General features: G+C 46.8%; 3 protein-coding genes, 2 non-coding genes and 1 pseudogene across 7 annotated transcripts; 3 read left to right on the top strand and 3 right to left on the bottom strand.

Moving 5' to 3' along the window:
* Positions 1 to 20,844: 20,844 nt before the first annotated feature.
* ARMC9 (armadillo repeat containing 9) lies at positions 20,845 to 129,190 on the top strand. 2 transcript variants are annotated; one of them, XM_066621778.1, is made up of 25 exons: positions 20,845 to 20,896; positions 23,022 to 23,107; positions 24,506 to 24,631; positions 26,437 to 26,604; positions 30,161 to 30,316; positions 32,699 to 32,791; positions 35,480 to 35,504; positions 39,036 to 39,193; positions 43,385 to 43,483; positions 57,831 to 57,865; positions 59,369 to 59,480; positions 61,050 to 61,142; positions 61,771 to 61,861; positions 62,677 to 62,800; positions 65,006 to 65,145; positions 67,246 to 67,322; positions 69,247 to 69,321; positions 76,773 to 76,863; positions 78,281 to 78,339; positions 91,672 to 91,776; positions 93,076 to 93,191; positions 106,372 to 106,496; positions 109,357 to 109,489; positions 123,436 to 123,608; positions 126,746 to 129,190. In XM_066621778.1, the coding sequence occupies exons 2-25, from the start codon at positions 23,054 to 23,056 to the stop codon at positions 126,766 to 126,768; spliced, it is 2,451 nt and encodes an 816-aa protein (XP_066477875.1). In that variant the 5' UTR covers positions 20,845 to 20,896; positions 23,022 to 23,053; the 3' UTR covers positions 126,769 to 129,190. The 2 variants fall into 2 exon arrangements, with proteins under 2 accessions (XP_066477875.1, XP_066477876.1); XM_066621779.1 differs by lacking the exon at positions 20,845 to 20,896 and adding an exon at positions 22,216 to 22,317.
* LOC136646240 (5S ribosomal RNA) lies at positions 39,337 to 39,456 on the top strand (annotated as a pseudogene).
* A 60,274-nt stretch (positions 129,191 to 189,464) lies between the features above and the next one.
* On the top strand, positions 189,465 to 210,284 carry B3GNT7 (UDP-GlcNAc:betaGal beta-1,3-N-acetylglucosaminyltransferase 7). 2 transcript variants are annotated; one of them, XM_066620606.1, is made up of 2 exons: positions 189,465 to 189,516; positions 205,920 to 210,284. In XM_066620606.1, exons 1-2 carry the CDS (start codon positions 189,506 to 189,508, stop codon positions 207,109 to 207,111), a joined length of 1,203 nt encoding a protein of 400 aa, XP_066476703.1. In that variant the 5' UTR covers positions 189,465 to 189,505; the 3' UTR covers positions 207,112 to 210,284. The 2 variants fall into 2 exon arrangements, with proteins under 2 accessions (XP_066476703.1, XP_066476702.1); XM_066620605.1 differs by lacking the exon at positions 189,465 to 189,516 and adding an exon at positions 189,563 to 189,719.
* A 14,156-nt stretch (positions 210,285 to 224,440) lies between these two features.
* NCL (nucleolin) lies at positions 224,441 to 237,235 on the bottom strand. Its single transcript, XM_066621722.1, has 15 exons — positions 237,076 to 237,235; positions 234,462 to 234,569; positions 232,435 to 232,693; positions 231,878 to 232,024; positions 230,568 to 230,735; positions 230,229 to 230,315; positions 229,599 to 229,728; positions 228,244 to 228,380; positions 227,893 to 228,016; positions 227,597 to 227,751; positions 227,165 to 227,291; positions 226,853 to 227,004; positions 226,456 to 226,582; positions 225,004 to 225,215; positions 224,441 to 224,907 (listed from the first exon to the last, which is right to left on the bottom strand). Exons 1-15 carry the CDS (start codon positions 237,091 to 237,093, stop codon positions 224,825 to 224,827), a joined length of 2,034 nt encoding a protein of 677 aa, XP_066477819.1. The 5' UTR covers positions 237,094 to 237,235; the 3' UTR covers positions 224,441 to 224,824.
* Positions 230,392 to 230,472, bottom strand: LOC136647081 (small nucleolar RNA SNORD20). Its single transcript, XR_010794248.1, has one exon. It is a non-coding gene; the product is annotated as a small nucleolar RNA SNORD20 (small nucleolar RNA).
* LOC136647076 (small nucleolar RNA SNORD82) lies at positions 231,106 to 231,174 on the bottom strand. Its single transcript, XR_010794244.1, has one exon. It is a non-coding gene; the product is annotated as a small nucleolar RNA SNORD82 (small nucleolar RNA).
* Positions 237,236 to 244,861: the final 7,626 nt, after the last annotated feature.

Below are 244,861 nucleotides of genomic sequence, written 5' to 3'. Positions count from 1 at the left end.
GGTGGTTGACCAGGTGGCTTCTGGCCTAAAGCAGGGCAAAGGGAGGGCAGAGGCTTCCTGACAGGTGAGAGTTCACTGCTGGGGCCGCCCCTCTTCCCAGAGGGAGGCTCTGCCACAAACAGCTGCATGCCAGGCAATCATGAAATCCCAGCCCTTCTTTTCATCGCCAGACATGCTGATGAAAGCTGCTTCTGCTGGGTGTTTTTGTCTGCTGAGTTGCTGTTGATGATGCAGGTCCCCTTTCTGGGGAGGGAGGGGGGAGGTGGCACTCCTGTGCCCACATAAAGTACAAGCAGTGCATTTGCACAGTTGGTGCTGTACTGTTCAGTCCCAGAAGTGTTGCTTTTTCTGGGACAGTGTTTGAGGACTCTTGGTCTTTCGTAGAACCCCCTGCTTTGCTGTCCTTTTCTAGAAATGTATTTCCTGCACTTGCTGGGAACTGAGTAGCCTTTTGAATGTTTTTTTTTTCTTTTGCAAGTTTAGTTTTATAGGAGAAAAGCAACATCGTGTCCCCCACCTGGTCACATGCCTAGAAGAGAACTGCCTCCAAGCCCTGACCCTTTGTGCTGGCTTAAAGCAATTGTTCTTATGCAGTGAGCTCTGCAGTGAAGTCCAGTGCAGTGCAGGAGCGACTGCTATGGCAAGCGTGTTTTCCAGGAGCCTGCTGGGTTAGAGTGCAGGCTGATTTGTTTCTGCTTCCACCAGTGGCCAGCAAACTGCTGCTGGGAAGCCTGCAAGTTGGGCGCTACGTCAAACTGCCTGCCCTGTTGTTGTTCCCCAGCACCTGTCATGTAGGGGTAGCTGTCTCTGAGTCTGGAGGTTTCCTTTAACTATTTGGCAAACAGCTGATGAGAGACCATGAATTTGATCCTCTTTTCAGCCGGTGGCCGTTGCCAAATCCCATGACAGAGAATGTAAGAATTCCATATATTGTCTCAGGAGTGAACACCTACAGTGCTTTTTCTAAAGGCCCTCCCTGCCACAAGCCACATGGGCAGGTACCCCAAGCTGGTATTCTACACAATACTTTCCCCTCTTTGTTATATGTAAAGCCGTTACAGATTGCTCTGGCTCCTGGGGGCAGTGAAAGCATGATGTCATGTGATATCAACTCTGGTTCTCCCTGGAGGAGGGATGGTGAGGGATGAGAGCCAGGATGGTGTAGCCAGGATGATCCAGATTCAAATCCCCCCTCAGCCACAAAGCTTCCTGGGTGACCTTGGGCCAGTCACTTTCTCTCAGCCTCACCTACCTCACAGGGTTGTTGTGAGGACAAGAAAGAGGGGAGGAGCAGCTGTGTAAACGGCCCTGAGCTCTTTGGAGGAAGGGCGGTATAAAAATGTGAAAAATAAATAAAATAAATAAATAAATAATGGAGTGGCCGCCCCCCCAGTTTAGTGGCGTGCCCTGGGGCAGTTGCGCTTGGTTCCGCCCTCGGGTTTATAATATGTTTACCGTCTCAATGAGATGGTTTGTGCTCTGATAGGGCTGTAATCTTCTTTCCTCTGGCATCTTAACTGCCTCTCAACCTTTAGGCAGCCCTTCGTCTTCTGAATTTTCTCTGATTTTCCAGAATCACATCTTTAAACTAACAAGAAAAATAGAGTCGTGGGATGGAGCACAGCTTCTCTGTTCCAGCAAGTCCCAGGGGAGAGAATGTAATTTTTAGTACTTTGTCAGGAAGTAACAGAAGTGCATGAATGGGGGGGGCACTCTTTCTAGCACCTTTGCCTTGGGGTGTGCCCTCATCTTATATGGAGATAAGGGTTTATTTGAACCGGCTTTTTGAAAGGGGAAATGTGGGAAGGGTGGTGGATTTTGGCAAACAAGACTGAGCCAGGCTCAAGAAAGGCCCTGCCCGCAGCAGGAAGCCAGTCTGTTTTGCCAGGTTCTTCTTCCTGGCAGAATTCTTGTGCCTTTAGCCAACGCAAGTCCAAATTCAGGAGATGCTGTTATCAGCTACATGAAGATGCAATAATGAGGAACACTGTCTGTTGAATTTCTCCCTGCCATGCAACGGATAAAAGCAGAGGTGCTTGATACGGGGGGAGGGGGGAGGGTGTTGGCCCCAAATAAAAAAACATTCATTATTCATTGGCTCCCCCTTCCAAATTCTCAAAGCGTTCAAGTCCCCTAGTCCCACTTACAGAAACATCGAAGAAATACCTTTTTGAGCAGAGCAAAACTAGAGCTCTCTCTCTCTCAGGGCAGCCAGGTGACACAGATACAAAAATCTCTCTGTGGCAAGGGCTGGAGCCCCTGTGCAGACGTTCACCAGCTGGAAGCAACCCTTTTGCCAGTGAAGGGACTGGGATGAGTCACAAGAGGAGTCAGGCAAAGCAGACAGATATTTTCCCATACGCGTTGCAAGGAACAAGAGGCGTTCTATGCAGAGTTCTCCCTTGTGCGCCATCTGCCTCATTCCGCCACCATTCCCATCACCAAAGCTCCCCTTGAAAGGACCAAAGAGGTACAACCTCCACGCCACACATTTTCTCCTCTGAGCTGCATTCTCCCTGCAGGGGCTTCAGGATGGGGCTGTGTGTGATTGGCTGTCAATGTAGTTTGTATCCTATGCTCTCTTGTAGGTGGGGAGTGATTTGACTTCCTGGCATTATCCCCTTCCCCATTGTTCCCTATGGGGTAACTACTTTCTGTAAAAGCACTGCAATTACAGTGTTTTCCTGGCATTGGGAATGTCTGTATGCTTGAGAGATGGTGTACATCAACCTTCTCATCCTGCCCACGTTCCTACCCATTACACCCTGATCTCCTCCCAATTTTTGACTCTATGGAAGCTAAGCTGGGTCAGGCCTGGTTAGTACTTGGATGGGAGACCGCTTGGGAATACCAGGTGCTGTAGGCTTATACCATAGTCTTTCAAGACTGAAGGTTGCCAACCATGGGCAGAGTGGTGCTGGCATTCAAGCCACATTGGCATGACATTTTTCCAGCACTGTACTGGTGTATGTGGCACATCTGTTGGCATCCCCACCTACGATGGTGGAGCCACCCAATGGCATACATGGGTGCATCAGCATACATGGAGATACGGGCATATCAGGGATATAGGATTGGGCTGTTAACTCTGAAGTCCTAGCTGTGGTGCACTTCACTCAGACACATGTGCCCAAGTATTGTTCTAACCCATTTTTGACCACCCACAGGTGTATGCATTTTGTCCATGTTGCACATATGCAATGTTGGGCAGAAATGGCTTAAACAACAAATGCAAACACAGAAGCAGTGGATAACTGAGAACCGGGGTGGTGTGGTGTTGGACTCCAGCCTCATCTCCCCGCTCAGCCATGAAGCTTCCTGAGTGACCTTGGGCCAGTCACTCTCAGCCTCGCCTACCTCCTTTTGTTGTAAGGACAAAAGGAAAGAAGGAACCATGTACACCACCCTGAGCTCCTTGGAGAAGAAAGGGTGGGATTATAAAAAACGTGAAAAATAACGTTTTTTCCCAAAGAAAGAGCTCCCAAAGAAGAGTCCCAAAGAAGAGCTCCAGACTGCACCAAAGCCTGATGGAGGCTTTGCATGAGGGAATGTTCCTGCATACGACAGCATTCCCTGCACATGGGAAATGAATGTGCCAGGAGAAGGGTTCTAGCCGAGCTGTCACTTCGCCATGTTAACTTTTTATTTCAGGGATTTTTTTAAACCAAGGAGCCTTGTGCAAGATATTTGCTGGAAATCTTACAGGCAACTGAAGAACACACACATGCAAGGCTGCGTTCACAGCGTGCCATTCCTTTGAGAGACAAACACAGCTTGTAAGACTAATAGACAGGACAGAACACCAGATTCAGCGTATCTCACCACTAAATGAAATCCAACCACTAGATTCACGTAGGCACATTCGACATATATCATCATGCCTCGCATCGTGGGAGTCCTCAACAGCAGTGGGCCTGACCAGGAAGGTGCCGGGGACGTGTGGTGGGTGGGAAGGCAGGTGAGGCAGAGCCTCCCCATCGGAGTCCTTCGAAAAGCAGCGCCTCCATTGCGTGAGGCACGCAAGCACCCACAACCCTCATGCTCGCGCACATGGATTGTGAGTGCTTGCTTGCCTCACACAGCAGCGGTGCTGCTTTTCAAAGGACTCTGGTGGGGAGGCTCTGCCTCACCTGCCTCCCCACTCAACGCACATCCCTGGAAGGTACAGGCTTATTATTGCATCTGCTGCATGTGAGAAGTAGGCCTGGGTGTGTGCGCACGTGTTTTTTCACTTTCCAGCAGGACAAGAGAAGGCCCTGTTCTGCCATTCTTTGAGGGAACCTGCCCCTCCTTCCTTCTGTTCAGGATCAGTTGCCTCCTTTCTCGAAGAGCCATCCATCTATCACTGCTTTGGAGGCACCAGCAGTTTCTTTTGCTTAAATGTTTTTATCCAACTCTTTGATTTATTGTCAGTGAAGTTATGTTTCAGGAAAACAAATCTTGACAATTCCTGGGCACCACACTCTTGGCAAGCCTGGGTGCCTGTTTGGCTGGAGAAATGGATCATGCTGCATAAATACTTGTGTGTAGGCACTCCTCTTCCCTGTACCTTCTTGTGGGCTGAGAGGCCCATTGAGATCTAGAAACTGCTGTGTTTGTACTTGGCTCTGCTGCACAACTCTGAAAGCCCCCAGCCCCACTAAGCAAGATGCTGAAGCTTTGAGCATTTATAACCAAGACCAGGGGTGTCAAGCATGAGGCCTGTGGGCCAGATGTGGCCTGCAGAAGCTCTTTTTCCTGCTCTCTGGCTCTCCTAGCACCACTATTAGCAGCTCTCAGCTGCTGAGCTGTGCTGTCACTGTTGAAAGGCTGGCCCGTGTGATAGCTGGGCTCTCCCATATCTAGAAAATATGATCAAGATTTGCATATTTTCTCTCATTTGCAGCTAATGTGAGAATGGTGTGCTTTTTTCTGGTCCTGATTAAGAATATAAGAAGAGCCCCGCTGGATCAGGCCAAAGGCCCATCTAGTCCAGCTTCCTGTATCTCACAGTGGCCCACCAAATGCCCCAGGGAGCACACAAGACAACAGACACAACCTGCATCCCGCTGCCCTCTCCTGCATCTGACAATCAGAGGCAGCCTGCCTCTAAAACCAAGAGCTTGCACATACCTACTATGACATGTAACCTGTAATGAACTTCTCCAGAAATTTGTCCAATCCTCTCTTAAAGGCATCCAGGCAAGATGCCATCACTACTTCTTGTGGCAAAGAGTTCCACAAGCTAATTACATGCTGGGTAAAGAAATATATTCTTCTGTCTGTCCTAACTCTCCCAATAATAATAACTAATAATAATAACTTTATTTTTACCCCGCCTTTCTCCCCGAAGGGACTCAAGGCAGCTTACAACAGATTAAAAACATAATTTAAAAACAAATAAAAACATATTAACACATCATAAAAAACAGCAGTCAGAATAAAAAATAGGTAAAAAGAGCATAGAGCAGCAGCAAGTCATAAAAGAATCAGGCCTGTAAAAAATATTAAAAATGTTAAAAAGATGTTAAAAAGGCCGAGAACTCAGAAGGCTTGTTTAAACAGAAGGGTCTTCAGGCCTCGCCGAAAGGTCTCAAAAGAGGGAGCCATTCTTAAGTCAAGGGGAAGGGAGTTCCATAGCGTTGGTGCCACTACTGAGAAGGCCCTATTTCTTGCCGCAGCCCCACGTACCTCCCTAGGCGGCAGCACTTGTAAAAAGGCCTTCTCTGATGACCTAAGAGGACGAGCCGGATTGTACGGGAGTAAGCGATCTCTAAGATACCCTGGCCCAGAGTAGTATAGGGCTTTCAATACCAGCACCTTGAATTGGGTCCGGAAACGAATGGGCAGCCAATGCAGCCACTGGAGAAGCGGACTGACAGAATCAAATCACCTACCTCCAGTAACCACACGGGCCGCCGCATTCTGCATTAGTTGCAGTTTCCAAACCGTCTTCGAGGGCAGCCCCACATAGAGCGTGTTACAGTAATCTAATCTCGATGTCACCGAGGCATGGATCACCGTGGCCAGGTCTGCACGATCCAAGTACGGCCGCAGCTGGCGCACCAGCCGAAGCTGAGCGAAGGCCCCCCTAGCCACAGCCGCCACCTGGGAATCCAGGAGCAGCTGCGAGTCCCAACACTCAGCTTTCGTGAATGTCCCCTGATTCTGGTGTTATGTGAGAGGGAAAAGAGCGTCTCTCTATCCACTCCATCTCTATCCATTCCCTGCATGATTTTGTATGTCTCAATCATGTCCCCCCTCAGGCACCTCTTTTCTAGACTGAAGAGGCCCAAACGCCATAGCCTTTCCTCATCAGGAAGGCGCCCCAGCCCAATCATCATTTTGGTTGCTCTCTTTTGCACCTTTTTGCATCACCTGCTTAATTATGTCACTTCCAGCCCTTTGTAGGCATCATGAATGCTATTTGGCCTGCTGTAAGAAACACGTTTGACACCCGGGACCTAGAACATTAAGGGAAGAGCTGGAGTTCAGTGACAGGGCCCCTGTTTTGCGTGCAGAAGGTCCTGGGTTCATCCTCTCCAGGCAGGGCTGAGAAAGAACCATGTCTGAAACCTGCAGCCTGAAGGAGCCACTGCCCATCAGTGTGGTGGGACAAGTGATGCTAAGTGAAATGGGCTGGTGGTTTGTATAAGGCAGCCATGTATTTTCACTATGTTCCTTGTGTGCTGATGGAACGCACAATTCAACCATTATTGTGCTGAACAGCATTACCAGATTGAACGAAGGGTGACATGGGCTGTTTTGGGGCTGGTCACTTCAAATGCAGATGTATTTCAGTTCATTTGTGTTTGCATTCAGGACAGTTCTGTCTTCTGTAGCCAGGCATCAGTACCACAGCAGCAACATTTTGTCATTAATCAACTGGAAACATTTTGATTGACTGAGAAGGTGCCCAGTAAGGCAGCACATTTTCCGCTGCTTTAAAATCCATTTTTAATGCAGTATTCCTCATTGTGAGACGGGCAGTTCTTCGTTTCTGGGGGAGAATGTGGCACCTGCATAACAAAGTATGCAGAATTATATGGGTAGGCAACTGAGGGCCCAACCCTATCCATCTTTCCAGCACTGGTGCAGCCACAATGCAGCCTCAGGGTAGGGGAATACATGTTCCCGTACCTTGAGGAGGCCTCAGTGACTGCCTCTCCACCACAGGATACAGTGCATGCCCCGGCACAGCTGCACCAGCACTGGAAAATTGGATAGGATTGGGCTCTAAGGCTGCAATCCTGTACACACTTACCTGAGAGTAAGTCCCACTGAACTCAGAGGGACTTACTTATAGACATGCATAGGATTGTGCTGCAAGGTTACTTTAATCCAATTAATATCAACTTGGTTTCAGCCCATCTCGGTAATGACCTCCTGGTCCTATGAATGGTCACAGAAAGCTGAGAAGGAGACAATAAAGGGGGCAACTAAGCCTTGGAGCAGAGAAGTGGCTGTTTCTGGGTGTCGAGTGTGGTTGTTGCTGAGAGGAAGGCATTGCCATAAGAACATAAGAACATAAGAACAGCCCCACTGGATCAGGCCATAGGCCCATCTAGTCCAGCTTCCTGTATCTCACAGCGGCCCACCAAATGCCCCAGGGAGCACACCAGATAATGCCCCAGGGAGCACACCAGATAGCCAGGAAGAGGAGATAGAAGCAAAGACCAGGAAAGGAACTTGCAGCTGCGAATCCCCAAAGAGATGGAGGAAAAGAGCTTAGGGAAGCCTTCCAGAAGCCAAGACTTCTCAGTGGCATCTTTGGGTGGTGAAACATCAGGTGCACAAGTGTCATGTGGCCTTTGATGTGAGGACCATAGGGAAGACTCCATAAGGGAGCTTCCTGGGTGTGAGGCCAAGGAAACCCTCTAGGAAAACACACTGGAGTGTGTGCCTGATGGTGGTGGAGATAGGAAGGGGTAATCAGCTGGCCAGGGAATGGAAGTAGTCTCGGGTCTGGTCATTCCTGAGAGCTGGTATTACAGCAACCTCATAAGCAATGGAACTCGTAGACAAGTAGGGCTGCAATCCTGTATGCACCTACCTGGGAGTAAGCCCCAATGAACACAGTGAGACTTATTTCTGGGTAGACATTTATTTATTTAGAAGATTTCTATGCCCCAGACACTGCAAAGCAACCTGCTTATGATTGTCATGACTAAACTTCGTCTTGTCGGTTCAGTTTAATATCTGAATGGTTTCACAACTCTGCCTTATCACAGAGATACCCGAACTCCTGGAAAGTCTGGGAACTACTTCCGTATCAGGTTACTGGGGGAAAGATTTTTAGTATATGATGGCAATGAGCAGTTAGAAAAGGGTTGAGAGATGCATTACTCAATGGACCTCAGCAATGGTGTAGCTAGAGGGGGTGCAAAGCACTAAGTTTTGCAGGGAGCCTCACCGTGGCATGCAAATGGCCCTTCCCCCTTTCCTTTGGAGCACCACACTGTCCAGAGGGGCCGCTTGCAGCCATGGTGAGGCTCCCTGCAAAACTTGGTGATTTGCACCCCCTCTAACTATACCACTTGACCCCGTGTCCGATCGAGCAAGGTGCTGCAGGATGGGAATAGCAATTTTTTGCTTCCCAATGCCCAGTTCCATCCCTAGTTCCAACATTTATCGTCGAAGGCCTTTACGACGAGTGATGCAACTAGTCATGACATGGCATAGAAGGGAGTCCCCGTGCCATACACCCTTCCTGCCTTTTCTCCCTTCCCACATTTATACCACCTTAACTCTGCACATGCAGAGCTGGGGACTCACACTGCTGAGATAACGTGTTGTTCCACTTGAAGACAGTGAGGCGATCCATGTGTATGGCCTGCAATTTCTGTTCTGGCCCCCCTTTGGTTTGCAGCCAGCTGTTGCTCTGTGTGTGTGTGTGTGCGCGCGCGCGCGCACATAAGGCAAATGTGTGTTTACATATTTTCTCTTTGTGTTGGCAGGAGTGGGCCAAGAATGAACAGCACCGGGGTCTATAATGTCACGCTTGAAGGGAACTGGAGAGGGAGGGAAGCCTGGCTGACAATCGCAGCCCAGTGAAAGCTGCGTTTACTTAGTCATCTGTTGATGTGGATCCTGCTGGGCTGTCGATGAGGCGTGCAGGGAAGAATTCCACCCTGTCCCACTTCTGTGGTGTTTCTAGGCAGGTATTTGCACCGCAGGGCTCATCGGGAGGGAGGATGGAGAGAGGCTGCTGCCAGTCTTGTCAAGGAAGGCGGCTGGTACTTGGTGCTGGGGTAGGCTAGAAGTTGCCAGTGGCTCCTTTTGGTACGCAGGGAAGGTGCAGACTGGGGGCAGGATTCATGGTGATCCCCACATTATTGTGGTGCTTGAACAGAGCTGGGGGGGCAGGAGGCAGCTGTGGAGGAACCACACACAGGAACCACCAGGCAACTCTGGCTCCAGGTAGTGCATGTGTTGACTATGCAGCAAAAGCAGGCACACCTGGTGAAAGTGGTGCTGCTGATGCTGACTCAGAAAACAGGTCTGACCACTGGCCCAGAGAGCTTGCTGGGTGTATTGGAATTGCGGAAGATATTACTGAGGAGATAGGGTGTGGTGTCCACAGTGCCCCTTGCTCTGAGTAAATGCAGGATTAAGGTGGTAGCTGGAAGTGTGCTGCACAGCTGCAGCCACTAGAGCATAAGGAGATCCCTCAGGTATATAGGGAGCACCTGAGGCAGAAAGGGTTTGGTGGGTTTTGAAGGAGTGCAGGTTAGAGATAGGAGACTGACTTGGTTTATGGAATTGGGACTTAGACTGTGGCTTGTGACTGGACTTTGGCTTTGGACTTTGATTTGGATACTCTGATGGATTGGACTGACCTACCTGGAACCTGACTTTGGACAGTAACGGCTTATTGGCAACTCTGATTGATTGGACTGGTTTACAAGGCCCAGTGGATTGGGATTTGGCAAAACACTGGGCCAGCATGTTTCTGGTCAGTTGGCAACCCGAGGTCAGCTTCCCGAATGAATTCACTGGACTGACCAGTGAGGAGCAGGTGGGGCACCTGTGGAAGTGCTGCAGGAGGAGTGATTGTGCTTGGGGGGCAGGGCTTGTGCTAGGTCAGGCCTGCACAGCCAATGGCCCACCCAACTCAGTGTCGTGGCCTGCCAGGAGCTCAGTCCTCTGCCCCCTGTGCTTGAACAGTCTGAGACCAACAGCACACCCAGGAGATTTACAGAGGCCTGCCGTGACTGACTTCCATGCTTGGTGGGTCACAACTCTGCAGATCTGGGCTCACTGCCGCTGATCACTTGACCTGCTCCAAAGAGGGTTGTCGCTCTTTATTTTCTTATAGCTGGGGGTGGGTGTCAGTGGTGGGTAACATGGAACACTGGGGCAAGTGGCCTATCTGGTTTCTGCAAAAGTTACAAAGCCTCTGTAATGAGTGAGGAGAAGTGGCAGTCCTAGGAGAGGAGCTCTGTGTGGGGGCCTGGGCTGCTGAATGTGTCTAGGGCAGGTGCTGTGGCTGAGGAGGGCAGGACAGAAGAGGGAAGAGAACGGCCATGGCTGGGCAAACCCCTTTTCTTCCCACCCTCTCATCAAGGCACAAGACATTTTGCTGTGCAGGATGGGGGCCTAAGGAAAAACATGCTTCCCATCCACAAAACAGTCATGCATGCATGTGTGAAGCCATCTGACACACACAGAGTTTGCAAACCCCTTCCTTGCTTCCTGGGTGCAATAGCAGGAATCCTTCATTTGGACTGAGGCGCCTTCGGTTTTACAACCCAATCGTATGCATGCTTAGAAGTAAGTCATGAATGGAAGCAAGTTAGAGTCCATGGGGCTTACTCCCAGGAAAGTGTGGATAGGATTGGGCTGTTAGACCCTGAAAATGGAGGTTCCATGTTACTGTCCTAAAAGAAATGCTTTTGCATCTTAATAATCAGTTACTTGAATATCACAGCTACAGCAGAAGCACTTAACACTTGCAAGCTTCTTTGTTTCAAATATCTATATCCTTATAAATATATAATTTATTGATATCCTGCCTTTCCACCCTGTTCAGGGCGCCGAAGGCGGCTTACAGAACAGTCATTAAAATTGCAACAGCATAGTCATTCAATGAATGAATTATACATAAACACAGCAGAAGTGTTCCCTGCATTGGGGCTTAAACATTTAGTCAAGTAATGGATCCTTTTAAAACTTTTGGATAAATTTAGAGTTTTTAAAAATTTATTTTCCAGTGTTTCAGAAATCAACAACATCAGTGTTTTCTTGTAAAACTATATTGGTCACAACAATATAAGGCAAAAGCATATAATTGTCAATATTTTCAGCAATCAGGATCTGCAAATCCCACAGGTGGCACACCCCACCTGAGCAGTATTTCCCCTCCTCTCACACAGATGGTAGCACCTCCTTCCAAGGTACCAACCTAAATCAGCCTGGCTGGGGGGAATGCCATTACTGGACCTCCTGGTATCTTTCCTTTTTCAAAAATCAGCGGTGGGGGAGCAACTAAGATCAGGGCTATGGCATGGGGGGGGGTCTAATTCCCACACACGGTCCCAATCCAAATCTTCCCCTCTCCTTAGGCAGCTATCGGCTGAAAAGGGGGCAATTTAGGGGCACCTGTAAACTTGGGTCACTTCCATGTCATAAAGCAGCTTGCGGGGATTCAAGTTGATCAATGTTGGGACAGGTGGCTCACCCCATTTTCTCCTGTGCCATGACTTTGATCCAAATCCTGCCCCTCCCCCCATTATTTTTTGAAAAAGAGCAAGACATCAGGAGTCTCCATCATGGAACTCGCACATTGCGTCTCTGTTAGTCCTGGGTGGTGCCTGCTATTACTCACTGATGTGCCATCTAAAAATGAAGGGTTATTTTTGCTTCAGAACTCTTGGTATATGAATATGTAGATGCCTGCAGATTTGACTGATTAATGGATTGAACCTTGGACAATGAATCCACGAAGATATTACCATTGGGTCACTTCCCTACTACGTGCTTAACAGACTTGTGGAAGATGCACAGGCGAAGCCAGCTCTTCCTTGGCCCATGCGGACTGTGAATTTTGCACCTGTGCCAGGAGACCTTGCAGCGAAGCATCCTCTTCTGGGGCATTTGGCCACCTGCTCTGGGCCTCATTCTTTCCCTTCATCAAAGGTGGTGAAAACTGAGTGCTGAAACTGGAATGTTGCTTTCGGACAAGGCCCAGATGTTTCCATTCCTGTGCTGCTGGTGACTGACGGCCTGGCTCTGAGGGGTCAGTTACTGGAAATGGCGGTCAAAGGCTCCTGGTGGTTTTGAATACTTTGGTGGGGGCAACTCTGTGCGCTTGGAAAGTGAGGCATGGATGGGTCAGGAATCCTGGGCTCAATGGGAACTCTGAATTAACAAATGCGCCTGGGGCCATCAGGCGAGCAATGAACGCTGGTAGTTACTCTGTGGTCGCTGAAATGAAACAATGTTCGTTCCACTTGTTAGTTCTTTATGAGCAAAATGCCCAGCATCCTGAGGGGTGCTGGATGTGTGCTCACGTATAGCACAATGCTCTGGGAAGGGGAGGGCATGTGCTTCTGTGCAATCGGGGGTTCCTGGTGGTAGCGGCTTGGCCAGCTCATGGGGGTGGTAAGGTTGCCCCCCCCTCCACACTGTGCTTTATTTTTTGCCATAGGAGTGAATGGTCACAACTTACTTATAAGGGAGAGGATCAAGGAGCACCTATGGACATGATGGGGGTGAAATTTCCCAGTGGCTTCTCTGATTGTGTGTGTGTGTGTGTGTGTGTGTGTGTGTGTGTGTGTGTGTGTGTGTTTCAAGTCCATGCTGGAGCCAAGTATTTGGGGGCTCCCTCAGTCTAGTCTCTTCCATTGCAAAGGAGGGGAAGCATTATTTTGACTCTTCCTGCCCTGCTGCAGATTTCCTGTGTGTGCCTTCCAGGTTGTGCTGAGTGTGTGTATAATAGAGTCTCCACCTACCTTTTGAATAGACGGAGGGCAAATGATGAAAGCCAAACGTTTACATGAAGATAAAAGCTTGAGCAGCAGGAGCTGTTTTCCAGGGTTAATGGTAGCTGGATCAGGACCCCCCTCCCCATGAATAAGATAACAGCAGAGGGATATAAGAAATGTGCCACTGGATCAGGCCCAGAGCCCATCTTGTCCAGCTTCCGGTATCTCACAATGGCCCACCAGATGGCTCAGGGAGCACAAAAGATAACAGGAGACCTGCATCCTGGTGCTCTCCCTTGCATCTGGTATTCTGAGGCAGCCTACTTCTAAAACCAGGAGGGTGCACATACCCATCATGGCTTGTAACCTGTGATGGACTTTTCTCCAGAAATATGTCCAATCCCCTTTTAAAGGCTCCTCAGCCAGATGCCATCACCACATCCTGTGGCAAGGAGTTCCATAAACTAATTGCATGTTGGGTAAAGAAATATTTCCTTTTGACTATTCTAACTCTCCTGACACTCAATTTTAGTGGATGTCATGTGGTTCTGGTGTTGTTCGAGAAGGAAAAGAACATCCCTCCATCCACTCTATCCACCTCCTGTCCCTTTGCCCAGCCTGCTCTTGATTTTTCCATCTGCCTTTTTTTTTTTGTTTAGGCTCTACATTGGCCTGAAAACTGCCATTGTCTGCATTAGATGCAAACAGCATTGCACCTAACTGCACAGTATTCAACCCCCTCTACTAACTCTCCCCATCAATTTTCTCCTGGGTATCTTCACCTCCATGTGACTTTCCACCAGCTCCTGGAGAAGACTGTGCTTTGGGCCAACGCCAGAGAAGCACTTTGCCAAACTGAAAATAGAGGGGAAAAATTAGCCGATAAAACCCCTTCTGTCTTCCTCTTGGTAGATGCTGATCATCCTGGAAGTTGATCAGACACCAGGAGGGGAACACACAGAAGGTTATAGCAGCATTTAAGAGAGAGACAGCAAGAGCAAGAGAGAGAGTGTGGCTGCTGGCACCCCTGACCCATCTTGTCCAGAACCTTTGAGTCTCTGACTAAAAGGGGGCATTTATTTCATTCTGGCATTTAGGAGGAAACTATGTAAAGAAGCTATAATAAATTAGGGAGGGGATGATAAAACAAACAGGGCACTTGTCGGCCTCCCTTTTCAACTGACCATCAGATGATGGGTGTCTGGTTGCTTGTCATCATATGGAGGCTGAGGGAGCCGTTGGGATTATAAATACAGCTGCGGTGAGATGTTTATGACGCAGGTGGGGCCCAGTTCAATGCGCTTCTCATGGGTCTGGGCTGTTGGGTGGGTCATGATTAAAGATGGGCAACTCAGTAGCAGGAAAGGAGCCTGCTGGAAAACCATGCTTGCTGCCCTAGAGTTCTTTCTTTCTCAGTCCGCAGGGCACATGACAGAGTACCAGAGGACAAGTCCCTACCCAAAAAAAGAGACAGCAAAGGAGGGAGAGGTGGGGATGTGCAGGGGAAGGGGCTGTGCTTCAGGGGAGTGAGACAGAGGCGTCGCGTCACAGGGGCTCTGAGAAAATGTTGCAGGCCTCAGAGGCAGCAAGGGGGAGAGGGTGCTGTTGGCTAAGAAGCAGGATTCCAGCAGACTGATGAGGGTGGCAGAGCTGAAGGAGTGAAGATTTAGGAGTGTGAGAGAGGGAAGGGGGAGAAAGGCCACATGCAGGGCTTGGAAGGCAAGGTGAGGGATTTCGTGCCAGATGCAGGAAGCTGGTGTGGAGGTTTAAGGGGAGATCATGTGGGGAGAGCCACGAGACAGGTGAATTATTTTGGCAGCAGAGTGACAGCGGAAGCACTCCTACTTCCCTGGCGTCCCTTGAGAAAAGGCTCATTGTGGTGTCCCGAAGGAAAAGGTGCTCGCAAGCTCCCTACATGTGGCCCCTGATAATCTGCGCCTGTGATTGCTTCAGTTGGCCTCAGGCATGGGCTGTCCTTGACTGATCTGATCCATAAGAGCACAATCCAGTGGGAAGCTCTCCTGCAGAAGCTTCCTTTATGATGAATGCTCATTTCAGTGGAGCTTGTTCAGAAGAGCTTCCTAGTGAATGTTGGCTGATGTAAGTCAGTTAAACACATGAGTATAGGAAGCTGCCTTCACCTCAGTCAGGCAGTCGGATCCATCCTGCTCAGTACGGTCAACACAGACCGGCAGCAGCAGCTCTGCAATATTTTAGACAGTTCTCTGCAGTAGTGTAGCCAGGGTGTTGGGGAATAACAACACTGAGTAGTGGTTATTAGTTGAGTATCTGGTTCTTTAATGTTGAAATTCTGTGTGGTCCCTTTAATGGTCTTTTTAAAGGGTGTGTCCCCTTGCTGATTCCTCCTTATGTATATATAGCTTCTTGTTTGCTGACTTTAGTAGAACAGGAGAGTGTATTTTAATCTCTGTTTAACTATTGTTTTATCATACTTGCATGCATCCAGGGGCAGCTTTTTAGGGCTCCTGGTCTTCTAGTTTTAAGAACCTTGATGTGAGAAATGTTTGTATAACTCTGCATCAGATTGTAAGTAAACTGCCTTTGTTCTTAACCTTTGGATCTGAGTTTTTGTGCCTTAGCTTGCAAGCAGCCTGGGTAGAAGATATTAAGAGTTTTTGCCTGAACCAACACAGGGTGGGGTGGCACTGTGAACCCCAAATGGCTCCGATGGTAAGTGGGAGGGGCTGCTTATACAGTGCATTGTGGCACTTGCTGTACTTACCACTACATTACTGGTCCTCTGCAAGGGATTGGACCCGGGTCCTTCTGTGTGCAAAGCAGAGGCTCCCCCACTAAGTTGCAGCCCTTCTCCTGTCGCTTGTCTCCTTTTGCTTAATCAAAAGCAAACTGGGCCATAGTCCAGGCCCCTGGGCCAGCCCAGAAAAGCCTACTGGTTGAACTGGTAATTCAGAATATGGGGCTGATGAACAAGTGCCCTCTTTCCTTCATATTTTACAGCAAGGAGGTGGGGGGGCCGACCGGGATGCCTGTCATGCAAACATCCTTTCCTCATCAGGTTTATTCTACCAACCTCTCCCTCGCTTCATTGAGTCTCTCCCACAAGCTTTCTGCCTCACAGCTTGACAATTTGCTTTACAGCCGCTTGCGGTTTCCCGGGCATGATGCCACGGGCTGTGCTGGAAAAGCCGCCGGCAGTCTATGGAGGAGGGCGGGAAGTGAAGTGAGCTGGAAGCCACCATTCAGGAATCCTGGGCTCGGTTTCAGGAACCTTCTGGAATATATAGACCTTACTTGATATAGATTTCTATTCCATCTTATTTGGAATATGCAGCAGTGCTGTGCTGTTGCACCTGTACCAGCAGGGGGCTGACAAGGTGTTCTCACTTCTGCTCTCTGGTAGTGTACGTTTCTCAGAGTGCTCTTCTTAGACTTGACGTCCTTCTGCGTGCGTGCGTGCGTGCGTGCATGCTCTCTCTCTCTCACTCTCTCACACACTCTCTCTCTTTGTCAACATGCAGCCAGATGACTAGATATGTGATGGGTGACCAGGGATATGTGATGGGTGGGGAGGCAGAGCCTCCTGAGCCTCCTCACCAGAGTCCTTCAAAAAGCGCTGCCTGCCATGTGAGACCACCAAACACTCACAATCCACACACAGGAGCACATGGGTTGTGAGCGTTTGTGAGCGTTGTTGGCGCTTTTTGAAGAACTCCCTGCCTCCCCACCCGCCACACGTCGCTGTAGAGGACCCACTTCCATCCTTTCCTACAAAGATGTATTTTCCTTAAGTAAAACTGTCTTTGACTTTTGAACACAAGCCTCATGCAGAGCTTCCTATGTGGACTTTCCTGTGCAACATGTGCTTTTTGGTGTACTGCTCTGCCAGCAATTCCTAAGGCGCAGGGCAGATCATCACAAGTGAGCCCTTAAAAAGTTGTGGTGTGGGTGAGGAGGAAGATGAGGGAGCAGTCTTGCTCCCCCCCCCCCGCCCACAGTATTTCTTTTTTGGGGCTGCCAACTTTTGAAGCAATCTCTCTTTAACAGCTGTTTGATCTGCACCCACCAACTGCTGATAACTTTGAGCTCTGTAAGGGCCCAATCCTATCCAACTTTTCAGCACTGGTGCAGCCACAGTGCAGCCCCATGGTAAGGGAACAAACATTCCCTGACCTTGAGGAGGCCTGTGTGACTGCCTCCCCACCATAGGATGCAGCGCATGCCCCATTGGCATGGCTGCACCAGCACTGGAAAACTGGATAGGATTGGGCCCTAACTCAAACTATCAGAACCATCACCTATGTATTTGTGCAGATCAAGCCTCTGTCAAAGGGACAAAAGTAGCGCAGGCCTGTTTTATTCTTGGGCAATTGGCAAAACCCAGAGAAACTAACAGACTTTTGCAATACACAGTTATGTGCAGCATTTGCTGATGGACACTGGCTGAGTTGATTAGTGAAGGAGAAGACAGTCCCCTTGTTCACTTGGAGCTGACCACACGGCTGCCTGGCCGAGGCAGATGATTGAGAGCCTCCTGAACAGCAAGTGGGAGGCTGAGGCACACCCAGAGTGGCCCAGCCCTGCGCCCTTGGCAGTGCTCCCAGATTCCGCCAATATTAATTGTGTTTCTACAGCTGTCAGGCAGGTGGGATGTCAAAAGGTAGAGGTTTTCCTGGTGTGGAGATGCATTCAGAAGGAAAATGTTGCTTGTTGAATGTCTGCCTGCCAGGCAGCTCTGGAAGGCGCAGGGATCCTGCCAGACACGGGCCATATATTCAGCCGTGATCCAGCTTCCTGTGTTCCAGTTGAGGTGGCTCCTCCCTTCCCTGGTCTAGAGCCGTGCCAGGCCACCTGAGCAACCATCCTACCCCCAAGGAAGCAGGCAGAACAGCCTGCCACACCGACAGTGACCTTAACAGATGACACACTTTTCCGACTTAATGGTGCAGCATGAAAAGGTCTGGCTTGGATATCACTTTGCGGTTTTATTGTATAACTTTTTATAGACGCTTATTGATGTGTTCGTACTGATGTTTATATGATTAATTTTTTACTGCAAGCCACTTTGCCAGGCAACATATAGATGCCCACGGCAAACTAAATGACTTGCCAAATAGAACCCCTGTGGTGAGATACCGTGGCATAGCTACAGGGGGTGCTGTGCGATAAGTATTGCAGGGTGCGAAACACCCCCCTCCCCAGAATGGCTCCAATGGCAAGTGGGAGGGGCCACTTGCAATGCATTGCTGTCCAAATATTCCAACTCCCTTCTAATGCCCACTTTTTGGCTAATTAGCAGCCCCTCTTATCTCTAGAAACAACAGCTGTGGTGTGCAAAGAAATGAACACAACTGCTTATCGGTTTGAGCAATTAACCAGAATTTATTGCTACAAACACAGACACTCCCTGCAATTCCTCTTGTTCAGAGGCTTTCCCCTCCCCAAAACTCCACTTAACTTAGGATTGCGCCCTAACCTGCACTTAGGCTGGCATAGGAGCTGCAGGAGGGTCGCTAATGTGCCATAAAGCACGTTAAGAGCATAAAGCCATAAAGGAGGAGAGTAACTGGCCCACCTCACCCCAGCACTGTCTGTTCTAGTGGCTGTCTGCTGGTATTCATTTGCATCTTTTTAGATTGTGAGCCCTTTTGGGACAGGGAGCCATTTAGTTATTTGATTTTTCTCTGTAAACCGCTTTGTGAACTTTGAGTTGAAAAGCGGTATATAAATACTGTTTAATAATAATAATAATAAAGCACGTTTCTGCCTCCGTGGGAGGAAGCTGTCAGCGCATCTAAAGGCACTGACGCACAGAGGCCAGCAGAAGCCTCCGCAGCGGTTTCTGCACCGCCGCTTGTGTCAGCATACCCGTGCCGACACAAGCGGTGAAGGTAGGCGTAGGGGGCATGGAGGAGGTGGGAGGGGGCGTTTCTGAGCAGGGGGAGGATGGGCAATGGGCAGCCCCAGGGGCAGGCATGTGGGGAGCCAGGGCTGGGACCCAGCAGTTATGCCGGATCCCAACCCGTCCCCAGGGAGAACAGACTGGCTTCAAGCCTCTCCGTTCTCCTCGGACTTGTGCCACCTCTGGAGGTGAGACCCACCCTTTGGTGAGGTCCGAAGAGACCCATTGGGGTCAGCAGCCCTTACCCAGGGGTAAGGGGAAGAGTTTCCCCTTGCCTCTGGCTGAGCCGCTGCACCCAACAAACTTGTGTTGGATGCAGCGCAAGCCTCCTGGCTTGCCTGCTCTAGTGCAGGTTTGGATTGCGTCCTTAGTGGGTAAAGGTCCAAAGCCTCCAGTCCAAGTCCAATCCAGTCTCTAAACAGTCCAGTCCTCCTAGTCCAATCCTTCCCAAGCAGTCCACTACAGCAGGGTCCTGGCAGTCCCCTTCTCCTGGTGTGTCCGTGGGTCCATCCCATAGGTCTGGGGTGGGTCCTGTAGGTCCAGGGTGTCCAATAGGTTTGGTGGCTTAGCTCCTTCTGAAGCTGCCTTTTATCCTGTATGTCTCATTATCCAAGATGCAGCTCAGCTGTGAGCTACCTTGTCAGCCCACACGTTGGCAACCTTCAGTCTCGAAAGACTCTGGTATCACGCTCTGAATGGTGGTTCTGGAACAGCATCTAGTGTGGCTGAAAAGGCCGATTCGGGAGTGACAATCCCTTCCACACCGGGAGCAAGTGCAGTCTGTCCCTGGTCTGTCTCCCTGGCTATGGGCCTTCCTTCTTTGCCTCAGTCTGTTGGCCAAGTGTCTCTTCAAACTGGGAAAGGCCATGCTGCACAGCCTGCCTCCAAGCGGACCGCTCAGAGGCCAAGGTTTCCCACCTGTTGAGGTCCACTCCTAAGGCCTTCAGATCCCTCTTGCAGATGTCCTTGTATCGCAGCTGTGGTCTACCTGTAGGGCGCTTTCCTTGCACGAGTTCTCCATAGAGGAGATCCTTTGGGATCCAACCATCGCCCATTCTCACAACATGACCGAGCCAACGCAGGCGTCTCTGTTTCAGCAGTGCACACATGCTAGGGATTCCAGCATGTTCCAGGACTGTGTTGTTTGGAACTTTATCCTGCCAGGTGATGCCCAGAATGCGTCGGAGGCAGCGCATGTGGAAAGTGTTCAGTTTCCTCTCCTGTTGTGAGCAAAGAGTTTATGACTCGCTGCAGTACAGAAGTGTACTCAGGACACAAGCTCTGTAGACCTGGATCTTGGTATGTTCTGTCAGCTTCTTGTGGGACCAGACTCTCTTTGTGAGTCTGGAAAACGTGGTAGCTGCTTTACCGATGTGTTTGTTTAGTTCGGTATCGAGAGAGTGTCGGAGATCGTTGAGCCAAGGTACACAAAGTCATGGACAACCTCCAGTTCATGCGCAGAGATTGTAATGCAGGGAGGTGAGTCCACATCCTGAACCATGACCTGTGTTTTCTTCAGGCTGATTGTCAGTCCAAAATCTTGGCAGGCCTTGCTAAAACGATCCATAAGCTGCTGGAGATCTTTGGCAGAGTGGGTAGTGACAGCTGCAAAACTTAGTGCTTTGCACCCCCTCCAGCTACGCCACTGCTGCCAGCTGTTTCACCCCCCTAGTTCAGTTTTAAAGCAGTTATAATTTATAATTGCACTTAATTAAAATGGGGCCTTGGAATAAAAACACAAAATACAGCACAGTTTGCTATTTTAATCAAGAAATACTGCAAAAAAACAATCACCCCCCTCCAAACAGGACCCCCCCCCCCGCATAGGCCTCTAGGACAGGACTCAGCCCCACGCGCAAGATGGGGGTGGATGGGACTGAACGTGGGCTTTGCCCAGAAGAGGCCAGGCTTCAACTGAAGACTCCAATTCCCGGCATTCCCCGCGGCCCGCACTCTCTCGCTTCCCGTCCAGCATCCCCAGTTGCCAGGCTGCGGAGTCTTCGCTGAGTGGTGCCTGTTCTTCCTTGTCATTGGCCCCGAGGAATCACGTGGGCTGCAGGCCGCTGTTGCTAGGCGACGGGAGAGCGAGCGCGGCCTTGTTCGCTGCTAGGTGAGGATGGGGCGCCGCGCAGGTAGCCTGGGCCGTGGACGGGCAGGGGCCGGGGCCGGGGACGCGCAGGTAGCCTGGGCCGAGGGAAGGGCGCGGGGGGGGGTCGTCTCCCCTTGCGGGGGCAGCGCCTTTTCCTCGAGCGCCCTCCCCCTTTCTCTCCCCTGCAGGCAGGCTGAAGTTCAGCAGGTGGGGCCTTCATAACGACAGACTCTCTGTGGCCAGGAGGCTTCACCTGCCGAACTCCTGCCTTCCTGTCGTTGACGTTCAGGTCCTCTGCAGCAAGGCAGTGGTAGCGTAGCTGGAGGGGGTGCAAAGCACTAAGTTTGCAGGGCACCTCACCAGGGCATGCACCAAGTTCTGCACAGCACCTCACTGCAGCATGCTTTGCTGGCATCTCACCATGGCATGGACTGTTTTACAAGGTGCCTCACTATTGTGTGGACCAAGTATTGTATGACACCTCACCATGGCGTGCACGAAGCTTTGCACAACACCTCACTGTGACACAGATTAAGTTTTGCACGGTGCCTCACCATTGTGTGGACTTAATGCATGGTGCCTCATTGCGGCGTGGACTAAGGTTTGCATGGCACTTCACCATGGCGTGCACAAAGCTTTGCGTGATGCCTCACTGTGACAAGGACTAAGTGCTGCATGGTGTCTCACCACTGTGTGGACTAAGTATTGCACAGCACTTCACTGCGGTGTGGAATAAGTTTTGCATGGTGCCCTGCCTCAGTGTACACTATTTGCAAGGCACCTCACTGTGGCGTGCACTAAGTATTGCACAGCTCCTCAATGTGGCATGCACTAGCTTTCACACAGCACCTCACCATGGCATGCAAGTGGCCCCTCTCCTCTTCAGAGCCACTCCAGGCTGTTAGTGGTCCAGAATGGCTCCAAATGGTGCTTTGCACCCCCTGTAGCTATGCTACTGCAATCATTTAAAAGTTGCTCACTATAAAGAGACATCCCATCAACAAAAGGGGAGGGTGAGAGATCAGTCAGAAACAGGTAAATTAAAAAAAAAAAAAAGCTTCACTGCACTGGTAGATGGATATGCTGAGCTGGGGGGAAGGTGTTCCAAAGCCAGGGGGCCACCACAGAGAGGCCCTAGCATGTGCCTTTCCCCTCCTCAGCATGGTAAACAGATCAGTCTCCTGCAATTTCGACTGGGTGGCTTATGTGTGCAGTGGGGAGGGCAGAGTGCACGCACATTTCCTCTTCCTGGATTGGGGTTGGCTGGACTCTGTGGATTGTTTGCATAAACTTTAATTCTTTTTAAAATGCAGTATCTTTTATTTTATAGGGGGAAAAAAAGAAAAGAAAAAATACATAAGATAAACTATTGAATAGAAGGAGAAAAAAATTAACGCCAAGTCCATTTTCACTATCCCACAATTATCCTCCAGGATACAGGTGTAAGTAGTTGAGGAAGACATAAGTATCAGTTAATATCAATGATTGTTGTGACCCAGTATTAATACTATTGATAACTTCTCAAAAACAACATACTTGAGAACATGACTAATTTTGAAATATGATGACTTAATGTCAGAGGTTCTCAGACTCTCAGGGAGAGTTTAAGAACCAGTGTTTGTGTGGGAGAGGAGGGGCAGCAACATGATCACCATGATCATGCTGCTGCCAGGTAGGAAAGGGTTTCTTAAAACTTACCTGGGGGTCACTGTGGCTCTCTGGAGGGTCCAGGGAGCCTGCAGTCCTCTCTGCAGCCCTCTGAAGTATTGAAAAAAGCAAAGCACACACGTGGACACTCACTCACATGCACTCTTCCAGTTTTTTTCACAAAACCAGAAGTGGTATTTGGTTTTATAGTACGTTGGAGGCGCAGGCTCGCCAGACCCTCTGGAGAGCCATAGTGACCCCCAGTTAAGTTAAAAAATCCCTTTCCTGCCGTGCAGCAGCACGATCATGGCAATTGTGTTGCTGCTGATTTTTTACCTGTTCCCCTTAAGGAGGAATGGTTCCCTGGTGGGTCATGACAGTTTGAGAACCACTGACTTATGTAGTGTGATTTGGGTATAAAAAAAGATTTGAAGTGTAGATAAGTAACCACCTTTTCATTAAAAAATGAGCACAGTCCTTCTCTATGTTTTAATTGCAGGTTTCTCTCCTCTGAGGGTCACGGGATGTTTGATGATGGGAGATGTCCTTGCCTATGAAGCGGAATTACTTGGAATGGTGAAGGAGGTATGTGTGCCTTTCAGAAGAGGGAAGGTTGTTCATTTAACTTTTACCAAACTTTGTTGAAGGATAACTCGTCTGTCTGGCAATCCAAAACTGCTAAGCTTCAAGTGCCCAAGTTAGTGTAGGCTGATACTAAAGCTGCTCTGAAGCTGAGATCATGTGAAGACGCCTCAGCTGAAACTCTATTCCATATGTTATGCCGTTGATCTTTGCAAGATCTTTGCAATTGTAATGAATTTGTTTTCATGCTGCTGTAATTGTAGCTTTAAGGCTTACAGCTGAATTATCAAAGTACAGATGTGCCCCCTTATCCGCAGGGGTTCCATTCTGGAACCCCCTGTGGATACCTGAAACTGCAGATTTGGGCGAACACGTGTCCCTACTGTCCAGGACCCCCTGCTGAACTCAGAGGCCCATCCAGAAGCAAGGGGAGCAGAGCTCCCCTCACCTCTGAAGGGTGTTTGCCCATATGTTCGCAGTTTCAGGTATCCACAGGGAGTTCCAGAACGGAACCTCCGTGGATAAGGGAGAATACCTGTACTTTGATAACACAACTGTAAACCTTAAAGCTACAATTGCAGCAGCATGAAAACAAATCCATTACATTTGCAAAGATCTTGCAAATCTGCAGAGGGGGTTTGCACGCAAGTATGGATGCTGAGGGGGGCCCACCCGGTCCATGGATAAGTGAATCTGCAGATCTGTGGATATGGCCCCCCTGTATTTGTTCCATTTCTAAGCTTCTCTTTGGCGGCTCAGGTTCTGCCATCCGTTCTTCCTTTAGTCACAGCAGGATTGCTAACCTACAACCATACCACGTAGTACCTTCCATGGTACCAGAGTCAACTTGGTCTTCTGATTCTGTATTGACTGTGTCCTATTCATGAATTTCTAGGAAGATTTCTGCTATTTTGAGAAGAAGCAGGACTACATTTTTAGATAGGAATTGATTTCATTTGTTCCTTACAGATTTTGTGACTGAAAAGTAGTCTATAAATATAGTAAATAAATGGTTTTCTCCATTTTTCTAATTTTTCATGTGCCCACACAATTTGCTACCTCCTCTCAGGTCAGCTTTCTTGTTTTGCAAAATTTTTATCTAGTTATTCCTCTCTCATAGTATTGTTTTCTTCTGTGATCAAGAACTTTCCTGCTGCTCCACGATGTGAACAGACCATTCTTAATTCTTCATGTCTTTCATTAGCTAACAGAAGGGAAGCCAGCAGTGAAAGAAAAACTGTTCAGAAACTTGGTCATCAATGGGTCATCCCCATTGATGGTTGGCTAGGGAACTTTGTTGCTTTGTGTTCTGTTGCTTTGTGGTTTAATAATTTTCCTTTGCCTATACCCTTCAATGGGAGTTAAGATTTTGGAGTCACCAGTGCCTTCTTGCATTTGCAGTATTTGGACTTTGCAGAATTTGAAGAAACGGTGAAAACCTTTTCAAAGGAATGCAAAATTAAAGGGAAACCATTACCTAAAACTGGTGGCAATTCTGTGAAGGACTCCAAGGCTCTGATAATCCAGGTAACATTTTTTCTTTTCGTAGACCAGTAGTTCCCACACTGTAGGTCCCCTTAAGGGGAGTGGCCCAGTAATAGGGTCCCCGACGGCACCACAGTGATCGCGGTGCTGTGACGTCCCAGCAATATTTGAGTCTACCAGGAGGGAGGGGCTGCTCCCACAAGTGTCCTGGAGGCTCATAGCCCCCTTGTGGCCACCTTCGTGTAACTGCGCAGCGCTCCAATAGCCAAATGGAGTTCACTCACGCAAACTAGAAGTGAGCTCTGTTCGGCAGCTGGAGCTCTGTGCAGCCGCGCAGAGGGGGCCGCAAGGGGGCTGTGAGCCTCCAGGACATTTGTGGATGCTTCAGCAGTCCCACAGGTACGCTTAAATATTGCTGGGACCCTGCAGTGCTGTGATCGCTGTGGTGCTGTTGGGGTTTCCCACCTTGCTCCTGCTCTGCCCCCACAGGGACTTATGAGGTTCCCTACTCCCTGGTAGGAGTTTGGGAACCTCTACTGTAGACAAAAATGTGGCTGGCTGTTACGTTTTGTGACTTTTCTATGCAACTTAGTTTATTGACTTTGTTGTTATTCCTCTCTTTTTATCTCAGCACTTCCCAATCTTCAGCATCCCCTAACGCCCCCATGAGTTGAATATGCAGTGCCTGGCTTCCAGGAGTAACGGACAATGACACCATCGCCAGTTATGGTGCACAAAAACTTGCTTAGAGGCCTGCCAACCCTCCAGAGGTTGTGCATGGCCTCCCAGCCTCCTCAGAGGGCTGCCCAGATGCAATTGGAAGCTACTTCTGGTTTGCTTCGACTTCTGCTTGCATCTGAGAGTTTTGTGACCTCCCTGTGTCTCATAACATGACCTCTGAGGCCCAGGTTCGGCATTCATGGATGCCAAGCCTGGAGAGTTTTGAGACTGACTGGAGAGACATGTGGCAGTAAGAGGCTCAGGGCAGATGGGCAGGATTTCTCCAGGAGCTCAGCCCACTGGGCTGAGACTCCTGCCACTTCTTCTAGCTCCTGTCGCAGTTTTAATGCAGGCTTGCCGGGGGGATACCTTGTGACATCTCAGGGTGTTGCGGTGTACAGTTTGAGAGCTTCTGTGTTATCTGTATATCAGTGAGGCTTTTGCATGGCATGGCTTTTTGTTTGCTTTGAAAGCAAAAATAATATCCTCACCAACTTCAAAACGTTTGATAATAATTTCTTAAGATTTGACCAACAAACCTCTAATTTTTAAATGTTGATGTGTTTGATTTATATCCCATTAGATCTGAAACAGTTTGAGCCTGCTTATGTCAATTACATATATGAAGTGTCTGTCATCACCCCATCCTCCTCCCTGGGGACAGATCTTCAAGTGGGTTCTGGAAAATTGCAGGGTTTGGCATGTGCCCAAGAACAGCTTGAGCGCACTGTAAATTCACCAGGGTTTATTGCAGTTAATATAGAACTGACTAAGCTGGATCTCCTTCTCCCAAGTGGGATCCTTGGCTCTCGGACTGGTCTTCTGGACTGATCCATCAGGGAACATTTTATACTCTTAGGGCTTGCCACTCTATCCAGCAGTGCAATCCTAAGCATATTTACTGAGAAGTAAGTCCCATTGAGCTTAATGGGACTTACTCATGGAAAAGTGTGTATAGGATTGCAAAACGGAAAAGCTCTTCCAGGGGAGAGAAGATAGTCAGTCATTGGGCCCTGCTTGAGCTGTGGGTTGGAGGTTAGAAAGGTTTGTTTGGAATTAGATGAGATATTTAGCTTTAAAATAGTAGAGTGAAATGTCATATATGTAATTACTCTTGTATTTGGCAGGATCTGCTTGCGTCCTTTACCAGTGGAGACCAGGATGTCTTCTTTGAACTCTGGGAGGAGCATGTTCCCTCTGCAATCCGAGATAATGAGGCTGTCACCCAAAAGCTGGAATTCTACCTTCACATCCATTTTGCTATATTTCTTTTAAAGCATAATGTGGGAAAACCTGTATGTTTAGTTTGCTCTAAATTTGTCCTCATTGTTTATTTTTTTGCTTAGTTTTAAGTCATTGCTTTTGCCAGGCAAACATAGAAGAGGCTGTTGATTAGTTGTGCCCCCATGTCTGTGTATAAGCCTTGGGCATCAGTCTCTTTTCCAGCTAGTTTTTAGGTTGGACTTATGTCTTTAACCTAGTTTTCACTGAGCTGGTATCAATGTCTGTTTTGTCCCACTTCAGACTGCAGGGGGGGGGGGCTTGATTGGTTGATCCTCTATATAAAAATTCCATCCATATAGACCAGGGGTGCCCAAACCCTGGCCCGGGGGCCAATTTCGACCCTCAGGGACCCCCAATCTGGCCTGTGCGGAGCCCCTAGTCTCCAGTGAGCCTCTGGCCCACCAGAGACTTGCAGGAAGCCATGCTGGTCTGATGTGACTGCTCTCAGAGCAAAGACCAACTGTTCGAGCTCTTGTGTGAGCTGCAGGCCAAGAGCTCCCTCTGCTGCTTGCTGTTTCACATATGTGAAGCAGCAGTGGCAGTGAAGGAAAGGCCAGCCTTGCTTTGCCCAAGGCCATTTATAGGCCTTGAGCTGTCATGAGACCTTCATTCATTCATATAAGTTCCATCTCTAATATATTCATTTATGTAAATTTATGTGAATGTATTCAAATTCTAAATGTAAATTTTTTTCCTGGCCAGTGTCAGAGAGATGATGTATCTCTTCTATAAAAATGTTTGGACACCCCTGATATAGACAAATAGATGTCAGGGATAAGTACAATAGGCCAGTCTTCTCATTGACATGCTAATTTTCTATGTACAGGGGGTGTGTGTGTCCTATATTGAGGATTATTCAGTAATGTGAATTCCCACCTGAAGTGGTACAACCCAAACCTAGATTTACAGTCACAGTGCTAACTGTTGGCAGAGGGGAGACAGCAGAGGAAGGAGAGGCAAGTGTAACTAAGGGAAATATATCCAGCTATTTCAGTAACATCTATTTAGCTTAGATCCAGCAGGGATTGGGGACAGTATAGTACACAGTATGTTGTCCCCTACTACCCTTTACGTAGATGCAAAGTCACATTTGGGTGACTGATTCCCGAGTCCTTTATGAGTTCTTGCTCCTTCCTGATTGAGTAATTAAATAACCAATAACCTCCCAAGTTTTGTTTCTTTTTAAAGAGTGCTGTGCAGCATGTTTTCTGGAACCAGAAAAATGTTACAGACTTAAAATGTAGTTGTGTGCAGTGAGATTCAGGAAATGGAAGTAAAAAGCACTTCTCCCACATGAGCTAGTTTGAGGCCTACTTCAGTTCTACTTCAGAGGCCTTCCTCCCCGCCCCATCAGACAGATAGGAGATGTGTACTTGGAAGAGGATCTTTTCAGTTGTGTCACCATGTTGGAGGAATTTTAAAATAGTGGTTTCCTCTTTTGGGGGGAAGCAGAGTAGCTTAAGCAGCAGACCCCCCCTCTTGCTGAGTATCAACCCAGGAAAGCTCCCACACCCGGCTGACTGCTGATCAAAAAAGACAAATGACAATGGCTCGTTGAAGTTGCAAATAAAGTCATTTACTCACGGTTCCATAAGAAGCATATTTACAGCATCTGATTATGATCAGAGGTTCAGCTAACTTAAAGATAGCAAGGCCCTAAAGCTGCCTCGCCCTGCATTCCATGTGCTCAAGATGGGGTAGCCAGCAGAGCCCTGCTTTGTGCCATCTCAACAGGTCAGTGGTCAGAGAGAAAGAGAGGGTGTGCTCGGAGAAGAAGGGAAGGTTATAGGGTCTGGGCCATACCCCCAAAAAGGTCACAAAGGGGACAGGTAAAGAGTAGGGTCACTGGGCCATGGCTTAACCCTTTCAGGACAGTATCCTGCCACCTCTGGACAGCAGATGGAGTTGCTCCAAACTCCAACACACTAAAGATCTGGAACTGCCTCATAGAAGTATTCCTGGCACCATGTTGACTGATGGGCAGTGAAGACAACATTTTACCCTGATTGATGATCTCAGAATCGTGTTAATAATCAGGAGTTGATGCTGCTGCTGTTTGTTTTCGTCTGTTTTTCCTTTTAAAGATCTGATTAGAATTTCTTTGGTTTCATTTATTGTTTTGTTACTTTTCTTTTGTAAGTCACCTTCAATATAGCATTCTTCTTATTCTGTATACTGTATATGTGCAATACATGTAGAAAGATGGGAGCAGAATCAATTGACAGCCCAATTCAATGCATGTTTACTCAGAAGTAAATTCCACTGTGTTTATTGGGGCTTGCTCCCAGGTAACTATGCATGGGGTTGCAACCTTCATAGTGCTTAGCACTTATATAGTGCTTTTACGTGTTCATCTCGGTGATCTTTCCAGTAACCCTGTAAGGTAGATCAGTACTATTATCCCCCAATTGCGGATGAGAGCGTGACAGCCCAATCCTATCCTCAGCAGCGCTGCTGGGTGCAACGGTGCCGAAATGGCTACTGCTGTATCCAGTGGCACTGGTGAGGCCGCCAGAGGTCTCATCTGGAGAAGGGGACTTTTGTTCCCTTCCCCTGAGGAAAGCCCCAGGCCCTGCAGTGGGGCTTCTCAAGTCTGCACCAGCTGTTTTGCTGACACAGACTTGAGAGCTTCCATGTTGGGCTTTGCAGCCTGATACAAAGGATAGGATATGGCAGAAACTTGCCCTGGCCCCCATCTCCCTCCCACCCTCGTTATTTGGTTCATGGCCACTTATCCACTATGCTAAAGTTGAATGCTTTCAGCACATAACAGTTTAGTGTACATGTCAGCAGAGTGAGGTGGAAAATATTTGTGTTTTATTTTAGCAATTTGTCTTCTCAGTGCTGTCACTCTTCTTTTATTCCTGCTTTCCTCCCCTTCTTGTTCTGCTGATGCTTGAAGATGCTTGAAAGCTCCATCTCTTCAGTGAAATTCCTTGTTTTTTCCTTTTCTTCTGGGGGGGGGGGAATACTGTTGTCTTGTGACTACAAAAGTATGGAGAAAGGAGCCCTGGCCTCTGCTTCCTGGGAGCAAGCCCCAGTGAACACAGTGGAACTTACTTCTGAGTTAATGTGCATAGAATTGAACTGTCAACTGATTCCTCTCCCATCTTTCTACTTGTACTGCAGGTGGCTTCCAATAAGAATAAGGAGAATGGTGTACTGAAGGTGGCTTACAATATGGAAAGTAATAAAACAACAATAAATGAAACAGAAGGAATTCTAAACAGGTCTTTAAAAAGAAAAGCAGGTGAAAACCAACAGCAGCAGCACTGGGCCACTGCTTCTTGCCTTCCAGGAGGAACTCCACAGCAAAGATGCAGTCTGCCTAGAGTCCTAGACCAACCAGCCAGAGAATGAGTAGCTGCAGGGAGTTTGTCTTTCCCCAGCTTTCCAGGAAGAGCTTTATCCCAACTTTCTGTTCCCCGGGGACTGCAGAATGAGATGGGGAATCCCTTCTGCAATAAGGAAAATAGAAAACGAGTATCTGTAGCAACCAACTGCTTTCTGTCTGAACTGTAATGCCATTGTCCAAATTGCTGATCTTTGCTATTTTGTTGTTCTTAGAACAAAGCAGCTTTGGATGAAAGAATTTCACGTTTTAAAACCTACCTAGAGACCAAGGGGGCTGCTCTGAGCCAGACCACTGAATTTCTTCCGTTTTATGCTTTGCCTTTTGTTCCCAACCCTATGATCCATCCATCCTTCAAAGAACTTTTCCAGGTATGGAATTGATTTGCTCAGGAATGAGGGATAGTCACTTTCAGGACTGAGGGATGCACAACAATATTTAATTGGTAATTTACTTTTGGTAAAATGGTATTATTGTCCTTCATTAATTAAAAATCATATTTACAGTTAAAGATGAAAAAAAATGCAAGGTGTAAGACAAGCAATACAGATTTCTCACAGTTGCAAAAAATAGAAAGAGAACAAAGGGAAAATTAAACTTGCGAGTTCATAAGAAAAAGCATTGCCACAATTTGCATCCGTAAAGAACAAAGGAATAGGATGTACATGTGCACGTGCCCTACCACCCCAAAAAGCAGAGATTGCCCAAGCAAGGTGTTCGCAGCATGTTTAGTAATGGTTTTGGAGGCACATAGTAAACTACAAAAACTGCCTCTGTACCCTGTACTTAATCTTTCCAAGGTAATTAAAAACATTGTATTAAGTTATAGTTATTCTGGCTTCCAACATAAAAGCCCCCAGGTTGGTTTACAATTTTAAAATCACTGTCTGATTTCTTCCTCTTCAGCAGCCCGGAGAAATGACTGCAGATAGGTACATTTCTAGGAAGGGAGGAACCAAATAATAGTTGCTTTCCTCAGGCCAATGGAGGAGGCCCATCTCTCTGTCCTCGCCCTTTGCTGCGGATGGACAAAGCTCTCTGAAGAGGGGAGCCAGGGGGCTGTCTCAGCCAAGCCAGTGAAAAGAGAACAGCTTTCTGTCATTTCTCTGTACTATTTATTTATTTATTTATTTGATTTATACTCCGCCTTTCTCCCTGAAGGGCACCCAGTGGTCAGAGCTCTGTGAAGGAGGAGCCAGGTGACAGTTGGTCTCAGTAAGGCCAATAGAGGGGCCTGGCTTTCTTCCAGACTTTCCATTTCTTTGTGACCATAGATGGCAGATAGGGAGATCTCCAGCCTTTGGCTAGGAAGGTACAAGTGATAGTCAGCATAGAATTAATCACTGCCCAATGTTGCTTTCTCATTTCCTCCCTGTTACCTATGGGACTCACATCTGCCATGACACTGTGGAGGTGATGAAGTGCAGTAACACTGACTCAAGGCTGTGGTGGAAAGTACAGCTGACAGAAGTCAATTGGGACAAGGCCAGCTATAAGGGGCCAGCTATAAGGGAGGATGGAGGGCAGAGAGCTGGGGAGGGACGGGAAGGCTGGGGAAGGGGGGTTTGAAGAGGGCAAATAGAAAGATGGTAGAGCACAGAAAGTAGAGAGAAGATTGAGCAGCATGGAGAGAAAAGGCCATGTACAGAGAGGAAGTGAAGGAGGCAGAGAAATCTGGCTAGAGAAAGGGGAGGCAAGGAAGAAAGAGTTGAAAAGGGTACAGTCCACCCAGGAAGAGGAGAGGGGGTGGACTGGGAAGAGAGAAAGGATGCCCAGGTAAAGCTGCAGGAGATAGGAGGAGAGCACCCAGAGAGGTAGGCTGGCTGACTTTTCATAGCCAGAGGCTAGTGGGACTGCAGAGCTTTTCAGGGAGTGCTGGAAAGAATTATTTGGTTAGGATCTTGTAATATGTTGTATCCCAAATAAGTAGGAGACATTTTCCCAAATAAAAAGCAGGAGACATTTTCAGTGAAAATACAAAAAACTGAAAAGACAAATAGTCTTTTCAGTTTTTGTATTTTCACTGAAAATGTCTCCTGCTTTTTAAAAATTATTTTGCTAACTTTGACATTTTAATATTTTAATACCGTAGACTTCTCATAATCTGGCACCTTTGGGACCTAGGTGGTGCCAGATGGTCAAATATGCTGGACTAGTAGGAGGCTGCCGGGAGACCCATCAACCAGAAGGTCCGCGGCTTGTGTGGTTGCTGGGAAACCTTGAGCTGAATGTTCTCCCTGCCAAACTGTAGTGAGGGCTGTCTGGTAGTGGCATCTATTGTTGCCACTGAGAAGGCCTGAAAAAGCTGCAGGCCTGCCTTCACCGGTGCCATTAAATGGATATTTAAGGGGGACCAAGTGCTGGGTGAGAATGTCCCTGCCAGCCTAGCTGTGAAGCAAAGTACAGTATTTTGGACTATGATCATCCTGCCAGGTTTTTTTTCACGCTGCCTTTTGAGAGCACCACACAGGGTGAGAAGGAGCATGCTGTGCAGTTGTGGGGCTGGGGCAGCCCTTAGTGATGAATGTGGGTGGTTCCTCTTGCCCCTCCCAGCAGGACCATTTTGATGCCCACTATTGGGAGTGCTTTATAATTGGATGCTGGACTATTGATAAAATATATTAAAAATTCACATGGAACTCCACACTGCTTGTTGGGTGATAGAAAACTGTAAACTGTTTTCTATGTAGCATAGAAAACAACTTGTACAGATTTAATAAATAACTCTTGACTTTTGTGTATTTCTTTTCTAGGAGTCTTGGGAATCCGATCTAAAGATAAGGTTGGAAGAGCTCCTGTCTGCAACTCTAAAAGCCAGTAATTCCCCAAGACTTCTGACGCTCTTTGTATCCTTTGCAAAATGCCGTGAAGATAGTTAAATTGTAGTGACTTCTTTATGGGACACATCTTTCTCCTGGTCCAGGCTTCTGTTCAGCTCTTTGAGTTACGCAGTTGTGTTACTTTCCTTGGGAGTGCTGTTAATTAACCACTTCCAAGGAACAAGATTAACAGTATTAGGAATGTCAGCCAATTTAAACAAATCAAATCCTGTGCATGCTGTCTTTAAAGTAAGCCCTTGTCTTGACATGCAGCAGAATGAGGTAGAACTAAGGTAGAAGAATAAGCACTACTGCTTTAGATTGCAGACATTTAACCCTTCTTCTGCCTTCTGATTTCCCTCCTCCTCCTCCTCGCCAGCAGCTACTTTCTCCCTCGCCTATCTTATAGACCCATATTTGTTCTGGAAGCCAGACTGGGGAAACATTGTGGAGGGGGAGGGGGGCTGTAGGAGAAAGCCAACAGCAAGGGAAATATTAAACCCTCTCCTTCTGCCGAAGCTTTTATGCTGTAAGTTGTGCATTCCCTGTCCCAGTCTGTGCAGGAGAGGCAGTGGGTGGGCTATAAACTAGGTGCAAGACTGAGATGGAATGGGAAGTTCCCTTCTTTCTGCTCCCACTTCAATGTGCCCTTGCTTTACAGTCATCTTTGGAAGTCCTTCTCTGGGTGGGTGTCTCTCCCATCTGAGGTGGGCCAGGTGGCAACTGGGGAAAGGTTCTCCTTGGCCTTGGTATCTCATCTCTGGAAATCTGTCCCAAGGGAGCCTTCACTGGGGGCTCCTTTGATGTTACTTTGGTGCTAGGTCTTTAGGCTGGGAGTTTTCCCCTTCCCCCAAAATTTGATGTTTTATGTCCTTGTTGTTTTGTTAACTTTAACTGCCTTGGAAATAATGTAATGAATGGAGTTATATAAATTCAGAAAATAAACAAGTTAAGTAATCTCAGGGGGTGGGATCTGGGACAGCCCTCTGTCTGAGGCCTTGAAGAGCCACCGCTATTCAGAACAGATGGTGCTGTGCTCTGTGGATCAGTGAATGATTTTGACTTGGTGTCAGGCTATTGTGTGGTTACCCAGCATTTATTTAGGTCATTATTTCCTGCATCTATAAAAGCATGAATTAGGATCTGGTTTCTCAACAGAGCTGTGCACAATATTATAGTTTGTGCCTTTCATAAGAACATAAGAAGAGCTCTACTGGATCAGCCATAGGCCCATCTAGTCCAGCTTCCTGTATCTCACAGCGGCCCATCAAATGCCCCAGCGAGCACACCAAATAACAGGAGACCTGCATCCTGGTGCCCTCCCTTGCATCTGGCATTCTGACACAGCCCATTTCTAAAATCAGTAGGTTGCACACACACATCATGGCTTGTAACCCGTAATGGATTTTTCCTCCAGAAACTTGTCCAATCCCCCTTTAAAGGCATCTAGGCCAGATGCTGTCACCACATCCTGCAGCAAGGAGTTCCACAGACCAACCACACGCTGAGTAAAGAAATATTTTCTTTTGTCTGTCCTAACCGTCCCAACACTCAATTTTAGTGGATGTTGCCTGGTTCTGGTGTTATATGAGAGTGTAAAGAGCATCTCTCTATCCACTTTATCCTTCCCATGCATAATTTTATATGTCTCATGTTCTGTACTGTGTGTTTTTCCTAATTAGTGTTTCATTTGAGAAAACTTTTAGTATGCAAGTTAGTACTTTATTAAACAATTATGGACGTTCAGGCAAGTGCAGGGCATAGTGCATGGGTGGGCATCCCTCATTTTGGCTACATTCCTGTTCCAGGGCCACACTGGAGAAGAACTGCAAGACAGGTCTTTCAGGAAGACAGACCCTTAGGAACCCAGACACTGAGCAGTGAAAATCAAAGGCAATTTAGCTGCAACACCTTTCGCTCAATACACAAAGTAGAAAGGGTCTGAAGAAATTGACATGCAGCAATCTTACTGCTGGGTCCCGGGCAAGTCACTTTCTCCCTCAGGCCTCAGTTCTCCACTCAAAAGGTCTGAACTCAAGAAAATTGTCTGCAAAATGATCAATAACAAGATGGGCAGCACAACCCTAACGTGCGCTGGAACAGGCAGACCAGCAGGCCTGCGCTGTATTCAGCACAAGTTTCAGGCTGTCTGAGGCTCAACTTGAGACAAGGGGAAACTTTTTCCCTTACCCCAGGGAGAGCCACAGCAGCCCCAATGGGGCTATTTAGATCTGCGCCACCTAAATTGGTGGCGCAAATCCAAGCAGCCCAGGATTGCGCCTGGGAACTGGGCTAGGATCTGGCATAAGTGCTGAATTCTGGCCCTGCTTCCTGCTCCCCACCCGCCCCGAGTGTCCACTGCCTGCCCTCCACCACTCCGAAATGGCACCCTCCTGCCCTCTCCACACCTCCCCCAATCCCTGCACTGGCTGAGCTTGGCCAGCGCAAAATTACCAGGCTTTGGGGCTTGTGTCAGTGCGCAGAGGCTAGCACACGTATGTGCACTAACCTGTCTCCCCTGAGAGTGGCGCAAAAGTGCTTTATGGCACTTTCCCGACACTCTTCAGCCAATGCAAGGGACTTGCGCTGGTCAAAAGGGCACTGGATTGCACCCTTAGTTGGATTTTTAACAATGCACCCATCCCTTTGTTGTTGCCTCTTGAACGCTCTTTCTCGAATACTTATTTTCCTTAGTTTCTTACTCTCTCGTGACAGAAGGAGAATGCACAGTGCAGCCCAGGTAAAGAAGTAGACCTTTTAGCTATGTATTTTATCCTCTTGTTTTAATTTGTCTGTGATGTAGTTAGCCTCATGAACTGAAGAGATTTGTTTCAGAGACCATTTTTTTAAAGCATGTTCATTTTCACATCTAAGGCTTAAGTCTTTTAAGTGCTGTGGGGTGGGGAGTGCTGCTGGGGGAAGTGGATGACAGTGTGGTGCTAACCCCCACCTGGCGCCCGAGGCATTTGCACCCCTTACCCCCTCAGGTATGCCACTTCTCCTGCGTAAACGTGCATAGGTTTGTGCTAGAAAAATTTGTTTACTTAGCTGTGTAGGACAGAATACTAATAGACGTTTGGTGACTGTAGTTGTAGGGTTCATTTGTTCTTGGAAAAAAATGAAAATGAAATACTTTTCTGATGGAGGAAAACACTGACTGAAATGTCCTTAGTCACTATTTTTATTTTTCTGGTCTTCTGAAGCTTTTGCTTAGAATTCAGGGTTATGTGTAGGTTGGCTGCTTAGAGGAAAGGGAGGGGTGCATCCAATCCTTTCCCTCCTTACTGCTGCAAAAACACCCTATGGCATTTTAAGTGTGTTTTCCCCAGTGATTTGCAAAACTATCCACCTGGGGCAGTAGCAGCAATTAGGAGGTGTAGGAGGGGTTAAGTACCCCTCCTACCTGACAATTTGCTGCCTCTGAGTACATGCACAGTAGTTCTTGAGAAGCACATGCAGTAGGCAAGTTATATTTTTTTAAATTCTGCTTTCTGTAATGCTGACCAAGCTTATAGATGGATTGCAAGTGCTTCTGAATTTTGAGGCACTCTCTCATGATCATACATGGTTTTTTGCTTCCTAACGACTGTTGTGACTCCTTCTATGGAAAATGTCACCATCAGTTCTATTATAGAATCAAATCATAGAGTTGGAAGGGACCTAAAAGGTCAGGTAGTCCAGCCAATTGCCTGTAGCAGGAAATCCTCCTAGAGTATCTCCAGCAGGTGCTTGTTGAACCTCTGCTTGAAGATCTCCAGTGAGGGAGAATTCACCACCTCCCTTGGTAGTCTGTTCCACTGCCAAACTGCCCTGACAGTCAGGAATTTTTTCCTGATGTCCAATTGGAATCTTTTCTCTATCTAGTTCTGCTTTCAGAGACAGCTGAGAACAAATTTGTCCCTTTTAAATTAGTAGTTATAAAAAGACTTGAAATACAAAAGAAGTCTGGTTGGAAAACAGTAGGTTTTCCTGATCTTTGCCAAGTTTTGGGAAGCCTGGAAAAATTGTGTTGCTCAGCTGTGTAGGACAAAATACTTGGTAGGCATTTGGTGGCTGTGGTTGCACTGCTCATTTCACTGTTGGAACAAAATCAAAATGAATTGCTTTTGAGAAGAAAAATAGACTGAAATGTCCTTGGAAATGCTTGATTTTTCTGGTTTACTGCAGCTGATGAAAAGAGCAGGGGTGGAAAACTCCTTTTAGGTTTTCCTTGGAGTTTCTTCAAGAGATTTGGAACTTTATGGGTCTTTTTCCTGCCCCAAGCCTTTGCTCTTCTAATTCTGCCACCATCTGTGCCCTTCTCCTGTGCTGCTCCCTGTGCTGTAGCCCTGTCCCAGAACAGCTCTATGAAGCCACCTTTCTGTTCACATTTCTCCTCAAACCCGCTTCTTCCCTCTGTCCTCCTTTGCACAGCAGATAACGGGCGTACTTGCCATCTGTGTGAATGTTGATTTGATCTCCAGTCTTGTCTTTCCTCCCATGCACCAGGCAGACTTTCCTCATATTTAAACAATTATTTAAAATGCTGTGTGTACCAACATGCAATTAAACATTCTAGGTAGCTAGCCAACTGGTCATGGTAACTTTTTTTAAAGCTAGGGAATGTTCCAAGAGTATGGGGGTAGATTCATTATGTTACAGCTGTTCACTAATGCATACATGACTGTTCCATCCATGAAGCAGGTGGCATAACTTGTATTGAAAGGCAGGTTGCAGGGGAGCAGCAAACACTTGGGGTGCCTTTCACCCGGAGTCTGCTGCTGCCTCCCTACAGTTCTGCACAGATTCAACCACACTGATCCTTGCTCCTTCCTTGTGCAGTCCCTTTAAACAAATCGGGGAAGTACAGGAGCAGGGTAAGAGGGTAGGGAGGCGAATTGCTGCTGTTGCCTCCTGTATAGAAAAAAATGCGTGAAAGGCAGCAATCCTCTTACGTGTCCACTCACTCCCTTGGGTGGTCCCTTTAAATGAAACAGGAAATGCAGGACACACTGGTTGCTTTCATCATATCTTGCACCTCCCATTTTGTTGAAAAGGAAGGAGCAAGGTGAGATGGTAGGGATTGCTGTCTTCCATACAGTTTTTTGGGTACTGTGTGTGTGTGTGTGGTGGCAGCGGTGGGTGGCAGATCGTGTTGGGCCATCCCTGCCCACATACACAGCTGGCTGCAAACTGACAGAATTGATTTTCCCTGAGTTTGAGCCTAGGGATAAGCTTGGAACTTAAGTAACTAGAAATGCACCTGTAGGAAAAGCTAAATTCAGGTTGCCTTTTGGTGGTGGGATGGTTATTCTTAGAGATATACAACATGGCTCCCAACTATATCATACTGGAGGTTTGAAGTGTCCTTTGTAGGAACTCTGGAACAGTGTTTCCCAACCTTTGTCCTCTGCCGTACCACTTCACACAGTCCACCTATTTGAAATACCAGTGGAAGTAACTAGCGACGATATCATCACCAATTACTTCTGGGTTGGGAGGTCAGATGCAATGCAGCAAGCACCAGTTAGAGGCTCAGGGTGGACGTGAGGACTTTTTTGAGCACGGAAAAACATGCTCTGGAGCCTCCTACTGCTGTTTGTTACATCGTGTTCCTGTCTTGCTGTCAGGCAGCAGGTGTCCAGGGGTCCCACGAGTACCACCAGACACCACCTCAAGTATGACTGATGGTGCCTGTGCCACTGGTTGAGAAAAAGTGCTCTAGAAAGTGATGTCCCAGTTGAAGCCCCAGTTTTGTTTTAGTGCTCTATGGCAACGCTGATCCTTGCAAATTTTTGTTTGAATGTTCCCAGTACATAGTTCCATTTACTTGTGGCATCTTAACCATTCTGAGCAATGCTTACTGAACTTTGAGACTGAATGTTCTTGCAAGACCATTAAATTGTCAAGTTCTGTTTTAGAGGCAGACATTCCCCATTCACTCTTCGTTCAGTGTAGTGATGTAATCTAAAGGTGACAAAGTACCTTCTGCCTCTTCTGGCCTTTGTCTTAAGATGGTGATGATCCTGCCTGACAGTTATACTGGGAGCTACAAAGTTGAGTAAATGCCTTTCTTGTGCCTTTTTGTTCACCTGATTTGATCACCAGCCCAAGTGGATGCCAACAGCATGACTCTTCCTCTTTTTTAAATGTAGAAATGTATTGAGTTTTTAAACCTATATTGTAAAAGATCAGGATAGTATTAATAGGAGGGTACAGCAGTGGAGAATACAGAGCGATATCAGAGCAATTTTAATGAAAAAGGCTCATTATTTTTCCTTTCCTCCCATAGAAATGTTGCAACAGCTCCATCAGCAGCTAGTAGAGTCTGAACGTAAGACCATGACCTACCTGAAACGGTTTAACAAAATCCAGGCAGATTATCACAACCTCATTGGGGTTACAGCTGAACTGGTAGATTCCCTAGAGGCTACAGTCAATGGCAAAATGGTAAGGCAGAACTAAAGAACATCCCATCTTGGCAACAGAGAAAATTGCAAATGACATGATTCAAACAAAAATGCAGCCATCCACGTTTATATTATTGCAGAGGTCTTATAAATAAAGTAGGATGCCAATAAAATCCTGGGAAAACCTATAGCAACTGTTACCCTGCACATGCCTGATCTTGTCTGATCTTGGAAGCTAAGCAGGGTCAGGCCTGGTTAGTACTTGGATGGGAGACCACCTGGGAATGCCAGGTGCTGTAGACTTAGACCATAGTCTTTCGAGACTGAAGGTTGCCAACCAGCCAGCCTTGGAAAACCTGCTTGCAGGCATATTCCATTCTCAGTCAGCTGGAGATGTACTTAAGTGTCAAGAGGCTTAAGTATTAGTTAAGGTTAATATGTGCAAATGTCAGATATTGAAAGTCTTCTGGTTTCTGACTTTTGCACTTTCTCTAAGCCAGGAGTGAAATGCTTCAAGGGAAAGAGGAGTTTTCCTATCAATGTTAGTTATTTATTTAAATTGTAATGCAGGAAGTGGTGAAGTACTTTCAGGAGAGAATCAGCAAACATGGTGTGTGTGTTTAATCAGCTACCAATCCAGGGGTGTTAAACATAAGGCTCAAAGGCTAGATGTGGAAGCTCTTTTTCCTGCCCTTGAGCTCTAGCAGCACCACCATCAACTGCTGAAAGGGCAGTGCACATGACAATTGGACTCTCCCATATCTTGAAAATATGATCAAGATTTGCATATTTTCTTGTCATTTGCAGCTAATGGGGGCCTAATCCTATCCAAGTCCAGTGCTGGTGCAGCCACAATGCAGCCCCAAGGAAATGAACAAACATTCCCTTACCTGGAGGCGGACTTTGTGATTTCTCTCCAACTACAGGATGCAGTGCATGCCCCAATGACATGGTTGCACCAGTGCTGGAAAGTTGGATAGGATTTGGCGCTGAGTTGCTAAATGAGGAAAAAGTGCTTATTTTTGGTCATGACCTGATTAATGACATCACTTCCTGCTTAATGAAATCACTTCCGGTCCACAGCAGGCATGAATACATTTTGTCCGCTGTGTCAAATGGGTTCAACACCCCTGAATTATCACAGTAGTTTCTTCTTGGCTTGTCTCCCAAGTCAGAAGTTCGCGTGGTTGGGAGGGGGCATTTATAGTTGAAGTGTCTAAAACGTTTTAGGTGCTGTGAAAAGATTAAGAAAAAAGACAAAATAATAGTCCTTCCCTACAAGCTTACAGTCTCAGAGGCATGGTATGAAAAGGAAAAAGTGATGGGGAAGGAAAAGGAAACAATCAAATTCAGGCATTCGTTTTTAATAAAGTGACACAAGCATTTAATGACCAGCTGCAGTGGTCATTAAGAGAGACAGTTGTGGAAGAGGAGGAGCCAAATAGGTTTCAGAAGAGTTGAGCCAATGGAGAGCTCTGCTGTCTCACCATGCTGCAAGTGGAACAGCTGCTAGTAGAGACAATTCAGCAAGGAGAGTGAAGCACTGGAGGGCATAGGAGGGGATAAGGCCCTCTATCTTCCTTCAGTGCTTTCTGCTTTGCAGGTGCCCCCCTACAGCTGTATTTTCTCAAGAAACATAACTTTGTCAACACGAGATAATGGTTGATTTCACTTAAAGGGATAAGCTGCACTGGAGATCCATGATTACGTCTCTTGATATTTTTATTTTGCCTCTGAAACATCTGTGAGTAGTGCCAGATATATAGCTTGCACAGATCTGAGTGGACATGGACAAGGTTGGGAAGGGGAATAGGATATTGGTACTACCCCCTTCCTAGACTTAATCCACCCTCCTCCCCACCCCTATCTCTGCCCCATTCCTCTCCCTCACAGCCCTCTGTGCTGACTTACCGGCACTGGGGATGTGGATGGACTGCTGGCATGCAAACCTGGCCACTCTCTGCTTGTGGCAGTGGCCAGGCTGTGTTGAATGGCATGTCACACTTTGCCACAGCTGTAAGGCTCTATTAGGATTAAACCTTTATTCTTGCATTTAGATACCTAAATTTTTTTTCCATCCTGAGGCTAGTAACAGTTTCAGGTGTGGGGATAGCGGAAGATTTAAATTGGATGAAATGGCACTGTGGAAACACCCATCCCAGTAAAATTTGCAGCAACTCCTGCTTTAAAGGAAAAACTGAACTGGGAATTGAATCATGAATCATTTATTTCTTTTGTAGTTTGAGGCAAATTCCACTGGAATCTCTCTTGGTTGAGCTGTTGTTTTTTTTTCTAGGTGCTACCAGGTGATGGCACTGTTTAGTTGAGAGTTGTTGTTTCTGTCACTGAATTGAGTGGAAGTTTGGAAATGAGAGATGGTCACATAAGATTCCATGTTATGATTTTGAACGTTACAGAATTATGGAATTCTGAGGCTGGGAAAACACAGCTCTCCCCATTAAAAGGCAAAAATGCCCCATGCGTCAGCTCTCACAAACAAAGGCCAGAACCTGGCTCATAAAGTGCTGCTGACGGCATGGACTAAAAATATATACAACACACCAGAGTAAACAATTCAGGTAATCATATGAATCAAACCACATGATGTCAGAACTCCCTATCCACAATGTTATGGTTACTAAGCCAATCTAATCAGGATCAAAATTCTTCCTGGGTCTAGATACGATTATTTGGTCAATTATTGTAAAGCAAAGCTCACCTGTTGAACTGAGCCCCTTGCCCCAAATACATATTGGAATGAAAAGTTCTCACGTTCATAGAACATGTTTCAGTTGTGTGGCCTTATCACTGATGGCCATTTCCAACCCATCTGTGTGTTTACGGGGGGCGGGGGGGGCAACAATCAAATGTAGTTGGATATTGTTGTGGTTAGATTGTGTGATAAGTCACTAATACTGGACATCTTTATTTTTAAAATGTCTGCACATCTCTGTTGCGAGAACCTGAAGAAGCTTTCAAGAAAAACTGAAACAAAATCGTATCACCAAAGAGCAGGGGTGTCCAAACTTTTTGGCAGGAGTGCCACATCATCTCTCTGACACTGTGTCGGGCTGAGGAAAAAAGTTAATTTACATTTCAAATTTGAATAAATGTACATAAATGAATACATTAGAGATGGAACTTATATAAATGAATGAAGATCTTGCAATAGCTCATGTCCTATAAAAGACCTTGCAGAAAGCAAGGCCAGCCTTTCCTTTGCTGCCACTGCTGAATCACAGACATGAAACAACAAGCAGTGGAGGGAGCCCTCATCCCCCAGCTCACATGAGAGGTCAAACAGTTGGCCCTCATGCTGAGAGCAGTTGCATCGGGCCAGTGTGGGCTCCAGCATGTCTCCAGAGGGCCAGAGCTCATTGGAGACTGGGGGCTCCCAGCAGGCCAGATTGGGAGTCCTCGAGGGCCACAAGTGGCCCCAGGGCCAGGGTTTGGGCACCTCTGCTAAAGAGCAAAGCGGCAACTCTGCAGCAGAAGCAGAGCGATTATCCACCACAGATCACATCCTTCTAAGCTGAATGCCTGCTAGAAAAAACAGACCTTGGCCAGATGGGGGCACTATAAAGGAGATGGCTGCGTGGGATTCTTTAGGGATGGCATTCCTTAAGTTAGTACCACCACAGAAAAGGCTCTGTTTGCCATGAAAGCCACATGGAAGTAATAAACATGTCTGGCACAGCCATTGCACATCTGGTGTCCAAGTTTGAATGAATAGACTGATCTTACCTGCAAAGTGGTTTGCAAATGGGTAATAACAGGATTCCAATAGTTCCTTTATCTACTCAGAATCTATTTGTAAAGCCTTCCATCACATGAAAAAAAATCACCTGCTATCACTGAGCACATGACTAAGGAAAGCTCTGTACCCAGTGAAGGGATAGCTAATCTGATTTTTTTAAAACCAATGTTTGTCAAGCAGTTCCAAGTTTGCTGATTTTGTGGGTGTTTTTGGTCTGTTCTCAAACATATTTAACAGGGTAAAATTCTGTAGTTTTTGGCACCTCCTTGAAAGGGACTCCTTCTTGGTTGAGGTCAAATGAAAGTATTCCGTAGTCCCATTGGCTTGGTTTGTTTCCATTTTTAGATTGTGAGCCTTTTTGGGATAGGGAGCCATTTTTTATTTGATTTTTTTCTGTAAACCGCTTTGGTGACTTTTTGTTGAAAAGCGGTATATAAATACTGTTATTATTATGATTATTATTTCCCTCCATAGATCACCCCAGAAGATCTTCAGAGTGTCTGTGTTCGCTTATTTAGCAACCAGATGAGGCAGAGTGTAGTACACAGCATAGACTTCACAAGGCCTGGAACTGTAAGTACAGTCTAACCTTCTAGGCATGTGTTTGGTGAAAGGTAATGCTGTTACCACGCAGCTAAGGGATGCTGTGTATAAGATGCTTGTGTACTTCCCAAAGGCTATATCAGTATTGCAGTATGCAAATGACCTTGATTCACTGAATTTATGCAGGTCACAGAATTCTACTTTTCTTGGCATAAAATTTTATTTTTTTAAAGCATAGATCACACATAGCCTCAAATACAGAGGTGACTACTTCCTTTCACAGCCATTAACCTTTTGTGTTGAAAAATATCAATTCTTGTGGACATGTGCCTTGTGGGCTTATATTGCCAACCCAGGATGCTCTTGTTGCCTATACCAGAAGTCTTAGAAGTGGTTGCAGCCTCGCAGGATCCACCTGTGACTTATTCTGTGGTTGCAATTTTGATGTCAGCAGTCTCAGGATCCAGTCCTATCCAACTTTCTAGTAGTGATGCAGCCCTACCAGTGGGGTGTGCACAGCATCCTGTGGTGGGGAGGCAGTCACAGAGACCTCAAGGAAAGGGAATATATGTTCTTAGTGCTGCATTGCAACTGCACTGCCCTTGGAAAGTTGGATAGGATTGGGCCCACAGTGGAGTTGGTGGCAGGCTTCTTGGAGGCAGGCTGCTTGGTCACCGAAATGACTGTGGTTGTGGGTTTGGTGGGCCATAAGCAGGGTGGTGGAGGAATCCTTGGGAATGACTTAGTCGTTACAAGACCAGTGGAGGCGACGCTGCTCCTGGACAACAATAGAACCAACAAAGTGGGTCATGATATTAGTCAATTCAAAGACGAGATGCTGATAGTGCTGCTCTGAAATCCTGGAATGCAGGTGATGTGAATGGACTTCCTTTTTCAGATTGGCTGTGCTTGAGACATGGGTCTCAAAGGTGTGTCTGTCTCCTGTCTGTGTCCTTTTCTGTGTTGATTTTATGATTCAATGTGCAGAGCAGCTGAAACGCCTGTGATTCCATATATATTTAAACCTCTTAAATCTTTGTGTTCAACAGAACATGCTGCACTCTTGAATTGTTTTTTTTTCTGTGCATTCTGTTTAGCAAATGCCTGACATTCCACTTGCATTGTAGCCATCCATCCATCTAGCAAGTCAAACATTTTTTTTCTCCTGACTTGTTTCCCTCTATTCTGAAGTAACATTTCAAGAACTGTAAGAGAAGAACAATTTTATTGTATCTGTCAGCTTGGAATAACACTGTCATTACTTAGCCAAGGGATAATTAATTTATTTGTGGAAACTGTGGTCTTCCCCAGAATAGTTCTGGCCTTGTATGAATTATAAGGTTTAGTGTACAGATGAGCTGTTGTGTTCATCTCAGAGAATGAAACCAGTCAAAATGGAAAAGCGATCTTTATTGAACTAGCTTCTGTTGATTCAAGAGTATGCAAGCTTTCAGGTTACTCAGAAGTCTTCACTAAGCAGTACAGTGGGTAACATTGTTCTCCATGAATATTACAGCTAATTATTTTCTATTTTTAGGTATTAATCTATTACATTATCAGGCACCATCGTCACATGCAGCAGAACGAGGAGCAAATGAAGAGGTAGAGACCTGAAGTGATAGAATTGACTGTACCACTTCAGATTGCAGGTGCCATTTTTGAAGGGAAAAATGTTTCCCTGCAAAGGAAAACTACGCTGCTCAAAACAATAAAGGGAACACTTAAACAACACAATGTCAGTCCAAGTCAATCACACTTCTGTGAAATCAAACTGTCCACCTAGGAAGCCACACCGATTGACAATCAAGTTCACATGCTGTTGCACAAATGGAGTAGGCAACAGGTGGAAATCATAGGCAAGTAACAAGACACCCCCAATAAGGGAGTGGTTCTGGAGGTGGTGACCACAGACCACTTCGCAGTCCCTATGCTTTCTGGCTGATGTTTGGGTGACCTTTGAATGGCGGTGCTGTCACTCTAGTGGCAGCATGAGGCGGAGTCTGCAACCCACACAAGTGGCTCAGGTAGTGCAGCTCATCCAGGATGGCACATCAATGCGAGCTGTGGCAAGAAGGTTTGCTGTGTCTGTCAGTGTAGTGTCCAGAGCATGGAGGTGCTACCAGGAGACAGGCCAGTACACCAGGAGACGTGGAGGAGGCCGTAGGAGGGCAACAACCCAGCATCAGGACCTCTGCCTCCACCTTCGTGCCAGGAGGAACAGGAGGAGCACTGCCAGAGCCCTGCAAAATGACCTCCAGCAGGCCACAAATGTGCATGTGTCTGCTCAAACGGTCAGAAACAGACTCCATGAGGGTGGTATGAGGGCCCAACGTCCACAGATGGGGGTTGTGCTGACAGCCTGACACCGTGCAGGACGTTTGGCATTTGCCAGAGAACACCAAGTTTGGCAACCTCGCCACTGGCACCCTGTGCTCTTCACAGATGAAAGCAGGTTCACACTGAGCACATGTGACAGACGTGACAGAGTCTGGAGACGGCAGGGAGAACGTTCTGCTGCCTGCAACATCCTCCAGCATGATCGGTTTGGCAGTGGGTCAGTAATGGTGTGGGGTGGCATTTCTTTGGGGGGCCGCACAGCCCTCCATGTGCTCGCCAGAGGTAGCCTGACTGCCATTAGGTACCGAGATGAGATCCTCAGACCCCTTGTGAGACCATATGCTGGCGCGGTCGGCCCTGGGTTCCTCCTAATGCAGGACAATGCTATACCTCATGTGGCTGGAGTGTGTCAGCAGTTCCTGCAAGATGAAGGCATTGATGCTATGGACTGGCCCGCCCGTTCCCCAGACCTGAATCCAATTGAGCACATCTGGGACATCATGTCTCGCTCCATCCACCAGCGTCATGTTGCACCACAGACTGTCCAGGAGTTGGCGGATGCTTTAGTCCAGGTCTGGGAGGCGATCCCTCTGGAGACTATCCGCCACCTCATCAGGAGCATGCCCAGGCGTTGTAGGGAGGTCATACAGGCACATGGAGGCCACACACACTACTGAGCCTCATTTTGACTTGCTTTATGGACATTACATCGAAGTTGGATCAGCCTGTAGTGTGTTTTTCCACTTCAATTTTGAGTATGACACCAAACCCAGTCCTCCATGGGTTGATAAATGTGATTTCCATTGATGATTGTTGTGTGATTTTGTTGTCAGCACATTCAACTATGTCAGGAACAAAGTATTTAATAGGCATATTTCGTTCATTCATATCTCGGATGTGTTGTTTAAGTGTTCCCTTTATTGTTTTGAGCAGTGTAGCATATTAGGGAGTATTGGGCTAGTAACCGGATCCCTAATATACTTTTCCCTCATGGGTGATGATTAAAAAATGGCACCTGATATTTGCAGCCTGAAATGGCATAGTGCATCCTACCACCTTATTCTGCAGCATGTATAGACTAGGCCATTGACAGGGAGAGAAAGAAAAAAGAAAGCAGGAGTTGTGGAGGAGAGACTTGGTGTGATGTGTGATGATTGCCCTGTTTCCCCCTATTTTTTGCCCCCTTTTCCTTATTTTTGGGCACATCTACCCCACCCCCCTTAAGCTCCTGTGCAAGTTCATCTGTCTGAAAGCTGCTGGGACTGCTTCTGCAGTATTTTTTGTCCTTTGTTTGAAGTACCATTGCCATGGTGTTGAAAGCTGCTGAGAGGTCCAGTAGGACCAGCAGGTTTGCACTCCCCCTGCCCAGCCCTGGCATAGCTCATCTACCAAAGAGACCAAGGCTGTCTCCATGCCAGAGCCTGACCTGCAACCAGATTGAAAGGGATCCAGATAATCTGTTTCATCCAGGACACTCTGGAGTTGCGACACCACCACCCGCTAGACCAGGGGTTTCAAACTATAGCCCAGGGACCACATCTGGCCCACCACAAGTTTTTATCTGGCCCTCAGCAACTTAAAATTTTTTTTCCCAACCATGCAGTTGGGCAGTTAAGACATGCAGTTCTGTCTGCCACCTTGTTGGCATCCTTCAGTCTTGGAAGACTATGGTATCACGCCCTGAATGGTGGTTCTGGAACAGAGTGTCCTCTCCAGTGTGCAAAGCCTGCCGCACTCCTTTCCATATGGCTCTCTAGAATGGTGTCAGACTGCCTCGCCCTCATTTCAGTCACCTGGGCCAGAAGCTTTAAGACTCTCAAATCATAATTATTCAGTGTTAATTTCACAACTGCCGACTAAACAAATCAGGTTCCTGCATGTTAACTTTTCAACAATGCTACAGAATAATCGCCATGAGGAAATAGCATCATTTCTGCACATGCATAAACAATCATAACAAACTGGGTTTGCAATGAATCAGACACAGTGTGCAGTGCATCGCTCGCTTCTACCTGTCTAAAACTAACTTTTTTTCAACCCACAAAAGAGTGTAAAATATACAATGTGGTCCTCCTACTGAAAAGTTTGGGGAGCCCTGAGCTAGACCACCTTGCCCGGAAACGGGAGAAAGGAAACACCTACGGCTGACTGGGGAGAGAGAGACATCAGGGAGCCTGACTGTGCCCCGCCTTTTAAATAGTTCGGTTGTTTGACAGCTGCAGTTTGTTGTTTTTACTTCCTTGCATTGTATGGAGCCACACAGGCTACGGAGGTCAGAGTCAGGCTGATGGCCAGTCAAAATCCCATGCCTGACCTGGAAGTCTTTCTAACCAGGCCAGCTGAGGAAGAACTGGTGGTGTAAAGGGTGCAGAGTCAGGCTGGGACCTAGAATTGCCATGCTGCTCCATCCTCCTTTGCCTTGAGCAGCCTGCCACAAGAAGCACCAGTGCATGTTGGAAGTCCCTGCTGATCATGACAGTCTAACAAGAAATAATGGCAGTCTTCTGGGCTTTCAGATAATACAGATATAAAACTCTTGTACTGGTATTTCTTTTGTTTTTTTAATGCAGTGGAGGATTTGACTTTCCCACGGCAGCAAGAGATTATTTGTGTAGCTGTTCCCTCACCGTGGAATGTTTTGTATATGAAAAAGGATGTTAAGATTAGACAGAAAAGTAGAGCCTACGAACCTGTAAATCTGCAGACTGCTTTGTGGATGGACTGTGCTTAGTTGATGAGGCTACACTCCCTACATACACTTATTTGGGAGCCATTCCCTTTGAATTCAGTAGGAATTTCTTCTTGGTAAATATGCATAGGATCAGCTGTGAATGCTCTTATTTCTCAAGAAGGAAGTAGTGAAATACATGTTTTATTAAGATCTTGTGAAGTTTGCCCACATGTCTGTCTGTCCAAGGAAGCTCCCAGTATCCAGACATTTTCCCTCACTAACTCTGGCTTTACCATGGAATGGAAATTGCTGACAGGCTACATGACAGACGTATTCTTTTTCAAGTATTCCCTTGGCAGTTTTGAGAGAGGCTCCAAGACTACCTGGATAGCACCTCATCAGTAGCATGTCTCTTCCAGTCATAATTCTTCTCCTCTGTTTGTTATTGTAGATGTAGAATTTTGACATTCGTGAATTTGACATTCATACTGATGTGGGGAAGAGTCAGGATTGGCAGTCAGAATAATTAAGGGGGAGAGAGAGATTTACTGTACTTAATACTAATTTCATTTTGGCATCTAATGGCACAAAGTCAAATGATTGTCCTTTGGAAAACAACTTCTTTTCTGCACTTCCCTTGTACTTGGGTCCAGTGAGTACAAGTCATATGTGGTGCTCTCTTTCCAAAATCTGTTTTCTTTTGCTCTTCAACAAGTTTTGTTTTGTTTCTCTTGGGTATGTATGTGATGTTTTTCTTTGAACTGTTGAACTTCTTTGGGTGTAATTTCTGTTAACGCTTTTCTTCTTCATCTCTCTTATTTAATGTATGCCTGTTTACCCCTAAAGGGATATTGCTGTATGAGCCCATGTGATGATGAATATGTAAGTTCTTGCATCTTCTTTTTATCTTTTTGCATTGCCTGCTGCATCCTTTCATCTTCCCTGTGCTTTTTGTATGTTCCTTAACCAGTTGCATTTGTTGTTCATCTTTCTGTATGGCAAATGTATGTAAGATTTGGAATGCTTGCATGAGAATGTGCAATCCAAATGTTGGCCAGATACAGCCTGTATAGTATACCATATTACCTAATTAAAGGTATCTTTGTTGATTAATCATATAAGTTTTAGCTGATTGGTCCATCTGTTAATGAAAGCTGTACAAATACTCTACATAAAGCCATTCCAAAAAATAGTGGTTCAGAAAATAAGCAATGACTTCATTGTGGAAGTTTGGGTGATTGCTAGATCATTCTGAGGGCCCTCACAACGGTCTTAGCATTTCACTTTTGTTTCTGGAGACTATCCCTGCTACTCTCCCTGCCCTGATATTTTGGTTATGTGGACCAGTTTGGTAAACTCTCTTTTAAAATGGGGATTCTGGGTTTGCCAGAACCTTGAAGCTTGCTATATGCTCCCTTTGACTACCTGGCAGCCTAGACCTGAGAGCAGAATGAACAAGTAGGTCATTTATTTGGGTTCTGACTGTGGGCCTGATTGTACCGTGTCTCACTGCCAGGGCCAGCCTAGTGTCCTTTAGCTCATAATTCTAGTGAATCTCAAAAATTCCCTAGAATTTTTCTAGAAAAAATTGGGGGAAGCATCAAGGGAGTATCCTCCCCTTCTATTCTCTTCCTAAGTAACATATCTCTATGTGGCTTGTATTCACTAATACAGTAAATGGTATTTTACAATGGTAATCCATTCCAGAGACACTATTATATTGCGAAAATATTGTAATGGTAACCCAGTAGCACACTGTGTTTTGGTAATTCGCTCCAAGATTTTGGAATTTGACATTTCTGCTATAGAACTAAGCTGGTTCCCTCTTTGAAACGTGATTCAAAGGTGTCTACTACACTCTTTAGTGCTGTGAGGATCAGTTAGGGGCTGTGGTTATCGGTTTACACAATGTTGCAATAATAAAACACAAATTACAAAGTTATATCCTTTCCTCTACATACAACCACAATGTTAAAAATGCTGAATTAATAGAAACCTTGCTGAGTTTTTGCCTTATCAGGAGGGATGTTAGGTTGTTAGTGTGTGGTCTGTATATTGGTAGAGAAATGTATGTGGTCGAGATAGTGTGGTATCATTATAATTCATTGAAGAGGATTGCTTTTGGACTAGTTTTTATGGGGTGGGTTCTTTGTGTAACCATTAGAGTTCTATTGTGGGTGTTCGGTACATGTCTGGATTTCAATATGGTGACTGCTACAGATCACCATATCCTGGAACATTTTTTACTTAAACCAAGAGGCAGTAGATAATGTACCTTTGAGTGTTCTCTGGGGAAATAAAGCGGAGTTTAAATACAGTAAATAAATACTGTGTTAGAGTGTTGCAAAGACTGGTTGCAAAGCCTACAATATCGGCTGACTTTCTCACATTGTTGCTGTTTTCATCACCCATTACTGCTTTTCTTATTGTGGTGCTTTTTTCCCTTCCCTGTCAGTCTTTGTCCAGTAGATTCCAGGGCTGTGGATAGGATCTGCCCTTCATTTTGTTGATCATGCAGCACTTTGTTTTGAAACCGTTTCAGGAAGAGAATATTTTATATTTTAGTACCACCTGCGACAATATAAGGGCCCAATCCTATCTGATTTTCCAGTGCCGGTGTAGCCTTGCCAGTGGGGCGTGCACTGCATCCTGTGGGGGGGGGGAGACAGTCACAGAGGCCTCCTCAAGGTATCGGAACATTTGTTCCCTTACCTCGAGGCTGCATTACAGCTACGCCTGTGCTGGAAAGTTGGATGGGATTGGACCCTAAATTGTTGCAAAGAGGCTAAAAATCAGAAATAAAATACACAATAAAGGTAGTAAAAGCAGCATATCAGTAAGGAGTAAGCAGGACAGCAGATAAAACAGAACACAACAGAAAGTTTTTTAAGGCCCATTTAAAGGCAAGGAGAATGAGGACCTAGTAAATCTTGTACATCTGCAACATCCCTGCTGCAAAGACCCCATCTCTGGTACCTGCCTGTGCAATTGGAGATAAAGATCAGCTGAAGGACTGAGCCTGTGATGCTGATCTGAGGGCTCTGGTTGGCTTATGTGGGTACAGGCAGGAGTTCAGGTAACCCGGTCCATATGTGACTTTTAAAAGTTAAAATGAACAGTGTAAATTGAGCCCAGGAGCAGATTGGTAACCAATGCAACTGATATAAAATTGGTGTATTGTTTAAATATGATGATGTGAGTCACCCAAGAATCTACATCAGCAACAAATCCAGTGCTGCTTACACAGGGCAATGCTTTGGGGAAAGTGCAGATTGTCTTCAAGCACGTCTTGAGCTGCTGCTCTTGTTGAGCAGCCAGGCTCTGGTCTGCACCTGCTGCAGCCCAGATGATTGTTTGCATGCAGGCCTCATAGCCAGTATGCCTTCATGATCATTCCAGATTGCCCACAGCAAGTGCATTCTTTGTAGGGAGAGGATATTGACTTGATAAACTGAAGCCTCAAGCTTGCAAACAGGAACAGACATTCCCTTCTTAGAAAAGCCAGTCTGTGACACAATAGGTTTGAGCAGTTCTAAGCAAAGGCTATTTTTCTTTATGGTATTTATTAGCCACTCTTCAGGCAAAATTCTGACTGGGAAACAATAGAATACAATGCAAAGTAAGGTCAACAATAAAAATGTCACACATGAAATGCAAGACAGAGTGTCAGAAAAACATTTTTGTCATAAAAACCAAATGATCTAAAAAGGCTTGGGCAAATTGGGATGTTTGCTCCCATAGCCAAAAGGATTAAAAGATGGTGCCAGGCAAAAGGCCTCTTTTCCAAAGACGTGGAAATTTGCAAAGATGGTACACCACACCTGAGAAACCCTTCCAGTCACCCTCTGTCCCACCTCCAATGGCAGGGCACTCTGAGCAGAGTTCTGAGGACCATCTTATAATATGAACAGGTTGTGTTGGAGGAGGTGATCTGCTTAGGTATTTTTCTGGGGCTACTTTATATATTACATAGAATAATGGAATGTAACCACAATCATGCAATAAAATACTCTTATTTTAAAAAGCAAAACCTCCACACCTGATGAAAGCAATTGCAAAGGGACAAGGCAAAACAGAATTACGTAATATCAGCTTTTTTCTCAAAGAAATCAAGATGTTCAGGCCATCTCCTCCCTTGTGCATGGAAGTGGCTCCCTGTAAGGGTCACTCTAGTCCTTTAACTCTGGGCTTGTATCATACCAGCGTCTGCAGGGCCCAGACCTACTTGATCATGGGTAGAGGTGTACATTTTTGATTTTATTTTTTCACAATTTTTTTTTTTTTTACAAAAATGAGATGTATGGAAAGCGATGTTGTATGTTTTTGTTCCAAGGGCACATTTTAATTAATAATAATACCAGTATTGATATACCAACTTTCTTGTCATTGGATTTCTCCTGGGACTTTATTCAAGGCGGTTTGCATAGGCAGGCTTACTAAATCCCCGTAGGGATTTTTACAATTAAAGATCTATCTTTCAAGAATGCGTTCATTCCAGGTGGTGTCCTTCACGGCCTGGTCACTTTCTGGCTGCATTTGCCTCCCCCACATAACTGACAGCACTCCACTCTCACTGGGATGGGTGTCAGTCATCCTTTGCTTCCATCACCAGCTGGGATTACTCATCACATCAGCCCTTTCTGTAGCTCTTGGATACTTCCAGCTGTTTCAAACTGCATTTCCAGCTGTTCTTTGGGCTTTGTACACAGTAGCTCTACCACTGAGCCAGACCTCTTCATGTACTGGATAGGTGATATAGGAGGTATAGTGTCAGCCGATGCGGCCACATGCATGTAAGTCTGCAATCCAAGCCCCATTGAACAAAATAGGACTTACGTCTGAGTAGACCTGGTTAGGATTGTGCCCTGAAGGTGTTAGAGAATGCTTTTATTTGTTTGCAGATTTTGTTTTTAACAAAAATGAGAAGTGCAGAATGCAGTGTTATGTGATTTTATTTCATTATTACTGAAAAAAAACACTTCTCCTCATGGGAGGCCCATACTTGTCTTTCAGAGGTTTGTTCAATTGAAATGTTTTAATCTTCGTTCAGCTATTGTACGTATTCTTGTTATTGACATGAAATGTTTCTGTACTGTGAGCTGCTTTGAACAGTCTTGTTTGTGGGAAAGGAGGACACAACTTAAAGTAGTGCGTGATTCCTGACACACAGTTTGATTTCATTGACCAGCATCTCTTAGATACTTATTCAGTCTTGTCTTTTAAGAAATCTTCACTGAATGAGAACAGCACTCTGCAACGTCCACGGATCATTGCAGCCCTCACTTTAGCATTCCCTCTGCAAATTGTCACATATCCTTTTCTCTCTCTCTCTTCTTCAGATATCCTTTTTTCTCTCTCTCTGTAAGGTTGCCACCATACTCTCTCTTTAAGGTTTATTTATTGTTTAAGGTTGTCACACTCTTAGGTTGCCCTTTTGTCCTTTAAGGGCACAGAACTGCCCAAGTTGCCAGAAATCATCATGCTTGTACTGCAGGGATTGAGATGGCTTTTGATGAAGGGATGTCTCTCATGAAAACGAATGTCACTATTAATCCAAGGTGTCCAGGAAAATGAGTAAAAATAAGTGACAGGTAAGTGGATTTAGGGAGAACTCAATACATCTGGAAGTCATTCCTGCTGAGGAAGGTAATCCTTGTTCTGTGGGAGAACTGTTCAGTATTTGAAACTGGAGTGTATTTAATTGTCTATTTTGTATCATCACTCATTGATGAAAATATAACATGAAATGACTCTACACCACTTTGCATTTATTTTCACTTTATAATGTGAGAGAAATGCTCCTTGTTTTACATAGGGGTGCTCTGTGAAATGCCAAGTATCTGGTGGCATGTCAGGTGGAGTAATTCAAGCTTCCTTTGATGTCCTCACTTTTTGTCTCTTAATCCTCCGTAGTTTAAATGTTTAACATTTAACCTGAAAGAGTTTGGGTTATGAGAGAAGACCTGTTGACTTGAGTGGGTCAGAAAGGATTGTCTGGAGTGAGGAGGGTCATATTCATGACAAAGAAATTTGAGGAATATTCTGGGAATATTGAAATGGGTAACAAAAATCTTCAAAGAAGAACGTTTCTTTGGCCCCACCTGCAAATACATTTAAAGAAAATCTTTTTTGTTAGAAATAGATAAATATTGTTTAAAACTTGGTGTTGGTTCATCAGCTCATTTGGTTGCCTGGATACTAGTATATTTAATTGAGTTAACAACAAAACTGACATTTTGATGTTAAGGAGTTCATTTTCTTCTTATAGTAATTAAACTATTTTTACATTACTGTTTTTACATTACTGGGAAATAAAATTGTACTGGGGACATGTTGCTACAGAATGCAGTGTATTCTATTTGAAAAGAATGTTGATGAATTGAGAAGGATTAAGAGCACTATGAAGAAAATAAAAGACAGAGTTAGTCACTTTTCAACCCACCACTTATATTCAGCTCTTGAAACTGTTATATCTGGTCCCTAGTGTCATAGCAGTTGTGTTCCATCATTGCTTCTGGATGGTCCCAGACTGTGGAGCCAGATCCTGTGTCAAGAGATCAACCTGATAAAAGGGTGTGGGCAGACCCAACTCTTAAAGGAAAAAGCAAATTCCTTGAAGGATTGGGACCTCTTTCTATGTAACTATACGTAGGATTGCAGTGTAGTATCCTTACAGCCCAATCCTAACCTACCCTGGAGCAGGCAGGCTGGTGGACCTGCCCCCAAATCCAAGTGGGGCTGAAAGTGGCTCAGCCCAGAGCAAGGGAAATCACACCCCCTTAACCCAGATAATGCCGCAGCAGCCCCAATTGGTCTATTTGGATCTGCTCCACCTAAAGAGGTGGCACAGATCTGATCAACCCAGAGCTGCCTTGGACTTTCCAGGAACAGGGTTAGGATCTGGCACAAGTGCCGGATCCTGGCCCCGTCCCCTCATCCACCACCCGCCCATGGACCTGCTTGCTACCTGCCCTTCCTCTGCCCTGAAACACCTTCCTCCTATCCTCTCTGCGCCCCCCCCCGACTCCTGTGCCAGCTGGGCTTGGCCGGTGTGTGTTTACCTTTTAGGCCAACCAAGTGGGGATCCTGCTGGCCTCCTTCCTCCAGAGATGGTGCAAAAGTACTTTACAGCACTTTTGCAACCATCATTGGCCAGCACAAGGGATTTGTGCCCATCTTCCCCTCTGGATTGTGCCCTTAGTCAAATGGGAAGAAAAGGTTTTGAAAAATGGGAAGAAAGAATGTACACAAGTAATGATTTGCAGGGGTTCCAAAATTTTTTCGCACCGGGTCCCACTTTTTAAACTGTCACTGTGTCACGACCCACCCATCAAAGAACTACTGTGTTGTATTTGTAAATGTGTGTTGGGCTGTCTTTGGCCAGGGATATGGCAGATGAGAGGATGAATTTATAATACAACCCATTTGGGTGTTTTAAATGTTAGAGACCTATATTTGGATATATTTGGGGTGCTGATTTCAAAAATGGCCTTGATTTTGCCCTATCAGCTTTAGTTTTGGAGATGTGGCATACCTTATATGCTGATTCAACTAGTCATTTCCACATCAGCATCCATCTCTGTGAATGTAGTGACCAGAACTGGACGCAGTACTCCAGGTGTGGACTTACAATCGATTTGTACAATGGCATTACAATATTAGCTGTCTTATTCTCAATGCCTTTCCTAATTATCCCAAGCATGGATCCATGCCGCTGCACATTGGATCGGCACTGTCATCTAGCTGTCCACAAGCACCCCAAGATCTCTCTCCTGATCTGTCTCAGACAGCTCAGAACCCTTTAGCCTATATGTAAAGTTTTGATTCTTTGCCCCAGTGTGCATGACTCTGCACTTACTTACATTGAAACGCATCTGCCATTTTGCTGCCCAGTCTCTCAGCTTGGAGAGATCCTTCTGGAGCTCTTTACAGTCTCTTCTGGTCACCACTCGGAAAAGTTTGGTGTCATCTGCAAACTTGGCCACCTCACTGCTTAGCCCTTCCTCCAGGTCATTTATGAACAGGTTGAAAAGTACAGGTCCCAGGACACATCCTTGGGGCACTCGATTTTCCACCTCTCTCCATTGTGAAAATTGCCCATTGACACCCACTCTCTGCTTCCTGGACCTCAACCAGTTCCTAATCAAGGAGAGGACCTGCCCTCTAATTCCCTGACTGTGGAGTTTTCTCAGCAGCCTTTGTTGAGGGACCATGTCAAACGCCTTCTGAAAGTCCAGATATATAATGTCCACGGGTTCTCATGCCTGTTGACCTTTTCAAAGAATTCTATAAGGTTCGTGAGGCAAGACTTACCCTTACAGAAGCCATGCTGATTCTCCTTCAGCAAGTCTTGTTCATCTATGTGTTTTAAGATTTTATCTTTGATGAGGCATTCCACCATCTTACCTGGAACAGACGTTAGGCTGACTGGCCTATAATTACCCGTGGTCCCCTCTCCTTCCCTTTTTAAAGATTGGTGTGACATTTGCTATGCTCCAATTTTCTGGCACCGTGGCCTTTTCTAGAGCAGGCATGGGATAATTTCAGCCTTAGGTGGCTCATGTGCGTGTTTTTTTCTTACTATAACCCCTATGGCCTACAAATGTGAATTAAATTTGCACAGCAAGAGGGCATACTCAGGTTTCTAAGCAGTTAAGGTATAACTAACCTTTTTAAGGAATTTTCCAGGTACAACCATTGTTGTACCTAAAAAAAAATGCCTAAAAATATACCTACAAAATGAACATTAAAAATGCCTTATGGATCAAACTAAAGCCTGGCTTCTCCAGCATTTTTTGTGTAAATCTTCAACTACCGGAAGACATTATGTGGCCCATTGAAACGAGACTCCTGGTCTACCGATGGACCACCATTTGTTCAGCAAGTGTGAGCGGTGCTCAGAATCTCTCCTCTGCTAGAGTCCAAGCTGCTGACCACCAGGGCCAGGGATGGCATTGTCCTGAGGGGGGACCCTGTTTCATGCCTTTGAAAACCCCAGCTGTGTTCTTTTCCTCAGGCTTTTAGAAGAATGTCACTTAAAATCCTTTTCCTCCAGTACCATTTTTGGGTTGTGCTGAGATTTTTTCCCCCTGGCTGTTTTGTGTCTCAGCAATTGCTGTTGATTTTTTGCCATATGTTTGAACAGTTTGTGTTACATTTTAATATTAATTGGAACTGCCTTGGGTACCTGGAGCAAGCTGAAAACTGCATTCTGAGTAACTACCCTGTTGTGTGAGAATATTGTAGTCTAGCTTGAAAAATGCTAACTAGTTTCAATGTTATATTAGATATTAAATTTAATATGTGAGTGTATTATCTGAATAGTATATAATAACCTGTTGTGTGTTTTTTCCCTTTCTCAAAATATAGGCCTCAACAATGTTGAGAGCATCATTAGCCCCTGTGTAAGTTTTTTTTTTTGGTATATTTCCTATTGCTTTTTTCTCCCACAAGCAAACAGACAAGTGTTTGCATCAAGGGATGAGTGATACACTGCAATGCATTGCATAAATGTTAGAATCAAAGTGGAATGGAAATGCCACTTATTTGACAAGGCCTCCTGGCAGTGAGCATATTCTACAGCAGCTGGGTCTTCTCCCAAAAATGACTGCAGGCTTGAGAGTCCACTTTCCTTTAGTTTACAAATTAACCACCAAAGAGTTGGGTTTTACTCTTCCAAGCATGTCTCACTTGGCTGGAGATAATCTTGGCTGGAGATAATCTACAAGATAATCTACAAGAAATATGCTGTGATTTTCCCAGGTGCCTCTTTTCCAGAAATAGGACACCATTTGGGCTGGTTGTCAACCCTACTGACTTGCATTGCAGCACTGATGTAAGGAATAATGAGATATATCACGTGAAGTATTCTGACTTTAGGAATATTGTTCCATATGGAGTGATGGGAATTGGCTCCCACAAGAAGTAGCCACCAGATCAGATGGCTTTAAAAGAGGATTAGACAAATTCATGGAGGACAAGTCTGTCAGTGGATGCTAATCCACTTATATATCCTCCCTCCTGATTCTGAGGGGCAGTCTGCCTCTGGATTTTACAGAGGGAGCAACAGCAGGATGTGCAGGGTGAAGGGTTCTACAAGAAGAAGCACCTTCATCTCCTTCTTGTATACTTCCCAGAGGCAGTTGGTGGGCCACTAGGAGAAAGAGAATGCTAGCCTTAATGACCCAGCAGGGCTTTTCTAATGTTTATATGTAGAGGTGTTTGAAAATGGTGATTTATTTTACTCAGAAACCCACTGTGTTCAGTAAGAGACCGTAATCTTATCTTTCTCACCGTAAACAAACGACTCTATTCATACGCTATTCCTAGTGTGACACCACCCATATGATATCCGACTGCTGTGATGTCCTGCTTCTGTATACTAAAAAAGTTCCCTCTTCATACTAAACTAGTATATGAAGAACAACTGTAGCATAAGCTCTCCCCAACATGCTAGCTTTCTGTGCAAAGATGTTGGTATTTTTATTTTTATATCGATTGAAAGATTGACTCTTCAGAGTTCATGGTGCTTTTCAAAGGAAGAGACAACAGGTCCTTACCTTGAGTGGCACATTATTTAGAAATAGATACAAGGGGAAAAGAAGTGATGCTGGGAAAGATGGGGAAAGGGATGCTATGATTTCATGTCCACGTCCTTAGGTTTAGGTGCAGTGAGGAGTAGTGCCAAACGCTTTTGTTGTTTTTGTTGTTGCTGTATGGAGGAGCATTTGGTTATGTGAACTCTCACCTGCAGCCTGAAGTGGCAGAGTCCAAACACAAGTTACTAAGGTCTCCGTTTTTGCTCTTCCAAATGTGTCTCAATTGACTGAGGTCAGTGTGTGTCTTTGAAAGGCAGTTACCCTGTTTTTTGCACGAGTAATCCTTTTCTCCCCTCACTTGTTGTACAGGAAAATCCAAGAAGTGCCCCTCTTGCCCTCATTGGATTATGAGAAGCTAAAGAAAGATCTCGTTGATGGGAGTGATCGCCTTAAATCCTTTTTACTGCAAGCATTGCGTTGGGTGAGTTTGCAGAAGATTAGGTAGACAAACATATTCAAAGGGTTATTCAAACAATTCTATAGGGAGAAAAAAGGAGGCGACTGACGGTGGCTGCTGGCCAGACTGCAGAGTGTCTAAGGCTGGTATAGCCGGAGCGACACTGGCACGTTTTTGCATCCTGTGATGGCTGGTACCCAGGGCGGATCGCATCCCATACCTCCTGTTACTATGCTACTAGTTAAAGCCCTCCCTTTCTCCATGTCCAGGGGAGGCAGACAACACTTGGAAGAAGGGAGATAGAGCTGAGGAGGGAGAACAGTAAGCTGATAGGTTGTCAGAAGGTAGAGGATGAGTGAGCATGGGCCACAGAACTAATAGACTGAAAGGATCTTTATGTGGCAGGCTGACTGCTATTCAGCTAGTGACAGACTACTAACATGGTTGCTGCATAGCCAAAAGTAGTTTGAAGTTGGGCTGTTTGTGGAGGGTGGTAGCCATTTGTTCATCATGGTTAATTAATTGGTTACAAATTGTTCTTAGTATATAAAAGAAATGTGTATTTTGTATACAGTTGTGTGTCACTTAGTGATAGGGATGAGGACCGGCACCCCCGTCGTCAAGTGAGGCATGACGCTACACGCAGCCTCTGAAGACGAGGGGAAGCTGCGCTCCCCTTGCCTCTGGATGCTTTTCTGAGCCTCGCAGAGGCAGCATGTGACTCCTCTTTGCAGCTCAGAAAAGCCTCCAGAGGCAAGGGGAGCAGAGTTGCCCTTGGCTTCGGAGGCTTGGGCGGGTGCGCAGGGACCAGCAGCGGTGTTACATATGCGGCCCGTTGCTGGTCGGAGCATCACAAAGCAGCGCTTACCTGTATTTGCTAGACTCAGGAATGATTGTCAGTCTGTTGCTCCTCATCCGTAGTCCAGGGCTATTTGCTTTACTCCTCCCTTTCCCAGCACTTGAGATTTACCAGCTATTTATTTTTTTATATCTCATCACCTGGCCTTGAGAAAACCTTCAGGTCAGCTTCCAACCTTCTGTTTCTGTTGGGGCAGCATGGGTGGGCTGGTACTGCTGCTTCCTGGAGCACCTGTCCTTCCCCGGCTGGTGTTTAGGCAGTTTGGAGAGGAGTGGATCAGTATACATAGAAGATGACACACACACACACACACACACACACACACACACACACACACACACACATACACACACACACACACACATTCCTAACTTTCCTAGGATGCAGGTATACATTTTTCCTAGCCTGGCGTTTCAATGCTATCCTAAGGACTAGAAAATTACTTCTTCAGAAGGAAAACTGGGGTCTGATAACTGAGCACAGTCCCAGTTTCTGTGTTATGCAGTGCAGACCCAAAATGTTACGCAGCCATGTCTGTGGAGTCACAGGTAGCCATGGTGATAATCCTTAGCTTCTTTCTCATGCTGAGATACTACTACTCTGGATGATAGTAATTTGGTAGATATAGGTAAGGCATAGTTTTGCCTTCTCCTTGTACCTAAGAATCCTCCAAATTGCAGGTAACTTTCATGTTGATTGTGCTTAATGTTGATTTCAGTGAGCTTCTTTTATAGCGCCTGACAACATCCCATCCTGGCGAGCAGAGGGACACTGTTCTGCAGGCTTATATCAACAATGACCTTTTGGATTGCTACAGCAATGTCCAGGTTAGCAGTGGAAATCTTCACACAGATCAGTGACAGAGCACCCTGTGGGGCATTTGGTGGGCCGCTGTGAGATACAGGAAGCTGGACTAGATGGGCCTATGGCCTGATCCAGTGGGGCTGTTCTTATGTTTGCTTGTATAAAACTTGAGGGTTGGTCCTTAGCTTTCTGGTTAAGAGATCTCAAATAGCAGGTGCCTCTGAGACCCCAGCCTCAAGACTTAGCTCCCCTCTGTCAGGCAGAGCTGACATTGCTTGCCAAGATAAATGGCCTCTAGGCCTGACAATAAATGGAGGTGTCTTCCTCGATTTTGTGTCTGATATTATTCATCTATTTATTTCTTTAAACTCTCTGGCAGAAATGAAAAATCCAAGTAGCAATACAAAAATGAAAAATGATTTGTAAACAGTTTACAGCATATGCAAAATAATAATGGAACCATTCCACCATCTGTTAAGATTGAAATCCAGCAAGATTGGTGGTGTTAGCGCCCAGAATTGCCCAACAGCTATGAGATCTCCCATTTGTTTTTGAGATATCCAAAATGTGATTTCATTTTTGTCAGAATTCAAAGACTGAACTGCAGGATTTTTGTAAAGACTTTTTGGAAACGTTTTTTGTCTCTTCCAGCGAAGCGTTTTAATGTTGATCCAGTCAAAGAGCGAGGTCGTCCGTCAGTATATGGCCAGGCTTATCAATGCATTTGCCTCGCTAGCTGAAGGTAAGAGATGTGATCCAGTAAGGAACTTTTTGTTCTCTTGGTTCATGTATTTATGGGCAGTGTAAGGTGGTTAGTGCAAATGCTGATGAGTTCTTGGAGCAGAGAGGCCGTCAGTAGTCAGTCAATCCAGGCAGTTGATCACTCTCTAGATGCACAGCTATTTTGTAGCAGTTGCACTAGTTATTAGTTTGTATCTGGTCTCAATTCAAGATGTTGGTAATAATCTGTAATATATACTCCAGGCCCAGCTTGCCTAAAGAACTACCTTCACTCACATGAACTTGCTAGAGCTTTATGATAGGTGTCACAGGCCCTGCTCTCTGGCCTGCCACTGTGGTAAGTTTGATTAGAGGGTACTAGCAACAAGGCCTTTACTGAGAGCTTGCCTAAAGAATGGCTTCTTTGACAAGTTATAGTAGGCTCCATTGAAAAAGCAATGCAAAGTAATTTTACTGGGTGATTTTACTGGCGAAACTAACTTCCAAAATCCTGAAAATAAGCTTTCAAGTTACTCAGAAGCTTTATCAGATGTAGGAATTCCAAGCAAAGCACCCAGAGAGGAAGACATTGCAGGCTGCTATTAACTCAGTAACAGGAAGCTTAAAGAGCAACTGTTTTCATTGAATTAGCAGCTGTCTGGCCTTGCTAGAGAGAAAAGGCTCTTGTAGAAAAAAGGCTGGGGTTTCAAACTCTAGAAAAAAAAAGAGAAAATTCAAAGAATTTTTAAAGAATCTACCAAGAATCTGGGAGATTCCCTGTTCTCTGCTAGAACTGCTATCCCAGTTGCATTCTCCTTCTCCTCCTGTTTATTCTAGGCCGACTGTATCTTTCCCAGAACCCTCGACTGCTCCGGATGCTAGAAGAGAGATTGAAAGCTGAAGACAAGTATTCTCTTACCCGAGAGAACGTTCTGGGGGCTCTGCAGAAACTCAGCCTCAGGTGATGAAAGTGCAGCCAGGTCCTGGTGACAGCTGGTTTGGAAAGGCCATGCTTGCTAGGTTGCATTCTGGGAGGAAAAAGGAGCATTTGATTTTCATATAGCTGTCATAAGAATCCTTCAGGGCTAATGAGAGAAGTGACATTTATTGCTGGAGGGCTCAATGGGAGTGTGACTGACCAAACGCTCTGGTTATTCCCCCAACTCCTATCACTGATATATCTCTGTGTCTCTTTTTTTGGTTTAATAAGCATCCTTAATTAAACTGTGTCTTCTCTGAAAGACCTCACAAGTCTAGAGCAGGGAAATGCTGCAGTGTTTCCCCCAGGGCAGAAAGGATCATGTTTATTGCCTACAGGCAGAGATGATGGGAACTCTGTCTTTTGACTCTGCAGAGGAACAGCTAGCAATTGTGGGCCTTTGGGGTGGCTCACAAGAGGCAGCCTTTCCATTAAAGGCAGCAGAGTGAACACAATGGTTCCATTTAGTCAACAGGAGCAGTAGCCACTGATAGACTTCTCCTTCTCCATGAACTTCTAAAGCCACTGCAACTGGTGGCCATAAACACATCTTGTGACTTCTGAATGCTAGCGTTAGGTTTTCCACAGACACTCACAAGCTTCCATGTACTTGATCTTAATATAAGAACTTAAGAAGAGCCCTGTTGGGTCAGGTCATCTAGTCCCCTTTCCTGTATCTCACAATGGCCCACCAGATGCCTGTGGGAGCATACAAGACAACAAGAGACTTGCCTGCCACTGCAGGGGAAAACTTCCAACCCTTTCAGAAGGCAAGTGCTGCTGGAATACACGCAGACACAGGAAGTCTGCCAAAGGATGACTCACCGTTTCAGAGGAGGGACTAGCATGGTTTCTTTCCACAAATGAATTATGGAGTGAACATGTGGTTGAAACTCATGGATGTGCTCAAGGATTTTCCACAGAATAACTGCACATCTGGGGAGAGCCTTGAGTTAGGCATGCATCAGATTTCATTGGACTCTTAGTGCACTTTATTGAGTCTTTTTGAATAAGAGTATTGAAACATTTTTGAGACTTGGGTGAGCACAAGGTTAAATGAGGCAGGTGCTGGTGAAGAGCAGATAGTCCTTGGCGCTCTCAGCTGAGCCAATAAAGGTCTGCAGGAGCAATAAATATGTCACTTTATAACCTTTTAATGGGCCATAGTTTCTTCAAACTTTGGAAGAAAGGAAGGTGTAGAGAGGCAAAAAAGTGATGAAATTTCTCATCAAACTCAGTGAAACATTAACTGCATTGCTATCAGAAGAACTATTTGTAACTTCACAGCTAAACAGAACAATCTCACATTTTGGGCTCTGGTTTTCTTCTTGGTCCAGATAAATGACTTGGGACTGTTTTACAGGACTACTTTGTATGTTTCCAGTTGACTTTTTCCACAGTTCATGTGCTTTAACGGCCTTGTATAATGCTCAGCATATGTGATGGTATCACAGTGTGCCATGAAAGTTTTTACAGGATGCAATATCTTGTAGAGGTGTCCCAGCCAGCTCAGCTGACAGATTTTGGATGCCACTGAAGGCAGCATATTGAAGAAAGATGGATCTGGTCTGTCGGACCAGAATTTCTTCAACACAAACCCCATGGAAATGAACAGGGAATGCACAAGTGCTCTTTCATGGTCTGTTCATTTTTCAGTGGGGCTTGCACCAGAAACACTCTGGCTGGAGTGTGTCCCGTGTTGATTAGTAGGACAGATTTCCTTTGGCTTTTTCCTGTGTTGGATACCATAAGTCATCCCTGGAACACTCCAGATATCAAAGCATCTGCGAAAACCTCTTTGCCATGCCCAGATTACAGGCAAATGGAACTTGTGACAGGTTTCTTGTGTAGATATGATTACATCAGGCTTGGCACGGCAATGAATGGAGGACCATATCCTTGCTATGAGCTGCTCTATGAGCTGCTCTTTATTTGTTCCCCACCCTTCTAAATCCTGTTTTTTTGTCTAAGGAGCACAAGACAACATTGCATTTTAACTCTGCAAGTAGGTTGTGTGACTAACACAAAGTCAGTCAGCAAGCTTTATGCCTGAGTTGGAGCACACAAGTAACTTTGGGTTGATCCTGTATTCTTTTGATTATTAAATATTGAGACGCTCACTTCTCAGTGGTAATTTTCTAGGTGCTCATCAAAGTAATGTTTTTCTTTCTGTCTTCAAACCTCTAGGCGGGCTTTGCAGTCAGCTATGATAAAAGATGGGCTCATCCTGTGGCTGGTGGATGCTCTAAAGGATACAGACTGCATGTCCGATTATACCTTGGCCTATTCAGTTGCCTTGCTCATGAACCTTTGCCTTCGGAGTTCAGGTATCTGGCATGGAACTGTTTGCATCAGGGAAAGAGTGCGTATGGAGCATATGAAAAACTCACGTTGCAGTTTACATCTAACAACCTTTGTTCCTTTTTATGAAGTTTGAATCGTGTAATATTTATTAACAAGGACTCAGGTGGTTGAGTGCCTGACTTTCTGTGTGCAATACAGATCAGCCAGAAATAAAGAACTGGTTTTTCAAGGGCTTACGTAGACACACAGAAGTAGATATGTTTATGTTTAAAAAAAAACACAGGCTGATGTGGACTGAGCAGTCTCAGTGGCCCCTAGAAGTCCACTGAATGTTGAGTTTTCAGAACTCAACAAGGTGTTGAGGAAGGCAAGGTGTTCAGGAAGGAGGAACTGGCTGACGAGCCAATTGGGCATGAGGGTGGGGGAGATGCATCATTGTGATGCAGGCCCCCCTTGTCACTAGTAATTTACTGGACACAAAGTATAGCTGCAGCATTTCCCTCTTGGAATTGTCTTGCCTCACCACAGTGTTGCAAGCGGCCGCTCCCCTTTGGAACCAGGCATTTCACCTCTATTTGCTTCCCCCACCCAGAATGACTCTGAAGGGGAGAGGAAGGGGGCCGCTTGCATACCTCAGTGAGGCTTCCTGCAAAACTTAGTGCTTTCCACCCCCTCTGGCTACACTGCTCCATTGCAGAAGCAGTATTTCATGACTATTTGGCTCTACTTACATTTTTTAATCCACACCTGTGTGAGTATGTGCGTGATACAAACTGATTAAAAATATACTTCCTCGTCTAGTGAATGCTAGGGACTCTGCTAAAATGATAACAGATCCTCTGAAAACCTAGATTTACAGCACAATCCTATGCATGTCTATTCAGAAGTGAATCACATTGTGTTCAATGAGACTTGCTCCCAGGACAGTGTGTATAGGATTGCAGCTGTAGACTCTAAATCAGGGTCTGTTAAATGCCAAGGATTGAAGCTGGGAATAGATCCTTATCTGTAAGATGTTGTCACTTTCTGGGTGTTATGGATAAAGGTATTACAATATCATGGCTTTTTTGGTGTTCTTTCTGCTTCCCAGTCCAAACGATGTCTAATTTCATAAACCTCTGTCTTCTTCCCCACCTCACCCTCCTCACTCTTCTTACCCCCTGAACTAAAAAGCCCCTGATCTTTGCAGTTTTGTTCTTTGAGCCACTTACAGGGAACAGTGGTGGTGAGGTGAGCTGCCTCAGGCAGCAAAAGAGGCAGCACCCTGTATCCATCAGCCACCTCTGTGGCCACCTCACACAGCTTCCAATTGTCCTCTTGCCTCTTCCCCTTTTTCTGCCATTCTGTGTTTTGAAGTAGCATGGCAGAGTGAGGTTGACAGTTGCCACCCCCTCTTCAGCTTCTTTCAGTTTCCTTGTTCCATTCTGCTCTGCCATGCTTTTTCAAAACAGAGCAGTAGAATGAGGAGAAAGAAACAGATAAGCTGGGCAAGTTGCAGTGGGGTCGCAGAGACAAGCAGTCCTGATCAAGAAGGGGACCACTGTGGATGTCATCTTTGCAACTTCTTGCTTGTGGAGAAGAATGAGGAGGAGGTAGGCGGGCCAAGAGAGCCAAAGCTATCGCCACTGTTGCCTCTTCTCCTCTGCTTCTAAACTGAAGCGAAGGAGGGGGACATCAGTAATGGGAGGTCTGCAGCACTTCAGGTGTCATTTTCCTTTGGGCTGGACCTAACATTGGTAATGCCAAAAAGAAGCAGTATTTTTTGCTCCTCTTTACCATCTCTGACAGTCTTTTGACATCCTAGTTATTGCTTCTTTCTCAACATGTTCAGGTGCCTTGTGAAAGTCTTGCCATCCATTTGGTGGAGCAAGAGGGTACTAGAGCTTCTGTTTTTGCCCCACTCTTCTGCACCACTGGTGGTTGGGCTAGAGTGTGTTGCAGGACAGAGTGCCAAGGGCAGTGCTTGAAGGGCATTGGCCTGAAAGTGAGGCAGGGATTTTGGATGTGGGCACTTGCTTTTAATTGCAAGTGGATTTTTTTTCTTTTTTTCTTCATTTTTTGAAGCAAAGTGGACAGAGACACTTGCCAAAGATGAATGATCAATGTCATTTGAATGTTCACAGGAAAGAAAATGTGTGTGAAAATTGCAAATGAAGTGCTCAAAGTTCTCTCAGATCTTCTTGGCCACGAGAACCATGAGGTACTTTTATAGCTAATAATACCTGCAGATGTAGAGAAAGGAACAGACAAAGGTTTAGCAATGCAAATGTATAGTTTATTCAGTGTAAATAATGTGTGGTGTGTGCTTTTCTTTTTTGTCTTCTGCTGCTTGAGTCTAGTTGAAAATCACTTGATGGACAAGTAAAGTTCTCCATCTCATAAAATCATCAGGGCTCTGCAAACTCAGTTTTTTTTGGCCTTAGAATTTCATATGTGGTAACAGAAAGGGGAAACTTTGACTGTGTAAATTAATTCTTTTTTTTTTTCTGGCCCCCGACACAGTGTCAGAGAGATGTTGGGGCCCTCCTGCCAAAAACTTTGAACACCCCTGCACTACAGCATTGGCGTTGCATAGGTCAGGCTTATCTCCGTATGTGCAAAAGAGGGAATGGAGCTGAGAGCTTGTGGCCTCCCTAAGAACGCATTGTGAATTTGTGGCTGAGGGGAAATTTGACCTGGAAATTTCTTAGCTTGCAGTCTTAGCCACTGCATTATTTTTTTAAAATTCATTTCAAAAACTTTGTCTGGGAGAATAAAAAAAACCTTTGCCTGATACTGAAAGGATAGCCCTGTGGTGCTAGGCAAGTCTCCTTGGGGAGGGGATTCCACAAATGGGGTGCCAGTATAAAAAAGGTGCTCTCTCTGGTCACTCCCAGAGTCTGTGAAGGTGCCAAGAGGTGCAGGAAAAGTATTGCTGAAGAAATTATTCTCAGGGGTTATGAAGAAATAGGATTGTTTTGCAAACGAAACCTTAGGTTAAAGGTTAAAGCTGAGCTGGTAGAGTCTGCAAAAATGTGGATGCACAGGCTGGGCTGAGTGGGGAGAGATAAGGTAGTTTTGTAAGTCGCAGTACTTTAATGTACACCTGCCCCTCAAAAATGACACAGCTGTGGAGGCTGAGTGTGCAAGCAGAATGTTTTTGTGGTCCAAAAGGTGTCATAAACCTCAGTTCCAATTGGTCAATGTTACTTCCAAATGATGATTCAAAATTCCTTCCATACATTCTCATTGGCTTTTAGCTGTGGCCCAATGGTCAATAGCTGTGATTGATTGCATTCTTTGAGTGATAACAGAAGTTGAGAGGGACAAAATAAAAGGGGCAGCAGAACCTTGGAGCAGATAAGTGGTTGTTTCTGGGTGTCAAGTGTGGTTGTTGCTGGACAGGGGGTGTTGCCAGGAGGAGGAAATAGAAGCAGAAACCAGGAGAAGAACTGCAGCTGCAAGTGGAGCAGTGGAGGAAGATAACTTAGGGACACTATCCCAGAAGTCACTGACTTCTCAGTGGCATCTTGAGTGGTGTTGCAGCAGGAGCATGAGTGTTGCGAGGCCTTTGATGTGAGGACCATAGGGGAGACTCCAGAAAGGAGCTTCCAGAGTGCTGAGGTGTGAGGCTAGGGAAACCTTTTCGGAAAAATCTGCTGGAGTGTGTGCATGACTGTGGTGGATATAGGAAGGGGTGGTCCACTGGCTAAAGAATGGAAGTAGTCTCAGTGTGTGGTCATTCCTGTGAGCTAGTATTAGGGCAACCTCGTAAGCAATGGAGCGTCTAGGCAAATAGGGCTACAATCCTGTACACTCTTTCCTGGGAGTAAGCCCCATTAAACACCAGGGGACTTACCAGTATTTCTGAGTAGACATGCATAGGACTATGCTGTAAAGCAGCAGTGCTCAAAGTTGTGACCACTGTGTGCCCGGAATGCGGTCCCTGTCTGGAGGATCCAAATATCTTCTCTCTGTGCACTTGGCACTTTGTAAGCACTGACTGGGCAGGAAGAAGAAATCTGGAGGCAGGGTTGCTTTTATATCTCTTTCCCTGTCTCCCTCCAGCAATTCCCTTCAGTCAGAGGATAATTTTTCTGTTGGTCAAAAATGGTCTTTGCCATTAACATTTTCTTCTCTCACAGATACATCCATATGTGAATGGGGCTCTTTACAGTATCCTTGCGGTTCCATCCATACGAGAGGAAGCTCGAGCAATGGTGAGAGACTCTGGGCCGTGATTTATTTCCCCTGTGTACAAAGTAAAGGGGAGGAAAATCCTTTGAAGCAACAAAGAACCACAACATATTTAAAATTCACTCTTTTAAAAATAGCCTTTTTAAAATTCCTGCTCCTGTTTTTTTAAATAGTATTTTTCATCAGCAATTATATCTTTTTCATGGTTTGGACAAACACACAGTATATCAAGTGTTATGGGAAGCATCAGAGGCATCTCAAAGGTTTGCGTCACTCAGTATGAGAGCTCGTTCAGTCACCTCCATGATGGACCTCCTCCCATACCAGACTATATAAAATACAATATCTTAAGCACAGCCTAAATGCAGTGGCATCACTAGGGTTGGTGTAACTCCATTCAGCTTTATTTATTTATCAGTACAGGTCACCCAACAAATCAGTAACCAACAAAAAACCTAGTGTTCAACTTGATGACCTCACACAACTGAATAAGAGTTCTAGTATTATCTCTGATACATGGAAATGAGAGCTGACTCATACTAACCCCTTATTGGTTCCCTGCTGTGTCATAATAACAGCTCATTGGTTCCCATAACAACCAGTCTCATTGATCAGTTTTGAGTTATGGATATCCACTTTTTATTACAGAAGCCATTTGTGTTTTCCTTTTCTGGTTTATTGGCCATAACTTTTGATAGAATACATATATTTCAGCGTGGTTTGTTTTATTGCACTCTGCATTAAATTATGCATCAAATGATATACAACATGATGGTATTATTTGAAAATACCGAGATTGTCACAATTTTGGCCAGTAGTGGTATCACACCTCTGAGTGTGTCACCTGGGACAGTCTGCACCCCCTGCACCTCCCTAGTGATGCCACTGGGAGGCACTCCCCCACAGTGTGATGCCATGCTGCTTGAGGAACCCGCAAAGAAGACTCTGCTCCATGACAGTTACTTGGCTTCTGTCCACACTGTCCCTTTCAACATTGGTTTCATTTGATTGATCAAAACTGCAGCTGGCTCTATAAGCAGCCTCAGTGAGAACCAATCTGTTCTTATATGCACTTGCCTGACAGCTGAGATCGTAATTGGAGATGCCTGTCCATGAGCCCTTGCCTGTGGAGATTGGGTAGGCAACTTCTGGCCTTTTCTGTGACTGTGCTCTGACTATGGCACTTCTTTCCAAGGACAGTGTGCCTTCATTACTGTGCTTTTGGGGCCAGGCAAAGTATGTTGGTGTAATTGATTGTACATTTGATATTCAGCGCGTGGTCAGTCTGTGGAACCCCTTGCCACAGGATGTGGTGACGGCATCTGGCCTAGATGCCTTTAAAAGGGGATTGGACAAGTTTCTGGAGGAAAAATCCATTACAGGTTACAAGCCATGATGTGTATGTGCAACCTCCTGATTTTAGAAATGGGCTATGTCAGATTCAGGGGAGGGGACCAGGCTGTAGATCTCTTGTTATCTGGTGTGCTATCTGGGGCATTTGGTGGGCCGCTGTGAGATACAGGAAGCTGGACTAGATGGGCCTATGGCATGATTCAGTGGGGCTGTTCTTATGTAACAAACTTGTCCTTCCATATGACAGCCCTTCAGGTATTTGAAGAGTGCTATCATATCCCCTCTCAGCCTTCTCTTCTCCAGGCTGAACATACCAAGTTCTCTCAAGCTTTCGTCATAGGGCTTGTTCTCTAGGCCTCTGATCATCCTTAATAAAAGCAGCAAGAAGTACAGCAAATACAGTAAAAGCAGCGATATAAACAGTGTAGATAATAAAACAGCAGTATAAAGCAGCCATCCTAGGTAACAATAAAAGCAGATGTAACATTAAACAGAACAAACAATGAACCCCCTCATGACTGCCAGACTAAATAAAAATGTGTTTAACTTTTCAGAAGGCTTCTAGAGCAATGGGTCCCAAACTTCTACAGGGAACTTAGGAACTATGGAAGTCTTTGTGAAGGAGAGGCAATGGCAACGATGCATTTGCCAGAATTGCGCAGCTGCTAGCAACAGATTTTCCTACTCACCTGTGGCAGTGCCAGCCTCCTGGGGGGTTTGGGGAGCCCGCGGACACCTCCACAGGACTCCCCAAGTCTCAGAATGACTAAAAATAGTGATTGAAACCCACTTCTGGCTTTTGATCACAAAACTGGAAGTGGGTTCTGATTGCTATTTTTAGTTATTCTGAGGGTTGGGGAGCCCTGGGGAGGTATCTACAGGCTCCCCACATCTCCCAGGAGGCCAGTGCTCCCAAGAGTGAGTAGGAAAACCCTCCTTTGTCCCTGGCACAGGTGCAATCCTGGCAATCACATCGTTGCCATCACTGCAGGGTATTCCCCTTAAAGGGGAATGTCCTGCTTCTGGTTTGTCTGGTGGGCCACAACCCACCAGATTGGGACCACTGTTCTAGAGAAAGAGCAGTTCATAATTCACATGAGCTCCATAACTGTGATGCTGCAACTAAGAAGCATTATTGTTGCATCACTTCTGATAGAAGCAGGACACACAGCAGGGCCCCATCTGGAGATCTTAGGGGATGGACCATAAAGTATGGGGGAAAAGAAGTCCCTTGGATACTCCAGTCCCAAGCTGGGACTTACCCAAGCTGATGGCACCCAACACCAAATTCCCAAATGACCTCTTCAAGAAATTGCCTGAAGATGTTAAATAGCATGGGGGATAAAATAGGCTTCAGTGGCACCCACGCATGAATGAATGGCCAGGATGCTGAAGAGGCATCCCCTAGCATCACCTTCTGGGTCCTGTCAGCCAAAAAGAAATGGAACTTCTACAGAACAGTGCCTTCAGGCCCCAAGTCAACCACCTGTCCCAGAAGGACACCATGGTGAATAGTGTTGAAAGCCACTGACAGGCCCAGCAGAGCGAATTGATACCTTCAGACTTGGTATACAAGCATATTTTTTTTTTTTGCTTATATGAGATTTCTGCTTGTAAAGCACTGCTGGGAGACACATTTTTTAAAGCAGCCCTAGATGGCAGTGCAACACAAAAGAGTTTTCACCTTACTAGTAATTATCATGGAATGTATCAAGCCTGCATAAAGATGGATAACAGTAGACAAATTCATAGAGGGCAGGACTATCAGTAGCTAGTAGTCATGGTGCAAGGAAAGCACCCTACAGGTAGACCACAGCTGCAATACAAGGACATCTGCAAGAGGAATCTGAAGGCCTTAGGAGTGGACCTCAACAGGTGGGAGACCCTGGCCTCTGAGCGGCCCGCTTGGAGGCAGGCTGTGCAACATGGCCTTTCCCAGTCTGAAGAGACACTTGGCCAACAGTCTGAGGCAAAGAGGCAAAGAAGGAAGGCCCATAGCCAGGGAGACAGACCAGGGACAGACTGCACTTGCTCCCAGTGTGGAAGGGATTGTCGCTCCCGAATTGGCCTTTTCAGCCACACTAGACGCTGTTCCAGAACCACCATTCAGAGCGCGATACCATAGTCTTTTGAGACTGAAGGTTGCCTACAGAGAGTCATGGTGACTATGCTCCTTTCAAGTCAATAGGCAGTGTATTTCTGAACACTAGTTGCAGGGGAGCCCTGTTGGATGAGGGCTGTGGCCTTCATCTCTGGCTGGTGGGCTTCCTGGAAGCTTCTTGTTGGGTCTTAAGCCCAACCCTGCAGGGTTCTTCTTCTGTTCTTTTTTAATGGAATTGTAGAACTTTGAATGTTATTTGGCAAACAGGCAGCATGTATTAATCTGTTAAAATAAATATGTAAGCCTTCCACTGATAACTAACAGCCCTGTTCTAAGCATGTTTACTCAGGGTGAGTTGCACTGGCCTCAGTGCGATTTATCTCTCAATTTGGGTGCCTCAGATTGCAGCCACAATGAGAGTGTGGGGAAGAAGAAAACCCAGTTAGAGGCCTTCCACCAATAAGTGGTGTGATGATAGCACACATTTAGTCAAGCGCCATCAGTTTCCCCTTCTCTGAACACACTTCATGGCCTTAGAGCCACTGCAGGCTCTTGTCAGTGCTAGTGGCCCATGTCCTGAGGCTCTGCCGGCTGGGGACTTGGACCAGTCCTCCTCAGTGCAAGCAGTTGCAGGTCCACTGAGGAAAAGAGAGGAGGACCAGCACATTTCCTCTGCAGCTGAGTCTTGTCCATTGTTTCCTAAGTAACAGTTGCAAGGTCATAGTGTCGTCCCTGGCTGAATTTGTTTCATCCTTCAAAAAACTTATCTGATAAATTGAGGCCATAATGGAACTGCAGGGCATTGTGAGAGAGGGCGTCCACTGGTCTACACTCTCTCTAGCTGCTTATGCTGAATAGGAAGAGGTGATGAATTGCATTCTGCAGAATAGCTGCTGTTTTTGGGGGGGTGAGATAACAATACCCTGAGACTAAGCAGCCTGACGAAAACCGGTATCTGTTCTGATTTGTACGGCTCTTGCTTTGTCTGTGTCATAATATGAAATCCGGTTAAGTGTAGACTTGATGAATGCTTGTGTTCTTGGCTACGATGTTTATCTTATCTTCCTTAGCCTGTTCAAAAAAGCTATCTCTGAAGACAAGGCAGCAAGGTTTTTAAATTGGTGGCTCAAATGGCTTTGTTTTTTTTAAATTGCCACTCATCATCAGCCCACCCTGTATCACTTGAGGAAAGGTTTTGTCATTCTGTTTAGATTACAAGAATCCCCCCAAGGAGAAGCTTTGATGTCCTATTACCTGGGAAAATAATCCAGTTACACCACTGCCACCCAGTATGCATGCTAGCCTTTTGTACTTTAGTCAAAAAATGCAAGCAGACCTGTTGGACAAGTATGGAGCAGGAGTGAGGGGAGAGGGAATCCACATATGTCCCATATAACAACACTTGTGATTTTGTCTGACCTTCATACAAGGCAGTAAGCTAGCTTCTGAGGGCTTCTATTCCCTTCCCCTTGAATTTATTTGTTTAACATTGAACCAACCAATGAATCTGTGAAACCCTCAAACTAGCTTGTGCTTTGCCTAATATTAATAAAGCCCTAATAAAGGTGTACTGTCCCTGCTTGACTTGTGCAAAATACGGTTGTGAGAAGTGTGCAAGAAACTTGTGTGCTAAGTTCTATTGTACAAACCAATTTTCTTGGTGAGATTCTTTTTAATAGGATGAACAAACAACAGTATAGAAGCAGGTTCTAGAGAGTGGTAAAGTACAACCTGAGAGGTCTGGTCACCTCATGAGGTGGGGCACCCCTCGCGCACTCCACTGCCTCTTTTGACTGACCACCACCACCCAGCTGCTTGTTAGTCAGGAGAGGGAACCGACAGGGAACCCTGACTGTCTTGGATTGTGTCAACCTCTCACTGGCTCCCTGGGCCAGGTGGTTGTGAGAGCTAGTGAGATGTGGTCAAGAGATGGAGCCTGAGGAAGAGCAGGCTCTCAACCAGCCTGCTTCACAGCTGGAAGATGAGGGACATCATCTGTTGGGGGGGTGTTTTGTGCCTGGGGGAAGAAAATGGGGAGTCCGTTCAGGTGGTAGCTTGGCTTTGGCTGCGCCCACAACCAAATAAGAACCTAAGAACAGCCCCACTGGATCAGGCCACAGGCCCATCTAGTCCAGCTTCCACTAACTTCCGAAGTTTGTCCAAATTCATGTTCACTGCCTCTGTGACACTATCTAACCGTCTCGTCCTCTGCCATCCCCTTCTCCTTTTGCCTTCAATTTTTCCCAACATCAGGGTCTTTTCTAAAGAGTCCTCCCTTCTCATGAGATGGCCAAAGTATTTAAGCTTCAGCTTCAACATCTGTCCTTCCAATGAACAGTCAGTGTTGATTTCCTGTAGGATTGATTGATTTGATCTCCTTGCAGTCCAGGGGACTCTCCAAAGTCTTCTCCAACTTCAAAATTCAAAAGCATCTATTCTTCGGCGCTCAGCCCTCCTTATGGTCGAGCTCTCACAGCCATACATTACTACTGGGAAAACCAAGGTTTTGACTATATGGACCTTTGTCGGCAAGATGATGTCTCGGCTTTTAATTAAGTTGTCTAGGGTTACCATAGCTTTCCTCCCAAGGAGCAAGCGTCTTTTAATTTCCTGGCTGCAGTCTTGGTCTGCAGTGATCTTGGAGTCCAAGAAGATAAACTTTGTCACGGCTTCCATTTCTTCCCCTTCTATTTTCCATGACGTGATGGGAACGGATGCCATGATCTTCGTTTTTTAAATGTTAAGTTTCAAACCACATTTTGCACTTTCCTCCTTCACCCTCATCAAGAGGTTCTTTAGGTCCTCCTCATTTTCTGCCATTAGAGTGATGTTATCTGCATATCTGAGGTTATTGATATTTCCCCCGGTGATCTTAAATCCGGTTTGTGATTCATCCAGCCCAGACTTTCGCATGATGTACTCTGCATATGTTAAATAAGCAGGGTGACAATATACAGCCTTGTTGTACTCCTTTCCCAGTTTTAAATCAGTTCCATATCCAGTTCTAATGGCTGCTTCTTGACCCACATACAGATTTCTCAGGAGACAGATGAGGTGGTCTGCTACTCCCATCTCTTTTAAGAACTTGCCACAATTTGTTGTGATCCACACAGTCAAAAGGTCAAAAGTACCTTATAAAGTACCTTATAAAGAAGTCAAAAGTACTTTTTAAAAGATACTTCTTATAAAAGAGAATGGGCATTGATGATGCTGTTTGTATGAATAAGTACTACTGTTAAACCTGCAAATGTCCATCTATGTACTTAGTATTTTTAGTGGGTGAACCATAGTGTTAGTCACTTGCAAAGCTTATATTCAGCAGCCATGTTGAAGGCTACTGACTCAGGTTAGCTTCTTTTTTTGTGTTTATATTTTTATGGGCACTCCATGTACCTTGCATTCTAGCTGAATACAGTTGAGACACACACACTGTCACCTTGGGGGTCTTTTCCTGGTTTCAAGATCCCAGGCCTAGTTCCCATCCTCTGATTCCCCTCTGTACGATGGAGATAGTAGTATCATTGCAGCAGAAGATAAAACAGATTGGGGAATACGTTCCCTGATGCTTTGAGACCGTGTGGGCTGGATGGATCAGGACAGATAAAAATATTTCCTTATCACTTTCATCTTATTTAATGACTACACAACTATTTCTATGATGTAACTGAGGAACTGAGACAGGAAACCAGGCTTGCAATACCCGTTCATCCGCCCTGTCCACTGGATCACAGTAACTCTTCTATTCTTGCCATGCTTCCGTCCAAGGAGACAGTCTTAAATCATTCTGTGTTGAGTTTAGGCAGCAGAAATGTGTCTGCTCTGGAGGTTGCGGGAGAGTTCCTCAGAGCAAGCCACTGTTTTTGCTGGTAGACAGGACAGAACATCTGCAGTTGGCTGTAACTGTCCTCAGCAGTGCTCTTTTCCCAGCCAAGTGAACCACATGCATCACCAGTGAAATGACCTTATGCTGGGGTCACCCCTGTGAACCACTTACACAGCTCTGTTTTCTAACCCATCCAGGAAATGGAAGACATTCTCCGATGCTACATCGAGGAAGGAAACGCTGATATGATCCAGCAGATTGAGTTTATTATCAAGCAGCTTAAATCAGGTTAGAGGGACAGTTATTATCTGGGCTGGAAATCTTTCACAAAAAGCTATAAAAATTCTTGTGTTAGAATCACAAAGGCAAAGGACAATAAAAAGGGGTTTCAGGTTCAAATCACATGGCCCTTTTACAGCACAAACCCCACTATTTGTTTTAGTTGGACTTGTGTATTGTAAATTTTAACCTTTTCCTCAATCTAGATATTTGATGAAAACTCCACTGAATTCAACAGGAACAGTTCCAAGTAAGCATGCTTATGGCTACAGCCTTACAGCATGAGCCAAACCATGTGTTTATTCATAAGTAAAGTGATTTCAATGGGATTTACTTCCAGGTAAGACTCACCAGGACTTACCCTAGGATTGTGGCCTTGAGTGTGGCGATCCCATCTGTTTGGCATTTTAGTCCATTGTGAGGTTGCAATTGCTTCATTCATGCTGCTTGCCATGCATTTTGTAAATTACTAGCAGCCTAATCCTGAGCTGCCCGGGGCGTGCGGCTGCAGCAGCGCTGAGAACGTCTGCCACTGCATCCTATGTGCCTCAGCCTGCTGTGGGAGGCACCTTGGGAGAAGGGGACTTTTGTTGGTGTAAGGTAAAGCCATTAAGGTAAAACCAAAAGGTTGGTGGTAAGGTAAAGCTGTTTGTGTAGGGCACTGAGCCCTGCATGAATGGACAGGATCTGGTGGAGCGGAGCCTCCTGCCCGCCCTTTCCCCGCCCCCCACCGGCCTCTCCCCTCCACAGAACGCCTCCTCCCTGCCCCCCTCCCCACCCCTGCTTACCGTGCCATGGCTCCACAGTCCGTGAGACAGCAAAGCGGTGGAGGCTGGGCACCTACCCTGTGCTATCCCAGCTCTGGCCCAGCATCAGCCGGTGCTGGGCTAGCAAGGGCAGTAGCCCAGCGGTAACTGTTGCTGACGTGCCTTACGGCATGCTTGTGACAGTGCATGCGGGCACCACCAAGCTCAGGTTTGGGCTCTAACCCAGCTGGAAATTTTGCAGTGGTGTGTTTCAAATGGTACAAGTTGACCCCATAGTTAAAAGAGGGATGCGGTCATTTTGCTCTGTTTTGAGACAACTTCTCTTCAGCTGCAAATACATTTTAAATAGCTGCATACAAAAGAATCGCAAGCAAAAATCCCAGTTAAAGGACTGTGTGCCATAATCATCTAAACATGATGATTCTCAGAATCAGCTTCTCAGAATGGTGTACTGGACACATAGACACAAGAAGTTCTTCAGGCTCCATGGAAATGAATGAGCTATTATACTACACCTCTTTTTGCATTAGAGCTTTCCCTCTGGACTTTGTCCATAGGGTTCTGTTGCTGTTACGAAATGCATTTCAAGGGGAAAGATTTAAGGTAACTGAAAGTAAATAGCTGTGTTTATTTTCTTAGTTGATCTGGTTTTCTTCTAGATGATCCATTGGATGATAGTGCTGAGTCTGATGATGAGGAGAAGGAAGATAATGATGAAGTAAGTTCTGAAAGCTGTATTTGTAAACCCCTCTTCTTCCAAGAAGCACCAGGTGGTGGTATGCACAAGGTTGTGTTCATTTACCTTCACAATATCCCTATGACTTTTGTTGGTCTGGGAGAAAATGACTTTGGAGACCACTCAGTGGGGGCACAAAAGCTGAGCAGAGATCTGAATATGAGTAGCACCACCTCCAAGCGAAGACTTCTAGTTGCTACAAGCCCCTAGCGCTCTTCTCTTTTTTACCTGATGAATATATACTATTTCATAGAGATTTTAAGGACTGTTCAGACTTTACACAGTAGCTGGCTTTGATTCTTGTGCTGTGATTCTTTTAACTGGGTATTTTCAGGATCCCAGTGGAGCCCTAGGCTGCCCTTGCTGTTCCAGTGTGGGCGTGAAGCAGGCTAGAAGCTCTCCACTGATGTTTGCTAGAGCGGTTGTTTGGCAGTTTGAACTTTGTGATCAGAACTGGCAGTTTTGGCAGGGTAGAAATGTTTGACATAATATGCAAATACCCTTTTAAAATATGAAACTTCAGGACTGACATCACTTAAATACAAAAAAGCAAAGTGACTCTTAATTCTTTCCTTCTTGATACGGCGCTTTTTGTGCCTTTGTGAACATTTTGCAGTAGCACAAAAGTTAATATGAGATTGTTGATTATGCCATGCTTTTATATAGCAAAATCTTCTTAACTTTGCCCAATGTCATATTGGAGGAAATTGTATAAATATGTGCCTTCTTTTTTCAGTTCTGTTCAGTGTTTACCCAGTTGTGGTCTCTTTAGCACCATTCGCTTCCCTGGCTGCTGCTACTTCCTCTTTTCTGAATGTGTAACAGGAGTGATCCCACTCAATCAAGGGTCATATATTGAATAGGATGACATAACAACACTTTGTCTAATGTGATGAGGTCACAAGATGTCAGTAGACAAAATCAAAACACTTCCCATTTGGCTGTGTTACTGAAGGCTGTTAAACATAGGCAGATGAGGTGCAATTCATGTGAATATGTGAACAGTTTTGCAGGGAGCACTGGAAAGTTGCCAAAAGTTGGGGAGGCATTTTCTGGTACAGAAAATGAAAAACAGTAGTCATGTTGATTCAGACTGAACACCTATCTTAGGGCTTACCATTGCTGACATGCTTTGCTGTTCTAGCTACCAGACAAACCTGCAGAGCAGGTGATGCTCTGATAAAAGACCTTCATGCACCGGGTTCCTGCTTGCATTCTGTTATGATAGCAGTCACTAGTGTGTGTTATCTCTATGAGTGTAATGACAATGGCAAGAAATTCCTAGAAAATAACTGGCTTATAAATAAACCAAATCTGTGGGCTTGACAGAGTTGATTGTGAAGGCTGGACTGCCTTATTTCTGCAAAGCCAAAGGGAGGAGACAGAGGGAAGTTGAGGGAAGTTGTGGGCAGAATCCATATCAGGGAGGTCCCCTGAATGGGCTGCATTGAAATAAATAGGAGCTGCATAAGAGCCTGCTCCCAAGTCACCTTTCACATTACAGAAGACCTTTCATCGCTCAGAATGAAAAGGAAGCCACTTGTCAGCTTTATAGAGGTTAGGCGTGCTTGCTTGTATAGATCTGATGGCCACTTCCAGTAGACAGCTCTTTTAGTGCTTCAATATTTTTATCCATATGAAAGCCTCTTCCTATAATTTCTCTTCTCTGCTGCATAGAGATGATGGTTTTTCAGATATTTGAACATGGCATGACAATGTTCAGTGTCATACAAATATCTGTTTTCTCTCCTTGCATACTTTCTCTTTGAACAGATTTTGCAGGCTTTTGCAGCACTACAAAAATCTTCAGAACCTGACACAGACTGTTGGGTCAGAACATGTGCACGACAAGCAATAATTAATCTATGATCTGCTGCCAGGATTTTTTCCTAGTGGCTATTTTGGGATGGGGGGATTACATCAGGCCTGTTATGTCATTAAGAATCAGCAGGAGCAGCTGAAATATCAGGGCTGACTGCCCCAGGCTGCAGCGAGGTCTGTGTCCATCTCATCACTCTTGCTCTTTCTGCCACATGGAGAGGAGAATATAGCAAGCTGGGGGCTTCACTTAGATATGCAACCTGGTGGAGCAGAAGCTCCACACACCTTGTGGTTTCCGTCTTTCTGCTTCAGGCACCAAAGGGTCTTGAGACAGGAGTCCCTGCCATAACTGACAGGGTTCCCTCAACAAGATGCAAGCTACATGTTCCCTTTCTGTCTCACGCCTACTCCAAATGACAGGTCTTGTACTAGTACAATATGTTGGCCGCGGAGGTGTTCCAGATGGTTGCAGTGACCCAAGATTTCTCTTCACTCTGCTGTGTGTTCAGCAAGGCTATGCAGTTCAGTTCCCAGGTATATCTTTTAACAGTGCTGGACAGGTTTCCTTCCTTTCACACGAGAGCTGAGAGCATTTCCTGTTTGTGAGGAAATTCCACTGCTAGCAGGTTCTTTTGTGCAGATTCATTCAAGATTTTTTAAAAATGTTTGGATTCTCACACACATACCATCAGGAAACATCTGATGCAGATGCTCTACCTGCGTGTGAAATGCATATGCCCCTTGCACTCTTAACTGTTACTTTAGATTTGTGTGCGTGCGCGCACTGGAGCACATTTTATTGCAAATATTGACAATCAGTGTGGTGGAGGAGAGTGAAAGTGCTGTGTGAAGATCTTTTTTTATTTGGGGCGTCTGCTTTTGTTGATATGTTCAGCAAGATTAGGAGTTGTTTTTTTGAAGGGGAGGTGAGATCTTTAGAGTCTTCTTTCCATCAGGATTGGGTGACATTTCCTAAGAACTTATGTCACTTCTGTATGTGCTCATACTCTACTTCTAGCTCACCACCCTAGTCAAGCTTTCTTTTGGAAATTATTTTTCACTATATGAATTCCCAATGAAGAATCTGTATTCCTTGAGCAGTACAACAGAGCACAATCCATGGGACAGTCATATCTAAGAGCCATTCTTATGCCTAACCTAGTCAAATTTTGCCTTTATCAACTTGCCCTCTCCCCTCCAAGTTCCATTGCAGTTCCCTAGCCCTGTAATGATCTTTACAGTCAGCCAAAGACAATGCACAGCAAGGTATTCCTGGTGGCCATTCTCCAGTGTCTTCTGAAAGTGTGGCATATTTCTGTCTGAAAAAGATGCGATGTACAAGGAGTGAACCAGGGCTCTTTTAAAGGCAAATGCATATTGTATTTACGCTACAACAAGCTTTACACTGTGCATGTCCCTCTCTAAGGCTCCCCCTGTCATGCTCATCTCTAACAAAAACCCTTGACTTCCGACGGGTGGACTTCCCTCAGATGAGGAGGCTGGTTAGAAGGAGTTGAAAGGGAGAGTAAAAAGAGTCCAATCTCTCCAGAGTGCATGGAGGCTGCTTAAAACAACAGTAATAGAGGCCCAGCAGAGGTGTATACTGCAAAGAAAGAAGTGTTCCACTAAATCCAGGAGGGTGCCCGCATGGCTAACCAGCCAAGTTAGAGAGGCTGTGAAGGGCAAGAAAGCTTCCTTCCATAAATGGAAGTCTTGCCCTAATGACGAGAATAAAAAGGAACATAAACTTTGGCAAAAGAAATGTAAGAAGGTGATACGGGAGGCCAGGCGAGACTATGAGGAATGCATGGCCAGCAACATTAAGAGGAATAATAAAAGCTTCTTCAAATATGTTAGAAGCAGGAAACCTGACAGAGAAGCGGTTGGCCCTCTGGATGGTGAGGGAGGGAAAGGGGAGATAAAAGGAGACTTAGAGATGGCAGAGAAATTAAATGAGTTCTTTGCATCTGTCTTCACGGCAGAAGACCTCGGGCAGATACCGCTGCCCGAACGGCCCCTCCTAACCAAGGAGTTAAGTCAGATAGAGGTTAAAAGAGAAGATGTTTCAGACCTCATTGATAAATTAAAGATCAATAAGTCATCCACCCAAGAGTTATTAAGGAATTGAAGAATGAAGTTGCAGATCTCTTGACTAAGGTATGCAACTTGTCCCTCAAAACGGCCACGGTGCCAGAAGATTGGAGGATAGCAAATGTCACGCCTATCTTTAAAAAGGGAAAGAGGGGGGACCCGGGAAACTATAGGCCAGTCAGCCTAACATCCATACCGGGTAAGATGGTGGAATGCCTCATCAAAGATAGGATCTCAAAACACATAGACGAACAGGGCTTGCTGAGGGAGAGTCAGCATGGCTTCTGTAAGGGTAAGTCTTGCCTCACAAACCTTATAGAATTCTTTGAAAAGGTCAACAGGCATGTGGATGTGGGAGAACTCGTGGACATTATCTATCTGGACTTTCAGAAAGCGTTTGACATGGTCCCTCACCAAAGGCTATTGAAAAAACTCCACAGTCAGGGAATTAGAGGACAGGTCCTCTCATGGATTGAGAACTGGTTGGAGGCCAGGAAGCAGAGAGTGGGTGTCAATGGGCAATTTTCACAATGGAGAGAGGTGAAAAGCGGTGTGCCCCAAGGATCTGTCCTGGGACCAGTGCTTTTCAACCTCTTCATAAATGACCTGGAGACAGGGTTGAGCAGTGAGGTGGCTAAGTTTGCAGACGACACCAAACTTTTCCGAGTGGTGAAGACCAGAAGTGATTGTGAGGAGCTCCAGAAGGATCTCTCCAGACTGGCAGAATGGGCAGCAAAATGGCAGATGCGCTTCAATGTCAGTAAGTGTAAAGTCATGCACATTGGGGCAAAAAATCAAAACTTTCGATATAGGCTGATGGGTTCTGAGCTGTCTGTGACAGATCAGGAGAGATCTTGGGGTGGTGGTGGACAGGTTGATGAAAGTGTCGACCCAATGTGCGGCGGCAGTGAAGAAGGCCAATTCTATGACTGGGATCATAGGAAGGGTATTGAGAACAAAACGGCTAATATTATAATGCCATTGTACAAATCTATGGTAAGGCCACACCTGGAGTATTGTGTCCAGTTCTGGTCGCCACATCTCAAAAAAGACATAGTGGAAATGGAAAAGGTGCAAAAGAGAGCGACTAAGATGATTACGGGGCTGGGGCACTTTCCTTATGAGGAAAGGCTACGGCATCTGGGCCTCTTCAGCCTAGAAAAGAGGCACCTGAGGGGGGACATGATTGAGACATACAAAATTATGCAGGGGATGGACAGAGTGGATAGGGAGATGCTCTTTACACTCTCACATAATACCAGAACCAGGGGACATCCACTAAAATTGAGTGTTGGAAGAGTTAGGACAGACAAGAGAAAATATTTCTTTACTCAGCGTGTGGTCGGTCTGTGGAACTCCTTGCCACAGGATGTGGTGCTGGCGTCTAGCCTAGACGCCTTTAAAAGGGGATTGGACAAGTTTCTGGAGGAAAATCCATTATGGGGTACAAGCCATGATGTGTATGCGCAACCTCCTGATTTTAGAAATGGGTTAAGTCAGAATGCCAGATGCAAGGGAGGGCACCAGGATGAGGTCTCTTGTTATCTGGTGTGCTCCCTGGGGCATTTGGTGGGCCGCTGTGAGATACAGGAAGCTGGACTAGATGGGCCTATGGCCTGATCCAGTGGGGCTGTTCTTATGTTCTCATGCACAGCTCCCATTTATTCAAAGAAGCTCAAATAAGAGAATACTGAAAACCATTTTTAAAAGTATGAAAAGTCTTTAGAGGCAGCATATCCTTGTATACCAGATGCTGGTTATCAACAGGGAATGGGTATTGCCTTTGTGCCCTGCTTCCAAAGGTATCTTTGGAAACCCCTGCTAGTTGGGTAAGAAGCACTTTTTCAAGTGGGTGCTCCTTTTTTTAGCAGGGGGAAAGTAACTGGCCCACCTCACCCCAGCACTGTCTGTTCTAGTGGCTGTCTGCTGGTATTCATTTGCTTCTTTTTAGATTGTGAGCCCTTTTGGGACGGAGCCATTTAGTTATTTGATTTTTTTTAAAATTTGATTTTTCTCTGTAAACCGCTTGTGAACTTTAGTTGAAAAGCGGTATATAAATACTGTTAATAATAATAATAATAATAATAATATCTGATTGACCAGTATTGAAACACTGGTTCAGCATAAAGCCTCAAGTCCTTGAATGTGGCTTTTCTATTTGTTGGGATCAAACTGGCAGGAGTTTATAGGACGAACAGCACACAGATTTTAACCATAATGTTTTCCCCAATATTTCCAGTCTTTTGAAAGATTCTGCTGAAATAAATGGGTTAGGGCACAATCCTAACTTCACATTATGCAGGCGCAAGTCCCTTGCACCAGCCTAGGAGGGTCGCAAACGTGCCGTAAAGCATGTTTGCGCCTTCTCGGGAGCAAGCCACACCAGTGCATGGAGGCTGCATCCAGCCTCTGTGGTGGCTTGCAGAGTGAACCTTGTGTTGGCCAAGCTCGGCCGACACAAGGCTGTGGGGTGGGCAGGGGCAGAAGGGAGGCTTTCCAGGGTGGGTGGAGGGCAGTCCCGAGGATGGGTGGGGAGCGGTAGCTGGTGCTGGGATCCGACTGTTACGCCAGATCCCAACCCCTGTTCCCAAGCAGCGTGGAGCGGCTACAAGACGCTCTGCTCTCCTCAAACTTGTGCCACCTCAGGAAGTGGCACAAGTATGAGGCGACCCATAGGTGCTGCAGTGGCTTACCCGGGGTGAAGGGGAAGAGTTTCCCCTTACCTCTGGCTGAGCCAGTTTGGCACCCTATCTCGTGCTGGTTACAGCACAAGCCTCCTGGCCTGCCTGTTCCAGCGCAAGATAGGATTGTGCTGTTAGTCTTGAAGGTGCTACAAGAGACTTGTAGTACCTTGTGCTAAACCTTATAACACCTTGTCTTTGCTACAAGAGACTAAAATGGCTGTGACCCCTGAGGAAGTCAGTTTTTCTAGCTTCGTAGGTGTAGGCTTTGACCTACAGAATTGGTTTTCAGGGCACATGTTTCTAAATGGCACCTGCATGAGTTGGCAGGTGATTGCAGGGTATTACTTTTAAGAAATAAGCAAATAGTCAATTGTTGACTCATCTCAACTGCTGTGACTGTTGTGTTTGTGGAATGCAGGAAGGAATTACTTGCCATTGTGACATACAATTGTGCAATGGGCACCTTTATGTCAAGGCTTTAACTTGCTGGGAGAATTGCTCAGGGATGTAGAAACTTTCTGAACCACAAGCCCCCACCCTGTACTAGTTGATCTCAAAGTAAGACATTGGTTAAAGAAGGCATCTGTTTCTGCTCTGACCATCTTTCAGCATACCTGTTCGCGGAGCCAAGTGGCAGAGTTCTAATCTCTTCCTCTCCAGTCCATGCAAAACTGGAAGCTTTCTGCTCGGGTGGTGATTGCTTGTTCTAGACTTGGCCTGTCTCAAGGATCTTTCAGTGCTTGAAGAGGAAAATCCAGATGGCATCCCACTCCCCACCAGGCAAAGCAACATGAAGCACAGTCCACTGAGTAATGCTCTTCTGTGCAAGCCTCACTGAAGTGTGTAGGATGTGGGCCAGAATGCAGCAGTAAGGCTTATGCAGAAGATGTGCTCCATGGGTCAGATGATCTGTCTCTCTCCCACTCTGCTGGCCTTATTGGGGCCTAGTGCCTTCTTCCTGAAGTTGCTGCCTTACCTTACTAGGTGGTAGGGTGGCCTCTCTACTTTCATATGCTTTGATTTGCTGGCCCATCGGCAGAACAACTATCTGTTCCATCTGCCTATCATGATCTGGCCCTTTGGCAGTCATAAAGAGCAAGTCTAGTGGAAAGTAGGCAGCTTGAGCCCAATACAGGGTTCTGAAGGAAAATCTTGCAAGCAAGCAAGCAGTCAATAGGGAGGCAGGTGGTGGAGCTAGTCCTTCAAGAGTCAGGCAGACACTGTCAGTACATACAGCAGAATGAAGAGGTAGACTCCTAAGGTGATCAGATTGTGCCATTGCAGGTGGAGGATGCTGTCTTTTAATGTTTCCCCATGTAAACCCCTTTCAACTAAAAAACCTAACATATCAAGGAAACATGTCCTGTTGTAGGCAATAGCCAAGCCTGACCTGGAAGCCTTTAGAAGAAATGGAAAAGTCTTTAGAAGCCTTTAAGAAGAAATGGGTGGGTTGCCTGAGGACAGTAGTCTCCCTGGCCCAAGGAGCCACAGTGGTTTACCACATAAGAAAGGAGAGCACAGATCTGAAGATTTCTGGCTCTGTTCCTGGCCTCTCCTTCATTCCGTTCCTGACTCCATCGAATGAGTCCATTCAGTACCAGCTGTGACCATGAGTTCTCTCTCTCTCTTATCCTCTATGCCAGAATTGGAAACTCTGGTTTAATGCTGATGTGGAAATGCTCTTCAGACCATTGCTTGCAACTGATTTGCAGAATAAGCACTAAATGTAGTGTGCTGATTTGGACATCGTGGCAAAGTAAGCAGGGAATGCTAAGCAGGAAGCAGAAAGTTGTGCAGGAGGGAAGTTGTCTGTTGTTCATGATCTTCTCAGCCATTATATGTAGGCGGCCTAATGAAGAGAGTTGCTTCTTTCTTTACATACATGTCTTTCCTTTTACTTTTCTGTCTTCCTTTTCTCCCTTCCCGTCTCTTTGTCATCTTTCTGTCCCCTTACCCTGCTTCTTGAAATTTAAGAAAATTTAAGCTTCTTAGGACAGAGTCTGGTTGTTTGTGCTTATGTTACTCTGTAAAGGATGAGGTCCACTGATGGTGCTGTAGCGATAATATTTTAGTACTTGTTATCGGGGAAGAGTTAGAGGTAAATGGTAAAGCATGTATTTTGGATGCAGAAGGCCACAGGTTCAATGGCATCTTCCAATGAAAGGATCAGGTAGCAGATAATAGGCAGACAAGTCACCACCTGAGTACCTGGAGAGCCGCTACCTGTCAGAGAAGAGGATACTGGCGAGATGGACCAATGTCTGAATGGTTACAAGCATCTTGGATGCATAGCACTACATTTGAGCAGTTTTTAAATGTAATTTTCCCAAATGCAGGGAGGCTTACAAAGATGCTCAGCAATATTTAACATAAATGAGGAAATAAATACAAGGCACACAATGTTCTAAATGTATAAATATCTTGCCGACGCTGCTGGTAATGACTTTGGCTAATATCGACTAACTATTTTGAAAGAGCATTTTGTCAGGGTAGCAACACATTTGAATGGGATTTAAATAAGAATTTGTTTGGTTGGTTTCCCTTGCCCACATTTGCTCTTCCTGTTCGCACAAAGCGCACCTTTGCAAACACCCCTTTTGAAACCAGGGTGGAGTTCGGCCCTTGCAGTCTGAAGGACAGATTTCAATGTCACATTAATGGCAGATTGTTGTTGGCATCCTTCAGTCTCGGAAGACTATGGTATCGTGCTCTGAATGGTGGTTCTGGAACAGAGTGTCTTCTCCAGTGCACGAAGCCTGGGTACAGTAGTTATAGAGGATAGACTGTTACCCATGCAGCACATCCCCCATCTCCACGTTGCTGAAATGGTCCAATGGAAAGGCAGAAGCCAATACAGTTGGTTCCAGCGGCGTCGCAGGAGTTGCCAGAACGTGACTGTGTTCAGCCATGAACTGCCTCAGGGACTCCGGCTCCTGATTTTGCCTCGAGGTTGACTCCTGAAGCCTTTTCCATAACTGAATGTAGCCACAAGGCAGTGGATGTTTGGGATCAGAGTTTTCCTTCTCTCAGATGAGCTGCCTTCCCAGGCTAAGAGTCCCATCTACCCGGTGGCTGTTTAGTCGCCTCTTATGACAAGTACAGCCAAACTGAGGGCCTATTCTTATCCCCCAGCCCCCAGGGGGCAATGGCAGATTAAACCATTCATCACCAAAGAGTGATGTCAATGCCCTGAGTTTATTTGGTCTGGCTTTTGTCATTCTGGAAACAATATTCGATTAAGCACCATTAAGGGCTGTTTTTTACTTCACTACCCCATGTTTGCATTTTATTTTAATTGGAATTGGGCAGTATTTCCAGATGGTGTTCGTACACCATCCTCAAAACTCCATAGGGTGTTCTCCTTACTACTCTACCTGGATAAGTTCTCTGTATATGTTAACTTTTTGCCTTCATCTCTGTGATTTCTCCCATAACGCTTCTGGCAAAGTCTATAACTTCCATCTGTGTGGTTATAGAGTGGAGTACTTGGTTGTGTATCACATTTGCAGCACTCATGTGTTACCTGGAGTTGAGGGAGGGCATCATCAGGGTTCTGGACACAATGGTTCACTGGCCCTTTTAAGGATAGGAGGGAAGAGGGAGGAGAGGCATTGAACAAAGGTGTGGCTTCGAACCGACAGCAGCACCATCTGGGATGCTCACGAGTTGTGTGGGTTGTCCCCCAGGCAGCTTCCATTGCTCTGTCCAGCTGCCCAGTCTGGTCAGGCATCATTTTGACTTGGCCCAGGGGCAGGAGAGACCTCTTCTGCGTTCCTGGGTAAGTCCATCCCTATCTCATTTCACTAAGTTACATGACACGAAAATGGTAAGTAACCATGTCATCCACTGTAACCACTTGGGTAGATGATGTGAGCATTGTTGGGAGCAGTGACAAAGGTGGGTCATTCCATGTCAGATCATTACACAGTTTGCGACTGAGCTCTTTAGATTCTTATGAAATTTGGGGTGCTTATTTGTCCTATGGTGTGATGCAAAAATATCAGTTTTTAGCAGTCTGTGTTCATTATGTGAAATTTTATAGCTATGTAAATTTTCAAAATTTTATTGAAAAATGGTGCGCTAGTGATAGTTTAACTAGGTGTAAATCAGACACCAGTTTAGATACAGAGCTGGGAACTGCATTCTGTGGCAGGGAGGCAGTAACGGAGGCCTCCTCAAGGTATGGAAACATTTGTTCCCTTAACTTGGGGCTGCATTGTGGTTGCACCAGTGCTAGAAAGTTGGATAGTATTGGGCCCTTAATTGGCTCTCATATGATATACAACACAATGTGTTTAATAATTTTTTAAATTTTTTAAAATTCAATTTAAAATTTTAAATCAATTTTTTCAAGAATGGACATTTATAATAAAATAAAACCCTGAAAATTAGTTCATACTTGTCTGTAACTGTCTCCCCAAAGTTTTCATTTCAGCAGAATGTTCAGCTGCAATCACTCTGCATCTCACCTGGCATGTTGTGAAAAGTTCTGCAATCCTGGGGTGGGGAGGGAGGAAATATGGATCACATAGCCAGGCAATGGACCACCCATTTGCCAGCGGTTTGAAGAGTGTGGTGTGATGAAAGGTGATCTTCTTCTTAGGAAGCTGCAGATTCCTCAGGAGAGCTTAGAGGAAGAATATACTGCCCCAAAGCAGTGCTGAGCCTTGGAAGGGGTAGAAGCAGCTCCAGTGTAGTGGTACTTTATTGTATGCTGCCTGCAGATCCTTCTGGACTGATGATAGACATTAAATCAATTTGATGATATTCCATTGATGGAGGGGGTTGTGTCAGCTGAGGTGTAATGTTGAGTTTGCCTAATTATTGAACAATTTTTCCTGACAAAGATACTGAAATGCATTAGAAACTGTATACAGGCATGCTCCTGTATCAGCTAGGGTTCCAGAACTCCCCACAGATACTGGGACGCTTACCCACCCTCCAGAGGGTTTTCTGCACCCAGCAGAGACCATGTGTATCTGTGAGTTTTTAATGAAAACTAGAGGTGACATTTTTAATGTCTTATAAGGCATAGTGTTTCTCTGGGCCACATAGACGAACAGGCCTTGCTGAGGGAGAGTCAGCATGGCTTCTGTAAGGTTAAGTCTTGCCTCACGAACCTTATAGAATTCTTTGAAAAGGTCAACAGGCATGTGGATGCGGGAGAACCCGTGGACATTATATATTTGGACTTTCAGAAGGCGTTTGACACGGTCCCTCACCAAAGGCTACTGAAAAAACTCCACGGTCAGGGAATTAGAGGACAGGTCCTCTCATGGATTGAGAACTGGTTGGAGGCCAGGAAGCAGAGAGTGGGTGTCAATGGGCAATTTTCACAATGGAGAGAGGTGAAAAGCGGTGTGCCCCAAGGATCTGTCCTGGGACTGGTGCTTTTCAACCTCTTCATAAATGACCTGGAGACAGGGTTGAGCAGTGAAGTGGCTAAGTTTGCAGACGACACCAAACTTTTCCGAGTGGTAAAGACCAGAAGTGATTGTGAGGAGCTCCAGAAGGATCTCTCCAGACTGGCAGAATGGGCAGCAAAATGGCAGATGCGCTTCAATGTCAGTAAGTGTAAAGTCATGCACATTGGGGCAAAAAATCAAAACTTTCGATATAGGCTGATGGGTTCTGAGCTGTCTGTGACAGATCAGGAGAGAGATCTTGGGGTGGTGGTGGACTGGTCGATGAAAGTGTCGACCCAATGTGCTGTGGCAGTGAAGAAGGCCAATTCTATGCTTGGGATCATTAGGAAGGGTATTGAGAACAAAACGGCTAGTATTATAATGCCGTTGTACAAATCGATGGTAAGGCCACACCTGGAGTATTGTGTCCAGTTCTGGTCGCCACATCTCAAAAAAGACATAGTGGAAATGGAAAAGGTGCAAAAGAGGGCAACTAAGATGATTGCTGGGCTGGGGCACCTTCCTTATGAGGAAAGGCTACGGCGTTTGGGCCTCTTCAGCCTAGAAAAGAGACGCTTGAGGGGGGACATGATTGAGACATACAAAATTATGCAGGGGATGGACAGAGTGGATAGGGAGATGCTCTTTACACTTTCACATAATACCAGAACCAAGGGACATCCACTAAAATTGAGTGTTGGAAGAGTTAGGACAGACAAGAGAAAATATTTCTTTACTCAGCGTGTGGTCGGTCTGTGGAACTCCTTGCCACAGGATGTGGTGCTGGCGTCTAGCCTAGACGCCTTTAAAAGGGGATTGGAGGAAAAATCCATTATGGGGTACCAGCCATGATGTGTATGCGCAACCTCCTGATTTTAGAAATGGGCTATGTCAGAATGCCAGATGCAAGGGAGGGCACCAGGATGAGGTCTCTTGTTATCTGGTGTGCTCCCTGGGGCATTTGGTGGGCCGCTGTGAGATACAGGAAGACTAGATGGGCCTAGTGCCTGATCCAGTGGGGCTGTTCTTATGTTCTTATGTTCCCTGGGTGGACATGCACGGCCTCTGCTGAGTTCAAAAAACCCTCTAAAGCTGAACAGAGTTCTCCTCACCTTCAGAGGGAGCACGCGGAGAGGCCACGTAGATCCGATCCACAGTTAGCCAAAATTGCAGATACAGGATCCGCAGATATGCCCCCCATATAGATTTGCAGCTGTACCTTGTTGGCATTGCCTGTTGTATTATCCGTTCTCTCGACCAGAGGGGATTCTTCTGGCTTGGGCGTCTGACTTTCTGTTGCCCTGTTGTGCCAGGAGGACCATAACAGCATGGAGGCGGATCTGGACAAAGACGAAGTGTTACAGCCTCAGCAGGGAGAGCTCTCGGGAGAGAAGCTCTTGACCACTGAATATTTAGGGGTGAGTACCACCTGTGGGAACAGTTGCCAAACAGGGTTTATTTGGATTTCATGCTTGATGCTTTAAGGACTCAGCCTGAAAGCTGTTGTGGGCCTGATCCACTCTTGGGAAGAAGAGTCCAAGGCAAATGTGTGTGAATTGCTCTTCTTGGGCAAATCAAGCATCTCTGCAGAGTGGAGTCCCAGGGGCTCCAGATGATCAAACCCAGAAGAAAATTCCAGTTTCTAGCTCCTCAGGAAGGTCAAATAGCCAGGGAGGTCAGTCAGGCAAATTAAACCTATGAAAAGTACTGCTGGATCAGACCAAGAGTCCATATAGTTGAGCAGCCTCTTTCCACCAGTGACTAGCTGGCCACAAGCTGGGCATAAGGCAAGAGATTTTCTCATTGTTGCTCTCTGACTGGTTTGCAGAGGCTGGTTGCAGAGGCTGGTTTTTAGAGGCTGCCTCTAAACCTGGAGTTTCATTTTATTAGATTTATGGTCCACTTTCAGATCCACCCATGCTGATAGCCAACACCGCATTTTGTCCATTTTGTCGAAGTGAAAGCCATAAATTAGTTTCAGGCAGTTCTGAGAAGTAGGTAGGAATAGAGAGCCAGGCAGATAACACTGGACAAGACCTAATCCAGCATGTCCATTTCTAAAGAAGGTTGACTGGATTTCCCAGGAGACCCAATAAACCATACAACCCACAGCTGGTCAGTAGGTAACAGGAGGGGCCAAACTACTAGAATCAACAGGGTCAACAGTTCAGATGTTGCTTTTGATCCTGACAAGTGCTCTAATATTTAATCATAATAAAATGCTTCCTTCTGTTCATTGCGAGACTGCCTGATGACTCACCTTCACTGGGGAACTGGCTGTATGGTGTCCCATTCAGTGGGTCTATAGTTTGGATTGTGTAACTGTAGTTTATGGATAGAGTGTTGTTAACACAGTAGCAGTATAACAGTGTGAACTCCTCCTTCACTGATACTGAAAGAATATAAGAATCTATTTAGATGGAGTCAGACCTTTGGCCCATCTTGCTTAGCCTGGCTAGAGGCTGTGAGACCTGTTTAAATTGCAAAAGCCACTGATTGAACCCAGAGCTTTCCACAGGCACATCATGTACTCCGCTATTGAACTATGGTCACTTCCAAAGTTGAAGCAGAGTTTGGTCTTGGGTTTGCCAGTGCGTATATGAAAGGAACATGCTTCCCTGGATGGAGAAGGAAATATTAGGTCTGTTCTTCTTCTTCCCCATGTCATCTGCCTTTGTATCTCTTCACTCTGTTTGTGTCCTCTGCTTAACTCATAGATAATGACCAATACACCAAAAGCAAAAAAGAAGCCATTTCCCGGCATTCATCAGAGTGTCGATGAGCCGCTCCAGAGACCTGTGACGCCTGGTTATCACAGGGCTGTCTACCCAACGTAAGTCTTGGCAAAAGGCCTGAAAAGTGGAAACCCTTTTCTATTGACCACAACTCTTACGCTAAACATGTAACTGAGATATTTGGAATGATGGTGATGAAATAAAATTGTCCACCTTAGACAGGACATCGCCCTTGTGGTTCTTTACAAGAGTTCTTATTTAGAATGATGAATGCTTGGAAGAAGAGGGTGAAAGGAAACTGTGGTTGAAAGGATGTTGTGAGCTACTAAAGAAAGGTTTTTTCCAAGCAAGAAAAGATTACAGAGATGAATTTAAACCATTTGGAGTCAACCAGGAAGCAGGGCTGTGCGCGTGCGCTTCAGTCCTGTGGTAGACCAGAATGTGGCATCCTTGGGGGTAATTTAGCTGCCCAAGAAGTCAGCTTTGTTTTTTGTTTTCAGTATAAAGAGGTTTCTACCCCTTATTGCTGGGGAAATAAGCTTGATAGTGTAGACAAGAATGGGCAACAAAATGGCAGATGCGCTTCAATGTCAGTTAGTGTAATGTCATGCACATTGGGGCAAAAAATCAAAACTTTAGATATAGGCTGATGGGTTCTGAGCTGTCTGTGACAGATCAGGAGAGAGATCTTGGGGTGGTGGTGGACAGGTCAATGAAAGTGTCGACCCAATGTGCAGAGGCAGTGAAGAAGGCCAATTCTATGCTTGGGATCATTAGGAAGGGTATTGAGAACAAAATGGCTAGTATTATAATGCCGTTGTACAAATCTATGGTAAGGCCACACCTGGAGTATTGTGTCCAGTTCTGGTCGCCGCATCTCAAAAAAGACAGTGGAAATGGAAAAGGTGCAAAAGAGAGCGACTAAGATGATTACGGGGCTGGGGCACCTTCCTTATGAGGAAAGGCTATGGCGTTTGTGCCTCTTCAGCCTAGAAAAGAGACGCCTGAGGGGGGACATGATTGAGACATAAAAAATTATGCAGGGGATGGACAGTGTGGATTGGGAGATGCTCTTTACACTCTCACATAACACCAGAACCAGGGGACATCCACTAAAATTGAGTGTTGGAAGAGTTAGGACAGACAAGAAAAAATATTTCTTTACTCAGCATGTGGTCAATCTGTGGAACTCCTTGCCACAGGATGTGGTGCTGGCGTCTAGTCTAGACGCCTTTAAAATGGGATTGGACAAGTTTCTGGAGGAAAAATCCATTATGGGGTACAAGCCATGATGTGTATGTGCAACCTCCTGATTTTAGAAAAGGGCTATGTCAGAATGCCAGATGCAAGGGAGGGCATCAGGATGAGGTCTCTTGTTATCTGGTGTGCTCCCTGGGGCATTTGGTGGGCCGCTGTGAGATACAGGAAGATGGACTAGATGGCCTGATCCAGTGGGGCTGTTCTTATGTTCTTATGTAGACAGTGTCTGGTGAAATTCCCAAAACCAGAGAAGCACCAAATAAGACTTCTGGCCATTGGGAGTGGGGTTTCATTGCCCTGCATATCTTCTTGCCTCTCTCCATGCCAAATAAATGAGAGAAAATGATAAATACTGAAGAATAAATTATGTGAAAAGAAAGCCGAATACAGGTCCCATTTAATTCAGTGGGCCTTATTACTACATGCATAGGAATGCACTGTTATAATATAATGTTCAGTCCTGGCCCCTCCATCTCAGAAATGTGATAGTAGAGCTGCGGAAAGCAAACAAATGAACACTGAGGGGCAGTGGTTCTCAAACGTTTAGCACCATGACCCACTTTTTAGAATAAGAATCTGTCAGGTGAAGTAATGTCATGACCGGAAGTGACATCATCAAGCAGGACAATTTTTAACAATCCTAGGCTGCAATCCTACACACATTTACCCAAGGGTAAGTCCCATTTACTATCATTGTTAAAAGCATATACAGAGTAGCCTTTTAAAAATACAAATCTGTAATATTTTCCCCAATGCAGTCACATGCCATGGAAGCATCAAGTCTAATATATTAAAAATAAAATATTGAATGGGTTCCTACCTAAAATCGGCTAGTGACCCACCTATTGGGTTCCAACCCAGAGTTTGAGAAACACTGCTGTGGAGGATCCTGGTCCTTGGGAATGTTTGCTTGAGTAGTTTAGGCTTCTTCCATTTATTTAAAAAAAAAAGCAGATTGCTTTGGGAGGCGTGATAAAATGGAATGAACTATGGATCTGGAAAGAAGAAAACATCTACTCTCAAAGTACAAAAATTCTTAGTAATCCACTGAAATTGAATAAACAAAAACAGTGGTTCTCAAACTGGTGGGTCGTGACCCATCCCTTTAAGGCGTGGGAGAAGGGGAGAGTAAGTTGAAAGCACCCCCTCACCCCCCCCCCCCGTAGGCCCTTCCCCACAAAGACTTACTGAGGGAGTAAAGCTCCATCAAAGTTTTAGAAACACTGAACAAAAGATTTTGTACTGTAAAAGGTTTACTCACAGAATACAGTGTGGACCTCGGTATCCACTGATTTGACTTACCACTGATACCAAGGCCTACTTTTAAGTGCCTTGTAACAAGGAAAATAAGCACCAAAATCCAATTTCCTAGCTTCACTGTTAAATAATTATAATTTCATTCCATTACATTCCATTAGTGTCTACCAATGCATTCTGGGGTGATAGTGGAAGAGCAAGAAACCTGGAAGTGGGTCTTTAAACTATTTTAAAGCTTTCACAGAATAGGAATAAAAATAAAACTGAAAGTTCATGAAAGAAGAGGAGCGGGAGGCTTGTTCCTTGTTGCCGCTTTATTCTCTTTGAAAAGGGGGTGGCTGGATGCATAGCCGAATGTGGATCTTGAAGTGCAAAGAACTCAATGTTTTGAAATTTAAAACTAAACTTTCATAAATGATGCATTTGTTGCTTGTGGAAAGCTGTATTACTGGTCACTAATGGCATCACAGACAGTACTTAGCTACCCTTGCACATGTGCATTCCACATGGTCATTGCAGCAGCGACAGCTCTGCTGTCAAGGCAGGAACAGGAATAGCTGTTCACAGTACACGAAGGCCCTTACATCCTGGTTCAGTTTTGGAGGTTTATCTAGGAATTGGAACGAATATAAGTCAGCTTGGTGCTGTCGCAGAGAACTTACGGACTCTGTCTGCACGAAAAGGCTGTCCAGCTCTTGCCAGCTCAGCACTATTGCACCTGTGCAAAAGTACTAGAATGGATGAATTGCTCTTGCACAAGAGTGCTGGCACAGCCCTCTGTAACTCAGGAGGTTCGTATGTTGGGGACCCAATGTTCTTGTGTTTGTGTACTGGAAAAATAGGTTAAACCTGCACAGATTGCAGCCCTAAGGGCAGATGAGCCACACGTAGGCAGGGCTGTGTAAATCCTGGATAAGTAAACCTTCTAAAAGACCTTTGTGTGCATATGTTTCTTGTATATCAGTGAAGGTCTGCAGGTGCACAGGAATCTTGTTGCATTTTTGTGCATCTGAGGGAGTAAACTGTTCAATAAATGCTCCTGTCCTCACAGGATTATTGTAAAACTTACAAGCTAACATATGTGTGTTTTAAACACTCAAAAAGCACTATATAAATGTACAATATACAGATATCACTGATTGTCATTATCATTGTGTCATCGTCCCAAGAAACCCATTTCTTTCCACAGCCATACTTGCATTCTTATCAAAACCAGGAAAGACCCATACTACTGATTGGAAGAGCAATCTGTTTTAGAGAAGAGTTGGCCCTCACCGGTCTAGTTTTAGAGTGTCCAGGCTAGTTTTCTTGAGACATTTCCAGGTATAGTTTATATTACATTCCAGTATGTGTCAGGCCCTAGGGAAGCCTTGAATCTGCATAGACAGCAATAGCAAGGCACTTGCAAAATAGCTATTGCTAATTCTAGCACATAAATTTAAATAGGTTTCAGGGTTTGCCTTTTGCCTTCTCTTTCTGTTCCTGTTGCTTTTTGCTTGGGGTCAGTGTTCCACTAGATTTTGCAAATGTGACCCCAAGCAAAAAGCAACAGAAGGCAAAAGGCAATCCCTGAAACCTATTTAAATCTATGTGCTAGAATTAGCAATAGCTATTTTTCCAAGTGCCTTGTTATTGCTGGAGGGGTTTGATAAATCTGTTGATCAACTCTACAGTTCTCGGGGTGGGGGGGTGGGGGGGAATGATGAAACAGCTAGATTTGAAAACAGTGGAGAGAACTGGACTGTCTTTGAAATTCTGTTTTCCATCCCCCCTCCCTCTTTCTCTGCTCATAAGACTGTAAAAGGTTGGTGGAAGAGGTGAGTGCAGGGGTTTCTTAGCCCATCCATGAAGAAATAGATTGATATTGAGAATTCAGCACTGTGCTGTAACAAGCAGTTCCCATGTCTGGGGCAGGTTCCTTTTGAAAACAGCCTATTGGTTGGCAACCTTCAGTCTCGAAAGACTATGGTATAAGCAGGGGTGTCCAAACATTTTGGCAGGAGGGCCACATCATCTCTCTGACAGTGTGTTGGGGGCCAGGAAAAAAAAGAATTTCAAATTTCAAATTTGGATAAATTTACATAAACGAATATATTAGAGATGGAACTTATATTAATGGATGAAGGTCTTGGAAAAGCTCAAGGCCTATAAAAGGTCTTGCACAAAGCAAGCTCAGTTTTGCCTTTACTGCTGCTGCATCACAGATGTGAAACAGCAAGCAGTGGAGGGAGCCCTTGCCCCACAGCTCAAGCAAGAGGTTGAACAGTTGGCTGTCATGCTGAGAGCAGTTGCATCAGGCCAGTGCAGGCTCCAGCAAGTCTCTGGAGGGCCAGAGGCTCATTGGAGACTGGGGGCTCCCTGAGGGCCTGATTAGGAGTACTCGAGGGCCGCAAGTGGCCCCAGGGCCGGGGTTTGGGCACCCCTGGTATAAGCCTACAGCACCCGGTATTCCCAGATGGTCTCCCATCCAAGTACTAACCAGGCCTGAACCTGCTTAGCTTCCAAGATCAGACAAGATCGGGCATCACACAGGTACATTTGCATGTGTGCAGTCTGGGAAACTACTTGTAATGGGCCAAGGCAGATTCTCAAACAATTTAGCAGCAGGCCCCACTTTTAAATATGACAATCTATCATGACCCACATAGCTTTACTAGACAAAAAGAGAGATTTTGAAAGTATTATTATTAATATAATATACAGGGCAGAATCCTAACCAGGTCTACTCAGAAGTAAGTCCTATTGTGTTTAATTGGTTTTACACACAGGAGAGTGAAGTTAGGATTGAAGCCTTAATATTTTATATATATATAATATTATGTAAATACAGTGCTTTTTTGTAAAAAAAAAAAAAATAGGTGCAGGAACTCACAACTTTTTATTTATTTATTTATTTATAACCCATTTTTATGTGTGTGTGCGCACACACACACACACACACACACACACACACACACACACGTCCATCCCGTGTGAGCTCCCTGATAGCAAAAGCACTCCTGCCACAGCTGGAGTGAAACACCCCATTTTTTTTAGGTGGGGAGGTGCTCCATTGGGCTATAGGAAACTCTCTCCATTGGGCTATAGGAAAGCCTATACAGTAGTTAAAGTGTTCAGAACAAATATATAAGGTCTTGAGCCCAGCTGGTGGCCATCAGTGCCTCAAGTGTTAGTTCCAAACACTTTGAGCCTAAGAGCTCTGGTGGCTCAGTGGATAAACTGCAGGTCTGTGGAGCCAGAGGCTTGGGGTTCAAATCACTATGAAGAATAATTTTTTTTTGGTGGGAAGGTGCTCCATGGCTGCAAAATATAAAGGTTGGTTGCTAGTTGCCAAAAGGGGGGCCAGTTGAGGCTGCAAAACTCCTCAAAGTTCAGTCCCAGGCAGGCTCTTTTTTGACCTTTATTTTTTTTAAGTTCCAGTTAGGACTTAACCCACAGTTAAGCTCCTGGAGTGAGCCCCCTGCTGGAGGCTGTGGGTTAAGTCCTACCTGGGACTTAAAAAAAGAAAAGTTCAAAAAAGAGCCTGTTTTGAGGAGTTTTGTAGCCTCAACTGGCCCCCCTTTTGGCAACTAGCAACCAACCTTTATATTTTGCAGCCATGGAGCACCTTCCCACCTTAAAAAAAATAAAAAATTATTCCTCACTGGGATTTGAACCCCACAGACCTGCAGTTTATCCATGGAGCCACCAGAGTTTTTAAGTTCAAAGTGTTTGGAACTAATACTTGAGGCACTGATAGCCACCAGCTGGGTTGAAGACCTTATATATTAGTTCTGAACACTTTAACAATAGGCTTTCCTATAGCCCAATGGAGATAGTGCTGGGCTGTGGAGCACAAGGTTGGAGGTTCGAATCCCTCCCTAGCCAGCAGTGTGGAGCGGGGTGGTGCAGGCAGGGGAAAAAAGGTGGGGGCAAGGAGGAAGGGAAAAAGGGGGCGGGGCGGTGCAGGCAGGGGGGGGAAAGGTGGGGGCAGAGAGGAGGGGGAAAAAAAGGTGCCGGAACGCCGTTCCGGTGCGTTCCATTACAAAAAAAGCCCTGTGTAAATATATATATAATTTATAGATCTTAGGTGTACCGCATTGCGTTCCCTTTGCGGCACTGTGCCTGGAGACAGGCCAATATAGGCTGGAGTTTCTAGCTTGGTCCAGTTTCTTAAAATACTGGGCCAAAGTGTGCTTCAGGGCTGACCAAAATCCGTTGTTAAAGGGGTTATTGACTGACTCGCTGTTGTCTCCTTGCTTAGCTCTATTCAATAAGAAAATTAGACAAATGGGTCTCGAGGAAGATCTACAAGGAGCTGCTACACTTGAGATTTCTATCAGGCTCTTGATAACAAGACTAATAGACATAGAAAGGCAAGAGATTTTGGCTTCAGCACAAAAAAAGTGTTCACCCCTAAATTTCCATCTTAACAATACCTTTGGTCTACAACCAAAATACCTGTCCTTCTTAGAGTGCCCCTTTGAAAGGAGGGCTTTTACATTAGCCCGATGCAAGGTGTTGCCTTCTAATGACCTACTTGGTAGGTTTAGAAATGCCCCGAAGGAAGAACGATTTTGCAGTTGTGGCCTCAGAGAGGTAGACTCTCTTCCACACATTGTTCTGCATTGTGCTTTTAATCTGGTGCTCAGAGACCAGTTTCTCCCCTCATTGTCAGGAAACAAAAAAGGTCTCTCTGAGATCACCTCTTTACAACTTTTGCTGGCAGGTGAATTTGAATCTGTGACTCTTCCAGTTGCTAAATTTCTACATTTGAGCAACTTGAAGCGGGCTAAATTGCTGGTTCTAAGCAACTTGGAGTAACTGTGTAAGCAAACTGGTGTGTTTTAACTCTTATTTCTTATCTCTCTTTTAATATATACCTTCATACATGACTGTTTGGAGATATTAGTTGTAAAACTATATGCCTAATAAAGGTTTGTTGTATGTTGTTATTTGTTGTTATATAAATTTATAAATATTCCTCAAGCGCTCGTGCAAATTCCTCCACTTTTCTCTGAGTGGAGTGGAGCTTGAGGAATCTCTTCCAGGCCCGGTCGATGCAAATGCATCCAACAGATGGGAACATTTCAAGAATGCCGTTTACAACACCGCCTTGTCCATATTTGGCAAGAAGACCAACAAGACAGCAGACTGGTTTGAAGCCCACTCTGAGGAGTTGACACCAGTCATTGAGGAAAAGAGGAGAGCTCAGGCAGCATACAAGGCCTGTCCCAGTGAGCGCAACCTGCAGGTCCTCCGAGGTGCTCGCAGCAAAGTCCAGCAGACTGCCAGGAGATGTGCTAACGACTACTGGCTCCAGCTCTGTTCCGAGATACAGATAGCAGCTGACACGGGCAACATCAAGGGGATGTATGATGGTATCAAGCAGGCCCTAGGTCCAACACAGAAGAAAATTGCCCCTCTGAAGTCTGCAACAGGCGAGGTCATCCAGGATCGGGCGCAGCAGATGGAACGCTGGGTGCAGCACTACTCTGAGCTATATTCCAGAGAAACTGTAGTCACCGAAGAAGCGCTGAACAACATTGAGTGCCTGCCTGTGCTGGAGGAGCTTGACAGTGAACCAACCCTAGAAGAACTTCACGTGGCCCTGGACTCCCTTGCCTTTGGCAAGGCACCTGGAAAAGGCAGCATCCCTGCTGAAGTCCTAAAGTGCTGCAAAGAGATCATCATCACTGAGCTGCATGAAATCCTTTGTCTCTGCTGGAGAGAAGGTGGAGTACCTCAAGACATGAGGGATGCAAACATCATCACGCTGTACAAGAACAAAGGCGACAGGGGTGACTGCAACAACTACTGTGGCATCTCTCTCCTTAGCGTTGTAGGAAAGTTGTTTGCCCGAGTTGCACTAAAGAGGCTCCAGGTACTTGCAGAGAGCGTTTATCCAGAATCACAGTGTGGATTCCGAGCCAACAGGTCCACCACTGATATGGTATTCTCCCTTAGACAACTGCAGGAGAAATGGAGGGAACAACGACAGCCACTCTTTATAGCCTTCATAGATCTCACGAAGGCTTTCGACCTGGTCAGCAGGGATGGCCTCTTCAAGATTCTCCCCAAGATTGGATGTCCATCCAGGCTCCTCAGCATCATCAGATCCTTCCACAAGGACATGAAGGGCACTGTTGTCTTTGATGGCTCCACATCACACCCCTTTGACATCCGAAGCGGCGTGAAGCAGGGCTGTGTTCTTGCACCAACCTTGTTTGGGATCTTCTTCGCTGTCCTGCTGAAGCAGGCCTTTGGAACCGCAACAGAAGGCATCTATCTCCGGACCAGATCAGATGGAAAGCTCTTCAACCTCTCCAGACTGAGAGCAAAGTCCAAAGTCCAGCTGAAATGTCTGCGTGACTTCCTCTTTGCCGACGATGCAGCTATCACTACCCACTCTGCCAAAGATCTCCAGCAGCTCATGGATCGTTTTAGCAAGGCCTGCCAAGATTTTGGATTGACAATCAGCCTGAAGAAAACACAGGTCATGGTTCAGGATGTGGACTTACCTCCCTGCATTACAATCTCTGCGCATGAACTGGAGGTAGTCCATGACTTTGTGTACCTTGGCTCAACAATCTCCGACACTCTTTCTCTTGATACCGAGCTAAACAAACGCATCGGTAAAGCAGCTACCACATTTTCCAGACTCACAAAGAGAGTCTGGTCCAACAAGAAGCTGACGGAACATACCAAGATCCAGGTCTACAGAGCTTGCGTCCTGAGTACACTTCTGTACTGCAGCGAGTCATGGACTCTTCACTCACAACAGGAGAGGAAACTGAATGCTTTCCACATGCGCTGCCTCCGACGTATTCTCGGCATCACCTGGCAGGACAAAGTTCCAAACAACACAGTCCTGGAACGTGCTGGAATCCCTAGCATGTATGCACTACTGAAGCAGAGACGCCTGCATTGGCTCGATCATGTCGTGAGAATGGATGATGGCCGGATCCCAAAGGATCTCCTCTATGGAGAACTTGTGCAAGGAAAGCGCCCTACACGTAGACCACAGCTGCGATACAAGGACATCTGCAAGAGGGATCTGAAGGCCTTAGGAGTGGACCTCAACAAGTGGGAAACCCTGGCCTCTGAGCGGCCCGCTTGGAGGCAGGCTGTGCAACATGGCCTTTCCCAGTTTGAAGAGACACTTGGCCAACAGTCTGAGGCTAAGAGGCAAAGAAGGAAGGCCCATAGCCAGGGAGACAGGCCAGGGACAGACTGCACTTGCTCCCAGTGTGGAAGGAATTGTCACTCCCGAATCGGCCTTTTCAGCCACACTAGACGCTGTTCCAGAACCACCTTTCAGAGCGCGATACCGTAGTCTTTCGATACTGAAGGTTGCCAACTAACAATATAAATGTATAAATATTGTATATTATATATATTATATAATGTATATTACATATAGTATATGTATTGTAATATATATTATACATATACTATATGTAACATTATACTATATTATATATTTATAAAACATAAATTTATATGTGGTTTATGTATTATAATTATATATTTAATATAATATAATATCTAATATAATAATGAGGCATATTTCAGGAGGATCCTTTGTCACTGTTGCTGAATAATATCTCTTTAATTCTCTTGTCAATGATTCAGAATAAAACAAGCATGGGATACCATATCTCAGACTAAGCTGGGAAAATAAATCACCTGCTGTACATGGGTGATAAAGAAAAAGCCCCACTGAACTTGAATCACTGCTGAATACTGTGCATATATTTAGCAGCAAAATTCAAATGACATTCGGATTGGGCAAATGTGCAATTTTATTAATGCAACATGGAAAAATACAGAATCAAGATGGAATAGAACTTGGAAATGGATGCATTTTGAGAACTTTGTCAAATAATGAAAATTATAGATATTTAGGAATCTTAGAAGCAGATAGCATCTTGAATGCAAAAGTGAAAGATTTGACACAGTGAGAATACATCAGAAGAGTGCGAAAAATCTTAAAATCAAAGTGAAATGGTGGAAATATCAAAGCCATAAATACATGGACCATCCCAGTAATTATGTACCCAGCTGGAATAATTTATTGGACTCAGAGAGAAAAATTAGAAACATGAAAATTAATGAACTTGCATTGTGCATTACATCAAAATAGTGATGCAGACAGATTATATCTACCACATGAAATTGGAGGTCGTGAACTTCTACAAGTACAAAAGGTAGTGGAAGAAGAAAAAAGAGGTCAGTGATTGAAGACTGTAAAAATGAAGAATATTTTAAAAACTGCAGAAACTAAGGCTGAATATAAAAAGCAGCAATTTGAAAAGAGGTTGAATAGCTGGAAAAATAAATTATTGCATGGAAATTATTGAAGGAAAAAGTGATACCAACTTGACTTGGGCATGGCTGAAACTTGATACCATCAAGAAAGAAACAAAAGGTCTGATTTTTGCTGCACAAGAACAGGCTCTGCAAACAAATATTTTGAAGGTTAAAATCCAGAAAGGAGGTGAAAACCCTAAGTGCAAACTCTACCAAGAAAAAGATGAGACTGTGTCTCATATGATATGTGAATGTAGTAAGATTGTGCAGACAGATTATAAAGTCAGACACGATAGAGTTGCAAAGATAATCTACTGGTCATTATGTAAAAAGTAGCATTTGCCAGCATCAAAAAATGTTTGGGAACATCAGGTTGAGAAGGAGTTGGAGAACAAACAAGTCAAGATCCTGTGGGACTTTATAATTCAAATGGACTATAATACACAGGATATAACAATAATAGAAAATCAACTGATATCGCAGTTCCTGGAGATATCAGAATCGATGAAAAAGAACTAGGAAAAAAATAACAAAATACCAAGACCTGGTCATTGAAATAACACGGCTATGGACAAAACATACCAAAGTGGTCCCCATTGTCATTGGGGCACTTGGAACCATCTTGATAAGTTTTGCAAATTATTTTAAATAACTGCAGCTTACTGAAATAACACCATGAGATCTGCAAAAAAAGGCACTTTTTGGAACATCATACATACTGCACTGAAACCTAGTTCAGTTTCCGGCTGAGACTTGTATCAATTGCTCAACACCAGTTTACAACTGTGTTTCATGTAATTTGGATGTTGATGATGATGATGATAATCAGGTTCCTGTGCTCCCAAGGTTGTTAGAGACCTTATATTTATATAAGTGTGACCCACTGGTTGGTCCCAACTCACAGTTGGGGTAACACTGCTCTATCAGGACCCATCTAACTTTATGAGACTTTTAAAAAAGTAATCTAGAAAGAAATAATATTTTAGTTATTTATTTACAAGTAATGTTTATTTGCAAAAAAGCTCAGTCCATTTCTTGTAATGAGATAGTCCTAATGAAGGCTTGAGGCTTAGTTCTGTGACGTGCCCCCACTACCTGTCACTGACGGACTTGGAAAAAAAACAACCAGAGAAAGACACACAAACATTTATCTCCCTATATTTTCACAAGCTTGCAAACTGCAGGAGTACAGCTCTTTGCAGGGCACTTAGCAGCTATCTTGCAAACTGCAGGAGCTCAGCTCCTTGCAGAGCAGTTAGCTGCAATCTGATTTTTGAATGGCCTCATGGCTTGAGGCAGTTAGTTATCTGATCTCCCCTTCATCATGTTTTCATTGGAGGCTCTGCAGGACCCATCAGAAATCGGGTCATGACCCACAGTTTGAGAAACACTGGGCTACGGGATTGGACTGCTTGCGTACTTTTCCTGGCACCCAGATACTGATGGTAGTTTCCCAGAAGCACCTGGCTGGCCACTGGTGGAACAGGATACTGGATTAAATGGACCATCGGTTCTGACCCAACCAGATTCTTCTTATGTCAGTGGGTATAGCCATGGTAGCTAAATAGAATGTTAGCAAGAATCTACCTCTGAATTCCAGATGTCAGGGGCAAACAACAAGAGAGTAACGTCACCTTCCTGCTCCTGCATGTAAGCTTCTCAGAAGCCTCTGATTGGCCACCGTTGCAGAGAGGATGCTGGGCTAGAGGGATCTGTGGTCTGATTAACAGGGTTCTTTCACTCAGGCATACACCCGAATTGACTCCTAACATAAGAACATAAGAAGAGTTCCGCTGGATCAGGCCAAAGACCCATCTGGTCCAGCTTCCTATATCTCACAATGGCCACCGAATGCTTCAGGGAGCACAAAAGACAGCAAGACACAGCCTGTGTCCTGGTGCCCTCCCCTGCATCTGGCATTTCGAGGTAGTCTACTTCTAAAATCAGGAGCTTGCACATATACCTATCATGATTTGTAACCTGTGATGGACTTTTCCTCTGGAAGTTCATCCAATCCCCTTTTAAAGGCATCTAGGCGAGAGGCCATCACCACTTCATGTGGCAAGGAGTTCCACAGACTAATTACACGATGGGTTACACGCTCCTCTTTGCTTTGATCACTTGGCTCGTGATGGCTCTAAACAGGATGAGTTGGTTAAATGCAGATGTGATAGAATAGACTGCATGTTTTTCGGTTGGGAGTTTTTAGTGTAGTGAGGTCCTAGCTATCCTCACTGGGCAGTGAAATCCTGCTAATCTGGCTTCCCTAAGCCAGGAGGGACCAATATGGAGTGAGGCCACATAGGCATTAAAACCCAGGGAGGATCATACTGTGAACTTGGCAGAAGCATTACAATGCACAATTGCTCCCTTCTCTATTACAGGAAAGGAGCAAGGTAGTAATTCATGTGCAATAATAGTTTTTGATTACAGGTTTTCATCACTGTACTTTCTCATTTTCTTCACCAGGCCAGAACACGATGCCATTTCTCCCTGTAGCAAGGGTATCCATGTCCAGTGTGGGCAAAACTCCCGCCCCCCAACACGCTGTGGGAAGAGACCCAGCCTCTCAGAACTTTGTCTCTCTTCAACATGTAAGGAGTTTGTAAAAATGCTTATTTGACTTTAAGCCAGCTGGTTGGGGCTAATCAATAAATAACTACATCTGCTCTCGATATTACTGTCAGAGAACTGGTGGCAGTGTGGACCAGTGTTGGGGTGTTGGGCAGGAGAACTGGACCCAATGTTTGTCTGGAGAGAAGGAACTCAGAGGCTGAGCTCAGGTACTTGGGAACCACTGCTACTTTATTCTAACTCCACTTTTCAGCCAAGATTAGCTCTACAGTAGTTTACAGAAAACCATTCATGTGACACGGAGCCTCTGGCTTTGACTGACCTTTTTTTTAAAAAGCCAGATCAAAATCATTAATGGGAAGTTAGGGGCAACTTGGTGAGGCATAAAAGCAACAGACGAGAGGTACTGCAGTTGCCCCATGTTCAGTACTGTCTCAGATTCTGCTAGTGCTAGCCAAAATCCAAAATATTAGATAGCACTACTCTGGTACACATGTAGCATTGCCTCTTGTAATTTAAGTTAGCAGATGAAACTGCTTGATTTTGTTTTTATTATTGATATTTATATACCACTTTTCAGCAAGAGTAGTTCACAGAGTGGTTTACATAGCAAAACAAATTTTTAAAAAAGGTTCCCTGTCCCAAAAGGCTCAGAGTCTAAAAAGAGATGCAGAAGAGAAACCAGTAACATCTACTAGAAAAGATGCCATGCTGGGGTAAAGAGGAATAGTTGCTCTCTCCTTACTAAATATAAGAAGACACCACTTTGAAAGGTGCCTTGTTGCCTGGGTAGCGGGGGTGCAAAGATCCCTTTGCTGTAAAGTTCCAGGGGTTCCAAATTGTAGGTCCAGACCCACTAGTGAGTTGTGACTCAATTTTTGTTGGGTTGCAAAACTGACAGGGCAGATTAGGCTGTATGCATCAAGAGTTAAACAAGCTCCTACTTGGGTGGGGGAGCACTTTTGTTAAATCACCATTGTAGCCACACCCCTTGGCATTTATAAATCAGGCACCAACTTCTAGGACCTCTAAAATGTTTGGGGACCTCTGGACTAAACATATATGATTGAGGTGACCACTGGTCCAAATAGTTCAGTATCACCTGCTCTTACTGACAGAAGCTCTCCAGTATCTCCAACCCTCCTGCTACCGGTGATCCTTTTAACTGAATCTGCCCAGGGAACTTCTCTACGATCAAGTTATGACTTCTCCCCTAGAGAAACCTTTGAGGCAGCTTTCTACTCCGCCAGACCTTGGGTCCATTCAGCCTAGTACTGGGAACAGCACTAGTTCCAACAACTGTAGACAGAGATCCTCAGTCCGCTGACTTGAATATTTTTTTAATTTCGGAGATGCCAGGAACCTGGATCCTTCCACGTACATAGAATGTGTTAGGCTTCTCGCCCTTTTCTGCTGAGTTGGAGAGAATGAAGGACTGAACAAAGGCAGGGAGTGTAGGCCTGACTCTGTGCCATTGCCAGGTCAGTGGGACTTCCTGCTCCTATCTAGGTGTGCCCAAGGCCCTGCTGACCATGCTGTTTATTACTGTCCACCCATGTGCTGTACAGTTGCCTTGTAAGTATGGGCTGGAGGTGGAAGATAAGTTTGGCTGCGCAGATATTTTACCTATCCCATATTGGGAGTTCATTTACTTTAAAAGCCTTTTTGGATAACCACAGTAGTGAAATTCTTAGCAATACAAAAACAAAAATGCATGTTAACAGGACAGCAGAATAAAACCAATGAGTTGGATAAAAGTCCCTGCATGGATTCAAAACTCAGTGGTAAATAATTGTTTTTACCCAGTAGTGGAAAACCATTAATGAGGGGGCACAAAGGGTCTTCCTTGCAGGGTCTTCATAAGCAGGTGCTGCTAGAGAACAACCAGTTCAGATGTCGGTGTCCCAACCAGACAAGTTGGTGGAACATGAATGACGTACTCAGAAGAAAATCTTAATGATCTGACATGCTCATATGGGAGAAGGTGGTTCTGAAATCTTCCTGTCTGTTGCCAGCTGTGGACCTTTGATGTTTCCCAGAGTCCGTAATGAAGGTCCTAAAACATCAAAGTTTTTGCTGGTAGCACTTTAATAAATCCCAGAAAGAAAAAACCCTCAAGTGTGTACGTACTGTTATCCTCTCCTCTTTCATATATGTAGGAGGCATTCATTCTAAACAACCCTTGCAAGCTAAATAGGAGGTTGTATCTCCTCTAGCCCACCACCAAAATGCAAGCATCTTTGGGCTCTGATGCAGTAGCTGTTAAGCACCCCAAGGTAATGTGGCCATCACAGGGGAAGCACACCTGGTGTCCAGGTCTGGCCACAGGGGGATTCCCAATACACCAGTGTCTTGAAATATTTTATCCTTTCTTTTGTTATTCATGTTCGTTAAAGTAATGCATTTGCCACAAAGGTGGCTCTTGGATAAGGCAAGCTGAGGCAGCTCCCTCAGGTGACAGATTTTTTGACAGGAGAGTATTAAAAGAGTGGGAAATGGATCTGACCTATGGGGGGACAAACCTGTGGGAAGTTCTCCTGCACAAATGCCTTCAAAATGTATTTGTGCTCATGTGCAGCCCACCCCTCTCATTTCAGGGGGGCTTGTGCAGGGCAACTTCCTGCTGGATTGTACCGTATGTGGGCTGGGCTGAGGCGTTTGGATTTTTTTGCCTGAGCACCAAAACACCCTGGGTGGATGTGGGAGAGCTTCACTTCTTACCACTACAAGAACTTGTCGGACATTCAGAGGCTGTGTATGATTCTGAAATGCAGTATCTACTTGGAATGGCAGATGCATAGAAAAGGGGCTGAGTGGCTCAGGGAAGTAAGGTGCAGAGCATCCCTTTCCATGTTTTGAAGTGTTCCTTTTTCCAAGCAGCAATTGAAGCAGAAACCTCTGAGACATCATTAGTGCGTCTCCGAAGAGATCAGTGCATCCTACCAGCTGCTGATGTGCTCATGATCCAGTCTCCTGATCTTGTTCAGGACAGTGAAAATGGCCTATCACACAGGTATGATAACCGGGAACATAAGGAAGGAGTGGAAACAGGTGCAAGCTCCATGGGTGCTGTGCTTGCAACTTGCTTGCTTGACACATTTCCCAGACACTTGTTTATTCATGGCTATTATCCATGGTGGCTAAATAATAATAATTCTTAGCATTTACAGAGCACTTTTGGGAGAGCAAGTGCTTCATGTAATTGTCTCCCTAATTCTCCCAATGCCCCAGTAAGGGGAAGTCAGTATTTCTAGAGGACAAGTTCCAGAGGGTGATACTGAGGGGTTCTTGTTCTGCGCCATGGTCTGACATCTCATGGGCTTTGATTCCCCTTGTTTAACATCTACATGAACCTGCTGGGAGAGATCATTTGGGGGATTGGCACAAGGTGTTGTCAGTACACTGATGACATTCAGTTATATATCTTTTTGTGATCCCGAACTGGAGAAGCTGTGGATTTCTTAAACCATGTCTTGAGTCAGTGAGGAGCTGGACTTGGGCCAACCAGCTGAAATAAAATGTGGACGAAATCTTGGTGAGGAAACCTGCTGATTTGATGGTAGCATGTTTCCCTGTTTTGGAGGGGTTGCACTTTCCTTGGAGGATCAGGTTTGCAATCTGGGGGTTCTCCTGCATCCAGCCTTGCACCTGGATGCCCAGGTTTCATCTGTGGGTCAGGGAGCTTGTGTCCAACTTCAGCTGGTGTGCCAGGTGCGCTTGTTCCTTATTCCATCAGACCTGGCTTTATGCCCCAAATCTATCCCACACCAGTGTACATGATACAGCAGCATCAACGGAGCATGTGCTACATCCTATGGTGAGGGGTGACTAGATGGCCCAGGAGAGGTAAGTAAAAATATGCTTACCTCCCTGTAAGTCATCTGGCTGCCAATGAGTCTTCTTGGACCTGTGCCAGATATTTAGCTAGAGTAAGTGCTAGGAGCATCAGGGGGTATGTCAGGCCAGGAAAAGGGGGGTGGGATCCTGATGTGTGTGGCTGCTGCTGCCCTTGCCTACCCTGCTTCCCTGGACTGCTCATGACCTGCCCCTCCTGCCATCTTACCTGCTCTGGTGTGGCCTAGGTGAGCTGTTGATGTGCATATGGGGCCTCTAGCTGTTTGCACCTGTGGTCCTGCAAATGGCACACCTTGTGGAGTGTTCATCCAAGGTCATGGCCACCTCCATGGCTCTTGGAAGGCACACCTAGCTCTCAGCTCCCAAATACAGGGGCTTGTATTGAAGATATACCTTTTGATGGGGTTGGCCTGTTCAGTGCCTCCACAGATGATCTCTGGAGTACCTGAAGAAGATCAAGGTGATAGCAGACAAAGCTAAGGCAAAGTCAGTGCTCCCACCTTTGTCACAAGCCCTACTCTGATATGGCATATCATAGATCTTTTTCATTAGCACAGGCGTCCACACCCACAACTTCCAAAAGCAATGTTCAAAATGTGTAAGAGCTAGCGAGCAGAGTCTTTGACTGTTTCTCCACAGCCCCTCCATGTTGTTTACGATACCATCATTGTTGTTCTACCACCAGCTTTGAATGTCCACAGCCCTGAAATCAGTATTTCAGATGCTCACAGCTTCAATATTGTGATACCAACACCCACCAATATCTAACAACACGACATCAGTACACCTGTAACATATACGTACAAATGCCCCCAACATTGGCGTCCCCTCTCCTCAGTTTGGAAAGTGTCTAAAGAGTTCTGTTGATGCTTGGGATTCCATCACATTGTGGTAGTGATTTTTTGACTGGTTTTACTGTTGTGTTAGTGTTTGTTTTGCTGCCTTGTGAGATTTTATTCCCCATTTTCTGATCCCTGTCAGATTCAGAGTTCCTCTTTAGTCTCCAGAGCAGGGAGCAAATAGGATTTCCTTGATCCTGTGAGTCAAGCTCAGTGTAACCGCTGTACTCAACAAGGATGTAGTCTAGTGACCTTTTTCCTTACAAGTATTTCTGGCTAATGAAGAAATTGCCTGGAGAAAATAGCATTTCAGATAGCCTTGTGACGTGAATAGATGCCATTCTAGCCTACCTGTCTTTTTATCTGCATGTTTACCAAACCTCTAATTGCAAAAGGTGGCTTAAAACCACAAGAGTTGGAATAAACCAAAGTGAGTCAAATGAAAGCCTGATCTTTTCTCCTCAGTGATGCAGAACGTGTAGCGCTCCTGCTGCAGCCAGACCAGGCTGTTCTTCCTTTGTTTGCATTCAGTGTTTGTTCCTGAAGAGAAGGGGCCATTGGCCAGAAACAGTGTGTGTTTGGGCAGCTGTTGCTAGTGTAGCAAGTGACAGTCAACCTCTCGCAGTGGATTGGTCTCCAGAAGCACACTGCACACTTCCCCCTATGTGTTCTACACTGGTGCAGATGGATAAGGGCTATACCACCTGCTTTTTTTACTGAATGATGGGGAGCCCAATCCTGAGCTGCTCAGCGCACAGGGCTGCAGCTGCACCAAAAATGACTGCCTCTGGATCCAGTGTGCCCCAGGGAGCCAGCGCCACCTTTTTGGGAGAAAGGAACTTTCATCCCCTTCCCCCAGGTAAAGCGAGTAGCCCAGCAATGGGGGCTACTCAATTCTACGATGACCTGAGCGTTGGCCTCTGTGTCGGGTGAACACGGGTTGGGCGAACACGAGCCTTCCTTCTGCCCCACTCCTTCCCTCAGCACGCCTCCTCCCTGCCCTCTCTCCATCCTCCCTCTGCCTCCCTTCGCCTGGAATACCTCCTCCCCACCTCCCACACCCCCACCTACTTCTCTACTGCCCGGTGGTCCATGTGACAGCCGAGCAGCAGAGCTCTGGTGCCCCACTAACCCAGTGTCAGCCAGCACTGGGCTAGCACCGGCACTCTACCAGTGTGCACTGAATAGGATTGGGCTGAGTCGGCTCTAATTCCGGCCCATAGAAGCAGCCCTTTTGTTGATACCCCTGCTAATTGGATAAGAGGCACTTTTTCAAGTGGGTGCTCCTCTTTTTAGCAGGGGGAGAGTAACTGGCCCACCTCACCCCAGCAGTGTCTTTTCTAGTGGCTGTCTGCTGGTGTTCTTTTTGCATCTTTTTAGATTATGAGCCCTTTTGGGACACGGAGCCATTAGTTGTTTGATTTTTCTCTGTAAACCGCTTTGTGAACTTTTAGTTGAAAAGCGGTATATAAATACTGTTAATAATAATAATAATACATGGTGTCTCCTGGTCCTTGGCAGTCTACAGCATCACCAGTGGTAACCATTTATTTATTGGTTCACTTTGTTATGTACCGTAGATACTCACTTATAGTAGTGAAATTTTTGCCAAGTAATCAAGCTTCAAGTATCACTTTGCCTTAGCCTTTCAACTCTGAACAGTTTCTTTCTCAGCTGAGCTGTTGCTCAGCTCAGGCAGGCTATAGTTACTTTCCAGTGACATTCCAGCCAAAGTTAACCTTTTATTCTCCCTCCTTCTGCTGCAGCCCAGTTCTGCTTGGCAAACGCTTGCAAAGCAGGTCTGTTTTTGGAAACACCAGGATGGGGCCCTCCTTCTCAGGCTACAATTCAGTGCACCATTACTTAAGAATAACACCCATGGAAAGCAGTGGGTCTACTTCTGAGTAAAAAGGGTTGCAAATATCTCATCTCTCTGCTGTGAATTGAATTGCACACTCTCAGTTATGTGTTATGGGTTGTATGTTGTATGTAGAGCTTCTGGCTTAACACAGCAGACACCTTAAAAGTGGATTTGATTCATGGATCTCCTGCAGTGGTTCCCAACCTTTTTCATTTGCATATCCCTTGGCAGGCAGCCCATTTCCATAAATTGTACCCTTCATATTAGCAAAATGTTTGTAATTAATAATACAAGCCCTCATCTCCTCCATATGAAAGCCCAGACTTCATGTATTTATCACATATTTTCTCTTTTCATCTGTTTGAAGAACAGAAGACTCTGTCTTTGAACTGTTTTGCACCAGAAGTGTGCTGAGAAATTCTGGGTGATTGATCACTTTTCATATTATGTTTCAGCCTTTTTACTGTGATGGTTTTCAATCACTGGTTCATAGATGAATTGATAACCAAAACCTAGCTATTGGTGGGGCTTTCACAGCCAACTAGCTACCTCCCTTCCTGCCTTGCAAGGCATTCGGGAGCACAGCCTGCCTTTTTCTGCCATTATTTCATTCTTTTTCAATTACCCCTAAAGGTCCTTTTGAGTGTCCCTGGGAGTAAGTGAATCCCAGGTTGGGAACCACTGTTTTACTGGTATGTAGTTTACAGTGCACTTACTCTGATAGTGTTTACAAAAAGGTGGTGAAGACCAGAATTTAAAAAAGAATAAAAATGAATCTTATGATCTTTTACTATGTTTTTAATAAATTAGAGACTACAGTTCTTAGGTAACAATGAGTGGTAGGTTATTTTTCAGGATCTGGCCTCAGGTAAAATCAGACAAAACTATAGTCAGACACCCCCCTAAGTTTAATCCCTGACTTATCCGAGGGTCACAGAAAATTCCATGATTGTTGGCTCAAGGCCTGCCCTCGACTTATCTGTGGGGTCGACTTATGGGCGAGTGTCGCCGGTGAATCGCTTTGGGGGTGCATTTTGTTGAAAAGCAGTCTATAAAAATTCTCCATTATAATAGTAATAATTCTTGCGATTGGGCAAAGGGAGGGCCTATAGTCAGGGGCAGAGCAGGCTTTCTGTACATAGAAGCTCCCTGGTTCAGTCCCTGGCATCTCAGAGAGCAGGCCTGGGAAAAACCCTTCAGGGCTAAGATTTTGGAGTGACCAAAAAATGACAGTAAGCAGCTCATGGTGGGTGGGTGGGCGGACCTTTCCAGTGGTGAAAAACTTGTGCATGGAACCCGCCAAGCTAAGCCTATGCTCCTCAGTCTTCCAGGTCGCATCTGTGTCGTGCTGCCAGGTGGCAAGAATCCTGTGCCAGCCCTAGGCACTCATCATAATGTCCCAGGGCATCGCAACACACACTTGGGAATCCCTGATTTAAAGTACAACAAATAAAAGACATTACATGGAAGCATATGTTTCTACTGAAAATTGGATGCTAGATTGGATGGGAACCGCCCCCCCCCCCCCAATGCGGGGCTCATCTTATCCCCATGCTGGGCTCATCTTATGCTCAAATCAGCCTCTTAAGTTTAAAAAATAGATAACATTAAAAATGGTGAGTGGAATTTATTTGTTATGTTTGCAGTTCACTGTTCCTTTTTGAACATTTATACAGGGCTTCCACCTAGACCCCATTCAGGCACTGGATCCAAATGTAAGGGGGGGCACACCAGATGCAAGGGAGGGCACCAGGATGCAGGTCTCTTGTGTCTTATGTGCTCCCAAAGGCATCTGGTGGGCCACTGTGAGATACAGGAAGCTGAACTAGATGAGTCTTTGGCCTGATCCAGCCATGCTGTTCTTATGTTCTTACCTGCTTAGTTTCAGTGAGGATGCAGCTGTAGGGTTCCCCCAACCTCTTGTGTATCACTGGCACCATCCACGATGTTGCCTAATGTTACCAGAAGTGCTTTTTTAACATGTGTAACACATGTGGGGAAAACTGATTCATGTGCAGAGACGTGTAGTGTGCAGTAGCACCGCCATGCAGATCAGTGGGGAAAGATCAAGGGAGGTGAGGGCGAAACATGTCACAAAAGCAAATTTATTGCTGGAATAGTTAACAAACATGGAGAAGGGAAATCAGACATGAAACAGTTCTAGCTAAGCTTTTCCCTCGCTTACAAATAGTTAGAGCAGTAACTATTTCTGACCATTCATTGGCTAACAGACCCTAAGCGTTAAGAAAGTGGGGGGGGGAGGGGGTTTTGGGTGTAGGAAAGGAAGGACAAGAAAGGAGGGTAAGTGGAAATGGGAGAAGGGTGCTTGCAGTTTGGACCACAGTGAAAGGTCATAGCTGGAGAGTGGCTCTCTCTAGGACTACAGGCAAGCAGTGAACCTAAAGACAGAGCCAGAAATTGAATCCATTTCAATTTCAAATGAATCCAAAAAGTAGAGCTATGAAGCAAGCCCTAGAATCCAAGTGGTAGCCTTAATCAGGTGGTGAAAGCAGGTCAAGGGCAAGAAAGGCAGGGTTCCTTTCCTGCAGTGAAGGGTGTGTCGTGTTGAGAAGCAGTCCGCAAAGGTTTGCTCTCCAGCCTGCACCGGTTCAGTGGTTGCATTCAGGGAGTTAGAGGGAGAGAGTGGGAAAGAAAGGGGGAAGGGGGGTCATCGAGACTTGAAGGGCAGCTAGAATGGGGGTGGCTTATTACTGCACCACCAGGCTAGCAAACCGTAGCCCAGCAGCAGGGCAGGATGACGGTCAAAGGGTCCAGGAAGAACAAATAACTGGAGGGGTCTGAGCTTTCTCTGCAACGAGGAGCTGCAGCCACTCTTACTTTTTTAGAAATGTGAGTTGTAATGTGGGGGCTCTAAAAATGCTACGCAATTCCCTGCTTGTTTCTGATGGTGCATTTTGCAATCACAGTTAAGGAAAACCCCAGAGCACGTGCCACACTTGAGTGCCTCCCTGGTGTACATTGAGAGAGATATGTCTCATGAAGCTCCTGCTGGTACAGGCAGGAAGGGCAGCACCTTGTTCCTTTTGTCCATTCAAATTCTCCCACAGCTATTAGTTGCTTATGAGTCACTGACTAGCTAACCAGCTTCTCCGGTTACTTGCATACTTTCAATCAATTTTTACTAAGAAAGCAAATAGCAGAGAAGCAGATAAAGATTTATGTCTCGGGGGGGGGGAGTGGGCACCTCACATGCTTCCCTTGAACTTTCCTCGCCAAAGTAGCACCTTGTTGCTGTCGTCATCTTCATCTATGAGTTCTTTGACAGGAGCCTGTTAAATATTTTCCCAGGATTGGTTTGGCTTTCAGTGACCTTGTGGTTAGAATATAAGAACATAAGAACAGCCCCACTGGATCAGGCCATAGGCCCATCTAGTCCAGCTTCCTGTATCTCACAGCGGCCCACCAAATGCCCCAGGGAGCACACCAGATAACAAGAGACCTCATCCTGGTGCCCTCCCTTGCATCTGGCATAGCCCATTTCTAAAATCAGGAGGTTGCGCATACACATCACGGCCTGTAACCCGTAATGGATTTTTCCTCCAGAAACTTGTCCAATCCCCTTTTAAAGGCCTCCAGGCCAGATGCCATCACCACATCCTGTGGCAAGGAGTTCCACAGACCGACCACACGCTGAGTAAAGAAATATTTTCTTTTGGCTGTCCTAACTCTCCCAACACTCAATTTTAGTGGATGTCCCCTGGTTCTGGTGTTATGTGAGAGTGTAAAGAGCATCTCCCTATCCACTCTGTCCATCCCCTGCATAAATTTGTATGTCTCAATCATGTCCCCCCTCAAGCGTCTCTTTTCTAGGCTGAAGAGGCCCAAACGCCGTAGCCTTTCCTCATAAGGAAGGTGCCCCAGCCCCGTAATCATCTTAGTTGCCCTCTTTTGCACCTTTTCCATTTCCACTATATCCTTTTTGAGATGCGGCGACCAGAACTGGACACAATACTCCAGGTGTAGCCTTACCATCGATTTGTACAACGGCATTATAATACTAGCCGTTTTGTTCTCAATACCTTTTCTAATGATCCCAAGCATAGAATTGGCCTTCTTCACTGCTGCCGCACATTGGGTCGACACTTTCATTGACTTGTCCACCACCACCCCAAGATCTCTCTCCTGATCTGTCACAGACAGCTCAGAACCCATTAGCCTATATGTGAAGTTTTGATTTTTTGCCCCAATGTGCATGACTTTACACTTACTTCCATTGAAACGCAACTGCCATTTTGCTGCCCATTCTGCCAGTCTGGAGAGATCCTTCTGGAGCTCCTCACAATCACTTCTGGTCTTCACCACTCGGAACAGTTTGGTGTTGTCTGCAAACTTTGCCATCTCACTGCTCAACCCTGTCTCCAGGTCATTTATGAAGAGGTTGAAAAGCACCGGTCCCAGGACAGATCCTTGGGGCACACCGCTTTTCACTTCTCTCCATTGTGAAAATTGCCCATTGACACCCACTCTCTGTTTCCTGGTCTTCAACCAGGTCTCAATCCAGGAGAGGACCTGTCTTCTAATTCCCTGACTGTGGAATTTTCTCAGTAGGCTTTGGTGAGGGACCATGTCAAACACCTTCTGAAAGTCCAGATAGATAATGTCCATGGGTTCTCCCGCATCCACATGCCTGTTGACCTTTTCAAAGAATTCTAAAAGTTTTGTGAGGCAAGGTTTACCCTTACGGAAGCCAGGCTGATTCTCCCTCAGCAAGGCCTGTTCGTCTATGTCAGGGGTGTTCAAAGTTTTTGGCAGGAGGGCCACATCATCTCTCTGACACTGTGTTGGGGGCCAGGGGCAAAAAAGAATTAATTTACATTTAAAATTTGAATAAATTTACATAAGTTTACATAAATGTATATATTAAAAATGAACTTATATTAATGAATGAAGGTCTTGCAATAGCTCAAGGCCTATAAAAGGCCTTGCACAAAGCAAGGCAGGCCTTTCCTTTGCTGCTGCTACAGTATCACAAACATGAAACAACAAGCAGCTCACAGCTCATCTCACAGCTCACGCGTGAGGTCAAACAGTTGCCCTCACACTGAGTGCATCGGGCCAGTGTGGGCTCCAACAAATCTCCAGAGGGCCAGAGGCTTATTGGAGACTGGGGGCTCCCTGTGTGCCACACTGAGAGACCTCGAGGGCTGCAAGCAGCCCCAGGGCCGGAATTTGGGCACCCCTGATCTATGTGTTTTGAGATCCTATCTTTGATGAGGCATTCCACCATCTTACCCGGTATAGATGTTAGGCTGACCGGCCTATAGTTTCCCGGGTCCCCCCCTTTCCCTTTTTAAAGATAGGCGTGACATTTGCTATCCTCCAATCCTCTGGCACTGCGGCCATTTTGAGGGACAAGTTGCATATCTTAGTCAAGAGATCAGCAACTTCATTCTTCAATTCCTTAATAACTCTTGGGTGGATGCCATCAGGGCCCGGTGACTTATTGATCTTTAATTTATCAATGAGGTCTGAAACATCTCTTTTAACCTCTATCTGACTTAATTCCTTGGTCAGGAGGACCACTTGATCAGGAGGACTTACTTGGTTAGTTAATCTCAATATCTTTCAGAGTGATATGCTATAATAGCCTATGAAGTATGTCGTTATGGGATGTGATGTGATGTGAAGTCCTCGTTGCTAAGCCTAAATTTGTTTTGCTTGGAAGTTTGGTCCATTGAACATAGTATGTCAAACAGGAACAAGTCCTTGCTCAGAGGCAGAACATATCCTGATGTTGATTTCTGGCACCTTCAGTGGAAGAATCTTAGGCAACAGAGGACTTCCGCTTGAGGTCCTGGTGAGCTACTACTAGTCAGAACAGACAGTGCTGGTCTAGATTTGTTGATTGTTTGAAACTCTCTGCCTTCATTCAGGTAACTAAATGCCTCTGCCTTCATTCAGATAACTAAATTACGAAGGCAGATTACAGCAATCATGGAAGCAATGTCAGTAATAGTTAAAACAGGATAACACCATTACCAGGGGAGAAGCAGTAAAACAAGGACAAATTGTGGTCATGCAGGGCACTGCAACTGAAAAGACTGTCCTCCTGGACACTACCTGCTTATCTTCAAAAGATGGAGGGATACAGAGGAGGGTTTCTGATGAAGTTTGCTGCGTTCAGATCAGCTCACGAGGAAGGCCAGTGGCTTGAGATCCTTGGCTCATCTTTTTTCTAAAGGCTAAACAGGAGGTCAGTGAATGAACCTCCCAACATCTCTTTCAAACTTAAAAGCAGTCATTGGAATTGACTTGACTTGAATTGAATGGAATTGAATTGGAGCAGAACCATGGTCAAGATGGGGAGGGCTTGCCCCTTTCTCACCTCACTGTCTTGCTGATAGAAATTCTGCATTAGCTTCTCTGGGCAAAAAAGACAGACAGGTGCCCTTATTTTACTTCTCCTTATTCTCTAGCTATTAAAAAGTCACCTAGCAGAGTTTTCCTGAAAGGTGCCAAGGTCTTCTACATCTCGACTCACAAGAACATGTAGTGGTCCATTGTGACCAATTGTCTAGATTGCAGATAAAGTTACTTGTATCAGCCACAATCTGAACTCAGTGTTGGCAATTCCTATTGAAGCATCCTCTGCATCTGTTTGTCCCCATGTGTGCTCTCCCCCAACAACAACAACAACTTCTACTTCTACTTCTACTTCTACTTTATTTTTACCCCCCCTTTCTCCCCGAAGGGACTCAAGGCGGCTTACAACAGGTTAAAAACAGATTAAACAACGTAATTAAAAAACAGATTAACAACATAATTTAAAACAGATAAAAGCATATTAACACATATCATAAAAACAGTAGTCAGATAACAAGAAGTAAAAAGGTAAAAAGAGCATAGAGCAGCAGCAAGTCATAAAAGAATCAGGCCTGTAAAAAATTAAAAGATGTTGAAAAGATGTTAAAAAGGCTGAGAACTCAGAAGGCTTGTTTAAACAGAAGGGTCTTCAGGCCTCACCGAAAAGTCTCAAGAGAGGGAGCTATTCTTAAGTCAAGGGGAAGGGAATTCCATAGCGTTGGTGCCACTACTGAGAAGGCCCTATTTCTAGCCGCCACCCCACGTACCTCCCTAGGCGGCGGCACTTGTAAAAAGGCCTTCTCTGATGACAAGCTGGATTGTACGGGAGTAGGCGATCTGGCCAAGATACCCTGGCCCAGAGCAGTATAGGGCTTTAAAGGTCAAAACCAGCACCTTGAATTGGGCCCAGAAATGAATGGGCAGCCAATGTAGCTGCTGGAGAAGCGGACTGACAGAGTCAAACCACCTACCTCCAGTAACCACACGGGCCGCTGCATTCTGCACTAGTTGCAGTTTCTGAACTGTCTTCAAGGGCAACCCCACATAGAGCATGTTACAATAATCTAACTTCAATGTCACCGTGGCATGGATCACCGTGCCTTTCTTGGTCCTCAGATTTCTCCTCGGACTTTATTCAAGCCAGTTTACATAGGCAGGCAAATTAAATCCCTGTAGGGATTTTTACAATTTGAAAGAAGGTTTCTATCTTTCAAGAAACCACAACATTCAGGTGTTTCTTTCTTGATCTGGTCGCACATTCTGGCCTCCATCCTCCCACACTCGGAGCAGATGGAATAGCTCGGCTCAGCCTGTCAGCTGCTTCAGGGTCGCACGGTGCCGGTGGCCTTGAACTGGCAACCTTCAGATGTTATCTTCAGGCAAATGGAGGCTCAACCCTCTAGACCAGACCTCCTGCCCCAACACGATACTCTTGGTAGTTCTACAAAACTTTAATGGGAGGCTTCTCTTCCAGGTCGTGCCAGGTCCATGACCCACTCTATTGGCCTCCATGGGCTTTGGAGTGACCAGCAGAAGCAAGCAGCAGCTATATCTGGTTTGACTGGAAGTAGCTTCCAGTTGCTTCTGTGGGCCATTCTGAGGCCCTTGGAAGCCAATAGAATGGATGCCGGGCCCGGCGCAACCTGGATGAGGCATCTGGGGACTCCCATTAAGAATTTGCAGGGTTACCAGGAGCATTGCCAGTCAGAATGCCAGATGCAAGGGAGGGCACCAGGATGCAGGTCTCTTGTCATCTGGTGTGCTCCCTGGGGCATCTGGTGGGCCGCTGTGAGATACAGGAAGCTGGACTAGATGGGCCTGTAGCCTGATCCAGTGGGGCTGTTCTTATTGTGTCGTGATTTATAATGGAGGGTGAGATGGGTCCTTGCACTGAAAAATTTAGATTTAGAAATATTTAAAACTGCTTTAGATAAATAGGGAAGATGCAAAGAGGTGGTTTTGATGGAAGAAGCTTTGTTAGGAGGGAGGCTTGGAAACCCCCTTGTTGTTCCCACTTCAGATCCAATTCCACTGCCCTGCTACCTTGCATTTTTGAAAAGAGGATTGGGAGGACTTGTTGAGGATCTCCTACATCATCTCAGCCAGTTAGCCTCTACTCCCAGCATCTGTTGCTGGCATTACCAGTTAACAGGTCTGTTGACCAACAGGCTGGGAAGGACCTTTGCTTGAGATCTAAGAAGTGGCTGATGGGACTGGATGAGGTGAATGCCTCTCACAGTGAAAGGCAAGCTGTGGGAAGGGCAGGCCTCATAAACAGAGCCCCTGGGAACTCAGGCATGCAAAGTATGCTGCATTGCAGGTGCCTCAAACACCCACATACTGGAGAGGGGTGTGTCTTTGTGGTGGGGTTAGGGTCTACTTCACGTCAACCAGAAGTGTAATGTGAGTAGCTTGTTTTTGGCCTGTGTTTATGCTGTGCACTCCAGACAGAATTAATAATGCCAGCAGGAGGCTCATAATCAAGCTTGCCTTGGTGTGCTGCTGCATATTTTGACCAACAGAGGGGGTCTCCTATTACAAATGTTGCCCCCTCCCCAGGCAATCCAGTCAAACTGTTTCACTGAAGGAAGTGTTAAATGGCCCCACTGGTTGCCTGTGGCCCTCTGAATTCCTTTCTCACAATGGGGATTGCCATTCCAAGAGCTATTGTCATTTCTGGCAGGCAAGATCTTTTGACAAGATAGGGAGAGGTTGCACAAGGAAGCCAGAGAGTGTCAAATGGGGCGGCCACAAGGCTGTTCAAACAGGCTTTGAGTCACCTGCTGAGTGCAGCCCTGCCAGCAGTGGTGAGTATTTGCACAACCAAAACGCAAACAATGGGAGCAATTAAGGAAATGGAGAAGCCCAGGTTGTGAACTTGCTGCTGCTGCATCTCCATGGCAGGAGACTGGGCAGCCCTGGAACCTCTGCTGACTTGCCCACATTCCTTTCAGGAGCAGAGATAAAACATTCTTGCCAGTCACAATGACTTCCTTTGATGGAAATGGGCAGGGGGTGGGGGGAACACTGGAGACCCTTTTAAAGTCCCATTTTAATTACTTATCTGCAAATAGGACCCCTTAGGAATCTCTTGGGCTTGTTCTCTTCTGAGAGTTACATTGCACTCTGGCTGTGGGACCACACTGTGGATATTAAGAGCACCCCCCAGCAATCCCATCAGTCTGCCATGTGTGAGGGCCTGCCCCCACTCAGAGGGACAAAGCTTTACCTGCTTCCCAGGGCTGGGTCACAGCATGGAATGCAGTTTCTGGGAGCCCCAGGCTGCCCCGCAGGGACAACAGCCCTTATGATAGCACCCACCCTGCACCTTCCGGGCAAACTGTTGTTTGTTCAGTTGTATAGCATGTGCATGGCAGGTAGTACCTGAGGACAGGTTCCTGCCACAAGGAGCATACAATTTAAAATGCAAAAGAGGGGAGACAGAGGAGGAGAAGGGGGGAGAATGTGCAATTATTACAATCACACAGACTGAGCCTTGGTTAAGCAGGGAAATCACTTACTGTACCTACCCAGGGTAGGGGACTCAGGAGTTGTGCCAAAGACTTTCTGGAAAAGAGGGTTTTGAGGAGGGGCCTGAAATGTGAACAAATGGTTTGCATAAAGTTCCTTGTCCACCTGTTGCTTGTTTAATGGATCTATTTCAATGTTTTGGGATTTGGCTGCTCTAAACCAAACAAAGTCTAACAAATCCATCTGTGCTCATTGGTTGGTTTGTGAAACATGTTGCAGTTATAGAGTGATAGATCTTTTGTTCCAGAATTCCAGGCTCCTTGCTTTGTCTTCTTTGTGTCTGTGTTGTCTCATAGTGCTCAGCTAACTTCAGCAGTACAAGAAGTTCCTCCTCCATCTTCCTTCTGGACCATAGGCAGTGAATTTATCCTAACAGTTTGTGAACACAACTTGTCTTCACACACAAGAGGGTCAAAAAGGGTCACACACATCCTGGTCAAAAAGGGCAACTACTAAGAGCACTTGAACCCTCCCCACCACCAGAAGCCCTTCTTCTGGTCACAAAGGCTCATTCATTCCCTGCTTTCAATCCTGTTTTCTGTCTTGCAGCGAGTTCCTTTCTGGCTTCACCAGCAAACCGAAGCTCCCCAGTTCTCCAGAAATCCAGAGCATCAGGCCTGGAAGGGGAAAGATCCCAGCCATCGCACCCCAGTTCTCCCAGTCTGGACCCCAGCAGACAAGTCGCCCCGGTTCTTCTGGATCAGCCCCAAGAAGCAGGCAGAGTACGAGCAGCTGGCAGCTGTGGTGGCCTGGTTAGCAGGCTGCTCTGTGGAGTGTGGTTCTAGTCCTTCTCGTTTTCTGTCAGGGAGATTAGTCACAATGGCCAGGAAGCCCCCAGCATCAGGGGTGGAGGCCTGGCTGCTGGAGGAGGAGCAGCAGGGAAAGGCTGTGGCCTTCGCGCTCTGCTTGTGGGCCTTCCAGAGATGGCTGTTTGGCCATTGTGCGGAACTTGGTGGGTGTTGGGTCTGATCCAGCAGGGCACTTCCTATGTTCCGAAGAGCGAAAGTGTCTTTGAATCGTGCTTTGGGATGGTTCAAACACGTATGTGGGTTCCGTTATCTTTTGATGGTTGATAGCTGAATGTGTGACTGGGTCCATGAGAAGGAATTGTGCCTGAGGTGGATTGCTGAGGATCAATAGGACTGCTTTGTTTGCAGTGTCCAGTCTGTGGTGGCTCCTTCACATGTGTGCGCTGCAGGGCCTCAGTGACTGTTCTTGCTGTAGGCAGGAGCGCAAAAATGGGAAACTGTGTTAAGTGATTTTCTCAAGTCTCTCCTGTAAATGAGTGGAATGGCTGGAATTCGGCACAAAGAGGAGATATACAGGCAACAGCTGAGTGGTTTTTGTTTTGGCACTGGGCAGCCAACCCAGGGAGTGTTCCCGTTGCCTCTCCTTTGTTTTCTCCTGAAGCGTCCACATACTGTTTCCTGCGATATGAGCTCTGTCCAACTTGGATCACGAGGCCGTTAGAACCAGAGTTCTTCCATGCTTCCTGTCTCACTCCTGTCACTGGCAGCTTGTCACACTGCAAAGGAAGTATGGTTGGAAAAGCAAAAAGTGCACACAGCAGGAAGCTGCCCCTGGGGCCCAAGCCCTTGGCCTGACAGGAAAAGTGGAGCTGGGCTTCTGGAGGCATTCATGGAATAGAATATAAAGGCTCCCCTATGATGCAGTTTTGATGATGGTTCCCGACCTAGGGTATGTGTACCCCCAGGGATACTTACCAGGATCTTTAGGGGTACTTGAAAAAGAATTGAGTAATGATGGAAAAAGGCTGGTCTGCATTACAATGTCTTGCAGGGCTGGCATTAGAATGCCTTGTGGGGATAATATGAGGGGTACAATATATGGAAATGGGCTGCCAGGGGATATGCAAGTGAAAAAATGTTGGGCACACTGATCTGTGGCCCTCTCATGTATGTAGGGCAGGAGGTCTGGTCTAGAGGGTAGAGCCTCCGTTAGCCCGGAGATAACATCAGAAGGTCGCCAGTTCGAGGACACCGGCAGCTCCCTGCACAGCTGAGAATGGCGAGACCTTGAAGCAGATGACAAGCCCAGCTGAGTGATTCCACCTGCTCTTGGTGTGAGCTGCTTGTCACCCTGCTTGGAGAACTGGAGGCCAGAAGTAAGACCAAAACCAGGAAGATCCATTCGGAAATGTTGTTGGTTCATGAAAGAGAGAACCTCCATGATTGTAAAAATCCCCTGGAGGGATTTAGAAACGCCTGCCTATGTAAACCGCCTTGAATAAAGTCAGAGGAGTAAACCGATGACCAGAAAGGCGGTATATAAATACCTAGTTATTATTATTATTATTATATTTGGAAGGCACTCTTCTTTTCAGCTCTTGGCCCTTACATTAGACTGCCACAAATGAGCCCAGCCTTGACGAACATTCTAAGAACAGAAGAAGAGCCCTGCTGGATCCAGCTAAGGGCTGATCTAGTTCAGCTTCCTGTATCTCACAATGGTCTGTGCACTCACAGATAGAGGAATTCTGTGCAGCCACAGAACCAACTTCAGAAGCTTCCAGAGCACTGGCAAGCATTCTCCAGTGGGGGAAGCCTCGTCTATGCCTGTTGTGTGGACCTTGGAGATGGGAAGACTGCCCAGTCTCACCATTTGTTTTTGATGGCTTCCTTAGCAGTTTCTTTTTTCATTTCCTTCACTCAGTGAAAAAAAGAAAAATGGCTTTTTATCATTTTAGTTTAATCTTTAGTGTTAGTAGCTGTTAGCTTAGCCAAATAAATAAATTGTTTGCTTAGTATGTTAGTCCTGTCTTGCTTTGCTGTATGACAAGCAGGCTCACCTTTTTAAAGTGTTTCCGTTGTGGGGCTCCCCTGCTTTCCACCAGTGGCCGCAATTCTTGCGGAGAAAAGCCACCTTATTAACACATGCACCCACTGCCAATGGTGTAGCTAGAGGGGGTGCAAAGCACTAAGTTTTGCAGGGGCCTGAACACACCTTGCAAGTGGCCCCTCCCCCTCCTCTTCAGAGCCTTTCCAAGCAGTGGGAGCAAAACAGAGACGTCCTCCTTCTGGGAGCATTCCAGGGAGGCCTTCTGGGCAAACGCCTCCGTTGTGCTCCCACCGCCCAGAATGACTCCAAAGGAGGGGGAGGGGCTGCTTGCATGGGGCGTTCAGGCACCTGCAAAACGTAGTGCTTTGCACCCCCTCTAGTTACACCACTGCCCAAAGTTCTCACTACAGATAAGGAAAAGTGGAGAACTCTGCCTGGAGTCGACTCGCTCCCTGACCTGTGACTGGGCCTTCTTCACCATCACAGGCAGCAGCTTTCTTGAAGCTCACAATCAGTTCATTAATCCTTGTCAGGGAACTGTCAGGACTGAGGCCATGCCCATAAAGACCCCTTTAAAAAAAACACCCTGGGTGGGCTGCCAGTGCTGGGATCCCTCTAGAAAGAAGGCAAAACTCTGGTGTGGCATCACAGCCATGAGACTGAACAACCAAGAAGAAAGGCCTGACTCCCATGTCACTTCTTCTGTCAATATAGAGTGACTACAGCCCTTGTAGTAACTGCTCCATATCCTTTGGCACTGAGTACCGATGTCAGTCCTGTCTGGAGAAAGAGGGTCATTAAGGGCATGGCCCTCCCCGATCTTCTCCCACAGGGGTCTGACTCGTGTCGGTAGTAGACAGTGAAATTACAGCAGCCTGCAAGTATTTAGTAGAATACCTGGCTTCATCTGTACCTGTGACTGCAGCAGAGCTTTCTTTGTGTTGCTGTTCTAGTGCAATGTTTGTGAGCAGCCTGAAGAAGGCTCACCCTCCAGATAGAAACTGCCTCTCTTTGATGCTGCCTTGCTGACAGCTTCTCTCCCTCTGGTTCTCTTCTGCAGGCAGTCAGTCTTCCAGGAAGTGAAGACAGATCCTTTCCGCAGGAATCACCTGTCCGAGTGCCTGAGGACAGCCAGGACTCGCTTCCTGTAACAGGAATCCTCACAGTGCTGGCAGCCTGCGGAGCCAAGGAGAGGGTTATCAGTGTTGGGATCACAGGCATCCTTTACGCACCAAGACCGGACACTATCTGATGGGAAGCACTTTGCGGGAGGTGCTTGGCCAAGTTAAAGGAGCCTTTTGGAAATGAGAGCTGCCTCCTGCTGCGCTGCTTCTGTGCACAGATGCTGTACACCAGTGTTTCTCAAACTGTGGGCTGGGGCCCACTAGGTGGGTCATGAGTCAATTTCAGGTGGGTCCCCTTTCATTTCAATATTTTATTTTAGACTTGATGCTACTATGGTATGTGACTGCATCTGGGGATGTTACAGATCTGTACTTTTAACAGGCTACTATGAAGATGCTTTTAACAACAATAGTCAATGGGACTTACTTCTGGGTAAGTGTGGGTAGGATTGCAGCCCAGGGTTGTTAAAATTTTCCTGCTTGATGATGTCAGTTCTGGTCATGACATCACTTCCGGTGGGTCCTTACAGATTCTCATTCTAAAAAGTGTGTCCCAGTGCTAAACGTTTGAGAACCATTGCTGTACACAGCTGAGGAGCCTTATTTTCCTTCCCCCACAAGCACATACTGGAGTCGTTCCACAGACTGTTGATGTGATGTGATGGGACTGAGGTTACAGCAGGTTGCTGATTAAAGTGCTGTTTGCCCCTCTGTGTCTTGCAGGCAGCTCCCAGACCACATGACACACACCCCAGCCCCCTGCCTCCTCCCCTTTTCTCACTTTTTCAGTGCTATTGCCTCTGCCCCTTCCTTTGCTATCCTCTGCTGCTGCCCAGCCCCAGATTCACCCGATACTGCATCCTACTGCAGGGAACCAGCATTGGCAGCCACCACAAGTGGCAGACATATGAGCTAAGTAACCACTTCTCACTCCCAGAGGCAGATCAAGAATTGGGCTAATCTCCCCCACAATTTAGATGACAAGTACTTGCAAACGTACAAACTATTGGTCACATGCCTGTTCCTAAACGAACTGAGCTTCTTAAAGACCAACACATTAATTGGTGCAGAAACTTTCATAGACTAGACTTCACCCAGTTCATGAATTGTTATCTTCAACCTGCCAAAACGAACAGTAGTCCACAAAGTTTTCGTTATAATAAATCTGTTAGGCTTTAAAGGGTCACAAAGGCTCTTAGAGCCCAATCATATCCAACTTTCTAGCACTGATGCAGCTACAACACAGTCCCAAGGTAAGGGAACAAACATTCCCTTACCTTGGTGAGGTATCCATGAGTGCCCCACTCCCACAGGATGTAGTGCACACCCCATTGGCATCGCTGCAGCAGTGCTGGAATTGGACTCTTAGTTGTGTTGGCACCTACAGACTCACAGGGCTCCCTCACTGAAAGTGGTAAACCTGTTTCTGACATCTGATTTTAAACTAGATTTTAATCTGTTTGGCAGTGTTCCATTGTTTGAAGAGCACAGTGACATTGGTCAAGACAGATGGTCTTGGGACAGAGCCTGGTGTTTGCTGTGCCTCCCATGCTAAAAAGAAAGAAATTATGAAAAGGCTAAATTATGCAACAATTGAATCTGTATCAACAATCATCTTGGATCTCTCTCTCTCTCTCTCTCTCTCTCTCTCTCTCTCTCTCTCTCTCTCTCTCTCTGTGATTCTACAGATAGTTGATCTTTTGCTCTGTGAATTGCAATTGGAGTCTCACAGGAAAGAGAGGAGGGGGGAATTTATTATTATTATTAACAGTATTTATATACCGCTTTTCAACTAAAAGTTCACAAAGCGGTTTACAGAGAAAAAAATCAAATAACTAATGGCTTCCTGTCCAAAAAGGGCTCGCAATCTAAAAAGATGCAAAAGAACACCAGCAGACAGCCACTAGAAAAGACACTGCTGGGGTGAGGTGGGCCAGTTACTCTCCCCCTGCTAGAAAGAGGAGCACCCACTTGAAAGAGTGCCTCTTACCCAGTTAGCAGGGGTTCCCCCATCTTTATCATTCAGGATAGCCAAGAGCAATCAGAAAAGCAGCAATCCCCTTTGCCTGGGCAGCACTATGGAGGGGATGCTAAACTGATGAGGGCCCCTCCAACCCACTGCTGACAGACCTCAATGCTTCAAGGCACCCAGGCAAATGGGGATAAATTTCTCCATTTCCACATAATGCTTTCAGTAGCACCATCTTATATCTGCCTACTCAGAAGTCCCACTGTGTTCCATGAGGCTTTCTCCCAGGAATGGTGAGTCAGTGAAGAGGGTTTGCTGACAGCTAATCAAGATGTCCCTCCAGCACCTTGCAGAGATGATTTCATCTCTTTTTACATTCTTCTTACATAAACAAATATTTTTCAATGTGAAAGCTTTCTCTGCTTTTCTGAGTGTATAGAGGTGTCGGGTGGCAGCTTAGGTGACCATCCACTGCCTGCCTGCTCAGAAGCAGGTCCCAAGAAGTGGCCAAGGGTCAGCCCTCTGTGCAGCTTGGGGGGGGGGGGGAGAACCAGAAATCATGCTGCAATGCCAAGCCAATTAATCTCAAGAGACGTGCATGCTGCGCCTGGTGTACACTGGCATAGTCAATCCCAAAGCACACAAATCCAGCTGTCACTTTCAGGGCTAGGAAGCTTACTTTCCATGAAAGGGCAAGCTTTCATGGAAACTCATGGGGAAACTCCCATTCTCTTTGACTGGCAAGGGCTCCTAGGATATTCACCGACCCAGGAAGTCTACTGAAGAATGATTGGCAGGGCTGGAAGAGGGACTAGCACAGGGATCATTAGGAAGGGTATTGAGAACAGAACGGCTAGTATTATAATGCCGTTGTACAAATCTATGGTAAGGCCACACCTGGAGTATTGTGTCCAGTTCTGGTCGCCGCATCTCAAAAAAGACATAGTGGAAATGGAAAAGGTGCAAAAGAGAGCGACTAAGATGATTACGGGGCTGGGGCACCTTCCTTATGAGGAAAGGCTACGGCATTTGGGCCCCTTCAGCCTAGAAAAGAGACGCTTGAGGGGGGACATGATTGAGACATACAAAATTATGCAGGGGATGGACAGAGTGGATAGGGAGATGCTCTTTACACTCTCACATAATACCAGAACCAGGGGACATCCACTAAAATTGAGTGTTGGGCGGGTTAGGACAGACAAAAGAAAATATTTCTTTACTCAGCGTGTGGTCGGTCTGTGGAACTCCTTGCCACAGGATGTGGTGCTGGCATCTAGCCTAGACGCCTTTAAAAGGGGATTGGACAAGTTTCTGGAGGAAAAATCCATTATGGGGTACAAGCCATGATGTGTATGCGCAACCTCCTGATTTTAGAAATGGGTTAAGTCAGAATGCCAGATGTAGGGGAGGGCACCAGGATGAGGTCTCTTGTTATCTGGTGTGCTCCCTGGGGCATTTGGTGGGCCGCTGTGAGATACAGGAAGCTGGACTAGATGGGCCTATGGCCTGATCCAGTGGGGCTGTTCTTATGTTCTTATGTTTTTTTTCCATGAAGAAACCCCTGGAACATGTGGTTGCAAATCCCATGTGAGCTGTGTTGCAGATGTACGAAAAAGTGCTTGGGGGCCTCATATGGCGGTGGCACTTTTTGAAGGACTGTGGTCGGGAGGCTCTGCCTCCCCACGCACTGCATGTCCCTGGTGCCTTCGTAGACATTTGGTGGGAAAGTGCCAGCAGAAATCACTGACATGTAGCACCCTTCCGCTACATGTTGGGGGTGCTCTAGGATGCAGACACTCGATCTGGACGCATGCAGGAGCAACTCCCGGGGCCTGAAGAGAAGCTACAAAGTGATGAAGGAGGGCAGGAGCTGTTCGGGGGGGATCCTGGACTAGCATGCCTTTCTTCAATATCCTTGACCAATTCCTCTGTGTGGAGGTGGTGTCCTGCAGGAGTGGCGCAAGGTGGGTGTTGCAGAGATGGTGTGGTGCCACACCGAGGGATATGGGGGAAGAAGCAGATAATGAGGGTCTGGAGCCCGAAGAAAGAGTGGTTCCCATCGCCTAGAGGAGTCTTCCTCATCACAGCCAAGTCCCTCCAGATTAGGACACATTATGTGTGTTGGATGCATTTTGTGATCATGTATTATATATGATTTATGGCTGTTCCTTTTTTAAGTTTATTGTGAGCTGCCTTCAATTGTCAAGGTGAGAAAGGTGGGTTAGAAACCTTTGAAAAGAAATCAATAAATGGACAGATGAACAGCAGGCATGTGTAACCCCTTCTCTTCTGGATGTTTTTCTGCTCAAACACATGGAAGCAAAATTACAGAGGCCTGAGCTGTGACATCACAGCAGGTTCTGAAAAGAAACCCTGCTGAGGTCTCACCCACATGAATGTTGTTCACTCTCGCAAACTAAGTCTGCCTGTTCCATCAGGGCTGTGTTTCTCAAACTGTGGGTCAGAACCCACAACTAGCTGGGTCGTGAGCCAATGTCAGGTGGGTCGCGTAGCTCCTAGCTCAGCCACTACTAAAGATACAGTGCTGAAAATACAGGGTGCAGAGCTGCTGGGCAGGGCAGGCTCCTGGTGTGAGAGAGGCCTGGTGCTTTGCTATAGGTGGGAAGAGGGACACTTGAAAGGGGGAAGGGCTCTGGGGTTGGAGAAGAATCCAAGTTTGCCTTTTGTTTTGACTTCCAAGCTGGACTGTTTGAATTCTGAGCTATGCAAAATAACTGCACGAGTGCACTGGGTAATGGGAACTTTGGCAGATTGTGTGAATTGATGATGTCACTTCCGACCATGACATCACTTCCAGGTGAATGACATCACTTCAAGTGGGTCCAGGCAATTGTAATTCTAAAAAGTGAGTGAGTCCTGCTGCTAAAACATTGGAGAACCATCAGGGTTTATAGCCACAGGAGTTGGTTTGTGGTTGATACAACTAAGGATGGCATAAAAGTCTGGCTGGGGCTAGACCATGTTGAAAGATGTGGTGTGGATCAACTGTAGGCTGAGCCCCAAAACTAGACCTTTTCTGGGGACGGCTGTCAGGCCAGCTGACCTTGGCAGAGTCTGAGAGCTGCCAAGAACAAACCCTGGCTTTGTGGACATCGTGTGTTCCGCTGGCTTTCAGCATCCCTGTCTTCAGTAGCAGGAAGGAGTGTGCTTTGCTGGTGCTGACAGATGACCCGCTTGCAGCCAAGCATCTTATCTTCCACCTCTTCCCACTGTCACCTCCTTCGACACCAGCACCTTTTTCTGTGCCCGGCCTCCTCTTTGCCAGAATGTGATAATAAAAGGGTTGATTTGTTTTCAAGACATGTGCATATTCCTGGAGAATTTGCTAAGTATAGCAGCTGATTGCAAGCTTTTAATAGCCTCTTTAAAAAATAGATGGAAAAGAGTGCAAAAGGAAAGATTAAAGGCTTCTAAGAAACTGCTGGTGATGCAGAACTGGTTTACATCGGCTGAGAGAGCATAGCCAAGGTATCTTCGTGATATTTGCTTTACTTAGAAGTATGGAAGCAAAGAATACACAGAAGCAAACACTCCCCTCCCACAAGGCACCAGAACTGGAGACACCAGAACCTGGAGAGAGGTGTCAGTCAGCTGCCAGTCCTCTCTCCCTTTCCATCCGACTCCAAAAATGATTGTGTGGGTTTGTGTGTTTGCTCACTGACACATGCACAGGCATACATCAGCCACTTGCCCAGTTGTAATAGTTGGCCCCTCCAGGGAACACGGGGAATTCAAGCAGCCAACCATCCTGGACTACCACATTGGAACAATCCTTGCTCTTCCCCATTATGGAGAGAGAAGTGGAGCTTTTCTTGGTCCTCTGCCAGAGGATAATGGGACAATTGCCCCAGTGAGGTTGGCAGGCAGAAATGCAGTGCGCTGGCCAACTGTCAGATAAACCTCCCTGTGGCTAAAGTCTTCCTATATCTAGACTTTCTAAGGATCCCTGTGCCGTTTGAAATGCCTCAGGGTGCCCTGAAGACAAGAAGATACCCGTACCCTGTTGCCATTCCTTTGCACCAGGCATGCAGAGACTGGGCACCTCTAAAACTGCAGATGTCATGATTAGGTTGTCATCATCTGCCTTGGAAAGCCCATTCCCCTCCCCGTGTGTTAATGCATTTTAATAAATAAATCCAGGCCCCCTCCCCACGAGTAGTGTCGCAGGGGGGTCCTTTATTTTCTGGTAATGAGTGGTGTGGAGACTTTAGTGCAATGTTAAAATGGGTCATAGTAATAATGCAAGTAATTCAGAGGTAGGGTTTTGAAATGCTGTCCCAGTCCCGAGAATGAGCACTTGCCCAGTTGCTGCTGCCCCAGTCTCCTGCTTTAACTTCTGCTGTCTCTGTGGAGAAGGAAACAGGAGTAAGGGTAAGTCTGTAAGGGTAAGTCTTGCCTCACAAACCTTTTAGAATTCTTTGAAAAGGTCAACAGGCATATGGGTGTGGGAGAACCCGTGGACATTATATATCTGGACTTTCAGAAGGCGTTCGACACGGTCCCTCACCAAAGGCTACTGTAAAAACTCCACAGTCAGGGAATTAGAGGGCAGGTCCTCTCATGGTTGAAGACCAGGAAACAGAGAGTGGGTGTCAATGGGCAATTTTCACAATGGAGAGAAGTGAAAAGCGGTGTGCCCCAAGGATCTGTCCTGGGACCGGTGCTTTTCAACCTCTTCATAAATGACCTGGAGACAGGGGCGAGCAGTGAGGTTGCAAAGTTTGCGGACGACACCAAACGTTTCTGAGTGGTGAAGACCAGAAGTGATTGTGAGGAGCTCCAGAAGGATCTCTCCAAACTGGCAGAATGGGCAGCAAAATGGCAGATGCGTTTCAATGTAAGTAAGTGCAATGTCATGCACATTGGGGCAAAAAATCAAAATTTCACATATAGGCTAATGGGTTCTGAGCTGTCTGTGACAGATCAGGAGAGAGAGCTTGGGGTGGTGGTGGACAAGTCGATGAAAGTGTCGACCCAATGTGCGGCGGCAGTGAAGAAGGCCAATTGTATGCTTGGGATCATTAGAAAAGGTATTGAGAACAAAACAGCTAATATTATAGTGCCATTGTACAAATCGATGGTAAGGTCACACCTGGAGTATTGTGTCCAGTTCTGGTCACTGCATCTCAAAAAGGATATGTTGGCAACCTGCAAATGGAAAAGGTGCAAAAGAGAGCGACTAAGATGATTACTGGTCTGGGGCACCTTCCTTATGAAGAAAGGCTACGGCTTTTGGGCCTCTTCAGCCTAGAAAAGAGACGCTTGAGAGGGGACATGATTGAGACATAAAGAATTATGCATGGGAAGGATAAAGTGGATAGAGAGATGCTCTTTGCATTCTCACATAACACCAGAACCAGGGGACATCCACTAAAATTGAGAGTTGGTAGAGTTAGGACGAACAAAAAAAAAATTTCTTAACTCAGCGTGTGGTTGGTCTGTGGAACTCCTTGCCACAGAATGTGGTGACGCCATCTGGCCTGGATGCCTTTAAAAGGGAATTGGACACGTTTCTGGAAGAAAAATCCATTACAGGTTACAAGCCATGATGTGTATGTGCAACCTCCTGATTTTACAAATGGGCTATGTCAGATGCAAGGGAGGGCACCAGGATGAGGTCTCTTGTTATCTGGTGTGCTCCCTGGGGCATTTGGTGGGGTCGCTGTGAGATACAGGAAGCTGGACTAGATGGGCTTCTGGCCTGATCCAGTGGGGCTGTTCTTATGCTCTTAGGAGCCTGTAGAAAATGAGCAGATTTTGTATTTACTGTGAATCCCTCTTCTCAGTGGTCCCATGTCAGGGTCAGTCCTCTGGACTGACCCTGACATGGGCATCCCACTGGAGAAGGGCCATGCTGCATTCCTTGTCCCGCCATTCAGAAAAGCAGCTGGCTCATAATGGAGCCAACATTGACAAACCTTGGGTAAATACACTTGTTCCCACTGCCCTCATGCTTGCGCACTTGTGACTAATCCAGCATCCTAGGACTTCCTCTTGGCTCCAGGTCTACAAGAAAAGACTGATCATCTCCTTTTGCCTAGAACAGCTCTGTTGGCTCTGGAGGGGGCTATGAGGAAATGCGCAGAACTGTGGAGAAACTGCCACTGATGGAAGCCAAATAACACCATCAACAGAAGACAGGTTTCCCCTCTCCACCTGCATGCCACCTGATGTGAACAAAACTCAGTTAGCAACTGGCTTGATTCTTTGCCACCAACTCTTCCTCAAAGTGGCTCTTCTACTGCTGAAATTGGGGAGGAGGGGTGACACTCTGTGGGGCCACCCTACTGGGCAGGAATCTGATTAACCAGAGTTTCTACACTTGGGGTTAGCAACCTTCCTTTGTTTAGGGGCCAGACACCATGACCATCAATAGTAAGAATGCATGTATGTTCAGGATGCATGCATGAACCTCCCAATTGGGTTGTTACGTATGCAAGTTTAATGTATAAGTTGTAAAGGATTGAAATCCTGTATAAGTGATTGGCCCAGTCTTATGGCAGGCCAATTGGGAGGTGGATCGAGATCCTACCTGTCCGATTGGCCTTCTAGTTTAGCCTGCCAATCAGGTGGACTGAGACTGATTCAACAGCACCAGTCATGGGGAATTTGGGCAGAGCTAAGGGGTATAAAGTAAGAGGTGTTTGCCTGGGGTTTTCATTGCTGGGTTCTGTTCTGAAGATGAAAGATGTTCTGAAGATGTCCGGTCATGACATCACTTCCAGTGGATCCTGACAAATTCTCATTCTAAAAAAGTGGGTCCCATTGCTAAATGTGTTGAACTGTTATCTCCTGGCCTTCATTTATTGGCATGGACCCACTATTTAACACAGAGCTAAGAAAAAAGAGATGGTCACAGAGTGGAGAGACACATGCCCAGGCAGAGAATGATGTCCAAAAGAAGCTTCTGCCCTTGGTCTGCTTAGACCAGAGGTTCTCACACACTGGGACCCACTTTTTTAGAATGAGAATTTGTCAGGACCCACCAGAAGTGATGTCATGACCGGAAGTGACATCAGCAAGCAGGGAAATTTTTTTGCAATCCTACCCACGCTTACCCAGGAGTAAATCCCTTTTACTAACATTGTTAAAAAAATATATAGCTCGTTAAAAGTACAGGTCTGTAACATTTCCCCAAATGCAGTCACATACCATGGTAGCATCAAGCATAAAATAATGAAATGCATGGGGACCCACCTGAAATTGGCTCGCGATCCATCTAGTGGGTCTCGACCCAGTTTGAGAAACACTGGCTTAGACTGTAAGCCTTACAGACATAGAATTGCAGGCCGGAATTCTTTTTCAGGACTACCGCAGGCCAGGTGGATATATCTGTTAGGGACTATGGGCCAGATAATTTCAGGTGGTGTGCCAAATTTGGCCTGTGGGCTATAGGTTGCCAACCTCTAGACCAAAAATGGTCCCTTTTCCACTTCTGTGTCTCACTCAAATAATTCCACTGTTTCTCAGGCTGCATTTCACTTCTTGGGGTTCCATGGCTGGCAGGGCAACTGCTGTCTTGTTTGTTTGTAGGTATTGCATTTAGGACACACACAGATATGCCGGTTTTCCCACTGCTCAGGGTTACAGGCGGATGATCTCCTTCCTGTTTTGAAATCTGACTTTGACACTGCCTTCAGGTTCACCTTCACTGACATTTCCTCAAAGTGTGCCCTTGGCCATCGATGCAGGCTGCCCAAGAGCTGAGCTTGTTCAACCAATGGAAAGCATTTGGTCACCTAGCTCAGTTCCATTTCCCTGATCTTCGTCTTGGTTGCAACTACCCTCTACTTCACAGCAAAGCTTCACCCTTACTTCACAGGGTAGGTCCAGCCTGGCCCATTCCTCTGCCAAAGAAAGAGTGACTGGAGGGGACTTGCTTCCCCCTCTCTGCCAGCTGCTTGTCTGTCCTAGAGAGAGAAGCATGTTTTGCTCTGCCAGCAACCAGAGGAGAAGCAGTATGGGGGGGGGGGGTTGCCCCCTGCAAGATCATCTTGAAAGGGATGAGCAGGCCAGCCCCAGAATCAGCCAGAGAAGGGCTGTGCAACCACCTCCAGAGAACTGGAGAACTGGTCACACAACCGGCAGTTGTCTTGCAGGAGATGCCTCTGGCCAGATGATGAAAAGCTGCTGTGTTGTGTTTTGTGTAGTCCAGGAAAGTTCATGTCAGTCTTTAAGATGACACAAAACTCTCTGGCTACAACCCTAACATGGCTACTTCCTGGATTGTTTTGCATTATTATCCCTTGGAAACTGGTGGCCAGATAATACCCTGCATAGAATCAAACACCTTGCCAATGAGTTTCAGATGCTTTTCCTCTAATCTAACAAGTCCAGGGTTGGGCTTTAATATCATGTCATTGGCATCCTTCAGTCTCGGAAGACTATGGTATTGCACTCTGAATGGTGGCTCTGGAACAGAATGTCCTCTCTAGTGCATGAAGCCTGGGTAGAGTAGATATGGAGGATAGACTGTTTCCCATGCAGCAAATCCCTCCTCTCCACGTTGCTGAAATGGTCCAATGGAAAGGCAGAAGCCAATACGGTTTGTTCCAGCGGCGTCGCAGGAGTTGCCAGAACGTGACTGTGTTCAGCCATGAACTGCCTCAGGGACTCCGGCTCCAGATTTTGCCTCGAGGTTGACTCCTGAAGCCTTTTCCCTAACTGGATGTAGCCACAAGGCAGTGGAGGTTTGGGATCAGAACTTTCCTTCTCTCAGATGAGCTGCCTTCCCAGGCTATCAAGTCCCATCTACCCAGTGGTTGTTTAGTTGCCTCTTACGACAAGTACAGCCAAACCGAGGGCCTATTCTTATCCCCCAGCCCCCAGGGGTGACATCTGGGATGTCAAGACTTGCGTGTGAATTGGATTAAAGTGAGGGAGAGGTGAGCATAGTCAGCTTCACTTTCTCTTCCCAGATTCCATCTTGCTCCAAAGGCAGGACAAAAGTTGAGACGGTTGGAGATGGGCTGGACGCAGTGGTTGACCAGGGCGTCTTTCGTGTCTTGCCGTGCTCTTAGCATACCACGTCGCTTGCAGAAACCGCCTTCATGACCGTTGGTCCTATTCCAGTAGGTCTCATCCGCTCAATCTGCCAGAGTCTGTCTTCACATGCCCGGGATAGACAAGTCCCAATCTTGTCGAAGGTCAATGACCTGACAGCTACCCTCAACCTGGTTTGGCCAGCCTGTCGAAGCTGTTGCCAGGGGTGTGGCTGCTGAGCATGCTACAGCTACTGGGAGTCACAGGTGAGAGCTGAGTGACAGGTGGGGACCAAAGGTGGATGAGCTACCCTAAAAGGACACAACATGCCCGTACACCAGAGGTGCTACCCCTCCCCATACACCCCATAAAACTTGGGAAAAATGCACCATGTTCCCACCACCCTCGAATCCCTTTGATGGGATATTTGCATTTGGAGGAGTTTACAAACTGGCTGGTTTAATTTCATATAATTGGTGTAGGGACAAGGGGCTCAGTTCAGATGCAGGCAATGCGGCTTGCCTAAAACAACAGAATCCAGAAACTCCTTTCATAGCTACACATTTTAAAAAAAACAAACTGAGAACATTCTTTGTGAGAGTGATCATTTTTGTGAGCACACACACACCAGAGTTGAGCAAATAGATAAGAGCTATTCAGATGTTCCCCAAAAGAAGAGATGTTGGGATGGCTGGTGGAGTGGGGGGAGACACCAGGCAGCTTTCCAGTGCTTGAGTCAAGGCAGGGCTGAGCATGTCATGTAGATCTGGTAGGTGCATCTTACCAACTTTCTGGGCTTTGTTTGATGCTCCAAGTTGGTTGGTCATTCTAGCCCAGCATGCAATGGGAGGGGCTTTGACGCATAAAGAAAAGCTGTCTGGAGGAGAGGGCCTTCCCCTCTTCTCTTGGATGTAGTCCTGCATTAAGGGGGTGGTTGTGGGGAGCCCCAACCCGCTCATTGCTTGGGGGAAAAAAGAGCTAGTGTAAGCTGTGTGCTGGAGATCCCAAGGGCATCACTGCTGGGAAGAGAGAGCCACTGTTCAGGCCCAAGCACTCCTGAAAGGCAGCAGTGTGTGTGCAGGGCTTCTGCCCGATGACTCAGTGAGACGGGAAGGCAGCTCTGGGGAAGAGGCGGGTGCTGGGCTGGGGGGAGACAGACAGAGAAGCACAGAGCCAGAGCGGAGGAGAGGGAAGCCAGTGCCACTTGCTGGAGTGAAGGAAACAGAGGACGGAGCTCCAGGTTTCCTGCCACTAGGCCTGTCAGGCTAGGCAAGATGGTGGCCTGGCAAGAGGAGTACTGGATGAGCCATGATGCTCAGCACCAATGTACCAGTGCTGTCTGGTGGGATCGTTTTACACAGAGGCTGCCCTGTGCACACTTACTAGACAGGTGCAACCCCTTCTACTCCCAGAGCGATGTGGAAAACACATCGCATCTGACCAGGGCGATCTCAGATGTGGTGTTGGAGAGCCCTTGCCTATTAGTGCTGGGGGACTTTAACGTCCATGCTGAGGCACCTGAGACAGCTGCGGCCAGGGCCCAGGAAAGGGGGGTAAAGGGGGTAATTTGTACTTGGGAAAGGGGGCCCAAGAGTCAAAGGCCCTGAAAGTGCCTGGGAACTTACATTTTCCCATCTCCCCTAAATTCACTGGTTGCATATGATGCTGGGGACACAACCGTGGGCAAGCAGTGGCAAATGTTGCTGCAAGCCATACACACCAGGCCACGGCCCCAGGATCCATGACCCTCCTTAACACAGTGTCAGAAGTGGGAGGAAACAGACCTGCTACAGTCACACTTCGGTTTGTGGATCCAAAAACCACGAAGGAGTGTATAGGAGCTCAGGGACGCAGCTGTGGGGCTACAGCTGCTGCAGAGGTTCATATTGGTGCACACAGCACACTGAACATTCTAGTGTGAGCCTAAATACAATGATGCTATTTTTCTGCCATGGATTTTCTATATTTCAAAGGCTTTTGGAGAGACTTGGGAGTGTGTTTGGTTTTCCGTATAACTTTATCTAGCTTCGAATGCCGCATGGTGGGGTAGACCTGGGCTCCGCATCAAGAAGCCTGGGAGACCTGGGCTCCAAAGACTATTCTGGCAGTCAGCACCCTCCCCCTGTCTTATTTTGCCCCCCATTCTGCCTGCCCCATTGCTCCCTCCCCGTTTGGGCCCAAAAGAAACTTTGTACCCCCTGATAAAATTCCTCTCAGAGGCCCTGGCTGCGGCTCAGGAATTCATGGCAACCATGGGTCCGTCTCAGAGAATACTTGCCCCGACATATAATGTGGAACACATGCTGGACCTGGTGTTTACTGCCAGGCAGGTTGATGGTGATCTGGATGTGGAGGAGATTAAGGGCCCAATCCGATCCAATTTTCCAGTGCTAGTGCAGCTGTGCCAGAGGGGCGTGTGCTGCATTCTGTGCTGGGGAGGTAGTCACAGAGGCCTCCCCAAAGTATGGGAACATTTATTCCCTTACTCGAGGCTGCATTGAGGTTGCACCAGTGCTGGAAAGTTGGATAGGACTGGGCCCTAAGATCATTCCTTTGTCATGAACAGATCACTGCCTGGTGGGATTTAGGCTTGTTGCAACTTTCCACCTCTGCAGCAGTGGGGAAATCGCATTGTATGGTCTGCCCCCGGAGGCTGATGGATCCGGATGGATTCCTGAGGGCTCTGGGGGACTGTTATCAGAGCTGGCGACTCACCCAGCAGCCTCGTTGATCTCTGGAATGGGGAGATGACCAGAGCCGTGGATGAGATTGTTCCTGAGCGACCTCTGCCCAGCCGCAGAGTAAAAGCAGCTCCTTGGTTTTCTGGGGAGCTGCAGATGATGAAGTGGCAGGGCAGGTGTCTAGAGCAATGGTGGTGAAAGACTTGTGCCAAGTCTGACCTCACGCAGGCTACAGCTAATCTCAGAGCCTATTCTGTGGCAGTGGCAGGGCAGCTAAAAGACCTTACTTCTCTGCCGCCATCGCATCAGCAGAGAATTGTCTGGCCGAGCTCTTCCATGTGGTTTATGGTCTACTCCATCTCAAACCCCCCCCCCCCACTGATGGGGAGGAGCACACAGAAGCTCACTATGACGAATTTGCTAAGCACTTTGCAGCTACAATCAATCAAATCTGGCCAACTTCGACGCCACATTAGCAGTATTTAGTGATGTCCCTGGGGTATCTGTCTATTCTATCTTGGGGGATTCTTTTCGGCTTGTAGAACCTGCTAAATTACCCCTGCTAATTGGGTCAGAGGCACTTTTTCAAGTGGGTGCTCCTTTTTTTTTTTTTTAGCAGAGGGAGAGTAACTGGCCCACCTCACCCCAGCACTGTCTGTTCTAGTGGCTGTCTGCTGGTATTCTTTTGCATCTTTTTAGATTGTGAGCCCTTTTGGGACAGGGAGCCATTTAGTTCTTTGATTTTTCTCTGTAAACCGCTTTGTGAACTTTTAGTTGGAAAGCAGTATATAAATACTGTTAATAATAATTAATAATACTAGAACCTGGGGATGTGGACAGGATTCTCTGGAGCATGAGACCATCTTCTTGCCCACTTGACCCTTGTCCAGTATGGCTAATTAGATCCACCTGGGGAGGCCTGGCCAAGTGGTGAATGCATTCTCAGGGAGGGGGTGCTGCCGCCGACAGTGGTTTGCCCCCTCCTGAAGAAACCCTCCTTGGATCCCACTAATCTGAACAACTTTCAGCCAGTCTCAAATATTCCTTTTCGGGGCAAGGTGACTGAATGGGTGGTGGCATCCCAGCGCCAAAGGGTCCTGGAGGAAGCTGATTATCTAGATTCGTTTCAGTCTGGCTTCAGGCCAGGGTTTGGGACAGAGACTGCCCTGGTCTCCTTGGTGGATGATCTATGCCAGGGAATGGACAGGGGGAGTGCACCCCTGTTAGTCCTGGACCCTGTTAGTGCTGGACCTCTCAGCGGCCTTCATCAACTATGGTGCCCTTTTGGATCGGTTGGCTGAGTTGGGGCTTGGAGGCACTGTTTTGCAGTGGTTCTGCTCCTTCCTGGCTGACAGATCCCAGAAGGTGATGCTGGGGGATATTAGTTTGGCATTCTGGCCTTTTAGTGTGGGGTGCCAGATGGGTCTATCCCCCATGTCAGTGGTACTCAAACTTTTCCGGCCAGTGGCTCCCTCGACCCCCGTGGCTGTTGGCCATGACTCCCCATCATGTTCCTGAGGGCTGGAAGTGAGATCATTAAACAGGAAGTGGCCAGAAATATTAACTATATTAATAATTATATTAATCATATCATTAATTAAATGCAGATCTTAAAAATATATTAATACACAGCAATATACATGCTTTATAAATGATCAGCTGCTGATCACTGTTGGAGACAGGATGCTGGAGTAGGTAGATTTTGTCTGGTCCAGGAAGACTCATTTTTTAAACTTTATAAACATACCAGTAGAATTGTTTTATCAAATGAACTTTGTGAACAACCAGTCTGACCAACATTACACACACACACACACACACCCTGTGGACCCCAATCCAACTAGTCATTTCTCTCATTCTCTTTGGATAGGATTGAACCCTTTATTAATTTAATGAAATTAAATTTTTCTAGCAGCTGGTGGGGAAAACAAAAATAGACCATGAAAATATATCAGAGCTGATAAGGGTTTGGTTAGGAAGCTGATTTGTCTCCTATACTAGGAGAGATGCACAACTCAAGCCTATGCATGTCTACTCAGAAGTAAGTCCCATTAGAGTCAATGGGGCTTACTCCCAGGAAAGTACGGATAGGATTGGGCTGGCAATCACTTCATCAATGGCTGATAAGTATTCCCTTCAAATAGCAAGATTCATCACTTTAAAAATACAGCCTTTCCTCTTCAGTCAAACAACAAGATTAATAAATCACTTTAAAAACTGTTCCCTTTTTCTTCGCTTGGCCAAATAGTGTGTGTTCTTGTCTCTCCCCTCCCCCTTTGCCAACTGCATGGAAACAACTTTAAGGGGAGGAGGAGGAAAGCAGGAAGGTTTGGAGACTGAAAGGGGGGGTGGAAGATGGAGGGGCTGAGCATGCTTGGTACTTGCCAGATGGGGGTTGAAGAGCTTTGCAAACCACATGCAGCTAACACAGAAGGCAGCAGCAGAAGGCAGAGTGGAGGGAAAGGAGGGCGGGGCGGCGGCCACTCTCACAGCTGACGGAGATGCAGAGATGGGCTCGTCTTCTGTCCAGGGGTGTGACTGTATTGCTGCAAGAGGACATCCCGCGCCTCCCCTTTCAGTTCCTGGCGCCTCCCTAAAGAGCCGCACCTCACCATTTGAATAACACTGCCCCATGCTGTTCAACATCTACACTAAGCTGCTGGGAAAGGTCATCCGGAGGTTTGGGGTAGGGTGTCATCGGTATGCTGATGACACCCAGCTCTTTCTCTCCTTTCCTCCTGATTCTGGGGGAGCAGTCAAAGTTCTGGATTGCTGTCTGGAGGCTGTTGGGAGCTGGATGTGGGCGAACAAGCTGAGATTAAGTCTGGATGAGACAGAGGTCCTCTTGGTGCAGAAATCCATGAGAATTTCAGTGTCCCCAATCCCTCCCATATTCTCTATTCTTATTGGTAATGGCTCTTCCTTGCAGGACTGGAGTCATTGCCCATCCCTGAAGCCCCCTAAAGCCCACCTTTGGGTTGTAGGCAGCAGCAGTGCAGCCTCTCGGCCCAGAAGCTCATGTGTCCGTTGCTTCTTCCCGCCCTTCTAGGAGTTTCCAGAGGACCCTTCCCACTGGAAGGAAGCCCATTCCACAACTAGGGGTGTGCAAGGAGGAGGCCTGCATTCTGACCTCCAGCTGTTGACTGGGAATCAATAAATGGGAGGGACATGTTGGAGAAGGCGCACTCTCCTGCATGCTCCAAGGTGAAGCTCCCTGTATTGGCCACCACAGACCTGGCGCTACTCCAGAGACTCAAACAGCCTTTTCACTGGAAAGGAATTGGGACCTCATGAATACAATCGCTTGACCTGCGGACTTATACAGCGCCCTGGAATACCTCAAATGCACCTGTTTGGTGCAACAGATGTGCTTGAGTGCAAACACATCTGCAGACTGCCTTCTGCTGAGCAGTGTGTCCTTGCAGAGGTATGTTGGGGATCAATCCCAGAACAATGTTTACGGCACTGGGCACCCAGCCCCTCTGTTGATAGCTATGCCTGCCTTGACTAAGGAAAGTGCTTCTGAGAAGGTTTGGAGTGGAGCACCCCCAGGGGTCCTGCCAATCTTATAACCTGAAGATTCCTGCTATGGGTCAGTTGGGATTCTGTGGGGGCTGTCAGGCTGGGCACTGTCCAAGGGCCCTCACTGTTGCTGGCCCATCCACTAGGCCACCTGAGGTGGGCTGCATCAGTGGCAGACTGCAAGGAGTCTGAGGAAGCAGTGAAGTTGGGGTGCCTTTTGCCCCAAGTCTGCCCCTGCCACCTTCCTCCTACATGCCCCCCATGCAGGCCACAATGATCTGCTTCCTGCTCACTTGAGCAAGGTGCAGACCACTCTCTGCTTTACCATGCTCCTTGCACACTGCCACAGGACTTCTGGCTTTGGTGCAGTGTTTTGCCAGATTCCTGGTCCAAGCTTCACTTAGAGAATTATGCCCACTTTCGGCTAATTAGCTTCCCAACAAGGACCCTAGTTCTGCACTGCTGGACCCCACTACCAGGGTAGCTTGCCTGTTCAACCTGCAGACGTCCTCCTTTCTCCCCTCTCCTGCCAGCAGCTTCTCCAGCCACGACAGCAACACCTTGGTCCTCAGCAGGTTTGGGGCATGGCAGCCACACACCAATCTCCAGCAGTCTCTGTTCCAGCAGTCTCCAAAGTCCATTCACCCATCTATCCTTTAGTCAGCTAGTCCCTCAGCAGTTCCAGTAGTCCATCAGCCATTAGTTCCTCAGTCCATTAATCCTTCAGTTCAGTTCAGCTTTCCTCCTTCCACTACCCACCAAACTCTCCATCAGGTGCTGCTTTTATCCCTTAATGACCTGGTTGCCTCTAATGGCTGCAGCTGTGCAATTATACCCACTGCTATTTAATTTATCTAATTACCCACTGCTAGTTAGAGCCCTGGGATTAACCCTATGCTTGCCTGCCAGAGCAAGGGGCCACTGTAGACCACACCCTATCTCCTGGAGGGATCTTGCGCATTTCCATTACATGCAGTATCCAAAGAGCTTGGGGTTTTGTTTTTGTAGCCCAGAGGCAGTGGACCCAGGATGGTATTAAGTGGCATTCCGGATTGTGCTGCCTCAGCCCTCGCCCACCTGACCAGGTCAGCCCCTGAACCCCCAGTCCCAGAAGCAGTGGTGATGCCCAGTGTGCAGGGCTTTGCCCCAGGGCTCTCAGCACACTGGCACTGGATCCATTGAGAGGTACTGCTAACCGTAGGTCAGTCATGGACTGTCCAGAAGTGCTCAGGGCCTGGCTGCGGGTCTCTTTCTGCAGCCTCACCTGTGCTTCCCCAGCTGTGACTCCTAATAACCCCGGCTGGCAGCTGACAGGCAGGATGGAGGAGGGACGACACATGTTTGGAATGCCTTTTTCCAGCAGCTCCTGCCGACTGCCCTGGGTTGGCCTGCAGCGCAAGGGGGGCCACAGTCCTCCTGCTGCCAGTAATGCAGGAGAACATTTTGGAGCTGTTCAGAATGGGGAATGCAGGGCACTGGTTTGCCACAGGCTGGACAGATTCCAAGAGGAAGGGGCCACTAAAGACGCTCATCCCAGACAGCTAACAGTGACCCCCATACCCAGAGGCTGTTTGCCCTGAAGAAAAGGAGGGGGGAGGAGCCAGCCAGGAGTATAAAGCTAGGCGGGCCATCGCGTGAGGCTCTCTGCAGACGCGTGTGGCCTCTGGGACACCAAGTGCCTCTGGGAACTAAGTGCCAGGTAAGGCACAAGAGTTTAGCATCTGGGCGAGGAGAAGGCAAGGAGACCTCTGAGTTTTGGAGAAGGAGAGGAGGAGGAGCAGGAGGAGGAGGTAAGTGTACTCATTCTAACGCTTTGTCTTTCTAACTCCCTGTCTTCTAACCTTAATCTTACCTTTAAAGCAACCTTAAATCAAAATTGACAGTTAGCACCTAAGGGAGGTACATAGGGCTACTCGTGAGCAGGAGCAGAGTCCTACTCGTGAGTAAGAGCCCAAGGGTCAGGCATTTAAATCAAAGTTGAAAGTTAGCTGCACCTAAGGTAGCACTTAATCGAAGGAAGGGAGGAGGATAAAGTGGAAAGCAGGTTTTTCTACTTGTTTAAATTAAACCTATACTTAACCCAGGTTAAACCTAATCTAAGTTAGAACATAACCTAAACAGGTCAGTAAATTGGGACACAGGATCTAGAGAGCAATAAATAATTAAACAAACCCAAATAAAAACTAGCTTGAGGTTACAAAAACAGTCCAGCCTAAGAGAACAGAACTAGGAGGGAAAGGACCTAGGAAGGGCCAATTCCCAACCCATTAAGAGCCCCATTAGGCTAATCCAAGCAGTCCATTCAGGAGCCTGCAGAGTAGGTCACGCCCATCAGCAGCCATTTGCCTTCCTGAGCTTTAGTAAACTCACCTGGGAAGGCCAGCCCCCTTTCAATCAGGAAGGAAGGAGGGGGGAGGAGCCAGCCAGGAGTATAAAGCTAGGCGGGCCATCGCGTGAGGCTCTCTGCAGACGCGTGTGGCCTCTGGGACACCAAGTGCCTCTGGGAACTAAGTGCCAGGTAAGGCACAAGAGTTTAGCATCTGGGCGAGTTCAGCAGCAGGGCGAGGAGGCCAGGGCCCCATACGCTGCCCTTCCTCTTCCCTTGAGAAGAGGGCTGCTATCCAGTGTACGGTTTTTAAAAGGACCCCTAAATAAAACAACAACAACAACAACAAAAAAGCTATGCAGTCAGACAGCCAGCAGCAGGGTGGGGGCTATCCAGTGTTCTGCATCGAGTGCCACATGTATGATTATATGCCTCTGGGGCATAAGTCATGGGTGTGTCCTCGGTGCAAGGAGCTCCAGGCTCTCAGGGAACGCGTCTGCTCCCTTGAAGCCTTGGTGGCCGACCTGGAGAAGCGCAGGCAGCCAGAGGAGGACCGTGGGGAGACTTCCGGGGACGATCAGGCTTCGTCCCAACCTCAGGCGTGCAGCTCCTCGGCTGCCCGGGTGGGAAGTCTCGGGACTGGAGGACGTCATCCTGGAGAGGAGGGAAACAATCCCCTAGGGGGGACCCCTTCTCCAGGGGATGGGCCCGTATCCGAGCGCACTCGGGATACTCCTCGGCGGGAAGGGGGTCGGGGGCTTCTTGTAGTGGGGGATTCGATTATTAGAAACATAGAGAGGGGGGTTTGCGACGGATGTGAGGACTGCATGGTGACTTGCCTGCCTGGTGCGAAGGTTGCGGACATCACTTCTCGTCTAGACAGGCTAGTAGACAGTGCTGGGGGAGAGGTAGCGGCTGTGGTGCATGTCGGCACCAACGACGTGGGTAAGTGTAGCTGGGAGGTCCTGGAGGCCAAATTTAGGCTTTTAGGCAGGAAGCTGAAAGCCAGGACCTCAAAGGTAGCGTTCTCTGAAGTGCTACCTGTTCCACGCGCAGGGCCAGCTAGGCAGGCGGAGATCAGGGGTCTCAATGCGTGGATGAGACGGTGGTGTAGGGAGGAGGGGTTTAGATTCGTTAGGCACTGGGGAACATTTTGGGACAAGCGGGGCCTGTACAAGAGGGACGGGCTCCATTTGAACCAGAATGGAACCAGACTGCTGGCGCATAACATTAAAAAGGTGGCAGAGCAGCTTTTAAACTGATCCCTGGGGGAAGGCCGACAGGAGCCGAGGGGCATCCGGTTCGGGACTCCTCATCCCTATGGGATGAGGATGGGGAGGTTAGAGAACAACAAGACAAAGGCAGGGTAGGAGAAGAAATTGGGAAAGGTAGGGTGAAGGGATGTGATAGACGGTTTGGCACAATGAGAGGATGCGGGGACAAAGGAGCAAATAAGCAGCCCATCCTGGGGCATTCCGTGTATAAATGCTTTTATGCGAATGCCCGAAGTCTACGAGCAAAGGTGGGAGAACTGGAATGTCTGGTGACAAGGGAAAATATTGACATAGTGGGCATAACGGAAACCTGGTGGAATGCGGAGAATCAGTGGGATACCGCAATCCCGGGCTATAAACTCTACAGGAGGGACAGGCAGGGGCGTGTTGGGGGTGGGGTGGCCCTTTATGTTAAGGAAGGGATAGAATCCAGCAAAGTAGAGATTGAAGGTTGGTCCGACTCCACCGTAGAATCTCTGTGGGTTAAATTACCAGGCTTGTGCAGCAATGTAATACTGGGGGCGTGCTATCGTCCTCCAGACCAGAAATCTGATGGGGACCTTGAAATGAGGAAACAGATCAGGGAGGTGACAAGGAAGGACAGGGTTGTAATCATGGGGGACTTCAATTATCCTCATATTGACTGGGTCAATTTGTGTTCTGGTCACGATAAGGAAACCGGATTTCTTGACGTGCTAAATGACTGTGGCTTAGATCAGCTAGTCAAGGAGCCCACCAGAGGACAGGTGACTCTGGATTTAATTTTGTGCGGTACGCAGGACCTGGTTAGAGATGTAAACGTTACTGAGCCATTGGGGAACAGTGATCATGCTGCGATCCGTTTTGATGTGCACGTTGGGGGAAGAATACCAGGCAAATCTCTAACAAAAACCCTTGACTTCCGACGGGCGGACTTCCCTCAAATGAGGAGGCTGGTTAGAAGGAGGTTAAAAGGGAGGGTAAAAAGAGTCCAGTCTCTCCAGAGTGCATGGAGGCTGCTTAAAACAACAGTAATAGAGGCCCAGCAGAGGTGTATACCGCAAAGTAAGAAGGGTTCCACTAAATCCAGGAGAGTGCCCGCATGGCTAACCAGCCAAGTTAGAGAGGCTGTGAAGGGCAAGGAAGCTTCCTTCCGTAAATGGAAGTCTTGCCCTAATGAAGAGAATAAAAAGGAACATAAACTGTGGCAAAAGAAATGTAAGAAGGTGATAGGGGAGGCCAAGCGAGACTATGAGGAACGCATGGCCAGCAACATTAAGGGGAATAATAAAAGCTTCTTCAAATATGTTAGAAGCAGGAAACCCGCCAGAGAAGCGGTTGGCCCTCTGGATGGTGAGGGAGGGAAAGGGGAGATAAAAGGAGACTTAGAGATGGCAGAGAAATTAAATGAGTTCTTTGCATCTGTCTTCACGGCAGAAGACCTCGGGCAGATACCGCTGCCCGAACAGCCCCTCCTGACCGAGGAGTTAAGTCAGATAGAGGTTAAAAGAGAAGATGTTTCAGACCTCATTGATAAATTAAAGATCAATAAGTCACCGGGCCCTGATGGCATACACCCAAGGGTTATTAAGGAATTGAAGAATGAAGTTGCAGATCTCTTGACTAAGGTATGCAACTTGTCCCTCAAAACAGCCACGGTACCAGAAGATTGGAGGATAGCAAATGTCACGCCTATTTTTAAAAAGGGAAAGAGGGGGGACCCGGGAAACTATAGGCCGGTCAGCCTAACATCCATACCGGGTAAGATGGTGGAATGCCTCATCAAAGATAGGATCTCAAAACACATAGACGAACAGGCCTTGCTGAGGGAGAGTCAGCATGGCTTCTGTAAGGGTAAGTCTTGCCTCACAAACCTTATAGAATTCTTTGAAAAGGTCAACAGGCATGTGGATGTGGGAGAACCCGTGGACATTATATATCTGGACTTTCAGAAGGCATTTGACACGGTCCCTCACCAAAGGCTACTGAATAAACTCCACAGTCAGGGAATTAGAGGACAGGTCCTCTCGTGGATTGAGAACTGGTTGGAGGCCAGGAAGCAGCGAGTGGGTGTCAATGGGCAATTTTCACAATGGAGAGAGGTGAAAAGTGGTGTGCCCCAAGGATCTGTCCTGGGACCGGTGCTTTTCAACCTCTTCATAAATGACCTGGAGACAGGGTTGAGCAGTGAAGTGGCTAAGTTTGCAGACGACACCAAACTTTTCCGAGTGGTAAAGACCAGAAGTGATTGTGAGGAGCTCCAGAAGGATCTCTCCAGACTGGCAGAATGGGCAGCAAAATGGCAGATGCGCTTCAATGTCAGTAAGTGTAAAGTCATGCACATTGGGGCAAAAAATCAAAACTTTAGATATAGGCTGATGGGTTCTGAGCTGTCTGTGACAGATCAGGAGAGAGATCTTGGGGTGGTGGTGGACAGGTCGATGAAAGTGTCGACCCAATGTGCGGCGGCAGTGAAGAAGGCCAATTCTATGCTTGGGATCATTAGGAAGGGTATTGAGAACAAAACGGCTAATATTATAATGCCGTTGTACAAATCGATGGTAAGGCCACACCTGGAGTATTGTGTCCAGTTCTGGTCGCCGCATCTCAAAAAGGACATAGTGGAAATGGAAAAGGTGCAAAAGAGAGCGACTAAGATGATTACGGGGCTGGGGCACCTTCCTTATGAGGAAAGGCTACGGCGTTTGGGCCTCTTCAGCCTAGAAAAGAGACGCTTGAGGGGGGACATGATTGAGACATACAAAATTATGCAGGGGATGGACAGAGTGGATAGGGAGATGCTCTTTACACTCTCACATAATACCAGAACCAGGGGACATCCACTAAAATTGAGTGTTGGGCGGGTTAGGACAGACAAAAGAAAATATTTCTTTACTCAGCGCGTGGTCAGTCTGTGGAACTCCTTGCCACAGGATGTGGTGCTGGCGTCTAGCCTAGACGCCTTTAAAAGGGGATTGGACAAGTTTCTGGAGGAAAAATCCATTATGGGGTACAAGCCATGATGTGTATGCGCAACCTCCTGATTTTAGGAATGGGTTAGGTCAGAATGCCAGATGTAGGGGAGAGCACCAGGACGAGGTCTCTTGTTATCTGGTGTGCTCCCTGGGGCATTTGGTGGGCCGCTGTGAGATACAGGAAGCTGGACTAGATGGGCCTATGGCCTGATCCAGTGGGGCTGTTCTTATGTTCTTATGTTCTTATGTTAAAAGCAGGGAACTGACCATCACAACCTATATCCATGAGGCATCTGGCTACTCCCTGTCTACAGCTGGGGGGGGGGGGGACTGGACTAGCTTCCCAAGCAAGCAGGGGAGCTGATATTCTCAAAGCTCCATCATTGCTCAGCTGAGCTCAGGCCTTGCGGACCCTCTGCAGGTCATTTGGCTCTTTTACTCTGCATGTTACACAAGCTGCAAGCAAGACCTGCAGGGCTGGGCAGACGTTCCCTCTTCTTCTGCCTCTGTGTCTCCCATCCTCTGTCTTCCTCTTGTGTTTCCAGACCAGCTGCTATGCTTATGATAGTGCACACATGCACTATCATGCGTGAGATGACATCCCTGTTGAATCAGACCAAGGGTCTAAAGTCCTGCTTCCCACAGTGGCCACTGAGAGGCTTCCAGGAAGCCCACAGACAGGAATTGAAGTCCATGCCCCCCCCCCCCACAGCCCCTTCACCAGTCTAGCACTCTCCACAGCCCAGTGCTTCAAGTGGCTAGTTGCAATGAGCCTGGCTCAGAACTGGAGATGAGCTATTCCTGGGTGCCTGATCGGGGGTGTGGCGTGTGTCCATGTCCAAACTGTCCCCTCACATGTGAGCTCATATATTTGACAGTGACACTTCCAAGTGACTGTGTGAGGGACAGGACTGCCACCCATCTCCACATCCTCCTATTTTTGGTGCAAAGAGGTCCTCAAGGAAAGGTTAAGCCTTTGACTCAATGGTCTTAAATGGTGAAAAATGTGACCCCTCAAAACCCCCTGAAACAGCAAATATGTTAATTAGTTGGCAACCTTCAGTCTCGAAAGACTATGGTATCGCGCTCTGAATGGTGGTTCTGGAACAGCGTCTAGTGTGACTGAAAAGGCTGATTCGGGAGTGACAAGCCCTTCCACACTGGGAGCAAGTGCAGTCCGTCCCTGGTCTGTCTCCCTGGCTATGGGCCTTCCTTCTTTGCGTCTTTGCCTCAGTCTGTTGGCCAAGTGTTTCTTCAAACTGGGAAAGGCCATGCTGCACAGCCTGCCTCCAAGCGGGCCGCTCAGAGGCCAGGGTTTCCCACTTGTTGAGGTCCACTCCTAAGGCCTTCAGATCCCTCTTGCAGATGTCCTTGTATCACAGCTGTGGTCTACCTGTAGGGTGCTTTCCTTGCACGAGTTCTCCATAGAGGAGATCCTTTGGGATCCGGCCATCATCCATTCTCACAACATGACCGAGCCAATGCAGGCGTCTCTGTTTCAGCAGTGCATACATGCTAGGATTCCAGCACGTTCCAGGATTGTGTTGTTTGGAACTTTGTCCTGCCAGGTGATGCTGAGGATGCATCAGAGGCAGCGCATGTGGAATGCGTTCAGTTTCCTCTCCTGTTGTGAGCGAAGAGTCCATGATTTGCTGTAGTACAGAAGCGTACTCAGGACGCAAGCTCTGTAGACCTGGATCTTGGTATGTTCCGTCAGCTTCTTGTTGGACCAGACTCTCTTTGTGAGTCTGGAAAACGTGGTAGCTGCTTTACCGATGTGTTTGTTTAGCTCAGTATCGAGAGAAAGAGTGTCGGAGATTGTTGAGCCAAGGTACACAAAGTCATGGACAACCTCCAGTTCATGCGCAGAGATTGTAATGCAGGGAGGTGAGTCCACATCCTGAACCATGACCTGTGTTTTCTTCAGGCTGATTGTCAGTCCAAAATCTTGGCAGGCCTTGCTAAAATGATCCATGAGCTGCTGGAGATCTTTGGCAGAGTGGGTAGTGACAGCTGTATTGTCGGCAAAGAGGAAGTCACACAGGCATTTCAGCTGGACTTTGGATTTTGCTCTCAGTCTGGAGAGGTTGAAGAGCTTTCCATCTGATCTGGTCCGGAGATAGATGCCTTCTGTTGCAGTTCCAAAGGCATGCTTCAGCAGGACAGCGAAGAAAATCCCAAACAAGGTTGGTGCAAGAACACAGCCCTGCTTCACTCCACTTCGGATGTCAAAGGGGTCTGATGTGGAGCCATCGAAGACAACAGTGCTCTTCATGTCCTTGTGGAAAAATCTGATGATGCTGAGGAGCCTGGGTGGACATCCGATCTTGGGGAGAATCTTGAAGAGGCCGTCCCTGCTGACCAGGTCAAAAGCCTTCATGAGATCTATGAAGGCTATAAAGAGTGGCTGTTGTTGTTCCCTGCATTTCTCCTGCAATTGTCTAAGGGAGAATACCGTATCAGTGGTGGACCTGTTGGCTTGGAATCTGCACTGCAATTCTGGATATATGCTCCCTGCAAGTACCTGCAGCCTCTTTAGTGCAACTCAGGCAAACGGCTTTCCTACAATGCTAAGGAGACAGATACCGCGGTAGTTATTGCAGTCACCCCTGTCACCTTTGTTCTTGTACAGCGTGATGATGTTTGCATCCCTCATGTCCTGTGGTACTCCACCTTCTCTCCAGCAGAGACATAGGATTTCATGCAGTTCAGTGATGATGATCTCTTTGCAGCACTTTAGGACTTCAGCAGGGATGCTGTCTTTTCCAGGTGCCTTGCCAAAGGGAGTCCAGGGCGACGTGAAGTTCTGCTAGGGTTGGTTCACTGTCAAGCCCCTCCAGCACAGGCAGGCACTCAATGTTGTTCAGCGCTTCTTTGGTGACTACATTTTCTCTGGAAAATAGCTCAGAGTAGTGCTGCACCCAGCATTCCATCTGCTGCGCCCGGTCCTGGATGACCTCGCCTGTGGCAGACTTCAGAGGGGCAGTTTTCTTCTGTGATGGACCTAAGGCCAGCTTGATACTGTCCTACATCCCCTTGATGTTGCCTGTGTCAGCTGCTATCTGTATCTGGGAATAGAGCTGGAGTCAGTAATCATTAGCACATCTCCTGGCAGTCTGCTGGACTTTGCTGCGAGCACCTCGGAGGACCTGCAGGTTGCGCTCACTGGGACAGGCCTTGTATGCTGCCTGAGCTCTCCTCTTTTCCTCAATGACTGGTGTCAACTCCTCAGAGTGGGCTTCAAACCAGTCTGCCGCCTTGTTGGTCTTCTTGCCAAATATGGACAAGGCGGTGTTGTAAATGGCATTCTTGAAATGTTCCCATCCGTTGGATGCGTTTGCATCAGCCAGGCCTGGAAGCGATTCCTCAGGCACTGGTGCAAATTCCTCCACTTTTCTCTGATCCCGGTTCTTGTTGGTATCAATGTGAGGTCTTTCTTCCTTTTTTGAGTGATACAGTCACTTTGTTTGCAGTTTCACTCTGCTGCACACCAGGGAGTGGCCAGTGTCGCAGGCAGCACCCTGATAGCTGCTTGTGATGCTAGGAAGGCTGGAGCGTCTGGTGAGAATCGGGTCGAGCTGGTGCCAGTGCTTTGATCTTGGGTGTCTCCAAGAGACTCTGTGTTGGGGCTTTGTGTTGAAGAACATGTTGCTATCACAGAGACCGTGATGACAGCAAAACTCAGCAAATATGTAAACATACACAAACTGACACCAAGGAAATGGCTCCTGTTCTCAAACACACCATTTCAGAGGGGGGAGAGCAGACTCCTGCCGAATAAACAAACATGGCCTCCAGCAAGTGGGGCGATCATGGAAGTGAGGAGGGGTGAAGCACGCAAGCCAGGTGTCTTGTGAGAACAGCAGAGCTGCCTTTCTAGAGAAGCAGCTGCTGGAAATGCCTCCCTTGTTCCTGGGAACTTTGTTTATCTGGAAGCAGCTCTGATCTAGTGCTTGGGGACTCTTCGATATGAGGGAAATGCACTCTGGGACACTGTCCTTCTATTCACAGGTTGACATCTGGCTGTAAAATAAATGCCAGAAATGAGCTCTGGCACAAGCCCTGGAGAAGAGAGGCAGGGATGCCCCATCCATTAGTTGAGGTGATGCGGGTTGCTTCAGCAGTGGCTGGGGGGGGGAAGAGGGTGGCAGCTTCAGGTTGCACCCCCAAACTTGCAACCACCTCTCTCCAGCTTGCTGCTATTGCAAGCCAACCTGATCTTTCCGCCCACTAAAAGCAAGCAGAAAGCAGATCACCCACCACCTTCCCCGGCTCCTGGCATGGCTGCTTCATGTGCAGAAGAATAGGACTTCCAACTGGATTTAGAGGAATTGTATGAACGAAGGAGCGCCTTCATTTGCACGGGCCTTTTAAATCAAACCAGAAGCCCTCACTTCTGCATTTGAAGCAACTGTACAAGGAGCACAGTGGGGGGGGGGGGATTATAAGTAAGTAAAGGGGTCATATGCACACAGGGATATCACTATTCTCATCTGCACAATATTGCAGTACACAACAAAAGCCCTGCTAGCGTAAGTCTCCTTCTCAAGCCGCATTCTGTTTCCTACAGCAGCCAACCAGATGCTCTGGACACCCACAAGCGGGCACAAAGTTAATAGCCCTCTCTGCTTTCGTGTCTTTAGTCAATGTCTCCATTCCAATGAAGCTGAGTGGTGAGAGATTTATGTCGGACCAAAAGAAGCACCGCAGGCCCCCCCCGGGCGATAAGACGATCCCATTGATAGGTCGAGGGCAGGTTTTGAACCAAAAATAAATGGAATTTTCTGTGACCCTCAGATAAGTCGGGGGTTAAATTTAGGGGGGTGTCTGACTATAGTTTTGTCTGATTTTACCAGACAAATCCTGAAAAATAACCTACCACTAATTTCAGATCCTGAAAAATAACCTACCACTAATTGTTACCAAAAACTGTAGTCTCTAATTTATTAAAAACATAGTAAAAGATCATACAATACATTTCTATTCTTTTTAAATTCTGGTCTTCACCACCTTTTTGTAAACACTGTCAGAGTAAGTGCACTGTAAACTACATACCAGTAAAACAGTGGTTCCCAACCTGGGATTCATGTACTCCCAGGGACACTCAACAGGACCTTTAGAGGTAATTGAAAAAGAATGAAATAATGGCAGAAAAAGGCAGGCTGTGCTCCAGAATGCCTTGCAAGGCAGGAAGGGAGGTAGCTAGTTGGCTGTGAAAGCCCCACCAATAGCTAGTTTTTGGTCATCAATTCATCTATGAACCAGTAATTGAAAACCATCACAGTAAAAAAGCTGAAACATAATCTCAGGGGTGTCCAAGGTTTTTGGCAGGAGAGCCACATCATCTCTCTGACACTGTGTTGGGGACCAGGGAAAAAAAGAATTAATTTAAATTTAAAATTTGAATAAATTTTCATAAGTTTACATAAATGACTATATTAAAGATGAACTTATATGAACGAATGAAGGTCTTGCAATAGCTCAAGGCCTATAAAAGGCCTTGCACAAAGCAAGGCTGGCCTTTCCTTTGCTGCTGCTACTGCATCACAGACATGAAACAGCAAGCAGTGGAGGAAGCCCTCATCCCACAGCTCATGCGAGTGGTCAAACAGTTGCCCTCACGCTGAAAGCAGTTGTGTCGGGCCAGTGCGGGCTCCAACAAATCTCTGGAGGGCCAGAGGCTCATTGGAGACTGGGACCTCCCTGAGGGCCACATTGAGAGGCCTCGAGGGCCGCAAGTGGCCTCAGGGCCAGGGTTTGGGCACCCCTGATAATATGAAAAGTGATAAATCCCCCAGAATTTCTCGCAAAACAGTGCAAAGGCAGAGTTTTCTGTTCTTCAAACAGATGAAAAGAGAAAATATGAATATATGAAGTCTGGGCTTTCATATAGAGGAGATGAGGGCTTGTATTATTAATTATGAACATTTTGCTAATATGAAGGGTACAATTTATGGGAGTGGACTGCCTGCCAAGGGATATGCAAGTGAAAAAGGTTGGGAACCACTGCAGGAGATCCATGAATCAAATCCACCTTTGTGTTAAGCCAGAAGCTCTACATACAACATACAACCCATAACACATAACTGAAAGTGTGCAATTCAATTCACAGCAGAAAGATGCAGCTGCAGCTGCATATATTTGCAACCCTTTTTACTCAGAAGTAAAAACTCCCACTGCTTTCCATGGGAGTTATTCTTAAGTAATGGTACACTGAATTGTAGCCTGGGACTTTATTTCTAATGGAAAGGAGGATCCCATCCTGGTGTTGAAAAAAAAGACCTCTGCCAAATGCCTGCATTTGCAAAAAGGAACCAGGTTGCTGGAGCAAAAGGGAAGGAGGAGAGAAAAAGGTTAACTTTGCCTCTAATGACCTTGAGCAGAGCAGAAATAATAATAATAATAATAATAATAATAATAATAATAATAATAATAATAATAATAATAATACAGGTATTTCTATACCGCCTTTCTTGGTCCTCAGATTTCTCCTTGGACTTTATTCAAGGCGGTTTACATAGGCAGGCTATTTAAATCCCCGTAGGGATTTTTACAATTTGAAAGAAGGTTTCTATCTTTCAAGAAACCACAACATTCAGGTGTTTCTTTCTGATCTGGTCGCAACATTCTGGCCTCCATCCTCCCACACTCAGAGCAGATGGAATAGCTCGGCTCAGCTTGTCAGCTGCTTCAAGGTCGCACTGTGCTGGTGGCCTCGAACTGGCGACCTGCGGATGTTATCTTCAGGCAAACGGAGGCTCAACCCTCTAGACCAGACCTCCTGCCCAGACTTTTCAGAGTTGAAAGGCTCTGCCCTCTGATTGACCCGGAGATAAGATGAAGTAATAATAGGAGCTTGATTACCTGGCAAAAATTTTATGTATCTACTGTATTTCTTCACACTACACCTAATTCATCTAAGAATTTTGTTGCCACAAGATGCAGTGATGGCTTGGATGGCATGCAAAGGCAATTAGACAAGAGGATGGGTGTATCAGTGGCTACCAGTTCTGATAGTTCTGCGCTACCTCTGGATCCAGCAACAGTGCGCCTGTGAAGACAGTTGCAGGGGAGCCAAGAGTGGAAGAGGGGGGTACCTTTATGTCCTGTGTGGTGGTTTCTCAGAGGCAGCTGGTAGTATACTGTGGGAATACAGATGCTGGATGGACTCTCTTTGACCTGACCCAGCAAGCCTCTTCTTCCATTCAGTGGTACACTGCTTCTGAACCTGGAGGTTCTGTTCAATTATCACGACCTCAGTGGCGTCACTAGGATTCGCGTCACCCGGTGCAGGAGGCCTGCGCGTTACCCCGTGTAGTGGGCGGGGCAACACACCAGGTGGGCGTGGTGATGTACCATCGCCCCGCCCCGCTGGTTTTTTGGCTGTACCTTTTGTTAGAACACAGATATTTCAATGTGGATTGTTTCATTGCATTCTGCGTGAAATTACGCATTGATTGATAATGCGTAAATAAATGATTTATGCATTATCATTGATTGATAATGATTGAACATGATGGTCTTATTCCTCCAAATTCTGATTTTAGTGAGCTTGAAAACTTGTAGAGTCTCGCACACGCACACACCCCATGTCAACTTACTAACAACTTATTGCAGCAGTTCTCAAACTTTTAGCACGGGGACCCACTTTTTAGAATGATAATCTGTCCAGGACCCATTGGAAGTGCCAGAAGTGACATCATCAAGCAAATTAAAATAAATAAATATAAATAATTAAATTACAATAAAATAATTAAATAAGGGGGAGCCAGTCCTGTTCCACCAAGTGAATCTACTCTGAAGTAAGTCCTATTGTGATAAATGGGGCTTACTCTCAGAAACGTGTGGGTAGGATTACCGCCTGTGAGCCCAATCCTGTACATGTCTACCCAGAAGTAAGTCCCATAGTGGTCAATGGGGCTTACTCTCAGGAAAGTAGAATTGCATCCTGTGAGCTCAATTCTATGCATGTCTACTCTGAAGTAAGTCCCATAGTGGTCAATGGGGCTTACTCTTGACAGATCAGGAGAGAGATCTTGGGGTGGTGGTGGACAAGTCGATGAAAGTGTTGATACAATGTGCAGCGGCAGTAAAGAAGGCCAATTCTATGCTTGGAATCATTAGAAAAGGTATTGAAAAGAAAACAGCTAATATTATAATGCTGTTGTATGAACTGATGGTAAGGCGACACCTGGAGTATTGTGTCCAGTTCTGGTCGCTGCATATCAAAAAAGACATAATGGAAAAGGTGCAAAAGAGAGTGACTAAGATGATTGCGGGGCTGGGGCACCTTCCTTAAGAGGAAAGGCTACGGCGTTTGCGCCTCTGCAGCCTAGAAAAGAGACGCCTGAGGGAGGACATGATTGAGACATACAAAATTATGCAGGGGATGGACAGAGTGGATAGGGAGATGCTCTTTACACTCTCACATAACACCAGAACCAGGGGACATTGGGTTGAAAGTGTCGACCCAATGTGCGGCGGCAGTGAAGAAGGCCAATTCTGTGCTTGAGATCATTAGAAAAGGTATTGAGAACAAAATGGCTAATATTAGAATGCCGTTGAACAAATAGATGGTTAGGCCACACCTGGAGTATTGTGTCCAGTTCTGGTCACCATATCTCAAAAAGGATATAGTGGAAATGAAAAAGGTGCAAAAGAGAGCGAATAAGATGATTACTGTGTTGGGGCACCTTCCTTATGAAGAAAGGCTACAGCGTTTGGGCCTCTTCAGCCTAGAAAAGAGACGACTGAGGGGGACATGACTGAGACATACAAAATTATGCATGGGAAGGTTAAAGTGGACAGAGAGATGCTCTTTACACTCTCACATAACACCAGAACCAGGGGACATCCACTAAAATTGAGTGTTGGAACAGTTAGGACAGACAAAAGAAAATATTTCTCTACTCAATGTGTGGTTGGTCTGTGGAACTCCTTGCCGCAGGATGTGGTGATGGCATTCAGGCCTGGGTGCCTTTAAAAGGGGATTGGACAAGTTTCTGGAGGAAAAATCCATTACAGGTTACAAGCCATGATGTGTATGTACAACCTCCTGATTTTAGAATGGGCTATGTCTGATGCAAGGGAGGGCACCAGGATGCAGGTCACTTGTTATCTGGTGTGCTCCCTGGGGCATTTGCTGGGCCGCTGTGAGATATAGGAAGCTGGACTAGATGGGCCTATGGCCTGATCCAGTGGGGCTGTTCTTATGTTCTTATGTACTCTGTAGCCTGCCTGCAATAACACCCCCCAAAAGAATCAGTGAGATTTCCAGCCCTCCCTGCCCAGTTTAAAGTTCTTCTTTTTCAGGTATATCCATATAAAGACCCTCCTGGCTTTGCAAGTGCAAAATAGCAAACTTTTCCTTTACCATTCAAGCCTCTTTCTTGTTCTTGGGGGGGGGGGGGGAAGGCTGCCTTCTGTTGCACTCCAGCTCCATCGGATCAGGACCCTTCTGGTGTCCTCACTTTCGCCTTTGCCTGGCCTGACTACCAGCCAAGGCACATCTGCCTACTTGTGACTAAATGCAGCTGTGAGGCTGCTTTGCTTTCCTTAGGGCTCCATAGACTGTAAGGGAGGAACCTCCTTCTCCGGTGTTTTTGGGGGCTGCACTCATTGGATGAGGACCATTCTGACGCCTTTGGAGCCTCTCAGCCTGCCTCGACTAAGGCAGCCTGCTCGCGAGTAAATGTGACCATGTGGCTTCTTTCAGGCTCAGACTCACAGCTGGGAAGGGGAGCTTCTCAGGTGTTTTGGAGGGCTGCATTCACTGGATTGGGACCATTCTGGTGTTGTTGGATTCCTCTCAGCCTGCCCTTTCCAATGCGTGATACAGCTCACTTTAACTTTCCATAGGGCTCCATGCATTTTTTCCTTCCATTATTTTGGTCACAACTTTTGAACGAAAGGAGCTATTTCAATTCTGTTTTCTGCATTCACTGGCCATTCCACATCCAACAGTTTATGGCATGACACAGTAGCTCCTAACCCCACAATGTTAGCGCGTCCTCCCCCCAGGCGCATCACACACACCCCCAGCGTGTCACCTGGTGCAGCCCGCACCCCCTAGCGACGCCGGTGCACGACCTCCTCAGTAAATCTATCTTTCGTCTATGCCGGGGTGCCCAAACCCTGGCTCAGAGGCCACTTGCAGCCCTTGGGGCCTCCCAATCTGGCCTGTGGGGAGTCCCCAGTCTCCAATGAGCCTCTGGCCCTCCAGAGACTTTCTGGAGCCCATGCTAGCCTGAGGCAACTGCTCTCAGCATAGGGCAACTAGTTAAGCTCCACTGCTTGCTGTTTCATGTCTGTGATGCAGCAGTGGCAGTGATGGAAATGCTAGACTTGCTTTGTGCAAGGCCTTTAATAGCCTTGAACTATTGCAAGACCTTCATTCATTCATATAAATTCCATCTCTAATATATTCACTTATGTAAATTTATTCAAATTTGAAATGTAAATTAATTCTTTTTTTTCCCCTGCCCCCGACACAGAGAGATGATGTGGCCCTCCTGCCAAAACGTTTGGACACCCCGGTCCAAACCTTCAGTCTCAAAAGACTATGGCAACCTTCAGTCTCGAAAGACTATGGTATCGCGCTCAGTGTGTCCTCTCCAGTGCGCGAAGCCTGGGTAAAGTAGATATGGAGGATAGGCTGTTACCCATGCAGCAAATCCCCCCTCTCCACGTTGCTGGAATGGTCCAATGGAAAGGCAGAAGCCAATATGGTTGGTTCCAGCGGCATCACAGGAGTTGCCAGAACGTGACTGTGTGCAGCCGTGAACTGCCTCAGGGATTCCGGCTCTGGATTTTGCCTCAAGGTTGACTCCTGAAGCCTTTTCCACAACTGGATATAGCCACAAGGTTTGAGGTCAGAGTTTCCTTCTCTTAGTTGAGCTGCCTTCCCAGGCTAATAAGTCCCACCTACTTTTCTATCTTTCATCTAACCTTTTAAAAAAGCTGCCTAAACTAGTGTCCAGCACCACGTCTTCCACCGGCTAATCTCCCTTTAGGAATGAAGTGCCTTTGGTTTCACCCAAGGCACTGAAGGTATGCAAGACTGACAGGGAAGCTGCTTCTTCCTGCCATTCATGTCTTTGGAGAAACCTCTTTGGGTTCCGGAGAGCAGAGCCAGGCATCAGTTATGGGCATGAATCACACACCAGGAATGACCAGCAAAGTTTCTGTTTGCATAAGAAACAGCCAGGCTCCTGCCCAGCCGGACCTGGAAACAGCTCTGTCTAGATAAGGCCTTTCCGCTGCAGTGTCACAAACCTGTTTAAGGGGGAGGGGCTCAACCATATCTCTGCCTATCAGATTATCAGATAAAGAGTTCTGATCTTTATCATCAGATTCCGGGGAGCAAGGTCCAGGGGAAGGTTTGCCCTCTTTCCACACTGGCTGCTTGAAAAGGCCAGGCAGGAATTTCCTGGGCTACTTCTTGACATTCAGTGCACACCATCCATACTGTCCTGTATTGTATTTGCCTCTGTTAAGGCTCCTTTCTGCAGCTCCACATGCAGAAATGCAACAGGTGAAGCTCCCTCCATTGTTGCATCTCTGGCCCAGAATCACTGCATCTCATACATTTCTGGCCATCCTGCTTGAATGTGTGAAGCTGCCTGAGAGCCTTTACAACTGGAGAAGTCAAGGATCAAACCAGGCACCCTCTGTGGGCAAAGCAGGTGCTTAACCATTCATTTGCACCTAACCAGGTGCAAAGAGGCCAGGGCTCCAGTCCAATTTTTCATGCCAGTTCCTGTTGGTCACCATCCCACTTTGGACTTTAAATCTCAAAGCTTAAATATAGATAAGATGGGCCCAGTGGCTCTTCACAGACAGCTGCCTCCCAGCTCATCAGATCTGAAAGTCAGCATTCTTCAGCCAGAGGACTTCAAAGGGAATCTCCACTGTGAAACTGTTGAGCTGGAATTCATCTCTGTTGATTCTATTAGATTGGGACTCTGTGGAGAGGAAGAACTTCTCTCTCACCACTGGAGTTCAATTAGCATGACAAACCCTGGAAGACCACACCGCTTCCCTGGGGCATCTTTGAATGTTGCATTGAAATGGCACAGGCTGCACCTCTTAGAATTCTTCTGTATACTTCAGACCACCAATCCAGTGAGTGCACTGGGACTAGCAGCAGCTTACCAGGGTTTCAGAAAAGCAGCCTTCCCCAGTTCTGACTGAGTTGGGGACCTTCTGTTTGCACCTTTGCAAAGCAGGTGCCCTGGACCTCCCCCCCCCCCCCCCCGCAAAAAGCTGATGCCTTCTTAACTTGGTTAGTTGTGAAAACGCCACAAGACTCTTGGCAGAGAAAAAAGTCCTGCTACTGAGTAACTCTGAAGGAAAACAGATAGGCACCTTGAAGAACATTTGGACACTCTGCAGAATGTGGCCGTCTGTAAAACATCTGGCTCTCAGAAGCACCCCTTAGTCTGTCTTGAGCAGCTGCATATCCGATTTGTCCCCCCTTAGGCCTCCAGATGACGGGGCTGTGGGTCTCATCTGCACGCATGCCTTGCTGGCCGAAGTCTGCCTGACCTTCTGTTTATCTGAGACCAGCTTTCGCATCTGGGAAGGGATCCTGTGGAATTTCCCAGAATTCTCTCTTCCCCTCCCCTTGCTTTAGTGCAATATTCCTCTTGGAAGAACAGTCTTCCACTTGAGAACCAGGGCAGTTTCTTTCTAGGGGTGGGCTGGAAGTTTTCCTGTCATGAGGAATAATGTTCTATTTTGCTGTTTCATCGACAGCGTCGCCCAAAATAAGGTTGTATTCAACATATGAATATAAGACCATACAAGACCATGGAGGCCGATCTAGCTCAGCATCCTCTTTCCAACAGTGGCCAACTGGCTGCTGTAGAAACTCATCACCAGGATACAAAGGTGATGGCCATCGCTAGTCTTTGGCCCCTGCTATTCAGAAATACACTGCCTCAACATGGAAGCTCCATTCCAGTGATCACAGTCGTGCACAGACCTAGCCACTAGGAATTTGTCCAGCATCTTTGGAAAAGTGACACATTGTAATGATTTTTATCATGCCCAAAATGGTAGAGACATTATACCTACATTTAAAAAAGGACACAAGCCATCTGTTTACAGATGGGATGGGACAGTAGGGGAATGGTTAAAGAGAACTCCGACACAAACACACACACTCCAGCAGCAGCCCTGTTTTTTTTGTGTTTTTTTTCCCCATGGATGGCTTTTTAAGGGAACAACTCGAGACTCAAGTCTTTCTGAGTTGCAAAAATGCTCTGGGCAACTTGGAAAGCACCCCTGTTAGGACTTGTTTTCAAGTCGAGTCACGGGGAGGGGCAGAGACTCGTGACTCGACTCAGGTCAAGCCTCACTGGTTTTGCCCATCCCTGCTCTTCCCCCAGTGCCGTGACCCTGACCCAAATTGCACCCTTCTGCAACTTGTTTGACCTTAATCACATTCACACACACAGAAGTAGACCCTGTTCATCAATCCCCTTGCACTGCATCCAAGTTGATTGGGTCTGGTTTACTACCTCCCTGTTTGAGGGATGTGTGGTGGATGGGGAGACAGGTGAGGTAGAGCCTCCTCACTGGAGTCCTTCAAAAGCAGTGCTGCAAGCAATAATAATAATAATAAATAGTATTAGTAGTATTGGCAACCTTCAGTCTCGAAAGACTATGGTATCGCGCTCTGAAAGGTGGTTCTGGCACAGCGTCTAGTGTGGCTGAAAAGGCCAATCCGGGAGAGACAATCCCTTCCACACCGGGAGCAAGTGCAGTCTGTCCCTGGTCTGTCTCCCTGGCTATGGGCCTTCCTTCTTTGCCTCTTAGCCTCAGACTGTTGGCTAAGTGTCTCTTCAAACTGGGAAAGGCCATGCTGCACAGCCTGCCTCCAAGCGGGCCGCTCAGAGGCCAGGGTTTCCCACTTGTTGAGGTCCACTCCTAAGGCCTTCAGATCCCTCTTGCAGATGTCCTTGTATCGCAGCTGTGGTCTACCTGTAGGGCGCTTTCCTTGCACGAGTTCTCCATAGAGGAGATCCTTTGGGATCCGGCCATCATCCATTCTCACGACATGACCAAGCCAACGCAGGCATCTCTGTTTCAGCAGTGAATACATGCTAGGGATTCCAGCACATTCCAGGATTGTGTTGTTTGGAACTTTGTCCTGCCAGGTGATGCCGAGGATGCGTCGGAGGCAGCGCATGTGGAAAGCGCTCAGTTTCCTCTCCTGTTGTGAGCGAAGAGTCCATGACTCGCTGCAGTACAGAAGTGTACTCAGGACACAAGCTCTGTAGACCTGGATCTTGGTATGTTCCGTCAGCTTCTTGTTGGACCAGACTCTATTTGTGAGTCTGGAAAACGTGGTAGCTGCTTTACCGATGCGCTTGTTTAGCTCGGTATCGAGAGAAAGAGTGTCGGAGATCGTTGAGCCAAGGTACACAAAGTCATGGACAACCTCCAGTTCATGCTCAGAGATTGTAATGCAGGGAGGTGAGTCCACATCCTGAACCATGACCTGTGTTTTCTTCAGGCTGATTGTCAGTCCAAAATCTTGGCAGGCCTTGCTAAAACGATCCATGAGCTGCTGGAGATCTTTGGCAGAGTGGGTAGTGACAGCTGCATCGTCGGCAAAGAGGAAGTCACGCAGACATTTCAGCTGGACTTTGGATTTTGCTCTCAGTCTGGAGAGGTTGAAGAGCTTTCCGTCTGATCTGGTCCGGAGATAGATGCCTTCTGTTGCAGTTCCAAAGGCCTGCTTCAGCAGGACAGCGAAGAAAATCCCAAACAAGGTTGGTGCAAGAACACAGCCCTGCTTCACTCCGCTTCGGATGTCAAAAGGGTCTGATGTGGAGCCATCGAAGACAACAGTGCCCTTCATGTCCTTGTGAAAAGATCTGATGATGCTGAGGAGCCTGGGTGGACATCCAATCTTGGGGAGAATCTTGAAGAGGCCGTCTCTGCTGACCAGGTCGAAAGCCTTTGTGAGATCTATGAAGGCTATAAAGAGTGGCTGTCGTTGTTCCCTGCATTTCTCCTGCAGTTGTCTAAGGGAGAATACCATATCAGTGGTGGACCTGTTGGCTCGGAATCCACACTGCGATTCTGGATAGACGCTCTCTGCAAGTACCTGGAGCCTCTTTAGTACAACTCGGGCAAACAGCTTTCCTACAACACTAAGGAGAGAGATGCCGCGGTAGTTGTTGCAGTCACCCCTGTCACCTTTGTTCTTGTACAGCGTGATGATGTTTGCATCCCTCATGTCTTGAGGTACTCCACCTTCTCTCCAGCAGAGACAGAGGATTTCATGCAGCTCAGTGACGATGATCTCTTTGCAGCATTTTAGGACTTCAGCAGGGATGCTGTCTTTTCCAGGTGCCTTGCCAAAGGCAAGGGAGTCCAGGGCCACGTGAAGTTCTTCTAGGGTTGGTTCACTGTCAAGCTCTTCCAGCACAGGCAGGCACTCAATGTTGTTCAGTGCTTCTTCGGTGACTACATTTTCTCTGGAATATAGCTCAGAGTAGTGCTGCACCCAGCGTTCCATCTGCTGCGCCCGATCCTGGATGACCTCGCCTGTGGCAGACTTCAGAGGGGCAATTTTCCTCTGTGTTGGACCTAGGGCCCGCTTGATACCATCATACATCCCCTTGATGTTGCCCGTGTCAGCTGCTATCTGTATCTCGGAACAGAGCTGGAGCCAGTAGTCGTTAGCACATCTCCTGGCAGTCTGTTGGACTTTGCTGCGAGCAGTTCGGAGGACCTGCAGGTTGCGCTCACTGGGACAGGCCTTGCTTGAGCTCTCCTCTTTTCCTCAATGACTGGTGTCAACTCCTCAGAGTGGGCTTCAAACCAGTCTGCCGTCTTGTTGGTCTTCTTGCCGAATATGGACAAGGCGGTGTTGTAAACGGTATTCTTGAAATGTTCCCATCTGTTGGATGCGTTTGCGTCGGCCGGGCCTGGAAGAGATTCCTCAAGCGCTTGTGCAAATTCCTCCACTTTTCTCTGATCCCGGGTCTTGCTGGTATCAATGCGAGGTCTTCCTTCCTTTTTCGTGTGATACAGTCGCTTTGTTTGCAGTTTCACTCTGCTGCACACCAGGGAGTGGTCAGTGTCGCAGGCAGCACCATGATAACTGCGTGTGATCTTGATGCTGGGAAGGCTGGAGCGTCTGGTGAGGATCAGGTCGAGCTGGTGCCAGTGCTTTGATCTTGGATGTCTCCAAGAGACTCTATGTTGGGGCTTTGTGTTGAAGAACGTGTTGCTGACACAGAGACCGTGATGACAGCAAAACTCTAGCAGGCGTTGGCCATTTTCGTTCATCCTCCCAGTGCCAAACTGACCTAAGCAAGTGGACCATGAACTGTTATCAGCACCAACTCTAGCATTGAAATCGCCGAGGATGAACAATGGCTCTTTTACAGGGATTTTCTTGACAGTGGTGGCCAGGTCATCATAGAATTTGTCTTTGGCTTCTGCTGGAGACGACAGAGTCGGTGCATAAGCACTGATGAGAGTGACAGGTCCTGCTGATGACTGGAGCTGCAGGGACAAAATTCTTTCACTTCCCACAGTAGGTGGGATGATGGATTTCAGCAGGGTATTTCTGACCGCAAAGCCAACGCCATGTTCCCTGGTTTCGTTTGGTGGTTTTCCCTGCCAGAAAAATGAGAAATTTCTCTCCTTGACGGATCCGGAATCTGGCAGCCTAGTCTCTTGAAGGGCGACGATGTCCATCTGCAGTCTGCTCAGCTCCATGTCGATGACAGCTGTTTTGCGTGCGTCGTCTATTTCTTGCAGGTCATCAGAGAAGCCAGGTGTCATTGTCCTAACGTTCCAGGTGCCCAGCTTTAGGGCAGTAGTTTTCTGTTTTCTGTTGCATGGTGCAGAGTTGTCGATCCGCTTGTTGGTTTTCACCCTAAACCCCACGCACCCCATGAGGTTAACGGACCGTGACGAGGCAACACCTTACTGGCTGGGGACTGCCCAGCTTAAGGCGGGCGGTAGCTGCCCAATGAGATGCAATGATCTCTCCCACCGTCGGAAGCAGCCCCTGGCGTCATGCTCTACGCCAATCGAGCAAAGACTTATAACCGGTAAACTGCTGCTTCCCGTGTTGTGCCGACGCCATATGGCGAAGTTGGAGTGTCCTCTCCAGTGCGCGAAGCCTGGGTAAAGAAGGTATGGAGGATAGGCTGTTACCCATGCAGCAAATCCCCCCTCTCCACGTTGCTGGAATGGTCCAATGGAAAGGCAGAAGCCAATACGGTTGGTTCCAGCGGCGTCGCAGGAGTTGCCAGAACGTGACTGTGTTCAGCCATGAACTGCCTCAGGGACTCCGGCTCCTGATTTTGCCTCGAGGTTGACTCCTGAAGCCTTTTCCACAACTGGATGTAGCCACAAGGCAGTGGAGGTTTGAGGTCAGCGTTTCCTTCTCTTAGATGAGCTGCCTTCCTAGGCTGACGAGTCCCATCTACCCAGGACAGAGGTACCACCTTCATACAAAGGAATTTAAAACTTGCAAATTATTGCATATGTTGCAATTGGGAAAACACAGAATGCTAACAAAACAGAGATAACTTTCAAACAGACCTGCTTAGCAGTTTCAAAACCATTAGCAAATCTGTCAATGGTTGAAGACTTCCTCATATTGCACACTTGCTTTTCTACTTGCATCTTGGTTCCTTGCCCCCTCATGCTGATTATAGCTTACTATCCTTTACTTCAATTTTAGGGAAAATTATACTTGAGGGGATAAAAAGCCTAAAACTTGCACATTTGCATTTATGTATTATGATTCTTACACCAACTTCCTTTTATTTATTCCCATCACATTTGGGGATCCTTTTTTAAGAATTCTTAAAAAACACTGCTGAAAATTGATTAGTTGACTGTCACTACTAATATACTCTTGCATAAACCCAGTCTGATGGTGCACTAGTATCCTCTGAGTGTGATTCCAAATTTCTTTCAGCAGAGAACTTCCATTTGCACCAAATACAAAAACATGAGTCTTTTTTTTCCTGTTCTTTGGTGCATATAACTCCTCCCATTCAGCAGGAAAAGGAAGCTTGTGTCTTTTACTTTGGTGCAAATGGAAATAATAAATAATAATACAGGTATTTCTATACCGCCTTTCTTGGTCCTCAGATTTCTCCTTAGACTTTATTCAAGGCGGTTTACATAGGCAGGCAATTTAAATTCCCGTAGGGATTTTTACAATTTGAAAGAAGGTTTCTATCTTTCAAGAAACCACTACATTCAGGTGTTACTTTCTTGATCTGGTCGCACATTCTGGCCTCCATCTTCCCATGCTCAGAGCAGATGGAATTGCTCGGCTCAGCTTGTCAGTTGCTTCAAGGTCGCATGGTTCCGGTGGCCTCGAACTGGTGACCTTCGGATGTTATCTTCAGGCAAATGGAGGCTCAACCCTCTAGACCAGACCTCCTGCCTGTGGGTCTGTGCACATGTGGGTTGTGAGTATGCATGTGGGTTGTGAGTACTTGTGTGCCTCACACACCAGCAGTGCTTTTTGAAGGACTCCAGTGGGGAGGCCCTGCCTCACTCCTGCCTCCCCACCCACCACACATCCCTGCCGTGTTTGATACCTCCCCTCTGCCCTATACCTAGCAAAGTGTGGCATTAAGGACCCAGCTGCAGTAAGTGTAAGATGACTGGAAACTATTGCACACGTGGAAAGAATTTCTGAATCTGCATAATTCCCTCCCCCCGTATTAATTGCACAAGGAAATGGCCACAATTATTTTACTGCACCAGTGTGGCACAGTCTGCCGGCTAGTTCTCTTCACTCCCCGCTCCCCACCTTGTGCCTTGGTGAGCATCTCCTTGGGCTGATTGTACTGCTGCACAGAAGTTCGGCTGCTGATTTCTGCTGCAAAAGGCACAAGAGCAGACCAGACTGGGGGTTTTCCTGGTCTGTTGACAATGCTAGTTGCAAGACACAGTTTATTTCAATCAATCAATCAATCAAACCTTTATTAGGCATAAAGACACAGTTTATAATTTCTTGTACATTGAGGTTCCTAAGGGTCCATTCAAGGTAGCACTGAAGCTATTTGCTCATGGTAAGACTCTCGAGCAGTTCAGCAGGAACAGCTGTCCTCAGTATATAATCTCCACCTGTTGAACTTGTGCCTGCTTTGAAAGGCACAGAGATCATGCTGGCAGGAAGTGGCAATCTGACCAGTTTCCAGCTGGGTGTATGCAACAAGTGGATGCCTACTCAACTCTGCAGGCTATTATAAGAAAAGTCTAGAGAGAATCTGATTTGGATAAAATAACAACAAACATCCCTCACAGAATTAAGTCTTGAGCAAATGTATTTTCTGGTTTGATAAGGATAATTTGTTTCATTCTGCCTGGATTTCAGCTCGCCTACACTGATGAGTTGTGGAGATATTTTAAGGATTTTCTACAAAGTGCAAAGTGGTGGAGATTTTCTTTGAAGTGGGAAGGGGGTTCAAGGGCTCCTCCTGCAAGAGCTGCAATAAAACAGGCTGCAAATGCAAACAGGATGATTTTATTAGCATTTTATACGTTGAACCTACTTGTGAGTAACCATTATAGAAGACTTTCGACAATGGGGAAGGGCACAATTAGAGAATATAGCACTAGAGTCGGCGCGGTGCCGTGTGTAGGGTCTGCCCAAGATTCAGCAGGTGACCTCTGATGGATCCCCTCTGACCTTGGTTTGTTCCCTGCCACCATGGTGGCAGGCATGAGTTCCTTCTTTCTCAGAAGACCAGACGGCGGCTGCTGCTGTTGTCAGCACCATAGGGGGAAATCCATGCTTGATAACATAGTTGCTCCTGCTGTTGCTAGCCCACCAAGAATCAAGTATCAAGAAAAGGCCTTTCAACTTTGCAAGAAGCCTCCCTGAACCCACGGGTATGTGAAAAGGTGCCCTGAGGTGTTCAATGGGTTTGACTGCTTTGCAACAGCCCCTCAAGTTTTTACTGGTGAATAAAAAAAAGAAACACTAGTTCTTTGGACATGCTCAGAAAGTCCCTCTCTATGACCACATCTGCCTGTGTATTGCGTCATGGCACATAAGTCACAAATGCTGAGCTGGTTCAGCCCTTCAAGGAACTGTTTCCTGGTTGAGGTGATAAGCTTGCAATGTGAAACAGCAGCACACATTCATGTGGCCCAGCACTTCCTCTCACCTGCACTTGCAAAGCAAGCGTGACTGATCAGAGCCAACATGGAACAGCTGCGAGGCTGTGACCTTCTGGGCTGTGTGTTCCCCTCCTGCATCCAGTAAACATGTGGAGAGGCTAGCAGGGCCAGGCCCCTCGTTCTGGACATCCACCACAGGCGTTAGGATGCTACCTGCTCCCTTCTCCTCACATTCACTCAGTGGGAGAGGCATCAAAGGCATTTCCTTGTCCAGAAGACGCTTACCTTTTCAGGGTAGCTTGCTGTGTATCCTCCTGAAACCAGAAAAACAAGAGCCAACAGTAATGAACAAATAAAACAGCAGCAACTTCTAAGGTCAGCAGATTGCAACAAGGCAAACCACACACCCAAGTGCAGAGCCAGTCAAATGGAGAGCCAAAGTCATTGTTGTCACCTGCTGTCAATGTTGGTGCCTGGTGGGCGTTGTGTGTTCCACTGAGGGGGCACCACAACTGGCCAAAGCCTGTCCTGGGAGCTCAGTGTGGAACTGCAAAAACCAAGACAAATGTACGCCATTTAATGGACATCGAGCATATTACCCCACCATCCAGAGGCCTAGTGTAGGAGGAAGTGCCAATCTTGCAGCTGGAGAGGAAGGACGGTGGCTCTCCTTTGGGCTTGTTCCTGCCCCAACAAAATGCAGTGGCCAAACCAGCCTCTCTCTCCAGTGTCAGAGTTGGGGAGTGGGCAGGGCTTGCCGAATAGCCATACAATACATACAATATCCCCCTGGGGGCTGGGGATTAGAACAGGCCCTCCGTTTGGCTGTACTTGTCGTAAGAGGCGACTGAACAGCCACCGGGTAGGTGGGACTCGTCAGCCTGGGAAGGCAGCTCATCTGAGAGAAGGAAAGCTCTGATCCCAAACCTCCACTCCTTGTGGCTACATCCAGTTATGGAAAAGGCTTCAGGAGTCAACCTCGAGGCAAGATCCGGAGCCGGAGTCCCTGAGGCAGTTCATGGCTGAACACAGTCACGTTCTGGCAACTCCTGCGACGTCGCTGGAACCAACCGTATTTGCCTCTGCCTTTCCATTGGACCATTTCAGCGACGTGGAGAGGGGGGATTTGCTGCATGGGTAACAGCCTATCCTCCATATCTACTTTACCCAGGCTTCGCACACTGGAGAGGACACTCTGTTCCAGAACCACCATTCAGAGCATGATACCATAGTCTTCCGAGAGTGAAGGATACCAACAATACAATTTGGTGTCCGCCTTTGGAAACAACATTGAGGAGTGGAGCACACAAGGAAGCAGCACCAATGGGAGAGCACCAAGACAGAGAAGTCATCAGGGAACATCCTACAGCTGTGCCACTTCAACAATAGGAGAGTCCTATAGGCACAATATTTCCTTCACTGCCAAGCAATTGATAGAACTAAGAATGATATTGGAAAGATGATGCTATTTAAGCCACAAAACTAGGTATGAGGTTTAGCAGACCTGAGAGTGCTTGACAAGGATTCATGAAGATGACCTTGAGAAGAGGGCTGCTAAACCCTAAGAGTGTAGGTTTTTTTAAGAACCCCTAAATAAAAAAATAAAATAAAAAATACCAAGATCCAGGTCTACAGAGCTTTCGTCTGAGTACACTTCTGTACTGCAGTGAGTCATGGACTCTTCGCTTCTTTGTAAACCGCTTTGTGAACTTTTAGTTGAAAAGCGGTATATAAATACTGTTGATTGATTGATTGATTGATTGAACGCTTTCCACATGCGCTGCCTCCGACGCATTCTCAGCATCACCTGGCAGGACAAAGTTCCAAAACACAGTCCTGGAACGTGCTGGTATCCCTAGCATGTATGCACTGCTGAAACAGAGATGCCTGCATTGGCTCGGTCATGTCGTGAGAATGGATGATGGCCTGATCCCAAAAGATCTCCTCTATGGAGAACTCGTGCAAGGAAAGCACCCTACAGGTAGACCACAGCTGTGATACAAGGACATCTGCAAGAGGGATCTGAAGGCCTTAGGAGTGGCTTCAGAAGGGGCACCTTCCTTATGAGGAAAGACTATGGCGTTTGGGCCTCTTCAGCCTAGAAAAGAGGCGCCTGAGGGGGGACATGATTGAGACATATAAAATTATGCACAGGAAGGAAAGAGTGGATAGAGAGCTGCTCTTTACACTCTCACATAACACCAGAACCAGGGGACATCCACTAAAATGGAGTGTTGGGAGAGTTAGGACAAAAGAAAATATTTCTTTACTCAGCGTGTGGTCGGTCTGTGGAACTCCTTGCCACAGGATGTGGTGATGGCGTCTGGCCTGGATGCCTTTATAAGGGGATTGGACAAGTTTCTGGAGGAAAAATCCATTACGGGGTACAAGCCATGATGTGTATGCGCAACCTCCTGATTTTAGAAATGGGTTAAGTCAGAATGCCAGATGCAAGGGAGGGCACCAGGATGAGGTCTCTTGTTATCTGGTGTGCTCCCTGGGGCATTTGGTGGGCCGCTGTGAGATACAGGAAGCTGGACTAGATGGGCCTATGGCCTGATCCAGTGGGGCTCTTCTTATGTTCTTATGACCACATGATTACTGCCACTGTGTTCTGCCTCTGGAGAAGCTCACAGAAAGCCTCAGAAGGAGAAGTCCATGTTAGAGAACTGCACTAGACTGTACAGAAGCAACCTGCAGCAGAAGCTTGTGGGACTTGGATAGTCCTAGAGCCAGGTGGACTAGATCCATCTTGCGTGGATGCCTTTAAGAGGGGATCGGATAAATTTCTGGAGGAAAAGTTCATTACGGGTTACAAGTCATAGTAGTTATGTGCTTGCTCTTGGTTTTAGAGGCAGGCTGCCTCCGATTGCCAGATGCAGGGGAGGGCACCGGGACGCAGGTCATGCCTGTTGTCTTCTGTGCTCTCCCTGGCGATTGGTGGGCCGCTGTGAGATACAGGAAACTGGACTAGATGGGCCCTTGGCCTGATCCAGCAGGGCTCTTCTTATGTTCTTATAAATCAGAGACAGCTTGCAGATAAACTGTGTTTGGGCTGAGGTTCTTTTTCCTCACCAATCTGATGTTTTTTCACACACTGGGATTTTCTAGTAAACTGTTAGCAACAAATTTTATTGTTATCAGAACAGATCCATGTGGTGCTGCCCTCACTTATTCAGTAATTGCTGCCATTAGAGCTTTTATTGATGAACTGACAATTATGCCTGCTTTAAAATAAGACACCTGAGCAGAGAATAGAGATGCAAACCTTTCTTGAAGAAATTCAGACTGAAGTGTAAACTTGATGGAGAAGGGAAAGTGCAGGGAGCTCCCAAACAATGAGGAGAGGCTGACTGATGTAAATATTCAGAAGGCCATCAATGGTCAGAGGGCTACAGCACAGTTGATCACAAAAAATTTGAAGCTGATTTGACGTCTGAAGTGCTGGAACACAATTGATCAGGACATCAAAGATTACCACTGGGTGCTAAACAGAGACAATGTTAGAATTACTATAGTCTAGTACAGTGGCTCTCACACATTTAGCACTGGGACCCACTTTTTAGAATGAGAATCTGTCAGGACCCACTGGAAGTGATGTCATGACCAGAAGTGGCATCATCAAGCAGGAAAGTTTTTAACAATCCTAGGCTGCAATCCTACCCACACTTACCCAGGAGTAAGTTCCATTGACTGTTATTGTTCAAAACATACACATAGTACTCTGATAAAAGTACAGATCTGTCACATTTCCCCAAATATAGTTGCGTGCCATGGTAGCATCAAGTCTAATATATTAAAAATAAAATAATGAAATGAATGGGGAGCCACCTGAAATTGGCTCGCAACCCACCTAGTGGGTCCCTTCTGGGTGGGTCCCTGCAGCTCTCTTCTGCAGTTGCTTCCCAGCATCTAGTACTCTGTGGTACACTGCCTTGGAGCCTGGAGGTTCAACATCGACATAATGACTAGTAGCCAATAGCCATCACTACATTCTGTGGCAGATAATTCCATAAATGAATAACAGCACAAGCCTATGCATGCCTACTCAGAAGTAAGTACCATTTTATTCAAAAGGGCTTAGTCCCAGGGAAGTCCCGTAAAGGGCAAGGAAGCTTCCTTCTGTAAATGGAGGTCTTGCCCTAATGAGGAGAATAAAAAGGAACAAACTGTGGCAAAAAAAATGTAAGAAGGTGATACGGCAGGCCAAGAGAGACTATGAGGAGCACATGGCCAGCAGTATTAAGGGGAATAATAAAAGCTTCTTCAAATATGTTAGAAGCAGGAAACCCGCCAGAGAAGCGGTTGGCCCTCTGGATGGTGAGGGAGGGAAAGGGGAGATAAAAGGAGACTTAGAGACAGCAGAGAAATTAAATGAGTTCTTTGCATCTGTCTTCACGGCAGAAGACCTTGGGCAGATATTGCTGCCCAAATGGTCCCTCCTGACCAAGGAATTAAGTCAGATAGAGGTTAAAAGAGAAGATGTTTCAGACCTCATTGATAAATTAAAGATCAATAAGTCACTGGGCCCTGATGGCATCCACCCAAGAGTTATTAAGGAATTGAGGAATGAAGTTGCTGATCTCTTGACTAAAATATGCAATGTGTCCCTCAAAACAGCCATGGTGCCAGAGGATTGGAGGATAGCAAATGCCACACCAATTTTTAAAAAGGGGAGGAGGGGGGACTCAGGAAACTATAGGCCGGTCAGGCTACATCTATACCAGGTAAGATTGTGGAATGTCTCATCAAAGATAGAATCTCAAAACACATAGACAAACAGGCCTTGCTGAGGGAGAATCAGTATGGCTTCTGTAAGGGTAAGTCTTGCCTCACGAACCTTTTAGAATTCTTTGAAAAGGTCAACCCGTGAGACATTATCTGGACTTTCAGAAGGCGTTCGACACGGCAAAGGCTACTGAGAAAACTCCACAATCAGGGAATTAGAAGACAGGTCCTCTCATGGATTGAGACCTGGTTGAAGACCAGGAAACAGAGAGTGAGTGTCATTGGGCAATTTTCACAATGGAGAGAGGTGAAAAGCAGTGTGCCCCAAGGATCTGTCCTGGGACCTGTGCTCTTCAACCTCTTCATAAATGACCTGGAAACAGGGTTGAGCAATGAGGTGGCTACGTTTGCAGACGACACCAAGCTTTTCAAGTGGTGAAGACCAGAAGTGATTGTGAGGAGTTCCAGAACAATCTCTCCAAACTGGCAAAATGGCAGATGCGTTTCAATGTAAGTAAGTGTAAAGTCATGCACATTGGGGCAAAAAACCAAAACTTCACATATAGGCTGATGGGTGCTGAGCTGTCTGTTACAGATCAGGAGAGAGATCTTGGGGTGGTGGTGGACAGGTCGACGAAAGTGTCGACCCAATGTGCGGCGGCAGTAAAGAAGGCCAATTCTATGCTTGGGATCATTAGAAAAGGTACCTTGAGGATTCCTCTATGTCTGCCTCCCCACCACAGGATGAAGTGCATGCCCCACTGGCATAGCTGCACTGGCACTGGAAAATTGGATAGGATTGGGCCCTAAGTTATCACAGGGTCGTGAATATTTTACAATCCTGGCACATCTCCCACACATACAGTTCTGTATTAAGTAGCATTATGAACTCTGAAAATATCTGATCAAAAGCATTCTCTCAGAGACAACTGCATCTTAAAGTGTTCTGTCTCTTTAAAATGCAATGTAAGAAGTTGCCCATAAATCATAATCCTGAGCACATTTATTTGGAAATAACACTGAAATAAATTAAATTTAATTCCAAGGTAAAGGTGTTTGGGTCCATAGAGTTAGGTATACCATTTGTTATCATAATGTGAAATCCGTAATACTCAGAATGGTGCATTTGCACAGGATATTTTTCAGGGACTAAAATCAGTGCATCTGATCCTGCAAGCCGGTCATAAAACACAAGCTTCTTTTCTGGGGCATGGCTCCCTATGTTTCTAGTTTTGCATTTGAAATAAACACAGATCTCTCCTAAGCAAATATGCCCAGAAAATGACCCTGCCCTCATGATATTTAAACCAGACACAAAACAAAGATGCAGCTAACCAGTTACAAACACACTCAAACAGCTTTGATTGGCAGAGTGGCCATGCTTCCTAAAATGTCCACAGCACTCATGAAACTGGCAGGAAACTCCGGGGCTAATCCAGGCTAGGAGGCAAAGGCTGCAATCCTAACCACACTTTCCTGAGAGTAAGCCCCATTGAACAAAGTAGAACTTCCTGTAGGGTAGACCTGGTCAGGATTGTGCCCAAACAGGATCATTTAGCCAGATTTCTGCTTCTCCAGCAAGGCCATACCACACTTACTGTGGGAGCCCCCTTTGGGTCCCAGCCCCACCTGTCTCCTATGCCTTTAACCGTGACATTCTAGGACAGGCAAGAATTGTTCTTTTTGCATCAGGGAGAAGCTATGGGAATCTAATTAAGTTCAAAATTGGAGAGATTGGGATTCTCTCGTGTCAAAAGCACCAGAAGAGAAGTTGAAGAGCTGCCTCTGTTCTCCCTTTCCCCCAGCATCCTTTAATTTTCCCCACCCACCACCTCCTTTTTTGGCTTAACATTAAACATGATAATGAACTGAAAAGGAATGTTTGTTCACACTTTGGTTCTAATGTGTATCAGTTGTGTGTGTGTGTGTTGGGGGAGGGTGCCTAACAGCAAGTATTATAATGCCGTTGTACAAATCTATGGTAAGGCCACACCTGGAGTATTGTGTCCAGTTCTGGTCGCCGCATCTCAAAAAAGACATAGTGGAAATGGAAAAGGTGCAAAAGAGAGCGACTAAGATGATTACGGGGCTGGGGCACCTTCCTTATGAGGAAAGGCTACGGCATTTGGGCCCCTTCAGCCTAGAAAAGAGACGCTTGAGGGGGGACATGATTGAGACATACAAAATTATGCAGGGGATGGACAGAGTGGATAGGGAGATGCTCTTTACACTCTCACATAATACCAGAACCAGGGGACATCCACTAAAATTGAGTGTTGGGCGGGTTAGGACAGACAAAAGAAAATATTTCTTTACTCAGCGCGTGGTCGGTCTGTGGAACTCCTTGCCACAGGATGTGGTGCTGGTGTCTAGCCTAGACGCCTTTAAAAGGGGATTGGACGAGTTTCTGGAGGAAAAATCCATTATGGGGTACAAGCCATGATGTGTATGCGCAACCTCCTGATTTTAGGAATGGGTTAAGTCAGAATGCCAGATGTAGGGGAGAGCACCAGGATGAGGTCTCTTGTTATCTGGTGTGCTCCCTGGGGCATTTGGTGGGCCGCTGTGAGATACAGGAAGCTGGACTAGATGGGCCTATGGCCTGATCCAGTGGGGCTGTTCTTATGTTCTTATGTTTTTTTTTTTCCACTGTGCCAGGGACTTCTCAAAAAGTCACCCCAGACTACCCACCCCTCATCACCCAGGCTTTGCCTGGGGTGGACTCCTTTCCAGACAGCTAAGACCCCCAAGCCCCTCCTTCCAGAGGGAAAAAAAGTTCTTAATGGAAGGAGCTGACTTTTAGGCTGCAACCCTGTGCTGATGAGATGCAGCACCTCTGCTGCTGCCCAGTCAGCCTTCTCTCCTACCTCCCCTCACCATGTTTCACAGCCCTCCCCACCTCACACTGGCCCACCCACCTCGTTCACAGCTGCAGAAAAGCAGCAATTGTAGCAGAGCAGCTGCAGCCACCTCTCTCCCCCAGCCCTTGGAGGCTAGCCACACCTCCCTAGGGAGCCAGGACACACAGATTGAATACCTCAACTCTATGTAGTTACCTGGGATCGAGACCCATTGAACCCAACAGGACTTACTGCATTTCTATGCTTTTCCAGCAGAGATAATGAGCACCCCTTCTCCTTTAAGAAAAGGACAAGTGGTGAGGCTGGTGGAGGCACCCCCATAGGGTCATCGCTGGGGCATTTGCCCCACCCTAAGTCCACCAAGTCCACCTCAACAAGTGGGAAACCCTGGCCTCTGAGCGGTCCGCTTGGAGGCAGGCTGTGCAGCATGGCCTTTCCCAGTTTGAAGAGACACTTGGCCAACAGTCTGAGGCTAAGAGGCAAAGAAGGAAGGCCCATAGCCAGGGAGACAGACCAGGGACAGACTACACTTGCTCCCAGTGTGGAAGGGATTGTCACTCCTGAATTGGCCTTTTCAGCCACACTAGATGCTGTGCCAGAACCACCTTTCAGAGCGCAATACCATAGTCTTTCGAGACTGAAGGTTGCCAATATCTAAGTCCGCCAGTGGTGCTTGGGCCTCTTCAGTCTAGAAAAGAGATGCCTGAGGGGGGACATGATTGAGACAAACAAAATTATGCATGGGAAGGATAAAGTTGATAGAGAGATGCTCTTTACACTCACATAACACCAGAACCAGGTGACAGCCACTAAAATGGAGTGTTGGGAGAGTTAGGACAGACAAAATAAAATATTTATTTACTCAGCCTGTGGTTAGTCTGTGGAATTCCTTGCCACAGGATGTGGTGACAGCATCTGGCCTAGATGCCTTTAAAAGGGGATTGAACAAGTTTCTGGAGGAAAAATTCATTACTGCTTACAAGTCATGATATGTATGTGCAACCTCCTGATTTTAGAAATAGGCTGTGTCAGATGCAGGGGAGGGAACCAGAATACAGGTCTCTTGTTATCTGGTGTGCTCCCTGGGGCATTTGGTGGGCCACTGTGAGATACTGGAAGATGGACTAGATGGGCCTATGGAAAAATCCATTACGGGTTACAAGCCATGATGTGTATGTGCAACCTCCTGATTTTAGAAATCGGCTATGTCAGATGCAGGGGAGGGAACCAGGATGTAGGTCTCTTGTTATCTGATGTGCTCCCTGGGGCATTTGGTGGGCCACTGTGAGATACAGGAAGCTGGACTAGATGGGCCTATGGAAAAATCCATTACGGGTTACGAGCCATGATGTGTATGTGCAACCTCCTGATTTTAGAAATGGGCTATGTCAGAATGCCAGATGCAAGGGAGGGCACCAGGATGAGGTCTCTTGTTATCTGGTGAGCTCCCTGGGGCATTTGGTGGGCTGCTGTGAGATACAGGAAGCTGGACTAGATGGGCCTATGGCCTGATCCAGTGGGGCTGTTCTTATGTTCTTAAGTGTATACAGCAGTGGTTCTCACACATTTAGACAACTTTTTAGACCAACCTTTTAGAATGAGAATCTTGTAGAGCATAATCCTAAGCAGGTCTAGTCAGCAGCAAGTCCTATTGTGTTCAATGGGACTTACTCCCAGGAAAGTGAGGATAGGATTGCAGCTGCAATGAATTAAATAACAATAGTCAGCTCTTTGGGGCAGGCTGCAAGACTTATCTTTTGCTCATGTTCTCACTGATAGTGCTAACACTGGTGTCAGTTGTTTAGAACTACTTGCTGTCAGCTCCCTCTGAATTTTTGCTACTTTTCCTGCTCCGAAGCTGAGAGCTGAGCCTGAGGCAGAGTTCAGATGGTTGTAGGTAACCTCCATGTTTTCCAGGCAGTCTATCTCTGAAAGCCAGATGCAAGGATGTGGCAACAGGATACAGGTAGGTGTTGCTTTGGTACTTCTGGAGGCATCTGGTGGGCCACTGAGGAAACTTGCTGGGCTGGACAAGATGGGGCTTTGGCCTGATCCAGCAGGGCTCTTCTTCGGTGAAACTCAAACATCTGCATACTTCTGCTTCAAGCTAAATTGGTCCAATAGCATATAATTTTTGTTATCTCTTGGACTGGGTAAGAAGACAGCCCTGACTGCAATATTTTCATCATACATATCTCAGCATTCATAAGAACTAAAAATTCATCTATTCCTTTTTCTCAAATGTGTGCAGAAAGTCTGCAGCTCACAATGTCTGCAAGCCTTCTTACTTCACTTCCAAGTTCATATGCAAATTTATATGGAAATTGGCCTCATTTGCCAGTAGCTGTCCCCTGAAATCTGTGATCCCTGCTTCCGCACCTGGGAAGAGGCCATTTCAAATGGTCCTGACTCAAATGATGTTATCCATAGTGAAAATACAGATCTCTTCTATGGAGAACTCATGCAAGGAAAGCGCCCTACAGGTAGACCACAGCTGCGATACAAGGACATCTGCAAGAGGGATCTGAAGGCCTTAGGAGTGGACCTCAACAAGTGGGAAACCCTGGCCTCTGAGCGGCCCGCTTGGAGGCAGGCTGTGCAGCATGGCCTTTCCCAGTTTGAAGAAACACTTGGCCAACAGTCTGAGGCTAAGAGGCAAAGAAGGAAAGCCCATAGCCAGGGAGACAGACCAGGGTCACACTAGACGCTGTGTCAGAACCACCTTTCAGAGCGCAATACCATAGTCTTTCAAGACCGAAGGTTGCCAACTACAGCAGCATGACAAGGGCAAAAGTCTATTTCTGAGGCATGAATCAAGTAGTTACAGGAGTAGTAGTAGGAAGTACATACTTCTTCTCAAACTATTTTGACAGCGGAAGTCCCGCCCCTCTTTGCCGGAAATCCCGCCCCCTGAGGGGGTTCAAGTGACCCCTCAAACAACTTCTCCCACTGCCCCCCACCACTGGGGAGGGTTTTTGGGGCACTCCGACATTTGGTTTGGCGGGAAAAGGAGCCCGCCAATGAAGTGTGGGAAAGGGGTTCATGTGACCCCTCAAACAACTACCCCATTACTGCCGACCAATAGGAAGGGTTTTTGGGGCCCCAGGCTATATGGTTTGGCGGGAAAAGGAGCCCGCCAACGAAGTGTGGGAAAGGGGTTCATGTGACCCCTCAAACAACTTGTCCCATCGCCGCCGACCAATAGGCACAGGTTTCATAGCTCTCGGACCACCGTGTGGAGCCAATGGGAAAAAAGGGGAAGTGGGAACAGGTCCGGACTTGTCCTTGTATTTAAGGCCCAGGGCCTTTGGGGGGAGGGAGAAGTGTAAAGTGTAAAGCCACACAGCCCACATTGAATAAGAGAAGCCTCTGCTGACAGCCCCACACACACCCCACACACAGGGACAAGTTTCACAGAGTCACACAGACATGCTGGCTAGCATAGTACAAGAAAACCAATTCAGGCCAAGAACACTGGGGAGCATGATGTACTCTGTCCCTGAATAAATGCAGCAATATTCAAATCTAACAGTCACATAGGGCCCTGCAGTGTGGGAAAATGCTCAAAACATTCCACCCCCTCCCTCCCAAAAAATCACAGATTTCAAACAATTTGCACTGGCCACTTGTAAAGTGTAAAGGCACACAGCCCACATTGAATAAGAGAAGCCTCTGCTGACAGCCCCCCCCCCCCACACACACACACAGGGACAAGTTTCACAGAGTCACACAGACATGCTGGCTGGCATAGTACAAGAAAACCAATTCAGGCCAAGAACACTGGGGAGCATGATGTACTCTGTCCCTGAATAAATGCAGCAAAATTTAAATCTAACAGTCACATAGGGCCCTGCAGTGTGGGAAAATGCTCAAAACATTCCACCCCCTCCCTCCCAAAAAATCACAGATTTCAAACAATTTGCACTGGCCACTTGTAAAGTGTAAAGCCACACAGCCCACATTGAATAAGAGAAGCCTCTGCTGACAGCCCCCCCCCCCACACACACACAGGGACAAGTTTCACAGAGTCACACAGACATGCTGGCTGGCATAGTACAAGAAAACCAGTTCAGGCCAAGAACACTGAAGAACATGACCCACTCTGTTCCTGAATAAATGCAGCAATATTCAAATCTATCAGATTCACACAGGAACACAGAACACATACACGCCCCCACACATACAAATTCCAAGGCAAGGAGAGAGAGAGAGCGAGCAATATGCTTACCAAAAAACTGCAGCCTTTTTTTTTGGAAGATGTACTGACACACACAATAAGGTGTCCCCTTTTATAGGAAAAATCTCTGTACCCCTCACATCTGGACATTCCAATTAGTTTTTTCTTCCCAGGCCCATACAATAAACAAAAATGTTGGTAAGTTAGTATGTTTTTATTTTCACACCATAAATCTTAAAAGAATTCACGGGTGTTGGATGTTATACACGTAAAAAACAGACCCCAAATTCTGCTTCTCATGTCAAAGATTGATATATTTTCCAAACTATTGGAATTTTTTTTTACACGTAAAAAACAGACCTCAAATTCTGCTTCCCATGTCAAAAAGTTTGAAAAATTTCCAAGTTATTGGAATGCAATAGTCCTGGATTAACCCCAGTTTTGACCTGTGTCTGGTTTTTGCACGTGCAAAATCCAGATACAGATTCTGCTTCCCATGTCAAAAAGTTTGAAAAATTTCCAAGTTATTGGAATGCAGTAGTCCTGGATTAACCTGATAAACTATCCATTCTGTGTCTTGATTTTGCACGTGCAAAAAAACCAGACACCAAATTCTATTCCCAGTCTCATGGATTATAAAATAGCTGAAATTGTTTTCCCATATAGAAAAGAAATGTGTCTGATCAGCTTCTGATTTTCAGTCCTTTTTTTGGTGTAACCCCTATGTGAGCAGGTTCTATTCTCCCATGCCCCCAAGCCCATGTCTTCTAAAATTCAATTGAAATAACCCCCCCTGTAAGCAACAAAACAGTCAAACGTTCATATAAAGAATATAATTTTTATTCCTAAACATGCACATTTTAATAAGCAATCCCTCTCTCACCCCATGTCTTCTCTCTACTTCTAAAATTCCATTGAAAGCATCATTTCCCTAGTGATGCAAGATCTGCATTATATTCCTAAACATGCACATTTTTTAAATAAGCATTCCCTCTCTCACCCCCATGTCTTCTCTCTACTTTTTTTTTCTAATCATGCAAGATCCATATATTAATATTCCATTCCACTCCATTATTATTCCATTAATATTACATCAGATAAAACCAGAAAGATTTGGCTTTCACGGCTTTTTCAACAGAAAAAAGAAAAACACGATCTTGCAGCTGAAGCAATTTAGCGGCTGTTTTATGGGGTTCAGATTCAAATTTATATACATGATCCAATAATGACATAACGTATTCAGGAAATTCCTGCTTGATCTCAAGACAACCTAATGAAAATGCAATACAGATACACGTGTGCAGCAGACTTCCAATGTCCAATTTCTTCATAACCCTGTGCAGCATGTCTCGAATAAACTCCTGAGTCCAGTCCAAGCAAACGTGGGCGTCCTGGTTTGGGGCCTTCGTTTGACATCCCTCACAGGACACCTCAAGAAATTTTGATACACAATACTTCACAATGGTGAACAAACTTGCCCTCAGCAAACTTTTCGTGATTCTTTGTTGTGTTTGTGATTTCAGATTTTTGTTCTGTCTGTCCAGCGGGAGAACCCCTAAAATGTTTCGTAACGTTTTGAAAGCGTCTTGCTTCACATCCTTCTTTGGAATAGCCTACAGAAAAAAACACAAATAAGTATTTTTGATTTTACATTTCAGGCAACACACTCACGTATGCACTCAAGCACAATGATTTACCTCTGCTTCAGTTTCTCTAGGTACAGGTGGTTCTTCCATTGCAAATTGGTAAACCAGGTTCAAAGATGGAAACGGTAACACGTCATCCTCCTCCTCATCCTCGTCATCCTCATAATGCCTACATTTTTGCTTCTTCTTCATAGGTGCCTGCGGTAGGCTTTGAGAATCAGTGGGTCTGTCTGGGGTCTCTGGCTCATCGCAGCTCTCCATCTTGAACAGTTTGCAAATGTAGTTTTGAGAATCCACGGGTCTGACCGGGGTCTCCCCCCCCCAGAAGGCAGCAGGTTCTCCTTCTCCTCGGGACACTCCATCTTGACCACCACCATAGTGTGATTTTCACTCTCCTCCCCGGCAGGCGATGTGGGAGAGCTTTTCAGAGGGGAGGCCATGGCAGAAACAGCAGCAACCGCAAAGGCTGAATGGGTTTCTCCCTCCCCCCAAAGGCCCTGGGCCTTAAATACAAGGACATGTTCGGACCTGTTCCCACTCCCCCCTTTTTTCCCATTGGCTCCACACGGTGTTCCGAGATTTATGAAACCTGCGCCTATTGGTCGGCGGCGATGGGACGAGTTGTTTGAGGGGTCACATGAACCGCTTTCCCACACTTCATTGGCGGGCTCCTTTTCCCGCCAAACCATATAGCCGGGGCCCCAAAAACCCTTCCTATTGGTCGGCGGTAATGGAGTGAGTTATTTGAGGGGTCACATGAACCCCTTTCCCACACTTCATTGGCGGGCTCCTTTTCCTGCCAAACCAAATGTCGGGGTGCCCCAAAAACCCTCCCCAGTGGTGGGGGGCAGTGGGGAGAGTTGTTTGAGGGGTCACTTGAACCCCCTCAGGGGGCGGGATTTCCAGCAAAGAGGGGCGGGACTTCCGCTGTCAAAATAGTTTGAGAAGAAGTATGTACTTCCTACTACTTACAGGAAATGCTCCCAGTGTCTCAACTGATAACAAATTTTATATTCTTGGCATGGCATCTGGCCTCTATCAGCCTGGAGGGATGAACATCAGAATCCCAAAAAGGTCAGCAACACAAACAATTGTTGGATTCATTTCAAATTGTGGGAATAGATCATAAATACAGTACTTAAATTTAATTTTTTTTTAAAGATAATCTTGGAGTTTTGTTTCTTTGTCTTTCACATGTGACATGCAACAACATGCAGCCAATAGTGTATTTTGAACAGATGTTCACAAAGCTGCCCTTCTGAGGTTCATGTCAGGCCTTTGTGGTGACATTGCAAGAGCTATGCCAGTGCAAAGCACTGTGTTTTGGCAAATGAGGCCAAATTCCAAAGGAGGTGCAAAGCACTAAGTTTTGCAGGTGCCTGAATGTGCTGTGCAAGCGGCCCCTCCCCTTCAGAGCCATTCCAGGTGGGGGGAGCAAAATGGAGGTGCCTGGAATGGCTTTGAAGGAGAGGAGCTGCTTGCACAGCGCATTCAGGTGCCTGCAAAATTTAGTGCTTTGCACCTCCTTTTGCCATACCACCAGGCCTTCGTGTGTCCTGCAACCATAGCTCATAAGTGCCAAATGTCATGTTCTGAGTGGGATTTGGCTTTTCTTTCTTACTTAAAAACCAAATTTCTAGCTCTCCAGGCAGAGAAGAGACAGTGGACAGTGTGTGAGCACTATTCAATTAATATTTCTGCCCAACTTTGCATATAGGCACCAGGGACCAAATGTGTACACCTGTGGGCTGGGCAGAAATGGGTTAAATATCCCATGGGAGAGAGCAGTGAAGGGGCTGGATTTCCAGTTAACAAGGACTGGGGCTCCCACCTGTTCTTGCCTAACTCTTTGTCTCTTCTGTAACTAGCAGAACACCTGCTGCAGATTCAGTTCATGCACAGCCATGATATATACAGAGAGGTTGCCGCATCCAGCCTTCCTTTTATGTAGAACAAGAGTTGCTTTTGTATGTAGTATTTGGAAAATTACCTAAATTTGGAAAGCTAAATGGATAAAGGTTTAGCATTTGCTGCCAGGCATTTATTTTATTTATTTTAATTTAAAACACTTATATCTTATCACAGAGAGGTTATTTGTTCCACATTGCAGGCTCCACTTGCATTATTTTTGATAGTGGTGTTGTCATTTGTTGATGTGTATGTATCTTTGAGGTAATCTGCCTTGGGATTCCACTTGCAAAAAAGGTGGCATATGAGCCTTTTGAGATAAAGGTGACAGCAGATGCCACACCTTTATTTAAATAGAATTCTGAATTCTGTAAAGTTAGGTAACTTTCCAAATACTTTGCACAAAAGCAACTTGTGCTCTACACCAAGGGTATCCAAACTTTTCGGCCAGAGGGCCACATCAAATCTCTGGCATGGTGTTGAGGACTGGAAAAAAAAAATTAAATATAAAACTAAAATTGTTGTTGGCAACCTTCAGTCTCGAGAGACTATGGTATCGCGCTCTGAAAGGTGGTTTTGGAACATCATCTAGTGTGGCTGAAAAGGCGAATTCAGGAGTGACAATCCCTTCCACACTGGGAGCAAGTGCAGTCTGTCCCTGGTTTGTCTCCCTGGCTATGGGCCTTCCTTCTTTGCCTCTTTGCCTCAGACTGTTGGCAAAGTGTCTCTTCAAACTGGGAAAGGCCATGCTGCACAGCCTGCCTCCAAGCGGGCCGCTCAGAGGCCAGGGTTTCCCACTTGTTGAGGTCCACTCCTAAGGCCTTCAGATCCCTCTTGCAGATGTCCTTGTATCGCAGCTGTGGTCTACCTGTAGGGCGCTTTCCTTGCACGAGTTCTCCATAAAGGAGATCCTTTGGGATCCGGCCATCATCCATTCTCACGACATGACCAAGCCAACGCAGGCATCTCTGTTTCAGTAGTGCATACATGCTAGGGATTCCAGCACGTTCCAGGACTGTGTTGTTAGGAACTTTGTCCTGCCAGGTGATGCCGAGAATGCATCGGAGGCAGCGCATGTGGAAAGCGCTCAGTTTCCTCTCCTGTTGTGAGCGAAGAGTCCATGACTCGCTGCAGTACAGAAGTGTACTCAGGACGCAAGCTCTGTAGACCTGGATCTTGGTATGTTCCATCAGCTTCTTGTTGGACCAGATTCTCTTTGTGAGTCTGGAAAACGTGGTAGCTGCTTTACCGATGCGTTTGTTTAGTTCGGTATCGAGAGAAAGAGTGTCGGAGATTGTTGAGCCAAGGTACACAAAGTCATGGACAACCTCCAGTTCATGCGCAGAGATTGCAATGCAAGGAGGTGAGTCCACATCCTGAACCATGACCTGTGTTTTCTTCAGGCTGATTGTCAGTCCAAAATCTTGGCAGGCCTTGCTAAAATGATCCATGAGCTGCTGGAGATCTTTGGCAGAGTGGGTGGTGACAGCTGCATCGTCAGCAAAGAGGAAGTCACGCAGACATTTCAGCTGGACTTTGGATTTTGCTCTCAGTCTGGAGAGGTTGAAGAGCTTTCCGTCTCATCTGGTCCAGAGATAGATGCCTTCTGTTGCGGTTCCAAAGGCATGCTTCAGCAGGACAGCGAAGAAAATCCCAAACAAGGTTGGTGCAAGAACACAGCCCTGCTTCACGCTGCTTCGGATGTCAAAGGGGTCTGATGTGGAGCCATCGAAGACAACAGTGCCCTTCATGTCCTTGTGAAAAGATCTGATGATGCTGAGGAGCCTGGGTGGACACCCAATCTTGGGGAGAATCTTGAAGAGGCCATCCCTGCTGACCAGGTCGAAGGCCTTCGTGAGATCTATGAAGGCTATAAAGAGTGGCTGTCGCTGTTCCCTGCATTAAATATAAAATTAAAATATGTAAATACATTAGAGATGGACCTTAGATGAATGAATAAATGAATGGGCTCAAATGTCCAGGATTTCTCCAAGCATGAACACAGCCCAAGAAATAAAGCACACACTTAAATGGACCCCCTTTCTCCCACCCCACAACTCTGGTTGTGTTTGGTCAACTGGGCCAGGGGCTCTAAGGGGATCAGAGGCTGGCTGCGGGCCAGATAGAGGCTCTCTGCGAGTTGTATCTGGCCCCTGGGCTGGAGTTTGTCGACCCCTGATCTACACAAAAGGAAGACTGGATCCGGCAATCTCCCTGTAAATATCATGGCTGTACATGGACTGATTTTACACTATGTGTTCCTCTTCTGCTAGTTGCAGGAGAGACAGACAGTGAGATGGGAGCCCCAGCCCTTGCTGCCTGAAAATCCAGCTTCTCCAACTGCTCTCTCATGGGGCATTTAATCAAACACCTGTATTGCTCACACACTGTCCACCCTCTGCCTGAAGAAGTAGAAATATTTGATTAAGGGCCCAATCTGATCCAATTTTCCAGTACTGGTGCAGTTGTGCCAGTGGGGTCCTGTGGTGGAGGGGCAGATACAGGGGCCTTTTCAAGGTATGGAAACGTGTGTTCCCTTACCACGGGGCTGCATTGTGGCTACACCTGAGCTGGAAAGTTGGGTAGGATTGGGCCCTAAATACCCCATGAGGGAGCAGTTGGAGAGACCAGATTTCCAGTTAGCCAGGGCTGGGGCTCCCACCTGTTCTTGCCCAGCTCTTGGTCTCTCCCATGACTTACAGAAAGAGTGGCAACTTGCTGGCATTGAGCATCCCTTCAGATGCTCCCTGAGACCTCCCTAAGCCTCTTTCATCCCCACCAGATTCCTTGGAAGTCCTCATCTCCCACTCGCTGGGCAGGGTGGTCACCATTTTAGGCTGAGAGATTGATGGACCATTTCCCCAAGATTCAAAGTCACATGGAAGTTTGTTGTTTTTTTTTTTTTTCAAATCATGAAACTAAATAGTGAGGCCTCTTTAGAGGTCCAGAATCTACCACTGGCATTTCTGCGCTGCTCCAGGAGCCCTGCTGGCGGGTCAGTGTGCCTGGCCGGGGTTAAGCCACGATCACGAAGGGGTCTGCCTGCCACATTTGCAGGTTTTCAGTCTCCCAATGGGGTGGCCAGGCCAGTGGCGTAGCTAGAGGGGGGCAAGGCCCTCCGTTCTGCAGGCGCCTGAACGCTTCGCTCCCCTCCAGCTCCGCCACTGGTCAGAACATTCCCGGGATGCGCCTCATCGTCCTTTCCACCTGCTCTCTGCTGGCTGGAGAGCTCCGGCTGCCTCGGCTTGAGCTCTGCGCCTGCTGCTCGCCGCAGCCCCTTCCAGAGGGCGCGCCCGCCCGCCCGCCCGCCCACGTTCAGCCCCCCAGCAGCGGAGGGCGAGCGCCGGAGGGAGGCAGCGCGGGGCCGGAAGGGTTAACTACCTGCCGGCCCCCCGAGGCTCCACCTTGCCGGCCGCGGGGCTGGGGCGGGCTGGGGGCGGCTCCGGAGCGCCACTCTCGTCCTCTCCCCGCAGCAGCCGGACCGGCAGCGCGCCGCCTCTGCCCGCCGCAGCCCCGAGGGAGCATGTTCCAGTGGTGAGTCCCGGCTCAGTCCCTCCCAGACTCCGCTCGGGGATGGAGAGCCCAGTGCTAGGCAGGCCTGCTCAGAAGTAAGTGCCGTTAGAGTCACTGGGGCTTACTCCCAGGTAAGTGTGGAGAGGATTGCAGCCTGAGAGCCCAACCCTGTGCCTGTCTACTCAGAAGCCAGTGCTGTGATAGTCAATGGGGCTTCCTCCCAGGTAAGTGTGGCTAGGATTTCTGTTTGTCCGACGTAGTTCAACCCCCCCCCCCCCGCTTGCTTTGAGTCGTCTGAATCAAAAGGCTCCTTCCAGGGTCCTTCTCCCTGGGGGAGAGAGAAGTCTTCCCCAACCCCCCCCCCCGGTCTGGGGGCACCTTCGGGGCTGGGGGGCATTTTTCCGTCTCCGGACTGGATTCGCCCCCGGCCAGCTTGAGTCCCTGCGCAGGACCAGAATGTGTTGAGAAAGGCTCCCCTGCCGGGGGAGGGGGGAGCCCTTCTTCAGTGGGGCACCACCTGGACCCACCCAAAGGGACCCGCGGTGGGCGAGGAGGCAGGGAGGCCCTTGGAAGCGCCGCGGCCGTGGGAGGTCTGCAAGCACTCGCAGCCCAGGCGTGGAGCAGGGACGGCGGAGGAACGGGCAGGCTGAGTCGGGAGTGCTCGCACACCACACACAGTGCGCTGCTCTTCAGAGGACTCCGACGGGGAGGCTCTGCCTCCGTCCCTGGCTGGGAGGGATGCTCCAGTCTCTTGCAGGTTCCTTTCTGAGGGGCTTCTGGAGTCAGTGCGCGCCCCCCAGCATCCGCCCCGCTTCCCCATTGTTCCTGTTTTGGAGCCACAGCCTGGCACCTTGACGATGCGCTCCAGGGCACTTCCCCTGCGCTCTCCTCCTTCCCTACTGCATTAAACTGAAGCCCAGGCGACTGAAACTGTGCGCTCTTCACCCCACTTCCCCCCCTCTGTGTGACTGTCTCTCAGTGTCCTGACTGCAACCCCCTCAGGGCAGAGTCCTAACTTCTTGCTCAATGCAAAGTGCCACATCCACTGAAGGCACAGGAGACATTCAGAATCCACTTGTGTACTCAGACGTGGGTCACACAAGATCCCTACTAGGCATGTTTATGAGTGCAGCTTGGGGGGGGCAGCATGCTTATGCAGAAGTGTCATCCCACGTTCAGTGGCACTTGCTTGCAACCTTTGCCTGGGGAGACCTGGGTTCAAATGTCTGGTCAGCCCTGGAGCTGGAGCTCAGTGGCAGAGCCCTCGCCTTGGCTGCGCTGACCAAGCATCTGACTCAGAAGAAGCCTGCTTCAAATGCTCAACTCCCAGGGCAGTTGTGGGGATAGCCCACCTGTGTGTGACTCTGAGCTCTTTGGAGTAAGGGAGGCACATGATGGTGATGAGGACGATGGTTTCAAATGGAGGTGGAGATGATTAGTGCACTGACACCAATCTCTGTGTCTGCTGATGGGTGGTCAGTTTGCAAAGTGAACATGTATAGCTAGGACCCCTTAGTGGGTCAGACACGACCACTCCATGCCGGGTAAGCCCAAGCCTGTTCTCCTGCCTGAGCTCAGAACAAGACCTTGTCTTTGCAGACTGGCAAAGAGCCTCTCTGAAAGCAGTGTTCCCCTTCTGTCCACAGCTGTCCCTCTTTGCCCCAGCAAAGTGTCTTTTCCAGTGGCTCTTGCTGGTGCTTCTTCTGCATCTTTTAGACTGTGAACTCTCTGGAGACAAGGAATCACTTGCTAGTTTGTCTTGCTGTGTGAACTGCTTTTATGAACTTTTTTTTGTTGGAATAACAACACTTTGTAGGACCAGACCAAGGCCCACCTAATGCAAGATGTTCTGCAGAAGTCCCAGCAACCAGCAGGCACCAGGGAGTCTGCCCCAAATTGGCTGGCAGGCTACAAGTTGCCTGTTCACCTCAGCCAAAGATAGCAAGGGCTCACTAGCATCAGCTGGCTGTGAATCTTGCCTCCTGCCCAGAGATGGTGGCCACTTTTCTTCTAATAGTCTTATAAGTGACATTGAGCTCTGCTGGATTGCAGGAATGGGGAAAATGAGCTCCTTTCAGGAGTCATCTCTAGATGGAGCTCTCAAGCAGTGACGTTGCTAGGGAGGTGCGGGCAGCCTGGGGGGTGACGTGCACTGGGGGGGTGACACACTAAAATTGTGTGGTTAGGAGTAACCCCATCATCTTATATACTGTTGGATGCGGAATTTTGAGTAGAAATACAGTGCAAAAAACCAGAGTGAAATATCTCCTTTCTAGCAAAAGTTGTGGCCAAAAAACCGAAGAACAAAAAATGCATGGAGCCCTATGGAAAGTGAAACTGAGCTGTATCGTGCGTTTACTCATGAGTAGGCGACCTTGCCTTAGTCCATCAGAAAGGGCAAGCTGAGAGGAATCCAACAACACCAGAATGGTCCTGATCCAATGAATGCAGCCCCCCAAAACATTTGAGAAGGAAGTCCCTCCCTCCAAGCAGACGAATGTATTGAGCCCTATGGAAAGCGAAACTAAGCATCATGGTTGCGTTTACTCACGAGTAAGCAAATGTGCTTTGGCTGGTGGTCAGGCCAAGCAAAGGGGAATGCAGAGCCACCAGAATGGTACTGATCTGATGGAACTGGAGCTCAACAAATGCTCCAGAAGGCAGCCCACCCCCCCACTAAAAAGGATCAAAACAGAGGCTTCAGTTGATAAGGTGAACTTTTTTGAGACTTGCAAAGCCAGGTGGATCCTGACAGTGATCTGGTTTAAACAGAAGTTCTTAAATTGAACTGGGCACTGGGTAGGGCTGAAAACCTTACTGATTTTGGGGTGGGGGGGTATTGCAGACAGGCTACAGAGAAAATTCACTTGGTGGAACAGGGCTGGCTTCTGCTTATTTAATTATTTGTTTTACTTTAAATATTTATACTTATTTATTTTAATTTGCCTGATGATGTCTCTTCCACTTCTGGTGGGTCTTGGACAGATTGTAATTCTAAAAAGTGGGTCCCAGTGCTAAAAGTTTGAGAACTGCTGCAATAAGGTGTTAGTAAGTTGACACCCTTGGGGGGAGGTGACACCACTAGTGACCAAAATCACTAAAATCACAATATGAAGGAATAATACCATCATGTTATATATCAGTCAATGCGTAATTTCATGCAGAATGTGTTTCATCTTTGGTCTATCAAAAGGTACAGCCAAAAAACCAGTGGGGGCAGAGTGATGGTACATTACCAAGCCCACCACCTGCGGTGTTGCTGGGGTCACGCTCTGGCATCCCGCACCAGCGCGAACCCTAGTGACGCCACTGCTCTCAAGAGCAGAGGGAAAGCAAATGGGGGGGTTGCTCTCTAGGTGGAGCTTGAAGTCAGGTGTCCCTTAATGCCAAGCACTCCTGCTCTTCTGGGTTGAAGACTGGATATCCGTGACATTCTTTCCAGTTAAAGCTGTCCGAAGCTGCAGTTTATAAGAATGATTTATTCTGTAAAACCAGAGGAAATGACAACTCTGCCGCAGGGCAGGTTTTTATGATCCTGGAGGAGAGGCAAAAGTGTTCAGAGCAGCTTAGTGTAGGGAAAAAAGATGACTAAGGGAGGACATGGTGGATGATGTGGAGAAAGTGGGCAGAAATTGAGCTTTTCCTGCTTGCAGCAACAGCATTGCCCAATGAACTTAGCAGGAACTGCTGCGGTTGGGGAGGCAGGTGAGGCAGAGCCTCCCCAGTGGAGTCCTTCAAAAAGTGCCATCCTGTGTGAGGTGTGCAAGCACATACAAGCCTTGTACTATGCCTGTGGGTTGTGTGTGCTTGCACACCTCACACGCGGCAGCCCTTTTTGAAGGACTCTGGTGGGGAGGCTCTGCCTCACCTGCCTCCCCACCCACAGCATGTTCCTGGAACTTAACTGGCAGAGGATTCAGGATGGACAAAAGGATTGCTTCTCACAACACAAAATGAGTCTGTGAAATTTGGCACCAGATGGGCTTGCTGCTGAAAGGGGGTTAGGCACATGCAAGAAGGGGAAAGTTCTCTTGGTGGTTATTGGCCATGGTGGCTGAATGGAACCTCCATGTTCAGAGACTGTGTACCTTGGACTATCAGATGCTGCTAAGCAGCAGATAGGGAAACTCTGGCCTCTTTATGGGTTGCCTGGAGGCAGCTGCTTGGCTATTGTGAGAAATAGGAAGCTGGGCTAGGCAGACCTTTGGGTCAGATCCCTAGTGGGGTTAATTAGGATCAAACTCAGCAGGTTTGAGACTCCAGGCTTATCTACAGCTCATGTGATGTGGCTGGTCCTTATCTTCCCAAGCCGCAGGCTAACGTTTCATTTTATAGTTCCATGCCTAAGTTTCATTTTAAGCTTTAATCTCCTCGTAACTGGCAAGCTAATGTAGCGGGCAATGGCATCAGTTTCCGTTTGATAGCAAGAGAGTTAAGTGGCTGTAAAGAAGGTCCCTTCACGTGGTTAGCTTAGTTTCTCACTCTCGGCTTACGTTGTGTGTGAGCATTTTCTTGCCACTTCCAACGCAGAGGGCACCCTGATGAGTTAACAATTTTCAGTTGAAATTCTTCAGTGTCTTTCCTGTTCAGATTGCAATGTTTTCCTGTTTTCTTTTCCTGTTTTCTGATTGCGTGTTTTTCTGTTCTGATTGCAAACTCATTAAAAATCACCTGCTAGCTTGTGGGGTGGGGCCGTAGCTGAGCAGCCAAGCACCTACTGCCTGTGCAGGGGGGTTGCTTGCAGCATCTCCAAGTCGGACTGGGAAAGATCCCGCCTCCCCAGAGAGCGCTGCCGGCCAGACAAGCTGAGTTAGATGGATCAAGCATCTAACTCATCAGGCGGCTGTTCCCAAGCCCCCCCCCCCCTTTTGAAAACTTTCAGTGAATTCAGCTTGGTAGTTCATGTAAAGGGCTTTAAAACAAAAAAACAAACAAAAAAAACCCGAATTCAACACATTTCTCTGATAGCAGAAGCACTGCCAAGTCATCGGGGAGAAATGGTTGTGGTTGCTTGCTTCCATCCGGAAGCTGGACATTTTTGTTGCCTTGGCTTCAGATCAGTGAGAACTTTGATTTGAATCTGTTTGCAAAACCTGGGGTCTGTTTTAGATTACCTGCAGTTGAGAGTGCCCCAAGCATGTGCAAAGAGCATTTTCTTTATCACCTAACACTCTTCCACACATCTAGGTGCTCGTTTTCAGGGCAGACTGCAAGCCTACCAGACATTTGAATACTGGGAACCCCTTTGCTGTTATACTTTACAGACATATTGTAAAGAATATGATTATGATTGTCTGTGCTTTGAACACCTGGACTGTGCTGCAAGGATGCTGTATGTTATCCTCTCGTGTTTTTAGGACAGAGTTCCCAAGTCTATACTTTTCTTCCCCATGTCTTCATTTTGCTAGGCTGCACCCTAACATGCCACAGGCCACTAAACAACTGCGGCCAGGCAAACTGACTGTTGTGGAACTTTCATGCAAACAGTGAATCTGAACGTGCCAAAGTTTGGCTGCATCATGCCCATGGAACTCAGTGTCACAAGATGATGTGATGGCTGCTAGCTCAGACGCCTTTAAAAAGGGATTTGATACATTCTTGAAGGTGGAGAGTCTCATCAGTGGTTCTTAGTCATAATAACTGGACAGAGCCTCCAGGTGCAGAGGCGGTCTACCTGTTTATATCAGAGGGGCTATTCTTTTCAAGCTGTGCTTATGAGCTTTCTGAGAGGCACCCGGTTAGCTGGAAAGTGGGTGCTGGACAAATGGACCCAGGAAGCTCCCTCGTGCTCAGACCATTATGGGTCCATCTAGCTCAGAACAGTCAGCACAGACAGGCAGGGACTCTCCAGGGCTTCAGGCAGGATTTTTGTGTTTCTGCTATCCCCAGAGGTGCTGGGGACAGAGCCAGGATCTCCTCATGGGTGTGCCCACCAGCTTCCTCTCTCTCTGTTCCGTGGATGCAGGGGCCTGTTTTTCCCTTGAGTCTGAAGTGTTGGCACATCCCCCTTGCTTAAAGACAGACCTTTCACAGGCGTCTTGCATTTGGGGCATACAAGAGTCTCTCTGTTGCCATTTTGCTTCTGGACTGTGTGTGCTCTGCTCTCTAGCTTGTGGCCACTTCCTGTGAAAAGGCACAGCAGATCATAAGAACAACCTGCTTAGTTAGACTAATGTGGGTTTGTCCAGGCCAGCATCCTGCTTCCTTCATTCACCTCAAGGAAGCCCACGTGCAGGACAGGATAGTGATATAGCCCTCTCCTGCTTCTGCATCCTGGTGATTTTCATTCAGAGGCAGGCTTCCTCTGCATTGAGCGGGGGAGATGGGACATAAGGTGCTTGGGCCAGATATGGCCTTCATAAGCTCTTTATCTGCCCCCCATCAAAACTGGGCTTTCCTAATACCAGCATTAGCTTCTCTTTGCTGCTGAGCTTCAAAATGACACATTGGCTGAAGTAGCACTGAAAGGACAGAGCTGGGGGAGCCTAGTTATCAAGCAGTTCATCCTTTCAGCAGCGCCTGCCATGGAGTCTCTGCTGAAAGGGCAACCCACATGATAATGGCTCTGCCAGCACTGCCCTTTCAGCAGAAGTGCTTCTGCCAGTTGGGAGGGAGAGATGGAAGGAGGCCTCAGAAGGCAAGGAACAATATGGGGGCAGAAGGGGCAGGCCAAGAAGGGTGAGAAAGAGAAAAGCTACCAAGGGGTTGGGAGAGCCCAATTATCATGTGGCTGCCCTATCAGCAGCACCTCTCCTGTTGAGGTATCACTTTGCAGAGCACCTCTCAGTTGCTAAGCTGTGAAATGATGCCACTGGCAGAAGCAGCATGGCTAACAGGGCAGCCTGTGTAATACAATTGGGCTCTCCCATATCTTGAAAATGATCAAGATTTGCATATAAGTGAGAGTATTGTGCTTAATTCTGGTCATGACTTGCTAATGATGTCACTTCTAGCTTAATGACATCACTTCCAGTCCTCAGCAGGTGCCACGGATGCTATTCAGCCTGCTGTATGAAATTGATTTGGCACCCCTGGCACAGAGGCTTCACTGAGCTATCCTAGCTATTGATAGACCTCACCCCTGGATCAAACAAATTCCCTTTTAATGCTGTTGAAGCTTGTGCCTGCTGTGCTAGTTCACAGAGGAACTTTTGTAATTGAAAGAGACCCCTATGCTTTCCCTGTGTGCTTTCTACCCCCCTTCCTTATGTCAATATCTAGATTGTGAGCCCTTCAGGATAAGGTCTTTCTCCTTTCATGGAGTGCAAAGACAGGGTCCTGTCCAGAAGGGCTCACAGTCTATAAGAACATAAGAAGAGCCCTGCTGGATCAGGCCAAAGGCCCATCCAGTCCAGCTTCCTGTATCTCACAGTGGCCCACCCAATCCCCTCTTAAAGGCATCTAGGCAAGATGCCATCACTACTAGCTATTACTGATATAGAGAAGATGGGGAGAGGCAGTGCAGGCGGGAAAAGCTTATGGATCTGTGCCATGTACATGAATTGTACTGTCTAAAAAGTTTTCTTAAAGACTTTTTGGGAATTCCCATATATAATGTTGACCACATTGCACCCATCTACTGTATATGGTTTCTGACACTCTTAAAGATCTCCTGTGCATAACATTTCTGTCCTTTCTTTCTCCAAGGAGTTCACGAATGACTACTCTGTCTATCCTTGCAACAACTCTGTGAGGGAGGGGTGTTGACCTGAGAGATTGTGACTAGCCCAGAATTGTGGCTCAATGGGGATTTGAACCTGGGTCTCCCAGCGCCTAGTCTGACACTCCAACCACTATTCCATATTACTGAGGCAAGGCTGTGTTCTGCAGAAGCCAGACTAATTCTGCTTCAGCAAGACTTGCTTTCAGTTCCCTCTCTGGTTAGTTGGACCTGTTCTTCCTCAAGTTGTTTACACTGTCTTTAAAAAAAACCAAAAAAAACCCCACCTTAGAAACTGTGAAGGGGTGAATGTGCTTTTCTAAGTCCCTGGTCTTCCTGAAGCTGTAGGGTTGTGCAAGGCAGTATTGTATTGATTTGGGGCCCCTAGAAAGCTCACTATGGTGTAAGCAATTTTTGCCCATACCACAAGTGTACACATTTGATCCTTGTTGCATATATGCAACTTTGGGCAGAAATGGCTTAATGTGCATCAAAGAGCAGGCGAGTAAGAAAGTAAAACTGTGCTGAACTTCATTGGCTGTAGGCTCAGGACAGCTCAACAAAAGCCCCTCTTCTCACACTGTGTGGCATTTACCTGGCACAGAAAGTAGGTGATTTTTTGCCCCAGAAGTGGAAAAGGGGGAACATTTGCATCCTCCCTGGGGAGACGTCAGCATTTCCTGTTTCACTTTGTTTGAGGGTGAGACTGAGAGGCAAAGAAGGGCTGTTCGCTATTTCTGCGCATCAAGCTGAGAGTGCCTGTTATCTTTGGAAAAATGTCCCACCCTGTAGATGCTGGTCGGACAACGCGAAGTTTGTACACAGTGCAGAAGTAACTTATGGAATTCACTCCCACACAATGTAGGATAGGCACTAACCAGAGACTCAGACAATTAGCAAATGACCCCTACCAACCCCCCTCTCCTCCAATGGCTCCCCAGTATTGCTTACTTCGGTCTATCTAGAGTTGTTAACCAAGATAAATGAAGTCTCCATGTTCAGAAGCAGTAGACCACTGATGACCACTTACTGCAGTGCAAACGACTGTTGCATTCATACTCTTTCTGCTGGTCTGATTGGAAACTGGAAGTTAGACTTATACAGTACTCTGACTCCCCAGGGAAATTCTTATGCTCTTATCTGTTTCTGCCCAAGACAACAGAAGCTTCACCCCAAGGAAAAGCCCTACAAAGGTCAGGAGCACATCCAGAGTTTGTTCTGGGGTGAACTATCAGTGAGAAAACTTGTCCCATATTGTATTTCTAGAGCAGCTGTTTTCAACCGCTGTGTGCCACAGGATCAGAGGAGGCAGGCGGCAGCTGCGGGCCTGCGTGCGGTTGCCTACTATGGGGCTTACTTCTGAGTAGACATACATAGGGTTGAGCATGAATGAGGTTGTTGCCTACCTGCATGCTGATTAGCCAACAAGAGAAGCCTGGAGGAGCCAGGAGGTGGAGCTGCGGAGTGAGAAGAGGGAGCCAGAAGCAGGCAAGCAGGTACAGAGCCAGCGAGCGAGTCTGCTGAGGCCCCCAACCCCAGGTTTCAGGGTCCCTGAAAGTCCCTTTTCCTTGCCAGTTTGCCTGCAACTCCCCAAAGCGACCCTCCCTGCACTTTGGGGCTTTTAGAGGAAGGGCGCTGGGCCACAATCCTATCCACACTTTCCTGGGAGCAAGCCCCATTGACTATAATGGGGCTTTCTTCTGAGCAGGATTGGGCTCTGGGGGTGCTATCCATCCACACTTTCCTGGGAGTAAGCCCCATTGACTATAATGGGGCTTACTTCTGAGCAGGCATGCATAGGATTGGTCTTTTGGTTGCACTCTTTTCTCATACACAAGCAGGCAATTGGCACTTCTCTCTCTCCTCTTCCCAGGAATATCCCCCCCCCCCAAATCTCACAATCACAGTTAGCAACTCTCTTACTGTCCCTCCCCTCACTTGTCCCCATCTTCCAAAGATACAAACTCACTGCCTCACATTCTCTCTCTCTCTCTCTCTCTCCCCCACCCCCAGTTTAATCCTGCACTTTTCAATCATGTCTCCTCACTGCCCCTCACCCACATTCTCCACTATGTGATCAACCTGCCCTGTCTTTGCCAACATTTTCTGGCACTTTTGATAAGAATTTGAACATAGAATTTTTCCTCCTTTTCAGAAACCACATATACTTCCCTCTCCATGCTCCTTGTCAATTTTTTTTGTCATGTAATGCTTTAATTGTATTAATTTTATTAATTCAAGATTAACTGTAATGTAGTAATTTAATGTAAGTAAAAAACTGGTAGAGTGCCTTGACAATTTTAGTGCCTTGTCCGTGTGCTGCGAGCTGAAAAAGATTGAAAATGGCTGTTCTAGAGGAAGACAAAAGGTGGGTTCCTCCACCCAATGGCGTCACTAAGGTTTGAGGCACCTGGTGCAGGAGGCCAGTGTGTCACCCCCATGACGAACCTTCTCCCATGCAGTGGGGGGGCAGCACCCTGGGTGGTGTATGTGGTATATGCACCACTGCTCCACCACCAGTGGTTTTTTTGGCTATAGCATTTGATAGACTAGAGATACAGGCTGAGTCTCATTATTCTGGGTTCCGTCTCCAGAACTCCCATGAATGGCAAAAGTTGCATTCAAGCAAATCCATTTAAAATACAATGTCCCTTTGATAGGTGGTTTTAAAAATAGCCTTGCTGGCATTCCTGATGTAAGACAGAGTCATTAGGCAGACAATCCAATAATCAGTCTCTCTCCAGGTGCTTAAAAAAAGCTTTACTCCTTTACTTTATTAGCCAGCGACCCCTCCCTTCACCCAGAGCACAGCACTGGGAAAGAATGCAAAGTGATTATCTTTCTTTCATGTGCTCAGAAGGAAGGGAAGGGTTGCTTGCCTTGAAGTGAAGCTGTTCTAAGTGCCTGAAGAGAAAATGATTGATGGATTGTCAGCCAGCTGCTCTCTTGAATTAATGAGGCTATTGTTAAACAACTTTCTTCCTTTAATTTGAAGGGCCCTTCTCATCTGTGTTGAGATAAAACTTCTGGGTGAAAAAATCTGTGGATAATGAGGTTATACCTGTATTTCAACATGGTTTATCTCATTACATTCAGCATGAAATTACACACTGAATGATATGATGGTATTATACAAAAATACCAAGATTTTAAAAATTTTGTTTAATAGTGTTGTCACCCTCCCTGTACACATCACCCCCTAGCAACACCACTGCCTCCACCCTGTCTGCGTCTCGCTTGCATGAAATGGATTGTGTGTTGCATACGGAGCTTTTGTGTGACTTTCCCTTGAATCCAGTACTTCTCAAGAGAGGCAGTTGGCACACTCAGATACACATGAAGTAAAGTCCCTGCATGTGTGAATCTGTCCCATAGCCTTGAAAGCAGATTAAACTCATTGAACCAACAGCTTTATCTGTGTTTTTTCATGTGTGATTATTATTTCACTTGTGCCTTGCATAACCTATCTTGAGACTTTCCCCAAAAATAAATAACAGCGAGGCACTGGATAACAAATGGTGTCTATGTAGCTGTTTCTATTTGTACAGTTGCGTAGACTGGCAGCACTGATGCCTCCAACCAGGAAAAAAGCATTAAATTATTGAGTTGAATTGAGATGTGTAAGGATTTCTTACGCAACCAGGTGCCCTAGATGCCACTGCACTAAACCAGCGCAGGCCTTGGCTGCCATGAGGTTGTTCTGGCCATACTTGGATATGGTTTTGGCCTCCACTTTGTTGTAGCTGAATTATTAAGCTTTATAGTGAGCTTTTGTAAAAATGTAAGACCTGATACTTTGCATAACACTTGGCCCTAAGTTGTTATCTAAATAACTTCTCTGAGAGGTTATGCCATCAGTGATTCTCACTTTGTTACTCCAGGAAGACTGAAACTAACAGAGTGGGATTTTCCCTGAGGAAATTTTTCCCGTACGTGAGTCCATGGTGTGATATGTGAGGGTCTTTGATTCCAGGGGCAAGTCCAACATCCCTTGAGTCTGAATTTGCATGTAATGATGGTTTTTACATCCTTCCTTTCCGTGGAAACATACCACGGTGGCTCACAATTATCACTCCGTCTTTAGCAGGCCAGCCTGGTTCTTCCAAAACATTTAGTGGTTGGGAACAGCAGTTTCCTGGGAAGGGGGGCAAACTAGTTTTCAGTAATGCAGTGTTTTTCAAACTGTGGGTCGCAAGCCAATTTCAGGTAGGTCCCCATTTCAATATTTTATTTTTAATATACTAGTCTTGGTGCTACCCTGATCTGTAACTGCATTTGGGGAAATGTTACCGACCTGAACTTTTAACAAGCTACTATGTATATTCTTTTAACAATGATAGTAAATGGGGCTAACTCCTAGGTAAGTATGGGTAGGATTGCAGCCTAGGATTGTAACAAATTTTCCTCCTTGCTGATGTCACTTCCAGTCATGACATCACTTCCAGCGGGTCCTGACAGATTCTCTTTCTAAAAAGCGGATCCTGGTGCTAAATGTGTGAGAACCACTGCAGTAGTGAACATAAATTTTCACTAGGAAAAATGCATAGGAAGGCAGTACCAGCAATGAAGAATGTGCAACTGTGTAGGTTTCTGCAGAACTAGTGGTGCTGTTGTAACACACTGGTGTTAGTTTCTTCAGTAATTTGAGGGCTGTGGCCCATTGGGACAATACATTCCTGGCATGCATGATGTCCTGGTTGGTCCCCAGCAACTCTGCTCTGAAGGACTGCAAGGAACAGGGCTGGGATGGCAAGTCCTTTGCCTGCATGCCTGGAGACTGAGTAATGCCCAACTAGCAGCAGCGAGGGTCAGAGTCAGTGGGGGTAGTTTTGGATACATTCATGTTTATCTCTTTAGAACTGAGCAAATGCACTTACTAAGGAGTAAGCCCCATTGAACACAATGGGAATGACTTGTGAGTAAGTTTACACAGATTGAGCCGTTGGTCTCTCTTGACTGCACAGTGATGGCCCAAGACCCTGGAGGGGCCAGAGGCAAGCTACCCCCCCCCAGCTGCTTGTACTGCCTTGAATGTGCCCCCTCCCATTTGGTTTGGCACTTGCAGAATGCAAAGTCTCCTCCTCCTTGGTGCCCTTCTGTATGAAGCAGTGGCATAGCTAGAGGGGGTGCAAAGCACTAAGTCTTGCAGGGAGCCTCACTGCAGTGTGCAAGGGGCCCCTCCCCCTCCCCTTCAGCGGGAGCAACACGGAGGCCTATGCCTTCCGGAAGTGTTCCAGGAGGCCTTCTGGCATATGCCTCCTTGTTGCTCCCACCGCCTGGAATGGCTCTGAAGGGGAGGGGCCCCTTGCATGCTGTGGTGATGGTCCCTGCAAAACATAATGCTTTGTACCCCCTGTAGCTATGCCACTGATTTGAAGGAGGGAAGGGGGTGGAAAAGGCAGTGGGCAGCAATGCTGGGGCCTCAGGGCAAGGACCCCACTTCTGTTGATGGCACATTGGTTGCAGCCGCTGCCCCCATACTGAAGATTTGGGGGCTGGCTGACCATGCGGGCTCTTGGCCAGTGCCTGATCTGGCTGACCTCTGTTGGGGAGGGGAGGCCAGTTCTGGCCTCAGCATCACTGCTGCAGGACTGTCGCTGACGTATTTACTTTTCACATGTTTATACTACCCTTCCTTGAAGAGCTCAGGGTGATGTAAATGGCTCCTCTCCCTTTACAACAACCTTGTGTGATAGGTTAGGCCCGAGTGATTGGCCCAAGGTCACCCAGGAAGCTTCATGACTCATCCCGTCACAGGATGCAGAATGACAATTTTTTGTGAACATGTTATTTATCTTTATTGTATTGATCTATTGACAGCACCCTCAGTGCACACTGGTGTAAAAAGTACAGGACAGCTGCCTGGCCTGAGAGGCTCTCAATCCAAAGTTCAGTGCAGGGGAGGAGAGATCTTCATGTTGGCCTGGCTGCCACCTTGCAAGGCAGTGTTTAATGTTTTTGGGTTGAGAAGATACTGGAAAGGAACATTGGCAATTGAATGGAGTTGGGAGCGAGGGTGGTAGTAGAGCCATATGCTCCAGTTCCCATCTGGGTGGGATGTCGAGAGCTCCACTGCCCTTTCGGAGAAATGCCTTTCAAATCCAGCCTGAACACTGTGCACTCATTCAATTAAACCTGCATCAAAGAGCCCCTCATGACGAGGCTTCCCCCTGCTCTTGCCTTGAGGGGGGTGTGTGCTCAAGAGAACCCAAAATTGGACGGTTGGCCAGCAAACAGACCGCCTTCTATTCCACAAGGGCCCCACTCAGCAAACAGAAACCTGATGGCCTGCTTCTCTCTCTTTTTACCGGTTGAGCCTTTTCGGTGTGATGGCAAAAGCCCAGATGGCTGGAATGTGTGAGGTTTGGAAATGGAAAGGTGGCGGCGGGGGGGGGGAGAACGACGGACTGGACACTGCCTGGAAAGACTTCAGCTCTAAGAAAGGAATACATGTGGGCTGCTGACATCTGTTGCCATTGCAGAGATGTCTGGGGTGGGTGGGAAGCGTAGACCCTTCTAAGATTTCATGGAATGGTTTGGACTACTGAAAGGACGTGCTCTGGCCTGCCTGGGGGGCTCTGAATCCAGTTTTGCTGTTCTCTTCTCCAGCGCTTAATATCTAAACTCACGTTTTTTGAAACTGGATGGAAGCCGCAGCTTGAGGCTGCCTAGAGCTTCTTCCTAATTCTTCAAGGACCTGGGAATGAGAGGCTCTCAGCACATGCTCTATGCCACCGTTCTTGCAATTTCATATGGTTTCAGGGCTCCATTCTAACACTGAAAAAGGTCAGGTGGGGCTAAAGTCTGGTGAGCTTTGTCTGGGGACTCTTGCTAGCTCACAGGGACAGGTAACGGGGAGAACATCATGTCCTTGGCACTCCTTGCGAAGGTATTTGTATCTCCCCTAGAAGAGCTCTAAGATAGGATACCCACAGTATAGTTAGGCTGGGAAGGCTTCCCAGTATGAAGATGGCTGTTGTGGTACTTCAGATACTAGTTCGGTAGCATTCAGAGGTTCTAAAGCATTTTCCCAAATTCAGTGGGTTTGCTGAAGAAGCTCTCCGTTGCAAAGAATTCTGGGAAGTGGCAGGTAGTGCCCATTTCCTTTCTTCAGGACTCTGGCCATGGCCTTTTGGGGCTTGCTATCTCTGTACATGTTTGTACATGCACTCCCCATTGGTCTGTGACAAAGAGTACAAAAGTTGAGTCATGTGCATCTGATAGGTATCATAGGGTCTAATGAGGGGGGGGGGAATACTATAGAAGTAAAACTGACCTGTATTTAAAGAACATAAGAACAGCCCCACTGGATCAGGCACTAGGCTCATCTAGTCCAGCTTCCTATATCTCACAGCGGCCCACCAAATGCCCCAGGGAGCACACTTGATAACAAGAGACCTCATCCTGGTGCCCTCCCTTGCATCTGGCATTCTGACATAGCCCATTTCTAAAATCAGGAGGTTGCGCATACACATCATGGCTTGTACCCCGTAATGGATTTTTCCTCCAGAAACTTGTTCAATCCCCTTTTAAAGGCATCCAGGCCAGTCGCCATCACCACATCCTGTGGCAAGGAGTTCCACAGACCAACCACATGCTAAGTAAAGAAATATTTTCTTCTGTCTGTCCTAACCCTCCCAACACTCAGTTTTATCGGATGCCCCCTGGTTCTGGTGTTATGTGAGAGTGTAAAGAGCATCTCTATATTGCTGTCCATCCCCTGTATAATATTGTATGTCTCAATCATGTCCCCCCTCAGGCGTCTCATTTCTATACTGAAGAGGCCCAAACGCCGTAGCCTTTCTTCATAAGGAAGGTGCCCCAGCCCAGTAATCATCTTGGTCGCTCTCTTTTGCACCTTTTCCATTTCCACCATGTCCTTTTTGAGATGTGGCGACCAGAACCGGACTATACTGGACTGAATATAAGACCTGACTGAATATAAGAATGTACTATATATTGCATTCTGCCTATCTTTCAAGAAGTGTGGGCTGGTGTATATGGGGGGTTTGCACATTTTTATCTTCCCAACAATCCTGCAAGGTAGGAGCGAGAGTGAGATTAGCAAAATCACCCCGTGAACCACATGGCAGAGCAGGAAATTGAACTCTGGAGAGGGAAGCCCAAGGCTGAAGGCACAACTGAAGGCATAACAGACCACAAGTGGTGCTGTTTATCTCAGAGCCAGGGAGTTCCCAGCATGTGGCGTTACCTGCAGGTCTGAATGGGATGGCCAAGCGAGGTGTGGCAACGCATGGAATTTTCCAGTCGAGACTTCTCACAGGCTAGAGAGGGGAAAGGTTGCTCATCAGAAACATTGTTCCTAACCAATGCGAAGCAAGAAATGGAGAACTCCGAGGAGGAGCTGGGAAGGTGCCTTGTAGTAGGGAAGGAGTTCTGGAGAGCTCTTGGGAGTGGTCAGCTCAGAGGCAACAACAAATCATTCCTAGATACTACCTGAGGCCACAACTTCTGTAGCAACTGCACCATAGTGCCTTGGTGGTATGGAAGGTTTAGGTTAACCTAAAGCAGGGGTGGGCAAACTTTCAGCTTTAGCGATCCTGGACCCTTAACAATTGTGCAGAGGAGGGAATTTCAGCAGGTGCAGCTTATCACCTATGAGATGACAAGCTGCACCTGCTGAAATACCATCTTCTATGCAATTGTTAAAGATACAGGAGCCCTGAAGCTGAAAGTTTGCCCACCTCTGACCTAAAGGAATTGTCCTTGATTCTTTTTTTTTTCCCCTACCTTTTCGTCATAGGAAGAAGACAATCTACAAAAGTGTCCTCCTGTCCTTTGTGCTGGTGGTCATGGTGACCATGTTGCAAAGAGGCATCACCCCTGGTCAGTTCCTTCCGGGCCAGCAGCAGAAAGAAGTTCTTTCCCAAGAGCCTGTGAAAACTCAGAAGAGGGATGTTGTCTTCCCCGTTGCCAGCAACTTCTGGAGGAAGGAGGGTCTAGTTACCAAGGCTGTTGAAATGGCAGAGAAACAGGTGACCATGTGGGACGTCACCACTATCAACTGCACAGCCAACCTCAACTTCAGCAAGGATGACTGGTTCAAAGGGCTGGAGCTCAACTTCCGGCAGTTCCTGCTTTACCGACATTGTCGGTATTTTCCCATGCTCATCAACCATCCTGAGAAGTGCAGTGGCGACATCTACCTGCTTATCGTGGTGAAGTCCATCATCACTCAGCATGACCGCCGGGAGGCCATCCGAAGGACATGGGGTCAAGAAAAGGAAGTGGGTGGCAAGAAGATCAGGACCCTCTTCCTTCTGGGTGTTGCTTCTAAGGAAGAGGAGAGGGCAAATTACCAGAAGTTGCTGGATTATGAGAACCGCATCTATGGAGATATTTTGCAGTGGGACTTCCTGGACAGCTTTTTCAATCTCACCCTCAAAGAGGTTCATTTCCTCAAGTGGTTTAACATCTACTGTGATAATGTCCGGTACATCTTTAAGGGTGACGATGATGTCTTTGTAAGCCCCAACAACATCTTGGAGTTTCTGCAGGACCAGAAAGGGGGCAACCTGTTTGTGGGCGATGTCCTCCAAAAGGCCAAACCCATTCGCAAGAAGGAGAACAAGTACTACATCCCCAGTGCCCTGTACAACAAGAGCAACTACCCACCCTATGCTGGTGGCGGCGGCTTTGTCATGGATGGCCCACTGGCCAAGAAGCTCCACAAGGTCTCGGAAACCCTGGAACTATATCCCATTGACGACGTCTTCCTGGGCATGTGTCTTGAGGTTCTTAAGGTGACACCTGTGGGGCATGCTGGCTTCAAGACATTTGGCATTGTGAAAAACAAGAACAGCAAGATGAACAAGGAGCCCTGTTTTTTCCAGAGCATGCTGGTGGTTCATAAACTTCTTCCTACAGAGTTGCTCCACATGTGGGATTTGGTCCATAGTAACTTGACATGCTCCAGAAAACATCACATTCTTTAGCTTTCCTGGTGTGTGTGTGTGTGAAAGGACCATTTAGTCTGAGGGGAACGCAAAGGGAACATGCTTGGGTGCCAGTAGTGGTGGGTACAGTTCCAGAATCCTCTGAAGATGTCTGGAATCTCTTTTCTAGTAATGTGAAGGAAGAGAGTGAAAACCATGAAGGGAATCTGGGGAAGAGGGGTTTGGAAAAGGGGTGTGTGTGTGTGTGTGTGTGTGTGTGTGTGTGTGTGTGTGTGTGTGTGCGTGTGTGTGTGTTACTCCTTTGGGATATTTGGAAAATGCAGAATATACCTGACAAAGATGAAGAAATCACTAATGGGAGAACTATGACAAGAGATGGAACCAGGAGGGTCAAACGATTTTGCCTCGTGGCTTTGTTGAGATGCAGGGGTTCTCACTGGGTTGAGATGCCTCTGGACTTTCCCCCTTTCTTCTTGTGTGCTGTTCAGCTGAGGGCTGGCCCCAAAGCTAAGACTGACGGACAGAGAGGTCTAAAGGCAGTTCTGAAGGCACCCTTGATGTGCAAAGCCAGTGTTGTTTCCTCTCGCCCCAAACACCTTGTTCCCGGAAGGTGCTTTTAGTGATTCCAGTTAAGGAATTTAAAAATTGCTTTGGTGGTTGTGGGTGATGGATTTGCTGTGGGTGCCAAAAGCATCCGGTGCCTGCTTGAAGGGGTGTGTGTTTCTTTGTTAAGGGAGCAGCTTTTTGCCTTCCCTAAGCTGGGTAATGCTCGATTGAGCCTGGGCCACCTGCAAACTGACAGCAAGTATACACAATGTTTTTTTGTTTTTTTTAAAGAGAAATGTCGCCATGAGGTGAGAGATTCCTGTAATTAGTTAGTAGCTTGTTCTGTCCCCCCCCCCCCCCATGAAAAGAGAGAACTACAAATTACCTTTACTGAAATGGTTGGTCCCCTTTCTCTTCTTTTATCCTTCTGCCTCACCACAAAGGGTTGTCTTTATAAGGACAAGTTATGGATGAAAAAGTCACCTCATGGTGAGGTTTCCTTGTAAACTGTAAATGCCTAAATCTTATGAAAGGACTGTTGGCAAGTCTGTTAAAATGGGAGCAGTTTTAAATAGATGGTCCTTTCCCTTTGGCCTTGTTTCTTATCTGGGTAAATAGGTTTTTCCTCCGGATGTGTGGCTAGGCTGCACAGTGTGTATGAGATGTATTTATGCAAGATGTTCTTCATGCAAGGCCGTGGACATCTTTTCCCAGTACACAGAGCTGCCTCTCTCATCTGATGGCGTGGATGTCTAGTGATGGTCCCTGGATGACAACCTGACAGAGGTTAAAGGTGCACAACTGGAAAATGGTTCCTTGTCTCTCCACTCCCTGGACCATGGAGGGCTGTGAATTGCCTGGGAAGCAAAGGGGAAGGGATTGCAAAGAACTGTGTTCTTGCATGAAGATTGTTCCAGCAGGGAAGAGGAGGAAGCATTTTTTGGCAGGCGAAGTGAGTTAACAAAGGCAGCTGCCCCAAAGTGCTTCCTTCTCTCCCCTGTCCCCACAATATTTCTCGCTAAGCCCAAAGGAGTGGTGGCCTGTTTGTGGCACAGCTTGCGTGTGTGTGTGGTTTTGGGATGGAATTCTCATCCTTTAGTCTTGAAGTGACTTGGCCAGCTGGTGCCACGGCTGTAGCATCACTGCCACAGAAGATAGGCTTTCAGTGCCAGCCTGCTAGACTCCCTGGTCCTTCTCCTTCCAGCGAGCTTGAATCACGGTGGCAGCTGCCTGCAGCAAATACTTCTCTAGCTTTGACCCCTGGGCAGACCTCCTACCAGCGTATCCAGCATTGCTTGAATTCATAGCTTTACTAACTTCTGGATGACAAAGGCCAGATTACAAAAGGTGTGAACTTTTGTCCGCATCTAACAGAATGGAAATGGAAATCCAGAAAGACGAACAGAGCAGGGCGAGGAAGGCCTGGGCCCCGCCGTCCAGTTAAAACATGGGTCTTGCACATAGGTTCCCCTGCCCCAGGCTCTAGATATTCCCTCCATGCAAGCACAACTGGAACCTAAATAAGTGGTCATTTTCAAGCTATATTTGAGGCTTCCATGTAGTTTATCAGGTGTCTGCAAATCAGTAAGAAACCTCCCTGAAAGGCTTTGTTGACCTCCGACACTGTCTTTCCCTGTAGAGACCCTGGGCTGCACTGGTGGACCTGGCCAGTGCCTTGGATGAACTAATTGTGTGCTCCCATGTGTCCTGGAACCTTCTCCGCTGCATGGGGGAAGAGAATTGAGATGTGTGGGTAGAAACAGGCAGTGGGTGCTCCTGACAGCCTGCTGTCAGAGGTGACTATCTCAGCTGCTGGCCAGCCCACTTGTGAGGCTGACTGAGTTGCCTCAGGCAGCAGGCTGTCAGAAGCACCCACTGCCGGCTTCTACCTGCCCACCCACCTCAGTTGCTCCCCTTCCATAGATTCACAAATGACAATACTGGCCTGTCACAAGGCAGTTTTGTGTGTAGCTGAAGGCTGAAATAACAAATACTTCTGACCAACAGAACGTGCAGAGCTGAAACCATTTTAATGATTGTTGTTGAAACCAGAATCTAAAGTTTTGTTGTCTCCTCCTTGTTCACACCCCCTGCCCTTTCCCTGGAATCTGCTTGTGGTTTTTTTCTTCTTTTGAGGGCTGCAGACCATAAATACAGCAAAATTGTCATTAACTGCCCTGAACCCTCAGGATAGGGAGGGATATACATCTAATTAACAAAGAAGTCATGGAGCAGAAAAACATTTTCAGCCAATTCTCCGAACAGGCAAGTAAAAATGCAAATCTAACTTCTCTGGAACGTGATCCCCCCCTTTCAACCTCAATGAAATCAGGAACCCATCCAAAGTCAGGAACCCATCCAAACTCCTATAAATTAGATTTACGATAATATTTAACACCTTTCCTCTTCTGCAGAATGCATTCCAAATTTGTTCTAAAGGCAGAGGCAGCAAATAACTATTCATTTGCAGCAAAAATATATTTCTGAGAAATTGGAATACCTTGAAGATGAACTCCAGAATACCCTGAAAGAAGCCAGAGCCCAGAAGTATGTAACTGGCACGTATTCTTTTGTCTGCCTTCTCCAGCTCTAACGATTCATTACTGCCACACTCAGTAGTGTAGCTACAGGGGGGCAGCGGCACGGTAAGTATTGCAGGTGCCACAGTGTGCCGTGTAAGTGGCCCCTCCCACTCGCTGTCGGAGCCATTCGGGCAGTGACAGCAACTGTGTTGCCTTCTGATGGCAAGTGGGAGATGCCACTTACACGGCACATTGCAGCACCTGCAATACTTACCGTGCTGCTGCCCCCCGTAGCTATGCTACTGGCCAGACTGTTTAGTGAATACTTTACAGTGGAGACTGTTGCCTCTTTGCTCCAGCTTCAATTTTGCTGTAATTAACATCTGTTCTATTCACTCCCCTTGAAGTCACTGGACTGCAGGGTCATGCTGGATTCTGCCTGGCAGGCCAAGCCTTTTCCATGAAGCAAACAGAGACAGGTGTGTGGGGCAGCAGACCTGGAGGGGCAGTGAAAGGATGAGCCCCCAGCCTACCTGCCCGCCACCTTCTTCAACCTGCCTCTCCCCTGGGAGTGCTGATCTGCTTCTGACCTGCTGTGAGACACGGCAACAGCAGCAGTACTGGAGAGGGAAGGGGGAAGAGGAGATGTCACAGCTCCCCACCCCCGCACTGCTTACAAAGCACCAGGTAGGCAGGGAGGGGAGAGCTGGAGCCTGCCTCCCTTTCCTTTCTGTGCACAGCCTCCTTGCTCTGCCCTGCAGCTGTTTCCATTGAAGCAGAAGGCACTTGGGCTGCAGGCTGTTATCCTGGCAAAGGGAACGGATGGGGGTGCCTCTCTCTCCCATCCCTGGGGGTATGCTTACCTGCGCCCTACCCTCTTGCTCACTTGCTTCCCCTCCCCCTCATCCACAGGGGGCTGGGTGTGTAAGCAAGTGCAGGGGGAGCAAAACTGTAGGGGGGTTCCGGCAGTGCTGGGACAGGGGCCACCACAGCTGTCTGGACAGTTTTGTGAATGGAACTCACAATTTATTTTTAAATCAGTGGAACCCCCCCCCCCCATTGCAGTACCACTACCAGGGAAGGGGATGAGGGGATGAAGAAGAAGGCTAAACCCTTTGCTCCCAAACCAATTTCTTGACGTAAATCCTTCCCCAAGTTGTTCTTGGCCACAGAGGAGCAAAATTGGCCTCCCCCTCCACAGCCAATAAGCAGCTTTGGAGGCAGGTTGGTTTGGATCAGGGTCACAGTGTGTGAGGCAGATGAGATTTAAGCTCGCCCCTCCCTATACTCTTCATTCAAAACCTGTCCCTGCCCCCCTCCCCAATGGCAGGAGTTCAAATTGCAGATCTCCCATGACAGGGCTAGACTGGTCCCCAGAAGTATGCAACTAGGGCTGGATTGTGTTTCCTCCAAGTAGTAAATTTGGCAGGCTGGTGGCCAATGTGACTAATCAGCAGAACTTGCTGCTTCTATTTACATCTTAAAAAGTATTCCACAAAGCTGAAATAAAAACTGCAGTTCAAAAATTTGCAACCTGTTGTAAGGGCTGGGCTGATCTGTTCTTTTTCCTCTAGTATTAGAACTGGGGGGTTGGATGAGTGGCTTTGAGGGGACAAGTACCCACTCCTCCCTTAGGGCAGGTGGGATCTGGCCCATTTCTTTCACAATCCCAAACAGACTGCAATGCATTTCACATGAGACTGAATGGAGATGCTGAAAAGAGGCACGCAGGGATGTTGGTTTTGTGCCACTGTTTTATTGGCCTTTGTCCCTGCAGGCAAGGTTGGAAAAACTGGTCTCCTCCATGTGGAGCTGCTTAACCTGACCTCTTCCCAGTATGCCAACAACACTCAAACTGCCCACCACCAGAGCTGGCTGTGAGGACCACCTATGTACGCTGTTGTACTTTGACTGGAGCGACTGCAAGACTCTTCTAACTGTGAACATTCTTTTTATTTATGATTATTTTTCCAGAGGAGAAGGAAAGAAACAGAACCAGCCCCCTCTCCAAGAAATACCTTTTCTGAAATACCTGCCCATTTTCACAGGCAGTGGCAGGTGCATGAACTCGATGAGGGCAGAGCCCAACGCACCTTGCTCAGCCCAGAATCCCCCAGCACCACCTATTTCTTTGGCCACACTGATGACGATGGCACAGGTGCCAGATTGGCTGCTGCAAACTGCTGTGTGCCTGCGGTACAGTTGGGTGTCTTAAGTTATGTTGCATCCAGTAGAACACTCTCAGTGTATGGAATTGTGTAGGACTCTCATTGTGTGCTCAGGCATAGTGGGAAATGTACAAATAAATATAATGGAGTATATGACTAGCATGGTTTTTAAATAAAGTTGTGTTCCCCTCCCACCCTACCCCATCATGGGCCAAGGTGGGTCTGAGAGAGTCATAAGAACATAAGAACAGCCCCACTGGATCAGGCCATAGGCCCATCTAGTCCAGCTTCCTGTATCTCACAGCGGCCCACCAAATGCCCCAGGGGGCACACCAGATAACAAGAGACCTCATCCTGGTGCCCTCCCTTGCATCTGGCATTCTGACATAACCCATTTCTAAAATCAGGAGGTTGCGCATACACATCATGGCTTGTACCCCATAATGGATTTTTCCTCCAGAAACTTGTCCAATCCCTTTTTAAAGGCATCTAGGCTAGACGCCAGCACCACATCCTGTGGCAAGGAGTTCCACAGACTGACCACACGCTGAGTAAAGAAATATTTTCTTTTGTCCGTCTTAACCCGCCCAACACTCAATTTTAGTGGATGTCCCCTGGTTCTGGTATTATGTGAGAGTGTAAAGAGCATCTCCCTATTCACTCTGTCCATCCCCTGCATAATTTTGTATGTCTCAATCATGTCCCCCCTCAAGCGTCTCCTTTCTAGGCTGAAGAGGCCCAAACGCCGTAGCCTTTCCTCATAAGGAAGGTGCCCCAGCCCCGTAATCATCTTAGTTGCTCTCTTTTGCACCTTTTCCATTTCCACTATGTCTTTTTTGAGATGCGGCGACCAGAACTGGACACAATACTCCAGGTGTGGCCTTACCATAGATTTGTACAACGGCATTATAATACTAGCCGTTTTGTTCTCAATACCCTTCCTAATGATCCCAAGCATAGAATTGGCCTTCTTCACTGCCGCCGCACATTGGGTCGACACTTTCATCGACCTGTCCACCACCACCCCAAGATCTCTCTCCTGATCTGTCACAGACAGCTCAGAACCTATCAGCCTATATCTAAAGTTTTGATTTTTTGCCCCAATGTGCATGACTTTACACTTACTGACATTGAAGCGCATCTGCCATTTTGCTGCCCATTCTGCCAGTCTGGAGAGATCCTTCTGGAGCTCCTCACAATTACTTCTGGTCTTCACCACTCGGAAAAGTTTGGTGTCGTCTGCAAACTTAGCCACTTCACTGCTCAACCCTGTCTCCAGGTCATTTATGAAGAGGTTGAAAAGCACCGGTCCCAGGACAGATCCTTGGGGCACACCACTTTTCACCTCTCTCCATTGTGAAAATTGCCCATTGACACCCACTCTCTGCTTCCTGGCCTCCAACCAGTTCTCAATCCAGGAGATGACCTGTCCTTTAATTCCCTGACTGTGGAGTTTTTTCAGTAGCCTTTGGTGAGTCAACACTGAAACTCCAGTCTATGTCAAACTCTTCATAGGCACTCCAGGGACAGCTGCTGTCTGGCTGTAAAGTGTGGGGGTCTCGGGTGAGGAGGGGTCTTTCTCACCCCCAGATGGATGGTGCTTTCAACTGGCAGGGAGTGAACTGGAGCCTTCTGCATGCCCAGCAGCAGGGATGGGCCCATTCCTTGCTAATTTTCAAACATATTTATTTATTTACACACTTATACCCTGCTTTATCTCCCTGATGGTCATTCAAAGCAGATTACAAAAATCATAAAAATATAAACATTGTTAAAAAATAAATATAAAAACTCCTAAAAACAGTAGAAAACATAACAATCGCATTAGAAGCTAAGAGGAAGTAAAAACCGACAACAGCAACAAACAATTAAAAATGCAGGTTCATAAAAGCTAATCAGCATAAAGCCCCCAAATATCCGTATTATAAGCCCCAAACTCAGAAGGCGTAAAGAGAAATGTCCTGAGGCTCTGCTGGAAAGCCTCAGGAGGCAAGTCTCTAGCATTGGTGCCACTACAGAGAAGGTGCTATTGCTTGTTGCTGCCCCCTCACCATTACAGGTGGCAGCGGCACCCATAAAAGGGTCCTCTCCAACGACCGTAGAGGATGAGCCGGACTATATAGAAGAAGGCGATCTCTTATAAGCTCACTTTTCCACTCTGCTTGGTGAATACAAACAAACCAATACGGAGTCAAGTATTCAGTGAAATATAACCAGCCCATACCATACATATCTTGGAACATACCAAGATACAGGTCTACAGAGCTTGCGTCCTGAGTACACTTCTGTACTGCAGCGAGTCATGGACTCTTCACTCACAACAGGAGAGGAAACTGAACACTTTCCACATGCGCTGCCTCCGACGCATCCTCGGCATCACCTGGCAGGACAAAGTTCCAAACAACACAGTCCTGGAACGTGCTGGAATCCCTAGCATGTATTCACTGCTGAAACAGAGACGCCTGCGTTGGCTCGGTCATGTCGTGAGAATGGATGATGGCCAGATCCCAAAGGATCTCCTCTATGGAGAACTCGTGCAAGGAAAGTGCCCTACAGGTAGACCACAGCTGCGATACAAGGACATCTGCAAGGGGGATCTGAAGGCCTTAGGAGTGGACCTCAACAAGTGGGAAACCCTGGCCTCTGAGCAGCCCGCTTGGAGGCAGGCTGTGCAGCATGGCCTTTCCCAGTTTGAAGAGACACTTGGCCAACAGTCTGAGGCTAAGAGGCCAAGAAGGAAGGCCCATAGCCAGGGAGACAGACCAGGGACAGACTGCACTTGCTCCCTGTGTGGAAGGGATTGTCACTCCCGAATCGGCCTTTTCAGCCACACTAGACGCTGTTCCAGAACCACCATTCAGAGCGCGATACCAGAGTCTTTTGAGACTGAAGGTTGCCAACAACAGCTTTGATCCTTAGCCTTGTCTTAAAGGATGCCAAGTAATAGGTGCCACAAATGACCTCCAACCAATAGCCTGGAGCACAACTGCTAGTCTGGGTAGGCAAGACTGGGCTAATCCAAAATTGTGTAGCGCCCCCCGCAGGACATCCATAGAGCCTCCACTTTTAAGTACCAGGCAGATAGAAGGGAGGACCACTTGCTCATCGCCAGTGGCATAGCTAGAGGGGGTGAAAAGCATTAAATTTTGCAGAGAGCCTCACTGTGGCGGGCAAGCGGCACCTCCCTTTCCCCTTTGGAGCCAGGTGTTAGCCTTCTTTTTGCTCCCCCTACCCGGAAAGGCTCCGAAGAGGGACACCCTGGTGAGAGTCCCTGCAAAACTTAGTGCTTTGCGCTCCCTCTAGTTACAGCACTCTGTGTACCAAACAGATGAAAAACATACACAATACCATTAAAATAAAGGTAATGTTGGCAATAAACCTCATGCGTCAAAAAGCACACACTGCAATACCAGGATTTTTCTGCCAATTGAGTACATATGCTGCAGCCAACAGGCAGGTAAGATAGGTTACTTTCAGATACCGTTGTGAATTAAAACTCTTCACTGCTACTGTTCTAGTCCTTGGGAAAACAAGTCATCTAGTCCTCTATTTCCCAAGGGCCACAGGGGCTTTCTTTGTGACATGCTACTGGATCTCCCTCATTGCCACAGCAATTGTGTCACTGCTGCCCTGAATGGCAAGCATCTTTGAAGGGGCTTTGGGGATCTGGGTGGGTAGGTGGGAAGGCAAATAAGCTGACCTATTTCTGATTTGGATGGGAATAGGAGAATCTCAGTTTCCATAATTCTGACATAAGCAGTCCTTCCTGGGGGGGGGGGGAGAATTCCAAAGCTGGGGGTGATCACCGAGAAGGTCCTCTCTTGCTTAGCGATGCACCCACCACACCTGCAGCTTTGATCGCATGAAATCCACTTTCATAGCTGAACTTTGCAAGAGATGTGACTTTCACCATGGAGTGAGTCATGGGGACAAAGAAAAACATGCAATGAGGGAACCTAGAGATCGCTTGTATATCTTTAAAAGCCGGAAGGCATGTCACTAGGGAATTAGATTACCATCTTAGCTATGCCCCAGACCTTACTACAGGGAAGGGTTGACCACAAGCTAGTTTAGCCACATAAAAGACTGGCATTCAGATCAAATATTGGTTGCAGGAAGTACTTTGTTAAGCTGACAGGACGCTGAAACATCAAACCACCACCCAAATGACCCAGATAAACATGAATACAGGAGGGTCATGGTTTACTTACAGCTTTCAGAGCATCACTTTGCAAACTCCAGGTCAAGGCGAGAGTTGGAGCAGTGGAGTAGCTAGAGGGGGTGCAAGACACTAAGCCTTACAGGGAGCCTCAGTGCGGCATGCAAGCTGCCCCACCCCCTTCCCTTTGGAGCCATTCTGGGCGGTGGGAACACAACGAAGGCATACGCCAGGAATGGCTACAAAGGGTAGAGGGAGGGGCCAGTTGCACGCTGCGGTGAGGCTCCCTGAAAGACTTATCATTTTGCACCCCTTCTAGCTACACCATTGAGCTGGAGCATCAATGATTCACAAACCAGACACTTCCTCCATGAAAATATTCACCTCTTTTCTCAGATTGTTGAACAGGCCCCTGATTCTTTTCAGCCCCGCCATGTGCCCCACCTACTGGGTTTCTGTACTGGATGAGTCCTGGGAGGTGAGTCAAGAATGTTTTACACTCAGCTTCGCCCTCCGATCTTTTCAGAAATGGGTCACAAATCTCAGGCACTAGGGGTGGCACTTTTTTGTTTCGTAAAAAGAAAGGACCGGTACACAACACATATTGGTTTAATTCAGATAAGCTTCCTTTAACCATAATTATGGAGGCATAACTATAGTTCAGTGTAGTGCCAGGGCATGGTTGGTGGAAACTGTGGTTTGACCTGACCTCTACATTGACCAGCCATAGGTACAGTAATCTCTCCAATTCCAGAAGATACAGTTCAACAGAGTGAACACGAGGTGTTTTTTTTTTTTTGGTTTTTTAAAAGAAGCTGGCAAACTTCTGCATGCTTGGGTGGGTGGCCAAACCATGGTTTGCACACAAAGTTCAAGTTGAACCACACTGGTGCATCTACCACTGTGAGATACAGGAAGCTGGACTAGATTGGCTTTTGGCCTGACGCAGCAGGGCTCTTCTTATGCAATTCTTTCAGTTGCAACCTAGAGACAATACCTTCTTTTAGAGACATTCTGGTCACTGCCATTTGGTTAAGATAACATAAAAAGAGCCCCACTGGATCAGGCCAAAGGCCAAAGGCCCATCTAGAATGACAATATGTTGGGACCCACCAGAAGTGATGTCACCAAGCAGGAAAATTCTTACACCCACATGACAAAATAAAATCAAATTATAAGTAAATTAAAAGTTTATAATAAGTTTAAAAATTGGTTGGCAACCTTCAGTCTCGAAAGACTATGGTATAAGCCTACAGCACCTGGTATTCCCAGGCGGTCTCCCATCCAAGTACTAACCAGGCCTGACCCTGCTTAGCTTCCAAGATCAGGCATGGAAAGACTAAATTATTTTTATTTCTTTAAAAATAAAGAAGAACCCACCTAACTCTCCCATGTAGTTGCTGATTGTTTTAAAAAAAAAATTCTCCAAACATCCTAAAGGTTGCAATCCTATCCAAGTAGACCCCATGGACTATCATTGTTACAGATCAGTGCTTTAAACATTTTCTGAAATGCAGTCACATACCATAGTAGCCTCAAGGCTATTAAAATACACTGAGAAAAGAATGGGGACCCTCCTGGAATTGGCTCACGACTCACCTAGTGGGTTCCAACCCACAGTTTGAGAAACACTTTCTCAGTGAAACGCTTAAGACCTTTTCAAGAGCAAGCCACACCCCAACCTCCCTTGGTGACATGAGCTGCCACTGCCAACTTTGCAACAGAGCTTGGGAGGGGGGTGCATCTTGTGCTTCACTTTAGGTAGCAAAATGTCTTGGGCCAGCCCTCCTCCCACTGGGAGGTATTCCTTGGTACTATAGACTGGCTTAGGTGTGCTGCCTACTGCACTCATACCATACATTTATGCAGAGGTAACACAGGACAGGTCAGGCATCCCTACTACAGAATTCTGAAATCAAAAGTATTCCAGAAACAGCAACTTACAGCACCTAAGTGACACTGCAAGTTTTGGAGCAGAATACAGTGTGTCCAGGGGAGGACTTACCCTACCAGGATGCCCACGCTGAGGACTCCTCAGAGGGGCCTCCCCCCCTTTCTAGGCGAGGCTGTGGGGCCAAAGGGTAGACCAGTCACAAGATCAGCTGATTAGCACAGCCACTGTGGCAGATGAAGGCAAACCAGCTGTGCGATCAGCACAACTGCCCATCAGGTGGTCGGTGACTGTGCTGATCACACAACTGGTCTGGTGCTGATAGCCCTTTTCCACCTTTGCTCACTGGCACCCCCTGGTTTTGCCATCAGCTAGGTACCAGGGCCCTGGCCTGTGCAGAGAAGAGTGGCTGGGGCAGGGCTGTGCACTTCCTCAATTTGCAGCCAGGGGGAACCTCTGAATAGGTGCAATGCAGGTATTAAACCCATCTGCTCTCTTCAGTTCTAGACAAGAATGATAAATGATTTAATTAAAGGGGTTTATACAGCACTGCTGTCTGGTGGAAAAGAAACCCCTGCCAATGATCATCCTCTCAGTCTCTAGCCTGCTACCATTTAGTAATTTAGAGATTTAGTAATCTCATTTGGGCTTTGTTCAGATCTTATTATGCAAGTACAGTATTCCAAAATCTGGTCCCGAGTACTTTGGCTAAGGGGTGCTTGACCTGTCACAGCAACCATGTTCTTGGGCCTCTTTAATAATGACCCCAGCATGGAATCTGCCCATTGTTCTTTGCAGCTCTCCGTTGTGGCCGAGATCTCGTTTCTGGTTCACCCCCACTCAGTGGCATAGCTAATGATTGTGTAGCTTGGTACTGAGCTCAAAATGATGCCCTGGAAGTGCTGTCACAACTGGAGGTGCCGTCACACCGGAGGTTTTAAAACAGTGAAAATCGGAAACCCATCTCCTCCCCCCAGCCAGTGGCACCAGGCTGGGGATGGTCACTTACTTGGGACTTGCTCTTCTTAGGGCCTGTCTTTAGATCCAGCTCTGTGACCTGATCCAGAGACCTGCTATGGGTGGGGAGGCAGGTGAGGCAGAGCCTCCCTCCTGAGTCCTCCGAGAAGCAGCTCCACCATGAGAGGCACGCAGACACTCACAATCCAAGTCTTACACACATCACACAGCACTGATGCTGCTTTTCAAAGGACTCCAGTGGGAGGCTCTGCCTCACCTGCCTCTGCACTCATAGCAGGTCCCTGGTGAAGAGCTGGATCTAAGATCAGGCTGGAAGAGAAGCAAGTCCCAAGTAAGTGACCATCCCCAGCCTGGTGCCAAGTTCCTTAGGCATCACCACCACCTAGTGGTCAGTATTTGTTACTGCAGGATCACCTCTACCATTTGCTTGAGGATCTTTAATCTGCTTTAAAATGGCTGAACCTCTCTCCTAGCAATGGGGGCCTTTATGAATCAGCTAGTTCACCTACAGACTGTGGCTGATTTAGGATTGGCCATGGTTGAATCAAGCTGGCAGCCTCAGACTATCTAGCGCTGACACCACAATGGTAAGAATTTTCACTCACATGATTTTGAAGAGAACACACAGAAATTTTTAGGTATGTCTATTTCAGTGCTTTCCAAACTTTTCAACACCACGACCCACTTTTACTTTCTATCATAACCCATATAGCAATACTGGGCAAAAAATGTGAACTAGAAAGAAAAATGTGCTCCTGAGGCTGCCAGAAGCCTTATTATATTTAGTATGTGTGTAGACATTTGCTAGACGCTCCCTAGAAATGGAGTCAAACCTCTACAGTCTTTCCAAGGTACCCAGCATTCTGTCCCCATTGTTATCAGTCACCTACCATCTGCTATACCCAGAGAAGCTGGACAAACAGCATTGCCAGAGTCAGGCCTCAAAGGTCACCACTGCTGGCCACATGCATATTCTTTTACTTTGCTCTCAAGCCCAGGATCCTCTTCACTTGCCATTAGTTTACCAATTCCAGCAAAGGGCACTCAAGCCTTATTTTTGAACTCTAAAGCAGTGGTTCCCAACCTTTTCTGCACCGGGGTCCCCTTTTTAGGTCTGTCAGGACCCCCCCCCACTTAGGGTCAGAAGCAATATCATAAAGAAACAGGAGTGACCTCATTGTACTGGCAGGTCATACACTAAAAACACTAAACAGGAAGTGAAGTCAATGCTTAGTCTTCAAGTCACACTCTAGTTCTAGTTCGGTGATTTATTCAGCACTGAAAATGACACTGCACAGAATGCACTGTACAGAATGCTTCTTTATACTATTGCTGATCAACATGGTAAAACCAAATTTTAGTCTTCAGAGTATTTACACTTCTCTAGGTGCTGAGACTCCCCTAGGTGTGCACAGGGAAAGTGCAACATGCCCATTTAGAGAGAGACCCAGGAAAGACTTCACTGTGTGCACAAACCAAGATGAGCCCAAGGCAAGGCTGGATTTCCACCCAGCCAGAAGCATTGAGGAAACAGCAGTTTAATAGGAAAATTTTCTAGCCAGAAATTCCCACTGTTCCCAACTGCTAACTTTTGCAATGCTGGTTTGTAAAGGGGCCCAGCAGACACAGGGAGGACAGTATCTTTCATAAATAAAGGAGCAAACCCACCAATCACAAATGATCGCTAGTGCCAATGCTATGCACTATTGCAACCATTACTGTTCAGGCTCTCTCACACCTTACATTCTCACTAACCATGTTCTTAAGCTCTGCCTTTCAAGGTGGCAGCAGATGTGTTGTTCAAAAGAAGCATCCAAGATGGTGGTGCCCAGCTTTTCAAGTTAACAGTGACAAGCTCTCCACAATCCCCTGAAAATCGGTTTGCAACTGGGAACCAATGCACTAAAACCAACCATTGAACCTGTGCAAAATCCGGAACAAAGGTTACTCCCAAATAGTTGCTACTCTCAACATGTAAGTTACTGTATTCAGAAACCTCTCAAAAGATGTGGCAAAAAAATAAAAATGGGGATCACTTAGAAAGTGTACTTAATACATCAGTATCTCCGTTCAGCAGCAGAAACATGAACTTGAAATCATAGGTACAGCTTTATGGTGTAAGTTATACTAAAGAGAGATTTCAGGGATACACACAACTCCCTTGGATGGGCCAAGAACCACCTTCCAAACAGGATCTAAGCTTGCTACAGGGTTCAGTACTAGAAGTAGCCACTAGGTATCAGGGCCCATACGCGGAAAAGCATCAGCAATGCCCATGAAACATTCATGGGAGGGAGGAGGCAACCGAGAAAGAAGTGGGTAGTTAGAGACCCAGTCCCAGGTCTCATTAAATAGCATCTCTTTTGAGCGTAAGTTCCACAATCAAGAGCAAGAACCATTAGCCAAAGCTTATGGGCCCTCCACTGCCTTGTGGCTACATCCAGTTATGGAAAAGGTTTCAGGAGTCAACCTGGAGGCAAAATCCGGAGCCAGAGTCCCTGAGGCAGTTCATGGCTGAACAGTCACGTTCTGGCAACTCCTGCGACGCCGCTGGAACCAACCGTATTGGCTTCTGCCTTTCCATTGGACCATTTCAGTGACGTGGAGAGGGGGGATTTGCTGCATGGGTAACAGCCTATCCTCCATACCTACTTTACCCAGGCTTCGCGCACTGGAGAGGACACTGTTCCAGAACCACCATTCAGAGCGTAACACCATAGTCTTCCGAGACTGAAGGATGCCAACTAATGGGCCCTCTCAGGCTGCAACAACATGACGCCTCTCCAGCCACAAGCCAGTACTGTGTGGATGGCTTTCCTGATAGACAGCTTACAGTATCTCAAGTTTCTTCCCCTCTTTCCATCACCCATATTAGCTCTCTCCTTCTCCCTACTTACTTTCTTAGCTGGTGACAAAGGCTGCAACTTCCTTCCTTCTCTTAACCAGATCGCCTCCCTCACCAGGCCAGGATGAGACCAGTCAACCAACCACTTATATCCCTCATTTTCTTCCTCCCTCCCTCCCATCCTCTGCCCCTTTCATTTTTTCTGCGTAGCTTTCAGCAAGTGTTCAGATTGCTCTAGAATAGGGGTGCTCAAAGTTTTTGGCAGGAGGGCCACATCATCTCTCTGACAGTGGGGGGGGGGGAGGAAAAAAAGAATCAATTTACATTTCAAATTCCAATAAATTTACATAAATGAGATGGAAAATGACTGGATTCAAACCATCATCACATTCACACTCAAAGGGTGTGTGTGTGGGGTCTTCAGACTTACACACACACACACACACCCCTGCCCGCTCACCCTCATTCCCTAGGGTGGCATGTGCTGCGGCCTTTGTCCCACCCTGGCGGGAGAGATCCTGTATGAGGGAGGGGCAGCAGCACATACCACCCAGTCTTCCCCCTCTAGCTCCACTGAGCTCAGCGGCATTGATGGCCAGACGCAGACAGAGCTTGTGCATTGGGCCAGTGTGGGGGCTGAGTGCCCACTGGAGGTGGGGGCACCCCCTGGGGGCCAGATAGGGACCCTTCGCGGGCTTCAAGTGGCCCAGGGCCAGGGTTTGAGCAGCCCTGCTCTAGAACCAAGGCCAGATGGCACAAACTATAGGTGACACACACCCAGGTTCATGACCAAACTGATGAATCTCTAGACCAGGGGTGCCCAAACCCCGGCCTGGGGGCCACTTGCGGCCCTTGAGGTCTCTCAATGCGGCCCTCAGGGAGCCCACTGTCTCCAATGAGCCTCTGGCCCTCCAGAGATTTGTTGAAGCCCACACTGGCCCAACACAACTTCTCTCAGCATGAGGGCGACTGTTTGACCTCTCGTGTGAGCTGTGGGATGAGAGCTCCCTCCACTGCTTGCTCTTTCACATCTGTGATGCAGCAGCGGCAGCAATGGAAAGGCCAGCCTTGCTTTGTGCAAGGCCTTTTATAGGCATTGAGCTATTGCAAGACCTTCATTCATTCATATAAGTTCATCTTTAATATATTCATTTATGTAACTTATGTAAATTTATTCAAATTTTAAATGTAAATTAATTCTTCCCCCCGCCCCCGACACAGAGTCAGAGAGCTGATGTGGCCCTCCTGCCAAAAACTTTGGACACCCCTGCTCTAGACAAAGCTTTTGCTCCGTTGGGGATTCAATCTATCAGCATTTAGCAAATGGTGGGTCAGGATCCACCAGTGGATCACAAGCCGATTTTGGTGGGTTGTAAAAAGTTTCTGAAATATTAAACCTTTCCAAGCACCCTTGCCGTTTGCAGAAGGAAACTGCAGCTGTAGGAAAACCATATGGAGACCGCTCTCATGGCTGGAATACTAACCTGTGCTATGATGTCTTTGTACCCTCAAAAAGCATCACATTTTCAAATTTTCTCTAGTAATTGCTGTTGTGTAGATCAAGTGGGAACCCAGTTTCAGTCTTGTTTGGCCTGGAAATCCTTAACTGCACATCATGCGCTCCAGTTCAGTCTTCTGGGTACCTTGGAATGATTGTGAAGGTTTGGGGGAATAGTCCTTGAACTCCATTTCTAGGAAGAGTCTAGCAAATGTCTACACACTTGTACTATGTAAGGGTTCTAGCAGCTTTAGGAGGACAGGACACACCATTAATAATTTATTAATAAATAAAAATATTTCTATATTTTTTTGTCTAGTAAAGTTATGCAGGTCGCAATATATTGTATTGGCAACCTTCAGTCTCGAAAGACTATGGTATCGCGCTCTGAAAAGTGGTTCTGGCACAGCGTCTAGTGTGGCTGAAAAGGCCAATCCGGGAGTGACAATCCCTTCCACACCGGGAGCAAGTGCAGTCTGTCCCTGGTCTGTCTCCCTGGCTATGGGCCTTCCTTCTTTGCCTCTTAGCCTCAGACTGTTGGCCAAGTGTCTCTTCAAACTGGGAAAGGCCATGCTGCACAGCCTGCCTCCAAGCGGGCCGCTCAGAGGCCAGGGTTTCCCACCTGTTGAGGTCCACTCCTAAGGCCTTCAGATCCCTCTTGCAGATGTCCTTGTTTTAAAAAGTGGGTCCCAATGCCAAAGCGTTGGAGAGGCACTGCACTGCTTTATATTTTGTTTCAACTGCCAAAGACAACACAAAAATCTGTTCAGGCCCTTTAATCTGTCCAAGACAGTGTGCCGAGACACAAATGATAAAACATTTTGCATTTTTACAGCAAGAAAAACAAAGGAAAAAAACCTACAGAAATGTATAAGGAAGTTAATTTTGTACATGGGGTAAAACGTTATAAATTCAGGACAATGCACGGACACAGGTCAACTCCCACATCTCTTTGTTGCTTTTAAAAAGTTCATAGTATGGCCAGGCAGTCAAATGGCTGTTTTTTGTCGAAAGGAATTTTTCCAAGTCGCTCTTGGGGGGTGGGGGGACTGCAACGCATCTTGGAATGTCCTCAGAAGGCTCTGTCATTTTGTGGTGACAGAATTAAAAACCCCAGAGTCCTTTCAGTTACAAGAAAAAGCCACTCAGTCATCAAATTTTATCTTCTTTCCTTGAGGCTTGTGATCACCACCACCACCTCTGCCTCCCCTGAAGCCACCACCTCTGCCTAAAAAGGTTAAAAAAAAGAAATTGATTAAAACCAACTTGCCAAGGCTCACATCACGGCACGCCCCACTAACCCCATGATCTGCAGCACATTTACCTCCAAATCCTCTTCCGCCTCTGCCACCGAATCCACCTCTGCCACCTCGCCCGCCTCTTCCTCCACGACCGAAGCCACTGCCACCACGTGGACCCTCCCCCTTGGGCTTGGCAAAGTCAAGGGTTACTTTATTGCCATCTATCTCTCCATCCTCCATGGCTTCTTTTGCTGCTTTGGCGTCTTCTGGGGAGCTAAAGTCCACAAAGCCAAACCTAGGAAAGGAGAGTACTACGTTACAACAGGGACAACCACCTTCTATTCAGAGGGCCAAATATCTGATCACTGGCACCTGTGGCATATTGAGTGTTACTGTTCCATTTAAGAGCTGTGTTTTGGCTACTAGAGATACCAGAGCAGAGACTGTTTTACTGAGTGCAGCCTTTAAGCTACTACTGTCATCCTTGCTGTGGAGAAACAGGGCTCTGATCTAAGAGACAATAACTTGCTACTACTGTTCTGTGCAAAACATACTGTGCAATGCAGTGACGGAATGCTGGGCAACTCCCTGTCCACCAGTGTCCCTTCTCTCCCTCATCCCAACCAACGCAAGTGATGCCCTTTCTAACTAGAAGAAAAGGTCAGCTTTAGATACTTGAAGTCACTTGCTTCAAGTCCCAGGAGCATGTTTCCTCTCTAGACAGCAACTGAGCTAAATGTCTTTAGGGAGGATATTTCAATAGTTACAGGGCCACCTGAGAAGAACTCACGTATTCCTCCCAAACAAGAGGAGCAAACAAAGGCACCAGCTCATTAATATACACTGCTTTTCAACCAAGTCCCCTTAAAGCAGTTTTACACAACAATCTCAATGAGCAGGAAGTTTGTACAAAAAGCAGGCATTTCCCAAGATGCAATAAGGCCAGGAAAACCATTTAGGGCTGAAAATAACCACACTGCAGATTGTAACTAGTGCAACTAAACTTTAACAAGCTGGCTTCCAAATACAGAGTGCTGTTGTATGGTCCAGTTGCTCACATTCTTGGAGATGGAGATGGTTGGAAACCGCAAACAATATTCTCAGCTGATCCCACTTTCCAGAGTTAGAGACTTGGGGAATGGCAACCACATTCAGCTATTGTCACACCTGCCTGTAAGCTTCACTGCAAGCCATGAACACACAGGCAGGCAACTTGCAAAGCTGTCCCACAGCAGTAATGGCAGCTCATCCGTAGTAGTCAGAGGCACCAACAGTCAGTGCTGCGGATTAATATTCTTCTCGTGCGAATCCGTAGCCTGCCACTGGATTTACAGCAGGAAGGAGCTCATTGAGAAGATCAAGAGGCCACTAGTTTAAACTGTTTGCAGAATAGGCTCAAGTGAAAAGACAGATTTCAAGACAAATTTCAACACAATCCCTCTTAAAACGTCTTGGATCTGAACTTTATTCTTTTCATGCTCTGGCTACGGCTTATGCCACAACCCTATGAATGAAGGCCCCGTTCTAACACATACCCTTTGGATGAGCCAGTCTCTCTGTCAGTGACTATTCTTGCACCAACAGAGCCCTCAAATGACTCTCTCAGTGTCTCTTCTGTTGTGTCCTCAGACAGCCCTTTGACAAACAGTGTTTTGCTTTGTTCTAAAACAAAAAACAAAAACAGTAATAATCAACTTCAATCCAACTGTACTAGCCACCACCAACACCCTCAAACTAGTATAGGGACAGGAAACTTTGTTTATGAGCTGGTCCCACAACTTCAGGTTTAAATGCAGGTTCATAATCTAAAACATCGGGAAGATACAGAACCAGGCATGCCTGGTTTCAGTGTTTCCAAAGGCGTACAAGAAATCATTGTTAAGAATGGGCCCCACTTCCCTGCCTGTCTCAAACAGGACACAAGTGACTTACGCCCAAATCCCCCTCTAGGACTGAAGTTTCTGTTTTGTCCTGCTGGTGTGCTAAATTCCAGTCTGATTGTTCGACCTTCAATCTCTGTGTTGTTGCAAGAATTCATAGCTTCTTTTGCATCTTCTGCTGTGGGGAAGTCCACAAAAGCATACCTATGGAATGAGAATTGAAAGTCAGCACTTCATCTCTTATACAACACAAGCTCAAACTACTATGAGCTGGCAGGCAGTCAAAGAAGAGCCTGCCACTCAGTGACCATTGCACAATGGGGAGGCATAGGCATTGGCAACCACAAGCTCGTTTCCTACTTACCCTTTAGGCCTTCCCTGGTTGTTCTGTGGAATTCTGATTGCTGATGCTTTCTCAAAGACTTCCTGAAGAGAATCTTCTGTTGCATCATATGAGAGGTTGTTCACAACAAGAGTCTTTGATTCACCACCTGTACAAGTGAAACAAGTTTTGAGCATTCTGTATATTAGACAAACCTCTGCACTGAACAAAAGAATGATTTTCACTCAATTGTGCTTCAGCGAGCAGCTGTCTTGAAGCCATCCATGAAAAATACTTTATGCATACCCATCCAAGACAAACACCACGTTTATGGAGAGACTACTCCCTCCCCCAACACAGCAGTACTGCCTGCTTCTCATTTGAGGGTAGTACCAGAACAGCTGTTTCCTTGCAAGATGTTTTGACCTCCTTGCACAGAAACCAGGTAACTCAATTTCCTCACTGCAATTTTACCTGGCTGGCCTCCCTTACTGAATTTTCTGCCATCTTGTTGGCTCTTTTCACCAATGTAGTCAACAATGATGGCACGACCTTCAACCTCCACACCTTGCTTCTCCTCCAATGCTTTCTCTGCTTCAGCCTCAGATTTAAACTCGATGTAGGCAATCCTGAAGGGGTGGCAAGAGAATGATAAAGAAAACTCAGCGTGCGAAAAGTGAAGGATTGTCCAAATAAAGTTTGAAGATTTGATATATTTTAAATCTAAATAAAAACTTGATTGGACCCCACTGCTGAATTCGGCTACATACTTTTTGTTGTTCCCATCCTTGGATACCAGTCTGACCTCCATTGCGTTGTCAAATACCTCTTGCAAGTCTTCCTGGGTTACGTTGTAGGCAAGGTTTTTCACGAAGATGGTCCTTGCATCTCTCTCTGGCAAGCGAAAAGCCACTTATAAGTTATGAACAGAAAGAAAGTAAACCCCTTGTTTTCTGTCACCTATATAGTCAGCTTTATAGAAGCCAGAATCAAGTTCCAGCAGAAATGGATGGCCACCGAGCAGCAAGCTATTCATTTGAGCTACATGAAAAAGTTCTAAGAACATAAAGACCTGGAAGAACAGCACTAACCCATCAAATCAGACAAGACAATTGACTTACCTTTCTTGTTTTCTTTGATGCTCTCTTTACTCTTTGCTTTTTCCAGTTTCATTTCCAAGCCCAGAAATTTCTTTCCATTGAACTTAAGTGCTTTATCCAGCTCAGCTTCTGTAGAGAAATCTACATAGCCAAATTTCCTGCAACACAAAGGGACAATCTGGGTAAGGATCTGTTATCTAGATAACTCCAGTATATTTTACTCCAGGCGTTGTAATCTGATCCTATATCCTCACCGGGCCCAGCTTCGTTTAAGAAAATACAGATCATGAGTCTATCTCTAGATCTGTTGCGCTCACTAACCTCATCCCAAGGTTTCAGTTATTGAAACCAAGGCTTTTGGATATGAACAGACAAGTCCTGCATGACACTGCCTCCAAGATTTGTTCCCCTTTATATTGTCAATTGCTGTTCTTTTATCGTAAAAGGTCAGTTTATTTATATTTCTTGGAACATCCACAGGATCGATAGCCATTTACTCAGGCCAGATGTAATGTCATGCCACCTAATGTCTTGAGTGACAGATATAGCGAACTTGATGTGAAGATGAGAGTTTGTGTACATGGTTTGGGGTGGTTGAATTTCTACAGCTTTTACTTGGTATATACAGCATATACTCAGTATCAGGATCTGCACTTACACTATCTAAACTCATTTTTCTCTGATCATTCTGGCTCGGCTGATTTGCATAAAATCTGTTATTTGTTAAGAGGCAGCAATAAGGAGTTAACTAAGGGCCCAATCCTATCCAATTTTCCAGCACTGGTGGAGCCACAATGCAGTCTGAAGGTAAGGGAACAAATGTTCTCATACCTTAAGGAGGCCTCTGTGACTGCTGCCCCACCACAAGATGCAGTGCATGCCCCACTGGCACAGCTGCACCAGCAATGGAAAATTGGATAGGACTGGGTCCTAAGTTGGTAATTAAATACATTAATTTAAATTATTCAGAAGTACTGCGAAATGCTGCTATTTACTCTTAAGCCTTAATGCTTTGAATTGGGTTTCGTTTTGTTACACAAATTACAATTTTGTTTTTTTTACCCACTCACCTCCTGGGAGAAGTCAATAAAACAAAAAGACACACTTTTGCACATGGAAAACGAGAAGTGCCTCACAGCAGGGCCTAAACCCAATCTCACTATTGCTTTAATGGAACACTGTTAAATTCTGAACTCTAGTTCATTTGGAAGGAGCTGCAAATGACCACCCCACACTGGCTGTGTTGCTTGCTGCCAAAATTGGACTTTTTGCATTGAACAGTCTAGTTTGCTAGCAAAAGCACATTTTAAAGTAAGTTTTTTTAAACTGTAAACCGTTGTGCACTTTGTAAGACACACACTAAATGAAGTCCTTACCTTGAGCTGCCAATTCTGACTTCTTGGACTTGAAGGTCTTTTTTGGCAAAGAAATCCCGGATAGCAGCCTTCAGCTCATCAAAATCTTTGTTTGAATTCAAATTGCCCATGAAGAGGGAGAAGGCAGTTTCTAAGAGTAAGCAAGAAGTTAGTGCTACAGCAACAGCTCTAAGGAGCAGCTAAAGCAAGGGACCTCTCAACACTCCAGACATCTTTATTCTGCCTGCACAATGGTGATGTGGTGGTAGAGAGGTGATGCCCTTCCTGAACTGCGGTCCTGCACTTCATCCCACAGAACTGAATGGCAGCAAAGTGAAGTGCTGGTCACACTGGACAGGATTAACCCTACTTGCTGCAGAACCCAGGCCCTACTCTGCAGAACTCAGGCCCTACTCCTACTCTTACCCTAATCACATACTGGGATTTGACTCTCAGCCACTCTAGAGCACAACATATTGGAAAGCCAACTTCTATTTAACACATACTTGAAAGAGTTATTTGACAGCAACAAGCACTCTTGGGGGGGGGGTAGTCCTTGCATTGAGGAGGCACTTCTGCTGGTTTGTTTCCTCTTGTGCTACTTCAAAGGGCAACACAAAGGAAAGCTGTGGGTCTCATTTGTCTGCTTACCTTCAGTTTTCTTTTTCTTGGCATCTGGGGTGCCTTTTTGCTTGGCCATTTCCTTCTTGCGTTTTCCAGATACTTCTTGCACTGCGTCTGTGAAATAGCAAAAGAAATAGATGTTAGAAAAATCTCAAGATGAGAAATACAAAGAAAAAGTCAGAAAAGATTGCTGGATCAGGACTTGACTATCTTGAGTAGTGTTCATGTGTGATTTTTACCACATCATTTCAGCGAGGGATCATCATTTCCAGCTTCCAGGTAAAATAAGAAAATTTCCCACTGGTAGAAATGCTTAGAGAACCAGGAGGACGTTTTTCACAACACTTAAGCAGTTGTCTATGCTACCTTCATCGTCATCTTCCTCCTCCTCATCTTCATCATCATCATCATCGTCGTCATCATCTTCATCCTCATCCTCAGACTCTTCCTTGGCAACCTTTGCTGGTGTAGCCTTTGCTGGTGTAGCTTTCTTTCCTTTTGCTGGAGTGATCTCCATGGGTTCATCTTCCGATTCTGAAAATGTGACAGTTTTAGTCCACAGGATTAAGAGATACACTTACACTACTATGTATGGACCTTACTTTTCTTTTGTAAGAGCAAGCACATCTATATTCCAATGCTTACCACAGAGGCACTCCTCACTGCTGATAGCAGCAGCTCCATGCAGCAAAAGAACACAATCCCAAACATGTTCTCAATGGAGAACAGATAAAATATTTGAACACACAGTTCTGCTTGCAAGGTAACACAGCCAACAGCAGCTTGGGAAGGCATGTGAATATTGCAATTCAGAGTGTATACACTCTTGCCTCAGGTCAGCTGGAAAGAGGCCAGCTTGTTCCTACTGCTCACATAAGTTGTCTATGTGAGAGAACAGGGTGCAACACATCAGCTTGCATTGGAGACATCACACCAAGCTCAGTATTAAGTCCCAATACTCATCATTTGTGCTGATCTCCAGGAAAAGACAAGACAGTAATGGTTAGTCAACCCACAGTTTCCCAAAACCTTTTCCTTCCCTTGTGGTTTGAATGCAGGCTAGCGGCTTGGCTTGTGTTGTTCCATTCCTGCATTTCTTTCCATCAACACAGTGTCTGCCAGCATAGGCAATAGAAATGCTACAGCATAATGAAGGCTCACAAGCTCCACCTGAGCCCTGAAGTTCCCCAGCATTTACCTTCACATGGGATGTTGCCTTCTTTCTTGTTTACTCTCAAGGAAGGTGTGGCTGGCAGGTGAGTGGATGAGCACACTCTTGTGCCAATTCTGCTTCCTTCACCCCCCCCCCCCAGCCAATCATAACTGCTCTCCAAAGACCAAGATTCCTGGGGTGCAAATCAACTAACCAGGGGACAAGTCTATGCTGGTTTTACCTTATGAACTGTGCAGTCAGTTCTCCCTCCTGGACCTGCCATCTTGTCCATCTGGCGATGAACAAACATGTGGAGAAGAGAGATTTCCTTCATTCCCCCAGTGCCTGTGGTGCAACCTGACAGTGACACTGCCTGCCAGTAAGGCTGTAAGACTACCCTTGTGTTTAAGCTTGCTTGCTGTTTTTCCTAACCTAGTGGTTGTAAAATCTTTTTTACAAGCATGTTCACAGGATATTCCCTGGTGAACTGTTGACAACACTCTTCAGAATAAAACTGACTCACCATCCTCTTCATCATCCTCATCGTCTTCATCATCCTCATCTTCCTCAGATTCCTGTTTGGCTGAGATAGCGGCTACAGCTTTCTTTGCTGCCACTTGGACTGCTGGCTTTTTGATTGGCTTAGCAGGTGGCTCCTCCTCAGACTCATCTGTAGCAAGCAGTTTATCATTCACGATTAGCAAATGTATCGGTAACCACAGTGCAGCTATGTCCTATTTGCCCACTGGGCCCTTCTGAGGACACACTTACAAAACCAGCACTCATGGGAAGCCCTTACATATCGTTCAGGAGCTGAAATTAGTACAAAACACCAAGACTGGCTACATGCTATTGATTTTGGGTTGCAAGAGATTTAATATAGGCACCATACAATGCCAACTACATGACCTCAACCAAGTTGCCTTTGTCAGAGTCTCCTTTAATTCAGTTGCCTTTAATTCAGAGTGAGATTAAGATCTCACAAGATCAAGATGCTAATGCCAAGCAGAATATTGCATGCAAGAATAAAAGCAAAAACTCTTGTGTTTTCCTGGAAAAAGTAAGAAAATACAGTCTCACCTTCCTCCTCACTATCATCCTCCTCATCGTCCTCTTCTTCATCTTCTTCCTCCTCACTCTCTTCTTTCTTCGCATTTTTCCCATTTTTAGTTCCTTTGGCAGGGACTGGTGTCTTCTTGGCTGGGGTAGCTGCTCCCTTCTTGGCTGGCGTAGCAATTCCCTTCTTGGCCGGGGTAACCACAGCTTTTTTGCCAGGAGTTACTGCTTTTTTGTTTGGAGTAGCTGCAGTGGCTTTTGCTGCTTTCTTTAGAGCAATCATCTGTGAGAAGAGAAATATTCCAGACCACAACTAGTAATGCTATAGTTTAAAATGTAGGCAGAAGAGACAAGAAGAGTATGATACTACAGGTATATCCTAATTATCCATGGATTTTTCACCTGCAATTTTATCTCAATGCGATGAGAAGCGCCTTTTCAAAAGGGTTCTTTCTCCAGGCACTAAGAACAGCTTCACTCCAAGGCAAGCAACTCCTCCCTTCCCCCTGAGCATGTGAAAAAAGGTTAGGTGGAAGTAATTATCACCTCCTCCATTGGCTCTGGTGAAGGGAGGGGTCATGACTTGCAGTGAAGCCTTTCTAAGCACCTGGAGAGACTGATTTGTCTGCCTGATGCATTACAAAGGACAGCAAGGCTGTTTTTAAATCACCTAGCAAAGGGACATTGTTTTTCAATGGATTTGCTTTAATGTCATTTTTGCATCCACAAATAACCCGATTGTATAACCCCTGGTTATACAGGGGTCTAAACTTTTAGGCCAGCAAGCCACATCTAATATCTGGTATGGTGTCAAGGGCCAGAAAAATAAATTTTAAATATAAAGTTTAAATATATTAGAAAGCCTCAAAATGCCTAAGGCCTTCAGAGAGCCCAAAAATGTCACTTCTGGTTTTTCTGAAAAACCAGGAAGTGATGTTTAGGCCTTTAAAAGGGATTGTGAGGGGAGGCACATGGCCTCCCCAGCTCTCAGAACACCCTCCAGACACAAATGGAGCATAGCTCTGGTCACATTCGGTTCAGCAGGCCAGAGGCTTGCAGTGGACTAGATAGAGTCTGTTGCAGGTCGCATCTGGTCCCTGGACATGGATTTGGAGACCCCTGCTGTATACATGTACTAAAGAGATCACACTGAAGACAGGTGGGACTTACTTTCAAGTCAGTGTGCACAAGACCATACTATTCCTTGCCAAGTAAAGGAGAATGATAAGCATACCCAGAGTTCTTTACAAGATATTGTTAGATGAAACGGAGTGTGGATGGAGTTTAGGAGGAAAAATCTACAGAACAGACTTTGCCCATAATGTGCCTTCAACCATCTAGCATCTTGCCACTGCCAAACCCCCCCCCCCCCGCAACTGGCATTCCAAATGGAAAAAATGTTTAATTGAATTGCCAGAACAATTCAAATAGGTCAGTTACACCCCTTTGGGGGAGGGAGGCTCTGCAAGCACGGTTTTAAGGATCCTCAAGGTGATAAAGGGAACATTTTCTAGAAATAACTTTAAAAAGATGTGAACGCTGTTTTCATAACAATTGTTATACTGCTATTACTACCTCAGGTGTACACAGTTGGTCCCTGTTGCAACACTGGGCAGAAATGGCTTAATGTAGAGTAGGCCCTCCTTATCTGCAGGCTCAGAATCCACACATTTGAGTATCTGCAGGTGCTGAGTCCACAGCTGGGGGGCCTCAGGACCTCCTGGACAAGACCAGAAGTCACTTCTGATCTGCGCCAGTGACTTCCAGTCACATCCAGAGGAGCTCTGAGGAGGCCGACAGCTAGATGCCAACCCCAGGTAAGTAACGGTGGCACTGAGCCCCCCAGATTTCATTATCCACTGAACTCTGTATCTGCATGGGGTGTGTGTGTGTCCTGAAAGTATCTTGTGGTCTTGTGTGCTCCCTGAGGCAACTGGTGGACTGCTGTGACATACAGGAAGCTGAACTAGATGGGCCCTGGGTGTGATCCAGCAGGGCTCTTTTTATGATTACAACAAAAAAGTAGTTAAGTGCAAGTGGTTGGTTCTCACCTCTTCCTCGCTACTCTCCTCTTCGGAGGACTCCTCCTCTTCACTATCATCTACATCCTTTGGAGGAACAATAGCCATTTTTTTCTGTTTAGGCTGGGTTTTAACATTCTGAAAGAGACAAACCACGACTTAGTTCTGCTTTTCCCAAAGTGCAGAAACTGTACTTGATAGTAGGGTCACCACCATTTAGAATTCCGTTGCATATCATGGGTACTCATTTTAAAAATACCTCTGTGCCATCTTCAATAGCAGCAACATGCCCTCCCTACTTTTGTGACTTATGCTCCGTTAGAAGGAACACCAAAACCTTCTAAGACCATGTCAGAAAAAGTAGAATATCATGATTATGTGAACTGGGCCTAAAACTAAACTGTTTTACTTTTTCTGGTCAAAAGTTATTAGATAGCAACCAACTAAGTAACTGCCTGCCCACAGCCAACAAACTTCTTCTGTATATCTGAAAGAGGTGCAACCAATGGCCAGATTCACATTTCTTAGGGCAACCAAACATGCAAATCATTCAAGCAGCTGTTGCTCTGGGATACTAAACAATTATTATACAAATGTATGGAAAACTGCATGTGTTGCATCCACCCACAACTCAGAGCAGAGCACATTGTGCCTAAGAAGAAATCTCTAGTTAGGAGATATTTGCAGTTTTCTTCTAGCACACCCAATTCTTCTATCACAGAGATGTCAAACTCATTTCATACAGAGGGCTGAAGTTAGCATTCATGGCACCTGCTGAGGGCAAGAAAGTGACATCATTAGGCAGATGATGGCCAGGAATAAGCACTTTGTTCTCACACAAAACTAGTTAGCTGTAAATGACAAGAGAAAGCATGCAAATCTTTACAAGAGATCCCAACAATCACACTGGGGAAGCCCAATTATAATGGTGGGGGGGGGACATACTGGATAAATCGCTTCCAGGGGCTGCTTTGGCCCACAGGCCTTATGTTTGACATCCCTGTTCTATCAGAAAATAGAGCTGGAACTTTCCCCTACACATGGTGCTGCCTGCCAGTCAGATGAGCCCTTAGAACAAGCCCTTAGATCCCACACTTAAAATCATTAAAAAAAAAAAGCATTGAGAATAAAATGGCTAATGTTATAATGCCAATGTACAAATCAATGGTAAGGCCGCACCTGGAGTATCATGGTCAGTTCTGGTCACTGCATCTCAAAAAATGTATAGAAGCGACCACAGTGATTACCAGGCTAAGACGACTCCCTTATGAGGAAAGACTACTGCGTTTGGCACTTTTCAGTCTAGAAAAGAGGCGCCTGAGGGGGGGGACATGATTGAGACATACAAAATTATGCAGGGGATGGATAAACTGGATAGAGGGATATTCTTTTCCCTCTCACACAACACCAGAACCAGGGGACATCCTCTAAAATTGAGTGACAGGAAAGTTAAGAGAGACAAATCACAGGGTTACAAGGTATGTGTACCCTCCTGATTTTAGAAGTGGGCCACCTCCAAATGCCAGATGCAAGGGAGGACAACAGGATGCAGGTCTCTTCTTGTCTTGTGTGCTCCCTGAGGCATCTGGTGGGCTGCTGTGAGATACTAGACGGGCCTTTGACCTGATCCAGGAGGGCCCTTCTGATATTTTTAACCTTGAGGCACCATGGGGGTTCTTATGTTCTTAAGCCTTGAGGAAACTGCATCAGAAACCGTCCCGTTCTAATACATTAGGGAGGAACTGCTGTTCAGTGGTGCACACGCTGTGCAAGCAGAAGGCTCCCGACACCATGTGAGAGCATTTCAAGTCCGAACACGTGCCTTGGTGGTTCTATGTGAGGTGCGGGTCCAGGCACCCCATCTGTTGGAGGCTCTCCAAGGCCAAGGCACAGGAAGGCTTCAATCTATATCCTGTAAGGCTATGCAGTGGGTGCGGAGGCAGGTGAGGCAGAGCCTCCCCACTGGAGTCCTTCAAGAAGTGCCTCACACGGCAGAGGCGCTTCTCGAAGAACTCCAGTGGGGAAGCTCTGCCTCACCTGCCCCCCCACCCACAACTGCCTCAGGCTCTGGGCGCCTCAAGCCCCTCCACACACCGTGAAGCGCCTGAGGCCTGCAGCCCCATTTTCCCGCCTCCCTGGGAGAGCCACTGGGCGCCATTTTGGGCTCCCCCTCGCCCTCCGCGCACACGTCAGCCACGTGGGGGGGGCCGCACCGCGTGGCGGCTTTCACTCTCTCCCCCTCCACGTGCTTCTCACAGCCTGGACGGAGTCACGTGGCCAAAGCGCGCGCGCTCGAGGCCTGAAAGAGCACGCGGGAACGCCCCCCCCGCACCCGAGCGCGCGCGCTTTCATGGGGAAGAAAAGAGGAGCCTAGAAACCGCTCCCCCTCCGAACGCGCGACGCTCGTTTCCTCACTGGCGGGGGGGGGGACTAGAAACTGCCGAACGTTCGCTGCTAACCGCGCACGCGCCTCAGAAGCCCGTGAGAGGGGACGCTACGGAGAAAACGCGGGGGGGGGGACGAGCGCGCAAGGCCTGGGAGCCCCCCCGAAGGCCCCCCTCGTGAGGCGGGATAGGCTTCGAAGGTGCAGCTGCAGAGGAGAAGCGCCGCCATCTTCCCTCGCCGCCTAGGCCGCGGCTCTCACCTTGGCGAGCTTCACCATGATGGCGGCGGAGTTGTCCGGATGTCGAGAACCTCGAAGCCAGCACCGCACAGTCCTCCTCACGCCCCGCTCGCCTCCCGGCCTGAACCAAAAAGAGTGAGGGCGAGCGCTGGCTTAACTCTTTCTCCCACCCCACGCTGCCGCCTCGGCCAATCGGAAGCCGCCTCGGCCTCTCGCCCCGCCCACTCCCCAAGACGGACAGCCTCTCCCCGGGCTTTCCCAGGGATAGAAGCGACTGACCAATCAGAGGGCTTGGTTCCGCCCCCTCCATTAGAACAGTAGGGAGAGGGCGTAGCCAATAGGGAGGCGCAACCGGGAGGCGCGGGCTGTGATAGGCTCGCTCTCGCGGGGCGGAAGTGGCTGAATGGAGGAAGTGGAGCACGTGGCGGAGTGCTCCGTCTGCAACCACGTGGGGACGCTTATGGTTCCTCTGTGGCGTGCTGGCCTATGTGCCTGGCGGGCCTTCGATGGCATTCCCCCCCCCTTCCAGGGAAAGCTCGTTTCCCTACACTCTGCCCCTTCCCAGACTGTAGCTGGGTGGAGGTTGTCAGAGGCAGCCTGCTCTTCTACAGGATCAGCCAGTACACTTGGAGGCACATGTAGTGGGTGGGGAGGCAGAGCCTCTGCCCCAGGGCAGTGGATGGGGAGGTAGGTGAGGCAGAGCATCCTTCCAGGGCAATGGGTGGGGGAGCAGGGCTGCCTTCCCACTGGAGTCTTTTGCAAAGCACTACCGCCGTCTGTGGCACCCAAGCACTCACAACCCACGCGCGTGGGTTATGAGTGCTTGGCAGCAGCGCTTCACAAAAAGGGAGGCTTTGCCTCCCCTGCTCCCCCACCCACTGCCTGCTCCTGTACTATACTGTACCTCCAAAGCATAAATATCTGAAGCAGTCACCTGTGGTTCAAAGTGCAGGAGGTCTTCACCACATTCCCCCAAAGCCACACTACACTACTTAACAAAATAGTGTTAAAACGCTTTAACACAACTTAAAACGCTTTAATTATGTTTTTAAAAAAGGCCACATTTGTGCCCAATGTTGCATATATGCAATGAATCAAATGTGTACACCTGTGGGCTGGCAGAAATGAATTATAATAGCTGTAAAAGCATTCTCTTAAAAATTTCTTTTAAAATATCCCAAATTATAAAAGGTATATTAAGAACATAAGAACATAAGAATAGCCCCACTGGATCAGGCCATAGGTCCATCTAGTCCAGCTTGCTGTATCTCACAGTGGCCCACCAAATGCCCCAGGGAGCACACCTGATAACAAGAGACCTGCATCCTGGTGCCTTCCCTTGCAGCTGGTATTCTGACTTAGCCCACTTCTAAAATCAGGAGGTTGCACATACCCATTATGGTTTGTAACCCGTAATGAATATTTCCTCCAGAAATTTGTCCAATATTAGGGTGAATTTTTCAACCACAGTCCCTCAAACACTGAATACGCATTCCAGTTGAGAAATCAGGTGTGGCTGATGATGCTGGCCATGTCTTGCTCTGCTGTCTGTTTTTTTTCTCTTCCACAGGCAGCTGTCCAACAGGGGGAAGGGGACTCCCATGGACAGGTATGCAGACTACAATGAATGCCCTCAGCATGCCTGCCTGCAGTGACCAATGTGATCCCAGAGGTTCCTCCATGGGATTGCTGACCTATTTCTTCCAAACAGGGCCCCTATTTTATTTATTTATAAGATTTTTACCCTGCTCTCCCTACCAGGCACTCAAAGTGGCTTCCAAAAATTATCAAAAAAATACACTTATAAACATTAAAATGTCAAAAGAATAAAAGACCTAAAAACTCATAAAAGCCCAGATTAAAAACCAGCAGCAAATGGTAAAATGATGAAAAAAGCAGCCCACTAAACAGCATAAAGCCCCCATATGGAGAGATTTTTTTTCCTCTCAAAACGCTGACAGTAGGGGTTATCCAATGAAAGTGATTGTTTGGAGATGTACATAAAAACAGCCCCACTGAATCAGGCCATAGGCCCATCTAGCCCAGCTTCCTGTATCTCACAGTGGCCCACCAAATGCCCCAAGGAGCACACCAGATAACAAGAGACCTGCATCCTGGTGCCCTTCCTTACCTTTGGCATTCTGACATAGCACGTTTCTAAAATCAGGAGGTTACACATATACATCACAGCTTGTAACCTGTGATGGATTTTTCTTCCAGAAATTTGTCCAATCCCCTTTAAAGGCATCCAGGCCAGACGCCATCACCACATCCTGTGGCAAGGAGTTTCACAGACTAACCACGCGCTGAGTAAAGAAACGCTTTCTTTTGTCTGTCCCAACTCTCCCAACACTAAATTTTAGTGGATGTCCCCTGGTTCTGGTGTTGTGCGAGAGGGAAAAGAGCATCTCTTTAGCCACTCTATCCTTCCCATGCTTAATTTTGTATGTCTCAATCATGTCCCCCCTCAGGCATCTCTTTTCTAAGCTGAAGAGGCCCAATTGCCATAGCCTTTCCTCATAAGGAAGGTGCCCCAGTACAGTAATCATCTTAGTCACTCTTTTGCACCTTTTCCATTTCTACTATGTCCTTTTTGAGATGTGGCAATCAGACCTGGACATAATACTCCAAGTGCGGCCTCACCATCGATTTGTATAACGGCAGTATAATATTAGTTGTTTGGTTTGCAATACCTTTTCTAATAATCCCAACCATAGAATTGGCCTTCTTTACTACACACTTTCATCGACCTGTCACTTTCATCGACCTGTCCACTACCACCCCAAGATCTCTCTCCTGATCTGTCACAGACAGCTCAGAACCCATTAGCCTATATGTGAAGCTTTGATTTTTTGTCCCAATGTGCATGACTTTACACTTACTTACATTGAAATGCATCAGCCATTTTACTGTCAGGTCTCCCAGTCCTTCTGGAGTTCCTTACAATCACTTCTGGTCTTCACCACTTGGAAAAGTTTGGTGTCATCTGCAAACTTAATGTAGGAACCCAAAAGAAGGTGCTTCATCATATAGTGCAGAATTAATGCATGGGATTTGCTGCTGCAAGATGTGGTGATGGGCATCAGACAAAGCACACCATTTCCAGTACATGTTCTGCTCAGAGCTGCGGGGGGGTGGGGGGGGAAGAAGGTCACATGTTGCACAGTGAAGCTATATTGTATGGGGCTTTGTTTTTCCTGCCAGAGTTATGTACCCCTCCATTGTAATGTTTCAATCAAAAAATGCTTCTATCAAAGCATAGAAAAAATGCTTCAATCAGAATTCAACTGACTCTGCTTTTCCTAATTAGTAGTATAAAGTGGGAGGAAGACACAGTCTAGATTAGAACCACAGTGGTGGCAAAGTGTTAAAACCTCCCGCCCCACCATGGTTTCATGCTGTTTTCATGCTCTGTCCAATACTAATTAACAAGAATATTAGACCAAAACATGTATTTAAAGTTTTGCAATTCTTAGGTCAAACTGCATATTACAAAGAACATATTCATTTGGTTTTCTTGCTTTTCTCTTTAGAGTAGTACAGGGCTGTGTGAAATGCCATAGAACTATAGCATATAGGGGTATTATAAGGATCAGGCCATCAACCAGTAATGTTCCACCCCTGGCCCCATTGTCCCAACTCAAAGCAGTTCAGTGGCTTACATGCCCAATTTAGTTCTTAGGTAGACTAGACACCTAAGGATTCAGTCTCAGCTTAAGTGTCAGGCTTACAGTTTTTTGAGTTCTTCCAGTCCTTGCGATCTTAAGGGGGCACAACATACCTCAAGACAGCAAGGCACAGTTCTTAGCCAACTAAATTGCAGAGTATCAAATCTTTATAGGACTGCTACCACACTGATTTTACCAGTTCCTCAGATCAGGGACTCTGAGGACCTACAGCAGTCTTTGCACAGGCTGCCTCTCACTTAGGGTCCCAGGCCTCAAGGCTCTGAACTTTTACATTGGCAGTTAGATGAAGCAGCTAGGCTGGATAGCTGACTTTTATTCCTTAGTACTCAAGCCAGGCATAGGCATGTAAAATATATTTTTGTTTATTGAAGATTAAGGTCAAATATACATGAAAAGGCCATTAAGGTCAAATATACATGAAAAGTACATGAGTTTAAGACTTAGAGAAATACATACATTCAAAAAATAATGAACTTCCTTAGACCTCACCTGGTTCTTCCAACCATAAGAGGAATCTCCCAGACTACCTGTCTGACCAGGCACTCATGTTAGGAATCAAAGCCAAATAAAGAAATACCCAAGAGCACCTGCTCTCTGTGAGGATCCTTTTTATACACTTGTGGTAATTACACCTGATCCAGCCAACCTGAACATGAGATTGCCGGAAACTAAATTATTTTCTATCACTTGTTCTTACGCTTCCCAACCAGAAACCACACAGCTGTAGCAATTCTCTTTTGATGAGCATGTCCTTGATCCAGCAAGGAGCGCCTGACTTCACTATGTTATCTCATTCTCTGGCCACTGAGAAGTAGATAAAGAATTCTTTCTTACCAGCTAATTAACTCCTTTCTCATCAGCTGCAGAGAGGCAGCTGCAAGTTCCAAGATGGACACAGATTTGGGCCTAGACTCATGACAGGGAGTAGGGGACCTTTATCACTTAGCCTTGCTGTGGTGCCTATTCTGATCAGGTCTCCTTGTGCACTATTTGCAGGAAAAAAAGCCTTGGTCAACTCTCATTTGACTTTTTCCCCTGCCCCCCCCCTCTCTCTCTCTCTCTCTCTCTCTCTCTCTCTCACACACACACACACACACAAACTGTGGTGGAGGATGCTAAAGGCTGTTTATCACCCTTCACAGTTTTCCATTCCCCTTTTCCCATTATTTAGAAAAGAACAAGGGAAAAACCAGGCCAAACCAACATATAGTATTTAAAAATTACAGTAATGTCTAGTCCTGCCCTGATTTGGCTTTAAAAGGGATTTGGCTATTCATGGAGGGCAAGTCTATCTGTGGCTAGTAGTCATGATGGCTGTGTATGCTACCTTCAGATTCAGTGGTAATTTGCATGCACATAGCAAATGCTAGTTTGGGAAGTCACAAAGTTAACCCAAATATGGAGATAAACATTTAACATCTGAAGTGGTGCATCTCTCTTACGAGGAAAGGCTGCAGCACTTGAGGCTCTTCAGTTTAGAAAAGAGGTGCTGGAGGGGGAACATGATTGAGACGTACACAATTATGCCAGGGATCAATAGAGTGGATAGAGGGATGTTCTTTTCCCTCTCACACATCACCAGAGCTGGGGACATCCACTAAAATTGAGCATTGGGAGAGTTAGAACAGATATAAGGAAATATTCCTTTATCCAGCATGTAATTAATCTGTGGAACTCCTTGCCACAGGATGTGGTGATGGCATCCAGCCTAGATGCCTTTAAAAGGGGATTGGACAGATTTCTGGAGGAAAAATCCATCACATGTTACAAGCCATGATGGGTATGTACAGTCTGAGATTAGCTGGTTGCTCATGAGGTCCAGGTAGGAATTTTTTTCTGTTACCTGAATTGGCCATGGATGGTGGTATTTCCACCTACCCCAGACTGGCAAGGGAGGGAAGGTGTGTTCAGTAGGTTCCATGTGTTAAAATTGGTCACTTGTATTGATCCAAGTGCAATTTGACCAAGTGCAAGTAACCCAAGTGCAGTCTGGTGTCTTCCTTTGGGGATGCAAAGGTAAATAGAATGCAGGGGAGGGGCAGCAAGATGCAAGTATCATGTGGTCTTGTGTGCTTCCTAAGGCATCTGGTGGGGCACTGTGAGATACAGGAAGCTGAACTTGATGGGCTGTGGGCTTGATCCAGCAGGGCTTTTCTGTTGTTCATGTGTTCTTATGTTGAAGTCTCTGCTGCAGCCCACTGTAGGCTGAGTTGTATGAATTGATCTAGAGGAGTTAGGGTCCTATCCTATCCACCTTTTCTGCACTGGTGCAGCTCTGAGGCAAAGGAACAGATTTACCCTTACCTTGTGGAGGCCTCCTAACTACCCTCCTACCACAGGATGCAGCATGCACCCCATTGGCATGGCTACACCAGGGTTGGAAAGTTGGACAGGATTGGGCCCTGAGGCAGGTAAGTGGATGGTGTTGCTTTGGATCTGTGGTGTGTTTCCCCTTGCATCTTCCACCATGGGTGGACATTTGCTTTGGGGGTCACTTTCTTTCACTGGGTTGGAAGAGTGTCATGTGCTTTACACACTGACTGAAATACTCCTGCATGAATCCTGTAGAGAGGAATTAGGAATCAGGTTGGAGATTCCTTTGACTTGGTAATGCCACCTTCTTATTCCTGCCAACTCTTTTGGAGCACTGGGAGAGATCTCTGCATTTTGGACTGGACCTAAGCTGTAACATTTGTAAGAACCAGCTTTTTGAAAAAATGGATGATCTTTGCTCCTGATGCTGCTGCTGCTTTTGAAGAAGTCTTTATGGTAAACAAGCAGAAATTCCATGGAAATCCAGAGCAAATATCTGGATTGTCTGGAGCAAATTTCTGGAGTAAAATGCTCCAGAGTAAAATCCCCTTCCTCCCCCCATGCCCCCACTAATCTCTCTGCAGTCCGGTCGAGTAGGCTCGCTCTGGGTCAGCTCCGGTGCTGGGTCTGTAAATGTGCCTTATGGCTCTGGATCAGGCCCTGAGGCTGTTCAGTAGCTGTGAGGGAGGGAAGCAGAAGAAGATGGCAGCCATGATTCCCACAGGGGCAGCATTGCCATCCTCAGATGAGTACTGCCTGGGAGCACAACATCCCCCTGCCCCCTCTTTAGCTATGTAGGTTGCAGTGAAACCAGGGCAGGCTCCGCTGCATCCTGCAGGTGACCAGAGACCATGTTGGGGCAGAGGGTTAAGTAAATGTTTCATTCATTTCACTGCTCAGGAGAAAGATCTTGGGATGCTGGTGGACATTTCAATGAAAGTGTCAACCCAATGTGCAATGGCAGTAAAAAAAGGCCAATTCCATGCTTGGGATCATTAGAAAAGGTATTGAGAATAAAATAGCTTACTATAATGCCATTGTACAAATTGATGGTATGGCCGCACCTGGAGTATTGTGTTCAGCTCTGGTCACCACTTCTTAAAAATGACAAAGTGGAACTAGAAATGGTGCAGAAGAGAGCAACCAGAATGATTACTGGGCTAGGGTACCTCCCTTATGAGGAAAGGCTACAGCGTTTCAGGCTCTTCAGTCTAGAACAGGGGTGTCCAAAGTTTTTGGCAGGAGTGCCACATCATCTCTCTGACACTGTGTTGGGGGCAAGGGAAAAAGAATTAATTTACATTTAAAATTTGAATACGTTTACATAAATTTACCTACATGAATATATTAAAGATTAACTTATATGAATGAATGAAGGTCTTGCAATAGCTCAAGGCCTATAAAAGGCGTTGCACAAAGCAAGACTGGCCTTTCCTTTGCTGCCACTACTGCATCACAGACATGAAACAGCAAGCAGTGGAGGGAGCCCTCATCCCACAGCTCATGTGAGAGGTCAAGCAGTCGCCCTCACACTGAGAGCAGTTGCGTTGGGCCAGTGTGGGGTTCAACAAATCTCTGGAGGGACAGAGGCTCTTTGGAGACTGGGGGCTCCCTAAGGGTCGCATTGAGAGGCCGCAAGGGCTGCAAGTGGCCCCAGGGCCAGGGTTTGAGCACCCCTGGTCTAGAAAAAAAGTGCCTGAGGGGGGACATGATTGAGACATAAGAGCATAAGAACAGCCCCACTGGATCAGGCCATAGGCCCATCTAGTCCAGCTTCCTGTATCTCACAGCGGCCCACCAAATGC

Source organism: Tiliqua scincoides, chromosome 3 (assembly GCF_035046505.1).
Source record: "Tiliqua scincoides isolate rTilSci1 chromosome 3, rTilSci1.hap2, whole genome shotgun sequence".
Classification (NCBI taxonomy): Eukaryota; Metazoa; Chordata; class Lepidosauria; order Squamata; family Scincidae; genus Tiliqua; species Tiliqua scincoides.
This window is presented reverse-complemented; position numbering and strand designations above follow the sequence as displayed.

Coding starts and splice junctions, on each gene's coding strand:
- ARMC9 (XM_066621778.1), top strand. CDS start 23,054: ATGATGGGAGATGTCCTTGCCTATGAAGCGGAATTACTTGGAATGGTG. Junction 35,505..39,035: donor GAATGCACAGTGCAGCCCAG/GTAAAGAAGTAG, acceptor TTCCTCCCATAG/AAATGTTGCAACAGCTCCAT. Junction 69,322..76,772: donor GAGAGGAAGCTCGAGCAATG/GTGAGAGACTCT, acceptor TAACCCATCCAG/GAAATGGAAGACATTCTCCG.
- NCL (XM_066621722.1), bottom strand. Junction 228,381..229,598: donor GTCAGAATTGGCAGCTCAAG/GTAAGGACTTCA, acceptor TTTGTGTTGCAG/GAAATTTGGCTATGTAGATT. Junction 225,216..226,455: donor GAGACTGGCTCATCCAAAGG/GTATGTGTTAGA, acceptor CTCCTTTCCTAG/GTTTGGCTTTGTGGACTTTA.